This window comes from Pituophis catenifer, unplaced genomic scaffold (genome assembly GCF_029215685.1).
Source record: "Pituophis catenifer annectens isolate HBS135680 unplaced genomic scaffold, rPitCat1.0.hap2 SCAF_3, whole genome shotgun sequence".
NCBI classification, from domain to species: domain Eukaryota; kingdom Metazoa; phylum Chordata; class Lepidosauria; order Squamata; family Colubridae; genus Pituophis; species Pituophis catenifer.
This window is the reverse complement of record NW_027256883.1, coordinates 141,435,321-141,678,077: the sequence shown is the minus strand read 5'-3', so window position 1 is coordinate 141,678,077 and position 242,757 is coordinate 141,435,321. Positions and strand designations below refer to the sequence as shown.

The 242,757-nt window shown below is 36.0% G+C and overlaps 6 protein-coding genes across 16 annotated transcripts; 4 read left to right on the top strand and 2 right to left on the bottom strand.

Moving 5' to 3' along the window:
• Nucleotides 1–17,511: 17,511 nt before the first annotated feature.
• USP33 (ubiquitin specific peptidase 33) lies at nucleotides 17,512–56,942 on the bottom strand. 2 transcript variants are annotated; one of them, XM_070939442.1, is made up of 23 exons: nucleotides 56,653–56,942; nucleotides 51,854–51,975; nucleotides 51,373–51,426; nucleotides 49,296–49,358; nucleotides 48,036–48,188; nucleotides 46,951–47,053; nucleotides 46,498–46,567; nucleotides 45,063–45,176; nucleotides 44,011–44,089; nucleotides 39,549–39,951; nucleotides 36,559–36,671; nucleotides 35,985–36,157; nucleotides 35,791–35,861; nucleotides 35,374–35,407; nucleotides 32,436–32,481; nucleotides 26,649–26,829; nucleotides 26,370–26,496; nucleotides 25,488–25,654; nucleotides 24,840–24,921; nucleotides 23,198–23,306; nucleotides 21,306–21,408; nucleotides 20,807–20,875; nucleotides 17,512–18,706 (listed from the first exon to the last, which is right to left on the bottom strand). In XM_070939442.1, the coding sequence occupies exons 2-23, from the start codon at nucleotides 51,932–51,934 to the stop codon at nucleotides 18,549–18,551; spliced, it is 2,553 nt and encodes an 850-aa protein (XP_070795543.1). In that variant the 5' UTR covers nucleotides 51,935–51,975; nucleotides 56,653–56,942; the 3' UTR covers nucleotides 17,512–18,548. The 2 variants fall into 2 exon arrangements, with proteins under 2 accessions (XP_070795543.1, XP_070795544.1); XM_070939443.1 differs by having other exon boundaries at nucleotides 48,075–48,188.
• Nucleotides 56,943–61,928: 4,986 nt separating this feature from the next.
• On the top strand, nucleotides 61,929–95,901 carry MIGA1 (mitoguardin 1). Its single transcript, XM_070939441.1, has 15 exons — nucleotides 61,929–62,027; nucleotides 66,560–66,737; nucleotides 68,360–68,496; nucleotides 68,842–68,968; nucleotides 70,062–70,198; nucleotides 70,892–71,015; nucleotides 85,262–85,362; nucleotides 86,202–86,320; nucleotides 86,471–86,543; nucleotides 87,537–87,623; nucleotides 87,964–88,062; nucleotides 88,330–88,464; nucleotides 94,900–94,953; nucleotides 95,470–95,586; nucleotides 95,713–95,901. Exons 1-15 carry the CDS (start codon nucleotides 61,929–61,931, stop codon nucleotides 95,899–95,901), a joined length of 1,776 nt encoding a protein of 591 aa, XP_070795542.1.
• Nucleotides 95,902–98,973: 3,072 nt separating this feature from the next.
• On the top strand, nucleotides 98,974–133,155 carry NEXN (nexilin F-actin binding protein). 4 transcript variants are annotated; one of them, XM_070941254.1, is made up of 14 exons: nucleotides 98,974–99,073; nucleotides 111,935–112,020; nucleotides 113,235–113,426; nucleotides 113,574–113,652; nucleotides 114,867–115,015; nucleotides 119,094–119,138; nucleotides 122,184–122,381; nucleotides 122,582–122,761; nucleotides 124,551–124,736; nucleotides 126,018–126,215; nucleotides 126,462–126,683; nucleotides 130,828–131,013; nucleotides 131,597–131,957; nucleotides 132,051–133,155. In XM_070941254.1, the coding sequence occupies exons 2-14, from the start codon at nucleotides 111,994–111,996 to the stop codon at nucleotides 132,062–132,064; spliced, it is 2,037 nt and encodes a 678-aa protein (XP_070797355.1). In that variant the 5' UTR covers nucleotides 98,974–99,073; nucleotides 111,935–111,993; the 3' UTR covers nucleotides 132,065–133,155. The 4 variants fall into 4 exon arrangements, with proteins under 4 accessions (XP_070797355.1, XP_070797351.1, XP_070797352.1 ...); XM_070941250.1 differs by lacking the exon at nucleotides 98,974–99,073 and adding an exon at nucleotides 99,952–100,116; XM_070941251.1 differs by lacking the exons at nucleotides 98,974–99,073; nucleotides 119,094–119,138 and adding an exon at nucleotides 99,952–100,116.
• A 131-nt stretch (nucleotides 133,156–133,286) lies between these two features.
• FUBP1 (far upstream element binding protein 1) lies at nucleotides 133,287–163,206 on the bottom strand. Of its 5 annotated transcripts, none has more exons than XM_070941248.1 (22): nucleotides 163,009–163,206; nucleotides 159,337–159,427; nucleotides 158,529–158,591; nucleotides 157,700–157,741; nucleotides 154,339–154,378; nucleotides 153,148–153,197; nucleotides 152,987–153,058; nucleotides 152,713–152,770; nucleotides 150,237–150,399; nucleotides 150,054–150,152; nucleotides 149,860–149,961; nucleotides 149,443–149,545; nucleotides 149,254–149,354; nucleotides 147,935–148,076; nucleotides 146,419–146,579; nucleotides 144,943–145,094; nucleotides 144,471–144,550; nucleotides 142,946–143,071; nucleotides 141,515–141,589; nucleotides 138,179–138,238; nucleotides 137,948–138,093; nucleotides 133,287–135,583 (listed from the first exon to the last, which is right to left on the bottom strand). In XM_070941248.1, the coding sequence occupies exons 1-22, from the start codon at nucleotides 163,120–163,122 to the stop codon at nucleotides 135,476–135,478; spliced, it is 2,148 nt and encodes a 715-aa protein (XP_070797349.1). In that variant the 5' UTR covers nucleotides 163,123–163,206; the 3' UTR covers nucleotides 133,287–135,475. The 5 variants fall into 5 exon arrangements, with proteins under 5 accessions (XP_070797349.1, XP_070797346.1, XP_070797347.1 ...); XM_070941245.1 differs by lacking the exon at nucleotides 133,287–135,583 and adding an exon at nucleotides 137,219–137,575; XM_070941246.1 differs by lacking the exons at nucleotides 133,287–135,583; nucleotides 138,179–138,238 and adding an exon at nucleotides 137,219–137,575.
• A 396-nt stretch (nucleotides 163,207–163,602) lies between these two features.
• On the top strand, nucleotides 163,603–181,739 carry DNAJB4 (DnaJ heat shock protein family (Hsp40) member B4). 3 transcript variants are annotated; one of them, XM_070941242.1, is made up of 4 exons: nucleotides 163,603–163,694; nucleotides 171,681–171,851; nucleotides 176,601–177,175; nucleotides 179,817–181,739. In XM_070941242.1, the coding sequence occupies exons 3-4, from the start codon at nucleotides 176,717–176,719 to the stop codon at nucleotides 180,048–180,050; spliced, it is 693 nt and encodes a 230-aa protein (XP_070797343.1). In that variant the 5' UTR covers nucleotides 163,603–163,694; nucleotides 171,681–171,851; nucleotides 176,601–176,716; the 3' UTR covers nucleotides 180,051–181,739. The 3 variants fall into 3 exon arrangements, with proteins under 3 accessions (XP_070797343.1, XP_070797344.1, XP_070797342.1); XM_070941241.1 differs by having other exon boundaries at nucleotides 163,606–163,694; nucleotides 171,577–171,851; XM_070941243.1 differs by lacking the exon at nucleotides 171,681–171,851.
• A 2,268-nt stretch (nucleotides 181,740–184,007) lies between these two features.
• GIPC2 (GIPC PDZ domain containing family member 2) lies at nucleotides 184,008–205,343 on the top strand. The gene is made up of 6 exons (XM_070941244.1): nucleotides 184,008–184,292; nucleotides 196,223–196,408; nucleotides 198,271–198,451; nucleotides 200,168–200,277; nucleotides 202,749–202,830; nucleotides 205,125–205,343. The coding sequence occupies exons 1-6, from the start codon at nucleotides 184,008–184,010 to the stop codon at nucleotides 205,268–205,270; spliced, it is 990 nt and encodes a 329-aa protein (XP_070797345.1). The 3' UTR covers nucleotides 205,271–205,343.
• Nucleotides 205,344–242,757: the final 37,414 nt, after the last annotated feature.

Sequence of the window (242,757 nt, the reverse complement as noted above, 5' to 3'; positions counted from 1 at the left end):
CCACATAGAAGGCTCTTAATTGGAGTATAAGTATCTATATGTTCACACCATGGTTGCATTTCTATAGGAGAAATAAATTAATACAGATCAATTCATATTACAGGTAGTCCTTGCTTAGCGACCACCCATTCAGTGACCAAAGTTACAACGGTGCTATGTGTAGGGGTCTTCAAAGTTGCAGCCATTAGTGTCCCTGTGGTGAGGCATTGCTAAATGAGGCCTATGTGTACTTATATAACCACTGTTCATTAGCTAGCAATCTTCACAAATTCAACAGTAAATCAATTTATGACCAAATTTCATGTTCCTGACAACAAAAGTTCTTTGTGTGAAACTAATTAAGGGCTGGTCAGTTTCAGGAAGAAGGGCAGGGCTAGAAAATTCTAATCAACTAATTAAGGACCGGGCTTGTTAAATTGCAGTTAGCATTATTCCAGGAAAAACTACACTGGAGAAGAGCAGCTCAGGAATTCAGATACTGTAGTTTGTTTAAGCAATCTCTCTGTTCTGTGAAGGGACAAAAAAAGGGAGGTGTCAGACATGGGACACTATACAAGAGAACTTCATCTGAATGGCATGGAGCAACCAGTGATCTTCGAAGCATCTCTTTTGGTCATGTGATTATTTAACAATTCACTTAACAACCAAGTAGTTGGAATGGAATGTGGTCACTAAACGATAGAAGGGATACTGGAGATATGTACTTAACAAAATTACTTAGAAGTAACACAATGGAACTTATATGGGGTTATGCTTACTGAACCCAGCAAAATGTTATTGAGTTTTATATTATTTACTTCTTTCTTTACCCCATTCCTAATATAAAACTCCTCTAAACTTACCTCATCCCTTTTTTGTTTTTACTTATGGAAGAATAAAAAATACAAATGTATGCATGAAAGAAAGAAAGGCATGTTACACATAAACATAAGGCATCAACTAATTGTATAAATGGTTTCTTTACATCCTTCAATTTTAGTTTTTGTTTTGCAATAACCTCTGGCTAATGTGTATATGTGTCTTAAAATACATGTATCTTTATAATGATGTCACATTTATTTGGGAAAAAACTCCAGGATTGGTTTCAATTAATTAGCAACTTTAAGAAGGAAAACTGGGCATTCCCTCCCCCCTCCCAAAAAAACCCACCCCAGTAATGATTGCTTTGATACTACTTGTCAAATATACTGCTCAGTTCTTGACAGTATTTTTGGAATATATTCTAGCACAATTTTTATTATTAGTTTTTAATAACCTAATATTACTTAGTCTTATCTATTACAGTTAATATGCCCAAAATTCTAGTGACTAAAGAATTTGATTGTTCCGATCTTTGGAGTATACTGTATGTATGTATGTATGTATGTATGTATGTATGTATATATATATATATATATATATATATATATATATATATATATGCATATTCTTTCTAGCCAGGTTTTACCTACGTAAACTAAGTTGTTCTACAGCCCTGGTTCTGTGAAATCTCATTCACAAGTTTCTGGGCCTTTTTTCTGCTGACAAACAAGGCCCAGAAACTTATATATATATATATATATAAGTCCAGTTGCCAGGACTCAATTCTAGACATTTCTACCTGGATGATTGAGAATCTTCTTCATCAACATTTATAAACAGAACTTTTCTTTCACTAAGGCATACTGAAACATCAATTCATATTGCATGTAGTTTAGGTAGAAATCAGTGAGTACTTGCACATTCTATTAACTCCTATTTTCTAAGCATGATTTGTTAATTAAGCCACAAGTGGCTGCTTTGAACAATATACAAAGCCATAAATAATATTTTATAAATCATAAGATCTGGAGTCACATACTACATGGATCCCCAACCCCCGGGTCGCAGCTCACTACCAGGCCATGGCCCATTCAGAACCGGGCTGTACAAGCACCTGGTTGGCGCACACGTGTGCACAGCTTGACATGCACAAGCAGTGGGCCAATGCGCACAAGTTGCTCAACTTGCACATGCCAGCCACCGCTTGCACAGGCTGGTTCCCCTCTCTTCCCCTGCTGGGCTGCCAAGCCGTAACGATTGGGGACCGCTGACATACTGCATCATGCCAAAAAGTAACCAACTGCCTTGTGCTTAATTTATGAACCCAGCCAGTACATCACTTGAAATGATGCCATTGCAGCCATTATAGATGTAATAGAAACACTAAGCTAAAGGGAAAACAGATCTTTATATTCAGTTCAAGCTACCGTAAACTAACGTTATTTTTAGATAATTATCCTTTAAAATAGCTCATATCTGTTTTAAAGAAAATAAACATAGACTCGGATGTGAAGCTTATAAAATGCTAAAAAAAAAATACAAGGAAGGGATAGTGAAGAGAAACAGTGGAGGCAATGGAGAAAAACTTTTCAAGACTAGAAGTAGTTCTTACAAACTGTCACAATTATGACCAGCCCACCCAAAAGCTACTTATGATCCTGTTTTGACACTGACATCCAGGATACTCCTGTGATCATGTGACTGCATTTTGGGTGCTTGGCAACTGGCCTGCATTTACAGCTGTTTGCAGTTCCCCATGGTCACATGGCTGATTTTATTTTTATTGCAAACAATGGATTCACTTAACAACAGTGCTGTTTGAACGCCACTTTGTTAACACAAAAAAGGTTGCAAAATCGAGCCTAGTCACATGATAACCCACTGTATGAGTGAATTTGTAGGCTCAATTAAGGTCCTAAATTGAGGACTACCTATAGTAGAGATGATGAACTTTAAACAATTTTATCTAGAATGGATCAAGTTGATACTTACTAGCTAAGGTTCTTACTTTAAATACCAACTACTTTTCCTTTTTTTTTCTTGAGAAGTGAGGTTAGGAGTCCCCCTGCCTTTTTTTTCCTAGTCCAAAACAGGCTAATATTAGGAGTCAGTATTCAGCCTTAATGGGGTTGAGGAAAGCTTTCTGTCAATGCTATTTTCTTTGGCTGAAAGGGTTTTCTCTATTTCCTATGATATTCTTCAAGAGAGGTCTGGCCATAGTGTCTGAATTGACATTGTTTCTTTTCAAATTGACAAAGCCTACCTTTCAGCTCTTCAGTGCTGGCATAGGGGAAAGCAAGTTAACTTGAGACTTCTAACAGCTCTTTTTTGCTTCTATGTGCTGCATTAAACACAAACGTGAATACAAGAAGACTATGCCAAACCAATTTTGGAATGGAATGGAATAGCCGAGTTGGAAGGGACCTTGAAGGTCTTGTAGTCCAACCCCTTCCTGAGGTAGGAAACCCTAAATAATTTCAGACAAATGGTTATCTAAGCTTCTCTTAAAAATTTTCAGTGTTTTGTATTGTTATAAAAAAAAATCAACAAGGGTATATTCCTGTAATCAGAAGTTGAGCTTGACAACCTTTACGAAAAAGTGGTCAATGATTAGGTTTCCAAAGATATACATGATTAATGAAGAATCAGATGATTATTTAGTACTGACGGAACTGATGGAATTGATCATCAAATTCACAGTTCAAGTAAAAGTGTACCATGGTAATTCATTTGAAACTATGCTGAATTTTCAGGTAAAACGAGCTATTTAAAACCATTTGATAAATGATTTTAAAATGGAAGCGCAACTTTTAAAATAGCTTTGCATGAAATTAAGCACTACTTTCTAACAGTTTCATTCTTATCAAGTTTTTAAGACTTAAAAGTTACAATTTGTCAAAATTCATTGTGTAGATGTTAGCCTTACACATATCTTAATTGTTTATATATTTACACAATAAACTGAGGCTAATCCTGATCATATGTAAAAAGGACTTTTATTAGCAAAAGTAATATAACGTAATTCATTACATTACTTATTGCAATATAAATGTAATAAGCCAAATTAATGTTTACATCTTTTTATTTCTCATTCGTAGGAATATATACACTATGAATAAACTAGATACCCCTACCCTATTTACTCAGAAAAATTCTATTATATTGTTACTTCTCAACCACATTTGCCCAGTGTTTTATCAGAATACATACAGTATATGCTATAGTGCACTGCAAGATCAACTTTGCATGCAGGATCTTAATTATATCCACAATCAATCATCACAATGTTATTTAAAAGAAATTACTAGGATAAACAATACATTCATTATTGTGGGCTGTACACTTTTGCAAGTATGATCTATCTTTAAGATCTATTTTCATTAAATAAGAGACTGACTGGTATATCTTGTTGCTTATGAACTATGGTATTAATTTTTTAAAATTTTATTTTCAATTATTTTTCATTTGTTTGGAATTCTTATAATGGATTTTTCTTTAAGTTTTGTCTAGAAACCCAAGTGAGGACTACTAAGATTTCATCTACAGTGGATATAGAAAGTGTACACACCCTTGTTAAAATGTCAGGTTTTTTGAGATGTAAAAAATTAATTAAAATGACTCTGATCAAGCCCATATAAAATTCAGTTGTTCTAGTAGAATTTTTCTGACATTTACTCATGTTACAGCAAAAGTCATGGTCTGCAAACAGCTTAAAAAGCATCCAAGAGATCTCATTGTTGGAAGGTATCCATCAGAGAAGGGTACAAAAATTTTTCAAAGGCACTGGATATACCATGGAATGCAGTGAAAACAGTCATCATCTTCAAGGACAGAAAATATGAGACAATAGTGACTTTACCAAGAACTGGTTGTCCCTCCCAAATTGATGAAGAAACAAGAATTCTGGTGAGAGGCTGCCAAGAACCTATAGCCACATTAAAAGAGCTGCGGGAATTTCTGGCAAGTACTGATTGTGTTCTACATGTGACACTAATCTTGTACTTCTAGGCTGTGGGGTAGGGTGGCAAGACGGATGCCTTTTCTTACAAAGAAAAACATCCAAGTCCAGCTACGTTTTGCAAAAAGCTAGACAAAAGCATTTGAAAAAGTATGTTATGGTTTGATGAGACCAAGGTGGAACTTTTAGGCCCTATTTCCATATTTAGGCCATATATGTTGGCCATAATTCCAAAAAGTATGTTTGGCACAAAAACAACGCTGCACATCACCAGACGTATACCATACCCACAGTGAAGCATGGTGGTGGCAGCAATATGCTTTGGGGCTGCTTTTCTTCAGATGGAACTGGGGCTTTAGTTAAGGTGGACAGAATTATGAACAGTTCCAAATATCAATTTTGACATAAAACCTTCAGTACTCTACTAAAATGCTGAAAATGAAGAGAAGTATCATCTTTCAAGATGACAACAACCGAAAGCATACATCCAAATCAAGAAAAGAATGGCTTCACCAGAAGAAGATCAAACTTTTGGAATGGCCCAGTGAAAGCCCGCAGTCCAGGCCTGAAAATCTCTGGGATGACCTGAAGAAGACTGCGCACAGGAAATGCCCTCACTATCTGACAGATTTGGAGTACCTTTGCGAGGAAGAACGGGCAAAGATTCTCAAGGCAAGATGTGCCATGTTGATAGGCTCCTATTCCAAAAGATTGAATGCTGTCATAAAATCAAAAGGCGTTTCAATGAAGTATTAGTTTAAGAGTGTGCATCTTTATGCAACCATGTTATTTTAAGTTTTTTTTATTATTCCCCCCTCCCCAAAAAAGATTGCAATTTGATTTTTTTGTTGTTGAATAGTATAGCTTATATATTAAAGATGGAAAAAAAAAACGTGAAATCTTCATCTGATTGTTTTACATCTCAAAAACCTGCATTTTACTGGGTTTACCAGGCATTTCACCATTAATATAACATAAGCTATAGACTTTCTACATCCACTGTAATTCCAATATAGTGGTATTGAAGTTGTATAATTTACTACATTAAAATACATTGTGGATTTTTATGTCCATGTTTTGTAGAACAGGAAATAAAGCCAACAATGAATAGATTTGGAAAACAATTGTGTTTGATGTTCACAAAGAATGGAAAAATATGTTTTGGACATATGACAACTGAACAAAAATAAATGACAACAGAAGCAGCTAAGGCAGAAAGCAGTGGCTGTATATGGGAAACAAAATTTAAGAAAGCAGATTAAAGGAAAGTAGAAGGTTGAGACATTTTAGAACAAATGGCTGAAGAAGAAAAAAATAGAATAAAAAATATGGAATAGGAAGTAAAAATACATATAGATTTGCTTGCTAAAAAGCATGGAGAAACGGGTAGACCTTGACTTATGACTGGATGCTTAGCAACCATTCGAAGTTATGATAGACCCTCCCCCTCCCCAAAAAGGTACTTAAGAGCAGGTTCCAAAGTTCCAGCAGCACCCCCCCTACATTTATGCCCATTTGTACTGTCCTGTGGTCACATGACCATGATTTATGACATTTTTGCCAAAAACTAGCATTCACTTCTGGGTTTTAGCAAAAATGCTCCAGAGTGAACAGTGGGTTCACTTAACAACCACAGATTCACTTAACAAGGATGGTAATTAGCTTAATGACCACAGCAGAAAGAGGTTGTAAAATTGGGTCTGTCACGGTTTTAAATCAAGGATTATCTGTACAACAGAAAACAGAAGCAATAATAAAAGCTTCAGGTGAGATGGCAGAAGAAACTAAATGACTGCTGTTAAGAAAGGGGAATGCCAGGAAAAAAGACAGAACAGTCAAGTACAGTAGTTATTGAGGATACAGAAAATAGTACAAAATAGGAGCATATGAGTTTGAAGGAGAGAAAAAAAAGGTTTCTTGTAAGGAGCAGCATTACATTTAATACTAAAAGAAATTATTTCTCCAGATAATGTCAAGCAATCACATTACGTATAGATGGAAGAAAAAGGTCAAACTGGTAAAATAAAATGATGATGAAAAGGACATTGAAATAAGAAAAAAAAAAAAACACATAATTTAAAGGCTATTTAAAAAGTACAAGATTGGATGAATCAGTCCTAAAACCTACTCTAGTAAAATATCATTTTTCCTATTTTTTTCCCCATGAGACTGAAAAAGTAATTTTTACAATTCCACAATGGACAAAAACTAATTCCATTTCAGGTATTTCAATTTCACTTGGAAAAATGAATATGGGGAGAATTTCAATACGGAGACAAGGAAATTAGGAAATCTAAACAAGAAGCAGCTATTTATGGTGATGGTTGTATAAAATTGGAAGAAAGAAAAAGAAAAAGAAAAGAAAAAGCAACAGCTGGTACAGCAACACAATTAACTGGTAGGAAATAAAATTGTGATAGCTGACTGTTTACCAAGACAAGATATATAAAAGGAATGTATTTTGTGACGGGGGGGGAAATTCCATTTTTCTTAAATCTTTTATCCTACAAGGATAGCAGAGGTAAGCTTTCATTATAAATATGTGATGAAATGGTAGACTATTATTATAGCTGGGCAATTCTTGTAAGACAAAGGTAGAATGTTGAGTTAATTTGAAGAATGAGGGAGAGAAGACAGAACAGATGACAACCAGAAGACGAGAAATAACTGGTATAATAAAAGGAATGGAAATATTGACATCCTTTGTGACAATCATTCTATAGTTCAGTAATTCTGTTGTAAAATTAAGACATTTTGTTGGTTTACCCTTAAAAGATAAAAAATCATTTGGAATTGGGTGGCACCAAAATCAAAATAAATAAATACATTTCCAACACTATCTGATAATACATTGCAACCGTTACATAAAATACAGCTGGCCCCACCCTGACCACGTTAAAAAAAGTCTTGAAAACTTAGCTCGTCCTCTAGGCTTTGATAGTGGGTGTTGTATTTTTCAGTAATTGTTTTTTTTTTCTTCTGGCATTTTAGTTTTTAATTGTACTTTATTTACTGTATAGCACCAAGATTTATTGTTGAGCAACTATATACATTTTTAAATAAATATTCATAATTAATTGGTGTTGTATGGCTGTTAGGAGTCTTTATAGAATATGATGGCCTTTTAAATTTGACAAATGAAATTTATATCAACTTCACTTCTGAAAAATGAGTCAGAAGTAGAAGCATTCTATCCAGTCTTGGGGCTGTTTCTATGTTACCAGATAGAAAAGAGTCTATAAGAAAGGAGATAACCTTGGGATTTTTAGGTTGGTATTATCATTTTTGGGTGGTGGTATCAAGTAGGAAATACAATTATTTATCCCTCAAATAAATAAGAGAATGAATTATGCAACTACTGATCAAATAAATCAAGTTTTTCCAAACCTGCTGAATTACCAGTTCAGTTCAGTTAAATATGCATAAATAAAAAATCAGGCAGAATTCAATGAACTTTTTTTAATGAAACTCTTCCAGGCTTATACCTTCCCAATCTGTTCTAAATTTCTGAATGTGGAAGATATGACAGGCATTCTAAGAGGAAAAAGAATAAAGCTCTGTTACCCAAACTGACTTCTGCTTGCATAAAGTTGGACTCAGCTCTATAATTAATTCATAACCACCTTTATTTATTATACGGGCAGCTTTCATACTGCCTACTCATAATGCTTGTAAGGGAATTAAATCTATACACTCATTCGGAAATACTGTGTTTCCCCAAAAATAAGACCCTGTCTTTATATTTTTTTGAACTCTAAAATAAGCGCTTGTCCTTATTGCCATGCACTCAAAAGCCCGATTGGGCTTAATATCAGGGGATGTCTTATTTTGGGGGAAACAGGGTATTAAAATTTGTCTTTCATGATAAAAAGGACTTCTCTTATGACCTCCTGTAGATGTTCACTTTCCTAAGGGATATGGATCATACGTTTACTATAACACCTCTCTCTTAGACTAGAATATTCTAAGGGGGGAAATTCTGTGTTGGTATTTTATAAAATGAAACACACACATGCATTCATTACTTATCATACTGCAATCAATAAAAAAAAGTTAAAGGAAATATCCAAAGCTCCCATGTGACATTTGAAATATTACAATATTGATTTTCCTGACTGTTGATATTAAGACTCTGGCAAGCATATCATTGATTAAATCTACTCAGAGCATACCTATTTGAGAATCAATTCCATTAATTTCAGTGTGACTTAGTTTTCAGTATGTGTATGGATGTAGTATGTCTATATATGTGTACACACACACACACACACAAGCTGTACAATTTAGCTGAGGGGAGGGGAACAGCAGCATCCCAATTCTATAACTTGTTGAACCAGCATGTAATTACTGAAGACAAAGCATTAATTGTGCTCTATCAGAGTAACATTTTATTTTATTCATTTATCTAACTTAAGGCCACCCAATTGCAAAAGGACTCTGAGCAGGTTACAAAATATCAAAGATATAATTGAAACCCTATTAAAAAACAACATAATGAAACACAACTGCCTGGACAAAATAATAATTTAAAAATATCAACAAGATTCCTAATCTCAAACTTTGGAGCAATATTCAATAAATTTAGAAAATGCTACAGAAAAATTAATGTTTCAACATTAATTTTCATTAATGTTTATTATTTAAACATTTCAAATGTTTAAATAGATCATTAAAACAATATTTACTTCAAGATAAAGTACAACAAATAAAATACATTTATGTTCTCCAGCAGTACCTCTGCATAACACAAGTGTTCATAAAAGAGATCAGTCCACATTTTTGTGTACAAGTTGCACAATGGAAATATGTTCTTAGTATGAAAGGGGAAGCAGTTTAACAGTCAATCCAATAATTAAGTGGATTTTTTAAAAAAAGAAACCTGAAGCTTTAATTATGAATATATTGGTAACATTTGGCTGGATCTTTCCTATGGAAATGCAGAACAGGAAAAGAGGCTGTTGCCAAGAAAACATTATAGATATTTTCATGTAGACACTAAGAATCCAACTTGATCAGAAGGAAAATTCACCTTAGCAGAAAAAAGATATTTACCATATTACATCTTAATCTCACCCTCCCTATTCAATTCCATGAGATTTCTAAGGAATAATTTGTAATTGCACCCATACAATAACTTTGCATAATGCCTATTAAAAGCCTTAGCCGCCCTTTACATACTTACAACATATACCATAATATTTTAAAATGTACTTATAAATACCAAAAGTAAAAAAAAAAATCAAGTGGGTTTTACTTTTAATAAAAAACCAAAATCTAGAAGTTCAAACTGAACAATTAAAACGTTTGGTTTGGAAATCCAAGTAAAACTACCTCTTTGAAATGAATTCATAATTCATATAAATAGGTGCCTCTGTAAGTAAGTTTTGTTATATGTGATTTGCAAAAGGAACCTGTTTCATTTAGATGCATAGTCCACAAAAGACTACTAAGCAAGCAGGGTTTATGCTACATCATAAAATCTATTAAGACATCTTCACACAAGACTAGCAGCAAGCAGCAAAAATATGCCTTCAGACAATACAGGTAGTCCTCGACTTACAACCACAATGGAACCCAAAATCTATGTTGTTAAGAGATACATTTGTTAAGTGAGTTTTGCCCCATTTTACAACATTTCTTGCCATAGCTGTTAAGTGAATAACTGCAGCTGATAAATTAGTAACCTGGTTATTAAGGAAATCTGGCTTCCCCATTGACTCTGCTTGTCAGATGGTCACAGAAGGGGATCGCGTGATCTTGGGACATAGCAACGGTCATAAATAGGAACCAGTTGCTAAGCATCTGAATTTTGATCACATTATTATGGGGATGCTGCGAAGGTCGTAACTCTGAAAAATGGTCATCAGTCATCATTTTTTTCAGCGCCACTGTAACTCTGAACGGTCACAAAATGAACTACTGTAAGTCGAGGACTACATGTACTGATACGTAAAATCGAATGCACTTTATTAACGTGCTTGCCTTGGCTTCTTTTAAAGAATTGTCTATTTTGTTGTTTGAAAAAAGCTCCAGAGACAATTGCTGCAAGGCACAGTATTGCAGAATAAAGTCTTTGGTATACTTGGCAAGTAGCATAGGAAACTCATTAGGACTGCGAGCCACGGCTCTGGCGGAATAATTCTTTTAGTGGCGCTTTTTGTTGTATCGAGGTCATCTCCCAATCCCACCAGGTTAATTCACTGACCTATCAATCAATCAATCAATCAATCAATGCAGCACGTATGGAATGCCACAGGCACTTCAGAAGTACCGTAGCAGCGAGAGGAACAGCGATGGTCCTGACAATTTTGCATCACTATTACTTGGGGGGCAGGCAGAGCTTTGAAGGCAAGAGCTTTACAAGCTCGAGACCCGAAGTACGAATTTAGGAGAAACTTCAGGGTGCAAAAGCCAGACGGCCGACAGGGGGCGCCACAGCACCGTGTGGGGACGAGGCGCCGCAAAGCGGCGGGGCGCCGTGCGGTGCGGGGGGGGGGGAAGGGAGAAGCCCAACGAAGACGCGCAAAACTCTTTACCAGGTCAAACTCCCCGCAGTGTTCAGCCCCGCCCCACACGCGTCGACAGACTTAAGAGGCTGACGCTCAAGTAACATACACAGACACACAAGGCACACAGACCGCACCGCCCCTAGCCTCCCTCCCCCCACCCCACCTCCCCGCGTCCCGGTTGCCCGTTACCATTATTACCCATCACGCCCAGCGCAGCGCCGCCATCCTGACTTCGGTCAGCTCCCACGGGAACGAGGGCTGACCTCGCGAGAACTCCCTTCTCCACCCGCCCACCCTCCTTTGAGCACTAACATGGCAGAAGCGGCGCGCACGTGTCCGTCGAGTCGCGGATACAACAACCGCCCCCCCCCGTAACGTGCTCGCCCGCGTACGGAGGAGTGGTCCTGGTCGAGGGGAGGGGAGGACGTTACCTGACGTCACACGCAGGCACCCCCCCCCTTCGGCGTTCCCTTTCGGATTCGAACAGGCGCGCGAGTCGCGGCTTTCCCCCCCCCCTCCTCCTTCTCGTCCTCGTCCTCCTCCCCCTCCTTCTCCGCACGCGCAGATCGCACGGGAATATAATCCTCCCGCCACTCGCCTGCTCTTCGCCTCGCGCCCCCCCCCCACTGCCCGTCCTGCAATGAAACCCCATCCGGGTCCTTTTGCCCCCCCTCCCCGCGGCCCTTAAGGAGGAGGGGGGGCTGACCTGGTTGCTGTGAGACCGAAAGCAGATCACGTCTGTGTCGAGGCGGACCTTTCTTTCTCTCGGTTCTTGGAGCCAGCCTGCCGTGCCACGCGTCAGCCTTTGGCCCCCCAACTACAGCGCCCGCTGGGCTCCCCTCAGCAGCGGCGGCGGCGGCGGCAGCTCCTCTTCCGCTTCCTCCCCCCCATATTCCCTGCGCAGCCCGCGGAAGGGGGGGGGCGCTCCCTGCAGCTCCGCCTGCTGGTTCACTGAGGAAGGTGACGGGGCCTCCCTGAAGAGGCAAGAGGGTTTGAGGAGGGACGGCGGGATCCTGCCATCCGGCTGCCCTGCTCCGCTTCTCTCCTCGGAGAACAGCCTCACGAGAACCAACCGGCCTGGAGGGCGCTGCAGGTCCGGTCCTTGCCCTGGCGGGAAGCGGAGGAACCGAAGTTCGGCTTTCTGCCGGCGAATTCTCGCTAAGTAAACATCCCCCCCTTCACACACACACACACACACACACACACACTTCAGATTTATATACTGCTGTAAACCAGCGGGCCTTAAAAGAGCCTTTTCTACTGGCTGGGAATAATGGGCCTGGATGGCTTTAGATTGAAGAGCCCTGATTTTTAATACAGGTAGTCCTCGATTTACAACAGTTCATTTAGTGACCGAAGTTACAATGGCGCTGAATAAAGTGACTTGACCATTTTTCACACTTACGACCTTTGCAGCACCCTCCCCCACAGATCAAAATTCAGCCGCTTGGCAACTGGTTCATATTTATGACGGTTCCTGGGGTCACGCGATCACCTTTTGCGACCTCCTGACAAGCAAAGTCAATGGGAAAGCCGGATTCACTTAACAACCTGGTTACTAACTTAACAACTTCAGTGATTCACTTAACAACTGTGGCAAGAAATGTCATAAAATGGGGCAAAACTCAATTAACAAATGTCTCACTTAACAGCAGAAATTTTGGACTCAATTGTAAGTTGAGGACTACCTGTACAGATGTTTTGTGGCTCTTCTTTCGGTGTAGCATTTAATATAAATATTGAAATATGATTTAAGTTTTATTTTTGTAATAACATTGAAGGGAATCTTGAAAAATAAAATAAGTGTAAGTGAATTAAGAAATACCCATCCTAAGTAGATATGATTTGACTTGCAGAAAATACTTGGGTTTATTTATTTCTTTTGATTCCAAGTGCAGTATGGCAAGTTTGAATACATAGTAATGCCTGTTGAATTGGGTAATTGTCCCATAGTCTTCTCCGAATTCATGAAATAAATCATTTCTGATATTTTATTTATCACATTTAGAAACTTCCCATCTTCCTCACAGAATGAATCTGCAAAGTGTACATTGAAGTTACAGTCTCAGCCTATAAGAAACAAACCCCAACATTAATTTTTCACAGCCTCAAAATGCATCAGATGTAGCATGGAGGATACCGTACTTTCATCTTGCATGAACAGTGAATAAAAACATTAAAAAGTGCACATAATTCTACAGTAAATACTTTCCTTCCAAGCTTTATTTATCCTTACAGTCTACTTCTTGGCTATTAAAAATTCATGTTATATCATGTTGATGTTTGAGTTATATTTACTTGAAAGCTTGAATCTATATATATATATTTACTTGAAGAGAATTTACTGAACTCAGCAAGGCTTCCAAGTGAATTCAAGGAAAGCAATCTGACATTAATGCAAACTCTACAAAGGAAAATTATGCAAAAAGTGCTGTGTTGGTTAATTATCTTTAGTTACAAGCCATCTGTTTTGTGAAACTCCAATCTTTTACTTCATAGAGAATGTCTGCCCAGTTGTTGCCTTCTCAGAAACTTCCAAGAATAAGACAAAGAATTTTTTGGAATCATAGTATGTTGGAAGGTAATTTAGACCTGTTCCAGGAATTCCATGTTGCAGAGTCTTGAAAGATGGTAGTTCTGTCTGTTTTTAAATAACTAGCAAAAAAAAGATTCCACTACTCCATGAGGCAGCTATTCCATTATTTATGGAATTTTCTTCTGATGTCCAACCAGTATTGACTGCCTTGTAACTTAAAAACCCTTGGATTATCCAGACCTATTTCAGCTGTTTCAGACCAGGGTGTAGTATGGAGATCACTTTGATTGTATTTGTCAAGCTGGGACAGGTTAGTGCATCCACCCTTGTGCGCCTTTTTTTTTCCCCCCAAAGCACTGCTTGCAATAAAAGTGGAGTTCCAACAAAGGAGACATTTCTCAGAGAGAAATCTACCTGTGGAAGTATGCAGACAATACAAGATTTGGAATACTTTTTAAAAACACAATCCATCTCATCTGGTTAGATCAACTAGATCCATTTTTTCTCCTGTTTCAGTCTTCATATCATATATTTTTTGGGCTCACTGAACAAACTATAATACATGCAGTATCACATAAACCTGGATATGATCTTCCATACTCATTCCTTCTACTAAAACAACCAAGCAACTTTCCCCCTCTTCAATCATTAGAACCCCCATAATGGTTGGGGTCATGGAGGAAGGCACTATATCTGCTCAATTGGATTAGATTGCTGCATAGATAAAAGCTTCAAACTGATTCCTTTTTCTATAAATAATGGATAGTTGCTTCATAGCAGCCAATTATATATTCTTTCAGGAAGGGATATTGCAGTTCTGCCATGAGAATAGGACTCCTGCATCTAGGAGATTGTTTAAAACTTTGTATCAAGTGTGTAGCGAGTTCTGGTGGCTGAGAGGGAAAGCAGATGACAACCATATTTCATCCTAACAAGTTTGTTGATAGGCAGACTTACCTTGTGCACTTCCTTCATTGCCAGGATCTTTAGATTCAGTTTCAACTGATTTTAATTCTTTCTCCTTGGTTCTGGCAATATAATATGGGGCATCCAGAACTGAATCTGACATCAGTTATAGTCATCTGTAAAAGTTAGTGATACATTCTCAGTATATGGTAACTACTTTGAGCAGATTCAGGCCCAAATTGTCACTTCCTTATTAATGTAACAGTATCTTCTGGGGTAGCCTATGAAGATGCTTAAAGTCACAAGCTCTCAAATTTTTGTTTCCTTGCATTCATGGGGCCCTTGGGGTGAATGGTTTGTCTCTAAGGTAGATGAAATTTGTCAAACTGGGAAAACAGTGTTCCATTCTTCAAAGGTTCTGACCACTTCTGATTAGGTCGGGAAAAAATCAGAGTAGTTGAAAATCATTTTTAAAAATGACAATCTCATTTTAAAATATGTACATGCTTTTGAAGGCAATACCAAGATGAAATTATATGTAAAACTGCCTCTGTAGCCAGGGTTTCAATTTTTTCTGATCTATATTTGAAAAGCAGGAAGAGATGATGTTGCTATGGAAACCAGGACATCTTGCTTTGATATAGCATATTATGAAAAAGATATCTAGAATGAAATCAAATTTTGTATATGTATTGTATATATGCTGCATTGTTCAATAAAACCATATTTTGTGCAGGGTTTTGTTTACTATTCTCAACTATGACAGGAGGGAGGGAGAGAAGGAAGTTGAATACGTGAGTCCACATTATTTATTATAACAGACTCCTAGTTTTTTAAGCAAAAGTTTATGGCCAAATAATTTGTATGCATCAAAATCTTTCTTGAAATGTAGATGCAAAATGCTAGTTACAGCACATTGTTTTATTTACAGTACTTTTGTTTTGAAGATATTTTTAATATTGCCAATTAGCAAAATATATGACATCAATAAATCTCCTACCTTTTACATAGACATCCAAAATGTTTTCCAGGATAGGCTTAGGCTAGGAATTTTAAGACAAAAACCCTTTGCTGTTTGGTGAATAATGCATTTCAGGAACTAGATTAGGTACAGATTCCAACTGGTTCTGGCCCTTTCAGTAACATTACTACTATGGATTATTGTATCTTTCTGAGGCAATGAGCGAATAGGGGATTTTGCTAGAGTAGCTTGTGTAATTATTCTACTGTAATCTTATTTGGTTGAGTAAACACAGAAGAGTCTGCTGGATGACTCTGGTTCAGTTTTAAGGCCATGGCCTCATCAAATCTTTATTTTCTCCATTATCCTTTTAAACCTCTTAAATGAAACCATTAGACAATCTGGGCATGGCTTCCTTTATGGTGATAATACTGCATCTCCCATCCCTTTTGGGAAGGCTTGCTAGACTATTTCATTTTCTAAACTGGTTAAGTTCCTTCATTGATTGTAGGAACACTAGTGAAATGCATCTAGATTTCAGTAAAGTGTTTTTCAAAGTATTCCATGATATTCTACTTTGTAAATCAGCAAAGAGTGGTTGATTGGCAAGAAAATCAAATGGATATAAATAGCTGGTTTGAAAATAATATTCAGTATCTGCATTAAGTGTTTCTCATCAAACCAACAGGGTGTCATATGGGTGATGGATAAAAAAGCAGTGGGAATAGGAGCAAGTTTCGACTTCCTGATAGCTTCCCCATTGAGTTTCCTTGTGGGAAGCTGACAGGGAGCATCAGAAATCCTTCTCTCCCTCTTCCTTTAATAAAGGATTTATCAGGCCCAGTCCAAGAACATAAAACAATCCAGCCAAGGTCCATTTCTTTATTTGTTCACACTAAATGGACAGAATCTTGCCAGTCTGAACCCTTACTACTCTTACCCTAATGGATATAGCAAGAGATTCTAGGAGTGGCTATCTCTGATTCCTATCCAGTTGTCTCCTGTTTTGCCCCTCCTTGGAATGAATTCTCTCTTGGGAAACTGCCGCTTCACTGTAGTCCACCATACCACCTCCCTCTTTGTAGGCACAGTCCATTACAGGGTATCCCCAAAACCCATTCTCAGCAATGAATTTACATTGCGGAAAAGTGATTTAAGATACTGAAAGCAGAAGCTGTATTTGTTTACTTGCACCCAAAGAACAGCCCTGATGAATGTAGGTCTTCAAAGTATTACTAATGTTGCTCAGCAAAATTGTATGCACTTAAGAATAAATGATTTTATTTGCATCATGTAAAACTTTAGAACTATGATCAATTATGGCAAGATATATTCAGCAAAGATTGTTTTGCCACAATCAATCAATATTACAACACTACAGAATTTGTAATCTTCCCATTCAAAGTGATTGTATTTATCTATGTTTAAAACATGAGCGTCTATGGAATGGAAGGAGAGGGATGAAAAGACAGAATTTTTTTCTTACCTTTTGTAACTTCTGAAATAAAGTTTATATGCGAACATGTAACATTAGTTCCTATCAGGGTTGAATTACTGTAACATAGTTGAGAGTCTTGAGCTAAGCTTACAGTACTTGTACCGGCTATGCATCTCAGGTTCTAATAGTACAAGTTAATAGTTTAAATTGAAAAATATTATTTGGTAAACTTTTTATGTTTCGCTCTATTTTTCCTGTAATTGTTTGTAAATGATAGCATTCCTTTTCATATACAAGATCAATTTAACAAAGCAAGTTTTTCTTTTTCTTATTTTATACCTTATGAACAATTTCTATACAAAGATGATTTTTCTTTTCAAAGTGTTTTCCAGTCAAAATGAATATTGTCTTCCATTTTTTAATTTCTCTGAAGTTCAGTGGGATGAATCTGCGATACATAACTTTATATGATTTGAAGTTCAAACATTTTATACAATTTTAAAAATGACTTTTATTAAACTAGCATTTCATAATATTGTCTATACCGTGGCAATATTCAGGAAGAAAAAATCATTTGGATGACATTCAACATTTCAATATGAATAATCTAGAATGTTTTACAATCTCGTTGAATGCATTCAATTCAACATCTGACATCATATATCATGCCAATGAGCACTGCATTACTATAAATTTTCTCCATGTGGAACTATTAATGCATTGAATTAAAAAAGACTATAAATGTCCTAAATTGCATGAGCAATTAAATGTACCCCTTTCATGCTCTTAAAATCAATTATTCTTAGAGATTATAGATCTGTTGTTACATATGTTATTGAGGATAATTTATATACAGCAAAAACATATTAAAGAGAATTTAAACAGTACATAGTTTATTTATATTTGCTGACTGAAACAGTGATTCATCTGAATTGTTTACATATCTGACACACAAAGAAAACATTACTATTCCTGAGTTTTCATACAACATTTATTCTATTTTCTTAATTGCTAACTAATGCCACCTTTCCATCAAATGATGTTCAATAACCTTGACAACTTGTCTTGATAAAACTTGAATGGAGACAGCTTGGTAATTTATAGTTATAGTTAAAGTTAAGAAAAGACCAATTACATTTATAATGCATACAATGCATTTATAATGCATACAATGATGTAAAATAAGATCACAATTCCAAAGTCTCTTTGAAAAGTTCTAATATTTATAATGTGTAAATTAGAGATTTCAATCTCAGTTCAGTTCTTGAATATGATCACTGACCAATATGTGTTTCAATTCACTTTCCATAGATAAAATGTCTACCATTCTGTCATTTCACAGAAAAAAATAAAGATAAAAATAGCAACTTGAAAAATCTTGGGAATGTATGTTGGTAAGTGGAAGATATGGTGTAAGAATTCATTCTTTGATTTGATGCCTACAGTTTATGTGTTTCTAATTCTACTTTATCTTCAGTCTGTAATGATTCAGATTCACTTTGAGCAACAGGTGGTCTCAGTATGATTTCTGGGCCTCCTCCATAGATTGACTGTAGAAAATTCCATGTTTCTTCGGAAATCTGTCCAGAATCAGCTCCTAAAAAACACGTATTTCCATAAATTTTGCCTGACATTTTAAAAGATTAAATCTGGAAAGCACTTCAGTATTTATAAATAATTTAATATAAAAAACTCAGGTTTAAGAAGTTTAGTATTATCTGAATTGATCTGTGACTGATGTGATATAGATCAGTGGTCCCCAACCCCCGGTCCGCGGACCGGTGCCGGGCCGTGGAGTACCTGGCACCGGGCCGCGCAGCGGCCGGGGGACATAAATGCTGCAGCGCAAAGGCTCCTGGGCCGTGCGCAATGGGCCGTGCGCAAAAGCTCCTGGGCCGTGCCCCCACCCCTGCGCGCGCTCAGCGGGCCGCGGCGATAAAAAGGTTGGGGACCACTGATATAGATGATACAGCTTAAGCTATTTTGTACCGTTTGATGTTATTTTGTCTTTGTGAGTTATTAGATAAAGGAGACTTATAAGGAATCTTGAAGTGACATAATTTCTTTCACAAATTTTACATTTTAAAATACCTGTTCACAAATTTTCAAAGTTTAATTTTTGTACCATAAAGGTAGAAATGTCCATTTTTTTTTTTTAAATTGTATGTTCAGAAAATCACTGTAGCGAGATGCCACTTCTCTACAAGTCACGTTGAACTACATATAGACTTTTAGAGACAAATTTCTCTACATGGGGCTCCCCTTGAGGAGCACCCGGAGGCTCCAGCTGGTCCAGAATGCGGCTGTGCGGGTGGTTATGGGAGCGACAGGGTGCTCCCATGTGACCCCCCTTCCTGCGCGAGCTTCACTGGCTCACGGTGGTCTTCCGGGTGCGCTTCAAGGTTTTGGTTACCACCTTTAGAGCGCTCCATGGCTTAGGACCGGGGTATCTACGAGACCGCCTTCTGCCACCAGTGGCCTCTCACCGACCAGTACGCTCCCATAAAGAGGGGCTCCTCAGGGTGCCGTTGGCCAAACAATGTCGACTGGCGGCCCCCAGGGGGAGAGCCTTCTCTGTGGGGGCACCCGCCATCTGGAACGAGCTCCCCCCGGAGATACGGAGGATCCCGGACCTGTGCGCTTTCCGCCGTGCCATCAAAACATTTCTTTTCCAGCAGGCCGGCCTGGCCTAACCTCTCTTTTAAACTTTTTAAAAAATTTTAAAATTTTAAAATTTTAAATTTGTCTTATGAATTGGGGTGTTTTAAATTTCGTTTTTCGGGCCAATTATTTAATTGTATTTTAATGGTTTTTTAACATTTGTAGTATATGTATTTTATTTGGCTGTTCACCGCCCTGAATCCTTCGGGAGTAGGGCGGTATACAAATTTAATAAATAATAATAATAATAAAAAATTCAGAGTTCCCTTTTTAAGAGCAATAACAAGTGTTAAATAGAAAATTTTTTGTCACATACATGTTTCAAGTACTGCTCCTATTTAGTAGTTAATTCTATAAAGAATTCTATTGGCCAATAAAGAATTCTAAAGAATTCTATACAACTAGATTACAACATAAGCCTGTTGATGCAGCAGTATTTAAAGACATTTTAATTATAGCTGAATGCTAGAGAATAATGTGTGTAATTTCTTCTTTTTTCTACATTATGTGAAGTGGGATATACTGAATCTATACGAGAAGCTAACTGGAGAACCAATGAATTCAATCCATCAGTCAGAACAGAGCTGGAGGGGACCTTGGAGGTTTGTAGTCCAACCCCCTGCTCAAGCAGAAGACCCTATACCATTTCAGACAAGTGACTGTCCAATATTTTCTTAAAAACCTCCAATGATGAAGCAGCCACAACTTCTAAAGGCAAGCTATTCCACTGGTTAATTGTTCTCACTGTTAGGAAGTTTCTCCTTAATTCCAGGTGGCTTCCTTCCGTGATTAGTTTCTATCCACTGTTTCTTGTTTTGCCTTCTGGTGGCTTGGAAAATAACCTCTTTGTTTGAATTCCCCATTCCCAATGTGGAGCTTCTGCTATATGCTATACTTTTGAGAATAGAAGGGGCTTATTTGTTTATGGAACTGTTAATCACATAGGAAAAATGTACAGATCATACACAAAACAACCATAAATGAACATGACCATTGGTAAATTTGCATGCAGAGAATATTATCAGTGTATTCATACCTTGTTTTAGAACAAACGAACCACATTTACTGACACCAATTTTGGTATTGTCAATGGGACCTGGAGGATCTAATGAAATAAAGTATGTTACAATGTAAGATAATTCTATTTAAAGAAACAAAAGCCCCAAAGAAAATTCCTCTCATATTTTATAAATTATTTAAAAACTCTACATAATAAAACATAGCAAAATACACATTTCAGACTGGGATGTTCAATTTGAAACAGCTGCATACAAGTTTGAAAAATGTTGTTTGTAACTGAAAGATGTCCACCCATTAAACCCTTTATCAAGGCTCCCAAAACTGCAGATCCAATAGAACTATTTATCTATATGCATAGTTGTCATGTATTCTTATTAGGTGCTGTTCTATTTTATTTAACATCAGAATTCATTGCACTGCCCTGATTTTACTGCAGTTATTTACTACCTAATTAAAACCATGTGATCTTTATATAGCATGTTCTTGCAGTCTCTTTGAATTACAAAAGTACTTACCGTTGTCCTTGCCCTTCACAAACGCTTCCCATTCTCTGAACCACTGCATACTGATGCAATAGAATATAGATGGAGACTCCTCCTCTTGGAATGCTCTGTTCAACTGAGGGACAGAAAGAAAATTCTAAAAGCAGATGTGAACAAGCCTAACATAGTTGCCTTAGATTCACTGTTAATGCCCTCAAAACTCTCCAAAATTACAAATAGTAAGTGCATATTCACAAATTAAATGCTTAATAAGTGTTGGATCAACGTTCCTACTATGATTTTAAAAATGAAAACAAAACACATCACTACATAGTCTCTGCTAATGTATCTATATACTCCTAAACCTCATTATTCCTGTAACCTTCAACTGAGTGAAATGGTGCATCATAAGGCGACAAATTTTGAACCAAGGTACCTCAAATGGGCTAACTTACAGAATGCATCCAAAATCCAGTGGCTATGACATCCATGGAATTGAAATTTTGCAAATTGTATAAAATATTTTATGACAACAATCATTAAACTGTTTATGGCAAGATACAAAATGTCATAAAACATTTCCTGTGTTGATATTTAGCTGTGTTATATAGTTCAACACAGGCTATTTTTTAGGCAGATAACATTTCTGAAGGTATCTCAACTTTTCCAGTGAAGGTAGTACATTAGGAGTTTTGTCACTGTTGAAGGCATTGAGGAACCTTTTAAGGAAATATTTCTGGAAGGATGACCCAGCTAATCATGGGTTGTCAATTATACTACTAAACCTCTATGTGTAATCCTTAACTGGGCAAAACAGTGCATCATAGAGCAACAGTTTTTTAATCAAGGTAACTCAAATGGCCTAACTTAAAGAATGTGTCCAAAATCTGCAACTCCTGTAGAACTGAAATTAGCAAATTTTGAGAAACATTTTGATATACAAATTATCATAAAACATTTTGTAATATAATACATTTCCTGTGGTCAACTCCTGATGCTTGACTATGCTATACAATTCTACATGGGCTACTTTCAAGGCAGATACTTCTCTGAATATCTCCTGAATTTTAAAGAACGAAATAATTTCTGAAACAATGACTCAATGGTCAAGGATTATCTATTTATCATTAAAATTTAGGGTATACAACGTTGCTTAAAAGTTCGTGAACACTTTTGAATTTCTGCATAAATATGACATAAAATCTATTTTTCACACAAGTCCTAAAATTAAGAGAAATACTGAACATTCAAAAGGGTTCACAAACTTTTAAGCACCACTGTCTATATAAGCTCTATTAATATTCATTATGCTTAGAAAGCATATCATTGAAAATAAATGGATATTATATATACATTTTTTAAAAATCCCCAGTTCCTGAAAATTTCATATTGTGGCTTTTTCCACATCCTGTGTAATGCTTTGTCCTGTAATAACCATTTCCTTTTCAGTCAGAAGTTGTTCTTCACAGATTGTAAATCAAATTTTCTATGATTTTTTTCTCAGTTCTGAAACTCTCTATTATGACATGCCAAAATGGATGCTAAGAAAATATGAAACTTTACATTTTATTAGCAAGAATAATTATGAATTATTTTGAATAATTTTAAAATATTGAGCTTAGTTTGGATGTTCACTTTTTTCTATTTGCAATGGAACTTTGTCCTTTGATGGGTCCTACTAGTGGAAGAACTGAGGTAGTATATTTTATTTTCCCTTTTAAAGCCCACATATCACTACATTGTTTTGAAGAAGCTCTCAATACCTCTGATCCCCAATCAAACTCTTTGGGGACAAAGAAAATTTGTGAAATGAATAAAAATATTCTATATGTAGCTCACAATGTCTCAAGATAAAAGTTATTGATTTTAAATATTTCTATCTCAAACAAATACATGATTTAACAAAATAGAAAAAACATATTTACCCGAATAAACATTTCCAGTTCTGTCTTCCGTCTTTTTTCTATTTTCTCTGTTTCCATTTGACAGGTATAACATACATACAAATGATTAACTGCTGGTCCTCCACCATACCTGTAACAATAAATTATTAAATAAATTCCCATTTATTAGATTTTATAGAATCAAACACTATTTTTAGAAAGCAAACTTTTTTTGTTCACTTTTTTTTTACTTTTAAGTAGAAATAAGCCACACATATCTGAATTAGTTGCGCATGGTATATCTATTATTCCCAAACTAGTTCTGATATATCAAAAAGTGAACATCTTTTTTACACCTTAAAAATAAGGGTGGTTCTACTGTTTACCTTTTCCAGATCATATACAAAACAGTATTGTTTGTTTTTATTCTGCTTTCTAATACATTTTTCATTGTACTGTTTCTTTGTTGCTTGATATAACAGAATCTTTGATTTGTTACACATATTTTGACTAAAAAAGTTTGAAATATAATACATGATTTTATAGTAATTTTTGTCCTCACTGAAATGAAAGAAATAATTGCAATGTAAAATCTTTGGTGACATACTATTTTTCTGCCATGGTAAATCTGTAAACTTTTTAAAAGATTCAGAAAAACCAAGACAATCATATTGTAGTATTAAAAAATATCAATTCAGAATTGTTATTTTCACAATATACAACTTTTATCCTTTTCAGAAAACAGTTTATCACCTTTCCCTCTGTGCACATTGACATTTATATATGGGATTTACAGCAATCCTCAACATACTTTACTCAGAATTACATTTGTTTAATAGGGTTTATTCTTGGGGAAATGTGTGTGACAGTATCTGCTTAATTATTTATACCACATTTGTTTGAAAGTTTGTCAGCAAGAATAAGTATTTAATTCTTTAAAATAAGTATCATATTAAGTCCCTACTTTGTAATGCCTGCTTTATCTACACATAAATATATTATAGCCCATTTTGGAGGAGACTATAGTACTTTTAAAATATTGCAAGAGTATGTTTGTTTGAATTAGTGCCTATAAAGAACTGATTATGGAGAAGTACTATATTAAGGCAAAGAGATCAAGTGTTCTCTCTAATGTACTAAAAGTTTCTGTTATTTCTGATTTTTAAAAGAAATTCTTCAAATGCAATTAAGTGATGCATTTTAAAGAAAACCTAGCCATGCAGATAGATCAGACCTTGAATTAAACTACAGTGGAGTAATATTCTATTGAAAACAGCAACACTAATGCACTAATGCTATAATACCAACTCGCATAATTCTATTTACAGATTGCTGTTTGAGCCAGCAGATGCATTTGTATTTAGAAACAAAGTGAAATTATTTGGTTTTCTCTTTCCCTAATCCTGAATCATCCTTGTCTCATGCCAGTTCACACACTATCAGATGGGTAGTAGAGGTGCATGCATGAAAGTGAATAAATGAAAACAGTATTTCTGCCTTCTGTTTATAGATGTTTTGCTAGATTAAAGAGGCTTAGGAAGTGCTGTCCATCACAGGATTCAGTATGTTCTGTACTACACTATATGCAGATGTTCCAATTAACTTCTCTTTGATAATGTTATTATTTCCTTAGCATAATAAAATCAGGCATAAAATTTAATCTGTTTCACAATTAAAAGTTTACCTGCTGTACAAATTATCCCATATGTTCTGAGGAAGCATTACAACCAGATCTTCTATAAAAGAAGCTTTGTGTGGAGGGACTCCTACAGAAAAATAATTTTAAAAAATTAAATATGGTTTAGTTAAAAGGAGTAGAAACATTGAAGTAATGCAGTTTTTCAGCAGCAGTAAAAGCATAAAACATCTGTGAAAGAAACAACTTCCTACTGTTTTATATTAAAGCTTCTGAGTTTCTACCCCAAAGATAGGTGCAATCTAATTTATCTTACTACAGAATTAAACTATGGGCTAACAAGTCATGACTAGTAATTAAGGACATACATATTTTTTACTTTCAAATAATAAGTTATCCAGAGTTTGTGTCTGTAATTCTAACAGTAAACCAGTTAGCTTTACATTTGAAGAAATGGATTCTACATAAGAAAAATTTGGGCTGTGATCTGGATAATCAAAAAACCAATTAACTAACTACAGAGTGAAATTCTTATTTAACTGAATAAAAATTCCAGTGAAAAGATGTAAGGACAAAAATACACAGGATCGCAAAAATGGTCAAAAACTCAAGTTATAGAAAACAGTAGGATTCATTGTTCCAGATAATGAAATGTTATCTTCCTAAGAGAATAGTTTTATATGATTGCAGACTCACCTCCATGTATGCAGAGAAAATCATTATTTGAAATAGGTCCTGGTTCAGCAAAAGTTCTGAATTTATTCAGCCATAAACGTGAAATATAAAATTGAAGGAGGCTTGGTTCCATAACATTAAGGCTTGACACTCTCTCTCTCTTTTTTTTAGCTTCTTCGTTACTTTTTCTTTTGAAAAGAGGCAATATTAACATTAGTTAACATGTATGCTGCTTTGAAATGAGTAGTGTTAACAACAGGTAAATATTGATGGAGGAAAGGACCTCATCCAGACTTGTGTTGAAATAAACTAAGAATCTTTTTAAAGATCTCTATTACTTTGTATGACTACAAATATTAATTTTACGATAGCTAAACTCAATATTGCATATTATGTGCTAATTTTCAATTTAAAAAGTAAGGTTACTTCAAATCTTGATATCTTCAAAATATTTGAGTTCATGATAAGCTGAACTTGGAACTACTCTTTAGAACCAGAGAAAAACATATTAATTCCTGCAAAGAAGCACTTCGAAAAAAGCCATATTGAGTTACAATTAAAGCTAATAAAGCCTCTAACAATTGGGAATGACTATCCTGTTTTTTTCCCAACTGTTTGTTATGAATAACAGACTTGTATCAGTTTTTTAAAAAAAGCTTCCTAGCAAAAGAGAGAAGGAGAATGTTTTTGTAGATTCTCTCCATCTTTAGTTCTGTCATCAACTAGCCAGAGAAGAATTTTACAAATTGTAAGATCAGAAGGAAGATTTGCAGTACTGTCTCTCTTCTTTTTCTTCCTGTGAGACCATCGACTAAGCAAAACTCTGCTCAAACGATACTTTCACTGACAATGACAACCTCTGCATCTAACCATTGTTTTGCAACTTCAAACTTGCTTTCTCACCTGTAGAAGAGAACATAAGCTTCTGCATTTTGAATAGTTGATTCGGTTACTTCTGTGACACTTTGATCATCAAACTCATACCATCGATTATTTAAATTATTTCGACAATAAGCTATATAATGCCCATCTAAATTAAAGAACAAAATTAAGAGAATTTTTTTTGTTTTAAAATTGCAGGGAAAGCAGTTTGGTACAGATTAATGTAATATTTTACATCAGCTGCATAATGATGTAACATACCACACACATAGCCTATGAAAACAGATTATATATACTTACTGATTGCAGTTCCATGGTGGCAGATGACAGACAAAAGGTCATAAACTGCTATTTGAGCAGGACTGTCTTTAGCAAGAAAAGGTTGAAGATCAAGTCCTTCCAAAGGAAAGGATACATGAGTTCCAATTTTTGTGGAAAACATAAGATCATGTCTGAATCTTTTGAGATGAATACATAAAATCTGTGAAAAACAATCAACAGACTTATTTGAAAATGTTTTATCTTTTATTTTAATATTTAAACCACAGATTCCTTATTAAGCAGCTAATGACTTTATTATTTCCTCATAGAAAATGAAATTACCACAGAAATATTTATTTAATCTCCTTATTCTAGTGGTTTCTTTAGGAAAGGGGTAATGAAACAAAAGATGTCTTAAATCCTTTCTGCAACCTCCAATTTTGCTCCTTTGCTCCCAGTATTTAGTTGTGGGGTTCCATTTGAAAGTGCTTTATGACATCACAATTACACCATAGCTATTATATGATACAGCTAGCAATCATCTATATTTGTGCCTCAAACTCCTTGGCAAATATTCTGTACTAGTATTTCTTTTTAAGAATATTGTTTGGATTAGGGTCTCTAACATGTTACCCATCACTAATGCAGGCTGTGGCTTGAAAAAAGTTGTGAACAACATGGCAATAACAATTATTATTATTCTTGGCACTGTTCTACACAAACAGTGCTAAAGGGAGACTATACTGACATGACATGTTAATAATGTGTGTGCATATGGGAAGTTCAAGAACTTGGCCAGAGGGTTCATTTAACCTAGTCGAGCGCATATGGCTTCCCCAGTCCTCTTCCGAGCGAAGGAGGATAGCGGTCTTCATCTCTGTGTCGACTTTCGCGGTATAAACCAGTAAGCGTAGAGCCCCTGTATCCCCTCCCATTGATAAAGCATCTCCTGGCCACATTGGCTACAGGCAAATATTTCACCAAACTAGATCTATGGGAGGCATATTATAGAGTCCGTATTAGACAGGGTGACGAATGGAAGACCACTTTTAACTGTCCGCTCGGCAGTTATAAATTTCAGGTCATGCCATTTGTACTACAGGGCGCTCCGGCAGTATTTATGCAGTTAATTAATGAGGTCCTTCATGAATTTTTATATTGCGGTGTATTAGTATATCTCAATGATATCCTAATATATACTGGCACTATGTGTTGTGGCTCCATTACCTGAGCCTGTGTCATCGGCAGGAGAGGACCCCGAGAGTGAAGGAGAGGAGTTGGCAAGGCCTCCCTCTCCAGGACCCTCCTCTCTGGCAATGCCTTCGGTGTCCGCCGAAGGGCAAGAGATAGGGCCGGGGCCAAGCATGTCCAGGCAGCCACAGATGGACAGTGATGAGGGTAATGAGTCTTGGCTGGATCCATGCCAGCATCGCAGAGATAAGCACGCGCAACAGAAGAAAAGGCGTGCCCGAGATTAGGCTGAGTCACTGGACCACATCCCACAGGATATAAAAGGGAGTGTGGTGGCCAGTCAAACCTTGTGACAAACAAAGCTGAAAGCTTCCACGCCATTCTGCATTGCCGGACTTTTTGCTATAGACTTTGCTGGATTATCTCTGGACTTGATTGACTCCGTAATTATTGAGCTGTTTCTTTTGATGTACCAGGAGTGGGGAGAAGTTATCTCTCCTCTTCGTAAATAATAAACTCTTAGCAGGCAGCCACTAGGTTGTTGCCAAGTTCCGTTATCTTAAGGAAAAGAATTTTGCCGGCTGGTTTGGTCTTTAACTCTTGAACGTCTGTTGGTGTGTGTGCGTGTGGTTGGGGACAGAACACTATGGAGGAACATGTACACCTAGTCCATCGAGTGTTAGAAAAACTTCTGGAGGCTAAATTATTCGTTAAAGTGTCTAAATGCGAATTTCACCACACAGAATTGGACTACCTAGGCTATAGGATATCCAAAGACAGCCTGGGAATGGATCCTAATAAAGTCGCTGCCGTATTGGAGTGGCAACCCCTGGGGATGAGGAAGCAACTGCAGAGCTTCCTCGGATTCACTAACTTCTATAGACAATTCATCCCATTGTTTGCCCATATAGCATTGTGTCTTACGAACCTTCTACGGACCCGGGGAATTGATGGAAAACCAAGGCCAGGTCAACGCATAGAGTGGTCTTCGGAGTGTCAAAAGGCTTTTGAGAACTTGAAAGCTCTGTTTGCTCGAGCCCCTATACTCCAGCATCCTAATCACCAGAAACCGTTCATAGTGCAGGTGGATGCAAGTGATGTGGCTGTTGGAGCTGTGTTATTGCAGGCTACTGAATGAGGCCACTTACAGCCATGTGCGTATACCTCTAAAAAATTCACCCCTACAGAGCAGGGGTGGGCTATATGGGAAAAGCGTTCACTGTGTGGCGGCACATATTGGAGGGAGCGCGTGAACCATTTGAGGTCTGGACGGACCACAGGAACCTAATAGCCCTACAGATCCCCAGGAAGCTTTCATCCAAACAGGTACGATGGGCCCAATATTTCCAGCGGTTTAATTTCGTATTAAAGTATGTACCTGCGGAGAAGAATTTCCTGGCCGATGCCCTATCTCGTATGCCGCAGTTTAATAGTAAACAGGATGAAGTGTTGCAGGCCATGATACTGGACAGTAGGTAAGGAGGGAGGGCAGCGACCAGTATAGACATGCAGCAAAGATGGGAGGAGTCACTAAGGGAGGCCTTAACTAATGACCATTGGCTACAGGACAACAAACACTTACTCACTCAGAGGGACGGGTTAGCATGGAAGGGTGACAGATTGTACATCCCAAAGGGCTTGCGACGGGCTGTCCTACAAAGATGTCACAACGTCAAAGCTGCCGGACAGTTTGGGTTTCTCAAGACCCTACATCTTACACGATGCCAATTTTGGTGGCCACATATGTGGGTTGACATAGAGGCATATGTAACTAGCTATCTTATCTGTGCGAAATCCAAACCGAGGCCAGGGAAACCCCTTGGCCTATTACAATCAGTGGCCACCCCTAGTACACCATGGGACGAAATCGCCATGGATTTCGTAGTGGACCTCCCTGAGAGTAATGGGAACACGGTTATATGGAATGTCATAGACCTGTTTTCCAAACAGGCCCATTTCATCCCATGTAGCGGATTGCCATCAGCCCGGAAGTTAGCCAAACTCTTCATCCAACATATCTATTGCTTGCATGGGGTACCCCGTCGCATTATTTTGGATAGGGGGCTGCAATTTACGGCTAGATTCTGGAGGAACTTTATACAATCCATAGGCTCGACGCAAGGGCTCAGTTCAGCTTTCCACTCTAGCACAAATGGCACAATTGAAAGAGCCAATGCTATGGTGGAACGCTATCTGCGCTGTTATATCTCCTATCAACAGAACGACTGGTCGTATCTGTTGCCATTCGCCGAAGTTGCTTATAACAATGCTGTGCATTGTAGTACTGGCTTTACTCCATTCCAGATTGTTACAGGACATGACTTTGTAGCTATACAAGAGCTAGAAAACCTATCAGATACCAGTTCGATACCGCAAGAATGGGCTGATAAGATACGGACACTATGGCCACAGGTTAGGGAAGTGCTGGATAAAGCAGCAATTGAATACAAATCCCAAGCAGACAAGAAGAGATCACGATTAGAGCCATTAAAAGTGGGGGATTTAGTATACCTTTCTACTAAGTATATAAAAATGAGGGTACCAAACTGAAAATTAGGACCGAAATATCTAGGTCCCTTTCCTGTAACCAAAGTGATCAACTCTGTCACCGTGGCTCTGAAACTCCCGCCTCTACTGGGCAAAATCCATCCCATTTTCCATAGCAGTCTCCTAAAACCCGTAACCGCGATTAGAGACAGTCCAAACCGTCCTGGACCAGTTAGGGATGAACAATATGAAATCGATGAAATATTAGACTCCAAGATCAGCAGAGGGAGACTTAAATATCTAGTTCAATGGAAGGAGTAACCTTATGAGGAGGCTTCATGGATATCCGCGGAAGATGTTAATGCTAGTTGGTTGCTTAGAAAGTTTCATAGAAAGCATCCTCTGAAACTACAAGCTGTTGTTAACACATCCGCTTTATGTCTTGCAGAAAGACCCTTGGTGAAGGGGAGCCCCCTGTCGAGCCTGATATCCTGCTGATATCTTGGGGCTGGGATACGAAAGAACACGGAGGACACAAATATTTATGCACGTGGGGGGTGTTGGTAGCACCAGGGTAGGCGGTCGGGTGCGGGGACTCGCAATGCGTTGGGGATAGGGCTTAGGAGCCATGACACCCACGAGGTACGCAGTGATGACTGGGAGGGCGCTGGTATGCTGGTGACGCACTATAGCTGAGGGACTGACGCCGCTTTTCCATCTGCTGAGTCACTGCGCAAGGGGTGGGGTCTGGGCGGCGCCCCACAGCTGACGGCCGCCCTGATGATCGGCGGGCGTCGGTCATTCGGTCGGGGTGTTAAAAGCGCTACAAGCCACACGCTTGTGGCGCCAACTTTAAATCGTTATGACTGCAACTTTTTCTCGAAGCCAGCGACATTAAAACAGCATCACACCCATAGCGTTGTCTTTTGGTGTTATTTCTGGGTTATCATTTCGTTTTGCCTGAGGATCCTGAGAATATCATTTACAGAACAATATTGTTGTTATATTTCCTTAGGAAAAGATATATTTAAAAAAAACCCAAAATAATTCTAATCTTCCCAAAAACTTTCAAATTGTGGAATCCATCCAAAAAGTATCACACTGATCTCAAATGATCCTAATATAATTCTTTGTAATCCAAGTTATCGGTAATATTTTATCCTGAATTATTTTAGTTATTAGGTAATTCTCAAGAGCCTGGAAATATTTAGCTGACCTTTGCTGATCTTAGAAGCTAAGTAGGATCAGTCCTAATTAGTATTTGGATAGGGAACAGTCTGGCAATGAAAAACCACACTTCCAAGAAAATTACATGAATGCAATGACCAGGAAACAAATTAGACTAAACTTTAATTCTCAACATTGAGCATCTCTTAAGTACATTGATAATTACATCAGAAGCAAGAAACTTCTTATATTTTTAGGTAAGCACAAAAATATACATATTTCTATGGCTGTTTAATATATGATGATACACATGTTAAAAGCAATTAAGAGTTTTAGGATTATTCTCAGTCACCTCAAATGCAACACTTTTCAGTGAAGGCCAAGCTCCAATATCCAATAGAATTACATTAAATTTAAACATGGTAAGTGAACAGCTTAAAATATACTAGTCCAAACTATCTAAAACTGTTGTGTAGAATGTAACAATCGGTTCTCAAGACTGATAGAGATTTAGGTGACTTTTGCAAATAATCAGCTGCACCCTTCCCCATTATCAATGAATCAACTTTCCAATGCACCGTAAGGTTATGAGAAAAAGACCTAGAAAATCTTAGCTGTAGCATCACCTGAGCTGGAAAATAATACAATTGCTAGAATTCTTGTATTACCACTCTTTCATGAATCTTGCTAACTCTTAAAATTGTGGCTGAAAAAAACTTTTGGTTGAAGCAGCTATACATTCTGACAGAAAATGTAATTCAGGATAGGGACCATAACAACGTAAAGAAGAAATTGATTTGTTTGACTGTTATCTGTTAAACTGTTAAAAGATTCATCCTGGAAAATGAAGAAATAGAACTGAATACAAGTCATGTTACATGAAGTAATTTGTTCTTATGTTCACACTAATTTATTACAAAAAGGGGAAAAAAGGACATTTTTATCCAGCAAAGCAAAGCAAAGCAAAGCAAAGCACATTACCTCAGGGAAGTGTTGAACTTTGCAGAATTTTACTCCATTTCTTAACCTGAAATAAAGTTCACATTTAATAACATTGTAAAAAATATTGACCACAATGTTAAAAAAATTCTAGCTTTACTATTTTAAAAATGCTAACTAGAGAAAAATGGAATTAGAAATCTACAATTTTTCCCAGTTTTCATACCTATATATAAAATAAACATGACAACATATATAAAAAACCCAACATATATCTTGGTAAAGTACTAAACTCAATCATCATCATCGTCATCGTCGTCACTTGAAACACAACACGCCAGATATCACAGTTGTTGAAAACCCAAAGGTACAATTTATTGACATCACGGTATCAGGAAATGCCAGAGTAGAAGAAAAAGAACTGGAAAAAATCATGAAATATCGCAACCTGGCCATTGAAACTACACAGCTATGGATGAAAAATTTAACAGACAATGACCCATTGTCATCGGGGCACTTGGTACCATGTCCAAGAATTTTATAACATACAGCAGCAAATTGCAGCTTCCTGCATTAACACCAGCAGAACTGCAAAAAACTGCGCTACTTGGAACATCATACATTTTAAGAAGGTACTTGGTTGATACTTAGGACGCTGGCAGCAACCCATATCAACCATTAGCACCAGTCAATGGTATTTATGATGCATTTTTGAATGTTCAGTTGACTGAGTTTCATGTTTGATGAATAAATATAATGATAATAATGATAACAACAACAACAATAATAATAATAATATAATTGGGTGCAATTCCAAAACATCAGGAGCATCACTTTGACATCATCAGTCAATTGCAAAAGGCAGCTTTATTGGAACAGCTTACATCCTGCAACAATATCTTTAATATTACTAAATAATATCTGCCTATCCCAGGTCCTTGGTTTGATAGGTGGACAAAAATACCAAATCCAATCCAAGCATCTGGCTGACTGCAACCAACTATAATCTATATTATAATAATGACAATGAAATGCGTTTTCTTTCCAACTATTTATTTCCTGCCTTTACAAATAGCTGAAGGCAGCAAACATATTCCTCCTCCTGTTTTCCCCACAACAACCCTGTGATGGGTTGGGCTGAGAGAAAGTGAATGTCCCAAGATCACCTAGCTGGCTTTCATGACCACAAATAGGACTTGAATTCAGTCTCCTGCTTTCTACCCTAGTCCCTAAACCACTAGACCAGGGGTGTCAAACTCATGTTGTCACGGCCTCGTCACGTGACGTATCGGGACTTTTTCCTCCTTCGCTAAACCGGGCGGGGCTAGCATGTGACACATCCGGCCCGCGGCCCACGAGTTTGACACCCTTGCACTAGGTCAAACTGCCTCTCAGATCAAACTGGTTCTAATGGAAAATATATGGCTGTAACTCTGAATTAAAAGTGTTAAACCGGAATCTAAAGTGTTTTCTTTAGTCTACTTGTTAAAATTTTACTGAATTCTGACTTATTATGAACAAGTAAGTATACAATACCACACTGTCATTTGGTATCTTTTCAAGGCCAAGAAACAAGCTCCTCAAGCACTACTGGACCTCTATTGTGACAGGGTATAATAACAGACTCTTGAAAGTCTGACAAAGTTTCTCTCACCTTCTCCTCTTACACCTTAAAGAATCTGACAAGGCAATCCTAAATTTGTTTCTTACTGCCTCCTTCTTTGAAAAGCTACTTGGTTTTTAAATAACTGCTCTTCTATTCATTTTTTTTTAAAAAAGTTATTTCTGTACTGCTCTACAGTGGCCCAGACAGAAGTGGTAGGCAGTTTTCATTCATTCAGCAGATGGCAGCTGAAGTCAGGAGCACCTTTGCACAAAGCTTTCTTGTGTGCCAATTGTGTCATTACCTTGATCAAGAGGTCCTCTCAATCACTCATGAGGCTATCTTGGTAGACCACTCAGAAGTTACAACTGATCTAGAATGTAGCCATGCAACTATGGGCACTTCTTATTTCGTTCACATAGCTCTGGATGGCTTGGTGTTGTAGATTACCTGTATAGCTCTTCATAGTTTAATCTAGTTACTAAGAGGACTATCTTTCTCCTGTTGTTTGCATTTGACCAGTTAGATCTGAGTGAGTTGATAAGTTCCATTTGACCAGTTAGATCTGAGTGAGTTGATAAGTTCCATTTGACCAGTTAGATCTGAGTGAATTGATAAGTTCCAGTTGTAAACCAGTGTCTTCTTGAGGACTTAAGAAACACACCTCAGTAACTGATTGTCCTGCAGAACAGCATTCCCCCTAAGTTCTGCATGGCTGCACCCTATTGGGCTTTTGTAAAGTTGTCAAAACCTGGCTCTTCTGACAGGCCCTGGGGCAAGATACAGCGATCGGTTCCCTAGTGGAGGCTGGCTGGGAAAATGTTTGTTTAGTTATTCTTCACTGTTGCATATCTTGTATTTACTGCTGATCCTGCCTTTTTATACTTTTACTATTTTTTGCTTAACAGAAAATAATCTTAGTAGTTAGAATCATATGACGTTGAGGCAGCATACGAGTGGTAAAATATAAAATAAAACAGTAACAGATAACGTTCAAACAAGTAGCAAGTCTAAATGATGCCTATGTTTTGTCTAGTTGGTTACATGCATTGCTCAGATTAGGCTCTGGCATTTGTCATGAAACTATTCCTGTTTGGTAGAGGCAAATTAATCCTAAACATCTTTTATTAGGTTTCAAGGCTGTTTGGGCAGTTTTTCAAGAAAGCTTAAGACAATCAATAGTTAAAACTATTTTTAAACAAATATTAAGTCATAATGGTTCATACAAAAAGGCTATTTTGCCAACTGAACTGTGCCTGTGTATATTTCATACATTACATCATATTCCTGGTTTCAATAGTTCTATAAATAAAAAAGGGTAGAAAAGTATACAAATTATACATATATATATAAAGAGTTTAAATGTAGGTCACTTACTTTTTACATTTTTCACAACTGTACATATTGTCACCTGCAGACATTGTAAAGAAGAGAAGAACAAACATTATTCTAAAAATATAGAAAATTACCTTTTCCCCCTTTAACTCACACTAAATATGTTTGATTTTGCAATATGGTAAATTGATCCTAGCATTTTATAAAATACTTATCCTCGTGAATTGGGAAATTGTTCTTAATTGAAAATCCATACTATAATTCAAAAGTTAATCTTTTGCAACTATGTTTTCTGAATGTTTGTCCTTGAAAATATTTCTCAATTCAATTTCAACAATAATGTGGAGAAAACTCTAATATGCTTTCTGTTCTGTTAAATGTGAAACCTGATTCAATACAATAAATCACACAAAGTAGCTAAATTAGAATTTGATATTTGATAAAATATGAATCTCTTACCTTTCAATTCATCTCTAGCAAAAAAGGCAGCAAGACAATCTTGTAAGGTTACTGTTGGACCCCAAAACCAGCTAGGGACACATGAGACAACAAACCTGAAATATCATTGATAGAAAAACAGCAATTGTTCTGCTGTTATAGCAGAAACATCAATGCAGAAGAATTACTAAAGTAGTAGAAAGAAAACAACTAACCTTTTGAAATATTCCACAAAAAACGCAATCCATCCTTGAGGAGCATATGCTTCACCACAAGATCCTGCCTTGACAAGAGAGGTCTGATGATTTGCAGAATGCAGCTTAGCAAGATCTTCCTTACCTGGAATAGGTAAAGACAAATCCTGGAAAGTTTCCAGTGTAACTGAAACCTATGGAAAATAAACATAAACACTTATTTGTCAATGTACTTGATCAAATTCTATAATTATATTTGCTTCTTTGAAGCTTCTCATAAAACAAAACATAATACTGCTTATCTGCAATTATGCCACTTGATGGGAAGTAACATATATTTAAGTTCACTATAAAGTATGCATAAATATAAATTATGCGTTCACTGTAAAGTATGAATAAATATATATGTACATAGATATTGATAAATATAAAAATATAAATAATGCAGAGGATAAAAAATTAAAGAACTATGAAAAGGACTAGTCAAACATGTTTGGAAAATCTAGCTTGGATAATCCAAGAATTACTATATTACTTTTTTTTAAAAAATCCACATAGAAAGAGAGAAATTTTGCATAAGCACTGAAAAACATACCCGATCACATGTGAGGCACTGTACAGAACTTAAAATAGAACCATCAAATATGTCTGATATAACACTTCGGTATTTTTTGTTTTTCTTCTTTTTAGAGGAAGGCATGGTTGGAACTAAAAGACCAAAAAAGCATAACAAAATATTATTTGAACTATCCAGGGTTAATTAACAGTAATTTCTACTGAATTTTGGGAGGACAGGCAGCTAACAGTATTTTACTCATTCATTATAATTCATGTCCATGTATCTCACCCCAATAGGATCAATCCACCCCATCCATGCCAGCAGAAAGAACATGCTATGGGCTCAGTCAGAGAATTCCAGTGGGAGGGGTCCAAGAGAAAAGATCTCTCTGCCATGGCCACTGCCCTTTGGAACCTCATATCCCCAGAGGTGAGATCTGACACTACTGACCTTCTGTAAGGGCCTGAAGACCTGGGTCTGCCAGCGGGCCTGGGGCCCCAATTGTGGGGAGGTCTCACTCTGGAAGTGATTAGTAAATTGAGATAAGGGCCCACATCTACCTCTTTGTGCTTCCTCCCTTTTTTAATGATTTTTTTTAGCATAACTATGATTATTATTATAACTGTCTTAGTTTTAATGTTTGTAAGTGCCCAAATTTGCCTCTGGATGAGATGGGTGGCATACATAAATCCAGTGAATAAATAAATAAAAATGTCTTCAGCTTCAGGGCAAACTTGTCTCAACCACAATTCTGCACAAAAGATGGTAATAATCATAGGATCATAGACTGTTTACAAGCAATTTTCATCTGCATTCTGAATTGTTCCAGCCAGTCCAGTATCTCAGTTTTATACAACAATAATTATATAATTCTATCTCATGCATGTATCAAAAAAGATGGTCTCATTTGCAATTCTTTGATAAGCTGTAAGTATAGTCTAATGCAGGGGTGTCAAACTCAATCGCATTGCGGGTCATATCGTGATGTATCGTGGTGGGCATGGCCCATGCGGGCCATATGTGGCCTGCGGGCCACCAGTTTGACCAGCCTGGTCTAATGGACTGGAAGGATAGAGTGAAACAGAATCTCAAAAGTAATGTCAGCGAAATGCAGCTGGGTTTGGAGAAACAAACAGCCACCACTCAATTCATTAGCAGCTAAAGTAGCACAAAATATTTGCAAGGCTATCTTAGTATACATCTTGCCAAAGTAAGTGTTAGAAAACACTAATCTACCTTGCTTGATGTTGAAAAAGCTAAGCAAGGCCCAAGTAGTATCTGGAGATATTTAAAACAAAATCAAAAGAAAGCAATGGCAAACCATTTCTATGTTGTAACATAGAAGTTGTCCATGTAATCACCAGGAGTTTAACTTGTCTTAGAAGAGAGTATACTTCATCTTAGAATACTAGCAGATAATCTCTCTTAAATGTTAGCTTTGGAACAGGAGATAAATTTACAAATGTACAAAATTATTTCAATTCAATTCAATGATATAAATCAGAAAAGATTTTTTTTAATGAGTCTTACTAGAAGTTTGAAAATGCTGCAAAATGAAAGACTGTGATATTGGAAAATAGCACTGTATTTAAATAGCGCTTTGACAAACCTAGTAAAATGATGCAACTCCCAAAGGGCAAGCAACAGATAAACAGAAGTTACAATTCTAATGCTTAATCCCTAGATAAAAATTGTGAATGCTTGCCTTCACTTACATCTTGCCTTACTTTTATGTGGATTGAGAAAAGGGCTAGCAATTACACAAAGTCTCTTAATACAACAGTGGACAACTTCCCTTGAGTCAGGGGTGATTTCTCTGACTAGCTGTTGACTACAGACCAAAGTCTCTCAATTTTGGCAACTTTAAGGTATGTGGAGTTCAACTCCCAGAATTTTCATGCCAGATGGGGATTATATGAGTTGAAACATCTTAAACTTTCCCTTTCCCACTCTTCAAAATGTATTCTAAACCCACTGAAAATAGCCTAAACTCACATCACAAACTTTGGTAGCAAAATGGCCAAATAAAAACAGATTTGGATTGTTTGGGGAAGCTGGTAGGACTAAATAAAATAAAAATGGGTTCTGCTATGAAAAGTATGTGCATGTGCATTTGCTTGCATGCATGCATGCATGCATGCATAAGTTAAGAGTTAACCATACAAGAGGAAAAGTTAAATTTATCTGTTGAGATGCATGAGCTATCTACACAAATAAAAGCTGAAATTTATCAAATCAATGAACAAATTCCCACATTTCCTATTTATGATCATACATTATATATTATATGCTAGCCTCTTCTTAATACTTATTCATCTCTGTCCTACAATGAAGGTTTTATTTTTATTTTTCTAACTGTAAATTACACATTTGAGAGATAGGACAAACCTAGAGAAAGCTTTCATGACAAATGCCATGTTAATAGGTGAACTGTTAAGTGATTATTACAGAGACTAAGAATTGCTTTGTACACTGGAGGTACAGAACATAATTATTAGTGCTACATTTTGTCATACTTTTGTTCATTGTTAATTTAGGTGTCCCATTCCTTTTCTTCCTTTTGTATAGGTCTTCCATTATTCACATATATACTTAAAAATGGTAGAATTTTATCCTGATTTTGGTGAGACCACTGGGCATTACAGATTATTCCATATCTATCTTTCTAAAGTCAGTAAATATAAAAACATTTCATGCCACAAAGATCAGAACCACTTGAGCAAGGTGATAGTATGGCACACTAGTAGTTAACATGTTTTAAAGTAGAAAGGATGCTGCATAAGCTTGGAAAACACATAACAGAGAAGGCAAATCTTAGGCAAGTTCATGAAATAGGAATTTATGTTGTTCCTTTGGACACTGCCTAACCTCTGCCTGAGACTGTCCCCCCAGCCTCAAGAGTACATAAACAGAAGACAAAAGGAAATTAGGAATCAGTTCTATCAGCATGACATTACTATGTAACCCAAGCTAATGCTATGCATGTAAGCCTTTTAATAACTTTCAAATAATATTCGTATAATCACCTGAATATCTGCTGTGTATTTGTACCTTCACTGTTTCCTGATTATTCAAAAGTTCAGCTGTCTCACGAAAACTGTTTATATCTTTTTCTGTGTCGTCCATAGAATTTCTTCTATTCATTTTGGTACACAAGGATCTCTCTTTTCTATAATCTTTAGATATATTTCCATCCTCCTCAATTAACATTGCATTTTCTGCAGGGTCGTCTGCCACAGGTTTTGACCAAGGATCATTTTCTACCTTATCATTGTTAACACATGATTGAAAATCTGCATCTGATTGGCATTTTTCTTCTTCCATTCTCTCCTCAACATTTGTTGTGTTACTATCCTCTAATGTAATAACAGTTTCTTTTAACTCTTCATGAAGCAAATCCATTAAACAACGTAGAAATTCCTGGGCATCCTAAAATTTAAAACAGGTAAGTACATGGTTTAAAATACACACCTAATGTGATAAGATTTTAAAAAATACTAATTAGTTAAAAGTAAATATATATTAAGAGGGATATAGGGGTAACATACAGTACTGCTTTTAATTACTTCCATTTTATAATGTGTTCTGTAAAAGTATAGTGAGGGATCCAGAGGAATATGGAGGGAAGAGAACAGACAGAATGGGGGTTTTTTCTGTAGCTCTTGCTCATAGAATCTCCCTGGAATGTCTATTTTGGGCATCAGACACCCTTCTAGATAGCTTGTGCTATTGCATGAAATAATCAGACAGAACAATGTCTCATTTTTTTCTCCTGCCTGATTTTTTGGCTCTCGTTCCCCATGTCAGAGCTCATTTTATACAAAATGGCCGTTGGCCATTAGAAGATGAGGCAAAAGAAAAGCCACATCCCCAAAATCTATTTCCTTTACACTAGATCTATCACTATAATTAATCTAAATGTTATATTAATCACCATTTTGAAGATTGAAATTAATTTCTGTCATTTAAATTATTTTTAAAACAAAAAAATTTTTTCCGGCGGGAGCAGGGGGCCACATCATCCTACGGGAGTGCGTCCTCGCTGTTTACAAGCGGTGGCGCGCTCCGACCCTCAAAGCTCTTCTCGTTCCCCAGGTTGTACGGAACCTCGGGCCCCAGGCCTTCGGCTGATGCTGTGCAACGCCAGGTCCGTGGTAAATAAAGCCCCCCTCATTTGTGATCTTATTCAGGAGGGGGGTGCGGACCTGGCGGGTATTACGGAGACCTGGTTGGGCCAGGAAGGGGGAGCCCCCCTTGTTGATATGTGCCCACCAGGTTTCCGTGCTTTCCATCAGCCAAGGTCTCAGGGGAGGGGCGGAGGGATTGCGGTTGTTATTAACGAGGGTCTTGGACCAAGGGAGGCCACTGTTCCTCAGACGGCTGGATGTGAGTCCCTTCTTGTGAAGTGGGGTCATAGGGTGCAGTTGGGCTTGCTAGTCACGTACCTGGCTCCCTGCCATGTGGCAATGGCCCTGCCTGAGCTGCTTGATGTTATAGCCGCGGTGGCTGTTGACACCCCCAGGCTTATGGTCATGGGGGATTTTAACCTGTCATCAGTTGGCGAGACATCTGAGGTGGCTCGGGAGTTCATGGCTTCCATGACGGCTATGGACCTGACGCAGTTAATTTATGGCTCTACTCACATGGGGGGACACACACTGGACCTTGTTTTTGTCTCTGGACAGTGGTTGAGTGATCTCGAGATAGGGGATATAGTGATTGAACCCTTGTCATGGTCAGATCACTCCCTCCTTCGCCTGGACCTTCGAACCGCCACACCCCGCTGCAGGGAGGCGGAACCGACCAGGTGGTTCCGCCCCAGGCGCCTGATGGATCCTGAGAGATTCCAGATGGAGCTTGGGCCATTTCCTGAGGTTCTAGCACACGACTCGGCTGAGGACTTAGTGGCCGCCTGGGATAGGGCGGCGGCTGATGCTTTAGACCGAGTCGTGCCTTTGCGGCCTCTGACCCGGCGCCGGTCTCACCTGGCTCCTTGGTATACTGAGGAGCTGAAGGAGATGAAGCGCCGGAAAAGACGCCTAGAGAGCAGTTGGAGGGCTAGTCGTTCTGAATCCGACCGAACACTGGTAAGATCTCATATTAAGAATTACCTAGTGGCGATAAGAGTAGAGAAGAGTAACTACTTTTCTACTCTTATTGCGTCATCAGATAATCGCCCAGCCGCCCTGTTTAGGGTGACCCGCTCTCTGCTCCATCAAGAGACGCGGGAAGACCCCTTGGAGGGTAGAGCTGAGGATTTTGTACAATATCTGTATGACAAAATTGCTCAGATTCGTGAACAGCTAGACTCTGACTGGATTGATCCAGAGGAGATGACAGGGGCAGGTCCTGAGAATATTATTTGGGAAGAGTTTGATCCTGTGACTCCCGAAAGCGTGGACAGGATACTGAACAGACTAAATGCGACCACATGTTTATTGGACCCGTGTCCATCCTGGTTGGTACTGGCCTCCCTGGAGGTGACACGAGGCTGGCTCCAGGAGATTATAAATGCTTCTTTGAGTGAGGGTGTCTTTCCCACCGTCTTGAAAGAGGCGATGGTGAGGCCCCTCCTCAAGAAGCCCTCCCTGGATCCAGCTGTATTAGCAAATTATCGTCCTGTCTCCAACCTTCGCTTTGTTGCAAAGGTTGTTGAGAGTGTGGTTGCACGACAACTGCCTCAGTACCTGGATGAATCGAATTATCTAGATCCGTTCCAGTCGGGATTCAGGCCCGGGTACAGCACAGAGACAGCATTGGTCGCATTGGTTGATGATCTCTGGAGGGCTCGAGACAGGGGTTGCTCCTCAGTCCTGGTCTTATTAGACCTCTCAGCGGCTTTTGATACCATCGATCATGATATCATGCTGCACCGGTTGGAAGGGTTGGGGGTGGGGGGCACTGTTCTACAGTGGTTCTCCTCCTTTCTCTCTGACCGGTCGCAGTCTGTGTTGACAGGGGGGCAGAGGTCGACCCCGAGGCCCCTTATATGTGGGGTGCCACAAGGATCGGTCCTCTCGCCCCTTCTATTCAACATTTATGTGAAGCCGCTGGGTGAGATCATCCGTGGTTTTGGGGTGAAGTACCATCAGTACGCTGATGACACCCAGCTGTACATCTCCACCCCAGACCACCCCAATGATGCCCTTGAGGTGATGTCCCGGTGCCTGGAGGCCGTACGGATCTGGATGGGGAGGAACAAACTCAGACTCAACCATCCAAGATCGAGTGGCTGTGGTTTCCGTCGTCCCGATATAGTCAGTTGGCGCCATCTCTGACTATTGGGGGCGAGTCGTTGGCCCCCACAGATGGGGTTCGCAACTTGGGCATCCTCCTGGACTCACGGCTGTCTTTTGAAGAGCATATGACGGCCGTAGCCAGGAGGACTTTTTATCAGGTTCGCCTGATTCGCCAGTTGCATCCTTTTCTGGATCGGGACTCGTTACGCACGGTCACTCACGCCCTTGTCACCTCACGCCTGGATTATTGTAATGCTCTCTACATGGGGCTCCCCTTGAGAAGCACCCGAAGGCTCCAACTGGTCCAGAATGCGGCCGCGCGGGTGGTAATGGGAGCAATGTGGCGCTCTCATGTAACCCCCCTCCTGCGCGAGCTGCACTGGCTCCCAGTGGTCTTCCGGGTGCGCTTCAAGGTTTTGGTTACTATCTTTAGAGCGCTCCATGGCTCAGGACCAGGGTACTTACGAGACCGCCTCCTGCCACCAATAGCCTCTCACCGACCAGTTCGTTCCCATAGAGAGGGACTCCTCAGGGTGCCGTCGGCCAAACAATGTCGACTGACGGCCCCCAGGGGGAGAGCCTTTTCTGTGGGGGCACCTACCATCTGGAACGGGCTTCCCCCGGAGTTACGAAACATCCAAGACTTACACATATTCCGCCGTGCCCTGAAAACATTTCTATTCCAACAAGCTGGTCTGGCCTAACTCTCCCTTTTTAATTGGCTTTTAAACTGGCTTTTAAATTGGGTTTTAAACCTCTTTAGATAAATTTGGATGTTTTTTAATCTTTGAGCCTAAATTACTTAATCTGTTTCTTAATAGTTTTTAACTTCTATATGTATTTGTATTTATTATGGCTGTTCACCGCCCTGAGTCCTTCGGGAGTAGGGCGGTATACAAATATGAAAAAATAAATAAATAAATAATAATAAAAAAAAATATATGGTCCTAGCTCTCTCTTCCTAGAACTCTCTGCATAGAAAAAAATTAAACTTTGTATTGTAAGGTGTTTGTATTACATCACAGTGTAGGTATAAAACCTCAATTAATCAACTTACTTGAATAAAGGAGAAATACACAAAAAAGCACAGCAGTTTGCCAGAAACAACTATTATTTCTGTTTCACTATGTAATAACTACTCTCAGTATCTTTCTTGTGCATATCTATTTTACTTGTGTTTTTATTTCTTTGAATCTTGCAACTGTTTAGCAACAATAATTTTAGTGGCCTAAAAATAGGAAAGGCTTACTTGTTGCGAATAGCCTCGAAATGTTGGATTAACAGCTTTAATTCCTTGAAACAAATTTGTGGGGACCACAGCTCCAGGCCTGGAACAAAAAACATTTAATTTTGTTTACACTTTCTCAAACTGAATGGAGTACTTCAGTGTACCAATATTCACAATGTTTAGCAAATCAGGAATATTAAAACTAGGAAATTCTTAATTTTACTGTCTTCATATATCACAATTATGTATAGTAGAACAGGATTTATTTCTATGTAAATGTACTGTATTTTTTGGAGTATAAGACATACTTTCCACCCACCCCCAAAAAAGTGGGTGGAAATGTTTGTGTGTCTTATACAGCGAATATTGCAGTGGGGGGAGGGGGGTTAGTGCTGCGCTGATCAGTTGTTCTAAGATGGGTCGTGGTGATGAACAAGCCATGGCGTGAATGGGCCATAGAGAACGGGCTAGATGAATACTGGATGGATGCTGGGAGGCAGAGGTAGATTTTTTTCCTTGTTTTCTTCCGCAAAAGCTAGATGCGTCTTATAGTCCAAAGAATACAGTATACAGAATCTACTCTAAGGATGGATATGGTTCCACTGGTGAATAGTCAGAACTGGATGTTGGTTTTTGCTTAAAATACTTTGCTATTTATTAAATCAAAGTATTTATTATTGTTAAACCTAATAAAATGAATAGGCTGCTATAGTAATAACGGCATAATTACAAACCAGAATTCTAGTTCATGTACTTACTACTAACAAGCATTCCAATGGTGTGTTCCCTTCTACCGTATAGAATTGTGAAGTGGAAGGTTATCTTTCCACATGTGGAATCTCCCCCCTCCCAACTCTGATATTCTCAGGTTGTTTCAGATGACAGTCCAACCCTCCAGATCAGATGTTGGTGGTACATCATGGAATTTGAGGAATAGACAAAATCCATTGTATGAACAGAAATATGTAAGATTGTATATAATCCATTATTTGGAAAGCATTCTCATCTGAAACAGTATTATATATCAAATTGATTTATAAAAACACATCATAAAAATGAAAGTAGCACCATACCTGCTTTTATGCCAGAGTTCTGTTATAAGTTTGTAGTAACTTCTGCAAATGGCTGGTTTTTTATCGGTCCGAGCTAAACTCCCACAGTCAAGGAAAAACTGTGTCAATGGGGGGCTGATAAGGGAAAAAACAAAACAAGCACAAACTAGTATTTTGAAAGAATGCTACATATATCCATAGTTCTTCAGTCTTAGAAAATTCAACTATCATATGAATTCTCTATCATTAAAAAAAGCATTTAATGTTCAACGTAGTCAATAATATTGCTGAATCCTCCTGCATCTTTTCAGCATGCTAAGAGTAAATCTTCTTGTATGTCATAATCGATGACAAAAAAAAGTTACTTTTACCATTTCAACAGTCAATATTTAAGCAAATATCTGTTAGATCATATATACAAACTGTTTTTGGAATATGATTCAGGAACTGAACAAGTCAAATTTTACAAAGTTGAACTATTTTAAAACATGATACTTTTCTTTTCTACCAGTTGTTTTCTATTAAGCTTATATATTAAGTTGGCTTTATATATAATCACTGCTAGATTACTGTACAATTTCACCTGCTAACTGGTAGATTAAGTTTTGGGAATATGCATCAATGTCCAAAAAAATTCATATCTAAAAAGTTTAATAACTTAAATTTGGAAACAATTCATAACTTCACATGGCCTTCCATCATATCTAAAGTTGTTCTTTTCCAATGTAAGATTTTAAAACACTAAACTTTAACATTTACTGCTTCAGATTAATTTCAAATTTTTGTTTATTATTTTGACTTAATCTTATCATTTCAATCACTTTTATCAATTTCTGAACCAATTCTAGTATAAAATGTTCAAATGTTAAATTATTGTATATTTGTTCCAAATATGACTTGTACATTTTTAAAAATGTTTTGCAAATTCTTTATGTAATTTGTATAGTTTGTGAATCTTAAATATACACTTTTCCCCAATTTCCTTTCCCCCGTCTTTTCTCCTCCTGTAACTCTAAAAAAATAAGTAACAATAAAAGAATTGGTATCTGAAATATGCTATATTAATGAAATCAATAGAGCTCATTATTGAACATCTGCTGAGGCCGAACTTTAGCATTATATCAAAGTAGATTTCAGGGGTTTATTTAATTTATCCATGAAACAGGAAGTAACCAAAAAACTATGTTCTTAGAAATTTGCAAGGAGGAAATTCATTCCAAAAATTTTGTTTCCTGTTCATGGAAATCTTCAGAAGCTGGAAAATGTACAGCTAGAAGCTTTTAATATAGATTAAAATTTATTTATTCATCTATTAAATGTATACGCTTCCAATCTCATCAGTATGGAAATTCTCTTTGAGGGCTAACTATTTATTTTCTATCTTTTCCCCAGAAATTACTGAAATTACTGGCTAAAGGAAAGGAAAACACAAACAGTTTTATATTCATTTTTTTACCAGTTTGAAAGTGCTTGTAAAGCTGCATTCATGTAACAAGTGTTTCCAATATTTCTCAAGCCCGTCAAACCTGTAAATTAGAAATACTGCTTAGCAAGCCAATGAAAAAAGTTACAGTGTATACAGGATATAAATAAGCCCTCGTTCTGTAGAAATTTAGAATCAGCTTTTTTATAGTATTTACAGAATTTCTGAATATTTTTACCCTGAAAACAATGTTACTATATTGCTATCATACAGAAATCTGCATATATGTCAATGTGTGACATTCACCATCCAACTGTATTCCCGTTTTTAGGCTAAATTCCAATAAATAAAAACAAATGTTCACCCATGAGAAACCAAGCACATCCTAGCAACAGAACATTTTTTAGCCTTAAAAATGAATTGCAATTATCATATTAATAATTTGTTCATTTAACAATATTCATGTGAATTACCCTACTTTATTACCTCTAGCCTTTAATTCATCTTCTTCATCAATTTGAACATCTAGGTCATCAAATGTTGCAATTAAAGGAATTTTCAGTGTAGGGATACTGGGTAACTTAATATCCTTAATGGAAGATAAAAAAAAAAAGCAAAATTCTGAGGAGCATTCTTCATAAAGATTACGACTTTTCTTTCCATTTTTTCTAATGAGCCTATAAAGTTATTTATATCCATTTCCAATTTATATTTTGTTCCATACAAAGCCAAAAGTCCAATGATGTATATATATCATAATATTTCATTATTGAATAATGTAACTAGGCTAAAAAACCACTTATGTAGGAACATAAGTCTGCCACAACATACTGTCTGGCAATAGAAATGGTTTCATCTGCTTTACGGAATAACTGCATATTACAAATTGACACAATAGCCTTGATATAACAATAGCTTTGATATATCTTTGAGATATTTCTTAGTTCTGTCATCAGATGGCTCATAGTGTAAACAACTATTTTGCAGATAAATACAGTCTATTCACAGAAAGAATTAAGACGTATATGCTACAAAAATGCAGTAAGCTAGCAATATTTTATTACTTTTAAGCATATTTCTACATAAATATATCTAAATGAGATATTTTTCTCTTGTCAATCTGCAGGTGAGTTAGTATTTAATATTTAAAGAATTAATTTAAATAACAATTAATTTTTAATACTCGTAAAAAAAATCCTTGGCAAGGGGCTGTTTGGATTCAAAGCCACAACACAAAGATGATTTATACAAAAATAGATAAATTACAATCTCAACTATAAATACTGATACACATTTTGGTTTTCAAAGAAATCACCCAAGATTGCAAACACAGTTATATGTTGTTAATGTTTATACTGTAATATTTATAAGCACAATTCTTTTATAAAAGCATACATTTCTCATAATAAAGCTTCTTTTAAAATATTTTTTTTCATGCTATCAGACAGAAGAATAAATTTCCCCCTTTTTAGTTACAATATTACAAATCTCAACAGGAATAGCAAAAAATGCTATCTCCTTATAAAATCCTAGTAGAATTTATGCCAGATGATATATTTGGATGATTATACCTGTACAATATGTTCTGGACCAGGGGAAGTTAACCGTACATTTTGTAAGGAAGAATGAGTTCTTAGCTTTCTATCCAGAAATACTTCTTTGCTGCATGCATAACACCAGACACGAAGTGTTGTAAGATTAACTGTTAAACAGTGCTTTGTTTCCTAGAAAACAAAATATTAATGATATTTTTCATTATAACCAATATGAAGACTAAGTGCACAGTGTGTGTGTGTGTCTGTGTGTGTGCGCGCACGCGCGCGCTATTCAAACATAGTCTAAATCAATCCACTGCAGCTTGAACATCTCTTTATTTGATCATTATAGACTCTGTCCAATGTTGTTTGGTATACAGATTTTTTTTTTTATTTCCCAATCTAGAGTTGAAGAGAGAATGAGTGATTGTAAATTAGCCAATTTGCTTAAGAGACAACTAAAATCTAGGATTCCCTGCTCCTGGTATAGTAACTCATATACTGACTAATACATTTACCCGCCCACCAGCTGATAAAGATTAATTACTGCCTCATAATTTGTACTTTATATAGTCTTTAGCACATCATGCACAAGGAAGATGAAGGAGACAGATGGTTAAATCCATATGTACTAAAAGGTCAACAGACAGTTTCAAGGCAATACCATACTAATCAGAATAACAGCAGCAAATCTCCCGACCCTGTACAATTATTAGTATCCTTCCCATGGAACAGTGCATTTCTTGTCCAAATTAATGTTGTTTAGAGTATGTTTCCCTTGCTTTAAGACTCTTAAGGACTGCAAAAAAATGCAGTTTTACTGGTTCAGAATAGAAATGGTGTTTTGTAATAATTTTTCTTCCAATATCAAGTTTCTACATAAAGCCCCTTTAGCAGAAATATTTTGGGAAGTTCAATCATAACATGCAATTTCCATAAAAATTTATCGAACAAAAGCATTTTGCTTCATTGCATACTGTGAACACTAGTACCATAGCTATTTACTATTTACTATTTTCATATATTTTATATGCTTGTTTTCTTTTTCTTTCTTTCTTTTGCTCACTGAATTCCTCTCAGAAAAACAGAACGTAAATGTACTGAATAAATTATACATGAAGTTGAATTATTCTGGGATTCCAACATAAGGCTATTCAAATTTCTGTTAATCATGCATATTAATAAATTATCATTAGAGAAATGTGGCAGGACAGAATGCTATGTGTAACCACAGAGCACCAAGAAATTCTGAACTGTGAAGATTGTGTAAACTGTCAAAAGCATATACAAACATACCTCTGAATGTATGGTGCTATGATCTATATGTGACTCCCCACAACCAACGTAGGAGCATCTATTCTGTTAAACCGAACAAAGTAAACATTAACAAGATGCAATCCACTATAATAATAAACAACTAAACCCACTGCTTCTTAGAAAATTTGAGCAGTTTGCTTTCTTAGCAAACAGGTACTAGAAACACCTTAAAAATAGAACAATGACAGTGCCAAATAATGCCTCTGAAGAGGCATGGTGAATAGGATTATTGGAAAAGATTTATGGAATGGAGCAAAATGGTCATACTTAATATTAACAAATCTGTTATGCAACCTTTTGAGATCATTTTAATTAATTCACAGCAAAACATTTTCTATTTGTGCTTGCATAAATAATTAACCATCCTAACACTATAAAAATTACAAAACCAGAATTGAAATGCTATTCCCTTCAATCCCTATATAAAGGAATTTATATTCTGCTATAAGGATTTGTACTTATTTTAGAAGCTGAATTAAAAATCTAAAACCTACAGATTAATTTTTCCCTTTTAAATAAACAATCCAATTTTTTATTTTATTGTTAGGTCACACTTATGATCATATGGTTCACTTCTTCGTTTCTTGTTTCTTTTTTCCCTTTCCTGCATTTTAGCTTTCTGGTTTTTTCTTTTCTTTTTCTACTTACTTTACATTAGTTTTTAATCTTTCTTTAAAAAAACATTTTAATAAATTTATAAAAAAGTATAGCATATTCAGTTAATTATGTATCCTTTATAGAGTTATTATTTTCAATGATCACTTAAATCATATCAAATGCATATTTATTATAAATTCAACTTCTAAGGCAACCTATACAGCAATTACTCTTTTATGGCCAAACTTTAGCCGTAACCCTATAATTACTTGAACCAAAATATATATCATAAAAAGGTTTCCTAACATTACATAATGAACTTTAACATCTACCAATGCTTTTCAACTGCAGTTCATTTATCTGACTAAAGATAAATGACTACGATAACATAGAATGTCTATGTTAACAAACATGGTTAATATTGTATCTCCCTGGAAAGCTCTGTTATTAAACTGAATAGCTAACAAAAACAAAGAATGAAATGCATCAATTTATTTTAATTGATACAAATTCTTTCTATAATGTTGAATTATTATTATAAGGCAGTTTATATGTATATTACACTAAATTCTTCTGATTAACACAATTGAGTTAAAATATAAAGTGACTTTTCAGGAAGAATACACAGGCACATGTTAAAATGTTTTTCATATGCCATTCCATTTATGTAGGGAACTATTTTTTTCACAAAAGAGACTTTACAAAACTATATGGCTTTGCTAAATCATCTTAAAAACATTCTCTGGAACAACATAATAGAAACTTAACATATATTTCATCCCACATTTCCAATAAAAATGGAATGTTGACCTGCAAGTTTCAGATGAAATTAAAATGTACTGTGGTTCAACTGTTAAAGCACTAGACTTGATTGCCAGCTTTCAAAAATGGAATTGAAATGTAGCCTTCATTAAGGAAACAATATACAATTTGCATACAATCACACCATCCAGAAATTTTAAGTAACCTTAGTTCTGACTAGAGATCAATAAAAGACGAATAAATAATGATTGCAGAGTTAATGCCTGGCAAAGTTGCACTTTCAGAAAGAAAAACTCTTATCATTGCATATTATATACAGGTAGTCCTCGACTTACGACCACAATTGAGCCCAAAATTTATGTTGTTATGTGAGACATTAAGTTTTGTCCTATTTTATGACCTTTCTTGCCACAGTTGTTAAGTGAATCACTGCAGTTGATAAGTTAGTAACAAGGTTAAGTGAATTTGGCTTCCCCATTGATTTTGCTTGTCAAAAGGCTGCAAAAGGTGATCACATGACCTTGGGACAGATCAATGATCATTAGTATGAATCAGTTGGCAAACATCTGAACTTTGATCATGTGATCATGGGGCTGCTACAAAGTATGAAGTATAAAAAATGGTCATAAGTCACTTTGAACGGTCACTAAATGAACTGCTGCAAGTTAAATACTATCTCTATGTTAATTCTGCTTACCTCTAAGCATGCCCACAGATTTGGTCCTTTTACCTTGCAGTCTTGGCAAGTCCCCTATTAAAAACAACAAGGAATCAGGCAGTTAGTTAATAAAATTAGCTAATATGGAACAAAGAGGGGAAACTCTATTGTTATACTAGAAATACTAAATATTTATTGCATAACAACTTAAGAAAACTATTATTTTAAAGATGCTTATTTTGATTTTTCAACTAGTAGCATGTAAAAACTACCGGTACGTTACTAAAATATGATATTCAAAATCTTTTATTAATGTACATTATTACTTCTAGCCCATAAATATATGACATCTACATTCTCCACTTAATAAATTAAGTAAAACTTCATGACTTTTTCCCAAACATTAATTTAATAACACTTTAACAATGAACATACATTGATTTTAGTCAATGACAAAGATGAGAATTTAAGAATGAAGCAAAGTTGAATACAACAAAAAGATTACTAAACAGAAACTCACATGAGATTTGTGTATCAAATCTTCTTTGGTTATCTCACCAACAGATTCCAAATGTGAGCAATCATTGTTTTGCTGAGGCATTTTAACAGCAATCACATTCAAGTATTTATAAACAATATCATCTACATATTGAGAACAAAACATTATTATAGTATTATGAAATGTAATTGGTACAACAAACAATATGCAGCAAACTTTATTAAAAATGAAAACAGATTATATAATTTTATATCATTTATATTAACATTATGTAATGAATATAAAATAACGCAAAAAAAAAAGAATGGGCGATCTGAAGATTAGAGCTGTGAAAAGCACTGAAAAGGGTACACCACAGAACATGTTAGCACAAATGAATCATCATTCCTCCAAATATCGCTGCTTTATAAGCTGTCATCAGCCATATGCGCCTAGGTATCCTAGTAAAAGTATTTTTGTGTATGCACATGGGAACAACTTTCAAAGGAGTTGTGTTAGTCTTTCAAAGGATATGGCCACTGTATTGCTTTCAGGAGTGCCAACAAGCTTTGAAAAAATCCACTTTCAAATACTATGTTTTAAAAACATCCTGTTATAAAAAAAGAATATCTAAACTTGCTAGAATATCTAATATGTGTTTAATTTGTTAAACACATATGAAAAGCAGTGAATATGCTCTATATAATACTACATAGACATTGATTCCAAATCATGATGCCAAAATGATGAAACGTGTACTGTGACATCACAATACAAGCTTCACCTTAATTTGCACCATGACATTGCAGACAAGCATGTAAAGGGCAGAATTTTGTTGCAATGTACATTTCATCCCTCTCCTGCATGGATGACTGTAATTCAATATAGTATTTATTTGTTTTTCACATTTCTATATAAATGGGGATTCATATTTTGTAGAGTTCACAACCTAATATAAAACATTAAATGCTAATTTGTAATGCTATACATTAGTGACATGGAGAGACTTTGAATTTAACACACAGTTGCCTTTTTCCAGATCAGAAGATGAGTTTTATTACTATAGAAGCTTAACTAGATTTAAATGTTAACCTTCATGACAATTCTTGATCTTGTAATGGCTGAGAATATTCAATAGTATCACCCATCTGGGTTCCTTGCTAAAACCCCACCCAAAAAAATATATGCAGTTGAACATACTGTTGAAAAAATATTTGGTGCCTTTGGTTGCAATGTTAAATACATTTTATTGTTTAAAAAATATACCCAGGTTAGCTATGGATTTACATTATAATTGTTCTCACTAGTATGCAGCTGAGCTAAAGGATACAATGAGAAACTACTTCCTTTATTTTCTAGTGTTTTTAAAGTAGCGGTTGTACTTTACAACAGAACAAACAATATTATGTAAAAAAGAACAACAGATAATATAGTGTTTTCAATTAAGGTATGCAACTAACAAAATTGGTGTATTCTTGAAATCTTGGCCATTCCAAATAAATGGCTTTCACTGTGGCCATTTTGCACAGCATTTTACCCAGTTACTCAAATTCTCCATTTTCTTGACTTCATATGGGCAAAGAACTTGATGTAACTAAACTTAAAGTCACCTCTGAAGAGGGTGGCACATACCATAAATCCAACAGACAAACAAACTAGGACAACATATCCTATTATTTTGTGATTCCTTTTGGTTATTGTATACATTTCAAAGAAGTGGATTATAGAAGTTAGATTATCTCCTGCCACCTATTCTTTGGACCTTTGCCATCCTGGCTATTGTGGGAAGTAGATAAAAAAATGCATGGATGTGAGAAATAGCAGTTTTGAAGGAGAAAGGTGTACCACTTGAGAAAAACCCATTCCCAGATCCAAGAGGTTTAGATAACTATTGTCCATTCTGCATTCTCCCTTTTTAGGGAAGGTTGTTGAGATAGTGATAGTAAACTAACTTCATGGTACCTTAGAAGAAATTAATTATTTGGACTTTTTTTCAGTTAGGGTTCAGACCTGAATATGTGTAATAATGTGTGGGGAAGACCTTGGGAAATTGGCATAGAGACACTGTCAAGGGAACAATTAGATAAGAGATACACAGCACACAACTGGATAACAGGCAGACTCAGAACAAAGCCTCCCTGGTTTCTTAGTCATAAAGAGTCAGGGTGGAGGATTGAACTTTCAGATTTACAAGATTCTGTCAATGCAGCTTTACAACACAGTAGAACGGCCCACATATCCACAAGCTCTGACCAATAGGTGTATAACACAAAGTCCTCAGGCTCTGAACTAATTGCCCTCTGGCCACTGGATAGCTGTCTAAAGATATGATATTAAGTTATAATGGCCTTTATGGCTTGGTATCTGAAGGAACACTTCCTTGGAATTGACCTGACTAACTGGATTTTTTGGAAAGAAGCTACTTATAAGTCCCATCCTTCCAATATGTGGTGGGGAGAGAGTATAAAGTTAGAACACTGTCCTTTTCTGCTTTGGAATAACATCATAGAGATCAGGCTGGTCATCACCTTGTTAACTTTCAGGAAAATGTTTAAATATTGAGTTATTTCAGATGACATTCTTTTAGTTTAAGCACTGTATATTTCATTTATTTTCTTTCTATTTTCTCATGTGTTGTTAATGTTATTTTTATTTCTGGGGTCTTATGATGTTCTCTTTTAGTCATACTATGTTTTCATTTTTTTTCCTAAGGAAGCTGTTAATAGTATTAGATTGGGGCAGGATATAATGCTAATAAATAAATCTCAGCATGGTTCTATGTAAGCCACATCAAAGATAGCAATTTATGGATAATTTATTTATTGCTAATTCATCTCTCTATCCCCAAAGTTGTGGCCAGGAGATACTTTGCCCAACTACACTGGTGTGTCAATCATGACTTTACTTGTGACAGAAAGATCTGCCAATGGTAGCTTACATCCTCATCACTATGTTCTATATAGGCCTGCATTTAAAAACCATGGTGAATCTTTAGTTGGTGCAAAATGCATGGCTTGGGTGCTAGGACACATATTGCACATATTTTGTGGACCCTGCTTCCTATCTGCTTTCAAGTACAATTTAAAATGGTGGTTTTAAGTTATAAAACCCTTTAAGGCTTGCCATTGGGTTACTTTGGACCACTCATCTCTCCACTAGAATCAGTCCAACCATTTTGATCATGCCAGGAGAGACAGCAAGCTGTCCTCCATTTTTCAGAAGTTAGAGGGCCAAGATTCAGAAGTATAGTTTTTCTGTTGTTGGAATGATCTCCCACAAGTGCATTTGGTTCCAACTACAGTTGCCTTCTAGAAGCTTCTCAAAATGTAACTATTCTGGAGGGCATTTGGTGGCTGAGACCATATGTTATCTGGAATGTAGGTGCATTTATTTTTTTATTTTTCTTTAAAATTTTTACTTTTATTGTTCTTTATATTGTGTCAAATAGTATATATAGACTTGCAGCAAGTAAATGTGATACATTAATAAACAACAGATGGTTTCAATACATGCTTTACTGACCAAGTCTTCCTGTATTTAAGCAAATTAGATTTCGTTCCTTTTTTTCAAAACCCTAACCCTTACCCTCTAATGCAATGTGAAAAATTAATATATTCAATATGAGAGTAATTTGTAATTTTTTTCATGAATATTTTCATGGCTTTTTAAAACATGTGGATAATCCTACTTACATACATTTATAAGGATCCTTTGTGCAATATTAATTTTATCTTTGAAAAAACAAAAACAGAACCAACAGCTGAGCTAACTAAATATTAAGAAGAATTCAGAAAATAAATATTTTCTGATGACTGTTGCCCAATTGATTTAACTATTTTTTTCTTTCTATTCTTACCCAAGAGTTCAGTATCATAAAAGAAACAATTTCACAACAACTCAGCTCATTATATGCCTAATCAAAGCACTTCAAGATATCCAATTATCCAAAGCAATATGACTAAATTTAGTGATATAATCTCCTTTATGATATCTGGATTTTGGTTTCATTCTTGGAGAATTAAAAAACAAACAAACCCATGTATGCTGTTCTGCAGTGTATTCTGCTGATTGATCTTTTTGCAGTAAAACTGCTGCCCCAGCATTACTGCAAGCTGCAGCTGAGTTTTCTTCCATCCCTTACATTTAATTGTGTTCTGCATTACAGAATAGATTTCCCAACTGTTTATTAAATGAAGTGGCAGCATGAAATGAAGCAATACGCTGACATAAAGTTAATCCTCTAATTTTCCTCTCCCTGTCCTCGCCAACAAATAGATATTTTATCCCACAGGTTTGAGAGATCTGCACTTCCTTTTTTTCCAGGTTAGCGGAGATAAAAAAAAAAAACCTACTTTCCATGATAATAGTGCTGTCTTATGAAACAGAACATACTCGTATTTTCATTCCCTGAAGCCTTGCATCCATTCTTCCTGTACAAAATAGTATATGGCTCAGGCAGGTATCTTTGAGCTTCATAAATCAAACATTATTCAGCTATATTATGGTTTAAAAAAAAAATCTCATTTATCTCTGGATCTAAGGCGGGCATCCCTCCGTCAGGATTTTTTTTTTTTTTAACTTAGAAAAATATCTGGGAATGCTTCCCCCCCCCCCCCCCCAAGGAGAAGCCTCGTTCTCTTTAGAGACTCTGCAGGGGCTTCATCTAGGAAGGGACTCTGCACATGTTCAGAGGCTGTATTCGGCTTCAAAAGGTCCGGCCTCGTACATGTTACATCTACAAAAGCGATCCTAAACTAGATTCCGGACTTGAGTTCAGAGAAAGAGACAAAGCTGGGAAGAGCCTAAAACTGATTCCTGAAGGAAGAAAACGGAATTCTTACCGGCAGCAGCAGGTAAACTCGTCCCCTGAATACGCCCTTCAAAGTCCTGAGGGCAAGGAGTGGAATTTTATCCGAAAACCTCAAGGTTTTCCTCACATCATTAACGGTCTCTCCATCTCAAAGCCACCACTCCTTCCCTTCTTCGTCCTCCTCCTCCTCCTCACCTGTATCCTAAGACTAGTCCAGGAACACTAAACGCATCCCAGAACGCTGGAGGAGAGAGAAAGGCGAGGAGACGCCTCAGTTTCCTTCGCTTTCCCACCTTTATTTTTCCAGCAGGTTCCCGAACGCCGGCGCCTCCTCAGCTCTCATATTGAGCCCCGCAACAAAGATGGCGTCGCTGGCTTTCCTGGGGCTCGAGAGGGCTTGGCGTAGAAGGGGAGCGTGCCCAAAGCAAAGATGGCGGCGATGGAATTCCTCAGCCGGCGCGCCGTCCGTCCTGGAGGTGACAAGCACGCAGGTAGGAGCGCGCCTGCGCATAAAGCTGACGGTAGGAATCGTTTGATTCCTCGTTGCGAGGAAAGGAGGAGGAGGGGCTAATTTCGAAAGGGCGGCCTTTCAACCGGCCGGTTCTAAGAGAAGTTTACGTAGAGAGCCTTGCTTTTTATTCGGTTTCCTTTCCTTGGATCTCGGAAACACGTTTGCGTTTCCCTTCAGCGAAATAATGCCTCATAGATATAGAAAAATTTAAGAACCAATATCCTCCAGAATGTCTACACTGTTTTGGCTGCTACCCCAAAGCTAACCTACCGCGGCGCGTGTTTAGCCTCTATCTTAGTTGCCATTTCCTATTAATAAGAAATAGCGTTAACGGATCTGGAAGACTGCAAAATCCGGATACCACAAGAAGGCAGGATCAAGTTAAGAGTTTTCTGAATGTCTTTTTCTACCATCTAGTGGCCGTCAGAATATTTGGAGCAAGGATCTGGTAGCCCTAAAAATGGGTTTGCTGCGATCTTCTTATTCTGATTCCATTTGTGCCATTTCTCCATAATAACTAATGGCAAATCAGTGGAGCGCTTCTAGCATGTTAATTTTTAATATTGACTTTACTGTGTTAAAACTACACCACAATTTTAAGACTTTTAAACTACAATTCTTAAACTACAGTTCTCAACTAATTTGAGATCAATATCCATTGAACTACTGTACAATGGGACTTTATTGTACGCAGACATTGAATCCATGCTGTATCATGATAGCGAATATTAAACATACTTTCATTCAAGTTTCCTAATATGGAAACAGTTATTCTTTTTAATTTTAATTAATTTTCTTAATTTAATGCAGACTTAGCGCCATCTTAGTTCCTATTATGGACAGTTCTTACAAAGGGAATCCAATACATAATTTAACCTAATCATTACAGTGTTGATATCACTTCACTTGGCAGAATGGCCATCAAGTCCTTGGAAAAGATATTCAGATATTGTAATGTGTCTATAACAGTCAGAAATATTCAAGTCACACTATTCCCTGTGATACTCTTAAGGAAGCAAAAGTTGTACTTTGAAGAAGCAGGACAGGAAGAGTATTGATGCTTTTGAACTTTGGTGTTGGAGAAGACGCCTGAAAAGGATAGCCAAGAAACAAACGGATCATCAAATAAATCAACTCAAAGTTTACACTTGAAAAAAAAATGGCCAGGCTCAAAGGAACTGGAGAAGGCTCTAATAATGGAAATGGTGGAAGGAAAGAAGAAGAAAAAAACAGCAAGGTAGATGGACTTGGTTACAGTGGCAAGGGTTTATATGAAATGCAAAATTCTGGATGACCATTGGATGATAATAAAGAATGCTTTCCACATCTAGTGGTTACTAGGTTTTTGGAACCAGAATTTGATAATCCAAATACAAATTCCACTGTGTTCAATAGAGACAAAACTGATTTAAAGTGTATAAAATTGAAATTGGCAAATTATTTGAGCACTGGAGACTGAAATTTCTGCAAATATATCTTCAACTTAGTGATAGAAAAACCGAGTGTATTAAATTTAATGTAAACAAGAGGAACAAAAAAGTTGCTGCATCAACAGAGGGATAGTACAGATAAGCCCTCTGTTTTCAATAGTTCATTTAATGACCGTTTGAAGTTACAATAGTACTAAAAAAGTGACATGACTTATGATCATTTTTCACACTTATGACCATTGCAGCATCAAAATTCAGATTCTTGACAACTGACTCATATTTATGATGGTTGCAGTGTCCCAGGTCATGTGATCACCTTTTGCAACCTTCTGACAAGCAAAGTCAATGGGGGATGCATTTAACAACCCTGTTACTAACTTAACAACTGCAGTGATTCACTTAAGAACTGTGGCAACAAAGATTGTAAAATGGGACAAAATTCATTTAATAAGGGTCTTGCTTAGCAACAGAAATTTTGGGCTCAATTGTGGTTGTACGTCAAGGACTACCTGTATCAAAATCACAAGATGTGATAGTACCATTTTATACTGCATTGATAAGACAACACTTGGAATACTGCATCCAGTTCTGCTAACAATACAAAAAAAGATGCTGAGACTCTCTAGAGTAGAGAAGAGTTACAAAGATGATAAGGGGCCTGGGGGCTAAGCCATAAAATTAATAGTTATGGGAACTAATTATGTCTAGTCTAATGAAGGACTATTTTTCAAATACTTGAAGGGCTGTCACAGAGGAGAGGGCGGTCAACACTTTTTCCAAAGCACTTGAACACAGGACAAGAAGTAATGGTTATAAGATTATTAAACAGAACTAACCTAGAATTGAGAAATTTCCTGACAGGGAGGACAATTAATCAGTGGAACGGCTTTCCTTCAGAAGTTGCAGGTGCTCCTTCATTGGATATTTTCAAAAAGAGTTTGGACAACCATTTGTCCAGAATGGAAGGGTCTTCTGCTCGAATAGGGGATTGGACTAGAAGACCTCCAATGTTCCTTCCAAACCCTGTTATTCTATGTTCTATGAGTGTAGCACATGTGAAATATAGATATATGTGAATATGCCCTCCTGAAGACACTTTATGCACTATAATTTGGCCACTCTTTCAGTAAAATCAAGAATCCGTATAAGTAACAATTGATACATCTAAAATATACTGCTCAAAAAAATAAAGGGAACACAAGCAGAAGACATCCGAGATCTGAATGAATGAAATAGCCTTATTAAATACTTTGTTCTTTATATACAGTAGTTTATACACTGCTCAAATACTAAAGGGAACACAAAACTACTGTATGTAATTAATAAAGTATTTAATAAGGCTATTTCATTCATTCAGATCTCGGATGTCTTCTGCTTGTGTTCCCTTTATTTTTTTGAGCAGTGTATATCAACGATGAAAGCCCAGCTTAACTCAGAGTTATGTTCAGGCCTAAAATTTATTTTGATTAAGAAAATGAAGTTTCAACCAACAGGAATCTCAAATTAGGGATCTTAAGGTGTCCCATGAGAAATAAATAAATGCAAAAGAAAGACCTAAATTCAGTGTGCTACATCTAATTGGCTCTAGTCTGGAAAAGGAAGAGCCAAACTCTTAAATTAGCCACAACTCTTCTACCTTCAGAGGTAAATTAGTACCTCCTTCAGGACAGAATGGTGTCCTCCAAAATGGTAATAATGACGACAATAATAATAAAGGCAATAATATTGTAGTAATGTAATAAAAATATATTGATTCTGAAATTCCAGTTGTTGAGAATTTATCTTAATCAGTGTAATGACATAGCTTTTTTTAAGCATCTAAGCTCCGTTCCTGATGTGGCTGTTTTACTCCTATGTCATGGAGCAAAACCGTCATGAATCATTCTTCTGAGGCAGCCTCACAGGATAACAGCCTCTATTTTGTTCCAATCTAACTTGTATACACTCTTAAAATAACTATCTCTTGCAAAACATACCTCAGGTTGAGACAAGAATAAATCCAATTAGATTCCCCTGAATTCATGTCACCATCTCTTCCTGCAATCCTTTTTAACGTAAGGATGACACATAGATCTTATACAGCCAATTTTTGATATTTATAGAGACCACTAATCAAATTCTTATCCAGGAGTCATGCTGCTCTACATTTCTATATCTATGGTTTCTCTGCCTGCCTGCATCTTCCTCCTCCTGACAGCTCCATCAGAAACCGCTAGCAAGAGCAAGGACTGGTGCAACGGAGAAACGAGTGCATCATCTAAAGCTGAGCTGGCTGACATACCTGCAGAGGTAACTGGCAGAAGTCCTTCCAACTTAATCAGTTCATTATGCTTTTTTTTAAGCGATGGCAAAAGATTGATTTCCTCTGTATAAGAAGAGCTACCCATCTCACCCAAACAGGACAGGGAAGTCTTCAGTCTAGCAGATGATGAAGATATCGTGGTCAATATACTGGGTTTTTTAGAAAACTACAAGATCCTGTCATCCATGGCCACAGTTTTGTATTTACATCATCCTAAGCATCCATTATCTTGTTTATCACCCTGGACTCAAGGGATACGTCTGCTAACCCATGGGGATATAATTATACAGCTCTTTGAAATAAGCAATGAAGTCTTATAAGATTCTTTGCTCTTCCTCTCTCAGCCATTTGTGTGTGTGTGTGTGTGTGTGTGTGTTTAAAAAAACAGCTCATGCTTTTCAATACAGTTGTAGAAGTGACAAGAATTAAATTTTCTGTTAATTCTAAATGTTCATTTGGAGTTTAGAGGTTGTATCTCCTGGCAATTAGATCAAGAGATTTAGCAGTCCAACACCACTAAGGAAAGTTAGTGCATGTATATTTGGCTGTGCAGCAATATTATTTTGTCTAATATATCTTTGTGTCTTGAGGCTAATTAAAATTTTTATGGGAAGCTGCTTCAGTAGTTAAAAAATACATTACAAGCTCATTAATATTTTTAATTGATAAGGAGCATATTCAAAATCATATGCTATTTTTAAGAATAATCTCCTTTCCTTTTGTGACTGAGCAATTTTTCTCCTCAGATTTTAACTGTTGGTTTATAACACAACCTTTAATTTACTCAGAATTCCATTAAGTTAAATGGAGCTTATTCCTGGGCATGTGGGTATAGAAAGGCAGCTAGAATTAGCCTTTACTGAAAAGCTCAAATATTGTACTTTCCGCAACATTCAAGGTGTATTACTGCATGCAGGGTTTTTTGTGGTACCCTTAGATTGAAACTAAACCATTGAAGGAATGTCTCAAAGCTAGTCCAATATTTGCCTTTGGCAGATTGTCTACCCTGAATAATATGATCCTGACTTAGCATCAGTAGATGATGATATAAGAAAGAAGGAGCAATGTCAGAAGATGTGGCTAACGAGACACGTTTTCCTCTGAAGACAGCAGCTTTAAGAGTATTTGATCTTCCACTCTCCTGGTATAATTCACTGATACAGGTAATGATTGCCTTTGTTGTTCTTTTTTGCTCAGTTTGAAATGCCTCGGAGTGCTTTTTATTATGTGTCTTTATTTTATTAAAGTATAATGTTTATATGCATAGAAGTATTATGTTACTAGTTTGTATTATTACATGGAAAATATGTTCCAATGCTATCTTGCTAAGAACCACACCCTCCTTCCCTTATATTCCCTTAGGTTTTTATTATTATAATTGCTGAATTTCAGGGATTAAACTAATAAAACAGAGGGTTTTTTTTCTGGTTTCTTTCTATAGATTCAGTGGTATTGATATTCTACAGATTTTCTGTTGATTATGCTTTAATTGATACATTGATATTAAACTCTTGAAAGTTGACTTATTTATTGTGGTCTGTGAAATAAGAATACATACATTGCAAGTTTTTTTTGTTAGGGAGAGCTAGAACATCTAAAACATATTACGGTAATGATTAAGCTAAAAGAAGAAATAAAGAAAAAAATAGAGTTAAAGTTAATTATTTGGTGCAAGCTAGTGGTACACTAAATGTAAATTTGCTTGTGCATTATGCTACAATGTGGAAAAGCAAAGGTTTTACATCATTTGACACAGTAAAAATTTTAAATTGAGAAAAATAAAAATTAAAAAAGAATGTCTGCAATCTTAACTTAAACTTCAGGTAGGCAAAATGCAGATTAGAAATATGATTCAGAAAAGCTTTCTTTGCAAAACCTGCAAGTAATAATATTCACAATGCTATTTCGCAGTCCCAGATAAACCATATACAGCAATAAAATGCTATGTGGGAATATTATTTACATGCACAATTGCTACTCAGAAGATTGAAAATCCATATTATATCCAGTAGTCTAACTTGCTTTGCAGAAATGATCTTGATCCATAAGTACAGTGTGTATACATGCATTTTTACTGCTATTTTACTAGTGATCAGCCCAATTCTTTTGGGTGATGTCAGGTAGGCTTTCCCCCTGGGGTGGAGAAAAAGCTAGGAGGAAGGCAAAGCAAAAAAAGCTACAAGTCTTATATTTTTGGAGCTGGTAAACAGAATAAATTGAAACCATTTCATAATTAACAGTTTGGTGATCAGTCATATCCTAACAAAGTTTCTAGCGGTTACATATCAATACTAATGGTAGATACCAGTGGTGGGTTCCTCCCGGTTCGGCCCGGTTCGGCCGAGCCAGTAGCGGTGACGATATGACGTCACCGAACCAGTTCTCTTTGTTCGGGAGCTGGGCCCTCCCACCCCCCCGCCCCGCGTTATTCTTACCTTTTATTTGGCCCTGCCCCCAATCTATTCGCTGCCTCCCGAGTCCCAGCTGATCGGCTAGAAGGAAAAAAACTGTTTAAACTCTTGCTGCGAGGCTTCAAAGGGCCGCCCTACAGCTGATCAGTGTTAAAAGGCAGTGTGGTGGTAGACCAGTGCGCTCGAAAAACAAATGGGTAGACTGGAATGCTCCAAGAACAAATAGGTAGACCTGTACAGCTCTGCAAGCAGTTAAAAGCCTGGTAGACCAGTACCTCTGCTAAATCCTAAAGAATTGTCATATGACCATCAAACCATGCCCACAAAATAAGCAACATCCACAGAACCGGTAGTAAAAAAATTTAGAACCCACCCCTAGTAGATACTATAACTGATAGATTGTGTACTTTGGAATCCATACACAGTCTTAATTATGACATACAAAGATCAGAATGGTCTTTCTCCAACCTGGGTTGCATGAAATCATTTAACACAGCATACTGATCATAGTCAGGTATGTATCTCTGTCTTGTGTCACTCAAATGATGCCCGAGAGATTTTTCCCCAATTCCTGGAAGCTATGTGGATCTGGATGAAGAAGAATTGGCTTTGGCCCAATTCTACAAGATCACATTGCTATCGGTTTTAGGGCTCTCCTGTATCTAGTGGCTTTCTATCATTGATTCTGGATGGGGTAACACTACCCCAGGCAGAGTTTATATATAATCTGGGAGACCTCATGGGCTCAGAGTTCTTGCTTGAGAGCAAGTATCAGCTGTGGTGGTGAGAAAAGTCTTTATACAATTACATCTTGTGTGTGTCAGTTGCACCAATTCCTAGATCCAAAGTCATTGCTGATGGATCACTCATGCCTTAGTCACTTCCTGACTGGATTATTGAATGTGCTGTATGTGTGGGCTGCCCTTGGAAACATTTAGAAGCTTTAATTGGTCCAGAATGCAGTGGTATATGAGGTATTGGATGCTCCACAATATATACATGTAATACCTTTGCTATGTGAGCTGTAATGGCTTCCTGCAGGCTTTGGGGTACTATTCATAATGTTAATGTTATATTTGAAGCCCTACTTGACGCAGACAAGGTTACTTATGGGACCGTCTTTGGCTGTTGATTTCTGCTCATTTATTTATTTATTTGTTTTTATTTGGTTCGATTTATATGCCGCCCTTTTCCAGAGACTCAGGGCGGCTTACAATGCGTTAAGCAATAGCCTCCATACTTTTGTATATACCTGTTTAGTAGGGCTTTCGCCCCCCCCCCCCAAAGCGGTGTTCTTTTTTATACAAAGTCAGCTTATTGCCCCCACAAACCGGGTCCTCATTTTACCTACCTCGAAAAGATGGAAGGCTGAGTCAACCTTGAGCCTGGTGAGATTTGAACTTGCAATAATTGCAGGCAGCTGGTGTTACTTAACAGTGCTTTAGTCTGCTGCGCCACCAAGGCTCATCCCATCAGATTGGGCAGAGTGAGCATGCCCTGGTTCCCATGGGCAAAGCCGTATTATTTGGTGTTTGCTAGGAATTGTGCCCTCTCTGTCATGGCAGCTGTCTTGTGAAACAGCCTTCCCCCTGAGATAATGGACATTCCTGAGGCTGCTGACCTTCCAGAAGGCCAAGAACACTTGGTTATTCCCCCTAGGAATTGGGACTATCGTATTAATGGATCTCTGATATTGTTGTTATTTGCTATTGAGATTTTTTAAAAAAACTTGACCTAGATCTTTTTCTTCCCTGTAATGTAATGGATTGTGTATTTGATTTGTTTTTATTTTTGATTGTCATCCTGAGTGCCTTTGGCAGATAGGCGGCTGTATAGATAGGATGAATAAATACATTTGATTCAATGACATATTGCCCATGTAGTTTTGATCCATTTATTCACTTTACATACCACTAAAAGTTTAACAGTGGGATTATTACCAGCTTCTACGGATTGACTGATTCCAAATCCTTTTATGTTGTTTCCAGTGCGCAACTTCGAAAAACCTATAGGAAAATGTACATTATATATGATTCATCCCAATGCAGGTACATCTCCCATTCTTGCCTCAGACCCCTAACACATATTTTAAAAACCATGTTGTAAAAACTTCCAGCATATTAGGAGTGAGAATGCAGTTCTTATATCTAACGGGAAGACATTCCTTAAGAAGGAAGTGCCTTCAGAAAACCCTTGGCTCTTCTTGCTGCATCTCATGTAGTCTGGGAACTCTCAGTAAGTAATCTCTATATGATAAAACTATGGATAGAGTATTGAGTGAAGGTTTCCAAATTTTGGATATCACACCCCATCTTGATTTTTTTAGGGACTCTCATCCCTGTCACTTAAACCAACCCTGCCATTTAACAAAAACTCTCAATTCATAATTAAAACAGCAAAAATTATTCATTTCTGTCTTTAATTACAAATAACGGAAATGTTTTTTCTTATATCAGCAAATTAATGAGAATGCAATGTAATATAACAAGAGCAGAAATAAAATGTATTTACATTCCCAACAATATTCCCACAGGCCACCTTTCCCTTGCAGTATTTCCACTGTATAAGCACAGATGCACATTGGGTATGCTCCCTGCCTTCTTCCTGTCCATCCCTCCATAACATTTATAGTGACTTTCCTCTTTCTTTCCCATCAGCCAGCACACTGTAACCTTCCTATTAACACCTATCAATCTTCACATTATTTCTTTTCTTCCCGTTCTCCCATGGGCTCCATCCACTTTCCAATCTTCCTGCCACACTCTGCTAATTTTCATTGTGCCTCCTTTCCTTCCCATTCGCATATCTATCTATCCGGATTTTTCCAATCTATTAGATTCTTCATTGAAAATTGTGGTATTTTCGAATTTCACATTTGTTTTCATGCACAAACACATATTTTGAGGTCCCTGGTAGTAGGGCATGGCAACTGAAATTGTCTTTTTGGATTTCCTGAATGTAATGCAAAAAATAAGACATTTACTTTACCAAAATAACTACAAACAAATGTACTCATCTCAAATATAAGGTAAGTGGAATTAGTATACTCGCTATATAATTAGGCAACTATGATTCTAAAAATGTGTGTACTCTTTTTAAAATTACAGTTCAATTTAAAATATGCTAAAGAATGTGAATTGAGGTTGATGTGTTGATAGAAGTGTTTACATTATTGAACGCAGAATTCATATTTAATACATGAATGTAACATTCTTATAAAAGTAAATTGTTTGTATTTTTTGCACAAATGTAATATAACTTTTTTTTTAACTATTTGTTTTAAGGTTAAAATCTCATCAGGGCTAAAGAAACTATTTGCGATAACAGCAGTAAGTGCCATAACTGTGCTTTTTCTTGCCCATCACTTCAAAAGAAAACGTGGGAAGAAAACCAGGAAACTATCTCCATGGGATTCAGACCATCTGATGTTCGATTATGCAAAAACTTCTGGGTCAGAGAAAAGTAGGCAACATTTTCTCTATGGAAAGCTAATGTTACCTGATAACACACTTATTTGGGAGTAAGCCTTACTGAAGTGAGATTTCCTTTCAAAGAAGCATCAGAGGTCTATGCTGCATAGCTTACAATTACATGGGAAAAAAGTATAATGGAATAAGTAGAGTGTGGACCCAAATGATCATATGCGACTAGAAATGTATTGGATTACAACTGAAATATAAATAATGTTATTTTTTCAGTCTTGTACAATCTAGCCCTATGAGGTTGACCAGACTAAGAAAGCAATACTATATAAGTCAGGTTTACTTTTATTGTAACAGCTATAGTAACAGAATTGTGAGGTGTGAAAGACCAGATCCACGTGTGAAGATTCAGTTTAACTGATTTTTTGCTAAAAGCCAATGCATAAGAATTTTCTCAACTAATGGTCAGTACCTGGTTAGAGTTAGAGAAGGGTCAACGGCAGTCAAGGTGTGTTGTGGCCCGCCAGCAGCCTGCACGGATTGTTGCTGATCCCGATGACGAGGAGGCTGGTGTGGTGCTGCGCCACCAGCCTGTGCAGCCGGCGCTCGAGTTGGACAGCGAGGAGGCTGAAGAAGATATGGTGCCAGAGGCAGGGATTCAGTAAGGGCCTTCAGAACCTCCAGAGGCTCCTTTAAGTGAAGAGGATGAAGAGAAGGAGCCTCTTCTCAATGCACGGGCACGCAGAGCTGCCAAAAGGCAGAAGTGGTTCCTCAGGAGGAGGTCTCCTCGAGAGTAAGGCTTGGGGCTAATTGGCCACTCCCTTAGCCTATTTAAGAAAGTACGCAGCTTGCAACAAGCTGCAGGAAACAACTTTAGTTCGCTAATCATCGCGTTGGGATCTCTCTGAAACCTTGCTTCTGGGCTTTTTGCCAACTCCAGTAAGACTCTGACTGTGGAATTCTGGCAGGCTGTTAAGAACGCTTATTAACAGCCGGCATTTGCTAAAACTGCGTTATTTGAGTAAACTAAGTTTTGTTCAGAGTTTGTGTATCCTGTGTTTTTTGGGATCCGTAGCTGGGGCAGAACAAGGTGGGATGGATTTAGTTCATTTTGACTATGTAGTGATTGTAGGCTGATCCCTCTTTTCTCCAGTCCTCTTGTAAAAATCTTGCAAGTCTGACTAAGTTTCCCTTTTCCTCAGTCTAATTTCATGTGTAATACTACTATGGAGTTTCTTAACTGAGATGTTTGCCTGGGTTCAGGCCCTGCTTATCTGACTATTGCCATGGCAGCAATTTCCTTCTATTTTTGCCTTTGCCCTCCACATAATCTCATTTTCAATTGAATTTGCCTCCATATAATTCTAGCTCCACTATAATATTTACTAAAAAACTAAATACCATGCACCAAATAGTGCTTTTACTTCACATACTCAAATCATGTCCATAAAATGTGCAGAATTCCCTGCAGAAAACAATAGACAAAAACATGATCAATGCTCATGTATATAATATCTCATCCATTATATAGCATTAATAACATATACATGTGTTTCTAAAATAATATTTATTTTAAGATTTTTATAAAGTCTTTTTCCTTAGTTAATGGAAAAGAAAATGCACATAAGCTAACACTATTATTCATCCTCTTTACATCCTCAGATTCTAGTTGTTCCAGTAGCAAACAAAATCTAACACTTTCCCTGAATTCCATCAAAGAAAAAGGTTTTCAATCTTACATTCATGCCAGTGGTGATCTCTTCAATAAATATTCTGGTTCCGTGCAGAGTTTGGCCTCAGTAAGTGTGATTTATTGAGAACTAGTATATATATTTTAGGAATGAAAAACAGATGGTTGTTTTCTTTGCTTGAGGAACTCTTTATAAAAAGCAAGTACTGTATTCACATACTTCTCTTTTTTTTGAAAAGCATTTCACTGAAAATAGTATATGAATATTTCCAAATAAATTGTTACTTATTTTCCTAGAATAGTGAAATCAGTTATTAAAGGCCCACAATTATTTGTGATTTTTATACTTTTTATACTTGTTGTTCATGAAACCAAAGAGTAAAATATAACTACTAGAAATATATTGTTATATTTCCCTTAGCTTACATGTATATATTGGTTTTTTTTAAATTAGGCCCACAGTGCCATCTCTTGTCCTAGTTGTGTTTGTGTGAATTCTAATTCCTGGGATAAAACAGATGAAGATAATATGAAGCTAGTCAATATTCCAGTAACTACTCCAGAAAATTTATACTTGATGGGTAAATATATAATATTTATGGTATTATTATTAGAAGTACAGTATAACAAAATAAAATAAACAGATTTTAAAACATTTCACCATTTAGTGCAAACGTATGAAATGTTGATGTAAAGAATAATTAGTATTCTTTTAAATAAAATATATGGTTTAATAGATACTGTGTAAAAATATTAGATGCAAATTTGCAAAATGTTTTCTTATTGAATCCCATAACATGGATTGAGTGATTATATGCCATCAAGTTAGTGTCCACTCTTAGCAACCACATAGATTTTGTCCATGATGATATATCTCAAGTGTGGTCTTTCAGGTCTTTTAATAGTGTACTCACTGCCACTGTAACTGAGTCCATTCACCTGGCTGCTGGTTGTTCTCTTTTCTTTTCTTCCACCTTTCCCAGCATGAGAGATTTCTCCAGAGAGCTAGGTATTCACATACTGTGTCACAAGTAGGATAATGTGAACCTGGTCATTTGGGTCTCAGTTGAGAATACTAGCTTGATTAGGTCAGTGACCCATTTATTTGTTCAATTGGTTGTCTCAGGAAACTTCTCCAACACCAAAATTCAAAAGCATCAGGATAGCATTCTTCAAATCCCTGAATTAGTTTAGGATGGGTTATTGCACAAAGCAGAAGGTTGATTTCTGTGGTCTCAATGTTCCCACTCAATTTTATGCTGCTAAGAATATGAGGTATTTATTCTTAAACACTTCAGTGTGATAGAACCTAAATCCATTTTATTAATCCTTTTGACTCTGCTTGCTGGGATGTTAAGAGCTGTATTCCCAATACACCTTCAGGAAAATAAATCGGGGAGGAGAGGACAGCTAATTGAATGCAGATCACTGAGCTTGTCGATCAGAAAGGTCGGCAGGTCGGCGGTTTGAATCCCTAGTACAGGTCTCCTGCGTGAGCAGAGGGTTGGCCTAGATGACCTCAAAGGTCCCTTCCAACTCTGTTACTGTTACTATTTTGACACACTCTCAGGGTTTTCTATCTGGTACATCTAGTACTTAAGAAAGAACGATTCACACTTGCAGGTAAAACAAAGAAAATGTGTGGATATAAGGAAACTTTATCATTTTTTTTAGGGATGGAGCTATTTGAAGAAGCACTACAACGATGGGAACAAGCATTGACTTTTCGTAACAGACAAGTTGAGGATGAAGCCATCTGTGGTGCCATCAAACTTGGAGCAGGTGATGCTATTGCAGAAGAACAGATAGAGGTAAGAAGATGTCAGTACACATAGCATTTGCTGCTTATTAGGTAACTTTATGCTGTTATATGAATGGAGGAGGGGGTACAGATGTTAAAATTGAATATTCCATTTTCCACTGAAGACATTGAAAAAGGCAGATTGTATCTGTAATTTAAATGAATGCTTTCCCAGGAATATGTTGCTTATATTGTCATTCTTCCTCAATATCGAATTGTACTATTTGTTATAATTTTAGCATCAAAAACATTTTTAAAAATTTATGTGCCGAATCTTGTGTTAGTATGATGATTTCCCATAATGGTTTTGAGGTATTAAACTCAGAGAGAAAAAAATTAAACATTTCATTGATTAGGGACAAACATTTCAAGTGTGTGTGTGTGTGTGTGTGTACATACATTATATAATATTTTTTGTGTTGTATTATAAACTCATTTATTGTCTATGGAAGCTTCATGACCTCAAATGAACATTTTTGTCCTGTAGGATATATCTAGAAGTAAACATGTTGGTATTGACTAATTTGACTGGGTAAATAATCTAACTGCTTCTTTATTTAATTCTTCCGATCCTGCTGTTCTTGCATATGGTGTAGCATAAATAATTAATCACCACAGTAAATTAATCAAATGGGCAAATCATCTCAGCAATTCCATTAGCTGCTTAAAATATTAGTTTATATCTTGCAATTTCTATTTACAGGATATCATTAGTGCAGAGTTTATACATAAGCTTGAACTTTTGCTCCAGAGAGCTTACCGCCTTCAGGAAGAATTTGAAGCCTCCCTTGGAGCATCTGACCCAGGGTCTTTTGCCAATGAGGCTGGTGAGTTTTCTTGGATTTTTTGTTTGTTTGTTTGTTTCTAAGTTTCCAGATTTCCTGACATCATACGATTAACTTTTTCAATTCAATGCTATCAAGATGTACATGATTGTAACTCTTGTCAGAAATGACCTGTTCTAACTGAGAATTATTATGATCCAACAAATTGGGAGACCCGTAATTAGAGAAGGTTGAACTAATTATTAGGATAGGATAGGATAGGATAGGATAGGATAGGATAGGATAGAATAGAATAGAATAGAATAGAATAGAATAGAATAGAATAGAATAGAATAGAATAGAATAGAATAGAATAGAATAGAATTTTTTATTGGCCAAGTGTGATTGGCCACAAGGAATTTGTCTTGGTGCATATGCTCTCAGTGTACATAAAAGAAAAGATACATTCATCAAGAATCATAAGGTACAACACTTAATGATAGTCATAGGGTACAAATTAGCAATCAGGAAACAATATCAATATAAATCGTAAGGATACAAGCAAGAAAATTATAGTCATACAGTCATAAGTGGGAGGAAGTGGGTGGTGGGAACGATGAGAAGATTATACTTGATAACTAAGGGGGATCTGGAATAATGGTAAATGCATTATTTGTATTTTTCTTTCTTACTTTTACATAAAAGACCCACAGAGCTGGATTTATTTCCATAATCATAGAAGTAAGCATTAAAAATATTTGGAGTAATTTTTAAAATAGATATATACAAATAAAATACAGATGTTCACTAGCCAGTGACCTACTTTGGTATATATAGCTACATAGGTAGTGGCCAAACAAATATAAAATTAATCTCAATAAAAGAGTATAAAACGTCTGGTGGATTCTTAAGTATGATGCAGTATATGGTTAACAAAGCAGGTTAAGACTTGCTCTTGTCTTTTTTAAAAAAATGAATTATTATATTGATCCCAGTTTGTTCCTAGGAAATTTGCTTTTCAAATAGCCATCCTAGTTGATTGAAACCAAGAGAGGTTTTAGCGGGTAGTAGCATCTCTCTGATCTAACCTGGGCTAGAAAGTCAGTAGGATTGGACCTGGTTTGTATTTCTGTGGGAGACTATTAGGGATTCCCTGGGCTATAAATTAGATTGGGAATTTGAACCAACATCCCACAAGAAGCCAATAGCAAGTCACTTCTGTTTTCCAGCCAAAAAAACTATATGAACATGTTCATGAAGCCACCAGGAATAGAGTTCCAGTGAGAGAAAACTTTATTTATCAGAGGCAATAGGTAATTTCCCTTTAAACTACGAATTCTTAACTTTGACAAATTAGCAATCAAAGGCTTAGGTAGAATTGGATATAAATATATCCAAGTAACTCGTCCCTTTGAAATGTAAGCCATGCTTTTTCTAATACCAAATTATGACTCTGAAGTAAGAAAGCCACCAGAGGTCAGAATTCTTATTTTTTTGATATTACATTTGAATGTACTTCCTTGGATAAGGTACTTTTAAATTTAGTTTTCTAGCACCTTGTAGAGTAATTTAGGAAGGAGCTTGGGTGTGTGATCTCATGCTATAAATCATATTGTAACATGCTGAAATTGATGTACATATCCCATGATTAACGTTGGTTCCCTTTTTAATTTTTCTTTTCTGACAAGTCAGTAGCTTCTACTATTTTCAAAGACTTGGATAAATTTCATAGTGTGTCTGAGCCATAATTAGAATATTACAAATTATTGTTTAAAAAAGAATCTTTTTATGAAGAAATAGCATATTAATTTTTGTACACATGTTTATCATGGCTATATAATATTGGTGGTCCCAGGCATGAAAAATACAACATCTTGTTGTAAGCCATATCCCAATAGTATATAGAAAAAAGCTAAAGGCTTTTTAAATAGGTTGTACCTAATATGCCCTTTTGTAATACTTGCTATAACTGGTGTTTTAATTACTTTATTCCTATTTGCTGTGGACACACAAAGCTGTCAAATGTAGGTCTTGGATGAACCCAGACGGCACTCTTCTCCAAATCTCTAGAGGGGAATCTTTTTCAGCTTCTACTATTGCTCCTTTTTTTAAAAAAAGGGATAAATCTATGATCTTCCATATTTATCACCAAGCTCCAAAGAGGACATATTCATATTTCATTCTCCTGAGATCTTGGGTATTTTATTGTTCACTGCTCTCCTTGGTGGGACGGGGTCCGTGGTGAGACTACAAGAAAAAAACTCTTATCAAGTAGAGTGTTCCTAAATAGAACTTATCATCTAATGTAGGTGGCAGAGAAGTTAAAGAATGGTTCATAGAAGTATATGATTAGCACAATTCTGACTTATGATTACTTTGTGTTCTATCAGGACATCAAGATACTTCTCACATTATTTGAGTCAGATATTTAATATATTTCTATCCCATTGCATTAAAAAAGACTCTTGATGACTTACATCAAATATAGAAAACCAATTAAAATTAAGATGGCATTATAAAATCAGGAGAATTCCATCTTTAGTAGCTTATTTAATGCTGCTTATCTTGAAGTTGCTACTACGTGCAGGAGTTTGCATTTCTGCACTTGAAGGCCTTGAGCCTATCTTCTGCCTTCTACCACCTACTCCCCTACAATGATGCAGCTTCTGACAGGTTGGACCACTTTTTCTTGTTGTGTAAAGGTACTTATGAAATAGGAATCGAGTAGTAATGCTTTGTCCCTGTTGCCATCATCATCTTGCTATCTTCTCTAAGCAGAATTGCTTCCTTTACTTTCCTCTTGTTTTCATATATTCATATAATGCTTTTTTTTTATTTTTGGTGTTCATTGCAGTCTTTCTGATCCCTAGCCTTCCTGACCTTATCCCTACAAATTTGGGCTATACCCTTACAATTTATTTTAGTTATATGCCACTTTCTATTTTTAAAAGTGGTTCTTTTTGTTTCTCATTTGGTCAATAAGCACTTTATGCAACTATACCAGATTCATCAGATATCTTCCATGTTTCTTTCTTGTGGTTGGGCTGCCTTTATTTCATTTTTCAGGATTTCTCCTTTTTCCTTTTTAGCTTATTGAAGTCAGCTCTATTGAAATCGAACTCTAATCAGACTGCCCTGTCTGCATATAGTGAATTGTAAAATTACATAATCTCTCAAGATTCCTACAACTTCTACTTATTTAACCATTTGTTCCTTTTTTAATATTAATGCTAATATCATGTATGTATTTAATATTGCAAACATTTTATATATGATTTTCCTAGAAATCTGATGTGTTGCCAGGGCTAAATATCTATTTTAACTTACTTTTGTATACATATCTGTCTTCACTATCACCGTATGATTAATATGATTTTCAAAGCAATTTAATATGGAAAATCTGTTTCATTAGACAATATGTTTTCAGTAAACTTTTTTTCCTTCATCAAGTGAAATTTTAGGCTTGAATTACCAGACAAACTCTGATAGAATTCTTTCTGACTTCAAATTTTGAATACCCAATTATACTAAATAAGAATCAATAGCAAATTCATCAATCTATTACGTTTCATATTTCATAGACTATAATTTCTTTAACTGAAAAGTTGAAGAACACAAGGTAAGAGCTAGCAACAACTTTTTTGGCATTGCAAAATAGCAAAATCCTGCCAAAAACAGCATAACTCAGGCGCAATAATGGAAAGAAAAATTGGCAGGAAAAACTTAGTAATGTAATAATACTAGGAAGAATTGGGTCAGTAAGGCTAAAAAATTTAAGACTTTCTGTTTTCTTAGTCTTGTCTGTCTGAAGATTGAGCCAAATTGAACATGATACTTATGGAGAATGGAATAGTTCTGTGTGGATTGAACAATGCTTTTCAAACTTGGCAGCTTTAAGATGTGTGAATATCAGCTCCCAGCATCCTGGCTTCAGAATTCTGAGAGTTGAAGTCCACATATCTTAAAGTTGCCAAGTTTGAAAAATATACAAGCAATAGGTTTCTTGGCAAAAATAAAAGAGAAAGAAGAAAAAAAGTTTATTCTAATTTTGAAGATGAAAATATTAATCTACCGGTATTATCAACATAGAAGAAAAGATACAAAGCTTTTGTTTGTGGACTTCCGATGCTAAATGCTGAGCTTGTCAATTATCTTGGCCTAAGCAAATAGGGAGTTAAAGAAGAGATGGTATATATAAAAAGAATAATCTGTCCTGTTATAACTGTGCTATCAATCTATATATTATTTTAAATATATATAATCTGGTTGACATGATGGGAGAAAAAATGTGAGGAAAAAAAAATCCCTCCTTGTTGAGGTTTCTTGGTCTGAGTGATAGCTGACCATTAGGTCTCGTAAACAAAAATGTATTACTGCTTGGGGAAAAAAATGAAAATGTACCCACTGGAATTCTTAAAATCTTAATATCCCTAGGCTGTGCTAGTGCCTCAACCTGAATTAGAAAGGATAAGCATCATCTTCTGTAAATTCTGTAAATTTAAAGAGCCTTGGTAGTACAGTGGTTTAATGCACCCTGTTATTAACACAGCTGCCTGCAATTTCTGCAGGTTCGAATCTTACCAGGCTCAAGGTTGACTCAGCCTTCCATCCTTTCTAAGGTAGGTTAAATGAGGACCCAGTTTGTGGGGGCAATAAGCTGACTTTGTATAAATATACAAAAGTATGAAGGCTATTGCTTAACGCATTGTAAGCCGCCCTGAGTCTCCGGAGAAGGGCGGCATATAAATCAAATTTAAAAAAAAAAAATTCTTTTGATTCACATTCTACCGTCAAACATCTGTTTATCCATCTTTATGGCTTCATTCAGTGAACCCGCTGGAATGTTGACTCGTCTCATTTGGTTTTGCACCCACTTACAGTGAAAGTGGCAACTGTCCCCCTGATTTCTCCACTTCATTATCACATCCCATTCTTCCAATCTATTTACATGGGTCAAGGTGTTTGGCATAGATGTTTGTAGCTTCATAATTTTCTTATCCAGAAAATAGCAAAGTAGGTTCCAATGAGTAGGAATAAATTACAGCTTAATTTGATGGTGGATTTTTGTTGGACTCTTCCCCAAATGTTTAATATTGCAACATACGTTTGCTATTGACAAGCTATGAGAAGTAGGTTACTGAGATCTGAATTAACAGCTGAGCTTTATTTGGATTCCCTGATTCAGAGTTTAGCTGCTCCAAAGTCATATATGTCCTTCATTGGTGTTAGTCACAGCTTCAAGATAGGTGTATGATTTAAGATTTGAAAGATGACTCTACCACCCCCCACTCTCACAATCAGAGTTCTCATATCATATGGGGGTTTCCTGGAATATTCCTAGAAAATATTCTTAGAAAATATTAATCTCCACATTAAAACTCCAGATTGGTAGAATGTAAACTGGGGTTATTTTTTAATACAAATGATAGGAAGGCCAAATTAGTCTGTCAGTCATTTGGAACAGGAATTAAAATACACTCTAGTCCCAGAAGTTTTCCTTTCCCTTCCTACTTCATTTTTTCTTTTTCATGCATTCACAAAAAGCAAGTTAATTGGACATATTTATTTAATCACAACAGAAATAGGCACAGTATTTTATGGCTAATTAAAAATACAGCTAGCCAATGTGAATTATAGGAAACCCCAATAATAGAGATAATGTTCAGAATTTCATCAGTCGCATTATTATTGTTACATGTTATATAATTCCTGTTTTAAGACCCTGCCATGAAATTTACACAACTGTTTCCAACTGGTTTGCTGCCAGACTAACATTTTTGCATAGACTAACAAATTTTGTTCTTATTAGCCAGTAAATAACAAAGTTTGTAAAAGAAGAATATTACCCCAAGTTTTGTCTAAATGCCTTATGCAAGGGAAGTGCAATATATACAGGCAGAGTTAGTGAGATAGAGAGAGTTGAGTGAATTAGATTGTATTAAGCCATGTATGCATTGTTTATATTCTGTCTAAATTTGTTGAAGTCTGCTGTCCTAAGGCAAGGTCTGAAAATGGAACCCCATCCAAATTGCAATCAGTGTGAATTGCAGCTTTTTCTATAATCTAAGCTTGGTTCCTGGTTAATTATGATGGCCTTCACTATATATATATATGTGACCTAAAATTCCTCAACATGGCCTCTGTGATTCATAATAATGGTTTTTAAATTATTATTATTTTCACATTCTTTGGAGTTTTTCAGAGTTTGTGAGTCTTGGTGAAAACTCTTGAATCTCTAGGTTCAAATCCTATTGTGTTCAGTTGCTTTCAATCACTATAGGGTTAAGCACTTTGGAAAAAAAATCCCAGCATGATTATTTATTAAGTCTCTTCAGTTTATAAAAAATTATTTGTCCTTCCTTTTTTAAGATGAAAATTCTTATGCCCTTATTTATGTTTCTTTATATTATAAAATTATGTTTGTATCGTTAAGGCTGCTGGTTGCAAGTCTAAAAGCTTTTAAGTCCGTACCTTAAACCTGGTAGTGTCAGCCAACTTTATCTAGAAAGGGCTGTTTAATAGATTTTCCTATTAATGCATAATACTTGTTTTGCTACCACCATAAGCTGCTTTTTAAAATCAAGAGCCTTGATAGTAAAGGGGTTTAGTGCACCCTGTTATTAACACAGCTGCCTGCAATTTCTGCTGGTTCGAATCTCTCCAAGGCTCAAGGTTGACTCAGCCTTCCATCCTTTCTAAGGTAGGTGAAATGAGGACCCAGTTTGTGGGGGCAATAAGCTGACTTTGTATAAAATATACAAAAGTATGAAGGCTATTGCTTAACGCATTGTAAGCCGCCCTGAGTCTCCGGAGAAGGGCGGCATATAAATCAAATTAAAAAAAAAAAAAAAAAAAAAAATCAATGCAAATGCAATGCATAGAATTTGGAAACGTCTCTACTTAAGATGTTTGATTTTATTCCTTCTAGGGCCTTGCTAGAAGGAGTTATAGTGACATATTATATAGGTACTAATACATGTCTCAGATCCTTCATATAGGCCAGGGGTGTCAAACTCAAGACCTGGATCCGGGTGCTTAAATCTGGCCCGCGGGGCCAGCCGGGAAATAGCAAAGGACTGGCCCATGGTGCCTCTGGCAGCCAAAACACGGTCCCACAGTGCCCATGGTGCCTTCTGCCCCCCCGCATCCCGTTTTGACTGGCAAAGTGCTGCAGGAGGCGTCTGTCCCGTCTTCCCCCCTTTCCTTCCCAGCTGGACCATGGAGGAGAACTACAATGCTGATCCGACCTTCGAAGAAATCCAGTTTGACACCCCGATATAGGTTTACTGCAAGGTAATTGTTATGGACTAAATTTCTCTTAATTTTGAAACAGGAGTGAACTCTTTAGAGGTCATGTGGTGTTAAATCAGTAATGGGTAAATAGATTTTGAAATGCAGAATCAGATGCAAGGTAATGTTATTGTCAGCTTTTAAATTTATCTATTTTTTTATTTATTAAGATTCCTGTTTCAGTAATTTTTAACTGCAGAATGGTGAATTATAAGACAAAAGTGAACGAAGGTACCTCAAATGGGCTAGCTTACAAAATGTGTCCAGTATCTGGGATCCATGACTCTGGTGGAATAATAATTTAGCAAATTTTTAAAAACATTTTATGACATAATACAAAATGTCATAAAACATTTCCTGCGGTCGATTCCTGATATTTGACTGTGCTGTACAGTTTGATATGGCCTGCTTTCAAGGCAGATACATCTCTGAATATCTTCCTGAAGTTTTAAGAACCTTTGCAGTATTATATTATATTATAGACCTAAAGGAATCTGGTAGGAAAATGTTTCTAAAATGATGACCCTATGGTTCACAGATTTCTAGTAATCTTATAAAAAAACTTGTCTAAAGAAGGCAATTATGCTGAAAATAAGGAACTACAAATGTTGGCCTTGATAGTTATACCTTTATTTAACTGTATTTTGAATGTATAAGCCTATAATTTCTATTGCAATTGCAGATAGAAACAATTATTGTAACTTTTCTGAAATATTTCTTATTATTCTGTAATATTCTGAAATAGCCTATTGTCTGTGCTTCTCTTTAAATAATATCCTACTTCTGGTAGCTTCTGAAAATCTGAAATATTCTTTTATTTGTAAAAAAAATCACAAAAGTTTTCATTCTCTTCTGTTAAACCTTCTTAAGAGCCTTCTTTTGATAGTTTTCTTGGTTTCCTTGTTTTCCCTACTAAAAAGATCTTTGGTTTGTAAACTGTCTCATGATAATTAGTTTATATTCTGGCTTCTATTGTACTTTTTAGTGATGCTCAAGTGATACTGGAGAGATCTGACCCTCCTAATGTTCTTTTTCAAATGTTTTAAGTTTTCTAGCTCCTGGTATCTGGGGGGCACAGAAGGTGGTACCAGTAAAATGTTATGCAGTTAAATTAGGTGATTGGATTCCCCCTTAACAGTTGCCTCAAGGGACAGCTGACTGTGAAGGGAATTAACAGACACATGGGAAGGGGGAAAACATTGCTCTTTGCTCTGAGCTATCTAGCAAAACACCCAAGTTGAAATTAACCCGGCAGCATATCAAGTGGTAATACTGGTATTAATAAATGCCAGTATTAATAAAGGGGTTGAAGTTTCAATACCTAAAGGAAGGGTGTAACTGAAAAGAATTGACAAACGGGAAGTAAAACAATAGGCCAAAATAATAGACCATGGTTAAATAAGCTGAAGGATACTTTGAATACATTTCTGTAATTTAAAAAGAATGTCCCAAACAAGAGCTAACCAGTGTGCTGCTTGAGTTCATGTCCTCCAAAAGAACTCTTCCAGGCTCTTCTTTGAACAGTATCTTAGAAAAAATATCAGGAAAACGTTAAAATTTATACATTATATAATGTTCTTTCCTGTCTTTTAAACAGACCTTAGATTAAGCATCTTAGTGAGTTCAGAATAATTACGAACTCTTTCCTTTTTAGCAGTGAAGCCCAGTATGTTTATGAATTTCATACTGTATATGGCTTTTATTTTTCCTGCTGTCCCACATATGTAAGGAATGTAAATAAAAGTCTCTGAGTTCATTCATGTTTAATAAGAGCAGTCAAATACTGTAGTCATTGCTAAGCCTTTGTTGCTTCATTTTGTTTTGCCTAAGTTTTAAAGCATTCTAAAACAGTATTGTGAGATATTCCTCCTGACATCTCTGGGTGTGAACAACCTAAGCTTTATTTGCTGTGCTGTGTGGATTTTAATTGTTGATCAGCTGAAACTGGTAAAGAACATGCTTGTTTTGAGTATGTTGGCTGCCTGATTCCTCAAAGTTTTAAGGCAGTACCTAGAGAGCACAATGGATGTTTCTAGGTTTCTGATGAAGCCATTTGTTATTCTGTTCTGGGAACATGATGCTAGATGGGATATATTTTCAGTCAGACTCCTCACAATTTTTTCTTCTGCTCTAGAAATAGAGCAAACTCTTACACCACTTCATTCTTCCTTGGCCCTTCTCTTTAATTCAGGAGGTGGTAGGCATTGGGTGACGTCAACTGGCCAAGATAAAGAGCTAGACTTGGCCTGGCATACTGGCCAAAGTGATGCCATACTACAGGACAGGCTTGCTGCTGGGAATTGTGATCAAGTGATCAAGTTGGCTGTTTTAATTGTAATAAAGGCTGACAGGGAAGAGAATACTGTCCTGTTAAGCATGTTTTTCAGAAATGCTTTTGGAAATGGGCAGTGGTACTCTTGAGTAGAATGCATATAACAAAAACGTTTCTTAGATATGTATGAGGATTTAATGCACTGGGATTATACAGTAAATAATTTAGCAAAGAGGAAGAAGGTCAGGGTAGCTGGGAATGAGAGCAGTGTGTCTTTGAGTCGAGGGATTTGGAGTTTACTGATTTTTAAGCCTCTTCTATGAATTGGACATTTAAGCTCTTCCAGACAGACAGCACGTGAGCATGAGCAGCCAAAAAGCACCATGCCACTATTCTACTGTTTTCATATCACAAAAATTCTATGACTGATATAAGTTAGTAGAAAACAAAATAACTTGAGGTTGCAAATACTATTGTATTTTGTAAACTTGATAAACTATGTTTCAGACAGGGCAGTTGAATAATGAAAATTAACTGGAGCTGGTCCTACTTTTGGACAAGTGTATGGATGCATTTTAACAGTATTTCAATAACTCCTTTTAAATTATTGTTTTGATTTTACCACAAATAATTATATAGTGGTGAAAATGATGAAAATGTATATTGAAATGTTTGAAGTAGAAACAGAAACTTGGGATGATAGTAGTCAGATCCAGGAAGTAAAAAAAAAAAAAAAAAAGGAATGGAATTAACACTAGAATAAACTTGAAGGACAAACAGTGGCTAGACAGCCAGAGAAGGCCAGTTTTAAATAATAGATCTGATAATAAGCAGTAGGATTTTAAAATGTGTTGTTTTGTTTACCCATTCCATCTTTCATTTACAAGCTGATCAAATTTTGCAGGATTCTGGGTCACATATATTTGCCTTCATTCGTAATCAGATTTTCCTTTAGTTCTGTGAATAATTGTAATCTCTCCTTTGAAAACATAGGTGAAGTAAAGAAGATCCGTGTAAATATTAGAAAAATTAAATATTAGTATTGAAAGAAGGAAATGTTTGAGAAAGGAGGAATTCTATGAGAAACACATTTAAGAAAGTTGTCAACTTGTCACTTTCTTTATATTTTAGATATTGTTAACATGATCAGAGAAGTAGCATGTAAATTAATTAATAATAGTAATTAGTAATAATTGCCCAAATTGAATAGATCCTTGTGTCTTTTCTTCTAAATGCTAAATCTTTTATATATAAAATGCTTTATGTATTTATTTAGTCAGCCATGTGTTGTTTCTCTCTGCTAATGTAAGTAATCGGATTTTAGGTTACTTTCCAATTTTCAACTTTATAGCTTGCTTTGGAAAGAGAATAAGCTTTAGAAAATCCATTGACACTTAAAGACAAGAGGATACATTTGAGAACTGTGTCTTCTGAAATAAATAGGGTGATAGCATATGAGGTAACTAACAGAGACTCAGGACTGTAAGAAATCTGGGACTGACTGCCTATGATGGCAGGGTGGATCAAGCAGCTGTGCATTCCTAGAGCTTTCGTTTGCCAGTGTCTCTGTCTAAATCTCTCTTAAACATTTGTACATTATAAATTTAAGCATATGGACGTCTAGGAAAAATTAACCAAGTGCTCTCTGAATAACACTTGATGTTTTGTCTTTGAATTAAAAAAAAGTTATTTTAATGAGGAATTATTGTTCTAGCAGTTTTGAAATATTCAGCATCTCCTAGCTTTATTCATGTCATATGTTTTTTCCAAGTAGGACCTACAGCCATATGTTACATTAATAGCAAATGGAGGAAGTCACTAATTTGAGAAATCTATGACATTCATTAATGTTGCTGATATTATTTAATAAAACTGAAAAATGCTAGCTAGAAAGAGTGCATCCTACAATCTCCTTTAGGTAGTTGACTTTCACTTAGCTTGCTTAAAAAGTTTGGAAGTCTGCCAGAAATTAATGCAGCTGGCTTATTATTTATGAATAGAGGCTAGTAGGCTTTGTGATGGGTAGAACTTTCAAAGTTTTATGCGTTTGCTTACAATGGTTAGGAATTTGTAAATGGGATTGCTCAAATTGAAGGTCTCTATAAATCTTAACTATGAAATGATATGTCCCCAAAGACAGTCTCCGCTTTTTTTGGCATTGTTGTAACTCACCTTTAGGAAATGAATAGTAGAAACTAAAGCAAGGTATTCTCTGACATAAACTGAAAATAGCAGACACGAATCTTAGTTGACAGGTTCTCATATCCAGATGAGTATAAATGCACTGTAACAGTGCAGACACATAGAGATAAACCACATTTACATACCATTCAAAAGAGATAATTGAAATGCTAAAAAGGAAACAAAAAGATCAGAACACATCTTCTCCAGCAAATAATAACCAGATATGCAGGAATTAACACCAGACAAACAATCAAACAAGCGGAAAACAATATCCTAATTAACCTAAACTAACATAAATTACCAAGGAGAAAACTACATCTCCATCAACACTGGCTGGGCAACCCACTGTAAATAAACAGGGAACAAACCCCACATTCACTTGCACTGATAATGTTACCTAGTGAAGTAATGAAATGTCCAAACAAATAATCAAGCTCAGAGATCACCAAGGCCTCCAAAATCTCATATATTAGTCATAAAAGACCTGAAGATCTGTTCTTATTCAGGTCTTCCATGACTAATATATGAGATTTCACAGATTTTTGGAGTAAAATATGTGAAAAATCTGTCTCTGCGATGACATTGATAGCACTAGCACTTAGACTTATATACCGCTTTACAGCCCTCTCTAAGTGGTTTACAGAGTCAGCATATTGCCCCCAACAATTTGGGTCCTCATTTTACCCACCTCAGAAGGATGGAAGACTGAGTCAACCTTGAGCCTGGTGAGATTTGAATTGTTAAATTGCAGGCAGCCGGCTGTCAGCAGAAGTAGCCTGCAGTACTGCACTCTAACCACTGCGCCACCATGGCTCATGATATGCGTAGTTACAACCCAGGGATTTCTTTTGAAGGAATCAGTCAGAGAAAAATATAGTGCATTTTATATATGTTTATATGTATTTTTCTGAAAATGACTTGGTTTGTTATCCTAGTAACTTATTTCTAAGCACCTGTTATGTTTTCTTATTTCTTCTAGAAATAAGTATTTCTTCTATTTGTTTCTTTCTTCTTGAACAAGTTACTTTTTTCAGTCTCACAGCTTTGCACTTGTAATATACCAGAATAATTTTCAGAAAATATTCAAGGTACAATCTAAACTTGTTAAATGTACTATGTATGTACAGTCCAAATAATTGAAATCCACATAAGTTTTTCTGTTTGCTTCCTAAAAACCATTCCAGTGTTCTTTAAAGGTACTGTATGTTAGAAAAACATAATTTTTCTAAAGCCTCTTATTTGTTATGTAGAAAATGACAGATTGTGCATTATTTTTGTCCCTTTGTTTTATGTACCAATTGAAGTACCATAATGCTTCCATAGACTTCATTTTAGAAACTTTGATTAAAGAGCTGAACACTAAAGATAATCATTGCAATTTACAGCAGCAAAAATCTGACTTCAGTCTAATGACTTTTTAGAGAAGAGAAAAACAAAATGGCTCTATAACTTACTGTTATAGGTCACAACTATATGACAGAAACTCAATAAGTTTCAAAGAGCTGTGGTATATTGTAGTTTCAAACATTTAATTCCCCAAAGTGTTATTATGAATGTCTGTGTTAATATTTTCAAGACATGGGTGAAAATTGAAATGTTCCTATGTATATAACTCTCCTACTGTGCAAATGCGTAATAAGAAAACAGCATTTTACTTTTGGAAGATTACTGTAAGAATTAAGTAAAAAGTTTATAGAAATAACTTTTTTTTTAATAATGTGGTTTTACTTTGCATGCTTTGGGGCCAAACAGCTGAGAACCTGGTAAAATATTTTATTTATTTTTAAAACTGCAAAAGAAGAAGGTTCCTAAAATAGTATATGAAACAAAACAAATACTGTTGCATATAACATGCTACTTTAGGAGTTAATGTAAACACTCTCTGATGTGATTAGTGTCTATCTAATATAAATTTAACAATTAAGATTTAAGCTTAGTCATACTGAAGTTTTCTTTAACAAATTTCCCTCTAAAGCGTAGGATTTGATTTCCCTCTAAATTTCCCTCTAAAGCTAGCAATTGAGCCAAGGTGGCGCAGTGGTTAGAGTGCAGTACTGCAGTTACTTCAGCTGACTGCTAGTTCAGCAGATCAGCGGATCAAATCTCACCGGCTCAAGGTTGACTCAGCCTTCCATCCTTCCGAGGTGGGTAAAATGAGGACCCAGATTGTTGGGGGCAATATGCTATTTAGTATACTGTCTTTGGTGTAAGCCGCCCAGAGTCCTCGGAGAGTGGGCGGCATAGAAATATTAATAATATTAATAATATTAATAATAATAATAATAATAATAATAATAATAATAATAATAATAATAATTTGATATTGTTGTAACACTTAATACAATTCAACAGGTTTGGACTAAAAGTGATATGTGATGCTATCCATTTTATTTTTGTACAATAATTTATGGATTACCATTGTATCTGAACCCATCAATATTCCAAACAGCCATCTTGGAAAAAACAGACAATAAATTAAGATAAAAATAAAATAAAATTAGTCTTAGTTGTTGGGATTTAAAGAAGACTCAAAATTTAATCAACATGTTTCTCTTTTTTAAAGGTAATCAAATGGATAATACTATGAAAGATATTACAGATGAATTCAGTCTGCGAGATACAATAAGTATTGGATCAACAGATTCATTTGTTTCAGCTGCTGAGGTATACTGAAGCAACATTTGCTGTCTTATTGTGTTAATTATCATGCACTTGAGATCTTGTAGTCAGTTAATTAATGGTTTCTGCTGGTCTTCAATTAAATTTCCTAGAACAAAATATCTTGACAAATCACAGATATGTAAAGATTAATTGTAATTGTATGACATTTAAACATTACAAATACGCATAACAATTTTTTCCCCATCCAGTTGTGTCCGAGTTTCAGAGACTGCCTGGGCAAATACCTGCAGTTGTCTTGGAAAGCTTTTTTTTCAGAATTCATTTGCCATTGCCTCCTTCTTAAGGCTGAGACTGGCTATGAAAGTAACTGGCTCAAGGTCATCCAGCTGGTTTTTTGCCAAGGCGGGACTAGAACTCATGGTCTCATCATTCCTTCTACCCTGATGCTTAAGCATTACTCAAACTGGTTCATAACAATTATGAATGCAGAACATACAACATAACATAAAACATAACAATTATGAACACATATAATGAAATATTCACAGATGCCATGCTTTCAATGTAGAAAAGCATATGTCTGTGGCTAGAGTGGCAGAATATGAAAGTTTCCATAAATTCATGGGAAAAATGCCTAATGAATTCTAGTGGATACTTATACGTGGATACTTATTTCCCTATTCTTAATTTATCTTGGCTCTGCTGCTTTTACAAAGTAGCATGTCTATGGTCCACGTGTTACCCTAACTTTTCTTTTACATATTTGATTTTCATAATGATCTGCAATGTAAAGTGGTATTAAAAAGCAGGTGCCATTCAAAAGACTACAAAGGTGTTATGACTCTGAAAGTAACTTGGTAATAAAACTATTTTTTTTTTAGCTTACAGAACACAAAGAGAGCCGAAACTATTATCACCTGGATTCACTTTGCCACTGCCCATTATATGAAGAAGCTTTGCGCATGGCAGAAGAAGGCAAGATTTATTCACGTGTCTTAAGGTAAAAATGTCTTTACATTTCTAAAAATCCTTATGGCAGAATTTCTGAAACATTATCAGAACTTATATTGATTGTTTTGAAATATACCTAAATTAAAATGCCTAAATTAAAGTGTGATTAAGTTTGAAATCTTCTTTATTTTGTGCGTAGGACTGAAATGTTGGAATGTTTGGGAGACAGTGACTTCCTTGCTAAGCTCCACTGTGTTCGGCAAGCTTTTCAGGTAGAACTCTTTGAGACACATTTTAAGTCATCTTTGTGCTACTTATGACATATCTCTGTTAAATTATTACATAAATTACATAGAGGAGATTTGTAATCAGGACCAAACAAGTTACATAATCAGTATTATGTAGCTTTTGCAAGGTACAGGTAGTCCTTGATTTATAACTAGTTGCTTAACAACTATTTGTTTACAATCGACCCTTAAAATTGGATTTATGACCTGGATTCAAAGTTCTGACATTTACTCCCTCTGTGGTCATATGACTGCATTTGGGATGCTTGGCAATCACATGATTTATGTGACCATGATTTATGATATTTTTTTCTGAAAACCAGCTTTTACTTCTGTTTCTAGCAAAAAGAGTTTAAAATGTTTACAAAGAAACTAACTAGGGTGTTTAGAAGGCTGGCTTAGTTCAGTAATCAGATGCTATTTATAGTTGCATCTTCGAATATAATTAATGTTGTTTAAATTTAGCCATTTTCAAAGAAGTTTAAAATATTGGCACATTTGGGAAAAGTTCTACCAATCGTTCCATTTCCCAAGCACATATGTAGGCTTTGTTTCCAGTCCTTAAGGTTGAAGTCTCCAAGAATTTCATTATTGATTGAAAAAAAAAAATTCTGCCATGGTTCATATAATAATTTAGGTACATGCTTATTCATGATTCTTGACAAAACTATATTTGGCTGGGGTCATACACTATGTTAAAACATAATCTGTGGATTATATATCACAGTGGTTTTATTCACACAACAAGCTAAGCTAAAACTGAGCAAATGACATGATGGCTTAGGGCATTATGTGAATACAGCCATAGATTTCATTCCCCTTCTTGATAAAGCAAGTTTACTCAAGAAGAAGATAGTGAAATTTCTCTGAGTAATAGGGCCAAAAATTTAGATGGATTTGTGCATTTGGTTTCAATTTTGAGTTCTAACATCTTTCACTCATTAATGGTTTCTTTTTCTTTAAAAAAAACAACAACAGGTCATTCTTTCAGACTCTGCAAATCGAATATTTCTTGCTGAAAGTGGCAGAAGAATTTTATGTGCTTTAATTTTGAGAGCAAGAAAGGTAAAACCTTTGTTGTTTTAATAACTGTATTGTAACAGTCTTGACCATTTAATGCCCTTATAACATGGATTAAGAAACAAGTATTCCTATTTTGGAAAAGTAGTATTCTCCTGTGATTGTTCATAAGAGTTTATGGCTATGCTTTTTATATTTTCCAAATGTATTGTTTTACATGTCATTTTCTAAAACATGTATACAAAGTCAGATATCAGAATATAGTATGCCTTATAGTGGAGATACCTTTTGACTTACAAATAAATAGTGATGTCAATTTTAAGGCAAGGATGAAAGAATCCATATAATATGCAAGTTCTTCAGAGTTTTCTGTTTTCCTTTACAGAACCCAAAGAAATTTGAGGAAGTATTTGATGAAATGATCTCTTTTTTAGAACAAGCAGATCAATGGATTCATACTGAAATGGAGTTGGCTGCTTATGGGGTATGCTTTCAATTAAGTGTTTTAACTTTTTTTTTTTTGGCCCTAGATAGCTATAATTTCCTTACTGAACTTTATTTTGTTTATATTTCAGGAACTCTGTTATTTTTATCTAGTTTATTTCTTATTTTATGTTTACTAAGTTTGAATAAACAATTTGTTTAAAAATCACCAGGATTTTAATTGTAATTTATAGCATGGACTTGTTAATGGTTTTTCTTTTTTTATAAATGTGCTCAGTATCTTTTTAAAAATTTGATCCTCATGTAGGTGAAACACTTAAACTTTTATGATGTTGTTTTGGACTTCATATTAATGGATTCTTTTGAAGACTTAGAGAACCCACCCATGTCTATACAGAATATAGTTAATAACCACTGGTTGAACTCCTCCTTCAAAGAAACTGTAAGTCCATATTTGTTTCATTCCATGATTCAGTACTGGCAGGAGATATCTACATATACTGACATCAGGCTGGGACCCAGTTTGTGGAGAGAAGTATTTTTCAACTTTTTAAAGTATAGATAAGAGGCAGTCTCTGTAGGGTTTAAAAAGCATTTTAAGTAGAATGAATAGGATGATGGCATTTCATTGAAAGAAAGTGGGATATGATTCTCTTGGATCCCCCGAGAAAAGGGTTGGGGTGTATTGCTTCCAAGTAAGATGAGTCATGCTTTGAATGAAAGCTTATTATAGTGCTTTCCTTTTCTTATGTAATGTTTTCAAAATTGCTATGGTTTATGTTTTCTTAGTTGATTTAAGTCTCTGATTTTTTTCATAATTTAGGTCATATTAATATCCAAGTTTGAAGGAGTATAATATTCAATAATTTGATATGCTCCAGGTGAAGAAATGCCACTAGACATCTTACATAATGATCTAAATAACTGTTTCTCTTCTCCTTTTTGTTATGTTCCAAGTCAGTTAATATGTCCCTTGTTCGTGATTTAAGAACCAACACCAGAACTATGTATAATCAGCCTTTCCCTATATTCTATATTCTATTCTATATTCTATTCAGTATTAGATCAGGTTAAAGGGTTGGGTTAGTGTTACGTATAGACTTAGGCAGGTTAAGCACCCACCCTCTCCATTACCTATGGCTGATGGAGAGAATCTTATATTTGGATGCTGATAGCAATATTTTAACTAGATATATATCAGCTAAGGATACTATGTAGTGGTATTTGAGAATGGCTTAGAGAGAGAGCAAAAAGACACAGCTAAGAGAATAGTCAGTTAAAAGACAGCTGAGTCTGCGGCAGGAATGTGGACAGGGCAAGAGACTCAGAAAAAACCTTCCCTAGTTTCTTGGGCTTTAAAGAAAATGGGGAAGAGATAATTTTCAGACCTACAAGATTTTATTAATGCAGCATTACAATAAAGAAGAATTAGCTCATCTGGTCCTGTTCTCTGTCTGGTCTAACTTATAAGGCTGGTCTGTTACTACCTTCATGGCAACCATGGCCCTCTCTCTATATATATATATACATCAACGTGACATTAAGAACAAATCCCACTTTAAATTTTACTTTCTCAATTGGACAGGAAGACAGCATGATGAATATGTCACATTTAACATTACTGTTTTATCAAAACAGTTCGTTTGAGATTTAAGAGTGCAATAAATAGTCTACTAAGGGATGTAAGTATTTTTAGGGTAGTTTCAACTTTTGATATGTAGCTCAAGGGGGAAACATAGAATATATTGAAAGAAAATTCTTTTTGGATTTCATTAAGCTCACTATTGAACCTATTCAGTGGGAGTGATGAAATGAAAAATAATTTTTATTCTTCACCCATCTTCAGTTCTCTTAACATTGTTACTGTTTTGGATTTTAGCTCAAACAGAATAGCTGCTAAAATTTTTGTAGCATATTGTGACATGTTTGCAAGACATATTTGAGAACATAATATTTTACAGGCGCTATAGCTTAGATTCCACAATACATACACTACATTACAATTTGGAATGTCCAGATTGTTGCATGTTGCAGTTTTAAGGGACCAAGAATAAGGACAATTTGTCTGGTACTTTGTTGCTCTGCATTTTGCCTTCCCCTGCTTATTACAGCTAGGCAAATTATGATTAGAGAGTCTGTGAGATCATAGACTCCTCTTTAAGAGACAGAGTATTGCAATCCTATTAAGGAACATAGTAGTGCCATTTTTTTTTAGCCGAGCCATCATCAGATGTAGATGATCATACTGTAATAATTATAGACCATTGGTTAGCATTTCTTTTCTTGGCAAAGAGTTTGATTATTTTGTAGTCCCTCGGGATTCTTTCTTATCCTCTATGGTATTTATTATTTCCCCAAAAGTAATTAGTTGAAATTACTGAGAGATTTACAGATTAGTATTACAGGTAGTCTTTAATTTATGACAATTGAGCCCAAAATTTCCATTACTAAGCAAGACATTTGTTAAGTGAATTTTACCCCATTTTATGACCCTTCTTGCCATACTGTGTTTCCCCGAAAATTTATTTATTTATTTATTTTATTAAAATTTTATACCGTCCTTCTCCCGGAGGACTCAGGGTGGTGTACAGCCAGAGATAAAACCCACAACAATATAAAAGTTAAAAGACGAATTAAAAATATTAAATAATTTGGTCGAAAAAACTAAAATAAAGACAACCCATTAAAATAACATTAGGCCAGCCCTGCTTGGTGAAACAATAGCGTTATAAAACCCTGTCTTATATTTTTTTGAACCCTGAAATAAGCGCTTGGCCTTATTGCCATGCACTTGAAAGCCTGATTGGGTTTATTATCAGGGGATGTTTTATTTTGGGGGAAACAGGATAGTTGTTAAGTGAATCACTGCAACTGTTAACCATGTTAACTATTAGTGACATGGTTGTTAAGTGAATCTGGTTTCCCCATTGACTTTGCTTGTCAAAAGGTCACAAAAAGTGATCACGTGAACCTGGGATGCTGCAACTGTCATAACTGTGAGACATTTGCCAAGCATTTTAATTTTGATCGTGTGACCATGGAGATGCTGCAATGGTCGTAAGTGTGAATAATGGTCATAAATTACTTTTTTCTGTGCTGTTGTAACAGTTGCTAAATGAACTGTTTTAAGTCGAGAACTACCTATATTGATGTATGGATGGTATATTTCACGTTCATAGATTGAAGGCATTTTGTGGTCTCTTTTTTTCACTAGGGGTACAACTTTCTGCATTTTAGCCTATTGGTTGGTAGTCCAGCAACAAATCCACATGGATAGAGATTGCTTGGCTTCAGTGATCCATTCTTTAATACATCTCACTTCATTTTTACAGAGCATTGTACACGAAGCTACCTTTGGAGATTGTCCACAAACTGCAGATGTACAAGTCATGGCATCAGGAACTGCGACTGGAACTTGATGTTCCAGTCACAGTGAATCATCACTGGCATTTGGCCATTTCTGGATCCAATTCTAAATTCTGTTTTTAAATCCTTCGCAGCATCTTCATACATATACCTGAGCTCTAATAGCAGTGGTCCAAAGGCTGTAATATACTAATAAAATTGAGATTAATTTCAAAAGTATGCCATATGTTAGATTGGGTTAGAATTTGAACCCTATTTTGTTTCCATTTTTTAATCTAGAGTATATTTCTTTGCCTCTCAGATGCCTCTTCATCTGTCTTGGAAGCAAGTCTGACCTGCCATTGTTATCCGTTCATTCCTTTCTGTGCCAATCCAGCATCCAGGCTGCTGAATCAGTGCAAAATCTAGCTTACTCATTCTTGTTATTTCCTTTCCTTTCTTTCTTCTTTTTCAGAGAGATACATGCACCTTTTCTTTCTTGACTTTGTCTCACTTTGACTTCTACTGTTCAGTTCTTTCTGTGTTATTTGTACTGAATCTAATTTCTCTGCAGTTGACAGAGTTGTGAGCTTCACCATATTGCTCCAATTCCAGGAAGAGGAACAATAAATATGCTATATATTTTCTTCCTTGCCTGTTTCATTTGACCAGACTGGCTAAGATCTAGTAAAAAAATGGGAGACAATGGCTATTTGGAATTCTCTGAGAGGAAGTCATACATCTTATAGTGTGCAAGCTTTCATTCTGTTTTGAATAGTTTTACTTTCTTTTATTATATATTTTGTTTATGTCTGAACTGGTTTTGGCCAGTCTCATTTTACTTCCTAGTACTTAGAATGTTGTAGTACATTCCATTAAAATTCTGCTACATCCTACGGGAAGTAAAAGTCTAGATTTGCCATCTGTATACTGTATGATTCCAGTCCTTATTAGGACAAAACTGCTTAGCTTTATCAAAAACTATTTAAGCTATGCTTTTTCTTAGAATAGGTTTTTTTTTCAATGTAGTCAAAACAAAAGAATTTGGTTATATATTTTTTATGGTTACAGATAGTTCTTGTTCAGAAACATAGTGTCATATAAATATGCAGCCTTCTTTAAACACTGAGATTAATGACATATTTATAAAAAGTTTTAAAATTTATGTATTTTAAAAGATATTTTCTAAAAATATTTTTCTAAATAAGAAATAGCATAGCATGATTAGGTATCTGCAATTGGAACAGCTAAGAATGCTCTAAATAAGCATTATTAATCCTATCAATATTGATGAGTTAATGCTGATTAAAAGAATGAGTGTAACAAGAAGCAAATTATGTACAAACTGTGCAACATTTTAATTAAATTAAAAGAAATTAAAGAACAAAGTTCCTAATCTTTTATATATAGTAAGACAGATGTATTTGGGCATGTTCTTTACAGTACATAGTTCAGAAACCATTATTCCTGTTTGGCACACTGAAACTTTCTGTGGAATTGGAAAACTGGCATTAGAATAGTTGCACTTTGCTAGTTGGACCATACTTCTTTTAACTAGCCTCCTGTTTTTTAAAATGCTTAAATCTAGATGCTGCAAAATACTGCACTAGGAGGTAGCAAGCAGTGGATATTTCCACAAGAAAAATTATTGTGGTGCCAGAAGAGATAATAAAGAACTATTGCATAGTTGTAATATTGCATTGATATTATATTGCTTTATTTCCCCTAATGGCACAGGAAAATAATATTTCTTTGCAAAAACCTGCCTGCCTGGGAGTTCTTTTGAGTATATCAGAGCAGGAGTGGGTTCTACTTACCTTTACTACCAGTTCGCAACGGTGTCGCATGCACTTGCTTTGCTCGCATGCGTGCTCTTCTGCGCATACGCAGAAGCATTCTGATGACATCGGGATTGGTGGGCGGAGCCTCCTGCCAGTTTTATTACTGGTTCTATAGAACTGGTGTGAACCGGGGGCAGCTCACCACTGTATCTGTTTCATTTTCCTACAATCCCCAAATAGAAATTATTTGATGCATTGTAAATACAGTAATATAAGCCTGAGATCACTGCTTGGGCCCTTATTTATGTTTGTTCTATTTTGTTTTGTTCTTTATTGTACAAAAGCTCTTTAAAATACTTTGTTATAGAGGTATACTTTTTACATATTTGACTTGAACACCTTTAGCTTTCTTCTTGCTTTTATTTTATCTTGTTCTTTCTTAAATAATGTGCAATATTAATTCATTTAGAGCATAGAACATAAAATAATATGGTTTAAAGAGACCTTGGAGGTCTTCTACCATTCGAGACAAATGGCTGTCTCTTCTTGAAAACCTCCTGTGATGGAGTATATTTATCATACATATTCTTCTGGTTTCCCATAATAAGAGATATTTGGAAGCTTGCAAACAAATATTTCCTGGATTGGTGTTGTTCAGTTTATGTTTGGGGAAAAAGGTGTTCGAAGGAAAGTATTTAAAATAGATCTGTGCAGTAGAATTAAATGGGTAGATAGGAAAAAATTAAGAACTAATGTAAACAAATCTAATATTATAGATGACAAAAATGCTGCTCAGGATGCATTGCATTGTTTTCTCCTTTTAAAGTGCTGCTCATGTGTTTTCCAATGTGCATTCTTTCCCATAGAATATAACTGATGTGATTCTATTGCATAAATAGCATGGCTTTTTCCTGTCCAATGGCTATTGAAAGGGATGTATGAAAGAGCCATGTAATTACCTTTTCCCGTGTACCAACAGTACTCAAATAATGAACATGTCTGCACGCATGTTAATTGAGGCAGGCTAATTGCTGGTTAACATGCACAGCACCATAATGTCCCAATCTTATGACTTCTTAATTGTGGTTGATGTGTTTTTATAAAGTTAACCACAAACCCAGCTCTGCTTATTGTAACTGGAATTTCAAACCAATAAGTAATCTGAATTTCAAACTTTGATTGCTACTCAAATGACTAGCCCCAGATTCAGATAACAATGAAGAAAGATAACAACAGGAAAGACATTGTTGTTAAAGAACCATGTTGCACATTGGAAAGATGTCAATGCATGCATTCCAGGTAGCTAACCAGAATGATCAGATTTTGGGTATCAACTCTTTCTGGCCTTGCCATGGATATTATTAGTTGGTGTCTGTACCTAAGACTTCCTATTCTGGATGCAGAAATATCTTTCAGCTTGTACACTCTATCATCCACCTTTGTAATTTTAGATCAGATTATAAATGTTTGCTGCTATCACAACGATACAGGTAGATTGTTAGCCACCAACTTACATTAACTTTTAGAAAAATGCTAAGGTGCATGAAGAAAGCAGGGAAAATGAGATGCAAATAGTATATTCTTAGCAATAAATACTGTACATTTTGTAAAATTATTTAAGTATATATTATTGCAAATTAAATATATTTTAAAGAGGTAAAATTGTTTTATATTTTATTACAAAATTATTATTGTAATTATACAACGTTTCATGCTTGCAAGTAAATAAACAAACAAAATATCTTACTTAGGCTGTGGCTTCAAGTTGTTGGTCAGTCCTGAAGCAAAAAAAGCAACAAATGAAAGTAAGTAGCCTGACATTTTACATTAGAAGACGTCTGTGCAATGCTATACATTTGTTTTGCAATGCCAATTGCTATTTTAGGACAATCTGTAGATTATTTAGCATTATTTGTGTATAACTATAGAATATGGTAAATTATTGACTTCAGAATTATGAATAAAAAGATAGTAGTGCCTGTTCTTGAACCATTTTTAATATAATTTATCATATGTGAAGTTACAGTTGAACTATAGGCAAAAAAAAAAATCTCAATAGTCTCTCCAAAACCAAGGAAGATCAAACATGATTAGTGTTTGGTAAAGAGATTACTGGGGCTGTAGACTAGATCAGAAAGTTGTTGTTTTGTTTTTTTAAATCACAGAAGAAGGAAGTGGCAAACCCTCTTCATGGACATGTCATTTGGCCGCTTGGAGATGATTTTAAGTTTATAAGAGTTGCAGGTTTAAAGATGTCACAAATCTTTATACTGAAGATGGTAGGGTATGATTTGCCTTTTCTGTACCAATTATATCTTTAGGTTCCTGATGGTTTCTTTGCACATTTCTATGCTGTTTGTGAACATATTAGCCCTGTTCTGGCATGGGGATTTTTAGGTCCTAGAAATTCGCTGAATGAATTATGCAGCTACTTCAAGGTGTGTGGCTTTATTTTATCAAAAGTTTACTGAATACCAATGAAAATAAAGATGAACTAGTAAATGTTTTATTAGACATCCTGTTTTAACCAGAACCTTTTAATTTTTTTGCATTTATTTTGCTAGAATCAGATTCTTTATTTCCTGAAAGATATTTTTGACTTTGAAAAAGTGAGATACTCATCAGTGGATAATTTAGCTGAAGATCTTCTGCAATTGCTAATCCGGCACACTAATCTTTTATTGGTCTACTTTGGAGTAAATGGATGTCAACACCCAACAGCCAGTGATCTTGTAGACGCAAATGTACAATAAATTTCTGTTTTTATTCTTCATGTGAGCATTTTTTTACCTTTTTCTCCAACAAGGAAATTTAATATTGTTTCTTTCCGAGCAAGTACTCCAAAATCTACGATATTGTCAAATGTGGCCTCAGGGAGGTTTAAAAATATACATATAATTGCTTAAATTATTGCTGTACATATCATTTAAAATGATATTTCAATTGTCCTTGGATTTATACGTAACATGTATTTTTAAACTATTACATGAATATTATTTGCGGGGGATACTTTGTTCAGATTTCTTTGTGATGAAAGTGATACAAAAATACATGTTATAGTAAATAAGTTCCTCCCAGGTTTACAATGTATAAATTAGGTAGTACAAAGCTTTCAAAAGCTCTACCTGGTAATGTATTTGCCAAGATTTGCACCTTTTTTGTCTTAACTAATGTGCAATAAAAAAAGATATACGGTGACAAATGATATAGTTTTTGTGTGTATAAGCTATAATTTATAGTGTAGCAACTGTATCAATGCATTTGGCCTTGGAACAATATTCTGTGAGCACTGTTGTAAAATTTAAGAGTTAATATTAAGTTTTTATGTAAATTATGATGTTTTACATTGGTTGTATTGCATAAAATCAGAGTCTGGTGAACCCTCGGCAGTTGTTTTGAGTAGTTAATAATCTCTACCATATTTATTTATTTAGTAAATGTATAGATTGCTAAATATATAGATAACTCTCTGCAGAGCTTTTAAATTTTTATACATACTATAAATAAATCCTTGTCTAATTGAATCTATTATTTAAAGTATATTTTTAAGGAAAAAGATGTATATTAAAAAGAATAAAAGAGTGAAAGGGTAAATACATGTTCCATTACAATTTTAAATATGTTTGTCTCTTTTTAAAACAACAGGGATGCCAAATTAATACCTTTAAGGTCTAGTTTGTGTGTCGTGCATAGATATGTTTTGTTTGATCATGGTTTATTGTATTATCCATAACTGAGTATATGAAGCTGTAAAACATGGTTTATTAAGCACAATGGCCAGATTCACACAATACTCCAATCCTCAATCATTCCACATTTTTATTTAGATTTAGAAGGATAAATAAGCCTAAATGGATGCTGTGATTGCTCTCTGAAACAGCACTAATCCTAGCGTTCAGCCAGGAAGCTAGCTATTGACTGTTTTGCTCTGTTTCATACATGCATAGTGTAAGTGTTTATATTGTAGAAGTTTGTTGGATTGGATTTTCAAGAAATCCCTTGCCCAGTTCTGCCTTGCACTTCTCTGTCCCAAAATTAAACATTTGATTTGAAATTTATCAAGCATTGAGATATCCTATCAGTTGAGTGTGTTCTGCATATTTATTGTTTTATATATTTTTATTACATAAACTTGGATAGTGATATTCCCTTGCATGAAGAAACATTCAATTCTACCCAGTCAGCACGTAAAAGTCCTAAGATACTGTAGCTGTCTAAAAATTGTGAATATATGATACAGGAAAATGTCATTTGAGTCTTTATATTATGTAATACTATACATATTAATATTTTCAGTATTCTTTTTCTGTCTATGTAAAAGCAAATCAAGATAAGTCAATCTTTTTCCAACTGCAGCAATTACAAGACCATTCCTTTTGCAAAAATGTAAAATGTGCATTTATTGCAAACTGCCCAGAGTCACATAAAAATGACATATAAATTGAGCAAATAAATAGATAATTGACAGAATCTTAATGTTTGATTAGTGGTATCTGAAAAGACATTAAGTAAGTGAAAAATTTGAATGGGCAGCTAATGGAGGCAGCGGCAGGAAAAACAAGATTAAAAAAGAGATCCTGGCTTAAAAGCAAACCAGAGAGAGGGATCTGTGGAAGTTAAGGCCATTGAAGAGGAAAATGGGTCAAATTCCACGAAGCAGGAAAGGGAAGCTGAGGCTGTTGTTGAACGATAGCATATATTTATGGCATTGTTTATATATGTATTTTGTGTACCATGATTTCATGGTCAATTTATCACAAAGAAGGACACACCATTCTTTCTCTGGTCATAGTAGCTCAATAATAAGGGAGTAATAGATGTAACAGTGCAAGTTAGTAACTTTCACTGAATCCTGGGATGATTATTACTATTTTTATTACAGGTAGTCCTCATTTAGCAACCACTGTCAGGACTTGCAATTTGGTCACTAATTGAAACCACAACTGTGCTTACAAGTTGACTTCAGCTTTCCTTCACTTTACAGACCCCGCGGAGGTCATCAATGTGAGGATTGATTTCAGAGTGACTTTTTCCATCACTGTCATTAACTGCAAATGGGAGCTAAATGAGGCAATTGCTACATGAGGACTCCCTGTACTGTTTCATGCATTTAGGGCTAAACACACTGGCATGATGTTAGATTAAATAAACCCAGACTCAAATTCTCATTCACATTTGGAAGTTCACTGACTGTTTTGGGATTAATCACTATTTCTTAGCCCAACCTACCTCACGGGTGTTGTGGGGATAAAGCTGGAAGAGGAAATGGAGTGTATTCCAATGTGTGCATCTGGAATTAACTACAGGGTTAGTTATTCCAAAACATATATCAGCATTAGAAGTATAATGTGTTGGTTTGATATCACACCTCAGGAAAACAGGTTATGTAAATTCTTGAATGAATAAACATTGCTATTAGTAAATAAACTTTATGCTGGGTTTGGCCTATTGTTCATTTTATGTGAGAAAAAAAGTGGAAACCAGGTGGGGAACAGCCTAATCTCATCTTATTCTCTAGTCAGACACAAGAAAAAGTAGTAAAAATTCTTCCCACTCCATACTCAACAAACTGACTCAGAAGTTAATTACACTCTGAGATATTCATGTATTTATCTTACAAGATCATTGCAATTGCTGATATGACAATAAGCTAATTTGACTACTACATACATTGGGATGGTTTCATCAATCTGATGCTGGCTGTACTTCATGCTATCATAATTATCTGGTAAGCTTCTATTACTAGTCGCTTGCTCTGTGCAAGTTAGGGCTATAAAAAAAGCCACCAGCATTCACCCTCCCCAGTTTCACTTCACAAAAGTGAAGCTTGCCAGAGATTTATCATTGTCCTAAAGAACTGTTATCCCCTCCATCTGGAATATCTGTATACGTGGAAGGAAAATACATACTCTCTTAAAATTAACAGTAAGTAATTCTTTTCCCCCAAAGTGTTTAGATCTAGCTGCATCTGTTTCAACAAAATTGTAGTAAGAAAAATAGCCAGGGTGACTTTGTGACTCTTTGTGTATTTGTATAAGAAGGACTGCTACGAGTTAGTTAATTGGTATCAGATATCTTAGAAATATATGTGCCCTCTCCAAATTCCCGTTCTTCAGTTAGTAGGATTAATGGAAACTACCACAAATAATTGGAAGAGAAGAAGTTGGAAAATGGCTATTTAGTGGCTTAACAGTCCAAGGTTGAGGTTGAGGACATACTTAATTTCATATTAATAACTTAAATCAACTTTCTCTGTTCCAATGTGGGAACAAAATATGGCTTAAAAGGCAAATTTCTCCTGTTCCATTTGATGATGAATTTTTAAAAAACCGGTTTGTGGGGAGGAGGCGATCTTGAAACAGCTTGATTTTCTGTGACTTCTTGGACAAGCGCCAAGATTAATTTGTCATTATTTGAATTAATGACAAATAATGGTATGAGAAATGCACTCTGAACATGCTCAGGAGTCCTCCCCCCCTTTTAAACGCTAAGCGATGTCGGACACCAATTACTGTCTATCCCGGCCCCCTCCCTCTCCTCCCACTTTTTAATTTGCCCGGTGCGTGGGGAGATTCTTTCTGAATCCAACTGGGGGGGTGGGGGTGGTTGGGAAATTCTGCAGTCGCCGGATATTTATAGCCTAACGGCGTTTTCAGCCCAAAATAACCCGGCTGGGCCGCTGGAGGGGCCTCGGGAGGCGCGGCGAGGGTGCTGAGGGGGGGAGGAGGAGGGGGCGGCCGCCGTGTGTGTCGGGACAGCTGCAGCTCGGCCTGGGCGCGCTTGGAATGCAGGAACGGGCTGCGCACCGGGACTTTTATGGAAACTTGCAGAGCCCGAGGCTGGAGCCGCAGCCAGCCAAGGGGCGCGCAGCACCAAGGGTAGCAGCAGCAGAGACGCTCGCCCCGGCTCTTCTCACGCCCAGCCAGCCGCTCGGGATTAAACGAAAACGCACCGCGCGGCGCTCCCAGGTACCTCAAGATGGGGTTTTTGCTTTTTTTTTTTTTGTTATTGCGGGGACGGGGACGGGGGAAAGCGGGAGCGATTCGGACACAAAGGACGGCCTGCGCTCGTCGTCTGTGACGCGCCTGGACTGGAGATGACAAGGCAGAGGGGAAACGGCGCGCGCGGCGGGGCAAGCAAGCCGCGGCTCGGTCTTGAGGAAAAAGACTTCGGGGGAGCTGAGCTGGCGCTTCGCTTTCTGCCTTTGGCATGTCCCCCGATGGGGGCTCCTCCCTGCGTTGCTTTTCGGCCTCGCCGAGGCGTTCGCGGGGTAGATTTAGATGGAGACCTAAAGTGTCCTCTCACATACGCACACGCGGTCTTTGCGGTTTTCGGTGCGGGTGGGTGGGGTGCGTGAGGCAGACTGGCCTTTTTCCTCTGGCGCTTTAGTTCGGCTGCTTCGCCTGTCCTCAGTGAAACGGCCGCTCGCCCCGTCTGGACTGCCATCGGAAAGGAAGAGCAACAGGTTCGGTCTCTCCCATCAGTTTTACTTGGATGAAAATCCCAGACGCGTTTAAAAATCTCAGCTGGTCATTTTGGGGGTGGGGGGGGGGAATCGGACAATAGCCAAGCTATTGTGCAACGGAATAACAGCCCTGGAAGAAAATGTTCCTTTTCAAGACATCTTGAATGGGATAAGAAAGCCAGATGTCGCTCATTTTCAAGTAGGGTTTTCTTATTCTGAATTTGAAACATGTGGCAAAGCCCCCGAATATAGACTTTCCTGCAAGAGAGATCCTTTCTGCACTCAGGTCCCGTATTTTGTACAGTAATACATTTCAGTTGAATTCTAGTATTTCCCCAAATTCCAGGCAAATCATGTATGTGAATGTTTCCTTCCCAAATGTCAGAATAAAGGAAGCCTTCCTCTGAAAGGTGTAGTGATTGACAGCTAGAAGGTAGTAGCAATGATAGTATCAGTAGTTAGTGGGAAGACAGTAACTGCCAAAACTGTTGTTCTTGGCATTAGTGTGTGTGTGTGTGTGTGTGTGTGTGTGTGTGTGTGTGTGTGTGTGTGAGAGAGAGAGAGAGAGAGAGAGAGACTATTTTTGCATTATAAGTGGAGCTTACAAAAAAAATGAACTAAGAAACTATTTTTATTTTATAGAAAATATGTTTTTAAAGTCAGACAAAGATGGCAAAAAATAAAAACTTAGCTACTACCTTTCGTATTTCAAACAGGATGTGTGAAAGAACATATGTGCAAAAATATGTAGGCGCATTATAGTTCTTTGATTTTTGTTGACAGACAGCTCTTCCTCACATTCATGTTAATGCACATTCCTTCAGATCTTGAGTTGGCAGAAACATTTGTCTGAGCTCTAACTTGCTTCAGTAATGAGGCTGATGAGTGGTAGTCTTCTTACTGGTTTGATATCCTACAAGTCAACAACAAAAACGGGTTGATTCCCCTGGCTGTATTTCTTTTCCCTTGGCATCACTGACCAGCATGAAAAAACCCATCTATCATTGTCCTTAATATATGGTGGGGCAAAGTTGAGTTAGTGTGGTTATGTGTCTGAGATGGAGTGTTTAGCCACATAACAAGTTGCCAATGCAGAGTTGCTATGCAGCTGTGACTTGTCAGTCAGACAGTTTTGAAATGCATCTAACAATCTTCTGAAAGAGATTTAGACCAACGTTCAAAGATAGCCAGGCTGACAAATCAATGACTCAGTGGAGACCATGGGTTGAACCAGAAGGGACCATGACTATATCAGAAATATTCTTTCCTGCCTTATCTTGCTCCCTTCTGGATGACCAATTTCTCTGCTGAGCTATTTTTCAACATGAGTTTAGTTTTTCTTCTTTTTCAGAAGACTGCTAAATACCTGTACAGAAACAGTGTCACAAGTCACAGCTGTGGCGAACCTCTGCATTAGTAACTTGTCTATTGGACAATTTGAAAAGTGGCTAAAACCTACATCCCACTCATTTGTCTCAAACCTGTCCCACTACACATTAAAGAAAATGATTAGTGGTTGTTTTCTGGCTGGCTGGTGATGCTGTGGGAAGAGAAATACAGCCAAGTGAATCCACCAATTGCTGTCCTTGAATTGCCCTGCAACAAAACTCCAAGGACAGCCCCATTCACTGGCCTTGTTACTAAGATTAGAGGGGAGGCATAATTCATACTGGCTGAGTTTTGTGTCAGTTTAAGGAACTGGAGGAATTTGCATTAACAGCTGTAAGGAAGAACCCCAAAACCAGAACTGATGAACCTGAATTTAAGCAGCCTGTGAATTGGACTGGGGATGAGATAAAAGCAATGTCACGAGGATATGTTTTTTTAAAAGACGGTTAGTGAGACATTTTTGTGCCATATTTGGTGGGATGTAGAAATGAGCTTTTACATTTTGATTCTGAATTATATTAACAGTGCTCAATGTTTTATATTACTTTACGGCATGTAAATAAGACAGAGATGGGGTATCTAAAGTGTTGTGTTTTATTTGATTTTGATGATACTGGTACTTAAAATATCAATATTTTAACTGTATTCATAGCTGGCTATTCTGTACATCTGTAAGCGCTGTGCAGTGTCTCCAACGTATCTATGCCTCTGACAATGCTTCATGTCTATTCTCTGAACTGAAGTAAACAAACTATTTTTTAAGTTATAGTGTTTCTGTCAACTTCGAACTGAACCTTGACAGTTTCAGTATTAAAAAAATGGCATCCAGTCTTACAGGATTGTTGTAACATGTATTGAAATAATGCACTGAGAAAGTAAACTATTAAACCTGTTATTATAGTTATATATCCACTTGAGCTATAATAAATAATACCATGTATTCTTTTAAATATAGGTTAGTTATTATGATGTTAGTCTGGCACCAGCTGCTAATTCAAATAAAAATACATGGGCACAAGTTTGTTGAATTAATTTAATTTGCTTAATTCAGTGTTCATTTGTCTGCTTTTAGAAATACTAAAGTAGAATTCTTTTTCTGAAGTTTTCTAAGGGATTGTCTGTCTCCCATGTTTTCTGTCCATCTGGTAAGATCAGGCAAAGCCAATATGATTTGGGTCCTTTCAATCAATAGGCCCATCTGTTGGGACCCAGACTTAGGACTTTTCTGTCACATCACCTGTCCTATGGAATGATATTGCTTCAGATATCATGTAGCTCCTATCCCAAAGGTGGGAGATATTCCAGAAGTCTTTACAAATCTCTGCCTAATGGGTAGTGTCTCTATAGAGACTTGCTGGTTGTTTTCTGTTTATGTGTCTGGATGCATTGGATTTTCTTTCTATTGGGCATGCAGTTCTGGAGGTAGAAGGGTTACTTCTGCTTCTAATTCTCCTTGAGGATTATGACTGTACTAAGTAGGCAATGCAGTATCTACAGATGTTACCTGGTCTTATGCAGAAGGGCTTCATCTTGGGATTTGCAGACATTTATGAATTTATAAGTGCTTTTATGTATTTGTGTATTTTATGTTCAGAGAGTTTCAATGCAAAACTGACTTTTGCTTGCCTAGCATATTTAGTTTGTAGATGCTTTGTTTCCCATTTCTGCATTCCACCTGGATTCAGACATACTTATGAAGTAAAGATTGTGGGTAGCTGAAAAAACTGTTTTTTGATTCATTCCCATAAATCGGGACTGGGGCAATTTACTTCTTTTTTATTTTTACCAGTTTGCCTTTGGTGAAAATATTTTATGAAAAGTTTTATTCACTATATTAGATGTTTGGGGATGAGAAGTTTTCAAACTTGCAGTATGTCAATCTAAACAATTGGTCCTATTAGAGATCCAGTCTTTGTAAGTATTCTCTTTCCAAGTGGTCTTCAAAGACAGTCCCATAGGGTAATTAATGCAGAAATTCAAGAGAGTAGTGATAGAGATATGAGTCAATGTAGGCAGTCCCACCTGCTCCAGGAAGGGTCTCTAGTAGCATACCAGTTGCAACTGGGCAAAGGCCCTACTTGCCATTACCTTCCAGCAGTAATTAAGAGTCTAGGAGAACCTTTGAGAGACAACAAGAGAACCAACAAAGAAACATAAATAACAAAATACAGTTCAGTGCTTTCAGGTTTCACCTGTTTCATCCCAACTAGATCTTATATTGATTCCAGAACACTATTCTATTGTACCAGGGCAAATAGGTAAAAAGAAAACTTTTGTCACTTATACAAAATACCATAGTGAGGAGGAAAGAAAGGAATAACACTGGATTTAGAAACTGATAGGCCTATTTAAATAAAGAGTGAGTCTAGTAATCCAACTGTCATCAGTCACCACAATGTCTTGGGTGGTTGAAGAGGTCAAATGAATGAAGACATTGGTATTTTTTCTGGAGCAGGGAGAAGTCAAATTGTGGTTTTTAAGGGTTTTGGGAAAGTTTGACAAGTGGTTTCTAAAACACAAACAGGAATACACAAACACACAGAGAGAGTATATACCAGTATTTTTTTAAAAAACATTTTTAAGAGGCCAGCTGATGGCCCTTCAAATTGCTTTAAGTGTAATGATTTCAAAGTGGAAGGAAAAAAATCAAAGAGGAAAATGGGCTGGGTTCCTAATTAGAGAAATATTCCCACCTTTTTATAAACCTGCAATTCTGGTTTTATAAAACCTGTAATATCTGCATATGCTGGTGTTCAGGTTATATTTGCCAAAAAATTCCTGTTTCCACTTGTATTGAAAGAAAAGCATTGGCACATTTTCCTTCCATGTTGATCCTTTCTGTGAGCATGCCCTTTTATTGATATGTAGTTGAATGCCACACAGTATCCTATACATCTAATGTTTAATTTTAACTATATATATCCTGCTGTTTCCCCAAACTGCATCTGTCTGATTTGTAGTTATATATTTTTCACCATTGCTTTTCTCCCGTAGGTAGATGTTAAAACACACAGGACCATTGCAAGCTACCAAAAAGTATTATTCAATCCTTTATAATAAACTGTACAGTACCAGCAAAATATCTGGGGTGTCTGTCTGCATATATGTTTGTATGCATTTGTGTTCCACTGCATTAACCCAACTCTGCAGCCACTGCTGGAATAATAGCACATCCTAATGATGCAGGAAGCTTCCCTGTGAGAAAACAGTTCAGTTGCTGGTATTCACCACTTTTTGTGTTGCCCATTCCAGGCAGTCGCTGCAAACATTTGAAACCGGTCAAAGGAATGAAATTTGGCAGAAAATCTTTGGAAATTAAAATGGAGCCAACTTTGTTTTCTGCTTGGTCATTCAATATACTTAATGGCTTTTCTGAGTTTGTTAGCACCTGAATAGATTGATTTTTGTGACTCTGTTGATCATATTGAACAATCATAGGAATAATTAATGAAACTTGTCCAGTCATGTGAAAAAGGAAGTACACACTCTTTGAGTTCTGTGGTTTTACATATCAGGACAGAGTAAAAATCATCTGGTCCTTAGCAGTTCATAAAAGTAGGTAAATACAACCTCAGATGAACAACAACACATGACATATTACACCATGTCTTCATTTATTTTACAAAAAGAAAGCTGAAATGAAGAAGCCATGTGAAGAGGACATGGTATAATAGCATGTTATAAGTTGTTGTTTATTTGAGGTTGTATTTACCTACTTTTAAGAACTGCCAAGGACCAAATGATTTTTACTATGTTCCGATATGTAAAATCATAGAACTCAAAGTGGGTGTACTTTCTTTGTCACTTGAATGTATGCTGCCTGACTATCAATAGTTCTAAGTGACACACATTAAAATAGAGTATCTTTTGTGAAAGGGATATTAAGGAATCTTATCTGCCCTCAAGAATGCAGGAAAAGGTAATAAATTAAGTAAAACTCTATCCATGGTACATTTTGGAAGATAGATGCTTTAACCCAAGCCAGGAGCATGTGGACTATTGTATCTTATTTTTCAAGTCACATGTTATGATTGAGGATTAACAGAAAAGCTCTATTTGATTAAGTATCTATACCAAAAATGTAAGGATGGGTGGTTGTTTTGAACCTGAAGTTACATTTTTTGTTTGGAGATGTTGGTGTGGATCACAGATCCACATAAATGTTATAACGTCAGCAATGGATGGGAACAGAGTTTTCAGTCTGTTTTCCTCTCCTGCATGGTGAGACTTAGTTTTTAAAGATACATTAAACAATGTAATTACTGTTATTTTCTTTAGTTTCTCACTGCCTTCTGGCGTTTGCTACCAAATGATGGCAGACTTTTTGTCAGTATGTGCCCTGCAGATTGTTTACCTGATCTACAAGCCTCAAACATCTGTTGGCTCCAAAAGTTTTTCTTGAAATACTCTTACTGAAATTATAGAGGCAGTAATAAACTCTTAACTCCTTAACCTTTTGAAGTTTTACTAAACAAATAACCCTGTGATCCATTGGGCTATTCTTTAAGAAAAAGGTAATGCAGTCTGATGTCACCAGATTGAATATTAAATTTTACTTAATTGTATTGCTATTACACGAGTGGACAAAAAAGCAGTGGGAGCAGGAGCAATTTCTGGCTTCTTGCCAGCTTCCTCATTAACCTTTACTTGTGGAAAACTGGCAAGGAGCATCTGAAATTATGATCACCTGACCATGAAGATGCTGTGATGACCACAACTTTGCAAATAAAATTCATCTGAACATCCTGGAAATTTCAATTCCAGTGGAGTAATGGGTCCTGGATTTTTTTATGCATTTTTTAAATTAGCAGATATCTACATAGCTTGATTCAAAAATTGTTGCGGTGCATTGCATCATTTGGGCTAACTTGAGAGTAGAAACAGACAAACAAACATGATAAGAATTTTAGTATAGGTAGTCCTCGACTTATGACAACTGAGCTCCAAATTTCTGTTGTTAAGTGAGACATTTGTTAAGTGAATTTTGCCCCATTTTATGACATTTCTTGCCACACTTGTTAAGTGAGTCACTGAAGTTGTTAAGTTAGTAATTTGGTTGTTAAGTGAATCTGGCTTCCCCATTGACTTTGCTTGTCGGAAGGTCGCAAAAGGGGATCACATGATCCCAGGACAATGCAACCGTCATCTGAATTTTGATCACGTGACCATGGGGATGCTGCAAAGGTGGTAATTCTGAAAAATGGTCATGTCACTTTATTCAGTGCCATTGTAACTTTGAACAGTCACTAAATTAACTGTTGTAAGTCAAGGACTACCTGTAATATATCGATAGATTCCAGGCCACTAAGGATTTTAAAGGTCAGCACTTCTATTTGGAAGCAGATGGGCAAGCAGTAAAATTCTATGATTGTACATTGATTTCAGCAGTTCGATTTAATGAGCCACTGGAGCTCTGAAGAAGAGTTATTATATGGACTGGAAATGACTAACAATAAGACATTAGAATAAGGATGTGTAACACAGGTATAAGTGAAAGAATATCTAAATCAAAGCCTATGAAACAGTTTCAAGATCAGAAAGCTCATAAAGTCCATTGGTTCCATTTATTTATAAACTGTTACTTGAAGTATAGGAAATAAATTAGTTTGAACTTTCATTATAGGAGGATAAAAAGAATAGAAACCTATGGAAAAGGAATTCCCAGAGCAATTCTAAATGATGGGAGGAAAGCAAATATTCTTATGCTCAAAAACTGTGCAAAGGAGACTCCAAGGAAGTGCAAAGCGCTCAAGCTAGCATCAATCCCCCAGTCCAACCTAGAGGAAATCATAAAGTGATTGGTCAGCAAGCAGTTTGAAAGCAGGGCAGTGATTACTAGAAGTCAGCATGGATATGATGAAAATAAGTTTTGTCAGATTTATTTTTTGAAGTTCTTAATAGATTATTGGAATGCTGCAGATATATCTTGCGTTCAACAGAGCATTTAATTAAGATGTTCCGATTAACAAAACATTTAAATATAGGTTAGATTACATGACTTTGAGGTGGATCAACTACTTAGAAATTTCTCATCAGGCTAGAATGATCTATTGCTACAGGATATGATCCTCAATCATATATTAATATAATTACCTGATTGAAGGAATGTTTACCTCATTAGCAGATGACTCAAAACTGGATGTGGCAGAAGACAGAAATAAATTCCAAATAATTTTAGGATTAGATAGAGAGTGGGCTAAAAATAATATCGTGAAGTTTAATGGGAATAAATGCAAAATTCTTATTTAAAAAAATAGAGGGTGCTGAAGACAAATTTGATGATCACGTGTAGAAAAAATTGTTCTTTCTACAATTGCAAGCCGATTGAATTGCACTTGAATTAATTGAAGATTATATTTAATCTATAATGTACTACATATGGCAATAGTCTAACATGGAAATGGCTACTGGAAATGGCCATCTGTGCCAAATGGCAACTGTTTGAATAACTCTACAAGTGAGAAGGAATGTAAATTTGGCCTTGGAAAGGGAACCTTTAAGGCAGGAATTTCAGGAAAAATTGCTCAGTTCTGAAAACAGAAAGCATGAGAAAGCAGCTCAAAATATCCCCGCCTTGTACTTGCTTAGTAGAAAAAAATTCTTAGTAGAAAAAAATTCCCGCCTTGTGCTTGCTTAGTAGAAGAGAAAAAAATCTAGCAAGATTTTAAGGCTCTGTTATTCTATGCTACAATAAACATTTCTGGAATTCCTGCTGCACTTATTTCTTGACCTCATCTTGTTTGAAGAGATAACATTTTCACTTTTTTAAAAAAGACAAAGAGGCATTTACTGTCTAAAATGGAGGGTGCAAAATTTGATTCTAGCCAGTTTCAAGCTACCAGTAGGGGTAGATATAGGACTAGCTACAAATTGCAAACCTGCGAGTTCAGAAGGAATATTATTCAGACCTTGGCTGATCTCAAAAAACTAAGTAGATTTATTAGTATTTGTATGGATGACAGTGTGGAATTAACAGCTCTGTAGTAGACTTGAAAGTAAAAAATATATCCAGAAAAATTGAATGGCAAACTAGTTCTGTATTATTGATAACATAACTATGCAATATATACATGTAGTCACTAGGAATAGAGTTTGATTCAAGGAAGATTTCACATTTTGTCTTTATCAACCCATCCAGAAAACTTAAAATAGGTTTAACAAGTAACACTCTGTGTAACAAAGTTAATTAAATCAAGGAAGGGAAATAATTATAAGTACACTAGAATGGGAAACTGAAGGTGGTGAGTTCAAGTTCTGCCTTAGCCACAAAAGCCAGGTTGGACAACCACTCCCTCTCACTTTGGGACAACCACTGCCACTCAGCTCAACCCATCTCACAGGATTGTTGGTGTGGCGGAAAATAAAGAGGGGAAAGGTGTGTTGAATATGTTCACTGCTTTGAGTTATTTGTAAAAATAATAAAGATGGGAGACAAATATAAATATAGGTTTAAGTTTCTCTCAAGCTGTCATAACATCTTCCACAAAGCTATTAATTGATGAGGAACAAGTTAGTTGCTCACTTTTGGGGTTGTGGGTTTGCTTTTCCTATGCTTGAAAACTTCATTTAGCTTTCTGTAAACTGTGTAGAGTCAAGATTTTGTAAACGAGTGAGGGAAAAGATTTTTCTACTAAGCAGTTTCATGAGAGGAATGGTACAGGTTTTGGCTGTACAATAATATGAACATGCTGAAGGATCAGAAAAAATATATACAAGAAATAGGAATTGTAATGCTGCCTGAATGGCTGTTGAGACCTAGGCTTACTTAGTCATTACAAGACACAATTAGTCCCAAAAAAACCTATTTTATTGTAACAGCTGAGAATTACTTCATTCCCAGCTGAGTCCAAATTAATTGCAAAACAAGTCCTTCGGAAGAAATCCTTCAGGATTATCACAAACCTTTATCTTCTTTGACACCCTGCCAAAGGCCTTACTTGGCAAAGCCCCACGAAGTTCAGAAACAAGAGACTCCGACTGGAAACAGAGTTAGCAATGTTGCTTTCCTACAAAGAGCCCAAGTGCCTTTGCTGCTCTTTTAAGCCTTATGGGAGGGGCCAATCATCTCCTGGCCTTACTCCCGAGTCATCCCTTTTTGCTTTAGCTGCTCTTGCCTTCTGGCAGCTCTGCGCATGTGTGCACTAGGAACAGGCTCCTCCTGTTCATCTGCCTCTCTGCTGTCCGATTCTGGAGGCTCCGGAGTCCACCCATCACTCCCAGATGGCCCTGGCCCCATCTCTGCCTCCGATTCAGAGCCCTCATCCTGGCCTTCCCCAGAGTCCAGGACTGGCCCATGTTCCTCCCCAGCCTCCTCACTGTCCGACTCAGCTGTCAGCTCCGCAGGCTGCTGGCGGACCACAACAATGGCTGAGTTCACAGACCACAGCACAGTAAGCCATTGCACTTGTTTGTGTAATATGCTGCCCATTTTGCCTAGTTATTTTTAACCACCATTAATGGCTCTTTTATTTTTATTATCCAAATCCAATAATGGTGCTCCAGTATTGATCAATACACTTAGTTTTAGGGAAAGCAAGTAGCTATATGGACCCAGGTTAAGAAGGCAATTTGTGTGTCAAATTGCCTGCCAATTAATCAGGCAGGTTGTGTGTCTCGTTAATCAGGCACAATAAAATATAAATGCTAAAAATATCTATGTTCAAATACTAATCTCTGGACCATCTAACCATTGAAGCACAGCATTGTTTATATAATGCTGATAAACAGTATCTTATAAAAAAATATTAGATACCGGACTAGTATATGTCCTCAGCTTACAACTGGTCACTATGCGATCTACAGTTTGATATGGGACCCCACAGTCACACTGATGAGAAGATACTATGCCCCATTTATACTGTGAGTCCCAGCAGACACCATGTGAGGTCCAAACCCTATTCAGGATTGTCCATTGCTGGCATGGTAGTTCAAAGCCTGGCATCTTTTTTGTAGGGTCATTTATATGTCTTTCTATGTCTGGTGTTCAGTGACCCTTTTGGCTTTCTATTGAGAATCGATGTTAAAGTTGTTGGGCAGATGTTGTGCAAGTGCAAATGGGGCTTCCTGTATTTTAGTCTTCTGGCTGATAAATGACGAAAGTTGGCCTGCACAGGGAGGAGTTGTTCATAATTTTTTTTCTATTCTCTCACTAGTGCATCATGCCTTTGTAAAGCTGGTGGTACTATATGGTTCAGAACACGAAGCCAGCAAGTCGGAGTGGTTTTGATACAACCACTTATAATCCTCATGGTGTCACTGAGTCTGTGAACTCAGCTAGATATCATAACATGGTCATGTGTATAAAGTGAGTCTGTAGGTTGAGAGTCACCTGACATATACTGAATTGGTAAAAAAGAAAATAATTAGGGCTAGATCCTGCTTTAGGTCTTTCATATTTGAACTGCTAGAATCTGGATGATCATTTGATGGCAGCAAAGAAAGTTTGCATATATCCAGTTGGCAGGCTTTGGTCCCATTGATCAAGCAGTTTTATCTAGAGAGACCCCAGAGATGTATCTTCTGTATCACAGCATCTGCCTTCTGGAATGAGGTCCCTTGAGATCTAGATGTCTTCTCACATGTTGTTTAGGAAGCTGTCAAAGACCTGGTTACAGTATTCTCCCAGGCTTTGGGGCAGGGTGATGGTTGATCTCCTACTAGACAGGTTGATTTGGTTTATTGTATATGTTTGTTTTTGGGTTGCTTACAGTCTGACTTTTGTCTTTTTTAAATTGTAAGCCTCCCAGAATTGTTGGATGTTGGGTAGTTTACACATTGTATAGATAACAAAGAAAGTAAGTTTTTGCAGCCCATATATGGAAGATCTTGCCTGCCCAACTCAAGCCAATGTTATTAGACTTCTGATGGTTCCATTCTTTAAATTGTTAGAAGACTTAAAAAGCAAATATATATATTGTTTATGTCTTGTATAGGTAAAACAGAAGACGGACATTTTTGCAGACATTTCTTACTGGATTTGCAGAAAGGAATCATGACTGACGTCGCACATAAGACAGAAGTACGTATGAGATCCAAAAGGAAAGTACTTAATAGGAATTTTGCTGATCCTCTATAATCTCAAAATAATGCAAAGAAGCTTAAATTACGATTCATCAAGTAATACTGGGAGATAATGTCATATTTATGCAGACAGATTTATTAAAATTAAAATGTTTTAACTAGTAGGCTTTTTTAAATGAATGCCTTAATAGAATAAAATTTGTCCACAAAATATTAATTAAATTAAATTAAATTTTAATTCAGTTTTTAATCTGTAGTGCATTAGTGTTAACAAGCCTGAATGCTATGTTCAAAGGCATTTTGTTGATTTAGAGAAAATATACAAATAAAGATGCTGGAGTTGTGAAATATTTTACAAAATATGAAACTGAAGGCTAGTTGCTAAATGTGGAAGTAAAGCATGTATGAGAATAAGTGGATAATAATAAATAGTTCATTACTGAGTTGAAGATAGATAAGGGTACCTTGCCTGGGGTTAATCTATTTATAGACAAATGTACAAGAAATGCTTATCATAACTTTACAAGTGTGTTGACTGGGACCATGAATGTGTGTATATACCACAGGATGAAATCAACCTTTTGTTGTTGGCTGTGAATTTGAATGATTTGCAGTGAATATTAGACTATATGATGCAACAAAGAGAACTGATCTAATAATCATTGAAGACTAAGACATTTGGATTTGATAAGGAAAATTGAGTGAATAATTGTAAGTTATACATAAATGGTAAAAACTAGGGCAAGTTGATAAATTTATAGACCTTTTCAGAATGTTTGGAAAATGGACAAAAATGTAGAAATGCCGGTAAAAGGTTGGTGGATAGTGTGAGATCTGTTTAAGGAATGAACGTTTGGTGAGAATTGGATGGGATCCTCTAAAAGAAGTGAAAAGTTTAAAACATCAAAAGCAATATATGAAGAAATATAAGGAATGATGGAAGCAAGGATGGTTTGTACAATTCTATGGAGAAATGAAACAAACAATGTTGGTAAAACTCCTTTAGGCAAATTTATACATTATTTTTGTCCGACATCTTTAATTTATTTTTCCCACTATTTCTGCTTCTCTTTCATTTACATAATATTTCTTTCATAAAAATGGAAGTGCTAGATACAGCATGTATCTACGTATCTAACACACTGTGCAATGTATCTTCATTTACTTCTGTCATCCTTTCCTGATCTTTGCCTTTTCTACATCTTCACTAAGATTCTGCTTTCTTCATCTAAACCTGTACAAAAGTCCTATGTGCCCAAACTTCGAAAAGGTGATATAAAGGATAAATTTGAAGCCATGCAGAAAACAAGGGAAGAAAAAAATCAGAGACGAACAAAAGAAGAAAAGCAAAGAAGAAGAGAACAATATATTAGAGAAAAAGAATGGAACAGGCGAAAGCAGGAGGTCATTTCCTTTGCAATTATTATTTGTTTCTGTTGGTTTGTTTCAATTATACTATAATGCTGGTATAGAAAATATATTTCAATCTGATACAAAAATGTACCAGATTTTTTAAGATTGTCCGCATTAATATCTTTGATCCATTATTAGATGAAAGAACTTCTTGCTTCTGATGATGATGAAGAAAACTCTTCTAAAGTAGAGAAAGCCTATGTTCCAAAACTGATAGGTAAGGAAAATTTTATAAAGGTCTTGACCTACATTATCAATGCTTTAGACACTGTACATTGTCTAAAACATTCCACTTCTGCACTATTACCAAGATTGAAGCAAAATGCCACTGCCCATCTGATAAATGTATTTACTAGTAATATATTAATGTATGTATTAATATATATTTATTTTAGATGGATAGATAAATGGATAGCTAATATAATGGCAAGTTATCTTGCTGCTGTCCCATTTTAGGATGAAAAGATAATGGTGACTCAAGTTAATCCATATGGTTTCCATGCCTAAAGCAATATTAGAATTTAGTCCCTTAGCTTCTGTCCCAGTACTTCAAACTAATCTACCAGCCTGGAGCCACTTTATTCTCCAGGTGTGTTTTCAAGTGATTTGATTACCATAGCAGGCACAGAATGTTCCAACTTCCCTGCTGATAAGTATAAGATAGAAGTAGTCTAATTTCACAATAGTAATTTGACAACTGCCGGTTTCCCCATTAATTGTTCTTATAAGAAGCTGGCAGAGAAGGATGCAAACGGTGATCACGTAATCTTGTAGCACTGCAACAGTCATAAATTCAAGCCAGTTGCCAAGCATTAGATCGCAATTATATGACTGCAGAGTACCCTCATTCAGCACCATTGCAACTTCAAACAGTTGCTGAAAAAATGGTTGGTAAGCGATGACTATTTGTACAACATATTTTGCTCCAGTTGAACTCTACTAGTTGCTTACATGTTTCAGAACTAAATGGATGTGTGGATGTTTAAAATTACTCTCCACAAGCATCTATGTATCTGTAGAAACTCTACTACTTCATAGCTCTTAAACACCTTTCAATAATAAAATTAGTTAAGGTAACCTAAACACACATATTTTGCAAACTCTTGGCCTAATTTTTACTCCAACCCATATTTACAATAGCCCGATCTTAATTGTGAAATTTGAGCTGCAGAGCTTAGATAACTACAGTACTTCATTGTAGCAAAAATATACATAAAATGCTCCTAGATTTTATGGATTCATGTGTAATTTGTACCGTAGGCATTATAATTTCTTCTTTGAAAACTGGATAATGCTTTATTGCTTCAAATGTCTCTTTTTGGGTAGCTTGGATAATTAGAAAATATTAAAATTTTAATATTTCCTACATGAATTAGAAAAAAGAGCCAGAGGTGTATTGGAAGCATTCATTTTTATTTTGTTTGTTCATAGGAACTGTCAAAGGAAAGTTTGCAGAAATGGAAAAGCAGAGGCAAGAAGAAGAAAAGAAAAGGATGGAAGAGGAGAGGCAGCGAAGAATTGAACAAGATTCGATAGAAAAAAGAAAAATTCAGAGGGAACTGGCCAAAAAAGCTCATGAGGTATGATTATTGAGCTTGGTAAAATATGCTTCATATAAAAAAATAGCCATGCAAATTTGGATAAGGATAGTAGTATTCAATTGTAGTTTCAAAGGGAAAGCCTTCATGTTGTGTATGAAATTTTTTAAAATAATATTAGTGTTGCAATGTATGTGTGTGTAAATATTTTGAACACTTAGTTATAACATGTGGTCTCTTTTCTTATCCATGTCTCAGACTCCAGGAAGCAAATATTAAAAGACTAACTTAATATTTTAAGTTGTTGGCAAATTACTTTTATTGATCTGAAATTCCTGCAGTTTTCCAAGTTAGAATAAATGTACTTTCTTTTTGCCAATAAAATAGCTCATTTCCAGAAGGGATTTAATTTTTATGGAAATTCTTGCAGGAAGAAGGGAGTGGAATTAAATTTTACCCAGTTTAACTGCAACTCCTAGTGCTATATCCATGACCTGTTCAATATTTTTTTTCATAGAGCACAGACTCTTCCATAAATTCTTCTAGCAGGTTAGCCCTATTGGTCAAACTTCACTCAGAAGTAGATTTTTTTTCTGAAGCCAAGAAGCCAAGAAGTTAATCAAGCTGAACTTGAGTCACTAACCACCTGTAGTTTCAGTAGTTTGCTTTCAGTATGAGGGTGGGAGAGTTGATTCTTTTGGCTTTTGCAGTGGCATCCAATTTTTTTATAGTATTTGAGAATGCATCTTATTAGAGTTATGCTATTGCATGATATGTTGTGCCTAATGTTAAACTGGTAAGTTTTTTTAAAAAGATCTTTGTCCTGGGATCAGACTCCTAATGCTATTATTTTCTCAATAGAATGCCAAATATGATACACAAGTAGAAACATAAATCTGGTAATTGATTGTTACCAAATGTATGTCTTTAACATAAGATACAGCACTTAATATTATTAGAGACAGAAAATGTCAATATTACTAAGCCAAATGTCTAAAATTCAAAGTTGGGGAAGCAAAATAAAATTTCCTTGTATTGAAAATTACCAGTGAGATACATAGGTTGGGTTTACATATTACTCTAAAGCATAATGTGGTTTGAATTTTGTATTAGTGAATTATGTTGATTATATTAATAACAGTTTATTCAATAAATCGTTAAAAAGTTGAGAATGCAGACACAGAGAAAAATGAGGTAAGATGTTTCTGGTTTTCTTTGAATAAAAAATAACCATGCTTTTTACTGGGATACAAATATTAAGAAGCAAAACATAATACTATAAATGAAACTTGTGTCTGGAGTATCTGTGCAAATTATTACTATTTAAATTTTAAAAAGTAACAACTTTCAATTTAAAGACTGTCCCGAGACTAAAGTTTTGTACTAAAATTCCTTTTTAAAAAATATGGAATAAAATTAGCAAAATGATTATGTTGTAAACTAATGTTTATACTGAAAATGATGATTGTGTCTGGGATCATATGTAATGACTAGACATTAAATAGCACTACATATTTTAGTATCCTTTATCAGGATAAAAACTCTGTCATATTACTTCAGTAAGTTATTTTTAGATTACCTTTATAATAAGTGCATTGCATTTTTCTTCCAAACAATTTGTTTAGCTGTATAATTAAGAAGTCACAGAAATGCTCCAACTATATGTAGCTTTAGCAAGTAACCCTTCATACTTCTGTTATTAGCACTAAGGATTCACATATACATAAAACGGGGAGGACAATGCATTAAATTTAAATCATTTGGAATGTTCATTTCATGATAGATAGTGTAACAAAGTTCCTTGGAATGTTTTATAGTATATTTTATATACTATAAAACATTCCAGGCCCAAGCCCTTCATGGCATGGGCCCGGGGTACTTGCAGGAGCACCTCCTACCAGCCTCCCACCGCCCAGTGCGTTCACATAGGACTGCCCTCCTCCAAGTGCCATCTGCCAGACAATGTTGGCTGATGGCGCCCAGGATGAGGGCGTTCTCTGTGGCCGCACCGACCCTCTGGAACGAGTTACCCACTGGGCTCCGGACAGCCCCTGACCTCCATTCTTTCCGCAAAGACCTGAAGACATGACTTTTTAAACAAATTGTCTGATCTGCTGGGAGTTTTTAATTAATTGTGGGATTTTAATTGTATTTTTTTTAAACTTTATTTATTGTTATTGTTATTGTTTTTATTCTACGTGATGGTTGTGAGCCGCCCTGAGTCCTCCGGGAGAAAAGCGGCATATAAATTTTAATAAATAAATAAATTTTGTATTCATTGCTGTAGAGTAGACCAAAACTAAATTTAATAGTTTTTAATATTATTGTAGACATGAAGATGCTGTACTCATAATGATGCTAATCAACAGTTGTATAATTCAATGGTAGTTTTATGAGAATAGCACATAGTTGTTGCTAATTAAAACCTAGGATAGATCATTTGTAATAAAGAGATCATATGTCATAGATTTACATTAATTGATAAAATTAATGTGAACTAATGCTAAACTAATTAATAGAGAATGAATATAAGAGTATTAAAAGGTAACCCCAAAATAATTATTCAGATTAAAACTAAAAAGGTCTAGAAAATTACGTTACAAATAAAAAGCTCCAAAAAGTTCCAAAAAATTTGACCACGTTGTTTAAAAGTTTTTTTCCTCCTTTGCCAAAGTCAGAGAAGTAGTTCAAATTTGATAAAGTACATGTATCAACAGTCCACTGTCACAAATCAGTTAAAATTAGACAAAACACTGTAGAAAGATCATTCTCTTAGCCAGCCAGTATTCCCATCGGTTTGGGTGAACCAGTAGCGGTGGTGGTGGGTGGTTTGGTGAACCAGTAGCGGTGGCAGCATGAGGCTCTGTCCACCTGCCTGGGCATCATTACTTCCTGGTTTTAATCAGGAAGTAACTTGTTTTTGACCTTCTGCGCATGCACAGAGGGTCTAAAATCACATGTGACACATGCTGGGTGCGCACACTTCTGAACCGGTAGTGAAGATAAGTAGATTTCATCCCTGCCCTAAAGTATAATGCTTAATGTCTTAAGAAGTTCTAAATGTTGGTGATATAGCCAAGAATGTCATCAAGGTTCATCTTTAAGGGATAGCACGTAGTTGTTGCCATTGAAATCACATGCTAGTTTCTTTAGAGAAAGAATGCTATGTTCATTAGATTTAGATTTAACACAATCAAAAAAGATACTGAGCAGGTAGGATGAAGAACGGATGAAGAATACAAGAGAACAAGACCAACTTGTTTTATACGTGGCTCAGTTTAGATAATATGCAATATCCATATCTGTATTTGAGCGGACACATCATTGAAATTATTTGCTGGTGGAATTAAACAAAATGAAGAAAAGAAGGGTTTTAGGTATTAATTTCCAAATGAAAAATTGTACCGAGAAAACACATTAATTGGGATATATATTGTAATTGTATGAACAAAATATACCCCTAACCATGCTTTTCAAATCTACAAGGGATTTTCAGATCATAGGGACGGGGGAAAAAGGGATGCTATTCTTCGCAATAAAAATAACACAATTAAATTTATTGTCAAGTTTCTACAGTATGTAGTTTTCAGAGTTCAGCAACTATTATTGAAGTTCATTATGGCCATCATTCCCAAACTCTGCACTGCAACATGCGGGGGGCACTGCAGAAAACTCACAAGGCACCCTGGCATATCAAGAATCACTAGAAGTGCCATGGATCGAGAAAGTTTGGGAATCTCTGAACCAGACACTTGCCAATCTTTTTTCTTTTTGCTAATTGACTATGATTTTTAAAATGGGCCCACAGTCCAAAGCTGGTAGATAGACTCTGTTCAGCTTGATAGTTTACAAGCTATTCCGTTTTGTTTTATGGAAGTAGAAGGAATGAAAATATTATCTCCTTGTTGAGTTTCCTCTGAAAGCATGAGTTTTATACAAATTAATACATAAACAGACATCAAGTGTATTTATTGAAAGCAGAAGTGCATTATATTAGCACTTTTCAGTGTCACATTTTGAAAATTGCTTATTCAGATTCAAGAATATTTTATGCTTTTTTTTTAAAGGTGAAGGGAAAGGAACAAAAGTAACAATATTGTGTAAAATTCTTATTTAATAGATTGATGAACAGTTAAACAATTCGGGAACTGAATCGACATCAGAGGTAATCAGACTTTTTTACAACACAACATTCACCTATTTCTGAATCACTGTAATTACCATAGTAATGAATCTGTTCAAAAGCACTCTGTGTCAAGTAAAATTTTGGGAAGGCATAAGATCACAACTCAGAACATAGTGTGAACACAATTACTTCTGGCCTAATTTTGTTTCAGCTTTATAAAATGATCTTTGTGGTTCTCAGTTATTAGTCAGTGAATAATTGTACACTATTTTACCAAATTTGTTTTCTGACTGATGTTATCTTCTTTATATCTACTGTGATCAAATTTTGCAATGTGGTTTAGCTAAATGTGAGCAGCTTTTTGACACTAAGTGCAATACAGATTGTGGACTACGTGCAATACACACATTTATTCAAGTTTTACTGTGGCTTGCTGAAAAGTCACATTTAGCTATGTAACATACATATTTAAATAGGCTGTAGTGAGTTCAAGTTCAAAATGTCTGATTCAATAAATACACTAAGCTAAAATTAACCAAATATGACTTTAGGTGATGTCTCACTCATTTACTGTATATGTCCACCATTCACTAACTGGGTTCACACTGGGTACTATAATGTGGTTTGCTGGGTTTGGATATAGCAAGAGGTACAAAGACAGCCACTGTGTTTGTAAATCAAAGGTTATGCATCAGAATAGGTACTTTAGCAACCTAGAGCAAATAATGGCCAAGTATGATCCAGCCACACACTCATGAACCACTCTACCTTAGAAACAAAATATGAATATCTAAATGTAAGATGGATGAATGAACTGTCGTCAGTAAAAAACAGCATTAGACTTAATGCATGTGCTAATGAGATACTATTAGTCATATTATAAGGGATTAGTGTTATTCTTGTTATTAGTTATAGTTAGTTCTTCTATCTATTATCTTGATTGTCGCTTTAGATGGCATATATATACATACATACATACATACATACATACATACATACATACATACACACACACACACACATAATTCTCATCTACCATGTATTTACAGGCAATTTACCAATTCAAATCATACAGCTGTTAAATCATCTCTTAACAGCATGGATTCAGTGTCACATCCATTGTTACACACATGCTTAATTACTTATAATAGCATAATTACGATATAATGTAACTTTAAAGCAACATGCATACACATTTTTTATTTTTTTCATAGCCAAATGATATTCAAATGATGGAAGTCTCTAATCCACACAAGTTAACTACTTGTGTACTTAAGCAGTTATTCTACGCATTTCTTTAACTGAAATTTTTGATATTTACAAATGGAATTTCAATAATTCTTTAAATCCTTATGTTATAACTTGCCTTTAACAGAGTCTTTTAAAATATAAATTCATCCAAGCAATTGCCTACTATTTTAATAATTAACATTTAGATGATTCTAATCAATGCTTGAATGGGTTTTTTCTTTTGAGGATATTTTGAACTACATGGTATAAATAATATGGATTATAAAACTAATGAAGCTGACATTGTATTTATCTTTAAATTTCAAATAATAATTATTTAATTTTTAATACCTGATTACAGGTATTATAGTGTGACATAATTTGAAATATACATTGTACTTCCGTTTAAATAATTAATTTCTGATCAAATTATTTATGGTTTGGGTACTTAAACATAACTGTGTTGAACTGTTAAATATCCAAAAATGTAAATAATTTGATCTGTAATACTATAAAGGAGAAATATTTATATAATATTTAGATTAAAAGAGTCTAATGTTTTAAGATAGCATGCTTCTGTAGCAAACAATGGAACTTCCATATGCTTACAGTCAGTGTTCTCTACATTGTAGCTGAATGGGGTATTCAACACAAGATTTTTCCATGCCTTTTATTTATTAGGCATCAGTATGTATTTATGAAACCACATAATATGGCTTTGGCTTTATTTACAGGGAATGGAGATCTTAGCAAGAACAGAGATGGCAAAAAGGAAGGCTGAATTGATAGCAATATTTTGCATAACACATTAATTAGGATTGTTGGATGATCTTTTCTCCTGAGCAATAATATTGTAATAGAATTTTTGGTACCGAGTGTGATAGAGCTCTGGCAATATATTGGTATAATATTTATACATAAGGTAAAGGTTCCCCTGCACATGTGTGTTAGTCATTTCTGGCTCTAGGGGCGGTGCTCATCTCTGTTTCTAAGCTGAAGAACCAGCACTATCTGAGGACGTCTCTGTGGTCATGTGGCCGGCATGACTTAACGCCAAAGGTGCATGGAGCGCTGTTACTTTCCCACCAAAGTGGTCCCTATTTTTCGACTTGCATTTTTTGCGTGCTTTCGAACTGCTAGGTTGGCAGAAGCTGTGACAAGTAACAGGAGCTCACTCCATCACTCACTCCATTCGAACTGCTGAACTGCCGACCTTCTAATCGACAAGCTCAACGTCTTAGCCACTCAACCATAATTTTTAAGGACTGAAGTAATTATGATTCCTATTTTCCAAATAAGCAAGGCATAATATATGGTATTTTAAATATTCAATAAACACTACAGTAGTTGTGATGTAGTATTGCTAGTAGATTAATCTAGAGTCTGAAGTTAATTTACTGGGTATCTTTTAGTCAACTACTCTGCCTTTGAGCCCTTCATGAAAAAGTTTTTATACTTCCATATAGATCATGTGTTTTCTAGGAAACAGATGATTTTTTTGTTGATATTCCCTTCCACACAGGTGGTTCTATTTTTGAAGCTGTTTTTTAGGGACACAAAGAACTTTATGGGGGAAGGGAAATTTCTATTGGATTGATATCCTTTCTGATATCCAATCCAACAGGCTGGATTGTCTGAGTCAAATCATGTACAGTGCAAATGTCTACATGGGAAGAGCAGCTTTCTTTGATGTCTGGCTATCCAAAGATTATCCGTTACTGGAGTTTCTATGCAGTCACAGATTTTGTCCATTCACTTTTTAAAAATTGAACATTGTATGGAAAGCAAATTATTCACAAGCATTGGCAACTACCCTATTCAAATGTTCATGGCAATCTTTGTTTTTAACAACAGGAAGGTGACGAGTCACTGTTAGTGACGGTAGTTCCTGTAAAAGCTAACAAATCACCTGGAAGGATGAAAATAAGTTTTGAGGACCGAGAGAGAGAGAGAGAAGAACAAGAAAGAAGAAAGATTGAAGAAGAAAAGCGACTGAGATATGAGCAGGAAAAAGAAGCTCTAAAGGAAGTCAAATATTTTTCGCCAGATGTGGTAAGCTAATTGGCATATAAAACTCTTGCATGATCTCCAAAGCATATTTATTTAGAAATAGCCCTCCTCTTTGAATGAGGGAAAAGTTTCTTCCAGGGAAGTAAGAGTTAGAGTTAGGGTTAGGGTTAACTATGGAGAAAATTGTTTTAGGCCGCATGTCTCAAAAGGGTGCAAATCTGAGAAATGAACCTTCTGTATAGGATGAAGAGGAAAGCTTTGATAATGAAAGCAATGAAGCTCCCTCTCCTGGTAAAGTTAAATTAACATTTGAAGAATTGGAAAGACAAAGACAAGAGAAAGAGAAAAAGCAAGCAGAAGAGGAGGCAAGGCTTCGTTTGGAAGAGGAAAAACGCGCCTATGAGGAAGCAAGGCAACAAATGGTAAGCGTGTTTGTTTCAACATATAAAGCCAGGAGATTTTTGTAACATGGGATATTGCAGGATGATTTTATTAGCACGTAATGGAGGATTTATCCCATTTAAGAAAAGATCAAAGATTTACAGGGTCATGAAGTTCCTTGTTTCCCATTTCTCAAACACTTCCTTTTTCACTCCTCCACAACATATGGGGCCAAAATGTTATTGAAGGGTATGTGGGTTTTTTTTTTTTTCCTGGTGGCTGGAGAATCTCTTAAATAGAATTTTTACAGAGGACAGTCCTGCTACTTGAAAATTTGCTGATTTGTGCCATTCTCCAGATGCGTCTTGTATTCTCCTGAGAAAATCTTCCAAAGTATTTTGGGATCTGTCTCTTTGGGTGGAATTCCTTTGGCTGGATCAAAGTTTCCATAAGCAAAAGGCATTATTTTCTTGGTGGAGAAATCAAAATCCAACTTTTTTTTCAATACTGAAGTTTATAGATGTAATTATCAAAATATTAGTAATCTTTGGGACAAAGTAAATATTATACATTTTTTCTTTAACACTATTTGTCATTATGATTCTGTTTAATAATACACATTAAATATCACTATTGATAGCAGACTTAATAAAATGTAATTGAACTGAATTTAGCCGCCATTATTCTTTAGAGTTAATTGTTGAAAAAAGCTTGATTTCCTTATTGATAGGCCCCAGTTTGTGCGAGTTGGAAGGAAAAATTCCAGTTTCATCTCCTTGAAGTAGGGTTCTCCACAGGGCTGTGTCCGGAGTCTGTTATTGTCCACCTGGATGACCCATGTCTGCTGTGCCACGTCTGCTACGAATCATATTGTGAAGTATGCAGATGACATGGCAGTGGTGGGTCTTATCTGGGATGAGTGGAGGAGGAGATGAAGGCTTTGGTGGACTGGTGCAATAAAAATAACCTGGTTTTGAATATTAATAAAAACAAAAGGAGATAATTGTTGATTTTAGAAAGAGCCGGCATAGTCATTAAGGGTGCAGCTGTGGAGGTGGACAATAGCATTAAGTATCGGGGGGTACAGATAATGAACAATATAACTTGGTCTCTTCATACATTATCTTTAGTGAAGTTTGCAAACCAGCGTTTGCATTTCCTGTGTCGGATGAGAAGCCCATATCTTTCTCCTTCTGTCCTGGCCACATTTTATAGAGGCACTATTGAGAGTGTTTTAACAAACTGCATCATTGTTTGGTTTGGTGGCAGCAGTGCCTCAGATAAAAAGTCCATACAGAGAGTGGTAAGGACAGCTGAGAAGATTATAGGACGCTCACGTCCCATTATTGAGGATACTGCTTATAAGCGCTATGTGCTTAGAGCTCGAAGCATTGTTAGAGCCCCTACACCCACTTCACGGTCTGTTTCTGTTGCTCCCCTCTGGGAGGAGGTTTCGAAGTATCTATATAGCAGGACTACTAGATTTTGTAACAGGTTTGTTCCTTATGCCATCCGTCTTGCCATCTGTAAATTCGCAAGATTCTTTTTCCCCCGCCATGTATATGTATACATTCAAACTAGACTGTGAGGTTTCTCTGTCATATATGTGTGTATATGTGGGTATATGCATAATGGTTATCTTTTGAGAGCTGAATGCAACAGAATTTCATTTTAATGTGTGCTGATTAGTATACATTTAAAGTGACAATAAAGTTTTTATTCTATTCTATTCTACACCTACCATGTCACAGTAATTAGGCATTTTTCAAATTAATGGCATATTTGAACATTCTTTTGAAAGCTGCTTTAAAATATATTCTTTCCCTAAAGAGAAATGAAGAAAATGAAGAAGAAGCTGAAAATTCTGTCAAGGAGTTCCGTCCTGGAAAACTGAGACTAACATTTGAGGAAATAGAAAAACAAAGGCAAGAGGAGGAAAAAAGAAGAGCAGAGGAAGAGGCCCGGAGGCGTATAGAAGAGGAGAAAAAAGCATTTGCTGAGGCAAGAAAAAGCATGGTAGGTATCCTTTTAGCTATTCCAGCTAGTTTTAGCTGTTCATTTTTGCTAGATTCATTTATCAACCATTAGTGGCATTACACTTTAACATCAACTTGTAACAATGAAAACAAACAACCCCCCCCCCCCCAAATACCAAACTTAAACCAAAAGAAGTAGAGCTAGACTTCTCTGTGAATCAAGGATCTTGTGGAGTTTTCCCTGGGGAAAGGGTTAAAAAATTTTTACTGGTGTCTTTTTCACATACGTCCCTCTCCACACAGTTTTCTTGTGCTGTTTTCAGTATTCTCAAATCTTTTAGGGCAACCCATAGTAATAATGACTAACACTAATTGATATTTATTTCGATCTGCTGAAACATCAAGACTGGCCAGACCAGTGGTGGTATCTAAAATTCGTTACTACCGGTTCTGTGGGCGTGGCTTGGTGGGGGGGTAATGTGACTGGGTCGGCGTGGCCAATTTTTTTTTAACTTTTAAAACCATTTTTTCTACAACCTCTTCGGCCGATCAGGCAACTCAGCTGGGATCGTCAGAGGCACGTGATCATCAGAGGCTTTTTTTTTAACTTTTAAAAGTATTTTTTTGGCCGAAGAGGTTGTAGAAAAAACGCTTTTAAAAGTAAAAAAAAAAAAAATGCCTCTGATGATCCCGTGGCTCAGCTGGGCATGGGGGTGGGGGCAGGGACTTTTGCTACCGGTTCTCCAAACCACCCGCCTCAATTGCTACCGGATCGGACAATTCAGTCCGAACCGGGAGCATTTCACCCCTGGGCCAGACTTAAAAAAACCAAACAAAAAATCAATTTAATTGAAATCTCTCATACTATAGATTTACCTATAAAGTTATTTTTAAGTCATAATTTGAGCTAGAAAGATTATCAAGGTCATATAGTTTTTTTAAAAAAATCATAATATATTAAAATAAATAGGAGAAAGTTAATTTAAAAACCAGAAAAGAAAGCAAATTATAACTTCATAAATTAGTGCCAATTTTTAAATCTCAGCTCAGACTGAGGAAACAATATGCTGATTTGTTTACTAGTTTGAATGAAGTTGGATCATGTAAATGTCTTTACAGTGGTATTTATTTATAAAATTTATTTACCGCCCATCTTGTATTCAAGGTCTCCTGGTAGCTTATTTCAGATTATGATAATCCAAACTCTCAAAATTTTACCAAGGCATTAATAAAGATTAGTCCATATAATTATCAATATGTAATCTATAATTTAATGTTTATACTGAACCCATTGTTAATGAACCAGATTATTTTTTAATAGGGGCCAGATGATGAACTTTCACTAATGTCAAAAACTGCATCTCAAGAATCTCTGACGCCTGGAAAACTGGATATTAATTTTGAGGAATTACTGAGACAAAAAATGGAAGAAGAAAAAAGACGCACAGAAGAAGAACGCCGACAAAAACTGGAACAAGAGAAGCAAGAATACGAATTGCTCAGACAAGAAATGGGGCAGGTCTGTGTTTTAGGTTGTGAGATATTTACCTCGATAGCAGACTTGGCTAACAAATTTTTAATTTATAAAATACATAACTTCCATGGTAAATTTTTTAAAATTAAGGAATACTTTGAGCTTGGTTTTTTGGTTTTTTGATTGGTGGTGTGTAAATGTGGTTTCTCTCTATATGTCTGTTATTTTTAATTGGATTTTGTTCAGGTATTCTTTGTTTAACTGATAATTTCAAACATTTTATTCTAATAGGAGGAGGAGGAACATGAAACCTTTGAGCTAAGCAGGGAATATGAGGAACTGATAAAGTTAAAAAGAAGTGGTTCAATTCAACCAAAGAACCTAAAGAAAAAATTTGAAAAAATTGGACAATTATCTGAGGAAGAAACACAAAAAAAAATTGAAGAAGAGAGAGCAAGGAGGAGAGCTATGGATCAAGAAATAAAAGAAAGAGAAGCAGAAAAATTTCAAGAGGTATGCTATTTTTTAAGTATATAGAGAAATAATTTGTGGCCACCATTTAAGCAGTTGTGACTGACTGGATACTGGAGTCTTCCCAATATAATTTTAAGACCTTTTATAGTTTGGTCATTATCATGTCTCAATTTAGGAGAAAACAGATGTGGCTGTAACAAATGAGCATTCAAAAGAAAATGATAGCACAATGTTTCAAGGAAACAGGATTCTGGATCTGCATAACAATCTGATAATCTTATACATCTGGTTTATTTATTTATATCCCTCCTTTATTGTTTTTTATAAATAACTCAAGTCAGTGAATATACCTAATGCTCCTCCCTCTCGAATTTTCCCCACAACCCTGTGAAGTGGGTTGGACTGAGGAAGAGTGACCCAAAGTCACACAGCTGGATTTTATGCCTACGGCAGGACTAGAATTTACAGTTTCCTGTTTCTAGCTTGGAATCTTAATCACTAGACCAAACTGGCTCTCAACTTAATCCTGTTTTATTTATTAAATACTCACATCTTGCCAGTTAAGTGAAAGGTGTGATACCAATTGTATTCTCTATATCGTAACTGATAATATGTTACGTACAATATAGAAAATACAAATTCAAATCTACAAATAACAACATAAATGCCTGTGGGTAAAAACGAAACAAAACCCAGGTACCATATAATGGATAGGAAGGATACACATTTAACAAATACAGTTTAACAAATGCAACGATCATTAATTGGTTCCGGGAGGCACGATGAATACCAAAAACAATGACTACAAAACCATTCCCTCCCCCCAATAAAGAATAATGTAATGTAATGAGTCACAAGGCAGCCGACACCTAGAAGTTCTAGCTTGAGCATTGAGTACCAAAAGATGAATACTGGGACAAAATTTTTGCATCAAAATGCAATACCAAATTTGATGAGTTTCAAAGCAATTGAGTAGCAAGATACCACTGTATATTTATTGTAGAAATTTTCAAGATGAAATTAATCATGAGGAATAAAATTCTTGGTAAAAGGTGAATATGATCTGTTTGCTAGATTAGTCCCTTTGTAGAAACTACCCTCTAGTATCTTAAAGTACGCTTGATATCTAGGAACTCTTGAAACATATGAAGCTTTCCAGGATGGTGCATAATCTTGTTTAAATTACCTAACATATTCTATGTCAGGTTATGCTAGATGTTGTCCCAAGCCCACAGTTAATGGAGCTCAGCTAGCATAGGAACTGGGAACATAAATAAAAATAAACCTGTTTTTATTTCATGTGCACTAATTACCAATCAGTTTCCAGGTACAATTCCGAGTTCTGCATTTAAAGGTCTAATGGCTTAAGCTCTTAAAAAAAAAAACCTTTGCTTTTAAATTTTGGTGGCTTAATTTGCTTTTTCTATTTTTATTTTAAACCATTTACATGCCTCACTGATTTTCTCTGGGAATTCAAGGGAATATATATATTCTATTCTCCTATTCATTTATATCCCAGAACATCCCTGTGAAATAGATTGGTATGAGAAAAAAATGATTGAGCCAGTCATTCAGTGATCTTTATGAAATTAGAACCTTTTCATGTTTAAGATTACTAATAAATGTGTATTTGAACTCTGCAAATTAGTTATTTCCCAAATATGAATTGTGTAGGCTTAAGAGAAAGGTTGTACTGTTTACAAATCTGCAGTTCATTCTTTCAAGATGGTACACTGCTCAATCCAAATTTCTGAAAACTTCTTTTTTCTGTTCCTTGAATTCTTCCAAGAATTATCTTTTCAGCTATAGAATAAACCAGTGTTAATGTCTATGTGGACATTTATTTTGTATGAGATTTTGCACACTATGTACACCTAAATGCATGTAGTTTCCACCTTTCTGCTCTGTACTTGTTTAATGAGGGACTGAATTTAATCTAATCCACTGACTCTTCCTAAACCTTTATGTGCTGAAACCAATGAATAGACTTATCATTCCTTTCTTTCTTTTGTCTTGAAGATAAGCAATTAGGTTTTTAATGAGGTACAGCAATTACTGTGAACAGTATTCTGTTCACTCAGAGTAGACAGTACTCTTGAATGGGTACTTTAATATAAGCATAATGAAAGTTTCAGATGTTCTTTTTCAGTCCTATTTTTGTTTGAAATGGAACATTAACATAGAATTTATAAGTTAGGGATTAAAGATCTGGAACAATACCCAACATAGTATAACAAGAAAAGGCAACCTTTCAGGCTTACTAGGACTATTTGGTGTTTTTTTTAAAAAAATATTAGCCATGCATATGCCAATTGAAGCGATGTACCTACTGTCTTCACATAACATTCAAAAACTATCCACATGGTGCTTAGAAAACAACCTGCACCTCAGCATCAGCAAGACAAAGAAGATGGTCCTGGACTTCTGGAAGGAGAGGAACCTGCCCCACTTTACATCAAAGGGGGCTGTGTGGTGAGAATCCCCTCCTTCAAATTCCTGGGAGTCCATCTTAGCGAAGAACTCACCTGGAGAAACAACATAACCCAGGTGGCCAGGAAGGCCCAACAGAGACTCCACTTCCTTAGAGTCTTCTGGAAGAACAAGACTGAACAACTGATGACCTCCTTTTACCAGTCCACAATAGAAAGCATCCTCACTTATTGCATTACGATATGGTATGCTGACTTGACAACCATGGATAGAAAGACATTACAAAGGGTGATGAGCACGGCACAAAACATCATGGGCTGTCCCGATATCACTAGATGAAATTGCTAGGACTCGCTGCCTTAGAAAAGTGAGGAAAATATTCAGGGACGACTCACACCCTGGTCAGCACTTCTTTACTCTCCTACCTTTGGGTAGAAGATATAGTAGCATAGCCAGTTGTATGAACAGGCTCAAGAATAGCTTTTATCCGTGGGCTGTCAGATTCCTGAAGGCAACATAACATCATAAGCATGTAGTATGATAAGACTTGCAGGGCTGGCACATGTTCATATTGGTGCAATATATTATAATGCAATGTTACGCACATTTATGTATAGAGGATTGTTTGTTGTAAGTATGATTTATTGGGTTAGGGATTTTCTTTTTTCACTGTGAGTTATTGATATGTATTTATGTTGGGGAGTGCATGAAGGGAGGCTCAGGCAATCTCATTGTACACGTGTTGTGCTTTGACAATAAAGGTTGAATTGAATTGCATCCACTCATTTTAACTCGAGTTATGGTATTGCTGAATGAGGTGGACTTAGAATGAGACCTTGTGGATGCAGTTCTTTCAGCATCTTGGCGGTCATGTGATTGAAATTCGGGTGTTTGGCAACCAGTTCACAAATACAGTAAAGTCAATGGGAAAGGGGATTACAAATGATTATTATGTGATTGAGAGATGCCATAACTGCACGGGATTTGCCCAACAGTAGCAACTAGGATGGCAGGAACTGCTGTTCTAAATTAGTGCAGTTATGTGACATTACACCTTATGACTGTCATTTAGCAACAGTTTCTGATGCCAATTACCATTGGTAAAGTAAGGACTACTTGTGTAGTAGGGCTGGGTTTTACTTACCTTTACTACCAGTTCGCAATGGGATCGCTCACGCATGTGCCTTGCTTCTGCGCATGCGCATAAGCTTCTGCACATGCGCAGATCACCAACGACGACATCCGGGGCAGTGGGCGGGGCCTCCCACCGGTTTTACTGGTTCTTGCGAACCGGTCCAAATCGGGGGCAACCCATCACTGTTGTGTAGGTATTTCAAGTAAAATACTCACCCTAATTATCCTATCTATAAATATGCTGAACATAAAACATTTGTGTTCAATCTTTTAAAAATACCTAAACTCAACACTTGTTTACAATTCCTTAACTTCATTCCCAGCTAAGTTTTCTTTATAACTAACCTTATTTCACTTAGAAAACATATGTTCTTACAATTCCCAAAACTGCATATAGAATGCGCTATTCACACATTAATCAAAGCAAATGCATAGCTTTTCTATTTCCCCTTTCACAAATCTAGAAGTTATCATAAGCCATGGATTTCTAATGTTTTATTGTTCAGAATAGTTTTGGCAGATTCAGTAATTTGTATATTATTTTGATACACAATTCCTTATTGTTGGGTTTTGAAGATTGAAGATAGTTTCTTCCTAATAAGTTTACTTTGTTTTCCAGGAGGAGGAAGTTGATGTGAAACCTGCTGCAAAATGTGAAGCTCCATTCACACACAAAGTTGACATGAAAGCTCGATTTGAACAAATGGCAAAAGCAAGAGAAGAGGAAGAACAGAGGAGAATTGAAGAACAAAAGCTGCTACGTATGCAATTTGAACAGAAAGAAATAGATGCAGCATTACAAAAGGTATTAGTATCTACTTGATCTCCATAACATACAAGTTTTTTATTGTAAGCTAATAAGAATCCTTATCTGCAATGGGTATGTTCATATGGACAAATACTTTATTGCATATTTATTCTGCTTTTGGCATATCTTTCTGTAGTGGCCACATTAGGGCATTCACTGAACGAACCTCCTCCCTTGCCTTGATTAAATGACATTCACATGTGAAAAAAGCAGCCTAATGAAACTGCTATTCTGCTATGCTATAATATACCCTTGTTGTTTTAATTATTTCCTTATTCTTAAAAAGCTTAAAAGAGATGCTCATGTTTCTCCCTGGCATATTTTATTCTCGTTAGTCTGGAAGATGACTGGGCTGTTTGTGTCAGTGTTAGGTAGATGTTATTCAAATCTATCATTTTGCTGTAAATACTACATTGATTTTCAGCACTTTAGTCTGCTAATCCTTTTTAATTTAGGGGAACAGCTAAAAATGATCTAATTAACTCTGGTAACCCAAGCCTTTTGAAATCCAATTATCAATATTAGTTTCTATTTCTTCACAACTTGTGTTAAAATATTCACAATGTCTGTTTAAATGCAGAAAAAAGAGGAAGAGGAAGACGAGGAAGGAAGTATTGTTAATGGCTCAGTGTATGAAGATGAAGAACAGCAAGCCCGTTCTGGTGCTCCATGGTTCAAAAAGCCTCTTAAAAATGTATCTGTTGTGGATAGTGAACCAGTACGGTTTACTGTTAAAATAACTGGTGAACCCAAGCCAGAAGTTACATGGTGGTTTGAAGGGGAAATGTTGCAAGACTGTGAGGATTACCAATACATTGAAAGAGGAGAAACATACTGCCTTTACTTACCAGAGACCTTCCCGGAAGATGAAGGAGAATATATGTGTAAAGCGGTAAACAGTAGAGGAACAGCCGCTAGCACCTGTATTCTCACTATTGAAAGTAAGAGATAGCATTTCACAGGTTATCAAGTCTTCAGTTCTTGTTCTCTGTTGATTCTTTCTTAACTCCACTTTCTTCTCTTCTCTCCTTTAGCTGATGACTATTAAATATCCTACCATTTCTGGAGCCTTCCTTCCCTTCATTCACTCCATCTATCCTTTTCTCCTGTGGTGGGGCCAAGAAGTTGTCTATCATTCCTCAATTTGAATACTTTTCAGACTGAAATTCGGGCAATAAAAGTTTGGCTCATTTGACATATAGCAGTGCAATCTATAAATGATGGCTGCTTATTTATGCTACTGTACTGGTCCATGTGATGATGTTCCATGAGGCAAATCAAACTGCATGAAACGGTTTGCCATGTGGTTCTAGAATCTTTCATTATGCCAACATAAAATATGTGGTCAAACAAAGCACTCTTGAATGCACTAAATAGGAAGAATAATTGACCAGAAAATCTCAATTCTATTGTTTGCAACTTTAATTTTATGCCAAAACATGGCAAGTTTGTAATTTTTAATCTTTTAGCCAAGAGCAATTCATTCTACACAAATGTTTTGATCAGGGCAACTTTGGGGGCAAAAAAGGATGTCCTTTATTACACTATTAACTAAAAGGTAACATAGTGTTTTAAGTTACGCTTTGCTTAATGTTTTTATTTTAAATTGTATGAACAAAATAAAATCAAGATTATTAATGGCCTGAAACCAAATGTATACTATTAAATTATGCATTCAGCTGTAAATTAAGTTCTTTAAAATCAAGCATTTGCTTTTTATATGGTATTAGATGGTAGATTTCAGTTCAGTATTCCAGACAAGATGCTGGGCAAATCTGCATCATGTTCAAATTGTTAGCGTAATAGTGGGTGGCTTTTCAATTTGCATCTCATTTTTATAGAACTTAATCATCTCACTACTATTTCCAAACTAAATAACATATATTATTAATACAGTTATAAATCTGGAACAGATGAATAAGTTTTTTTTGGGGGGGAGGGGAATGAAAAGCAGTTAACTAAATCCCATCACATAATTAAAATATGCACTGGAATTTCACATAAATTTGCAAATCTTCCAGTTGGTTTGGGCTTGTATTTTAGTTGCCAGAGCAAGTCAGAATAAATTTTTATGCAGGAGATTTTTTAAAAAAATTGTACCAAATTACTTATTCTGTATTCAATGGAAGGATAATAAATATGTTCTGTTCCTAAAGTTGAATGTTTTCTCTTTATCAAGGCCGTAGCACTCACCTTTAATAGGTTTTTGGATGTACAAATATTTTTTTTAAAAAAAATCCATTCAAAGATTAAATAATGCAAAAGACAAATTTTTGTCCATTAGTTTACATTTATTGAGAATTCATACAAAACAGTACAATTAATGTATTTTCATGAGTACATACATTGTCAATAGGCAAGCTCAACACAACATACTGGAAAGCATTGGATTTACCTCACGTCCAAGCTGCATCTGCCTAAGATACTTCCCATCACAGTAGCCTTTAAAAGACAGTCTTCTTTTTTAACACGGGTAGTTTCTGCAGAGAACACTATTCTCAGGACAAAAATGCCTTTCATGCATATTAAGATAAAGTTGCATAAATGTAAGAGTTTGATAGGGTACTACAAATAGAAAAATGGATCTATTGTACATATTCTGTAGGACCCAATGTTTTACTTTATAAAACCCTAATACACAAAGAAAAATGTAAAATTCTACCCTCAAACTTATGAAATGTATCCCAGTTGACAATATTTTTAGAAGAAAGGATTAGTGAATGATATAGCCTACCTATCAAGATCACTGAGGTGTAATTTACAAAACTCTAGATAAAGATTGCTTTTTAACTAGCAAATATCCTATACAGAACACATACCAACAGATAATCTAAAGACATTAGCTGAAATTAAGACGTTCCTCTGTTTTAAAACATTCATTACTTTCATTTAATCCTGGGATTCAATTAGAATTTAGAAATATTTTCCTGCTATAACACACAAACTGCACAAAGAAAAACTATCTATGGATTCGGCTCAAAGGTTCCATATTGAGAGTAGAACACTTCAATCCAACCTTATCTTTCTGAAAGAAATCGGACAAACCAAAAATAAAAGCTATAGTACAAGAAGATGCCTATAGGTCCACCGAAACAAAAATTATTAACGCAGATCTTCACCTCCTACGTCAACAACTTTTTCCCGTTACATCTCCTGTCTTTGACTTAAATTTCAATGTATGCTGTTTGTTAAAAATGAATAGGAAAAAAACAAGTTTTCTTTTATAATGGTGAAACAAAATTCAACCAAGATGAAGCTCTTCAGCATGTAGCTAGCTTTCATATAAAAATTAATCTGACATATCAAGTATAACCCCCCCTAAAATAAAATAAAGTGGCTTGAGGGAATTCAAGTACAACTACTGATTTAGTTGTAAACGCAAGACATATCCCGTGCTTGACTATTTAGCAAAGTGTAAACTGATAAATAATTTTTATAATTACCACATAACAAGTTATGGAACATTTATGGTCAAGCAAATAGCACTTTAAAGAATGAGAAGCGATAAAAACAGGCAAATTATACCCTACACCATTAAGTATGGGATACATTTAAAATCGGTATTGTTTTTGCCAATTTTACCTTCTACATGGAGCCCTTCTATGGTCCATGCTCATCGGCTCACCAGGGCCATACACTCAAAGGAATCCTCTTTATTGGAAGTAACTACCTCAGGACCTGATTTTATGAGCTATGATTTGGTGCTTGCAGCATCTTCAGCACTGTGTGTGAAAATGAAGGCAGGGTTTTTGAATATTTTCCTTTCATGCACAGAAAAGCAGGACTTTCGATAAAATCAAAACATTTTATTAAGTGACAAACAAAAACTGATGGTACTGCCTTAAAATTGTCTATTTAAACTGAAAATTAAGCTACCTAAGTAAGTCATATACAAAACATTTTAAAACTAGCAAAAATATACAGCAATTCAGCTGAAATAGCAAAGTAGGAAGGAAATTGCTATAAAAAGAAAAGATCTGCCAAACTTGTTAACATATCACTGGCACAATATTTTTTAGAACTATTTTGCAAAAGTAAAATCTCACTTCTTTTCCTTCTGCATGAAATAATCAAGCTACATTAATTTATGGTTTATGGTGTATCATCTTAAGATTGAGAGAAACATACAGTATATTCGAATACGTAGTATTTGGGTATAACATCCACATTATAGAAGCATTTGTGAAGGCTGTTGAAGTTCTGACCAATATTTCCTGCATCTTGAAAAAATACTTTATATTCATTTGTAACAACTATTGAGGGAAAATAGTAAAAGTGACTTACTCAAAAATTATTGCAGCAATCCACTTATCTTTAAAAAAAAATAAAGATACACATTTACCCAGAAATGTAAATAATTGTTTCAGAATTCTCATTGGAATGAAACCATGAATAGCAGAATACATTTGGGAAAAGATATTGGCAGATTGCTTTTGAATACACAAGCACAAAAAAATTCTCACAGGGACAACATTGATATACTGAAATATGTATTTATACACTTCCTTAGGTTGTGCTTACCTGTGCTTTTTGCAGCAGAACCTAAGGTGGAAGATCTGGGAAGGCACTGTGAAGTATAAATAATTGCACTGTTTGCAATTAATAAAGATTTTATACTTTAAATGAATCAAAATCAACAGCCTCCATTTGGTGAATGATAAAGAATCAGGTGAATGTTTGTTCTGTTTAGTTAATAACTACACCATTTTCCAATAAGCTACAGATTTAACATGCAAAATATTTAAGAGACTTCATAACCTACTTCTCTATATATTTATTAACTTCTAGTAGTCTTTTCAAAATGTAAATCCTAAACTAAACTGGGATAAAAAAAAATCCCTCCTGATTCTACAGTAGAACAAATGCATTTCTAATTATTTTTGCAATAATACTACTTCATTTTAGACCACATTCAGTTCTTCTCTTGCAGCCACTCTAAGTGAACACTCCAAAACAACAAAATGATTTTCTAAAGATAATGCTAATAAAGATTTAGAAAAATAGCATATAGCTGCATCACTAAATATATGCAGACAACTGAAGACAAAAACAACTTCCTCCTGACAAGCATTTTTAAATGTTAACAATTTATAAGTTGATATCTGAATATCTCATTTCTGAAACCCTAATGAACAATGTTAGTTCATTGATGAATTCTTTAGCTAAAGCTAAATATCTCAAAATACTTACCCATACACACACACATATTTATGCATATCTAGGTATCTGATTAAACAACCAATTGTAATTTTCTAAAATATCAGCACTGTATTTTATTCCAACATAATATTCACACAGGTATGGCATTTGCATTATGTGGAACACTGACAAAAAGATACTGTTGCAGTTCATCATTTTGTCACTCTGATGTACTTACAGTGCAATGCTCCTTGAAGGAACAATCAAGGATGATACACAGCACAGTCCTCCTCACCCCTACAGAGCTAGTTCTATACTGGCTGGATCAAACCTGCACTTCAACAGACAATGGCAAGACAAACTGTATTGCATGTAATCTAATATATGCAAAAAAGCAAACAGTGGATTTTAACAGAACACCAATTTTCAATTAGAATTATTAAAAGTAAAACGTATGACAGAGACTTTTCAAACATAACTTAAAAACTAGTCTTTCAACATTTAAAAACAGACCTTATCTGAAAAAACCTTTTTTTTCATTAAGCATTCCAAGACTCAAACAGCATGTTTCTACAACAAATGCAGTTTTATAACTAAAAAGCATAATCATCCTTACTACACTGAATTCTATAGCAAAGTGCTGCAAACCAACCGCTTAGCACATTTTGTTTTTCTAGATAACTGACTTTAATAATGTGTCTGGAAAATATACTGAAGAATTAAATCATACATAAAACAAATGTTAACTATAGCAGCTATACGGGTCTGGGACAGTGGTCATGAATAAAAAAGAAATTTCAACTGTTAATGCAGAAGTATGTCAAGAAATACCTTCACATACATGCAATTTTTATACAAGTAGAAAGAGAGGAAGATATCAGAATGCTAAATAGTAACATACAATCACAAAAGAGATCCCTCTAAACCTATTCTGGGGAAATACCAACATCAAGCCTGAACTTAAAAGAGAGGGGAAAAGTCTTACTTGTGTACATGTACAGAATTACTAAAAAAAATATCGTTGAATTCTCTTGAGTACCCACATATCCAACTTACCAACACAGGAGGTTTCATATTATTTATTGCAAAGCACAAAACAAGCATTTAAAAGTGATCAAGTATACATTGAAAAAGTACATTTATATCACAAAGCATTGACCACATAATAGTTGCAAATACATTTGCTGGAATGTGTACATCTACACTAATGTACTAAAAACAAACCAATTTCCATTTCTACACAGAAATATTACCTCCTATCAGTTGTGATAGATATTTTGTACATTTCAAAAAAACACTATTTTTAAACCAAACAAAATTATGATCTTCATCAAGGCGTCTGCATCCATACATTTAACAAAGGTTTTTTTCCCCCACATAATGAAGCAAATACTGTATTGTCCACTTCTTATTATTGGCCCTGTGCGAAGAAATACATAAGAAATACACAAAAAGTTAAAGAAAATATTTTTTAAAAAATTGCGCTAACTCAGGAGTGAAGCCTTTAAGAAAGAAAATTTGGTTAATGCAATGTTGGTGGCTTCCTGCATGGCTTTCAAAAACCCTGAGGAGAAATTTTTAGATCACAAACACTGAATGTATGCAAAGACAAACACAGATCTCCAGTTAAAAGAGCATTAATTCATTTGCAGTTACGTTTTATCAGGAAAAATGCATACTTCAGAAAGGTATCTATGTGGGAGACATGCAAAAACAAACAAAATTCCACCCCACAAAAATTGAAAGAAGTATCTCACTAAAATATTAGCTAAATAATTCAAGACTGTTTTACCTGTGGTGCTGGAGGATGTTGTGGCATTCCTTGTGGACTTGTCTGGGCATAATAAGCTGCCTGCTGTCGATAGTACTCAGCCCATGCTGCACTGTAATCTGGCTGACCTGTCGGTGGGGCTCCAGTTGGAGCTGGAACAGCTTGACCTAGAACAAATGTAGATTACACAACTCTGGTGCCATAAAAGGGGCAAAGGAAGCTCAAAATAATCTCATTTCTAACGAACATTACCTTGCTTCTTGTAATATTCCTCCCAAGCCTTTGAATAATCTTGTGGCTGCCCTTGTTGACCTGCAAAACCCCCCACATTTTAATGTAAACACAGCTCCCATGTATACCACAATTACAGTCAAGAATACAATGGAAGAGTTCTTTGTCGTTTTGTTTTGATGTATAGTGAAAATCAGAAAATATTAAAATCTAATATTTTAATTTTTGTTTTAGTTTTTAATACTTAAAATTTATTAATTTGAGTTCAATTTATATACAGTAGTCTGTTGTATGCTGTATATCTATGTTTGCTCAACATAGGTATATGATAGGCCAATAATTCATACAAACCATCTTGCATAATCCAACCTACTTTTTGCTTGTTTGAAAATGCTTGGAAATGTATCCCATATTCTATGCAAGTGTGTAGAAAAACTATTCTCATTATATGGTTTATATAACACAATGGGGGGGGGGGCACCCTAAGGGAACTTGCCCTGAAATCTGTACCCAAGGATATGTGCTCTTTTCCTTCTAAATACAAAAATGTTTTCCAATATTAAAAAAATATAGTTTTTATCAAAATATGCTTAATACTTAGGTTAACTTTTGTTTTTGAGGACTAGCATGTAGTAAAAGAATGCAGAATAGCAAAAACCGTTCAGCAACCATAAAGCTGCTTTTAAATCAACTTATTGCTGATTAATCTTATTTTTAATTAAATATTTCAATTTTTTTCCAACTATATTTAATATAAACAATAAAAGAAAATGGATAACGAGAAACTTAAGATACATATGGGTCAGTCGTTTTGTATTTAACAAAGTAAATCGAGAATGGTGTACAGATTTAAAATAATACTAATATTTCAATTCTTATTCATATGTCAAATTGCTATGCATTTATTTTCAGAATAAATTCTGTGATGGATGTTAAGATAATGTCCAAAAGCTCATATAGGTACCTAAATATGAATACATTATTTAGTTCTATGGCTTCAGTTTCTCCATTATTAGTTCATTCTGGTTCTTCGGACTATATATAAATTAGTATCTAAAACCAATTTAGGCAGCATGCTTAACATCAAAAGAGCATTATATCTGATGATCATGAATTTTCCTACCCTACCTACTTAAATTTAGCTTGAAGTGAATTGTTCTATATGTGATGAAAATGTGTGGAATACAATACTTCAAAACTAAGACAATTCATATTTTGAAGACAGTTGCATTGAGAAAAATGAAGGCACAAAAAGAAAAACGGATATTACAATATTTTCTAATCCTATTAATTCCAATTCTGAAACTATCAAAACTAGTTATAAGCAACACCTTATTGGGATAGACACTAATTGTAACTAGGTTACATTTGTATACTTAACATGTAGGAGGGGATGTCACCTCTGTGACAATTGTCTATAACATCATATAATGTTGTCAAAAATAGTTTGCCAACTACTAATCTCACTGGAGAAAGGATAAAAATTCTAAACTAAAAAAAATAAACTTTTATTTATAAAAATAAAAATTATAACATGCTAATTTGAACCTTAAATAATTAGTATTTAAGATTCAGTGTTACAAAGTTAGAAGGAATTTAGAAGATATACAATTAAGTCCTTCAAAAAAATTAACCAGTGCCAAATTTTAGCAAAACTCAATATGGTAAATGGAAATGTATACAGCATTTAGTATAGAATATATAAAATGGATCAAATTATCAAAATCAGGAGTGCAAGTTATATTTTCTTATTTTGCTGTGAAAGTAATTTACACTTAAAATCTCTTGCATCTATTAAAAAGGAAATTAGATTGAGAACACTTTGGGAATTAATATTGTGATAATGACTATTAAGATGGCATAATTTTAACATCTAATTCTGGCAAACACCAGACTAGAACCAATTACTGAGAGAATCTCCTATTTCAAATTAGGCTTTTCATTGATGGCACTGGATGCAAATGCAAACACATATATGTGGCTTCCAACAAAATAAAATTAGAGCTATTGCATGTATTCACCTATCTAACAAAAAGGACACACATATTTCATATCTACTACTTCCATATTAAATGTAGTTTCACAACAGAACATGAAACTAGAATAGCTGTATTTGTGATTCAGATTCAATTTTATTGTTTAATGGAAAATATAAAGAAAATGGTAAATATTGCTGATACAATAAAATATTCTAGGACTAGCATTTTATGAATACATTTTACTTATATGTGCTTTCAAGAACATTAATACCAGAATAGGGTTTACAGTATCAGAAGATTTGGAGTCTTGCACTTTAAAGGGTAGATATATATTTTTAAATGAATGGAATTGGATCCAGTTTAACTGCTGAATTATTTAATTTTGACACAAAAATTCTGTCTTAACACATCTGATATGAGAAACAGGAAACAGCAGATCACAATGGAATCTCCCTAGCAAAGTATCAATACAATCTAACCCTAAGCAAGTATAGATAGGCGTCTTCTAGAGCCTGCTTTGATGCCCTCCTATTAGGTCTATTCTACTGAGTTCATGGGACTCCTTATTTGCAGAGACTTTTCCCTTGTGGATTCAGGGAAGTAAACTCATGCTTGTGTCCTTTTTACTATGCTCAAAGACATGCTCTGATCCTCTCAATCATTTCCAAATATGAGGGCCACTCTGATAAATTTTAGATTAATTACTTTTTAAGGGATGCTAACCCCACATTCAAATAACAGGTGGCTAAATATATTCACCATGTCATACAACTGCGCAAAATTTTAAATGAGATGTTATACTATCCTATTGTTTTTTTCTTTCCCAATAACAATTTTTTGCGTTAAACTGTTTCTCATTTTTACTACGAAGACTAGTCAAAGACTATAATAAATGTATTTTATTTTTTTCGACCATAATGGAACAGTAAAAATTAAAGTTTGGTAAGTAATTTTTGACTTTTTTCTTATTTGTTCCCATGTTAGCTGCTGGAAACATTCTGACATGAGGCAATGGACTGGATTCATTTAGTGGCTTTTAGTCTCAAGTACTAATGTTTCCACTAAAAATTGTTTTGGCAGTTTTGGAAATGTGCCCAGTTTAAGTCTATCAAATAAACCTTATTAAACTTAACTTTTCCCATATAAATGATAATGCTTGCAAGACTACTCCTAGTTGTTGGTTTTTTGTTGCAGAAATCAAACTACAAAAATTAGATTGCAGAATGCACCTTTTCCTCTGTAAATGTAAAGATGCCATAAAAGCTTTCTGCACACTCAAATCACAAAAGGAGTTTTGTTTTTTCAAAATAAAATCGTGTATGAATCAGTAAAACTTCTGAGAAGTAAAATACTAAAATCAAAAGTAAATAAAACATACCCATTTTTTTATAGTATTCTTCCCAAGCCTTGGTATAATCTACCTGCCCTGCTGGTGCTGGATTTGGTTGATCTCCTGATTGAACAAAAAATAGTGTGAGTAAAATAAAAAACTAAAAAGATTCAGTTCCAATCACTTATATTTTATTCTAATTAAGAGTAAAAATCTTACATCAAGAGCTAACATTTTTATTTTCGAATACTTCGCACGTCTTAGTTTAGAAATGCCTTATTTGCACCTATCATGCACAGAATTTAGCTGCAGGTGCCCCATCTTTTAATCATTAAGACATGTACATTTCTTTATCTGGGGAGATAAATCAGACCTCCTCAATGATTCAGCTGTTTCAGTTATATTTAATTGGAACCAGTCATTATGCACAAATCAATCTGTCTCCATGACTAATATGTGCCCCTTAGAGGTCCACACACACAAAACCCTTGTAATGGCAACATTTGCTGTTGCATGTGTCCACATTGTTACCATCATTAAACCAAATAGAATACTTGGAAGAATATACAATTCAAGTTAAGAACACTATTTTTGTCGATTCATGTGTAATCATTTGATTGGAAACATGATATAAACCTTTAAATCATTAAATTGATCTGAATTAATTTTAGATTCAAATTCAGTTTTTGGGTTTTCACCTAGTACAATCATAGTATGTTCTACTGGACTATTTTTCACAATTCCTGCTGATTATTGTCATATTTCTCTTATATACTTTAAAATTAAAACTGAAACTCTACATTTCTTTACGAAACCAAGCTTGAATGGTATTAACTTCACAAGCCTATTACCCCCACCTTTTTTACACAGTGCAGGATTTTATACCCTGATTTAACATCAACTCAATTTCAACAAAGTTGAGTAACCCATTTGCTTGCAAAGCATAAACTGAAAGCCAAGATAATGTATACAAACTTCAGACTGCAGTAGTGAAAAGGCAAGTCTAGTATTGCTCGGGGCTCATTCCCATATTACTAAAACATTTTGGCATATTGTATGAATTTAGATTTTTTTTCTGAGGAATAACTTTAGAAAAAAAGTATTTCTTAAATTCCGGACACATTTTATGAGAAGGATGATATCCTGGGAGTTGTATTTAATTGGCTCATCAACATAATTGCTTGGAATATAAAAAAACTAGTAAGGAAGAGATATGGAGATTACTGGAAAGTTGCCCAAATCCCAGCCCAACTTTGGTTAAAATTCTCATCAATCTAATGCCTTATCATAAATTAGCTGTCCCAAACATCTTTAGATTTGTCTTACTGATTTTAGCTTACAACATACAAAGCTTCAAATATTTAATTGATGAAATTATAATAAAACAACTCTTTCAAAATATTCTAAGGTTTGAATAAGATACTTCAATGTTAAAAAAGCTATTTTGGTATATTTGTTATATTGATACAAGCACGGTACCTTGTCCGTTAGTCTGAGTGGCAGGTGGTGCACTAGGTGGAGCTGCAGGGGGTGGCTGTGCTTGCTGTTGATAGTAGTGGGCGTAATAGGCTGCCCATGCTGCTGAATTAGGATCTGCTGGCTTACCTGAAAATTACGCATGGCATTTAGTTCAACATCTCAAGATCACTAAGATCAGTTGCCATTTACATTCATTCTTATGAAAGATAGATCTATAAAATAAACTCTCCAGAAGTAAAATAGTTCCCCCCCCCCCTCTCTCCATCTATCAATGTAAGCAATACAAAATGGGGTCTGTACTAAGATTGTTCTTCATTCAAAGTAGCATTATTTTGGTTTGTTTGATGTGAATGTCACTTTTGGAATTGAGGTGTTGTTTTAAGATTTGGACTGCATTTTATGCAAGCTTGAGGAAATGCAATAAATCATGTGGTACCTTCTTTTGAATAATAAATACATTTATAGCTGGTTTAGAAAGCAATTCCACTAGCTGTATTATCAAGTATGAAGTCATATTTTAAAGTCATATTTTTAAAAATCTAAAGTATTGGTTCTAAATTTAACTCCATATTTAATTCAGGGTGAATTTTGGCTATCTGAAATATTCAACATACAGGTAATCGGTTCATTACTGTTCATATAATGACAGCCCAGATATCATGGCATTGGAAAGGGTGCTTTATGGCCCATAACGAACTTCTGGCAGTTGCAAAATGTTGCACCACCACTCCTATGGTCACATGATTGTGAACTGGATGCTTGGCAATTGTTCAAAGTTTAGACCAGCTATAAAGTGGCCTGCGATCCTGCCTTTGCCATTTGCAATTTTCTCTGCCAGATTTTAACTTTGTTCCAGCACCTGTTGAAGGAGTTTCCTTCCATACAGAAGGGAGCTGAAATAGTTTGATAGGCAGGTCTTTTATAGCCAGCTCCCAAAATCCAAGCAGAGTGGAGGGAAGCACAGTAAAGTAAGGAGTATGGGTAAGGTATCTCAGGCAGGTGGGGGAGGCCCAGGGCAGTTTGGTGTAGGCCAGGTGTGGCTCTCTGTTCAGGAGCTTGGATTTTGAGCTCCTAAGCAGAACCTCCCAAGGTCTCCTGCCAAGGCACCCTGTGCTCCTTATCTGGGACTCTCTCCATTTAACCTGCAAGATTGCTTAACAACCACAACTAGGAGTGCTGAGATTGCAGTAGTTGAGAGAAACAGTCAAATGGGCATCTTGCTTAATGACCACTTTACCCAACAACTGAGATTCCAGTCCCAATTGTGGTTGTTAGTCAAGGATTATGTGTAAACATAATTTATAGACACTGGGTTTTCACAACTATCTGTGCTTAAATGTGTCTTAATGTTTTTGAATGACCCTATTCACAAGTAATTTTTGCATAACAGTTTTAATTTGCTATTAGACTGCCAAAAACAAATGAATATGTCTTAATGAATGATTTAGTTTTTCTTTACTAAAATATGTGATTAATGTGCATCTCATTGCAAACTAAGACCATTTATACATTTGCTTTTACTTACCAGGGTCTGGGGGATTTGGTGGTTGCCAATGTGGATATGCATTACCCCATCCTTGTGGAGCATATGGTGCTGGAGGTCCACTAAAATGAAAATGTAATATATAATTAGATCAAGTAGTAAAATGGCTGCTGCAAAAGATAGATTGAAATCTACTAAGAAAGTTCTGATTATCTCCATAAAGAAGAGAATTGGCCTAGAAAGCCTACTAGAATCCCGTCATATATATGCTTCAGAACTAATGATTTACAGCACACCTAATATGAATTAAAGTGTTTATAATATATATTTTAATTCAGAATAAATGTTCAGTTAAATGATACCCTTTCTCTTAGAGAAATCTCTAAAGTGAATGCTTCTAAGAGTTTGGTTATAGAACACATTTAAAAACTGCATAGAATCTACAGATGAAATCCAGATCCCAATCCAACAAGATCTTGCTCTGCAAACATATCTACTAGTGTACAATACTTACTGAGGTGCAGGACCAGGAGGGCCAGGGGTATAAGGAGCTGGATTGTAAGGTCCCATTGGAGCCCCAGGAGGCGGCCCAGGGGGTCCATGTGGCCCAGGAACAACACCATGAGGTCCATGAGGCACAGGAGGCCCCAAAGGATTTACTGGACCCTGTTAAGATAAGTTATAATAGTTAGGTTATTCTACATCAATAGCAAGTGTAAGATTACACTGTACAGATAGTCCCCAGTTTAAGAACACTGGACTTAAGGGCAACACCTACATAGACACAAACAGGCTATTACTAAAACTAGTGGAAGGGTTCTCTTTCCTCAAGCTGATAAACTAATGAGGATATACATTTTTAATATGCAGCCTGTTTTCAACAGTTCCTAAAAACACGGCATGGCTTGGTAAGAAAAACTTTGCTTGTGGAAAGTCGATAGGAAAGATCACAAATTAGTGTCACGTGTATGTAGAATGCTGCAACCATCGTAAGTGCAAGCCACTTGACAAGCACATTGGGACATCCAGAATTTCAAGGACTGGTCCGAATTATAATTCATTCAGTGCCATCATAACTTTAGTCGTTGAACGAATGGTCATAACCTGAAGACTATCTCTAACATAACTGTTATCTCCTTAGCTTGCAACCCCTCTGCCCACATCAGAACAGATGGCGGCAGAGAAGTAAGAGATCAAAGGGAAGTTTACTCAAATTACAGATAGTTCTTGGTTAATGAGCGCTAGTTCAAAGTTATGACTGTACTGAATGAGTGAACAGTAGTTATCACCAGTCCTTCGATCTCTTGAATATATGCAGACTCTTGCATATATTCCAATGCAGCAGCTGCCACCTCAAGCTGCTGCTCTTGCATTATGCCACCCCAACCATCCATGCACTTCCTTTGTCCACCTGGCAGCAGCCACTTACTGCATGTTTGCAAGCTGCCTGGGACTTGCAACTTCTTGACAGCTTCCCCCAATTTTGGTTGTTGGAAGTTAGCAGGAAGTTGTGGACATGCTCACTTAATGTCCCACAGTTCTTAACAATAACAGGGAATTCTGGGCTTGCCATTGCTAAGCATGTGGACACATTACATCACACTTTGATTGTCTCACCCATTGATGGAAATTCCCAATCCCAGTTACCATTGTAACTTGAGGACAATTTATATAGACATTTCATAATAATTTCCATAATTATTAATTTTCTGTATTTCATATTACTAAATTATACACTTTTTAATGAATACGTTGAATTCTCATCATTCAGTAGACTGTGCAGAACAAGCAATCCCCATTTAAATTTCTCATTAGACTTTTAAGAATAGGCAACAAATTTGACAATTGTAATTTTAAATGGGACTGTTCAAAGCTAGCAATATTATATCATTCTGAACAAAGAGAAAATTTAAAAAGCTAATCCTATTCTGTACTTAGCCAGCTGTTTGTACAACAAAAACATTAACAAAGAGCTGTTTCCAGAACTCACTCCAATCTTTTCTTCTATGAGCTGCCGAGCATAATCAATCTGTTGTGGTGTCCCTCGAATAGTAAATAATTTCATGTTGGGATCTGCATTTGGTGGTGGATTTCTCTGAAGTTCTATTCTTGCACCAGATTGCTGACTAATGCTCTTGATAGTTTCACCACCTGAATTTACAAAAAAAATATATTATACTGTAATCTATGTAAATTAATAACCTTAATTAGAAAGAATAACAACAAAAATCATCTCTGCTTGCTTCTGAAGTGAGAACAGAACTATCTTGGCGACATTATATTGCTACTGATATAGCATGTATAGTTTTAAACATTATTTTCTGCCTGACTTTTAACCCATTTTTTGTTCCTAGTTGTAAGTGGTAAATTTTATTTCTTGGAGATCAAGAACCATGTAATTTTGTGTCGTCATCTATACAGTAGTTCCAAGCTGTTCCACAGTTTCAATTCACAGTCGAGATTCTGGAAAACTCTGAATAGCTTTAATTGCTTTAAGAAATCAGAGAAGCTGAGAGATACATTTGCAACATACATATCTGAAAATAGAACAGTATGTTGTTGAGAGTCCCGAGTTTGGCAGGTTTTAATGCTGAACCCACTTTCCACTGAAAGTTCCACTTTCATCTTCTGTATGAGGCATTCAATAAAACTAGTATCATGAGTATACAAAGTAGCAGGAATGAGAGAAAAATACATGGAATGTATTTTCAAATATTGCTTCAACTGAAATAATCACGAGGTTTTTATTTGTGAATGAATTAACCAAAGATTACAGAGCTAAACCAATTTCGCTGTATACATGACGTGCAATGACAATAAAGGCTATTATTATTAGCTGAGTCACTCATTTTGTTGACATTTGGACAGCCGATGTGATTCATATCTTACCCAAAGAACTATTCTAAATGTGACACTTTTATAAAAATTGAAAAGAATTAGAATGTTCAAGTGTAATTCAGGAAACAACAGATTTCAGGAACAGTAATAGATAGTGAAAAAGCAGTTTAAACTGCTTTCTAAGAAACGTTTAGGGAAATAAATTAGCTGCAATCAGTATTACACCTAGTTAGAAATCACTGAAGAAAAGTCAAAGAATGATGTTAACTAAGTGAGGTCTAGTTTCAATTCCTTACTGGATATGTAAGACTTTACATATGGTCCAATCTTTTTCCTAGGATGGCGGTATCATAAATCCTATTGTTTTGTTTTGATTTGTAGGATAGAAGAATTCTTATTTATAATGAGGAGTCCATTTCCAGAAGTAATCACTTTCAGTGTAAGGTGGCTAAATACAGTAACACTACTACTGGGTAAAGTTCATTTGCTGTATCTTAGTTGCTATCGTTTTCTGTACAAAAGTTCTGCAGCCAGATTTTATTATCAGGGAGATACTTCAACAAGGACCGGGAAATGAGTTATTCAACGATAATGCCATCTCCTGACCTCAAACAGGAAAATGGCTTATTTATTGTTCTATCTCATGAGAAGCAAGTCAAGCTTTTTACCTTTCCCAATGATTAATCCAGTTTTTCCAGTGGGAACAATAAAATTAAATTCTTGCAGTCCACCAGGTGGTCCCATATTCCAATTTCCCTGACCTCTTCCTCTACCACGACCACCAGGCCCTGGACCTCCAGGATTGCCAGCCTAAATTGTGAAAAGAATTGTAATTAGCAATACTGAAAAAATATTGTGTTCTGCAGAAGCATTATTTCTATTTTGCCTTTATAGGAAAATACAATTGCCTTAAAACAAGAGAGGGGCAGGTAAGACTTTTGTAAAAGTCAACAGTATGTCATTTTTCTTCACAGAACTACCAATCAAAACAACCAAACTTTCATTTAAACAGAGAAAACATTTTTCTGAACAAAACAATAACCATCTTGATTTTTCTTCTTCCTACTACGCTAGCTTACTATCTGGATCTGGATTAATAGTAATATAGGTTCAAGCCCTCACTTGACTATGAACCTCACTTGGTAATTCTGGAATGTTCATGAACTCTTGGCTCAACCTATGCTATGAAAATAAAATACAATTCACTAGGCTGAGTTCCCAGAGTAAATGTAGGATATAAATGAAATAAATCATTCTAAGCCATTATTGCTTGTAAGATTTCTACTCTCCCTCCTGAGAGCAAGGGACATGGGGAGATTAAGTGAAAACACCACTGAACTGGCAGTATCACATGATATCAGTCATAAAATAATTCGGGGTATATGCAAAAATATTTGGGAATGCCACAAATAACTGTGGTACCTGCGGGCATAGCACACCGACTCCTAATGTAAGGATCATGGCACAGCACACAAGTTTAGCATCACCATCACTTCCAACTGAAAATTATGTCTATCAATTTCCAAGTAGCTTTATGTCTATGGAGATTCTCAGTCATCTAGGTCACAGTTATCCCAAAGGTGCTTTTTTTCAAGAGGCAACTGGACTTTCGAAGACCTTTTGCTTCTCATCCAAGAACTGATGAAGCTTCTCGGATGAGAAGTGAAGTGTCTTCAAGGAAAAACTAAGTCCAGTTGCCCCTTGAAAAAGCACGTTTGGAATAGCCAAGTATCTTTCTTCTTTAAGAAATTGACTGTTTCAAAAATCTTATATGGTTTATAAGCAATGCTTTTAAAGCATTACTGCTGAATAAAACTCATTACTAGAGGCACAGAACCAGTGAAATACAAATTTATAAACTGCAGACATCTCAATTAGTTTTAACAGAAAAATGTTCATGCACACGTCTTCCTAATAAAGGTTATGAAAAAGCAAACATCAATATTTTATAAGAGATATTAAAAACTTGGCTAAACTATTAACCAACCTGAACACTTCGAAGGAGGTCTGTAATAATTTCAGCTGCATGCTGACATCTGTCTGGTGGTCCTGTGATCTGTGCTATTCTATCAGGGGTTGTTCCATCATCTACAAGAGCAATAAGTATTTTTACAAGTATTTAAGTATTATAGATAAAAACATGCAATCTATGTATTTTCCCATGGAGGAACTCTACCTGGTTTAAATTGAATCCTTACACCAGCATCATTCTGTATTTTTTTTATCATTTCGCCATTTCTTCCAATTACAATACCAACTGCAAACCGTGGTATTGGTACCTTAAGAAATACAATACATTTTAACAAATGTTAAAAATGAATTTTAAAACAAATCAATATGTTACTTTAGGAAAAACACCGTTATACTCAACAGTAATCAACTGAGCAAGAATACTTGAAGGAGAAATTAGATAGTCTGCAGTATTTTTAAGCATTTTAAAGTCAATTTTATGATCAGTATTTAACAGGGAGTAAAGCATCATAATCAAGACGGTTTAAATTAGTGAAAGGAATCGGAAATTTATGTTTGTCCATAGATAAGGATGAACACAGGCCTAAAGTACAAATTTGCCTAAAATATTCATCATACTCACATCTAATCCTTCATTGCCTCCTATTCTTGATCCATATTCATTTCGTACCTCTCTGAAGCCACCTTGATCACGAATTAGGTCTAAAACCATTTCCTTTGCTTGCTGAAAGAAAAATGAGTACACATAAGATGCAATGATCTTACAATAATTTCTCTTGGGAAAAATACAATTTAACGTTTAAAATCTGTTCTTACTTGGACTTTGTAAGGATCTCCTGTGATCCTAAGAGGCTTATCTGCTCCAGTGTTCTGTGGTCCATCTTGAATCATCACCATTTTAACACCTGCACGCTCCTATTTAATAAAATTAATGCATTCAGATTATAAAAATATTAAATGTTCACACATAATTTTAGAAAATAAAAACTGTCAGCTTACTTGAAGCTGCTTTATAGTTTCTCCACCCTTTCCAATAACTAATCCAGCTTTGCTAGCTGGAATCATGATTTCCTGGACAGCATTTCCTGGGCCGTCACCATGATGGAATCCTGGTGTAGGTCTTCCCTTTTCAACTATCTGGTCGAGCAATCTCTTTGCAGATCTTGAAAAAAAAAAAAAAGCAATTAAAAAATTGCAATTAAAAATGAACAAAAAATAACATAATAACAATTGACAGAATATTTAGGGTGGTTGCTAACTAAAAATCATGAAATAGTCTATTTTTGACTTTTGATTTTAAACTTTGAAATGTGTTGTTTGCAGTAATATTAAATGGGAAAAGTAGAGAAAATGAGAATGCATGTGATTTCTTCATACTGCTAACAGCCACACTGAACCAATAGTACACTTCACTTGCTGTGTGCGACTTGAGAAAACAATTATAATTGAATTCTAGCCAAAACTTTGTTACTTGGCTGATCATGAATGTATAAGTATTGCTAAAAGACTATTCAACAAATCACTGTGAATGCAGGCTTCGAAAGTGAACATGTTGTGTACCTATTGCACTTTTTCTTAAAATAATAGCATTATAGAGTGGGTCATCTTGTGATTGGACCTTCATAACAATTTTTGCACTGGTTGCTAAGCAAATTCACTGTTTGCTATGGGATGGTTTTTTTTTTTCCAGGAATTGGAAGTATATGTTGGAAAAAACATTGTAAACTGCTGTCATCCGACTGTGGATGGTACATGTGGCCTGGTTGCTGGGCGCTCAAAACATGGCCATGTCAGAACTGCAAACATTTGAATTCCAAATCTGGGTTATCTTTCTTTCATGATCTGTTGTAATTTCAAATGGTTGCTAAGAAACTGGTTCTACGTTGAGGACTACCTCTAAACTAGCCTCAGTAGAGCTACTGAATCTTCCAAACAACCTGGAAGTAGTAATATTTTTCAGTGACTAGGTTAGGGGTCTGTAACCTTAAACACTAAAAGAGCCATTTGGACCTGTTTCCCACAAAAAAAACAAAAAAAAAAAACAAAAAAAAACACACACACATACAGGGAGCCACAAAACTTGGGTGGGCATGGCCAACTCGATGTCACTCACTCCCACCCAGTCACATGACCCCCCTAGCCACGCCTACCTAGCCACAAAACCATTCTCCCTCTCCCCCTCTCTGTATCTCTATGTCCCTCTCCCTATCTTCCCCTTTCTGTGTATCACTCTACATGTGTCTGTCTGTGTGTCCCTCTCTGTGTATCTCTATCTCTCTCTCTTCCTCTCTGTGTATCACTGTGTGTGTGTTTATGTCTCTCTCTCCCCCTCTCTCTGTCTATCACTCTGTATATGTCTCTCTACGTCTGCGTCCCCTCCCCCTCGCTCTGTATGTGTGGGTCTCTCTCTCTCTCTTAGAAAGCCACAGCTGGGCCAAGCCAGCAAGCTCTTCTTGGGGCACTTTGCTACTCCTTTTATTTCTTCTTTTTGGAAATCCGGGCTGTCTGAGGAAAGATCGCCAGCAGCGGTGTAGGCTTCCCTTTAGGCGACTGTCCTCTTCCTTCCCCCCCTTCTCCTCTCGCGACCGCCTGGCTGGCTGTGGCTGAGCCGGGAACTTGCACATGTGTGGGAGACCCTCCGCAACCGAGCGTCAAAGTGCAGCAAAGGCGTGCATGCTTAAGGAGGGTCTTAAAAGGACGCGGTTCTCTCCTGCACTGTGGCTCCGGCCATCGCCTTGCCATTTCATCCCCCACCACCTACACCTCTTCAGCCAAGCAGAGGGCATGAACTCTAGCCCAAAGCAGCAGGAAGTGAAAGCTGCCTTATGCGCAAATGTGGCGCGAAGGCAAGTATAGGACCACTTTGCTCCTGCACTCTCCGGTAACCTTCCTTCCCTTGTGACTCCCTGGCCAGCTGTGGCTGAGCCGGGAGCATGCGCATGTGCGGGGAGACCCTCCTTAAGCGAGCAGCCGCCCGCCTCGCGCCTTTCCTATGCTTTGGTGCTTGCTTGAGGAGGGTCTCCCCATGTGTACGCATGCTCCCAGTTCAGCCACAGCTGGCCAGAGGGTCACAAGAGGAGAGTTGCCCGAAGGGAAGCCTCTGCAGCGGCTAGTGATCGTTCCTCAGCCAGCCCGGATTTCCAAAAATAGCCAAAAAAGTAAAAGGGGTGGGGGGGAGGCCTACCAGTGATGGGACAGGGAGCCACAGCAGAGGGCCCAAAGAGCCGCATGTGGCTCTGGAGCTGCGGGTTGCCGACACCTGGATTAGGTAAAAGCACTCAACTGAAAAATCAGAAACCTTTGCACTGAAGATTGTTCATATTTCAGAGTCAGAACTAGATATATTTCGTGTGCAGCAGCATATAGCTTGGGACATTTTAATTAGGAAAAGTTAGAACACTGAACATATTTGGAAAGAAAACTCTTAATAAAAATTGTTTCAACATGATCTGAAAGCATTTGTGAAGAAACTTACTGTACTGATTCAGGTGTTCCAGTCAACATGCAAGATCTTTCAGGAAGCCCACCACTATCTACAAATGTAAATAGCATAGAATGAATACTTGTAAGCAGATATTAGTAATTTGCTTTTAAGATTTTTAGCAACAGATCACTCAACTAATTCATGATTGTTTCAATTTCATTGACATAAACTGACAATTTAAGAAAATAAAATTAATTTGTGTGCATGCAACAATAAATTATGTTCCAACTGTAACCTAGCAAAATAAAGAAAATGAAATAATTACCAGGTGCAATCTGTATTTTACATCCAGATTCTTGCTGTATGCGAGATATCTGTTCTCCCCCTCTGCCAATTACTTGAGAAATGGACAAACAAATCAGTTAATGCATTAATACCATGCACTCCACAAGTTTTAAATATACTGTAGTAAATATATATACTTACTGAATCCAACCATTCCATCTGGAACTTTGTATTCTTCTGTCATTACAGACCTGGAGAAAGAAATGCATCACAAACTAGTATTTGTACCTAGTTAGAACTAAAGTATTTTCTCCAAATAAAGAAGCAAATCAAATATATATATTTGCTAATTTTATTTCTACTCAGTTAATGTCCTTTGGTTTCCATATTTGTTTAAGTAACTATGCCTAAAAAATAATGTAGCCCATTAATATTTTAACACAGGTAGTCAAGCATTAGCCAATTAGTTAAAAGATCAAAATTTTAATAATGCTGAAGCCACTTATAACGTATGATTTTGGTAACTTATTGCAATTTATATGCATTTCAAAGATACATAATATTATTTCATTTTTTAGTAAAGTTAAGTCACATACAAAGCAAAATATGTAACAAGAACATAAATGGGAACTAAAATGTTAGAAAATTTCACCAAAACTATTTAATAACATTTTGAACTTTTAAATTTTCTTTTTCAAATGAACGCACCATTATTTATGGCAATGTTTTATACTAATAGGACAAAGAAAGTACAATTACAATTAAAAGATTTCAAGAGACATAGCAGAATCTAATGCAGTCCATCCTACTTTTTTTGGTATATACAACAAACATATTTAACAAGTGTTGCAACAAAGAGAAAATATATTGCCTGCATCATGCTGAATAGGCATCTTATTTTCAAAAAAGTGTGAGAAACAATCCGACTTGTGCCATATGAACTCAAACTAATGGAGAAAACTAGATCTATCTTGCTGAGTGTAATGGCGCATTAAAGGAAATGCAATTAATTTTCACTGAAGTAGCATAGTATAAAACAAGCATTTTCAGCTACATAGCTGTTTAACATGTGACTTAAAAATCTATTTTTTTTATCCCTACTCAACTAATTACCTCATCTGCTTCAATGTCACCTATGATGAACATTATCTGGCAAACAGTAAATAAAAATTCCCTAATCAGTTGAAGCTATAATTATTTCAATTACTGATTGAAATAACTATATGAACATTACTTTCAACCAATAGTTGTTTGGTCTGCTCACAAGGGATAATATAATTTCCAAAGCACATTTCTGATACTGATAACACAACAATTTCTAAATTTCTAAAACAAACCAATAAAAGTTTTTACCTTGAATAAGGATCAAATTAAAGAGAAATAAAATCTTACCTCTGTTGCTGATGCATGGGTGGTAACTGATTTCCAAAAGCTAAAATGAAATATTACATACTTTGATAATTTCACCAAATTATCTACAATAATGGCATATAACGCACAACTGCAAAAACATGCAAGACTAGTTTCACTTCAATATATTTGCATTTGACTAACATTACGTATTTTGACAAAACATCATTAACCCAGAAATATACCACGAATGAGGTAGCTCAAAATTGGTACTATTTTTTTTTTTTAAAAAAAGCACAGAGGAAGTATTTGACTTGGTCAATTCCACCTGGTATGTTTAGTTTAGCATTCCTTCTCTTTAGTTTACTTCTAGATCAACTGACAAGCTATGGTTTGCAAGTCTTGGCAAGCAAAAATAATTTACTATTTGGCAAATAAAGGCAAATGGAAGCTTATGTAAATTGAAAATAAAAATGTGAAAGGGAAGGAAAAAACCACATAATACCAAGGCAAAGTCTTCTTTAAATCAAGTTTGATAGCCAGCACCTGGAAGTTGTTGTCAACTAGTTTCTTTCAGGAAGTGTTTATAGTTTACAATTTGATAGCATCTACAGGTCTACCATTATTAAAGGGCCTGATCCTGTTTAATTCTAAGGCCAAACAAGATGTGTTAGATGCTGGGATGGTCTAGGGCTTTTTCATTTAAAAAGTTTTCCCCCCATGTTCTTTCTTTTTACTCCACGTGTTTTCCTGCATTACACAATACTTTAATGAGCTTCCACTCCCCTAAACACTCAATGTATACCTGAATACGAAGCAGGAAGAACTATATAAACCAAAGCCCTGCTTGTCATACATATGGTTTTCAAGCAGAAATGACCTCTGCATTTAGCTGAATACATTAAGGGCTTTTATTCATAAACTATACAAATTAAAATGCAAATTCATAACATAAAAAAGTGGTAGCTGTATTCAATACTATCATGTAATCATTCAAACTGTAAACTATCAACAATTAATAAGAAAAAAGTTCTGGTTTTTCAATAAAATATTGCTGGTTAGCATTCAAAGTTGATTGAAACTATTCTGCTTCATTTTTAACTTTTTATATTTTTAAATGAAACCAAGTTTTATAAGGAAAAAGCTAAATGATGCTTCATATATAAAGGGCTAACAATAAAGATGTTATTCAACTAAACCTAGTAACTCTGTACTTCAATATGGTTCAATGTAATTGTAACCGCTGAGCAGATTTAACAAAAACAGCCACTATCTTAAATTTTGTTCCGGCTGCAATACTAAATCTAACTACCTAAATTACATTAGGTTAGGTAGTAAGTCAGTAGATCTTACTTCTGGATAGAAGGGATGAAAAAAAAAGATTTTAAAGTCCAAGTTCTAAATTTTCATTTCTACCTTCATCAAATTGAGAAAACTAAATATACAAATGAATTAAAATAATTATCAATTTTGAAATAAAATCAAAAGAATTCTAACAAAGTTTGATTTACTGATAGAACAGTATGATTCAACATGGTAAAAGGAACTGTTGGCAGTATCATACACATTTCTACAGAGGTAGCACAGTGTACTACCAAAATGTGGCTTGGAATCAATACATCAATAATAAAAAGAAAATGAACACCACATAAACACCTCACAGGAGATAAAGAGTTTATATTGCTAAACTTTATAATCTCACTATGTAAAAAAACAAAATAATGTAAATTATTTTTAATAGTCTACCTACAGGATTCCATTATTTCTATTTAACTGGCTTAAAAATTCAAGGAAATGTTTCATTACATTTTGTGACTAAAACATTTTTAGATGTAGAATATCTTGTCTTCTATTTGGAAAGGAAGCTTTTTTTAAAAAAAGGTGTAGAATTTTAAGAATCTCTACACCTAAGCAACCAACTATAAATAAGTAAGTCATATTCTATATATGTTTGTTAGGTTTTGGCTTAGAGTAGTATGGAAACTCAATAACCACTATTATAAATCTTGGTTTATGGTTTTAAACCCATCTGACTTTATAGCCACTGTCTTTTAATTAAAATATATCTTATTCTGGATTTCTTGGTACATAATCCTAGTGAATCAAGATTGACTCAAAAATCCCTGCACCCCCCCAAACAGAAATTACTTAAGTTTATAAACAGCCACTTGAAAAGTTGCATCTATAGTCCCCCCCCTTGCCAAACCGCACAATAAGACCATGCAAGCTTAGAGAATGGCAAAAGTGAGTAACCCATGCAAAATTTAAAACATTTTATCACAACTGCACATACTTACTCCTGCCATAATATAACTTTCTAAGTGGAACTGTGTTAAAAAATATCTAAACTACTGAATTATGCAATATCCTTTTAAATCTATTTTCTCCTGTAGGTAAAATCTTGTGTACCATTATTAGAATATAGATAATCCCCAAGTAGATTAGAAAAGACTCCTGACTAAAAAGATGTCAGTTGAAGGTTTAACATTAACCCGTTATTTGGAAAAAATGATAAACAACCTTTTATTATTCCGTTTCACTAACACAAAACCAAATTTAATTTTGGGTTGCTTTTTTTTTATCAAACAGCATTGATTACTTGTTATTCATTAAGGTTATGTTCCTTATATATTACTACTTACTAGCAAAAATCAGCAATCTGTCTACAATGCAGGACAACCACTCTATGCAGCTGATGAACTATAGCTCATGAAAGTTTATGCCTTTTCATAAAATTTCTTAGTTGGAAAAAGTGGTATAGGTAGTCCTCGACTTATAACCATTCATTTAATGTCAATTCAAAGTTACAAAAGCACTGAAAAAAGTGATTTATGACCAGTTCTCACACACTTATGACCGTTGCACCAAATCCAGTCACATAACCAAACTTTGGGTGCTTGGCAACCGGCCAGTATTTACAATGGTTGCAGTGGCCCAAGGTCTTGGAATTGTCATTTGCAACCTTCCTAGGAAGCTTCTTGATAAGCAAATTCAATGGAAGAAGCAAGATTTGCTTAACAATCACATTATTCATTTAACCACTGTAGTGATTCACTTCACCATTGCAAAAAAGGTCATAAAATGGGATATGACTTACTTAACAACTGCCTTGCTGAGCAACAGAAATTTTGGGCCAAGTTATGGTAGCAAATTGAGGATTACCTGTACCAGATTCCTGATTTTTTATTATCAGAGACTAACAGGAGCTCTGCTCCTACTCCTGTTGGTATCCCACCTAGCAGAATCCTGTGCATAGCAAGATAATACAAAATTGCAAATGTCTGCTCTTAGGAATGGAGAGAATCAGAATAGATCAATATATACAACTTAAATAGCAGCATTAATTTATGTACAGTATATATTAAATCGCATGATAACGTTACAGCAAATTATAAATACTTACAATCATTGTTTGGGGGAGCAACTTTCTTAGGTTCTGGTTGATCTGCAAAATTAAGAATTTTTTAAATGTTTTGGGTCATAAATATAGATAACTTAAATAAATGGCTGTTCCAGAAGTTCAGAACGCAACTTGTCCAGTGCATTTTAGCATGTTTTTGAATTTTCAGGGAATAGATCATCTAAACAAAGAAAAATCTTATATGTTTAACATTTGGTTAGTGTAATTGGGGAAAAATGCAAAGTACTTTCATTTATCACGTATCATGTTCAATAAAAACACAGGTTTAAAAACGGTATCATGGATATCCAGGCACTAAAATGTAACAAACATTTAACTGTATTATTAGTAATTTGACACTAAAGCTAATGATGCTTCTGTAACAAAAACTGAAACAACCACCATTGTGAGAAATAATCATTCTACAATTAAGTCTGACAACAACCACAATATTAAACAGAAAATCAAAGTTTAAAATTTAACCAACACATAGCAATACAATCTCAAACTGGGGACTGTCATTCAAGCTTCCTTTTCAAATACTGAAAATTTCACAGCATAAAACTTCAAACAGGAGATTCAAAACCACTACCATAGCTACTATCCAAATTCGTTTAGTATGAGTGAAAGTCGTAGATAACCAAAATCTGATAAAAATTACTTTAAATGTTTCCTTCCCACCCCATATTAAGGAATACACGAACCACCATGATTAAGTGCAGTAAAAGTCAGACACATATTCCAAGAAATGTGTGTGTCATCCATTGCAAAAGATTCACTAGTTCATTTCACGTTTACATACTAAACACAGGTAATAAATAAAAATTCCTGCCTTTAAAAGGAGAGGGCATTCCCTCCCAGTGTGTTGTACTGCTCGGACTTGTCCAAGAGCCATCTACACATAAAATAAAAAGAATACATTACATACATCATTTGAAGCATCATTAGCTCAATCTTGAATATTAAAAGCCTCACCATTAATAAAAGGCACTTCATTAAAGTACACAAGTACTCCTTGTCAAGAGCCTTGGAAATGTTCTGCAAACAAAATTATATTCCTTCAAAGCCTACATCTCTTCCAAGATCAGAAATCTGTCTTCATGAATTTAAAAAATACTACACACTTTTAAAAGATAAACACAGTAAACTTGTTTAAGCCCATGAGCCTAAGCTTGCTATATATTTCGCTAACATATTGTAGAAGGAAAAAAAAGGTCACAGCATCATCTTATCTGGGTTCAAACAATTTAGAAGACATTTTCTCCAAAATCTATCTGTAAATTTGTAATTTTGGTGAAACTAAGTTTCATTTTAAAATGTTGCACCTGCACAATGCAAAGTCTGAAAGAGTAATTCAAGAAGAGTGTTTTGAATTCACTATAGAATTTGTTAATGTTTTAATGCAAAGATGAGTTTTCAAAGAATATTTACCTACCTTCCCAGATTCTTAAAATGTAAACATCATTGCTATCTACTTTTACGAGTACCCTAGCTGGCTTTTATAAGTCATATCTAAAGATCATGTATGTGCTTAAGATGAATTATTTTGTCTTTAAAGCAGAAAGTGCACAAACTCTCACACACACTCTTCAATCGGTTTACAATTTTGAGAAAGTATATATTAGCATCTTGTGGCATACCTCCATCTTCAAGAGGTCTTTTTTGTCCCCCATAACTGTAATCATTTGAATTCACAGATGTCCCTGATTCATTTCCAATTTTTGCTGCAATCTGGAAAAAAAAATACATATTTATTTTTACCAACAGAATTACATTGTACTACTGAATTGTTAATGAAGCAGCATACTTAGCATCCATACAAGAAGTTAGAACAATTAATCATGGAACAATTTGCCTCCAGAAGTTGTAAATGCTCCAACACTGAAAGCTTTTAAGAAGATATTAGATAACCATTTGTCTGAAGCGGTGTAGGGTTTCCTGCCTAAGCAGGGGGTTGGACTAGAAGACCTCCAAGGTCCCTTCCAACTCTTGTTATTCTATTCCTTTTATTAAGAAATCATTACTGATAATTCTGTTTTATACATGCTCCACCGATCACTTATTATATAACATAAATATTTTATAATTATTGCAGCCATTAATGTATATTATTTATCAAACTGCTTAACAAATTAATTGCTATTAGCTAACTGCTGTCCGTTTTGTCTAAACTATTAAAAGAAAAGGAACTGGGAAAGAACCTATACCTTGGTATTGAAATCCTCCTAATCCTTTACTTCCTTTAGAGCCTACCAACTGAAAGAACTTTGGCTGAACATCTCAGTAAGATTATCAAACTGTGTAGATCCTCCATAACAGAGCCAAAGGGGAGATGTGAATTGAATGAATACCACTACACTACCAAGAATACAGAACTATAGGGTTTGCAGTTACAGACTAGGAATGTGTACTACATATTTAAAATATACTAAATTTTAGAACTTAATAAAAATCAAATAAATAAATAAATAAATAAATAAATAAATAGGTCCCTTCTTTTTAAAACATGAGCACAGAATGTGTTTCTATCAGCAATCCAATCTTATTTGTGCCTCCTAAAAGTCAATCCCATTTGTTTCAGAGCACTTCAGCAGAGCTTACTGCTAAGAGCTTACTGGTATTTAAAATAATCTTGATGAAATATCGAAGTGCAATTGAATTGTCTGTTGATGTAAGGTTTTCCCCTTCAGTCTAATCATCTCTGATTCTCACAGAATGGCTAGACAAATGTCTGCGATTTTCTTGGTAAAGTTGTTCAGAAGTGGTTTGCCATTGCCTTCCTCTTAGGGCTTAGAGAAAGAGACTGGCCCAAGGTCACGCAAATGGCTGTCTGCAGGTTTCTAACCTGATGCCTTAACTACTATCCCAAGGTAAGATGTAATAATTTGCTCACCAATGTATAAGTGTCAGACAACTTCAAAAATAGCTACTGCCACAATATCTCTTTGACTACACTATTTTCTACTCTTTCATCCCTAACTTTATAGGTATATATTTTGTTCTCAAATAGTATGAAATTCACTCTTCAGTGGCTCAGCTTTGAATTTCATTTTCCCTCTCTGTTCCATGTGAAACCATTATTTCTGCCTTTAAGTAAAGGACATTTTGAGTTGAAATCCAAATCAACTCAATTTCAATTCAACTCCAATTCAAAGAAGTAATGGATGGAAACTAATTAAGGAGAGAACCAATCTAGAACTAAGGAGAAATTTCCTGACAGAACAATTTATCAATGGAACTTGCCTCCAAAAATTGGGGGCGCTCCAACACTGGAATCTTTTAGGATGAGATTGGACAACCATTTGTCTGAAATGGTTTAGGGTTTCCTGCTTGAGCAGGGCGTTGGACTAGAAGACCTCTGAAGTACTTTCAAACTCTTTTATTCTGCTATTCAAACAAAGCAGCACAAGGAACTAATTAAATTGAAGGTACAGTAGAACCTCTGATCACAAACGCTTCTGACCATGACCAAATCGGGTTCTGACCACAAAATTCACAAAATTTTTGAATCTGATCACGAACACATACTCCGGTGGCGATCAGACACGGCTGCGGGCGATTTCCCCTTCCGCGCTATTTTTTTTTGTACACACCAAATTTCCTGTTGTTTGTTTACAAACAACGACTTACGTATGGCAGCGGCATTAATTCAGGTCACAACCAAATCTGGTTGCGACCAAAGTTATGGAACGAATTATGGTTGTGACCAGAGGTTCTACTGTACTTGCCATGTTTAAGTCAAACTTGATTTGGCACTGGACTGGATATAACACTGGGAACTTTTTCAAGTACCCTCAACTTCAGGATAAAACACCCATTTAAGTTTTTTTCCTAATCATACATTTAACTCACAACAGTATTGCTATTATAGTTTTAAAATGTCATCTATTCCCTTCCCTTCTTCCACTAAGCTTAACGGTGTACTTTATCCCTTTTTAAAGGAACTGTGATTTTATTCCTATTTAAGCTGATGCACTAAACACTGAAAGTCATTCTGTATTTGAAAAACAGCATGTGGTCTCCACTGAATAAATATATGCTTTTCTGTTTCTATAATGGATCACATTTTAAAAATGTGAAATTGCTTTGTGTTTCTTAAAACATTAACTATAACCCAAAGGGAAGCAGGAAACAAAACCTCACGTTACATTATTTTAAAATAATCTCTTTAGTAATATAACAGCTCACAGAAGCCAAGAGAGTCCATTCTTTTTCTACTTCACTAAAATGCTTCAGCAAGACTGCTTCACCCATTTTTCAATTAGGTGAATTTTCTCTGAATAAAAATGCAAAGAATTTTAAATCAACTTTTAGCTTTGCTTCCCATAAGGAAGAACAGCGCCAAACACCTCCAACATCAAGAGGCGAAACACCTATTTTTAGCCATAGAAAGCCCAAAACTAAAAGAAAGGTCAAGAGCAATGTTTAAGTATTAAGACTACCTGGAAACCCTAACTAACTTCATCTCTACAACGTTTTATTATTAAATTAAGAAAATGGGTGGGCCAGAGCTGGGTGTGTGTGTGCCTCCTTGGCCTTCCTATAGAAACAAAAGAAATTATTACACACAGTGTGCAGCTTATGTTTGTGCACGGAAAAGTTGAAGTTTAACAGAACCGGTGGGCACCAGATTACGAGGAATCCGCTCTAACGCCGACAGTTCCCCGTTACCGACATTTTCCCGCGAGCGACACGCAAGCGAATATAATGGAAAATATTGCACAAGAAGTCAGCATTAGGCCGGGGGATTAAGTAAAGCCCCTCTGCACAGTGGGAGAGGATGGATGGATCGACAGGGGCGTGTGGGGGGGTGTTCAGACAACCGGACACACCCGACTGCCTTTTAGTTTTTGTTTCTTAAAAGAAACGAAGGCACCGCCATTTCCAGAAGGCGAAGTAGAAGGATGTTACGGAAATAACTTTCCGCCAAACGCGAGAGTTTAAAAAGTCAACTCATTCCGTTTCTTTCGAATCTCAATCTAATCCTTTTTTGTCCCTCCTTCTCCGTCTCCCACCGTTTAGCGGCAACAGAATGGATACCAGGCGATTTGGCCTTCCGCGCTTTTTGTAGGACCAAAAAAAAAAAATCTGAACCGAGTTCTGAAAAAAGCCGCCCGAAAGAAAAGCCATCCCAGCCCTTCAAAGGGGGAGGTAGCTCTCAGTTCCTCCGCAATGTGCGGGTGGGCCTTGGGTTTGTCTCCCTTTGCGAAAGAAGCCGAGGGGTGAATGAGAGAAGCCAGCGGCCTGCTTGGAAGTCTGAGGAGCCAGTCAGGGGTGTGGGGAAAAATCCCTTCAGGGCTCGTAATACACACCTGCCTAGCCCGTTGCAGCGCGTCTTTAAAAGCATCATTGACTGCCCCGCCACCTCCTCCGCCTCCGCCGGGTGCTCCCGAAGAAGGAGGGGGCACCGTAGAATAATCCGACATGTCTCCTTCCACTACTTCCTACCGTCCTACCAGCCTGCCAAGAAAGAAAGAAAATGGCGGCGGGCGGGAGCCTTTCACATTCTTGCGTCGCATCGTGTTTCGCGAGAGGAGGAGGGGAGGCCACTAATACCCTCGCGAGAAGCCTAGGCAAAAGTCGCGAGACTTTGAGCAGAGCAAACCGAGATGATGAAGGAGAGAAGGAAGGTTTCCCTTCCCCCCTCCCCCACCCTCAAGCTAACTCTCGCGAGATAAGAATCTTAGGATGCAGGAGGTAGAATACTCTAGAGCTTTCTAGGGTGTGAAAAGAAAGGAGGGGTGTGTGTGTGTTGTAGATCGTTAAACGGATATGCGAAGGGACGCGCGCGCAGAATTTCTTCCTGGGTTAGATAAAACTGAGGGCGTATCTCGCGATAGTTGGTTAAGTAATCTCTCTCTCTCTCTCCCCTCCCCCCCCAGCGTACTTTCAATCGACATATTTGGACAGTTGGGAAAGGGACTGATTTGTGGTACTGTACTTGCTGTCGCCTGTCAGGGAGCGTCTGTCGTGGTGGCGACAACCTGCCGGCTAGCGAGTGAGTCTCTCTCAGGACGGGTAAATCTGAGGGGATGTCTTTAGTGGAGCCTTTGATTCTCGAAGGCACAGAAAAAGCAACGGGGTTGATTCCTGATGGGGGTGTACTGAGGCGAAGCGAAACCCTCTAAAATGCCGCCTATCCGCTTCGGCGAAAAGCGTATCTAACCTATCTCGTATAGGTTTCTTCTTAAAACGATATAACAATATTTGAATAATACGATATAACATAATAAATAATCGAAACGATATAACAATATTTGAATATAACACTTGTATTCAAATACATTTCAACGATAGAATAAGTTTACCTTCAAAAGAAGGCGCTTCTACACAAGCGTTCTGTTAATCGATGTACGTAGAGTAATAAAATCTAAAGTCTGTGGCTCTGCGAGGGTCAAAACTCTTGATGCGAATTTTGCTGTGCAGAAATGGGAACATGAATTAAGCTTTATCGCTGAGGAGGCGTTAATAAAATGATAAAAGTTGGAGGGGGGGTTCCATGTGCAAAAATCCACGGTAGGTACGGTGAATTTTCAAATTCATTATGGCCATTTCCCATTGTAATAGTTAGTAGGGTGTAATTAGTAGATGCATGAAAAAAAAACCGGAGCTTGCTTCCCACAAAATGGACTACTGGGATTATTAGAAAATTATTTCTATATTTTGTCAACTATATTAGCGTTTCTGCACAATTTCTTCTTCTGTTTATATTTCTGGGTAAAATTTTTACTGCAAGGTTTAAAGACTAGCTGCAGCAATACTCTACACGATCTCACTGTTTTCATAATTTGATCTTTAATTTTTTGTAGCTTTTGATTGAAATGGTACTTGGTGGTATAGTTCATGTAAGGTAGAGGTTAATTGGCCTAGCAAACATCACTTGTTCTTCATTGTCCTCTTCAGTAATTAAGTTTTCATGGTGGAATTGCATTTCAAATTTGATAGGCTACATGTTGCCAATATTATTTTTTTGTTGGAAGGTTTTGTTGGATAAAAAAAGATAGTGGTGGTCATCCAAATCAGATAAGGAAACATTTATTCATGTTCTGTTCTTATTGAAAATGTCAGTTGCAGCACAGGTTGATACCAGAATTAGATACTGTCCTTGTGATTTTTTTGTTTCCAAGAAAAACTGATAAAATCACCATTAAAAAAGAGATGCTCAAATAATTTATAATGGTTTTTCTTGGGATACTGGGCCTGATACCATATCTCATTTGAAGCACTTCAGATTACTAATAGTAAAAAAAAAATCCCCCAAAAGAGAATAGTTAATAAAAATGTGAAGTCATTGACTTGGGTTGAAATCCTGTAGTATTTAACTACTGCACATCATTAATTTATGAGATTAATATGAGAAGGAATAAACAATTATTACCAGTCTTAATTATTTGGGGGGAATAAAATTTAGCATCAAATACTTTGATGCAATAATTCTGTAGTATAGTATTTTTGCTATGAGTTTACAGCTTAAAAAAAACATTTTTAGATAACAGTATCTATATTTGTACAGGTTGTCAGTGACATCTAGTGGTCATAGCTTTTCTGCCTGGAAAATAATAAGCCTGGGTGTTAAAAATCTTTTTGAAATCTAGTTTCATTTTTTGATGACTTCATAGACAAGGAGACATGGAGTTTTCCTGGTAATAAAATGGAAGTAGTATTCATTGCTTTTTTTCAGGAAAGTTTTTTTTTTATTTTTTTTTTATTTTTATTTTTTTAATTTGATTTATATGCCGCCCTTCTCCGGAGACTCAGGGCGGCTTACAATGCTTTAAGCAATAGCCTTCATTCTTTTGTATATTTTATACAAAGTCAGCTTATTGCCCCCACAAACTGGGTCCTCATTTCACCTACCTTAGAAAGGATGGAAGGCTGAGTCAACCTTGAGCCTTGGAGAGATTCGAACCAGCAGAAATTGCAGGCAGCTGTGTTAATAACAGGGTGCACTAAACCCTTGTACTATCAAGGCTCTTAATGTCCTAATGTAGCCTACAAGTGTGCTACTTCCTGACAAAACTCCCATCCAAACCGCAACCAGGCATTTCCTACTAAATTTGTTAATGAACCTTTTAAAACTTTTGAATGCTTGCTGCATTTTATATTATGCAGCTTTTAAGAGCAGTTTGCTTTGGTGAAGAAGCTGCAATACAGCTTGCATATTAAGAGCTATACTGCATCATTCCTTGTAATGATCTCTTTATTTCAAAAAATGCAGGAGATAATCTTTGAAGAAAGAAATTCTATATAAAATTTCCTGATTTTGTGTAGCAATCACTTGGGACTAGGCAAATGTTTAAGATTTGTTGTTTAAGATTGTGGCTTTGTGGGTTTTGTTTAAGATTGTGTTTAAAATTGTGGTTTTGTGTGTTTTTTTCCTTCAGTTTGTGGAAGTTAAATAGCTAGCAATTCACTAAGCAATCTTTTTCTCATTTGTAAGACAAAAACTTCTGATTAGAGTATCAATATTAATTATCTAACCTATCGCTTTGAATATGTCATGGACTTACAGACATTCTTAATGTGGAATATGTGGGTAGATTTCATGGTCCATGAAAAAGAATTATACCCTTATTTCACTAATCTGAAATTAAGTTTTTCATTCAATAAAATAGGCAGCAGAGAAACTTAAGGCTTCTAGAATGCAAAAAACATTTGTTAAGTCATATTATGTTATGTCACTATCAAAAACTGTAATAACCTTAAATAGAGTATTGTATTGTTATTGATTTAATGAATTAATAAAGAAGCAGTATGTTGCATATTTGTTATTTTTAATATACTAATACTTGAACATAATCAGTTTTTGTTATATATGTGTGTGTGTATACATATATGTGTGTATATACAAGTTTCAAGCTGTTGAATCCAGCTGTTATTGAACAGTACAAGGGAGTTGGTTCGCTTTTAACTTTAGCAGTATGAGTCATACTCTAATGTGTTAGTGGAGAAAAGACTGAGCATATCTGGCATGGATACTTGGAAACATACTCCACCCCCCTGGAATACAACACATGTCCACATCTGAAATGCACACAGGTCCTTTTTTGGTAAAGTATTGTTACTATGAATTTTCTTCCACTCTGCTTGGAACTCATCTCTTCCCTCCCTCCACAGATTATTACCACCAACAGCTTTGTGGAAAGGGTCCCAGAAGGGAGAAGAAGGAAAGCAAACAACAGCTACTTTCTAAATCTTCTTAGCTATACTCTCTACTTCTTTCTTCTCCACATTTCTATTATCCTCAATTGCCCTGAGGGAAACATCCTAGAAATTTAATTTCTTTTAAAATAATATTCATTGTATTTACAGTTAGTTAAATTGTTTGTGAATTGCTTTGGGATTTTTTTTAAAAAAATAGGATATTAAAATTGTAGTGACAAAGTTTCTTCTGTACATATCATACCATACCATACCATACCATACCATACCATACCATACCATACCATATCATACCATACCATACCATTCTATTATATTATCATTGGAATGTTTGGGGGACATTCAACAGGAAAGGAACTACTTGAGAATATACTGGTCTCAGTATATTCCTCAGATCTTCTCCTGATACAGTTCATGGGAAGTGAGAACTCTTGGGAAGCACTCTGTACAAGTACATCTTAAATGAGCAAATTCTATTTGGAATAAGCAGTCTTGCAGGGCCCAAGCTATAAAGGATTTCAAAGGCTATAACTAGCACTCTGGAAACAAGCCGGCAATAAAGAAAACCTACAATATTGATATTACATAACAATATAGATTTGTTTCATTTAATATCCAGCCCATTGCATTTTTTTACAATTGGATGTTTTTTTTAAGGATAGTACTATGTACAGCACATTATTTAGTTTTCTAGCGAGGTGACAAAGATATAGGTGACTCTTGTCTGCCCCTTCTCCAAGAGTATTCATGTTAGCACACAGATTAAAGTAGACAAAGGCTTAAATCTGCTATTCCAAAAGTGGGTGAGAGAACAGAAACGCTCCTAGATTATATACCAGCTGTTTTAAGAGGAGAATGACTACATCCATAGTTAAGATGGAATTGTCCTAGGTTCAGTTGACTTTTCAATCCACAGACTCTCTACTTTGATAGGGTTAAATCTTACTTTGTTTCTTCAAGTTTCTTGCATACTCTTGATAAGACCTTCTGACACATCTTGACAGTCTGAAACAGAGAGTTAACCTAGATTTCTCAGAATATTAATTATACCAAACCCCATTTGTTGGGTTATCTCTCCCAATGACTATATGTAAATGTGAAATGTGAAAGAGATTTAATCTTGTGTCATCTCATGTACTGGTAGTCCTCAAATTACAACCATTCATTTAGTGAATATTCAAAGTTATAATGACTGAAAGAAGTAACTTTTTCACACTTGCCACTGTGTTGTGGCCGGCCAGCGGCCAGCAAAGCTGGCAGCAGATTTGGACAGTGAGGAGGTTGGGGAGGAACGTGGGCCAGTCCTGGAGTCTGGGGAAGGCTCGGACGATGGCTCTGAATTGGAGGCAGAGAGGGGGCCAAGGCCAACTGGTAGTTCTTTATTGCCTCCGGAGTCTGACATCAGCGAGGCAGAAGAACAGCGTGATCCTGTTCCCACTGTACGCATGTGCAGAGCTGCCAGGAGACAGGAACAATTAAGGAAACAGGGTCGACTTGGGAATAAGGCTTGGAGATAATTGGCCCCTCCCATAAAACATAAAAGAGAAGCGAGCAGGATGTGAGCTTTTGCAGGAAGCAATTAGTTCATCTGGCCAATTCAAGATTTGAAACATGTCTGTGCCAAGTTGGCCTTGCCCTACGTTTAAAAATTAGCTCTTTGACAGGTGGGTGTTGATAACCTTCCTCTGAAAGATTGTTTATCAAGCCTTGAAGACTGTAAATGAAAGTAATTTACAGCCATATGAATTAAAGATGTTTGCCAGGATTAAGTTTGTGCTGTTTAATTTCTAAGGAAGCCTAGGTCAGAACACAATGTTGCAGCATCTTCATGGCCACGTGATCAAAATTTGGGCACTTGGCAAGTGGCATGTATTTATGGCTGTTGCAGTGTCCCAGGGTCATTTGTTCACCTTTTATGAGGTGAACTTTTTAGAAGTTTTTCTAGCAAGCAAAGTCAACAGGGAAGCCAGATTCACATACTAATTTTCCAACTTTGGAAAGAAAGGTTGTAAAAAGGAGCAAAATTCACTTAAGTACTGTCTTGCTTAGCAGTGGAAATTTTGGGATTAATTATCATAAGTCAAGGATTTATGTCAATGGAAGTATCCACTCAGGAAGAAATCGATCTGCCATGGAACAATGCCTCTAATTTTTGTTTTGTATCCAGAAACATACCAAGACTTCATTATAATAGGGTAGACTACCCCTTCCTCCAGATCTCTTAGTAGTTGCTAGCTTACCAAAAAAAAAAAAAAAGTTTTTGAGTGGATGATAGTTGTCCAATATAACTTGGTCCTTGATCAGACCCATAAGGATGCTAGACTCAGTGTCGTTTTAGAAATATTAGCATCTCTTTCTCCCAAAATGATGCATTCACAATGACCCTTGGTATCTTATTTTTGGCCTTAATTACACTAGATATAAATGAGAATTGTCTTTGACAAACTTTTAAGATTATATTACAATATCCAGCTAGCAATAAAAATATTTCTAAAAGTTTAAATGGTTCTTCCTTTACTGAGTCTGGCATACTTGAAGGGCTTTACAACAATCTTGAGAGCCTTGTTCTTCTATTAGATGAGAATTGGATTCTGAATTGTGGCCCTAGACCACGGCTACAGATCCTTGAAATACCTCCTATCTACAGAACAAGTTGTTGAGCCATTATTACAGCATAGACAGCAAGTAAATACATAAATCATGAGCTTATAGAATGTTATGATGTAGTAGTCCAGCATTTTGGTCATGGTTGCCTCAATTTGATTAGCCCTATAGGCAGCTTTCTAATTCACTACCCAGTATGAAGTATTTAGACTGGCAAGCCAACAGAGTTTCCTACAGATTTGGACCTTTTTGTTCTGACCTTTTTGAATGAAGGAACAGTCGGTTGGGCTATTCTCTCACACTAAATGTGCCATCCTGGACAACTATAACAATTTTATGCAGAAATTTAGAACTGCCTTTGACAGTTCAGTCCATTCAACAAATCGAAAGTTACTTTCACAATTTTATTCAAGAACAAGCAGCCTTTCAGGATTTGAAACATGTCTTGTCTCAGACTACTGTCTTGATCCCAGCTGCGACATTGTGGAAACTGATACTTCAAACTCTTTTGATTGCTAGTTTTTTTCAGACTTCAGCAGAGGATAAGTATCTGTTGCCTTGTACATCTTATTCTAGACTTCTCCCAGCTGGGTGGGATTATGATGTTTGTGATAAGGACTAGCTATCATAAAAGCCATGTTCCAACAATGGAGGCATATCTTAAAAGGAGTGGTTCATCCAATGTAGGAATCCTAAGAATTTGAAATACTTGCAGAAGGGTCATACTCTTACTTAGCATCAGGTTGGGTAGGTGCAATTTTTCTCTGGTTTTAACGTCTACATTCTTTATATTTCTAATTTGCAGAATGAATAGTCAGGTAATCTATGATACAAGCCTCCTGAATGATCCATGTCCGGTTCCTTCTGTCACAATCTTGAAATCAGACAATTTTGCTACTCTTAAAATGGCGCTCCCAAGATGTCTCTTCAAACAATAGGACCCATATATCAGAGTTCAGATGGGTGACTTCAAGAGAGTCACAATTTGATTTCAGTTTCCAATCTGCTGTTGCTGACTGCAATTCCTCTAATGCTGATACATATGCACACCCATACCTCTACCAATATCCTCCCTTTCACAGCTTGCCATTTTGCTTCTTGAGGGAGTATGTTTATGTGGGTTTTCCCATATCTTATCTTGCAACCCTGCAAGAGGTGCTTGCAGATAGTTAATGATCTTGGTGACATGCAAGTATAGCTGCTGTCTCACAAAGCACATCATTCTGGAGCATACCTGATTGTCTAATTCTGGCATATACATAGCTTGTCCCTGTAAGAGCTGAGATGGCACAGTGGTTAGAATGCAACTGCAGGCTGCTTCAGCTGACTGCTAGCTATAGTTCGGCAGTTCAAATCTCACTGTCTCAAGGTTGACTCAGCCTTCCATCCTTCCAAGGTTGGTAAAATGAGGACCCAGATTGTTGGGGGCAATATGCTGACTCTGTAAACCGCTTAGAGAGGGCTGCAAAAGCACTATGAAGCTGTAAATATGTCTTAAGTGCTATTGCTAGTGCTATTGCCCACTGACAATTATTATTTCTCATGCATTTTTAAATAAATTGAATTACGGGTTGTATATTCAGTGTAGGAAGACAAATATTCTAAGTTAAAAATTTATAATTCCTTTGTGTATTTTCTGAAATCTTTTTAAACTGACCACCTTTCACTCTTAGTCCCATAAGGAATTTTTTACTACTGGTAGAATCAACAGTTTTATTTTAAATATTAAGAAATGGTTTCCTGTAGCACATTTTTTTACAATAAATATATAAAACAAGCCTGTATCTGTAATTTACCATCCACACAATACTAAATGGCTACAAAATTCCACAATTAAGGTTTTAAAAAAATATTTGCATATGAAGTTAGTCAGTGAACAGTTAAATGTACAAAGATAGAACACGGCAGAGTTTTGGCAGTAGCTAGCTTGGGAAATGACGTGTTATAACATTTGCTGTTCTAGAAAGAGCAGAGACACGTAGTGTAATTGGGAGTGCTCTGGGTGGCAGTGTTTTTACCAGTTCAATCTTTGTACAAAGTGATCAAGGAGAAGGAGAAGGTGGCAAGTCTTCTGGCTGCTTAATAGAACTATAGTTCTTGTTAATTTTTTTTAGGAACATTGCATAGCTGAGATACAGAACTCATAAACAAAAGAAAGCATACTTTTTAAACATTGATATGGGGAAGGATTACTATTCTGTTCTTGGAATTGAAAAAGGAGCATCTGATGAAGACATCAAGAAAGCATACCGAAAACAAGCCCTTAAATGGCATCCAGATAAGAATAAATCTCCCCATGCAGAAGAAAAATTCAAAGAGATTGCAGAAGCCTATGAGGTATTGAGTGATCCAAAAAAAAGAGAAATTTATGATCAGTTTGGAGAAGAAGGTAATATAATTTCTGTAGTTTCATTTTAGCTATTAATAGAAATAACATTTATGCTGAATATAATTAATTCAAATCAAGAGGAAATGAGCATTTGGCTGTAAGAACTTAATCTGAGAATTTAGCTAAATTATATTTCAGTACCTATACACTCATTACATTTGCAAGTCCTGCTTATGAAATTTGTAATTGATTTTCTATTATGCACAGTAAAATTCTTAATTTCGGTTGCAAGAACTTCAGGAATATTAAGCTGCTTTTGGCTGTGATAGTTGCTGAATTGGTTTATTTTGTCCTATCTTTACAGTAACAAAAATTAAAATGTATACATTATTTTTGTTAAAATAAGATTGAAATAGAATGATGGTATTTCTGAACCAGAGTCCAGGTATCCAGATTGGAATCTTGTCTAAAAAGGAAAGAATTTGCCTGATGTCATGAAAATACCAGGACAAGTTTTCAACTTCCTTTCTAGCTATTAATGTATCAAGGGAATGAGACCTAGTTTTTAGAATTCAGCTACTGCCTTTATCTTTCAAAATCTAATTTAAGATTTGGAAATAGCTTTTTTTCTGCTAATTAAGTTGTTTTTGTTCTGCTAATGAAGTTGCTATTTACATTATAGCCCTGTGTTCTCTCAATGAGATAGAAATATTCATATATTGAATATGATGGACTGAAAACATAAGAGTTAAAATGCATCAGTATTTAATAATTATTTTAGAAACTTGTTTTTTTCATAAATGCATATGATTATGTAAAAATTCAAATTAAGTAGTAATTTATAATTTAAGTATTGCCTCCCTGTATTCTTGGGAAATTTATAAAACCTTGATATGCTGATAGAGACTTATTTTTAAAATTATGAGTCAATGTTCCTAATACCTTTATGTATAGCATTAGGGACAATATCTAATGAGTTAATTTAGTCAGAGTTTAAAATTGACTGTTGTTCAGATCATGGATAGACTGTATCTATTACTCCTTTTAATTAGACATGGGATTGATATGTTTTGAGCACAATCAATCCATTATCTATTTTAGGAAGCATCATTCTGCCAAGTACATGGTATAGTTTATCAAACCTGGCATCCTTTACTTAGTTCTACATCTTTAGTTGCTAAGGCTTAGTAAATAAACACTCCATTCACAAACAATGCATATAATAAGCAGGAAGAGTGCCAATAATGCATACTTAAGCCATACTTCAGAATGCATGTTTTAAACCTTTTTGACACATTATTTGCTGCACTATTCAAACATGGTAAAACCAGCAGAAAAGATAGTTGTTATTATATTAACCATAATGTACAATAATATACAAAGAGGCAGCCAAACTATCTTTTATCAAAATTGATCTCATATCGTAGGTTATTGAAAAGAGAAAAAAAAAGCATGTGATCAACAGTTATATCAGCCTCTGAAATATTTGGTATAGTGATCAGGTATAACTTATGCTAAAGTAGTTTGCAAGGCAGTAAACTCACTGCTTCAAGAAATACTTTTACCCAAAATTTGTATCAGAGATTATTAATTCATGTACAGGTAGTCCTTGACTTAACAATCACAATTGAGCTCAAACTTTCCATTGCTAAAAAAAGGCAGTTGTTAAGTGTCCCACTTTATCACCTTTTTGCCACAGTTGTTAAGCAAATCACTTCAGTTGGTGAGTGAATCATGTGGTTGTTAAGCAAACCTGGCTTTCCCCATTGCTTGTCAGAAGTCAGTTGAGAAGGTTAAAAATGGTGATAACACCAGGAGAGTGTAACTGTCATAAATACATGTCATTTGTCAATGCCCAAATTTTGATCTCGTGGCTGTGGGGATGCTGCAATGGTCATAATTGTGAAGACTAGTCACTTTTTTCAGTGCCATTGTAACTTTGAATGGTCACTAAACAAATGGCTGTAAGTCGGAGATAATTGATATTGAATTTTCTCTTTCTTCAAAATTAAAGTTTTATGATTCTGACACCAGAAAATGAGGTATAAATGTACTAAGATTTTATTTCATAGTTTGCCTGGATTAAAATATTTAGAATATTTATAATCCTATTTTTATAAATAAATACTTATTAAAAATATGGCAGAAACTAGTCTTTGAAAAATCCACCACAAAGTAAATAAAGAAAAGTTCATATGTTTTGAACCTTTTAGCATTGGGATGGATCCAGATTTAGTCATATTTAGACTAAACCCATGAAGAAGATTAGGCTTAAATCAATTGGACTTAAATTAAGTCTTCTTTATTTCATGTTCCTGTTCTAAATAAACATCAAATAATATTGGTAATTTGAACTTGTTTATAATTTAGATAGCCCTATGGGTTCATAGGGCTATCTATCTCAGCGTAAGCTGAGTTCACGCATGATGATATGTCTTCATTTATTTTAAATAATGATATGTAAACTAAACCATAATGGTGTGCATCACATAGGATGCTGAGTAATAAGCCATGATTTATATACTTGATTTATATCATGGTAAAGTAAAATCGAACAAAAGATAGATTAACATAATGTGTGAATCAATTTTTTTCTTGATATTCTGAAAGTCTAATTTCATAACCAAAGTGAATGCATGTGCGTGCATGTGTGCAGGAAACTCAAAGACCAGCTGGCGGTGCGCATGCGTGCGCCAGCCACCTTGTCTTCTGGTTTTCAGTGCATGTGTGTCGGCCAGCTGGTCTTCACGCATGCTGGAGCGCCAGAAACCTGAAGACCAGGTGGCCGGCGCACACATGTGCATCAGCCAGCTGGTCTTCGGGTTTCTGGTTCTTCGGCATGCGCGAAGACCAGATGGCCTGTGCGCATGTGTGCACCAGAAACCAGAAGAAGAACTGGCGACGGCATGCATGCCCACAGAGAGGGTCCTGCATGCCACTTCTGACACGTGTGCAATAGGTTCACCATCACGGGTATAGGACATTCACCATTGTAAATTTTAAAAATTCTCCAAATTATATCAGAAAGATGAATGGTTAATAAGTTGCTTCAATATAAAAGAAAAATATTTAACAGACTTTGTTAGATGCCTATTTTTCCCCCAGAGATTTGTAAGCTAAGTTTTCTGAGGAGAAATGTTTGTCTGCTGTCTAGTCTCACATATGCGCAAATTTTAAATTCTACAGAATCCAAATTCTCTCAATATGGAAATGTTTGGATTTCAGTAAATAATTTGTAAAAGAAAAAGAATACAATGACTGCTCAATAATGTTATCCCAAAGAATTAGGCACTACCATTTTGAATGACAATAGGAAAATGGTGCCAGTGAAAACCAGTGTTCCCTCAAGGGCTCTCTTAGTATACACCAGAGTTCATATTACACTCTGTGTGTGTCTAAAAGAACATTTAAAAATATCAAGCAGACATCAATAGTAATTATCCACTAGTTAAAAAAAGAACATTTTGGAAGCTAGTAAGCTTTCTGATAAATTAATGTTTTCTGATCATTCATATCTACTATGGCAATTATTGGCTTGAGATATACAGAACATGTAACTTATTAAGAATGCGTTTTTTAAAAAAAGATTGCAGAGTTAACATACCTTTTATCCAAATCATCTATTTAAGCAATATAAAGATCTAGCAAAAAGATGAGAAATTGGTTAAATTTAGGAAGGATGTGTAGGTGAAATTATTCACAGAATGTAGGTGGGTGTCATAATGTAGGAAGATAAGCAAGCTTAAAATAATTGAAGTAACTGTTCGTGTAAGTGTAGTAGCATAACTTTGTAAAATCTCCTTATAAAACTTGCTGGTTTGCAATACATCAATGTTTTGTGGACTCCTTTCCACAATAATTTTATTTCTAAAATTCAGTTGGATTTACTTCCAATAAATATGGATAACAGTAAATCTGTTTTGTATATTTGATGAGCAGCCCAATCTTTTATATTCATTCAGAGATGTAATTTCTTTGTGGATTAAACACAGAGATTCAGAATTCCTTAAGACATTACAACTTAGTCAGTGAAAGAATAACTATGACCCACTCAACTGTATTTTATGTTTGATCATATTTAAAGCATTTCTCTCACTATTTCAAGACTTAACCAGTTTCCCCGAAAATAAGACCTAACCAGAAAATGAGTCCTAGCATGATTTTTCAGGATGCTCGTAATATAAGCCCAACCCCAAAATAACCCCCAGTTAAGATTGGCAGCCAGATGGATGCATTTAGTACCATATTTCCCCCAAAATAAGACCTAACCAGAAAGTAAGACCTAATGCATCTTTTGGAGCAAAAATTAATATAAGAGCTGGTCTTATTTTCGGGGAAACACAGTATTTCCTTGCCTTTCTCCCACATTTCCGAGCAGTTATGTATGCATATAATTGGTCTTTTGCAGGACAGGACAAGATAAGATAAGGACTGTAAACTAAAAGTTTATATGAGTTGTTAAAATTCTACAGGACTCTGTGTTTGCTGTAAAACTAACATGGAACTAATTCTGGGTTTTTATGTTGGTTTACGTAGAAATAGTACTATGTTCATTAGAGTTTACCCTAGCTATATAAACAAGGGTATAATTGTTACAAGTTCTCCCCACCTGATGTCACAGAAACACAAATTATTTTTTCTCAAACTGATAAAAGACAAAATATTCCCTCAAGTAAAAGGACAGAGTCATCTGCCCCCCTCATCTTGCCATTCTGATTTCCTATTTTCTGGATTACAGCCAATATTGTTTTGTTAACAAATATAATTATTTCAGCTAGTTATTATTTCTTACGCTTCTGTATTTGGTAGGTTTGAAAGGAGGGTCTGGTGGACCAGATGGTCAAGGAGGTTCTTTCCGTTATTCTTTTCATGGAGACCCACATGCTACATTTGCAGCATTTTTTGGTGGCGCAAATCCTTTTGAAATGTTCTTTGGTAGAAGAATGCCTAGTGGCAGGGACACCGAAGATATGGAAGTGGATGGCGATCCATTTGGTTCCTTTACTACTTTTAGTGTGAATGGATTTCCAAGAGAAAGAAACACAGTTGGTAATCAAGCCCGTCGTAAACAAGATCCTCCTGTTATTCATGAACTGAAAGTATCATTGGAAGAGATTTATCAAGGCTGTACAAAAAGAATGAGAATTTCCCGAAAAAGGCTCAATCCAGATGGTAGAAGTGTCAGAACAGAAGATAAAATCCTTACGATTGATATTAAGAGAGGATGGAAAGAAGGTACCAAAATTACATTCCCCAAAGAGGGCGATGAAACACCCAACACCATCCCAGCTGATATTGTGTTTGTTATTAAAGATAAATTACATCCTCATTTCAAGAGAGATGGTTCAAATATAGTCTACCCTGTCAAGATTAGTTTACGGGAGGTAAGTACTCTTTTAAGTTTAACATCGGATTTTTAATACTTTATACAATTTGTATTTATTTATATTGTTTTATAGAGGGGACACGGTGGTTCAGTGGCTAAGACTCTGATTGATCAGAAAGGTCGGCAGTTCGGCGGTTTGAATCTCTAGCACTGCATAACGGAGTGAACTCCCATTACTTGCCCAGCTTCTGCCAACCAGGAATTTGAAAGCATGTAAAAATGCAAGTAGAAAAATAGGGACCACCTTGGTGGGAAGGTAACAGTGTTCCATGCACCTTTGGCATTTAGTCATGCCAGCCTCATGACCACGTGTTGTCAGACAGTGCTGGCTCTTCATCTTAGAAACGGAGATGAGCACCACCCCCTAGTGTTGGGAACGACTCGCACATATGTGCAAGGGGAACCTTTATACTGTTTTATATTTGTAGTTGAGTTAAACTGGACATAGATCAATGTTCTTTAAGAATACAGGACTTCATGTAAGTAGTTTACATGTTAGATAGCTTAATGTGGAAATATGACATGTAAATTTAGAATTTAATATGGTAAATAATATAATTTGTAGCATTTTATCCTTCTCCCACAAAGTTAACTCCGTTCTTGTTAGCTGTCTATTCAGTGAATTGTTTACCTCTGAACCCTGTCTTGCTTTTTCCTCACTGCAATTGTACACATAAATCATCCAACTTCGTGCCAGTTTTTTGGGCTACTTTTGCTTGCATTTTGCATTTTTATGGGATTTGCAAAACTAGGGTGTGGTGTTGTACTACAACAGTGTTTAGTAAATGTGTTGTCCTTAAATATTCCCCAAATAGAAATGCAAACAGTCTACTATGAAGTAAAATAATCAGAATGCTGGTAGAAGGAAATGAATCATCAAGTATTAGAAATGTTTTTCCTAATCACAAAAAAACAATAACACTATGGGGAGAACAAAGGAACAGCATTCTGCTTGTGTGAGCAGCTCTATGCTGATCTGCCATGATATTTTCATTGATTTCAAATATATTTTATCATAACGTTAATATAATGTTGATATAATTATATTTATATGGCAACCAAAGTTGTCTCCAAGCAAGATGGGCAGCACATGTTTAATAAATAATAAACAAATAAATAATGGACTCTATATTGTCAGTTCAAAAAAATAATAAATAATAAATTGTTAGTTTTCAGTCACCAGATACAGAATAATAATATAATAAAAGTATATCCTAAAACATATATAGTATTTAAAAAGATACCAAGGCCATCAAATTATCCAATATAAGCTCATTATAAATGTTTTGAAATATTTTTTAAAAGTTTATATAGAATTCAATCCCATCAGTAAAACATGAACAGGAAGTATGCTGTATTGGTACTTTTTTATTGTGAGCATGCAAACTAGATGACTATATTTAGGAGATACATCCACTGTAATAATTGTCTTATAAAGTTAGCAGCATTCACATTTAGTTACCCTTAATGCACAAATCAGAATGTTCTATTAGAGCACTGTTTTATGTTCACAAGGAGGCTGTTTCAAAGGAACAGCACTTTACATGAAGAATAATATTGCTAACAAGCCTTGGCCTTCCTGACCTCCCTAACATGAGACAATGCTAATAGTTTTTCAAGGATAGGTCAAACTGGGTAGACTAATGTGGTCCTGCAAGTAAATATACATGTAGGGTTTTATAGATTAACATGATTAACACTGCAACTTTAAAATTACATCCATAAGTTTGATGGCAACCAATGCAGAGCTTGCAGTATAGGTATAATGTGCTCCCTTAGCAGACCCTGGTATGCACATGGGCTAATGCTCTGGGAGTTTCTCTGAGATCCCACAATTTCTCTGTAATTTTCCCACAAATAGTAAGATTGGTCTGGGTGCTAATTGTTCAATACCTGTAGCTTCAAGGTTGTTATGTGTATCTTTTCACGAGACATTAACAATCTCTTAGATCCAGGAAACGCCTCCCTCCCTGGGCTGCTAGAAGGAGACAGGAAGGGCAGGAATTCAGCCCACAGGTAGCAAATGACATCTTAGAGAACATTATTTATTTACATCTATATTGTGATTTTTAAAAAGGTGAGTGTTCCATCTCTAGAATATTCTTGCACAGCAAGAAAAACTCTGACCACAGAATATTGTCTTCTTTTGTCAGAACACCTGTTCACGATCAAAATGGATATTCCAAGGTTAGAACAGTCCAACACTTCTTGCAATCAATTGCATTCCAAGGCTATATACAGGATATTCCTATTAAATGGGATACATATAGCTGCCACTTCTGTTACATTAATCAAAATGTAAGAGGTGGAAATTCATGTCATGTGCACAGAATATATCTTTGAAAGAAAAGATATTGTTGGCAATGTTCCTTTCTCCTCTCTTTACATTTATGCATTCTTTGCACATTTTGTTAAGTGGTAAAGTACAGATGGTATTTATATCCTGAACTGTTCAACTGTTTGGTGGCAACTCTCCACTTACAAAAAAAGATACAACATAGTGGCATTTGCATTTGAATTAATTATACTGTCATTTAAAAATATAATTATTTATCTTTATGGAGGATATGTAGTATATTAGAAGCCTGACAAAATAACAAATATGCTGCTCTTAATTGTTTCAATTTACTATTTTCCAGGCTTTATGTGGCACCTCAATCAATGTACCAACTATAGAAGGCCGAACAATACCTATGACAATAAATGAAGTTGTTAAGCCTGGAATGAGAAGAAGAATTATAGGATATGGTTTACCATTTCCTAAAAATCATGAGCAACGAGGTGACTTAATTATAGAATTTGAAGTAATTTTTCCAGATAATATAGCTCCAGCCTCAAAAGAAGTACTCAGGAGAAATCTTCCTGTATCATAAGAAACATATGTCAGTGAACTGTTCCGAATAGACACTGAACATCAAGGACTTTCAGGTTTATGCTGCAAAAGTGCAGTCTATAACTGTTGAACTTTCCTTTTGTGTGCGCAGGTAGGGAAGTGAATTATGCAGTGTTGCATGAGAATTGGAGTACAAAGACTTGCAACTAAGTATAAGGCTAATATTACTTACCGTGTGTTGGATCTTCCTTTACAAAACACTTTATCCAGTATTTCGTGTCCATGTAATCATGGGTAAAAAGGGAACACCTCTGTCCGTGTATTTCTAATAAAGTGCATAATTTGCAAAGCACTTTAGTTCAGATAATCCTGATTATCTGTGTGTGTTAAAATATTACAGTATTAGAATTCATTATATGAATCTATGTAACATTTGCAATATTTATTTTATGTATATACTCTAAGCTGCATTACCTTTTGCACAGCAGCAAGAAAGTAACATTACTTAAAATGTTTATGAGCCCAAAGAAGAAGTGGGTTTTACATTATTGTACCAGTCTGTGAATTCCTTTACTCCATTATTCTGGTGGTAAATATAGTGACCTAATAGAAAATAAAATTTGATGGCCTACTGTTTTTGGCCTAATAGATTTCCAGCTAGAAATTGTTGTGAAAAGGCATTAATGCTCTCTGGAACTTATATTTCATGAAGTGGCATACTTATAAGCATCAACTGAATAATTAGCCTAATTCAGTTAAGATTGCAATCTTTCTCAAGTTTAGTATTCTTGCAAATTCTGTAAACTGTAAGTTGAACCTGAAGTTTTTATGAGTACATAATGAATTATTGTAAGAAAAAGCAAGGAAACTTTATTTTTGCAAAGACATACACATCCCAACTAGTATTCTTGGGCAGTAGACAAACAGTATTAAATTTAAGACAACACCTTCTTGTTTTGTAATATGGTCAAATGGAAACATTCATGAAATTATTTATCTTTGTTTACAATAAAGCTTCATTTTATTAAGTCAAAATGTGCTAGATAGCACTTTTAAGTGACAGGATGTTTAACAATTATGTAAAGTTAATGATGCCAGTTTTCTAAAACTAGCATATTAAAATCCAAAACAGCTGCAGTAATTGATGGTGGGAGGACACACTTTAAAAATGACTCCTGAATGAATGGGAAATTTTTTAATGGGATTTAGTACAAAGGCTGTAAACTGACAAGATGTGCAATCTTAAACCAGGGCTATGGAAAGCATTTGAAAGAGGTATTTCACAAAGCACATTAAAATGAATGAAGGATCAGTCTTCAAAGTATTAAAACAGTTGTCTGCTCTGCAAATCTCATATAGCTTCTTCAGAAACTCTTCCCAGTTGTCTGCATGCTCATACACAGAACATTTTTGCTGGGACACCTGCATGTGGAGTAAGCAAAGACTGCTTTCAAACCAGTTGCATGTGCCTTGCAAAGGACATGATTACTTTAATGCTTTGAAGCAAAATGCTAAAATGCTCTGCAAAGAACCTCTTTTGAGCACCTTATAACATCCCTTTCTGGAACTAGAAAGAATCTATGAAGCAAGTTTTAATGACTAAAAATGAGAACAAGAAAACTACTTTTTCTTTGTGCATATTGTAAATGTATTTAAATATACTTTATGATAATGTATTGCATTTCATATTTTTAAACATTTAAACATTAAACTATTATTTCTAACTTTTCCCCCTCCAATTGTCAATTTAATGCATGAGAGCAAATGGAAATGGTATTTGACATTTGAAGCATAACATGTATCTGCAGTATGGAGATCATAATGCACTATACCAGTGTTTCTCAATTCTGGGAATTCTGGGAGTTGGAGTCCAGACATCTGCAAGCTGCCAAGATTGAGAAACACTGCTCTATTCTGTTATTAAGAATAAATCCCAATGAAACCTATGGTATTAACAAGATAGGAAATTTCAAGATTGTATATTAAATGAACGGGTTTATACATTATACTAAAATAAGACCATTTTTATGTTTCCTGTTTTGTTGCATAAGTCAGTTGTATTTACACATACTATACTAAAGTATAATCCATGGTTTGCAAACTACAGTGGTTGTGTTCACGCAACATGGTATAGAAAACTTTTTTCTAGGTGTAAATTCATTAATATATTTTAATATTAAGAGACTGTGTAACTATCAAAGTGACCATTTGATATTCCCACAGTCATCTGATCTAATGGTAGTGTTTTGTGGCAGTAGAATTTATATGGTAAGTGTATATTCTATAACGAGCTCCTGGTTTGTCCTGAATATAATGCCTACTTTTTTATTTATTGCATTTAAATCCTGTCCTTCCTCATGCCTTAATTACCTCCTGATCAAACTAACACCCTTTTCATAGAGTTGTTCTTGAAAAACTTTAAGAAGCTGCTGCTGGATTAGAATGCAGCAGCCTCAGTACCATTGGGCAAACAATGGTGCACCCACATAACACGACTGCCACATGAGCCTGCAAATTCTTGGATGCAATTCAAGGTGTGGTTGTCATCTTTAAAGCCCTAGATGACCTGGGATTACATTACTTGCAGGTCTGCCTCCCCCCAGTGGTTTCTGCCTATCTCATCAGATCTGGCAGCATGAGTATACCCTAGTCTTAGGTGAGGTAATGGTGACTTGATCTTACAAGTTTGATTAATGAATAAAAATAAATGATAAAGAGTTTATTAAAATGAAAAACTGTTGAATGAAAAACTGCAATGATGCAAAATAACTAGCAGAAATAAACAAAACACATGAAAATTTTTTGAATTCTCTAAAATGTACAGTTCCGGGAATGGAATGTTCCACAGAACATTGGAATATTCAATGTTTCTTTTAGACCATACCGATCTAGCTATTGCTGGGAAGATCAATACTGATTAAAGAAAGGCTAGATCAGTATAATTCAGAAAGAAAAATAGAACATTCCAATGTTTCCCAAAATATTTTTGGAAGGCTTTAAGAGCTGTAGCCAAGGAAACATTAAAACACTGTTTGCTAAGTTTAATACATCCAAAACTTACATATTTCTTGAAAGTCACAGTGAAACCCATGAATAAAACTATATTTCTGTTTAAGCTATTATAAATCTGATTGTTTTTAAGAAGGTTAAGACTTTGTTTGTCTTTGATTTCTATGAAATTTAATCCCAAAAGGATCGAGGAAGCAATAATTGATTTTGAAATAAAGCCGAAGTACCTAGGTGTGTTTAAAGGTGGCAGCCTATCCTTACTTCTGGGTGTAATTCAAAGTATTGGTTATTATGTATAAAATGCTTTGTGGCATGGGTCTAGGGAATTTGAGGTGCTTACCTAACTGTTTGTGGCCATCCCACTAGGTCAGGTAAGAGGGGCTCTAGATCCCTAGATTGGGAACTGTCATCCAGGCGAGATGCATGCCTTCTCCAACAAACCCTAAAAATATGGCTTTTTTCCTGCGGACGGGGGAATAATTGAGCCCATTTTTTGTACTGTGTCTTCAGCAGCCATTTTTTGTTTTGGTTGGCCTTGACATTTTTTAATACTGTACTTGTATTTTTTTAAAAAAATATTATTTTTTAAAATCTTTGTTAGCTGCCCAGAATTGCAGTCTGAAGATGGGTGGCCACATTTTTTTAAAAAATAATACAGACCTATGAATAAACTTTTATGCCACAGGGTCTTCGCGACGATCCTCTACAACTCAACGACTGACACAAAAAGCACCTAAGAGGAAAAGAGAAGGCGGGGGGGGGGGGTATCGGTCGCGAAATTGCTCCCGGGCCCAAAGCCCCGTTCTCCCATTGGCTGCCGCCTGCTTGGCCCACCTGCCGGCCGACGGCTAAAGCGGGAAGTGCGGCGCGAGCTCGGAGCCCGAGCGGGCAGAGTTCAGCCAAGCGGGAAAGAGCAGCCGCGCCGCCGCCGCCTCCAGCAGCGCACAGGTGTTTCTGGCCGCTGGCTTTCGGTGGGCGGGCTGGGAAGATGCCTCTGGGGCTGAGGAGAAAGAAGAAAGGCAAGTCCAGGGAGACCTCCACTTTGGTGGACGGCGAGGCTCCCCCGGCTCGAGGGCGAGGTGACGACGAGGTCGGAGTCGGGGCCAGCGCTCGTGCCGGAGCGGTGGGCGCCTCAGCCTCGCGCGGTCCCATCCGGTTGGTCTTCCACACGCAGCTAGCGCACGGCAGCCCCACCGGGCGCGTGGAAGGCTTTGGCAGCGTGAAGGAGCTTTACGCTAAAATCGCTGAGGCGTTCCACATTGCCCCGGCCGAGGTACGTGGCCGCTGGTGGGGCGAGTGGGCCGGGGGGGGGAAGTTTCCCTTCCCGCTTCACCTTCGGGGCTCACCCAGATCTTAAAGTTTCCCTTCTTTTCTACTGCATGACCGTCACCCAGGGATCCGTCAGATTTCAATGTTCCTGTTCGGGATATGTTAACAACAAGGCAACCGAATGGAGTAGCCCTTTCTGTTTAAGCGCAATGTCTACTTTTCTACAGTCTTTGGGGTTTCCAATAATTTTGTGCGCTGTATTTTGACTGACTGACTCACTCACACACTTAAAGTCAAGTTTGCCTCAAGTTGAGTTTAATTCCTGGTAATTTACGAACATGCCCATCTAGATTTCTGTCTGTCCTATATGTATATATTTTCAATCTATTAGGGTTTTTTTTATCCCGCCTTTTTTAATACAACAACTGAAGCTTTACTAGGAGAGGAGAACTGAGTTTTTATGCTTAGTTAGGCGCACAGAAGCCAGATGGGCCACTTTGAGCCAGTACCAAGAAAGTACTGGCAAACCATTTCCAAAAATGTTATCAAGCAAACTGCATGGATCTCTCTGTGTAGTTATTTGGACTCAAGGTTGACTTGAAGGCATGCATATGGACACACACACACACACACACACACACACACCCCTTATATATTGACTGACTGACTGACTGACTCACTTAAAGTCAAGTTTGCCTCAAGTTGAGTACTGAAGCCTAGTTATTATGATGCCTAAGCAGAAAATCTGAGGAATATTGTAATCTCAAAACTTCAACAAAATTCAAGTAGATATTAAACACATCACAATTATCAAATGAGAAGGTTCTTCTCTCTCACATGTGAGCGGCATAAACAACTTCTTTTCCCTGCCTTTCATCTACCTATCCTACCTTGAATCAAATTAAGTAATATATTAATTCAACAGCTCCGTGCACCTGATGAAGTGAGCTGTAATTTACAAAAGTTATTCTTTCAGTAAAGTGTATTAGTTGGGAAAGTGCTATGAAAGTCCTTTTGGTTTTTGTAGTATTTCCTGGGGTTAATCCATATAGTAATAAATGCTCTGATAAATTTGTGTTCTATTAATGGTGGTATTGAATCTGTTGCTTTTGATGAGTTGATTAATCCTGCCTAAAGCTTTAATGTAGCTTGTAGCTTTGTTGTAATAGAAAGATACTCAATTGTATTATTCAAATATCTGGCTGAGTGATTTGCATTTTATTCTGCAGAACTGTTTTCTGTAATGATTGCAAAATGAGACACAAATTTGCTTCTTGATTTATTCAAATTACTACAATAGTTCTATATTTGTGGCTCAGAGCACTGTAAAAGAAGCAATTCTTAACACATGTAATTATATTCCTAGCTACAAGTATCATTTTACTCTAGGCATTCAATTTACAATAGTATCTTATTTATTCGCATGAGGAACAGTAAAGCTTTGAAAGAGAGAAGTTTATTGATAAAAAGGTTCAAACAGTGTTTCACACAAGGCAGAGTTTGGAACATGGCATTCTTGTACTTATAGTTTCGTACACAAAATGAAAAAAGCCCCTTTCTTTGATATTCTTAATAAACTAGAGTAAAGAAGGTCAATAAGTTGATGCCTAATTAATATTTTTATGAGGTTTAGATAAAACATTTTTTTGAAAATAAAAAAAAATAAACTAGGCTTTGTTGTTCAAGCATTCATTTGTGACAGATGAAAGAAATGAAGATATAAATGTTTGGATTGCACTATTGGGGAGAAACATTTGTTTTGAACAGAAATCTAACCCACCCCCTAGAGATTGACCAAAAATTTTACACTTGCTCACACATTATTTTTTTGATCATAAGACTGTGCTAAATCATTTTTTAATGTTTCATATACAAACATGCAAACATTAACATTAGCAGTTCAGCTTGACTGATAGTCTTTACTCCTTAAGCCAGGGATGTCAAACTTGATTTCATTGAGGGCCCCATCAGTGTTGTGTTTGACCTTGGGGGTGTTTGTGGGTGTGGTCAGGATGTCACTTGTGCCAGGGTACCTGTAGTGGCCAAGTGCTAAGGCAGGGCTTCCCTCAGACCCTCCCTCCTTCTCATTATAACCTTCCTTCCTTCCTTCCTTCTTTCCTTCCTCCCTCCCTCCCTCCCTCTCTCCCTCCCTCCCTCCCTCCCTCTTCATTGTCCTTTCTTCTTCCTTTCCCTCTTTCCTTATTTTTCCTTCCTTGCTCTCTTCCCATCTTTCCTTTTTCTTTGTCTTTCCTCTTTCCCTTTCTCCTTTCCTGTCCCTTCCTGGATGCGCAATTGAAAAGGGGAAACATTTCTCCTTTTTTTTTTTGTTTTTAGTTTGTTTTGCTAACTCTCTTTCAGCAAAAATGGAGCTGACAGAGGGCTGCAGGAGGCCATTGCTGCCATCTGCGGCTGCAGATGGCCCTCCAGAACTCCTGTTTTCACTGGCAGAGGCTTCTCAGGCTGGTCCTTTGCTGTTTCCAGGGTGGCCTGTGGACAGATCTAAGCACCCCATGTGCCGGATCCAGCCCACAGGCCTTGAGTTTGACACCCCTGCCTTAAGCAAATTAAGGCAAGAAACTTTATGATAGCATTAATGCTTGCATATTGGAAATTGTGATGAATGGGTTTGGCTTTTGGATCAGCATAGTGGATTCCAATGTTTGTGAAGCTTAACATAATTTGCAGACACAGAAAACCAGAATTTTCTTGAAGTGGTTTGTTTTATAATGAACAATGGTAGATTTTACCTTGATTGGGCCCTTCTGTGTTTATGAATCTTCTAGAGAATGTTAATACACAGTTAATCACTGGCTTTGTTGGCTGGCCTAGAGGCTCTGCAGAAATGTTTTAAAATTGTTTGTTTCCATTTGTTTCTGTTTGCTTCTACATGCCAAATTGATTACTGTTTAATTTCTATTATTTCCCCACTACCAAAAAAAAAAAAAGACAAAAAAGAATTAAGTGGCACACTACAAAGAAAATGATGACCAATGCAAAGATCACTAAATATGTCATTGGGTCATCCAGTGCTGGATAATTGCTTAAATACAAAAGGAATAGACTCAGTTAATTGCGTTAAGTGAATGGGGCACTGAGTCTCACAGTTCTTTCTAGTAGCAGAAGTAAGACAAATGGAAATAGCTGGATGGTAAACATAGACTTTTGATTACAGCAGAGATAATTGAGACAACTAAATGTATGTCACATATACATGTGTGATGGCAGTATGTTTTTTTCAATCATATAGAAAGAGAAAAGGGGTCTGAATTTCAGCAAAATAGGCACAGGATATTACTGAACATTAATAGTGTGACATTAACCTGCTGAGCAAAAAAAAAATAAAAAAAAATAATTAAAGACGAGGTTAGGAAAGTGCTACTATATGCCTTGCGTATATATTTCCTGTTTAATATTTAATTTAGTTTCCTGAACCGGATTGGGATAGTTCCATGTTCGGATCTGTTCAGCTACAATTTCATATCTTGGATAATTGTCATGTTGGTGTTATCAGTTAAACAAAACAAGCCGCCTCTGTTTTTATGTATAAACATATCATGGCAAGGTCTAATTCCAATTTTTTCAAAGAAAATGATTCGAAGATTTGTTAAAGCTACATTTATAGTTATTAAATATGTTAGTGCAAATGACAATTGTTACATTAATATAAGACATATTAGTCAAAATTTACTGTACTATTTTGCACTGTACACATTTGAGAATTGTTAGACTTAGCAGAGTGATTAGGCTGGATCCATATATTGTCACCCTGGATTTTCTTGGTTTTGGAATATTGTAATGTACAAGACCAACCAACTGTGACTTACCGGTAATGAACAAACCATTACTTAGAACAGTATATGAACCAGATTGCTCTCAGTGATGATTAACTCAAATACAGGATTCCTATTTTAATGTAATGTTATTTTTTATTGGAAATAAATATTATGAATTTGAAAGATTTATGCAGTTTTAATTAAAAAGATCCTATTGGAGGTTCAGGTTGATTTAGGTATGATTTATTTGATTTATATATGATTTCATCATGACACATTTATAACTTTCTTTTTTTGAAATACAGAAGCTACATGCAACCTTTATACTAAGGCAAAGTACAAATAACTCTGGTTTAATTCTTTACTACTATAAATGAGGATTTCTGTATATCCTGCAGGGATCACTTCATTTACTAACATGTTACTAATTCTTTATAAAAGAAAGAGTGGATGTATTGTGGAAAACAATCTGTCTAGTTACTCAGTTCCATTAGTTAATTAAACAGTGTTGCTTTCATTCCCTTAATACAGCAGTCTTTCCTCTTCTCCTTTCTCACTACACCTTCTTGCTTCTTCAGCCTCCAGTAATTATTTTTCTGTGTTTGATATGAGGTAGTCTCGAATTTACCACAAACAACTGATACATGTGCATTTTATTCTGTGAATTATTCAATTAGCAATTCACTTCTGGGTTATTATTTTCAAATTACAAGTGGAAAGATTTTATGTTATTAATACTTCACTCAATAAAGTCTAAGCTAAGCCTCTATTTTGCATCACCAGAATCACTTAGGTACTTACACTGAATGAAATAAAATAAATAAAATTTGAGACATGATTTATATTACAACAATATAGGGGGAATATAATTTGAATTAATTAGTCATTTAAAATAGTTCAGCTATAAAATATACTGTCTGCTCACATTATGGAGGAAGAAATCAATCTTCTAGAAGCAGTACTTTAATTACTGAATATTGTGAGCCCAGTGTAAATGATTTGTCAATGGGATAAACATATTTGTGAATGGGATATTCTATTTTAGGTTTTGGAACTTCCAGCTGAATTAAGATTGCTCTGTGTATAAATATTTGCAGTATATATCACATACTTCTATTTAGATACAAAGTTTCTTATTCAAATATCTTTACTTTGTGTGTTCTTATTATACTATCTATAAAATAATTTGCAGTGACATCTTAAGAACAACACTGACATTTTGAGATAACACATCACTAAAAGCTATGCTTTATCTTACCTATGCATTGTCCAACAAACTACAACAATTGAGTTCTTGTACATGCCAAGTTGATTACTGTTTAAGTCCAAGAGCAAGGTTTGAAACCATGTATCTGCACACACTTTGTGCAACTTCCTGGCAGTGGAAGTCCATCTATGTCAAGGCAAAGGATTAAATCTCAGTCAACAACAGCAAGGATTCTGGAGCCAAGTTCTTCTAGGAGCCAAGTTCTCCTAGGAGCCGTGGAGTGTGTTGCTGCAAAATACAGCACTTGTTCCCGATAAAAGTCCCTTCCCCCAGCATCTCCTTAAATGTTACTCCAGGTGATCCTTGTGAGGAGGGGTGAGGCACCTTGCTCCCCAGGACTTGGGTCGCCCTGCACTGACTCTGCCTCCTCTCCATTCTCCGCATTTGGGGAACAGGTGGAGGAAGCATTTGCTCGTCTCTGTAACTCCACTGCTCCTCTGCTTTGCTTCTGCTTCTTCTTGTGCCGTCATTGGATGTTGGCGATCATGTTGGCAATTCTATTTTTATCAACAGCCGCACGAAAAAGTGCTGTTGTGTTTTGTTCAAACCAGTCCCTTAGATTTTGAAGCCATGATGATGTTCTTCTGCCTGGACCTCATTTGCCTTCAATCTTTCCTTGGAGGATTAAGTGAAGTATGCCACATTTTTCTGGGTGTCACATCACATGTCCAAAATATACTAACTTCCTCTGCTCTGCTATCTGCCCTTTCTATCTCTTCCCCCCTTCCTCGGTCAGCCTGTGCCCTCTCTTCCTCCCTGCCTACTCTTCTGAGGCCTGAGGGGTCTGGGACTGCCTCGTCCTCATCCCCAGGTCATTCCTCAGGGACCATAGGGAATGTGCCCACCCTCTCTGTTGGCCCCAGCTCCGTCTCCTTGGGCCTGAGCTCTGACAGGGCCATGACAGCAATGTAGCAGCCAGCTAGGCTGAGAATGTACTGATCAGTATGTTTTAAAACATTGATTGATTGATTGAATGCTTGATTCTCAGAACAATTTGTACTTAAATTACTTGGTATGAGTGTGAAGAAAAATATTTTGCTTATTTACCATTATTGCTTTGTATAAAAATGGAACTCAGCAGGAAAATTATATAACCACTAATCAAAGTTTTTGTTTGACTGAAACACTTCCAAGAGGGAAGTATATAAAATTGGCTCATGCGGAGGCTGAAGTCAGTTTATGTTGCTCGGTTGCAGTTTTAAATAGAGCTACATCGTCTCAGATTTCTAAATATCACATTTCTGTTCTATTGCTGGTTTTATCTAGTCATAAGGGTAAAACTAGTTAGAAGATGATTACTTACACTATCATGTTGACAAAAGCAACATTCAGAGAAAACTTTTTTCTCCTTTAAAAAAAAGGATATCAGAAATATAATGATATTAAAAAGGATTGTAGAGCTTAGCAACACTAACCTTTGAGAAACTTTGAAACTGTATATTGTATCTTTCCTATTAGTTTCTCAGTGTAGTATTTGATGCTTCACCCTATCTTTCAGATTCATGGTTCAAAAATATTTACAAGTTAGCATATTGGATATATCTGATATGCACTGTATGTATGATATGCAAGTTACATGAGAACCTTGCTTTTTATTTCTGCAAAACAAGTAAAAAAGAAGTAACCTTTCATTTGGGATGATATCTGAAATATTTAAACATTCTGTATTTAAAAATAAAATGTAACATTTTTCTTTTTTAATTGGGCATAGTAATCATAAGTGGACACTATCTCAATTCCCATTCAAAATATTTTCCCAAAATAATATGCAAAAAATAGCAATTTTAAAGCAAAATATTCCAATTAACATGAATAAGCCAAGCACCTTTCAAATTAACTCCTTAAATTGAATTCCTTTGAAAGTTTTGATTTTTAAAACAGTAATTTTAACTATTTTTTCTTACTTTTAGTCCTTCCATATTATGATGAGTTTGAAATGTATTATTTAAAGCTATTTAGCCAGTACTATATTCTGCAATCTATATTACAAAATCCTAAAGTAGTGTAGAATAAAATATTAAAAATGGCTTTTTTTCAAAAATGGACACCGTGTTTTAATGCCACAATATTGTTATGTTTTTAAATGTGCATTCCCTAATATTCATAAAGGACCCAGACTGAAATTTTGTAGCAAGAATTTTAAGTCAATTTATTACATGTTCAGTTGAAAGGGAAACTTGCATATCAGTAAATAAATACCGAAAGAACTCTTGCTAAAATGCTAATGATTACAACTTGATCAAACCTTGTTTGTGGTGTCCTCTGTTGTTTCTGACTCCATAAAGGAATCCTAATTTGATATCTAGTTTATTCTCTTTATCTAGCAGCTGGACTTAGATATTCTGCTTCTTTTCAAATCATTCATTATATTTGAAATCTTGGACAACTGTATTTCTTACAAAGACTAGGATATTACTGTGTAGTTTTGCCCATACCTTTGGCTCAGAACAATAAACATAACAGAAAGTTTATAAAGTATTTTATAAGGAAGGAATGCAAGAACCTCTGAATAAACAGTCTCCGTACTAGTCTTCCTTTATTTCTTTGTCAGTAAATATAAATTTAACACTCTGAATAAACAATTACTCAACACTGGGAGAGGCAAAGGGATGAGAAAGAAACTCAGGATAATCCCACTTTGAATTGGTTTGTCAATTTGAAGGGGCAAAAGGGGCAGAGGAATAGTCTGGCAGACCTTCAAGATTCTATTATTATACCCTAGAGCAGGGGTCCCTAACATCTGGTCCAAGGACTGGAACTGATCCATGGCATGCAGGCAACTGGTTCATGCAAACAAGCAAAGCCCCATTTGGGGAATGTAGGCAGCACGCAAAACCATGGCTCCTCTGGTCCGCGGAAAAACCTTTCTCTACAGAAATGGTCCCTGGTGCCCAAAAGGTTAGGGGCCTCTACCTTAGGGCAATAAAAGTCCTTTTGTAGTCTGTCTCCTGACATGCCTGATATTTACCTAGCATACTAATCTGTAAACTATGTTTTATAAATCATCTGTTCACATGATATACTAAATTAAAATCAGATTATGGCTTTGTGCCATGCTTGAGCCCATCCTAAATATTTTGATTGGTTTCCTCAATAATTAACATTGTTAACAGTTTTAATAATTGCTACTGTTAATACAGTGATTAAAGGGGGGGATGATGGCTCAGTGATTAAAAACATTGAACTTGTCATCTGGAAAGCTGACAGCCAGGTTTGAGACCAGAGCACCATGCAACAGGGTGAGCTCCCGTTACTTGCTCCAGCTCCTGTCCACCTAGCAGTTTGAAAGCCTGCAAATGTGAGTAGATAAATAGTGAGAAGATAACAGCATTCCATGTGTATAGTCAATGGCATATAGTCATGCTGGCCACATGATATAGTTATTGTTCACAATATCTTACGCCATAATTAAATACTATAAGATTCTCCAGTTTGCTATAACTCCAGAAGTTTTTTTTCCCAATATACTTAAAAAAATTTGAAAATAATTTTGGGGACCTTCCACTTTTCCCACCCGGGAATATTACTGGGTAGAAATCACCTACCCAGTAATATTCCTACCCAGTAATATTCCTTAATATGTATTTTATAGCCTGGTCAATTTACACACACAAGTGTTAAACTAAGAAAAATGGAGGGGAAAGAAGCAATTAGTACATATAATGCCACTGATGAAATAATGAAGATTTGGGGGTTTATGGCAACAAATGAATCAATTTTTAATTGTCATGGAAGAAATAATGCAGTCTATCAAAATCCAAACTATGTAGGGTATGCACAATGAAGGTTATAGTTTATACAGTAGAACTGTGCATTGGCAGGCAGATGGCCTTTTTTCCTTTGCAGTATGTAAACACCTTGATTCATATTGAAATAAATGTACAATATGTCGCTCATTTTGAAAGGATAGAACTTTTTAAATAAACAACTCAACACTTTATGATTTACTGCAGGAAGTACAAAGTTTATTGCAGATTAAAAGCCCTAGTTGAAGGATAACTTTGGATGAAATACCTTGTTCTTAAATGTAACAAATTGAAGCTTTGGAGTGAAATATGATGTAGTTAAATTAAATGCATTTTTATTCTGTTCCTTTTTAATTACAAAAATAAATACAATTATGAAGCTACTATTTACAAGATTTTCATTAACTATCGTATATAAGACTGTAACAGTTGTGAACTAAAAAGTGTATTAAGTGCTGATACTATGTAGCATATAAAAAGTTGGAGTTAATGATCAGAAATTAGGTAGAACTTTGGATTTATTATTAGCATTTTAATAAAGGCGATATTGGCATTTTAGCATGGCATTCCCTGCCTCCTTTTGAAGTTAAAGAAACCATGTTTTTCCTTTGTGCCAAAGCCATTTCCTTTGATGTGCAAACACTAGCCCTTCGGGGACTGCTTATCACGCATTAGAGCTGGATTCTGAAGTCCTTGAGTGTTGCAGGTGTCAAAGCAACAAATCTGTGAGGGAAAGGAGGAGATGCATCATATTTTAACGATGTTTATCTTTTTTGATGTCTAATCAATATCTTTCACTGTTTGATTGTTTTCTGACATATCACATATATAGAATGTATCTATGATTTGTTTCCGGCCCCTACATAAAAACTTGGCACCGCCTTTTGCTTTACCTAATGTACTTGTGGTTGATATTGTTGGGAGGTATGATGAAAAAGCCACTTTGCAACAGTATTGGATATTTTTCAAATTTAGGGACTTAGTTGTTTCCAGTTTCATGTCAACTTGGGTGCCTGAGTTTGATGGGCAACTATTTGAGTGTTCATCTAAGACTGCAGCAGGGCATCCTTCATGGATCATATCAGTCATGGAACATGTGACAGTTGGCAAAGGGTGACTTCATCCCTACATCTTCAAATAAGGGGGACAACTGAACAGCCAGGTGATAAACACTAGCTGGTAGTCCCTGGGAGAGAACACAAAATGGGACAGAGGAAGAACGCACTATTGGAGAGTCCGTTGGAGTTCACCATCCAGTTGTGGGCCAGGGAAATCTATCAGTCCAGTAGGGAAATGATTATACTATACTATACTATGATTATACTATATTAGGGAAGTGGACAAGCTATACTGGGTTTCTTTCATGAGAGGAAAGCAGCCAAAGTGAGACTTCTTTGACTTACGGCTACTGGGGGCAGTCCATGTGCAAAATGAGCAGAATCATTCCTGTCAGATGGACTTTGGATCCTGTGGGCTGAGTGACATGTCACCCAGATATAGTTTTTTTAAAAATAATGCCCTCCATCACTCCCCTTGATGTGCCACCCCTGTCCTTCTGAAGAGATAAAGATTACCTGATTTCTGTCTCATGTCCACCAAGTATGGGCCAAGAGGAGCAGAGTGGAAGTGAAGACCCACAATCATGTGGCTACTCTCCCCTGTAGATCCTTCACACTATAGTGAAAGAACATTTATCAGCTCTGATAGTTCAGATCAGATATTTGAGAGGGAGCATATGGACATTATTTAGAGAAAAGCAAATAGACTGCAAACTCTGGAATACAAAAACAACATGAAAAACTAGCACAATTGAAAGCATCCGACACCCACCACAGGAGCAGCTGGACTGTTCTCTGTCAGAATTATTACAAGCTTATTTAGAAAAATTCCAGCAGGCTTAGGATTCTGGAAACTTTCCAGTTCAAATTGGAATGAGTAAGAAACAAGCTATTTCTTTAAATAGAAACTAGCAGTCATTTTTTGGTAAACAAAATTGGCCAGAATGGGAAACTTCAATTGTTGTCAACTAAAGCTTTTGAAAGTTTTTGGTGGAAAAGGAAGATAAATCAAATTAAATCAAATTGTTTATACTTTCTGGGACAAAGGAGGAAGTTACTTATTTTTCTTTTGCCTTTTACATTTTTCTCTTCTTTTTCTTGTTCTTTTTCTTTGCACTTTTTATTTTTTCTAATATGTATTAATTTTATCTGTATAATGTAATTGTTAATAAATATTATTAAAAAAGACATCCAATTGTTTTATTTTTAATAATTAATTAATTAAAATTTGTACAGAATAAAAACAATGCATTTTTTTAAAAAAGGAAAAGTGCACAAGTTAAATATAATATAAATAAGAAAGAAATAGAAAAGACAGAATAGAGAGAGAAAAAGAAAAAAAGATATAACGTATCTTCCGTTCTTCACAGCAGTTATAAATGCATTTATATTTTTCAAAGTTGTGTCTTAAATACTAATTATAATATAATAATTATATGATATTATTATATTATTTTGGTTCATCCCACAGTCAGCCAGATGTTCGGACTGAATTTGGCATTTTAGTCTGCCTATCAAGTCCTTCCCAAGAGTATGTTATTACAATTTTAATAATTATAATAGGCATATGGTCTAAATATCTCAATATATTCTATACCATACCATAAGAACCATACCATTGGATCCTGTGGGCTAAGGGACATGTCATTCAGCAATGGTACTAGGCTAGGAACTCTCATGCAGCATATTATTTGAGTAATTGTTGGCTTTTGGTGCTCTGGAAGGACCTTATTTCAAATAGGATGTTTTTTACTTTGTGATGTATTTCTTATAGGAATTTGGGGACTTGTTACAAAATGTTTAACATTTTTACAGCAGTATTATATTGAATTATTTCTGTTTGTATCAAATAGCAATTATTCTGCTTCTTGCAATAAACCTTGGCAACAAATTACAGGCTTTGGGCATTGAATGGATTTCGTAATTAATACACATTTGAGTTAAGAAATCACAGTAACACATAGCATGGTGACTTTTATAGAATACTGTAACACACTTGCTGCCATTGGACAATTATTTAGGTCTCCTATGATTTCAAAATTTATTTGAAAAGTAATTAAAATGCATCTATTTTTCTCTTGGCTTTATAGATCATGTTTTGCACATTGAATACACATAAAATTGATATGAACAAGCTTTTGGGTGTACAAATTGGTCTTGAAGACTTTATATTTGCTCATGTCAAAGGAATAAAAAAAGAAGTGGAGGTTTTCAAAGCAGAAGATTCACTTGGACTTACCATTACTGATAATGGAAATGGATGTGCCTTTATAAAGGTAGGTTGGGGATGAAGTGAATACAGGTAGTCCTCAACCTATGACCACAATTGAGCCCAAAATTTAGGTTGCTAAGTGAGAAGTTTGTTAAGTGAGTTTTGCCCCATTTTACAACTTTTCTTGCCACATTTGTTAAGTGAACCACTGCAGTTGTTAAGTTAGTAACATTGTTAAGTGAATCTGGCTTTCCCATTGACTTTGCTTGTCAGAAATTTGCAAAAGGGGATCACATGACCCCTTGACACTGCAACCGTAATAAATATGAACCAGTTGTCATGCATCCAAATGTAATTCACATGACCATGGGGAATGCTGCAGTGGTTATAAGTGTGAAAAATGGTCATGTCAGTTTTTTCAGTGCCATTGTAACTTTGAATGGTCACTAAACAAACTGTTGTAAGACGAGGACTACCTGTATGAGAAACATGAATAGAATATCAATTTATTTTATTAATTTATGGTGATAGCATTGAAACTGTGTTGAGTAACTCCTAAAGCGAATGGCTTGAAAGCCTAATACTGATATTATTTCTTGAGTGAATACTTACAGAAGAAGGAATATCTGACAGAACCATTTCTTTTTAAAAACGGAACATTTCATTTATGAAAGACACTTTAGCATATGACAAACCATATGTCTGTATGCTGTATTTTGTATTCAATTGATCCTTATTCTATCATGATCATTTTTAATTGTCCTTAAAATACAGTGATAACGGAGACATTATGCACATCTACATAGACTAGCCCATAATTTCAGCAAAAACATATGTTATATTACTCAGAGGGGAGATGTGAAAGACAACATACTTTCTTTTTCTAATATTTGTTCTGGAAAAGTCTGTCATTTCTCCTGTCAGTTATATTTTCCTGTCAAGCAGTTTTTCCTCTGAGCAAGTTCTTCCCCATCCTGGTCACCTTCCTTTGGATAGAAGCCAAGAGAGGGAAGTTGATAAGGGCTGGAGAGTGGAAAAATCTCCCTGTCAATCACATATTTGCCAGCTTTATAGATTAATACTGAATCTTTTTTAAAAATTTCTCATTTTTTTCTAATATTATACAATTTGATCAGATATAGTGCATGTGTATTTGTAGATCAGAAAAACAAAACAAAATGAATTAACTCCTTATTCCAGAATTTTGGGTTTGGTAAGATTTAGATGATTACAACCTCCCTATGGCCATTTTTATCTTTGAGGAGGAAATGAAAATTAGATTATATTCTCTGATCCTCAGAAGTAATTTACGTAGAGTCAAAGGAAATTGCTAACATTCATTGTATTGCTTAACACATTGTAAGCCGCCCTGAGTCTCCAGAGAAGGGCGGCATATAAATCAAATTAAAAAAAAAAAATTGTAAAAGATACAATTTAAAAAAAAATCAAAATATTGAAAATGGAGGCAAATCAGTATTCTTTTTCTAAAATTGTCAAATGCAGAGGAATTGAAGGCAAGGTCTTCACATAAGATCTTGATGAGTGCTGTACATTTATTATTATAGCCGTTTGAAATTATGGAATATGGATTGTTACATATAAATTCTGAACTGTCTTGTATGTTTTGCAGATGTTAACTATATAACTATATGTTTCATCATTTGGTTTTTCTTGCCTTTCTTTCTAATGATACCCCCAAATCTTCTGAAAATTACTTCAAGACACAGGAGACTATTATCTTAATTTCCTGAATATATAAAGAGAATGAAAATCTCTTCTCTTGCCTATCTGTCATTGGATTTTGATAAATGGATCTTGGCTAAAAATGTGAGAGTGTTCATGTTCATATTTGTAGTTCATAATTTCCTGAACCAGACTATTTTCCCCCATTCATCATAATATATGTAAAATTGTTTTTGTCTGCAGAGAATTAAAGCAGGAAGTCTTATTGACCAAATAAAAGTGATATGTGTTGGTGACCACATAGAATCCATAAATGGAAAAAACGTAGCAGGCTATCGTCATTATGAAATTGCTAAAAATTTAAAGGACTTGAAGAAGGGTCAGACATTTACATTAAAACTGATAGAACCTATGAAATCATTTGGTGAGTGGAATATATCCACCAAAACATTATACTTGTACTGATAATCATATTGTGTAGAGAATAGAGAGAATAGAGTAAAACTATTCTCAATGATCATCACAATTAAGGTACTTAATAATAAGGTTTAAATATGTCTTTCCATACCTTAAACTCTATTACTCTATTATGCAGACAACTCCATACGAAGCTTAAAAACTTTATTTCATTCTGGCGCATACAAAAAGGTTATCAAGCCCATGGTTCAAGGGATGTATCAAATTTTAATTTTGTTGGGCAGCCTGATTTAAAATAAAGACAGGAATTAAACGAAATATTGAAAGCCATATGCTTTCAAATTTATCTCGTTTCAGATGTATTAGGGCCCTCTTGGTAATGGTTTTTCAGATCTGCAAATCTACTTCAATCAATCCACACTAGGTATATCTTTACTGCAGTGGTGGGTTTCAAATTTTTTTACTACTGGTTCTGTGGGTGTGGCTTGATGGGCATGGCATAGCTTGGTGGGCGTGGCAGGGGAAGGATACTGTAAAATCTCCATTCCCACCCCACTCCAGGGGAAGGATACTGTAAAATCTCCATTCCCTCCCCAATCCAGGGGAAGGTTACTGCAAAATCCCCATTTCCTCCCAATCAGCTGGGACTTGGGAGGCAGAGAAGAGTTGGGGCCGGGGCCAGTCAGAATTTTTACTATCGGTTCTCCAAACTACTCAAAATTTCCACTACCGGTTCTCCAGAACTGGTCAGAACCTGTTGAAACCCACTTCTGCTTTACTGCCCTTTAAGGAGAATTGAAAGATTCACTGTTTACCTTTTCTTGTAATTTAATATTAAATTACACAGCCATACTGGATCTGAGTTGCTGAAACTTCAAAATTTCAAATATATTCTAAGTAAATATATAAATATACTTTAGACAATTTGGAAAATGAGATTCTTACTTTTGAATGGAGCAGCATCTAATTTTTTCAGGAAATACAGGTATTTCTTTGCTATGACAATTCTTTTGTTGTCTAAGCATTGCTGGATGAGAATTATAGTGATGTTTAGTTAATTGGGGAGTCTTACATCTGGAAGCACATCTTACATTTTGTGGAAGCACAAAATTAAGAGGAGAGGTCAACAAGAATTGCAGCTGCATCTCCAGTAGTTTACCTTTGCCAACTAATTTTTTGGGGTATATTTTCAAGCCCAAAGCTATATAGTATGATGAAATAGCACATTGAAATTAAGTTGCTATTCACTAACAACAGGTGTGATGAAATAATACGCATTGGACTTACTGAGTCTTTGATGACCTTGAAAAGAGTATTGAGACTGAATCAGTTTAGTTAGATAATAGGACAGTTCAGAACGAAACAAATTATTTTAAAGCAGTTATGAGTGAGATAGACAAATTGATTAATAAGATGGTTTTTATAACCCCTTGGTTGGCAAAATGTTTTTATCTTAAAATTACTGTACACTAGTAATTGTTGATTGAAACATAAACTTTCTAGTCTACCCATTTATAAAATGTGTGGGTCTTGGCCCTATGAAACTGTCTTAATGATTCTGCTAAAGTAATCTGCAGATTAAATCCAGTTCTGAGTTGAATTAATAGATTGCCAAAGTTCATCCTATGAACCCTAAATTTGGGTTTGATGTTGTTCATCTTGAAAAGAAGAATAATTATATTTGGTGTTGAATTTGAATGAGGGAAACATATATCTACTGCAGAAATTATCGAGCCAAGGTCAAAAAGTGGAAATTTTGCAGAGGAGAAAATCTGCCGAGGAAGAGAGACTCTTCGACTAAGAGCCAAAGGTTCTGCTACAGTAGAAGAAATGGTGAGTTTTTAATTAATCTTTGTCCCGAAAATAGATTTTTGTTTTGTTTGGATGAAGCCCTTAAACTATAGCTTTAACCAATATTCCCTTCACCCTGGTGCATTTGGCATCTGCCTCATTTCTTCCGTTCCCACTCTGCCATGTTAAGCTGTTGCTGCTCCTACTGTGCCATCTGTACCATTTCCAGCACAGCAACTTTCCTTAAAACATTGATTTCAGGTTGAGATTTGGCTAAAAATAATGGTGTAAAAAGTGCAAGCTTAAAGCAAAAAGTAAAAGGAAGAGGAAAGGAGACAGGAATTTATTCACAGATAAAAAATTTCTTGCAAGGATTTATATTCCTCGCAAACAGCTAGTCATTTGCATTATTTTAGAGAGTAGTTGAGGCCACTTGGAGGTTTATCTGTATCATCAGGGTCACCTGAGTAGTGCAAATAGGTGTGAAACTTTCTTGGAACTGCTGAAAGGACTGTGTTGTCATTGCATATAAATCTTTCCATTCCCCACCATCCAGTGAGAACTGAAGAACCTTCTTGGATGAAAAGCAAAACGTCTTGAAACAAAAACAAGGTGTCTCTTGAAAAGGCACCTTTGGGACAACCATGACTGGATTGTAGGAGCAATCCTACATGCTCTGAAGCACTTTTTTGTCTTCACACATTAAACCCTTGTATGTGGGGTGCCACAGGGGTCGGTCCTCTCGCCCCTTCTGTTCAACATTTATGTGAAGCCGCTGGGTAAGATCATCCGTGAGATCATCCGTGGTTTCAGGGTGAAGTACCATCAGTACGCTGATGACAGTCAGCTGTACATCTCCACCCCGGATCACCGCAATGATGCCCTTGAAGTGATGTCCCGGTGCCTGGAGGCTGTACGGATCTGGATGGGGAGAAACAGACTCAGGCTCAACCCATCCAAGACTGAGTGGCTGTGGTTTCCGACGTCCCGATATAGTCAGTTGGTGCCATCACTGACTATTGGGGGCGAGTCACTGGCCCTCACGGAGAGGGCTTGCAACTTGGGTGTCCTCCTGGACTCACGGCTGTCTTTAGAAGAGCACGTGACAGCTGTGGCTGGGAGGACTTTTTATCAGGTTCGCCTGATTTGCCAATTGCGTCCCTTTCTGGATGGGGACTCATTAAGTACGGTCACTCATGCCCTCGTCACTTCCTGCCTGGACTACTATAATGCTCTCTACATGGGGCTCCCCTCGAGGAGCACCCAGAGGCTCCAGCTGGTCCAGAATGCAGCCGCGCGGGTGGTTATGGGAGTGACGTGGCGCTCCCATGTGACTCCCCTCCTGCGCGAGCTGCACTGACTCCCGGTGATCTTCCGGGTGCGCTTCAAGGTTTTGGTTACCACCTTTAGAGCGCTCCATGGCTTAGGACCGGGATATCTACGAGACCGCTTTCTGCCACCAGTAGCCTCTCACCGACCAGTACGCTCCCATAGAGAGGGGCTTCTCAGGGTGCTGTCGGTCAAACAATGTCGACTGGCGGCCCCCAGGGGGAGAGCCTTCTCTGTGGGGGCACCTGCCATCTGGAACGAGCTCCCCCCGGAGATACGGAGGATCCTGGATCTGCGCACTTTCCGCTGTGCCCTCAAAACATTTTTATTCCAGCAGGCCTGGCCTAACTTCCCTTTTAAATTGCTTTTTAAATTTGTCTTATAAATTGGGGTGTTTTAAATTTGTTTTGGGCCAAAGTATTTAATGTATTTTAAATGGTTTTTTAACGTTTGTACTATGTGTATTTTATCTTTTGGCTGTTCACTGCCCTGAGTCCTTCAGTATTAGGGCGGTATATAAATTAATTAATTAATAAATAATAAATAATAATAAATAATAAAAACACTGCAAAGCTCTAACAAACACAAAAGGCTCTGAAGAAGTATTAGTCTCATTGCATTTTATGATTGAGTTTGCAACGAGGCTTGCTGTCACATTTGACTTTCTTAGTTCAGCTTGATTGTTCAGTAGGCAATCATATAATTATTGTTCAATAATTTTTGTTATTGAAATTCGTCATCTCATTATAGGATATTAAATTCTGCACCAGAGAAGTCTGGATTCTGTGTTTCATTTATTTTTAGTTATTTCTTTAATCAAATGTCAAGGCCTTCCAGCTATGGGCAGTTTACAGATTTTAAAAATCCATGATAAAAGAAACACAAAGAGCTGACTGGAGAGCAAGACACCAATCATAAATCATCCAAAAGGGAAGTGGATTTCAGCTCCCAGAATTCCCCAGCCAGCATGACCGTTTATTAAGAATTCTTGGAACTGATGTTTATATATCTTAAAATTGCCCAGGTTGAGAAAAACTGGTTTAGTAATAATTAGTTTGGAATCAATATTGATATGATTGCATTGCAAGATACTGACAATTTTCACTTAATTTTTAAATATTATAATTAATCTGTTTTGCATTACTCATTGCATGGTTTATATTTGTTTCTTCCTTTTGGTAAAGCTTTCAGATGTTGAAGAAAAGGCTACCAAAAAAGTGGATGATCTTCTGGAAATGTACATGGGAATAAGAGATCTTGAACTAGGTCAGTATTTAGGTAACAAACCTTCATTTCTAGTTCTGCTGTGGCTGCCAGAATTTCAATATAGACATATTCTGAATGTGATACTGTATAAAATATTGTTTCTTACTTTTTTTGCCAGCCAAAACAGTGTGGTAGGCCTGTGGAACTATGATACATATCTATAGCTTTAATTTGAATTTAAAATATTTTGTATTATGACAAATGATTTAACATATTATAGTTTCCAAACTATTAAGATGTTAATAGTTTGGGAATTCTGTTAAATGATTTGATACCCACTTACACATATAAAATATGACAACAGGATTCCAATATTTTCTCACAGTGCTGTTTCTAAAACAAAAGAAACCATATTCTTAACAATTGACGATAAGGATTGAATCCTTCCAAGCCAGCAAGGATGATTATGAAATGAAAAAAATTGTTTCATGAAGAGTTTAGATTGCTGTATCTGACCTCATATGCGCAAAATAGTGTTGTACAATATTGAAACTTGCACCCATTATCTATTTATGTCAGCCTGATATATTAGGATCCTCATTATACTACTTAGAGTAGTAAAGCACAGATCTTAATATATCAGACTGCATGGTTGACTAGAAAGGTTGATTGCTATGATTGGCTTTAAAAGCATAAACTCCTGTTTAGCGATGTGTTCGGCTATTAAGGCAATTGTGTGTATATCTACTTGGAAATAAGCCTCATTCATTTTAATGGAGCTTCATTTCAAACAAATGGTTATGAACCGTAGGCATACATTCCCCTCCCAATAACCTGAATTCTATTGGCAATTTGAAGCATATATGTTGCCTGTCATTAAACATTAAGATCAAATTCTGTCTCTTCCTTTTTTCTTTTTTTTTTTAATCTCTGTGTGTATGTATATGATTGTAATTCTGAAGATCAATATCTTGCCACAGGGCAATCATGCACCAATTACTCAATGTATTTTGTTGTATATCTGTGCAATCATCTCTGCACAGATTGGCATATAAATTAAAGCAACAAAATCACAGTGTTTGTTATAATTAAGAATCTTTAAAAATTATAAGTAAATTCTCTCTGTGTGTAAAGCATCAGCCATAATTGTGAGTAGATTTTTATTTGGAGTAATTATAGATACCTGTTTTATGAAATATGTATTTAATTTAAAAAGCCTAATATGTAATAGAAATTTGTAGTATTTTCTAGTAGTTCTTCTTAACAGCCATTAGAGGCCAGTATCTGATTGTTCCATATTGGTGTACTGTAATACTGACAATAATATTTTTTGTTAAAACAATCAGAGAATTTCACAATGTGATGAGAAAGGGCATGATAATAATAATAAAAATTATAATAAAGACAATGGTGATAATTAATACTTCACTGTTGTTAATAAATGACTTTGATTAGAAAATCTTACTACAGTGTTTAGGTTTTCAGTTCCAATAAACATTTACGGTGGGGTTCACCTTTTGGTGTCAAAAGACATTTGCTTCTAAGAAAACTCTTTAAGTGTTATTAGAATATAAAATATACCATTATATTTCTGAAAGTTAAGTTAAATTAAAACGAAGTTAGTCTTTCTTCTGTCTCCCTTTCCCTTTGACTCCATTATAACATGAAATGGGCAAACAGTCCTTATTCAAAAAGCAAAGCTCCAGGAAGGCCCCAGTTCTCCAGTAGGAGGTTTATGGGTATTGTGAGGACTGCAAAAATGAAGAAGATTCCTTTAATATTGCTGTTCCTTTTGTTCCTCTTGTCTCTTGTTATAGGAGTAATCCTGTAAATTAGATAACACTAAGTATAATGATATTCATTATATTCAAGCTGTGATTGAAAGAGGATCGGAATTTGGTTCTTGAAGAACCAAACAGAAGACACTGCCAAGTGCCAACCACACAATTTTAGCCCTACTCTGGTGGTCTCTTCTGCATGGAAGATGATAGACCTATAGCAGAAAACAAATTCGCACTTGTGTTCTCAAGTTTTGTTATCCTCCAACTGAAATGGATGGTGATATTTGTCCTAAGTGGGGCTGAATTTTTAATCCTTGAGAAAATAAGAATTCCTTAGAGGATTAGTTGCCCTGGCCTTAAATACATTCTACAGATATTTTTTTAAATTAAACTTTCATTTTTCTAATTAATTAAGGAAGTTTACAAATGTTTTGTTTTTTAAATTACATTTTTTAAATAAAATGCAATTATTCCAAGTTTGTTCATATAAAGTTTAACTACTACAATTCATATCGATGTGCCTACAAAAATAATAGATAATTTCCCCCCCCCTCCTTCTCTGTCTTGATTTAGCTGCAACTATGGTAGAAGCTGGAAAAGGCAAGAACAATCCAGATGAATTTGCTGTAGCTCTTGATGAAGCTTTGGGAGATTTTGCATTTCCAGATGAATTTGTCTTTGATGTATGGGGAGCCATAGGTGATACTTTGAAAGGGTGATTTTAATGAGAGGCATTAATTGTATTAGAGTACTGTGACAGCTGTGTGGACGCATCATATGTGTAGTCATGTACATGGCATGGGGTATGATCCAAGTATTTTAAAAAGGCCTATTTAAAATTTATAAACTTGACCAAATTACACGAATGTAGGACTGTATCTATACAAAGCTTTTAGCCCGATATTGCAGTTAATTTAACATACTCACTTGGAATCTTTGCTGAACAAAATTCAAGTACTTTCTCTGTGTATGTGCATAAATACCTGCCAGTTGCCAAGCACCCATATTTTGATCATGTGACCATGGGAATAATGCAATGGTCATAAGTGTGAAAAATGGCCATAAGTAATTTTTTTCAGTATTGTTGTAACTTCGGATGGTCACTAAAAAAATGGTTGTAAGTCAAGGACTACCTGTATACAAAATGATTAACCAGCTTCATGGAATAAAATGTACTTTTTTCATTGTTTTAAATTTGGATTAATAGCATCAAAGAGAGGTTAAAGTATGTACAATGTCAAAGAAGTGAACAGAATTTTGTACTGAAGTTCACAAAGCCGGCTGGGTGTGAGTTAGGTGGCCATATAAATTTATCAAACAAAGTCTCTCAATCTTAGACAGATGGCAATGACAAAACACTTTCAAAAAACCTTGCCAAAAAACCTGCATGGAGTTGTCCAGACTTTTACCAGGATCAAAAGATATCTTGAAGGCATCAAAAATCAAACCATATCAAACAAAATAACTTCACCTATGATTTACTGCTTTAAATTATGAACCAGTTCCAACATTCCATGCAACTTCTGCATTTGTCAAGAAAACATAGAGATAATGCTGAGATTTCTAGTGGACTTTCCTATATAAATGTAGTTTTTGTGTGAATTTGACCTTACTAAAGTTGGAATCTCTAATGTAATAGAACAATGTCTTTTTTGTAATCGTACAACATCAGAAATAGGGATGGATACTTATTAAAGCTAATTTCGAAGTTATCCTCAAGAAAATTATTTTTCTTTCTCCTGTTCTTGTCCTAAGTGGTTTGTTGCCAAATGTATTTACAGAAGAACTTAATGGCAAGATCACTGCAATGTTACCTTTCAGTAGATCTGATATAACGTAAAATTAGGATACTATTTTAATCATTTTGCTTTAAACTATGGTAATTGGAATTGACATTGATATAGAACACCTATTTAAATGAGAATTCTTTTAATTTGAATTCTTGTCTCTTTCTCTCATATTTCTCTGATTTAGATAGATACCACACACACAGATGACACTTTGTTCTGTATTATACTATTAAATTCTTACACACTCTTAAAATAAAATTCTTATTTTTTTCATTCTGATTCTAATTCAATTATGAATCAAGTAGTTTTGATTGTGCTTTTCAAAAAGCGTAAAAAACCTTTTTTCCAGGGTTGGTTTGAAAGAAGTTACAAATGTTGAGCTGAGTCTCACAAAAGTGAAGCTTGTTTCACAACCCACCAAATACCGTATGTCATTACAGTAAAATACTTTGAACATACTTGTACTACATTTTTACAAATTTCTTTATACCTGAATGTTAAGTAAATAAAATATTTTCTCAAAAATGTTAGGTTTTATTTCTTGGTTTGAGGAATAACTTTGTAATAATTTCAGATTAATTCTATCATCTATATCTATCTATCATCTATCTATCGCTCTCTCTTTCAACCAAAATGGGCATTATTAAATGAAACATGAAAAGTAATTTGCTATCTAGAATGAGTCTTAAAAGGCCCACTTTGCTGTTCACTGTGTATTGTGAATATTTTTTTTATTACTGAAACTGCTGATGTACAACCTACAAAACACACCAAACCCAAACAGCTGTCATATAGCTTATCTTCCACAAACCTTCCCTTACCCCAAGTCTGGCAACAGATTTTTAAAAAAAGAACGACATACTTATATGTTAAGCATAAAGGATAATATTTCAACTGTGTCATTAGGACTATGGAAATTGGGTGATTCCCTTAACCGCATACCACAATGCAGTTGAGCCAGGAGGTGTTTACATAGAATTTATTTCATTTATTTCATTTTAATGTGCCTTAAAAAGAGAAGCCTATCCTTCTCACACTTGGGTTAGTGAGAAGATGCCCTAGAAGTCCCTGGTGGTAGTGATAACCTTTCATCCTATGGGCTATGTCATTTAATACTTAGAAATGAAGAAAAAAAGTTGCCTTGATTCTAAGTAACTGTGCATCCAGGTGGAATTCGTAAAATACAAAGAAAATAGAATTTAAGCTACAGAAGCATATCCATGCACCAATTGGACCCAAGTGCCACATACAGTGGTACTTTAGTACTCAACATTAATTGGTTTCAGGAGGTACAATAAGTACCAAAAATGATGAGTACCAAACAAATTTTTCCCATAAGGAATAACAAGGCAGCCAACACCAACAAGTTCTAGCTTATACAATGCATTCCAGGGCAACATTTTCACATCAAAATGTGTTGAGTACCAAATGTGAAGAGTTTTAAAGCAAAAGGATCACGGTATTGTGTGATGGTTTTATTCTTTGGATATCGATGGTCCATAGTATAATTTATTACATTATACAAGATTTTTGAGCCATGCAGCACTTTAGATTTAATTCTAAAAGGGTGCTTCAGACTGCTAGGTTTTGAATTTGTTTAAGAATTTGTTAACCTATGATCACTTTCTTTCAGTTCTTATCATACAGGTATGTATGTGCAAAGCACATGCAATCATATTTTTCTGTGGCACTTTAACAACATGTGTGGCCTTAAACTCCAAAAATCCTCCAGGCAGGCCTGCTATAAAGTTAGTTTCTCTCTTTAAACTGTTTCTGTAATCATTGCTCGCACATAATATTGACAATATTTCAGCCTCCGATAGTTTTTTACGTTCTATTTTGTTATATTAAATTACTGTATTAATGTTTATAAACTTATTTTGTTTTTGTTCTCTGGAGCGCTTTTCATCCTGCAAGGAAGAAAAAGCAGCCAAGCAATCAAGAAAGTGGGAAGTAATAAGTAAATAAAAAGGTTAACCATATTTGTCTCTTGCAATAAAAACCCTTAGGAGTCTTGTTATATACACAATGTAATCTTTTTCTAGTATAATGAGTCCTGGCCATTAATAAATGTGCTGAAATGGATGTTCTGTATGGGATAATATTTCAAATAATCTTTTGAAACTGATTTTAGAGAATAGCACTTTTATATTGTTTTTCTTCTAAAGGGTTGAGGAAGATATTTTATACTTTCTCTATCTCTAGGAATATTTACAAAACACATTGTAAAATCTCTAGGTCATAACAGTACATATAAAAAAGTGAACATAATTATGCTTTTGATCAGTGAGGGAAAGTAGTTTGATAAGCTAAAATAGTATGCATATAGGAGAAATCCAGTGTCTATTAAACTTTTGCTTATGGGTCAGAATTATTTATTTTGTATTTTTTTTTTAGTATATCTATATAATGCCTTCCATCTGTTCTAGCAGCCAAAATGACATACACAGAAAACAAAATGGCTCATGGGCAAAAGCTTAATAGACTTTTTAATAAAGCAGTGAGTGGTACATAAACTTGCAAGAAGGAGATAGAAGGCAACAGCGCCCCCCCTTTTTTTCAAACTATGGAAAATGCAAGAGAAGATCATAAGGGTGTAATAAATGAAAAAGATAACTCCAGGGTATAAAAGCAGAACAAAATTAAACCTTTAGAAGTGGAAAAATAATTCTGCCAAATGTATCCAGGAATTGCAAATTAGTAGCAGAACTGGATAAAATGAAGGAAGGAAGACCAAACCAGCCGGCAATATCCAACCTAGTGGCTGCCTGCCAAGAGTTTATTATTTACAAAGAGGAGAGATAACTTCTCCCCACTTCTGATACATCAAAGGAAAGCAGCTTAATAATTACAATCAAGTCCAGAGATAATCCAGTCTTAAAGCAAAAGTCCGGCAATGCAGAATGGCGTGGAAGCTTTCAGCTTTGTTCGTCACAAGGTTTGACTGGCCACCACGCTCCCTTTTATATCCTGTGGGGTGTGGTCCAGTGACTCAGCCTAATCTCAGGCACGCCCTTTCTTCTGTTGCGCGCGCTTATCTCTGCGACGCTGACGTGGGTCCAGCCAAGACTCATTACCCTCATCACTGTCCATCTGTGGCTGCGTGGACGTACTTGGCCCTGGCCCTATCTCTTGCCCTTCGGCGGACACTGAAGGCATTGCCAGAGAGGAGGGTCCTGGAGAGGGAGGCCTTGCCAACTCCTCCCTTTCACTCTCGGAGTCCTCTCCTGACGATGACACAGGCTCCGGTAACGGAGCCACAACACATTGTACCTTTAAAATAGCTTATAATCACTGAAATATTTAAAAGGAAAATGCTTTCAGTAAGTCTAAAGTGGGAGAAAGATAAAAGAAATCATGAAGTTGTTCTGGTCAATTTAAGTCACAGGCTTATTGTTTTGCAGTAATAGTATGGAAGTGACTTCTCTGAATAGGTTTCCTAGTTTATAGTTTAGTTATAAGATTCTTCCAGGGGTGGGTTCTACTTACCTTTACTACCGGTTCGCATCATGCCCACGCGCGCTTCTGCATGCGAAGATGGCCTATGATGATGTCTGGGTCAGTGGGCGGAGCCTCCCACCATTTTTACTACCGGTTCTTGTGAACCGGTCCGAACCAGGGGCAACCCACCACTGGGTTCTTCTATTTATAAACTATGTTATCCCTGAAAATTAAATACAGTATTTGTTGGGTTTTGTATTGGTTTTGAAAATCTACTCTTCTCAGAGACATCTTAACTATAGGATCACCTTTCTTTTCAATAAATATGGTGTCCATTTTGCAAAAAAAAAAAAAAAAAAAAAAAGTGAACAACTATATAATAAATTCTGACTGCTAATCTGAAAATATATTGATGGTATTTACGTAGGTTACTCAATAGTGTTGTTCTGTGAGCAGTTTACAAAGCAAGGGCAAAAATTAAAATCAACAGCAAACCACAACAAAACACAGCTAGAGCTTATGAGCTGGATAATGATATGACTGCCTGAATTATACCTGAAATTTTAAACTGAGTTTTCACAATCTCCAGAGAATTAAATATCTTCATCTACAGCCAATAAGATTGTAAAGACTGTTGGGAAAGGATGACCTACAATTAGGTAACCCTACTAAGAAGGCTTTCTCTCAGGTAGAGTACCTAGAGCAGGTCTCGAAACAGAATTTTAAGATTTAGAATTTAGACTGGATGGAAATCAAGATGCATTGTCCAGATAAAACAATTTTTTACATTTTAAGTATCTAAAGATCATTTTGAAAATGCAAACAAAATAGGAGAATATTTGACATATTAAATTAAGAAAACAGAAGGAAAATAAGATAACATAAACCTCCAGGTGGCCTTAACGACCCACTAAAAGAATGCAAATATCCAGCTGTCTGCAAGGAGTATAAATCCTTCCATTTCCCATCATCCAGTCAGAGCTGAAGAAGCTTCTTGAATGAGAAGTGAAACATCTTCAAAGAGAAAACCAGAAAGTTCAGTTGCCTCTTGAAAAAAGCACCTTTGGGACAACCATGACCTGGATGACTGAGAATCTCCATAGACCTAAGACAATAACAGCACTGAAAAAAGAGCCTAAATTGTTCCCTTTCCCCTTTTTTTGTTTAAGATGGGGAATATGTCTAACTTTGGGTGGGGTGGGGTGGGGTGGGCAATATGCTTAGAAAAGAGAAATATTAGAGTCCCACTGAGAGAACCTGTCATGTCAGCCAGAACCACTAAATCTAAGCACCACATTAGCCACTGCAGCCCCTTGCCCACACAATGGAGGAGGAAGAAGAGTGGCTCCACACACATCAGGAAGCCACTTCAAGCTGTAATTGGTCCCAACAGCCCTGCTTCCTGCTGTTCAGCTTCCCCAACCCCTCACTTGCTAAGGGACCAGTTGTTGTCCCACTCAATAACATTTCCTTAACATAGCACTCTATGTCCTAATACAGAACAGGTGAGGCTTTTACTTAATACACAAAAGAAACCCTGAACAAGCTTCCTTAGCTTAATACAGTTACTAGGCAATTTGGTAACACTTCTAAACAATTGTGTACTCTGCCTATCATTATATTATAAGATTTCTAAATAGTCAGAATTTATCTTTGAGGGTTTTTTTCCTCTCTCTTTGCCACCAATGTTCCAGCACCACTCCCTAAATAAGTTTCATGAATTCAGAGTCAAATAATCCCATAAATCTCATTATGGTTTACAATGTGCAGATATATAATTTTGAGTTGATCATAGTGTTTATGTATGGACTGTATAAAAGAAAGAATAAAAATTCTTGTCCAGTATTTTTTTTATATAAGCACGTTTTAAGTTTCCATGAATTCAATTTGTAAATAAAAACTTACTGTTTTCTTTCTCAATAATTAATGAAGAACAGCCCTTGATGCATCATAAAACTTGGATAATAAATTGCTCATCAGTGACCCTAAGGAATATAAATGTTTGGCAACAATCTCAATTTCTTACATCATTCAAAATATAGCAGGATAGGATGTTCTGGAAGAAAGCAAAGATCAATAATTGTTTATGAACATACCCTGATTTAATCCAAGACTTAATTTGGGTATAAGAAAATGCAACTGGGGTTTAAAGATATAGCCATCATGGAATTAGACAGTGCCATACAGGCTTTTGGATCCAATCAAGAATTAATGCAGGAATCCAAATCTAATCATCCTTCATCACCCAACAGGTATCTGTCTAGTGTCTACTTGAAAAGAACCAGAAAAGGGAAATTCATCACTTCCTGGCTTTTTCCCCCCAACTACTCTCACTGATAGGAAGGTCTTTTTTCCCTGAACAATTATTAGGAACTTCCTGTAATCCAAACACATTATATCAAGGTCTGCTGTCTGGAACAATGGAGAATTGATCTTGACCTTCTGTTTGGTAATATTTTTCAATTATCAAATAAAAATTATTATTTGAAAAATATGACATCTACCACAGACTACTTTTCCTGAGGCTAAACCTTTCCAATTATTACACACTCTTTTTATAAGACTTAGTTTCTAGTCCCATGATCATCTTTGTTTGACATTTTACATTTCATCCAATCTGATATTATGAGCATACCCTGAGCAAAAAGGGATAATTATTGGTGAACTTGATAAAAGAATGACTTTGGATCCAACTGTGTATCTGTTTAGTTATCACGCCATCCAGCCCATGCTTAACTAGTTTGTCAATCTAAATGTCATATTGGTGTTTTATCAAGTCCTGTATAGAAACCAAGATATATCTATAAAATTCCTCAAATATATAAATTATGCAATCAAAACCTGACAAAAATTAGTTTTGGAAGACTTGTTCTTGACAAATACACTCTGCTTTCTGATAATTATCCCATTGTTTTCAATGCTTACATATCAATTATTTAATTATCTGTTCCAGGAACTTCTTAGATATCAGTTGGCATTGTCTTGTCTATATTTCTAGGGGTTCTTTGTTTCCTGCTATTCCTTTTAAGATGGGGACTATAATATTGTAGGAAACAAGTTAGATGTTCCAGAAATCAGAACAAGCAACAACTTATATAAATTACAAGGAAGCAGATTTTGATTGAATAAAATCAGACAGAATTTCATATTAATAGCTGTTCAATTATTATTGAACTATTATTGTTTTAGGAGCTGGTAGCATCTCTTCCACTTGTCATCCACTTGATACGTTGCTGTTCAGGTATTTGAAGGCTTTCCACAATTTTTTTAGAGGCCAAACATTCCTAATGCCTTTACTTGTTTCCCATATTATTTTCTTTACCGATCCCTTAGCCTTGGTTGGTTGCTGTACTCTAAAGACATATTCTAGTTTATCAATGCCCTTTTTAAAATGTGGAGCTCAGACCTTGACACAATATTCTATGTATTATTTGACTGATAGAGCATAGAGAGGAGCAATGCCTTCTATAATTCTACTGAGACAGCCTAAGATTACATTTTTTTGGCAGATAGGCTGGGTGCTGGATCATATTAGTAGCTGATATTCAGTTTATGATCCACTAACAACCCATTCCTTTTTTCAGGTATTGCTTCCCAGTATAATCTCCTCTAATGTGAAGTCCTGCTGTGCTTTTTTCTTTCTTTCTATTCAACTGAAGGACTTTGCATTTGTTAGTGTTGAAATTATATTTTTATTGCAATTGATCCAACTTGTTTTGGTCCTCCTGCTTTTAGTTATTATCCATTTTCAGATCTGATTGTCATATTTTTAGCACTTCATCCAAATCATTTATAAATATATTGAGTAGTAGAGGGTCTAAAATAAAGCCATCCCTAGCTCTATTATATATGTTAAATTGTATCTGATTTCTTTTACTAGCATTTTAATTTCATTTTGTTTATTTCTCATACTCTGAACATTTGGGAAAGGACGATGAAGACCATTAACTTTGTGAGCCACTATTTTTTTCAATTTTTCATTAAATGATTTTATAGAACTCATTATAACAACACTTCCAGAGTGTACAACCTTTATTTGATATCCTCACTGTAGAGCTTTTATCTCCAGCCTCAGAATCCAATGCATCTTGTTATAAATTCCAATCTTCCAAATAACACAGAGTTTTGGAAGCCAGGTTGCTCCAATTAGCACTATTGCTTAGCTAATCATTCACTTTCACTTTCTGTCACATTTCATGAACTGGAAGGATAGTTCAAAACCTCATCTGAATCGATATGGTCTTGAATGCATTCCTAGATCTTAAATGTTCGTATTGATTTTTTGTAGTAATGTTTGTTCCTACATGAATGAGCAGAAGGAGATAATGATCAGTGACTTCAATAAATGTTGGAAATTGTTTTGTTACATCCCTGATCTTTGTACCTGGTAAACAACAACAGAAAAGACCAAAACTGTAGACTGAACCAATTACTAGGATGCCAATTATTATTCCATGTTTATTGCCACCACCTAATCTGACCTTCAAAAACTATAGCATTAAGCTATTATGTACAACAAAATGTAGGCACTTGTGCATTTGTTGTTGATGGATGTACTGTCCAAGAAAATAGGTCCTTTCAAATTACTATTTCATTGTTTATCCCTAAGCAAATAAATCAGGAGAAGATGCTTGTCTTTTCTGTGAAGGCAAGACACTTTGTACCTGTTTTTGTTTTGGAAATGGGTATTACTTTTCACAGTATGAGAACCAGCTCTCAATACAAAGCTTTGAATTTTGAAAATACAAATACAGATCAGAGTGTTATATAATATTATAAACGGTATAGATTTATTGAATTACAACTGTTATTTTTATACCTGTTTAATTATGTTTCGTTTGCTTATTTTCTTTTTTCCATTGCCAAATCACTATCTCTATTATGTCTCTGTCTCTGTCTGTCTCTGTCTCTCCCTATCTCTCTATGTCTCTACATCTACCTCTCTCTCTTCATATCTCCATCTCTTTCTCTCTCTCTCTGTATCCTATCCTATCCTATCCTCTCCTATCCTCTCCTATCCTATCCTCTCCTCTCCTCTCCTCTCCTCTCCTCTCCTCTCCTATCCTATCCTATCCTATCCTATCCTATCCTATCCTATCCTTCCATCCATCCATCCATCCATCCATCCATCCATCCATCCATCTATCTATCTATCTATCTATCTATCTATCTATCTATCTATCTATCATCCTCTATCTATAATCTATTTATCATCTCTATCTACAGTCTCTATCTCCACCTCCATCCCTATCCCTATCTCTTTGAAATTCTCTTCTGGGTCTTTCAGATGTTGCCACAAATTATTTTACTGAATGTCACTGAACTATCACAGGGTTCAAACAATGAAATATACCAACAAATTGGAATTCTACTATTAAAATTTAAAGGTTTCATAGTAAGAAAAATTGTAAGTAAGAAATACTTGTGGGTGAAACGTATTTGGTTTAAATTTCAGACAACCATTAATGTGTTAAGTGCACTTTGTTTAACCAAGACGTCTCATTTGTAAACTGGAACAATAAGAAATACAACCAAATGTTTGCTGATTTACTGCAGGCAGAAATAATGGCTGCAAAGCACTTCTCAATATTATAGCAGAAAAGCTATGTTGTGAACATTGTACTTAATATGAGCAATGAACAATGAAAATAGGTCATTGTCAGATTGCTGCCACCTAAATACTTCAGTGTGAAAAATGTGGACATTTAAATATCTCCCAGGGCAAAAATACCTTTATTCCACACTGTCTGTAGGCAATCCTCTGAGATCTTCTGCAGAAAATTTAAGCTTTTTGAATTGAGACTGTGGGTAATAAAAGGGAAATTGCCCTAAACCATTAATAGCTCTTTTTATTTTACTCAATTAGTCTATGGAGATCAGAAAATGCTGAAATAAAAATTGCTCAAAATATCATTAAATCATATGATTTAATACTGTCTTCTATCATATAGGTTGCCAAGGCTAAAAAAAAAATTGGCAGTTCATGTTACTACAATGAAATTGGATTCACACAATGCACTAACCATGTTTTGTGTAATGGTATTTTTAAAGTAAACCACAATGGGAGGGTCCCTATGTAATAAAACACCTTCTTGGTCCGTTGCAATTATTTTGTAATAATAGGTGTTCATAAAATTAAAAAGTCGTGCCAGGTCAGATACTCATAGGTTGAAAAAGCAATGCTCTATCTCCATGGCTTGGATTTTAATTGTAGGGCAACCAAGATTACAAAATGTAACCTGTGAGACCAAGGCAAGAGGGAACAAAAATTATCTAAACACAATTTTCTTAGGATGCTAGAGCCTGGCAGGGAAAAGCGAAAAGAATGAAAGAGGGGAGTCTCCACCTGTGTTTCACAACCTTGGCAACTTCAATTCCCAGAATTCTCCACTTTGCTGAACTAGGAAAAAATGTCAGAAGGAAATAGCTGAATGTCAATAAAGAATGGAAATCACTAAAAGCAGAAGCTAAAGAGATCTATTGGGCAAGGAAGCCTTCCAGAACAGATTTATCAATTCTAAACAGCTGAGCAATGAGTATTTAGTGACTTTGAAGCAACTAAAAGTCTTTTCTTTGCTGAATCCTCATCAGAGGGAATCAGACTAATATCTTTAAAGTAATAACAGAACAAAGAGGTTTGCTTAATGTCAATTGACTTATTGCTTAGGGAAATGGACAGCAAGCAACCATAGCACGAAAGCTCATTTTAATGCCATCCATTGAACTGGTAACTCATTCTTTTAAATAAAATTAGCTTATTATAATTTGATTTAATATTAAGATAAAACCGTCTGAATGTTTCACATGTAGGCCAACCCTTGTCTACTATGAAAAAAGATTTGCATCAGAAATTGTTGGTGGAAATAGAAAATTAAGATGAAGGAACATAGGCAAGGTATACAAAGGGATTATAAATATTTTATTTACAGAGACTGCAGGGTGGAATCATTCACCACTGAGTAGATCTCCATATGTGATTTAATGCCTTGGGTTGATATTTAAAAAGGACCTTGGAATATGAAAAACAACAACGGACATCTGGTTTTAGACCAAAAGGACAAGAAATTTGGCTTGAAAACTCAGCAGAAGGCAAAAATTGGTTTTCACCCTTGCCCCATGACAAACCAAACAATTCAGTTCACAAATGCCTACTTCATTGAGAACAAATTAATAATATCCAAACCATGCCATCAAATAAATTCTACAAAGTTGAATGTCAGCTCTGTCTGACTTCCTTTTTAAAGGGAAGAAGAAAAGCAAAATAAAATTTGTTGTATCTTCTTTTAAGATTTTCATTGGTAGGAACGTTTGTGCATATGCTGGTTCTCTGCATTGTGACATGCAATCCAAACACTAGAGTTACTTCTAAGATGAGGATGTCCAGATGCTCGCAAACATAAACAGATTTTTATAGTCTATATTTGCTTCATTAGTTGAGTTTAAATTACTCAGAATAACCTTGGATTTTAAACCCATAGATTGCTAAGCAAGTTTTAATAATTGGTTCATATAGAAAACTCATCATATGGATTTTTCAAAAATCTTGCTGGACAAAAAACAAATCCACAACATAATGGGTTAGCATTATTATGGGAACCATCCTATGTATCTTGCAATGTGATAGGAACTAAATACTAACAGTCTGTGTTGTGACCCATGATGGTTTAGTAGTGGTCATCTCATCTGGTCATCTCATCTGGTCATGGTTTAGTAGTGGTCATCTCTTTCTCTCCAGCAAATTAATTCAATATTGCTTAAATGGTGGAGAGAAGGGACATCCAGAACCCTTCAAATAAGTATTGTCTTTTAATACAGGTTCTTACTGTTTGTCTGCAACCACAGAAAGAACCACAGGGAGAACAATACTTTTTTAAAGTTCATGTCTGCAATAACATCCATTGGAGTGTAGGCAACACATTTGCTCTTGCTTTTAATGACAGACCTCACAAAACACAACAATTACTATTATTTTGAATAGAACTATAATAATGCAGCCAAACCATTAAATGAAATCAGCAGCGGTATGTTATCCTACTTGTTTCACATAATTACGTGGCTTCTTACACAATCTTGTTTTCTAATATGTAAATATAAAGACTGCTTGCAAAGTAAACTGATGCCAGGTGCTTTGCTTTCAAAAACTTGTTTTTGCTCAGTTTTCAACACAGGCAGGAATCTAATTGGAAATAGCACTACTTTAAATTAAAATAGCAGAGAAAGCTAATAAAAATACTGCTTTAAAATGCTCACTAAAGATTTTGTCAGAACAAGAAAAAGTACAGATGTTGACATGGAAAGTTATGCCGTTGTCGAGCAGATGTCCTTATTCCCAAATGCCCTAATTGTTCCCAAAGTATTCCTGAATGCTATCATTATTGCACAGAATGTTCAAATTGTAGACTTCTGGATCTCTTTCCTTCTCCCTGTGCATGATCTGTAAAATATTGTTGGTTCACATGGATGTAAAAGTATAACAATATAATAATAATTCACGAACCGAATCTGTTCTCTGAAAGAAACAGCAAATGGTAGATATTATCAAAGTAGCCTCTTCTCACTTCAGTGTCTTTTATTTTTATTTTCTTTATTTATTCATTAAATTTATAGCCTGACTTTCATCCAAGGGAAAGGTACAGATACCCTCCAATTTTTTCTGACAGCAACAAATGAGTTGGGTTAGGATGAGAGGCAGTGACTGATTGTAAACCATTCAGTGAGGGACCATGGCTGAGAATGGATTATTTGGATTTAGGCATCTCCAGTCCTAATTTGCCCCTTAATTATTACCGTATCCTGGTTTGATCTGCATTACTGAAAATAACCTGCTGTATGAATGACTGGACATAATGGTAAAAAATGTCTAAGGCAGCTTGGTCTGTGGCATTTTAATTACAAAACCAATCCATCTGATTAAATATATTAAATACTCCTGTGCATTGGTCCATGTACAAACACAGAAACTATTTATAGATTTGAATTTCACCAGCCATGAAATACTGTGCTACTTACACCAGATGGAAAATCTGGTGTAAGCATAAGCGTAGAATTCAACTTTCCATCTACTGTACACCTGCTCTGAAGAAATAATGTTCAAATAGGAAAGCAAGGAAAAGTGCTGTGGTCTCAAGTTATAATTTCAACTGTTCATACCAGCAACCAGAACTGGATGTGGAAACAAACTAGAAACTTATTCAGAGATTTGTGATTAATGAGGAAAAGGTGATTGACTAAACAATTTCTGAACAGATTGAGGGCATAAGCTGCTACTAATCTAATAAATATTTTCCATAAGCATTTGTTTGCTCTCATTCATATTAAAGTCTACAGATCAAAACTGATTGGCATTTTGGCTGTACAAGAACCCAGTTAATTTAGGGTGCCTGTCCATATAACATGCCTAATATGTGAAGAAGACAAGGAGTGACAACAGGCTGGGTTTCACTGCAGATTGTTAAAAATGATGTGCTGAATTTATGATTTTGGTTCTTTGCCAGTGCTATCCTTATCTTGCTTAAATGATAAATAGAAATGTTTTTTTTTCTAATTTAAGAACTGCTCTGTGGTGTTAATTTATTATCTGAAGTTCAGAAAGCAGGAATCACTCTTCTTCATATCAAGGAAAACATTTCCTCTAGGTGAACAACTAAAATCCGGTGCCACAAGAGAATGTCGCTAAGGATATATGTAGCTGAACATATGAAGAGAGCAAGGTTGAGTTTCATATCTCTAAAAAAATCCTTTGTACATTTTTATAAAGACTGAATTTATGCAGATAAAATCTGCAATGGATGAGGTGAAGCAGATTTTTTTTTTGAAATGGACAGTTTTGTTTCTTTAAATGAGAAAGTAGTAAGTGAAATATTGATACCAAAATTCTGACAGACCATCCATCCTACTCAATCTGGTTTTATATAAAGGAGACAGTGGTTGAAAAATGTGAATAATGTTAATTAATATTAACTAATTAATATTTAGGAATGCAATCTTTAATATTTTAAAATATAAATTTATGTACAACTTATTGAATTAATTAATATTTAGGGATTAGGTTGATTCCATTGGAGCAAATTTAGGCCAAATGTGAATCTGCAATTGGGAAAGGAATGTTAATTTGTTTTGCTTTTTGTGTCTTTCTATATAGTGAAGCAATAAAAAAATAAAAATAATAATTGTGTCTTGATTTTTAAAATCTTGTTTAGACTAAAATGGGTTTGGATAGTTTGTGATTCAGAGTATTTGTAGAATACAATATTTATCTATCTATGTGAATTGGACCAGCACATTACAACATGTTTATTTATTTATTTATTTTTTATTTATTTTGTTGCATTTCTATGCCGCCCAACTCCCAAGGGACTCCTAAGGGTGGTTTTATGTAGCATGATATGCCTAGTCATTCAGACACTTTTCTTAGGTTCTGATGTTCTCACAACTGCTGCAATCAGTGAAATTGAAGATATTTGAAAATATATGTCATATCTGCTATGTGATCTATTAATGTGTACCTTTGGATGAAAGTCTCAATTCCATATACCGAAGGAATCTGAAATCCTGTCACTATCCTTAACTCATATTTCTAGGATTTATAAAATTGTCAGAAGATATTATGGTGAACATATCACCATAGTGAATTTTTACTCTCTCTATTCATTATCTCCTCTCATTCCAGCATTGGTGGTAGATGTGATATGCAATATCTCTTGATACTTAACTAAACGTGTGAGGTTGTTTGCTTGAATTTTATCATGCTACCCACCGACTGAGAGGATGCAGACAAGTAGAAACTTACTCATACAAACTGTGAACCCTGGGATTTGGGAAGCAGAAACCAACTCAGACAAGTTAGCTGGTGGAACTCCTAATAGCGAATGCCTGCTCAGTTTAAGAATATGCCAGAAACCATGAGGAGTTGAGCAGAGGTGCCCTGCTTGGCTTCTTGAGAAAAAGAACTGCCAAGATCTTTAATTGGGCTGGGACATAAATCCTAGCCTATTTCACAACAACTGGGGCAGTAGCTCCTTGTTGGAAACAATCACACCAAACTTTAGTCCATGGTTTCCTGTCCTTGAATTCTATTTGCTTTAAACCTGGACCACCTCACTAATTATGCAATAATTGAACCATTCCACTTATGTTGGCTTAAACTTACCCATCATCTGATTTGGCTTTGGACTCTCTTAGCCAAGACTATATGCTTCTATAAATATTATTTGAATGTGTACATGGTTGCACACAGTAGCTGCCTGCCTGTAAAATTGCTTGTTACTGGCTCTTGTAACCAGCTCTGTGCATGAGTACTTAGCCTGAAAATAGGATAAATATAGTTGCCATTCATTCTGGATAGCAACTAGACACTAGACTGTTTTCTTATTACTGATTGGTTTTTATTTGGCTGTCTTGAAGCTAGAGGAGTGTCCTTTCATACCTACTGATTTAATCATCCTTGATGATATATCCTGGAACAAGGAGAATGTAGCTCTACATAAATAACTGCTATTCCTGTGGAAAATAGTGCAAGTTGATATATTTAGATCACTCTTGTGCTCTATGTGCCTTTAGTATACAAAGAATCTTTTCTGAATCAAGTTTGGCTTTTGGTCTCTTCATCTCTTTTGGTATCAGCTCAAATCACTGTTGGACAATGGAAGTATTGGAGTTTCAGTAATACTACCTCATACCAATATTGAGATATTGCTTTTATTTATATTGCTTCTCTTTACAGGACTGAATCTGAAGCTTAAAAATAAAGAATTTATGATCTATTTAATTTTAGCAGCCAAAATTTGGATGGATTTTATGGTTTTATTGTACTCAATAGCAATAGACCGCAATGTGTTATATTTTACATGTAAGGTAAATTTGTATATGTACAGTTCCTGTTTCTTTATTTACATTGTAGTAAATAAAGGGGTTTTCCTCCTACATCTTAATCTTATGCAATCTTACCATAGTTCAATAAAAACAATAAAAGAAAAGATTCTGTCTTGCTCCATACCATTCCATAGTAAATGAAGGAAAAGCAATTGTCTAACATAATTGGTGGGAAAAAAGCCACTAGATTCACATGTACCATGAAGAGAAATAAAAAAAATCAAAAGGAAAAAAAATGGATTGTGAATAAGTGGCTGATCTTTCATCACAGAATCTGTGAGAAATACTTGTGAGAATATTTTTTGTCAGCTGCACAAACCCATTGATATTCTGAAAATATAGACAAGAGAGATCTGTGCACAAAAGGAAATAGTGCTGTTTATCTGCTTGATAAGGAAATGGTAGTTGTAGCAGGTGCTTTTATAATGCCAAGGAAGTATAGTCTTTTTTTCCAGAATTGAATCATTGAGTAATCACATGTCTTAGCTTTTATTAGGCCTGCTAAGCACCTCTGAGGAGAAATTGGAGGGACATAAATCTAAAAGTCCATAAAAAGTATTTTCTTCTAAAAATACATTAATTAGTCATGACTTTAGGTAAGAATTGAATCATACCTATTCAAGAAAATATCCAGAAGGAAGGTCTTTTTACCAGCTATATTGCCAGCTATATTTTTAAATTATGTAAAGTGAATCTAATAGTTGTTTTACTGGCTGCTATTTGTTTCCCTACTATCTTTTGAAAGACCCATGGCAAGTGTTATCTTAAGTAATTGCCTCTCTACATTTCAGACCAATAGTGAACATGAACATATTAAATCCAAGGAACTATTTTGTTGCAATATTTTCAGGATCAGACTCAATAATGATAATAAGAGTTGGAGGTTTAAATATATTTCTCTTTAATTATAACAGGCATTCTATATTCACTGAATATTCACAGATAGAAGCAAGGAAAATGGTGAAGGTGGCTCCTTATATACACAAGGGGTGGAGCCAAAGGTGGGAGTGGTGAATTATGAATACATTAGGAACCAAAGAATAAGTTAACCCCCGATGTCCCATATATACATTATTTACACAATAGGGAATAAGGCATTTACATCTCACAAATCCCCCTCTAAATGCCGGTTCGCTATACAACACCAATTACATTCAGATTCAGGACAATATAAGACATATAATTTTGATGTTAAATATTTGTGCTGTTTTGAAGGTAAAGGCTTCGTCAATATGTCAGCTAATTGTTCAGAGGTATCACAATGCACTGCTTTGATAAATCCATCTTGAGACAATTGTCTCACATGCTTAAATTTTATATCTATATGCCTGGACCTTTGCCCAATGGCATCGGATCTGGATATTTCAATGGCTGCTTTATTATCTTCATGCATAACAAAAGGTAAAGCAGGTTTTTTCCAAACATCTGAAATCAAATCATTAAACCATACAAGGTTATTTGCAGCTTTGGACAAACAAACATATTCCGCTTCTGTGGTCGAAGTGGCTACCAGTTCTTGTTTACCAGTGTACCAGTAAACTGGACAGTCATTTAATAGAAAAATATAACCAGAAGTGCTCTTTCTGCATGATATATCTCCAGCCCAATCCGCATCTGCGTAACATGTAAGTTTTGGTTCTTTATTATTACTAGGTTCTAATACTAAGCAAAAGTCTAATGTACTTTTCAGATATCTTAGAATTCTTTTGACTGCTTCCCAATGATACAATGTTGGTTTGCTAACATATCTTGACAATAAGTTGAGTGGTAATGCAATATCTGGTCTGGTCCAATTAGATATATAAAGAAGTGAACCTATGACTGATCTATAAAATGTATTATCCTTGAATTCAGGGGAAGATTCATCAGTGTTTCTAAGGAAATCAGTTTGCATAGGAGTGTCACAGGGTTTGGCATTGTTTAAATTGCATTTGTTCAGAAGTTCAATGATTTTATCTTTCTGAGTAAGTTTGAATCCCCTTCTAGTTTTGTTAATTTGTACACCAAGGTATTTGTTTACTTTACCTAGAGATTTCAACGAGAAATGTTCGTTTAGTTTGTTTACAAAGGTTTCTCTTCTCTCCTTGTGTTTTCCTATATATAAAATATCATCTACATAAATTAATACAAATTCAATGTGATCATCACTCTTTTTTACAAAGAAACAGTTATCAGCAGTGGTAGCGTTGAAATCCATGGTCTTAAGCACTTTTACCAAGCAATCGTACCATCTTTTGCCAGATTGCTTTAATCCGTATAGACTCTTGTTCAATAGCCAAATTTCATTCTTATTAGTGTATTGACTGTGTGGTGCTCTTACATATATTTCCTTATCTAGCTTTGCGTGTAAATACGCAGTCTGTATGTCATATTGAAATACATCAAGATTGAGTGCTGATGCCACTACTAGAGCTGTTTTAACACTCTCTGTTCTTACTGTGGGGGAGTACGTGTCAGTATAGTCCTCCGGATATTTTTGTGCATAACCTTGTGCAACCAATCTAGCTTTGTATAGAGTATTGCCTCCTTCTAGATTCTTAATTTTATAAATCCACCTGGTACCTATAATTGTTTTATCTTTAGGTGCAATCGCAGGTGTAAACACATTTAATCCTTGCAAACTTTCCATCTCTTTTTTCATAGCTAGTTCCCACTTTTCCTTTTCTTCACGAGGGAGTTTTAATACTTCCTCATATGTATTAGGTGTCATTTGTTCACCATCCATATGCATTATGTAATCTCTGTATTTATTTGGTATTTGATTTCTATTGTTTCTAATAGCTCTTTCAGGTTTGCTATGGTAATCATGCAAATATCTTGCTTCTTTTTTGGTTAATGTGTCTGTCTTTATTTTGTGCTGACTATTTGTCCAAGTTTTGGTTTTGTTTTTATTTTTGTTGATATTTTGATTTTCTATTGTCCCTTCCTCACAAGATTTTGTATCTTTGCATTTATTTGGAAATATTTCATTAAGATGTAATTTAGACCAATTGGCCTGTTCATGGAACACAGCTGTTCTGGAAACTATAAATTTGTTATTATTATCAATGAATCTGTACCCTTTGGTGCCAGTTTCATATCCCATAAATCTTAATCTTCTGGATACGTTTTCTCCCTTTCTTCTCAACTGCTTAGGTATGTGTACGTCTGCAGTGACTCCAAATATGTGCATGTGTGCTAATTTGGGTTTCCTATTATACATCACCTCATATGGTGTTTTATTCACAATACTGGACCAGGTTCTGTTTTGAGTGTAATTTGAATAATGTAAGGCTTCTGACCAAAATTGTTTGCCTAAACCAGCATCCTCTAATGTGCACCTAATCATGGTTTGTAGTGTGGAATTCTTTCTCTCTGCAATCCCGTTTTGGAACGCAGAAAATGGACTAGATGTGAAATGTAGCATTCCTCTATCCTTTAACCATTGGGAGAATTCTTTAGACATGAATTCACATCCCCTATCTGTCATAATTTGTTTTATTCTGATATTATGTTGTGTTTCTATGCGTTTGTAGAATTCCTTAAATTTCTGAAAGGTTTCATCCTTGTGTTTTAATGTGTAAACAAAACCATAGCGACTGTAATCGTCTACTATTGTTAGGAAGTAACGTTTTCTATAAGTGATTGATGGAGTTAATGGACCAACTAAGTCCATATGTACTAAGTCAAAAATTTTGTTAGTTGATCTGTTGGATTTTTTTGGTCTGGGACTAGTTTTTAGTTTAGTGGATTTACATACTGAGCATTCCAAATAATTTTCACAATTTTTTATTTTGACACCTTCTGCGTGTTCAGTCATTTTTTGTACTACAGGAAAACTTGCATGTCCTAACTTCCTATGCAAGATGTGAGCACACTCATCATGAATTGGTTTACCTATTCTTGGTTTCTTCTCATTGTGTGTATTTGCGTGATCATGAGATATTTTACATTCATCATTGTCACTGTTACTAACATTTTCATCATCTGCCTCAATACAATCTTCCATATTTGAATCAATGTTATGTAACCATCTTTCTTTTGTTATTAGATAGGGTAGGCCTCCTTTAATCATCACAGTGCCTACATTTGTTTTGTCCTTCTCTAAAATTGCTTTCCCCTTTGAGAAAACTATATTGATGTCAGAATCTCTGCTTAGTTTTATAGCACTTAGTATGTTATGAGGTATTTCTGGAATTAACAATACCCCCTCTATTTTTCCTAGGCCAGGCAAGGTCACATTTCCTCTGCCTAATACTTGAACCTTTTCTTGATTAGCTACCTTTATTACAAATTTATCTTCTGTAAATGAAGACAATATATTTTTGTTATTAGTGGTGTGGTTGGTTGCCCCAGAATCAATAAGCCAATTATTGTTCTCATTTTGTGGTGTTTTAGTGCTGTCTTGTTTATTTAGTCCATTCAGTGAACCAGATTTTCTCTCCTTTGAATTTTCTCTACCCCCTCTACTTTCTCTATAATTTGGTGGGCTTCTATATTTATGTCTATCTGTGGAAGACTGTCTATAATTGTATTTGCTCCTATACTCTGACCTATGTCTCTCCTTTGAGATTTTGGGACAGTCTCTTCTATTGTGTTCCCTGGACCCACAATTATGGCATTTAAAAGCTTCATTGTATTTTTCTTGGAAAGCTACCTTCCTAAAAGATTTGTGTTCTGTGTGATTGCTGGAACGATTTTTTCTTGAATTGTCTTCTGCTATCAATTTGTTAGATAGACTTTCTATGGATAAATATCCTAGATTGATGGTGTCTAAGTGTGACATAAAATTATCCCATGATGAATCAAGTGAATTGATAATAACACTTTTCATTGTTTGATCTGAAATCACTTCCCCCCTCAAATGCAGCTCAGCTCTTATTTTGTTTAGAGATATCAAATGCTCACTTATGGAAACCCCTGGTTTTACTCTGGAAGAAAAGAAATCCTTAGACATTCTTGTAGTGGTAGCTACACTATCGCTGTGAAACAGATTAAACATGCATTGAATTATTTCTGAAACAGTTAGGTTTGGTTTGATGCTATGATACATTGCAGGAGACACGCTAGATATTATTAAGAAAAATGCTCTATGATGTAAACAATCTATTTTTAAAGTCCAAGGTCTTCTTGGAGGACTAGTGATAAAGAATAGTAAATTTTCTTTCATAAAGACAACCTGGAGCTGTTGATACCATTCTTGCAAATTAATGCCATCAACTCTAAGTTTTGGGAAGTCACTGGGTAAGTTTCCCACATTATTTTGTCCATTACTTACAACCTGAGGTAGTCCGTGGTCTCGCAAGTGCAGGAAATTGCAAAACGGCATGGGGATGCTCGCAATGAGTCTGCGCGGTTCTCTGGCCAGTTCAAGTCTTTCCGGACCGTCTACGTAGTTTCGCACATGCGCGTTGCTCATTTCTTCTTTGGCGTTGTCGTGGAAGGTTCTCTCCATTGCAGCTCGCTCGCTCCGCTCCTCTTCAGACGAGTCGGTCTCTGGCTCGGTTTTAGGAGTCTTGATGGCGGCGACTGCTCTTCTCCTTCTCTTGTGTGCGTTGGCACTTGATCCGGTCTGCGGTGTAGGGCGGAATCGACATGGCTCTCTGGGCTCGGGCGTCGTCGCTCTCGAAGTCAGGATGGGAGCGTGCAGGTCTTGAGGTATCGGCTTGTTCTCTAGCTTCTTCGTTGTCGCTTTGGAAATTTTTAATTTTGGCCCAAATGCAGCAAGAAGCGTTTTCATTGCTGACTTTACTTGGGATTTCGTTAAGTCGTCTTCGCTTTCTGATTCTGGTTCTTCTGAAGAGTTTGAATCTTCCTTTTCACTTTCGTTGTCTGATAACGTTTTTCGCGCCAGAAATTTTGAACTGAGCATTTTGATTGGCTCTGCTTCGCTCACTTTGGAGGCTTGTTGAAACCAAGATGGCTGCCATTCAAAATTTCGCGCGGGATCACATCTTTTCTTTTTCATAACGACTTTCTCTGTAGTCATATCACTCACAGTTTTTTGGTCTTTGGGTTTCTCTTTAGCGATGTTTTTCTCTCTCGCTGCTCCGCTGTTTTTCAGCATTTCTTGGAGATTCGCGATGAGGCTTTCATCATTCTTCTGGCTTTTTAATAGTTTTAATATCTCTGACCTGAGTTCGTTATTTTCTATTTCGATTTCCTCCTGGTCATTATTTTCATTTATTAGTTCTTCTTCTTCAGTGGTGTATTCTTCGGATTCTCTCGAAATCGCGTTTGTGGATTCGTTGATTATTTCTTGTTCAGTTTCTATTTCTTTGCTGTAGGCCCTGGTGTTGGGCCTATCTTTCTTAGACATTTTTAAGTATTTATTGAGTCAATTAACCATCCTCTGCTACCAGCATGTTGCAATATTTTCAGGATCAGACTCAATAATGATAATAAGAGTTGGAGGTTTAAATATATTTCTCTTTAATTATAACAGGCATTCTATATTCACTGAATATTCACAGATAGAAGCAAGGAAAATGGTGAAGGTGGCTCCTTATATACACAAGGGGTGGAGCCAAAGGTGGGAGTGGTGAATTATGAATACATTAGGAACCAAAGAATAAGTTAACCCCCGATGTCCCATATATACATTATTTACACAATAGGGAATAAGGCATTTACATCTCACATATTTCTTTTTGAATCAGTGTTGACACCTGATGGCAGCTTGGACTTGTCTCTCTGCAGTTTTCATGACAAGATGTTTGGAAGCAGTTTGCCACTGCCTGCTTCCAAGGACTGAGAACAAGTGACTGGCACAAGGTCATCCACCTGCCTTTGTGCCTAAGGCAGGACCAGAATTCAGGTTCTCCTGCTTTGTAGCCTTGTACCTTAGTCATGTACCTGCATGAAAGGGACTCTCTGAAATGAGAATAAAAGTATAAAAACTAAAAAGGAAAAAAAAACAAAACCCAATGCAATTGCCCTAAGATAAATTGTATATTTTAGGGCTCTTGATATGTATATGTATGATGATGTGTATATATGCTTTTTTAACATAACTTTTAATAAAATTAATTGTATTTCATTGCAATTGTTCATGTGTAGTAAGACACAAGTAAAATCAGGTCTTGGTAATTGAAGCCATAAATTAGTTTTAATCCCTTGGAAATAATGAGAGTGCAGAGACTCCGTTTCCATTATCCAGTTGTCAATCTCTATGGAGAAGGTACGTAATTCAGAAGAATGAAAATATTAAACTTTGTTTCAAAAGCAAATTAATATATGTAATTACTTCTTTTCAGGATATAATACTTTTAGGACATTGAAAAATGTTTTATTAGTGCATCATTATTCTAGTAAAAATGGATTGACATTAATAAGAATTTCTCCTGGGACTGAACTCCTTATGTTGTTTCTTAAAAACATTACCATCTGGAATTGAGGAATGTGGCAATTTTTTGTTGCTATATCAGTACCCAAACAATACATTTACATTGGCAGTCTCCAATATGTAAGAAGCAAAAGTTACATGGGAATATAAGACTGTGTAATGGAAAGAGACCCTAAAATACAGATACAAAAAAATACGGTGGATGTTTGATTCCATCCACACCTGTTAGCATGAAGCCTGTTGAAAGCTTCTTTAATGGTAGCCATGTTTCTCTAATCCCAAAGTTCAGACTCAGTTCTTGGTTGTACACACTGCACAACGTACACGCTCCACAAATAAATGCAAATTATAAATATGTCTGTGAGGGGGGGAAAACTATGAAAACAAACCAACGTACCCAAGAAAGGGATGTTGCAAAACTTCTCAGTGATTTTCAAGCATACTGCTGATTGACTTCTTTTATGGAAGGAGGAAGAGGAAGCTTTGTTCTCTTTCCTTCTACAACTTCTGACTGAAATTCTTTCCTCCTTACTTTGCTGAAGAAGAGGGAAGAATATCCAGGAGATGAGACTATTCTGATGATCCTATATTACTTTTTTCTATGAATATCCCTCAGACAAGCTGGACCTGCCAGTTTATCACCATCATCTGAGAACTGTTAAAGGGAAGTACTTCACATTCACAAGTCTGGGCTAACAGCATGGCCAAGAAGAGCACAGTATGGATTATAAAATAATAATAATGTGATGAGGAGCCTAGTTAAAAATACTGCTATCAATACTATGGCTTTACTTGTATCTGCAGTCTTCTTGAGAAGAATTACTCTTTATATTTGGAACGGAAGCTGAAACTTCTATATTTTACCTTCAATTTTAGAGGTTGTTATATAAATTTATAGCTAAACTGGGAGAGAATAAGTATTCTTAAGAGAGGTATTTTAAGAATGCTAAAGAATACTTTAAAAAGATATTAAAAGAAATATTTAATGGAAACAGTTTCCTCCTTACCAAGAATGTAAGAATCAATAGTATGGTTGTGTCAGTACTTTGGGAAAGGGCACTGTGCCAAATCTTTTTTGAAAGGGCAGTTTCTGGACATTTTGAAGCCTAGTGGAGCAGGTAAAATGGCTCATATTTGCTGTAGTCTTTGAGAGGATATTTGTGCTATAGTAATTAGTCACAGTTCTGAATTTCTGGGTGATCAGTTGCTGATCAGCCCTGCCTTGACCAAGGCTGGTATAATCAATATAGCTTCAACATGCTGCCTGGGCCTGCTTCAGCAGAGATATTGCTAAATTCTTAGGAAGGGCAGCTACAGACATTGTTTAAAGAGCTGGATATGCTACTAGAGTGGCTTGTATGATCATTATTCTCAATCTTAAAATGCAGTTCTCATTCTAATCCTACAACGCATGGGAAAGTTCAGTAAATGGAACAAATAAGATATACAGTTATACCAGTGGTGGATTTCAAAATTTTTTAATACCAGTTCTGTGGGTGTGGCTTGGTGGACATGTCATGGCTTGGTGGACGTGCTGGGACTCGGGAGGCAGAGAATAATGGGGATGGGGTCAGTCAGAATTTTTACTACCGGTTCTCCGAACTACTCAAAATTTCCATTACCAGTTCTCCAGAACTGGTCAGAACCTACTGAAACCCACCTCTGAGTTATACTATTACTAGATTATATTATTACAGTTTTTTTCAGTGATTTTAATTAGTTGAAGAGCGACTCATAGCTTCGTTTGTGGACTGTGGCAAAGAAGGAGCAAAAAGCTATGAGAACAAGACTTTTGCATGTAAACAACTCTTTGTGCCTGGAATGTGGATGGAGATGGGGGAACCATGTTAGCAGGCTGATTCAGTTGTGGTCTAAAGGAAGTTTACAGGACAAAAACTTGGCACTCTTCAGCCCAACAAAAGGAGTCAGCAAGTCTGCCGAGTCATTATTCAACTCCAATCAGGATGGTTTTTAAATCTACCAGTAGTATCTGGAACACAAGGATTTGCTATAAGTTTTATCCTATTTATTTATCACCTCCAGTAAGGTAATGAGAGAATCAAAATTTGAATCTGCCTTTGGGAATTATATATAGGCAATGCAAAGCTGGTAAACTGATTGCCAGAGGGTTAAAAAAATATTTTGTGAAGATGGTATGAAAATATGGAGTCTATTCCACAGGAAAATGCTTTAGGCAACAAATTAGAATTTTTATCTTCACCCACGCACATGTGATTCACTATTATAGCAATGCACCAGGCCTAAGATGGTAGACAGGTACGTTGATTTCAATGTTTTTTTTTAAGGTTTCCTTCCCATTTGCCAGAGAAGGTTGAGATTTTTTTTAAAAAAAATCCATATATTCTGCTATGCATTTTTCCAGTATACACCATTTTGTCCACAATATGCATACTGCTGCACACTGTTTTACTTTTGGTGTATTTTTGTTTCTTAATTTCATTAGGACAAGAGCTTTATGTGAGAAAACATTTCCCCAAAATACAATTTTTAAAACCAAATTGGGGAAGTATTTCATTAAATGGACAGAAATGCTAGTTTCAAACGATAACATTTTGATTTGTATATTCTTTCGAAATGTAAAATTGAGCAAATTCAAGATGGGAAAAAGGAAAATATTTCTGGAAAAATATTTGATTGTATAAAATGACCAAGAAAATGTATATTTCAACAGTTTGCAGTCCATTATTAAGGGGAGCAGGGGCCATATTGTCTAACTTTATATTCTATTAATTTCAAGGATCATCTTAGACAACAGATTTCATCCAGTGTATATATTTTTTCCAGATCAACGATGAACAGGTGACATTGTGACTTGATAATGGTGATAAGCAGTAGTGGGTTTCAAATCCTGTCGCTACCGGTTGCTCGTGGGTGTGCGCACGCGCAACACTTCTGCGCATGCATAGAGATTACCGGGCGGGTGAGTGGAGCCTCGTGCCGCCGCCACTACCTGTTCACCTGATCCAGGGTGAACCGGTAGCAACCCACCATTGGCGATAAGGTCTTTCTTTGTTTTCAAACTCTTTTATATGATGAAGTTTACAATTCAAAGCTGAATAAAATTGCTCATTAAGGGATTGTATTTAATCACCTAAGAAAGGCCAGATCATGATTGTTGAGAGTATGAAACCATTTTATCTGGTTATTACTCAAGATCTATTTCAATATTGAAATATTTGCTTTATCAGAACTTCATTTTTCAGCATAAGAGTACAATGTATACATGGAGTATCTGGAAGGGAGAGCAAGGTACCAGACAAAACCAGTCTGAAATGCTTTTTCCCCACTACAGGTTGTTCTTGACTTACAACAGTTTGTTTAGTGACTGTTCAAAGTTACAACAATACCGAAAAAGTGACTTATGACTGTTTTTCACACTTAGGATGGTTGCAGCATCCCTATGGTCATGTGATCAAAATTCTGTTGCTTAGCAACTAGCTCATATTTATGACAATTGTACTGTCCTGGGGTCATGTGATCCACCTTTTGTGACCTTCTGAGAAGCAAAGTCAATGGAGAAGCCAGATTTACTTAACAACTGTGTACTAACTTAACAACTGTGGTGAACTGTGGCAAAAAAAATCATAAAATGGGGCAAAATTCACTTAACAAATGTCTCACTTAGCAACAGAAATTTTGGGCTCAATTGTGGTTGTAAGTTGAGTACTACCTGTTTTGCAATTACCTTATGCCTAAAATGTTTTGCATAAGATACAAAACATTGAGTTAGCTTTTGGTAGCAGTTCAATGAAATAAAGTATCTTTGATATTGTTTTGGGAAAAGATTCACTTTAAGAACCATACAGTATTTATTTGTAGAGGGATTTCTTTTCCTTCTTTTCTAATTAAATTAAGCTGTCTAGGATGATTGTTACTTGGCAATGTAATATCAAACATGCCAAAGGAGCTTGGTCATTCCATTAAAAATGTGTGGATTTCAAATTTTACTGTTTCATCCTAGGCGTTTGTTTAGTTGCATTTGTCTGTTCTGATTGAGCTATATCAGTAGGTATGTGAATGTTGCTGAAACATAGTCGTTTATCGACAATGGTTTCTCTCTGATCTCTCTTTAAAAAGGGCAAATATCTGGAGTCCTTTAAAATGTATTTGATCATGTGAAAAACAATTAATGATTATTCACATATATAATTACTTTCTCTTCCCATCAGAAGAATTACAACTTGGCAGCAACCTTTGGAAAGATCTGGTGGCTGCACCCTGTTCTTTAGAGATAAATTGAAGAGCTATAAACTCAGTTTCTGCACTCCTGCTTTCAGCTTGGTTCAGAACAGATTATCTCATTTAATGTTCTAGCTATTTGTTCACTGGCAGACAGATGTGTCACCTATGCCAACTGGTTAAGTAAGAAGCCTGCTTTCTCACAGCATCCTGGACAAAGAAAGGGGAAAAAGAGAGCTCATGTTATGATGTCTTTTCTTTTTCTTCCTGCCACAAAACAGTTTATTTCAGTTTCCTGTTCTCTGTTGGAAAGGTTCTTCGCCCTTTGAGCCCCAAGTTTTATTTGCAGGTATGGGATAGGGAGACAAGTAGTAAATCATAACTGGAAGTTTGTGTGCTCAGTTTTTTGCGAAAGTTAAAAGAAGATCTGGCTCCTAGATTGAAGAAATTCATCATTACGTTTTATGTGCACCATGTTTCATTTTATGCACTCTACCATGACATTTCCATAATAGCTAATTAGGATATTTTTTTTTTTAAAAAAAGAATATATATAAGTCAATTTAAACAGCTGCCCAACAGCAATTCTAATCAGCTAAAAACACAAGAAAAAGAAATGAATCACAATATATATTTAATAGCAACTGAGAAAATAGCAGTTGTCTTCCTAAAAATAATCCCACAAGCCCCCTTAACCTTCTGATTCCCCATGCCTGGGAATACAGCCTTATGTTTTTAATGTTTTCTGGAATACTAGTAGAGTTGTGGCCAACCAGATCTCAAGGGTATGGTGTTTCAAAGAGCAGACACTGCAATAGTTTATTAGTCATTCTTTGTTACAACATAACCCTTTACAATAACCTGCCTGGTTATTGTGATATAATATTTCCCGAGAAAGTCATTTAAATAGAATGAAAAATTAATTACTCTTTCATACCGAACTCTTAGCGACTTCCCAGAAGTCCATGCTATTTTCATGACAACTGCACAAAAGTGTTTTATCAACACCTTCTTTGGGGATATCTTTTTGACAGTTTAACTTACTGCTCATGAATTTCTGGATGGTTTTCCACTCAAGCCCTGAACTGCTTAGCTTTTCAGGAGGAGCTGGGGTCAGTTAGGTGATGCCGCCCAGCTGGGGAGATATAATGAGGATGGTGCTAATCTGGGAATGCATCTTAAAAGGAATTAGAAATGGGAATTAGAAATGCGGACGGATAATGTTGGAATCATTACAGATTTTGATACTTCTCTGAACTTTGAGTTGTTAACACATGCATTTTTATGGGTTCTTGGTGTTCTCTAAGATTGGTTGATTTCTTGCAGATGTAATGAAACATCTGTAGGAAAATAACCAGACTCATAGAACACCAAGAACCCGACAGCTCAACCCTGAACTACACATATTCTCTAGAATAAGTAGTTATATTTTTAATCACACTCCCAAACATGTAAGTATTTTTCCCCCCCTAAATATCAATTCTCATTCTTTGAGAACAACATTGAGGTGCTTCTTATCATTGTTCTTTTGGTACATGGAGGTACGTTTCTTTGTATATACAGTATGCATATGTGTTTATATACATTCTTAGGAAGGACCAATGCATGTATTTCAAGCAGGGAGCCCTGCCTACTGCTGTGGGTTAGAGATACAAATATTGTGTTCATATATCTTTTTTATGCATTAATTGTTGGAATAAATTAGAGTTTAGATTTTGCACGTTAGAAATGAGGGCCATAAAATAAACAAATCAATAAATACTGAATCAAGCTTTTCATATTTCATTAGGTCCTGGCTGATTTTCAAACATGATTAACAAAGGCTGTAGCAATCCAAAGAATACGCATTACTCTTCAGGTACTTGCAATCAATAGGATAACTTCTGAGTATGATTTCAATTTGGTCTGGCATTTGTAATACCTTCTCTTCTGCTTATTAAGCCAAAGCATGTTATGTAATTATTACCAGTTTTGTGCAATAGTTGTATGATTGACAGAAACTAATAACTCCAAGCCGTTTTAATTTTAAAAAAAAACCCACACATGTGTGCGCGCGCGCGCGCGCGCGCGCACACACACACACACACACACACACACACACACACACACACACAAATTCAGAGCAGGTTTGGGAAAGAATCAGAACTGTATCAGGACAAAAAGAAAACCTTTATGTTGCAAGCAAGTTTCCCATGCTCTGCCAGATACTCTGTTTTAAATATTCAGCTGAGGAATGAATCTCCTGAGAACATGCAGCCAAACTCTAGCTGCAGCATACCTCATGAAAACCCTTTTTCATCAGGAAATGAGATCAGCTACCAACAGCCTTACGGATAAAGATTATAAGGCAGAGATAATGTAAAATACACTGCAAATATTGTACAACCTCAACTCATCTGTAGGTGCATGGCCAAGAATACGATATAATGGGAACCAGTATTGTAACAATAGGAATGCTATATCCACTTTGTCATATAAGTCAAATCTCCCCCAGCTATGTTTTGGTTTTGGTTATTTATTTTTGATAACTGGCAATGCAACTAAATGAAATATTACTTAGGCTCCAAATTTGAAGGGTTTGAAATTAGATGCAGATTTCTTAACTCTTGATAACACATTTCCATTTTAATCCCATATCCTATCTCCAAAACATATTATCATCTATAAAACTTCATCTTCAGTATTCATTGACATTTGCCAGCAGTATTGGTAGAAAGCATAATAAAGAGATAATAAATTAGAACATTTATTTTCCAATTAAGCTGCTATCATTTTTCATATTAATGATGTCATAATTTATGTTAGCTTGTCTTCTTTTTATGAATGTCCGCTCTCTAACAGATAATTCCCCAATATTCCAGATGTATTCATTTGTTTTCTGTTTGTAGCTGTCTCCTAAACAGTTGTTACGCACAGGTTATCCTGTAGTACACCACATTCTTTTTGTTTTATTTTTGTTTCTGCGTTATTTAATCATTTACCGGTAATACCAACTGTGCAGCGCACTGGCCTAAAGGTGAAGATGCTTGCCTGCCACTCGGAAAGTTGAGAGTTCAATCCTAGGCAACAACATATGTTTCTTTATTAAGGCGCAAAGAAAAAATATCTGCTGTGAACTTTGCATAGGTGTCAAGAAGGTAAATGCTCAGCTCCATCCAGTCATTCCAATTTCACCCCAAATCAAGGGATTAGGTTCGTAAATCCATGGTAAATCCCTATTTCTCAGTGAAAAATGGAGATAGAAAGAATGCTAATCACATCATTCTGACCTATAATTCTTGAGAACAGAGATTTACTCAAGCCTCAATCTTTAAAGGAGATTGAAATGCATGCTACTCTGTTCTAGTATTCAATAAATCATGTTTCATGGGTTAGAATGTTGTGCATTTTCAACCAATTGTGCTTATTCTTTCAGTGAAGGTTAAGTAAACCATAGCTTTTGTGATGTGAGACATTTTTTACATTTGTTACATGTAACAAAAATGATCACAGAATCATAAAATTCTCCTCTCTGTCTGCTCAAGGAGAGGCAGATATGTCTCTCAGTCCAATGAGGAGTCACTCGCTGCCCAAAGTTAGTCAGGTCTCAATCCCGTCCCAATGTGTGCTGAAGCCAGATTGATCTGCTTGGTACATCTGTCTAGTCAGCGTGATTCTAGGATGACATTTTTATCCTCCACAGTGTGGCAACATTCCGCTGGTACTCTCCTGTACTGTCCCAGCGTGCATTGTGCCCAGGGCCGGATTTAGATGAAAAGAGGCCCTAGGCTATTCCACTTATGAGGCCCTTTCACCTATAGTGAAAGTGTAATTTTAATTTTGCTAACAATTTGAATGTAGGCCCCTCTTGATCTTGAGGCCCTAGGCTGAAGCCTAGTTAGCCTATAGGAAAATCCGGCCCTGATTGTGCCAATGATCCAGAACTTTTCTGCTCTGTCATATATCTGGCTGCAAGAGACTTCTGGGCTGCCAGCTGTCCCATTTTCAGTGCCACTGGCACGGTCAGTGGTGATAAAGAACATTGGGTTGGATATGAAGCTGCTGGTTCACAGTTGGACAATGGCAACATTGAATAGCACTTGGCAGAATGCATGGTTTACGATAGTTATGCCACTGCAACCATATCCCTCTGAGTTGCTGAGCAATAGGGAAGAGCATTTGTCTTGGGGGAAAAAAATCAGTTCATTCTTCCAAAAGAATGGATGAAACTAGACATAAGAGAATATGGAAACTGTCTAGAACAGAATAAAAATAATTATATTACAGAAGGTAATAATGATGGAAGAAGTATTTCAGAAATCTATATGAGTTGGTGGTGTATTAAAGAGTGGAACTGAAAAGTTACAAAGAAAAATAAATGATGAAAAGAAAATCATAAATAGTGTGGAATATTAACAAATTGTAATACTGCAGATATAGATAGTGTGACTAGGCACATTTAAAATATGATTGCTTATGCAGTGCTGAATGATTTGTTTACCATGTGTGTGAAGTCTGAAACAATGCCTGTTGATTGGATGAATGCAACTATTGTTCCTTTATTTAGAAAGAAAGGTAACAAACATGGATTCTAAAGCCATAGAGGGATTAATTTGTTAAACATGTCTCGGAAAGTGTTTGGCAGAATTTTTACTTAAAGGTTATGAAAAATAACAGTGGGCTTAGCTTGAGAAGTAAAATATGGCTGCAAATCAGATTTTGGCTCTAAATGTATGAATATATCAAGTTTATTGCAAGCTTGCGAATTGAAGGACCTTGAAGAAGCTAAATTATAGAACATTTTGCTCAAATATAGATTGAAGATTGCTGAAAATGCATAGGAATAAATATAATGGTTTGTGAATAGTTCAATAGAAAGAAGGGAATGTCACAAATTGTGTGATGTCTTCCTATTTGCTTATTTATGAATGTATGCCTTAAGCAATACTTGCATTGACATTACAGGTATGTCAGCCAGGTCCATGATTATGCATGTAGGTTTGTATGCAGATGATACTGTTTTGTTTATTTATGAAGCAATGACAAAGGATGTAAACCTGGGTGTATTTCTATCATAAGATTTACTCTTTAATTTCAAGCATGTTATAAATTCTTCAATTGTCTCATTCTCTGAAAATAAATCTTCTATAGCATTTTTTTTTCATGGCACACAATCCATCTTACAGTTTTGTAACAGAGCTTTATATTTATTCCCTTTTTGAGCCATGGATGTAAGTGTATTATACCACATGAAGAATATCTGCTACAGGAAGATTACTACTCTGTTTGACCTCTTCTGAGCAGAATCCAAATGCTGTCAAGTAGAGTAATTTTTCTTTTGTTAAAAGTGTCACATTGGTCTTACATATTACCTGTTCACTTTATTTCTGGTGTTGGTTTCAGAGCACTTTTTAAACTGAGACTGTCACTATTCCGCTAACATCAAAGGGCTACTATTCCTTAATAGTTGCTCAGTAATGTTGCAGTTGGTTTTCTGTCTTGTGATTATTCTCTATGGTTTGTGCAGCAAAACATTTTCTTGTTTTAAAAAGCTAGTACAAGTTGTAGTAGTTGCCAAACCTTAGTCTTACTTTAATTTTAATTTTAAACAAATTTTTAGGTTGTTGATAGTAACAATGATGTAATCTGCATGTGGAAATATATTGAAATAGCCTCCACTAGTTAAATAATGGTGAAGACCTGGCTTTTCCGGCAGGCCTGGGGCCGTTGATCTCGCTTTGCGATCTGACGAGATCCGGCCATGAATGGTGTGAATGGGTTTTAATGTTTTTAATGTTTTAAATTTTTAAGTGTTTTTATAGTGATTTTTTTAGTGTATTGTGAGCCGCCCTGGGTCTTCTGAGAGAGGCGGCATATAAATTGAATAAATAAATAAATAAATAATGTTTTCTGCACAGATATTTCTTGTATGCGCAAAGAGAAAACCAAGTCTACACCACAAACCTCTCGCCAATTTTCAGCAGTGTCATCTCAGGTAATACGGTCATATTGAGGATTAACTTGTAAAACCAATATATGAAATAAGAGTGAAAGGGGAAGAAAAGTAACAAGGAAGCGAAGTGAATGGGTCAAGAAGAAGGGGAAAACTGAGAAAGTCATAGCTTGGAATTCCTAAGGTCCTCAAAAACAGAGGTTCTCTTCATCCTACAACCAAACTATATATAGGGTATGTGTCAAGTTTCAAGGTCATCTCAAATAAATTGCATTTCAAACAAAGTCTTTGATAAAAACTCTCATTTATTAAGCACGACATTCTAAATCCTGGCTCATCGTAGCCAACACTGACTTCCAGACCCAAAACCCTCCCTTTCTCCAACGCGCAGCTTGGAGAATCCAAAGCTTCGGGTTGTTCAGTAGTTGGATAGCCTACACTGAGTGTATTCCTTTAAGAGATTTCTCTTCAGACACGCCCACTTGCTCAACAGAGTCCCAGTTTAGTTCACTCAGTTGAGCCTGTGACACTGTCTGAAAATTTCTCCGTTATACTACTAAACTAGTTCCAGAAGCTTTGGATTCTTCAAGTATTTTTTTCCACATTAATTCTTCTCTACTCTTCGCTAATTTACTGCCGGGGGTGAGTCTGCCTGCTGCCTCAGTCAGGCTGTCAATGAATTTTTTTCATCTCTCTGAAGCCCAGCTAATTATCGATTCCTCAACGCCGCTGAACAGCCGCAGGCCTGTTGGTCGGTTTCCCGGCCTGCCGGCTATACCACCCTCACAGTTTTTGGACAATTTAAAATTGGCGGCTGGAGATTGACGCCCTGCTCTCAGCGGCGTCTCTCTCTCTCTCTTCTTCGTTGTGAGGCTGCCCTAGCGTCGGGATCACTTCTGAGTGATCGCACGCTGTTTCTATCGCAGAGGCATCTGCGCGGCCCCCCCACAGTCGTTAGGCCATCGGAGCGCCCCTCGAACGCCGGAGCGCCCCTCAAGCGTCCCTGAATCGCCGGAGTGCTCTCCTGCCTCTGCCCAGCCCGGGAAGCGCTTTTGAGTCGTCAACGAACTCCCGTGTGTCTCGGCTGCATTCCAACTCTTCAGGGGCTTGTCGGCGGCGGCGCTTGAACAGTTTAAAAATTGCGTGCCATTTTTAGCCGCCTCAGCGCTGGGAGCTGCGCTCACTGACAGCTCGCGCTTATTGATATCCTCCCCCCACAAGCCTCCCTTACAGATTGGACTTTCCTTGCCTGGCTTGTTTGAGTGCCCCTTAAGGAGGACTTATAGGAGGAACCTTACTGTCCACGTTTTTCCCCTCTGCCTGTAGCCTTGCCTAGCGCCATTGCCCTGGCCTTAAAGGAAAGTGACTGCAACGGTTGTGGATTCTGCCTGGCAACCGCTCCGCGCAGGCGCAATTAGCTCATAGAGGCCAATCCTCTTATCTACTGGCATTGCTGTGGTTAACTAGCTTGTCTCTGTGGAGCAATCGGCTAGTTTTTTCTCTCTGATCCTCAACCCGCCCCCCCCCCGGACTTACCTGTTAGCCTTTGGCTCGGAACATTCATCTCTGTTAATCCTCAGTTCTTTTCCTGTTTAAAAAAAAAAAAAGATTCTGTAAATATCTATATCCATACCTATCTATATAACCATAAAAATATAAGGTACTTACCTGAACTTCATCTTCATCCTCTATACAAAAAAAAAAAAAATAATAATATTAATAAAGGAAGGAAACAAAGGTCCTAACATGGCGGAACGTGATCTCTCGTCAGAACTAGAGGACAACAATAGCTCTCCAGAGCGCCTTCACGAGCAGACCAAGCAACGCAAAAGGTCACGGAAACGCTCAGCACATTCGTCTTCGTCTGCTGCTCCATTCCCTAAAAAGACCAAACGTTCATCAGCTGCGGACAAGGATGCTTCCAGGAGGCACAAGGCCTTGGAGCGTCAGTTTGAGAAGGCGCGCAGCCAGTCAACCCAGGCTGCATTCTCGCACTTACCGGCCCCACTCTCTCCTGTAGCGGAAGTTTCTGTCCAACCCATCCATCAAGCTGCGCAACAACCTCAACGGTCGTTACATCAGACACCGGTCATGGAAGTTTTCACTGAGGCGATTCCGACTCATTGCATGGAACCAGTGGACCTTTCGTGCAACGCCTCCCTTTCTCGATGGCCTCAGCCGGAGGCAACCTTTACTCCCACGGCTGCAGGTTTGCGCGCCACGGAGTTGGCCCACCCGCCCTTTCAGTATGACATTCAGCAGGTCATATCTGACACCGTTACCTGGACCCTGGCAGCAACTTCTCAGCAGACAGCACCATATGGGGCTTGGACTCAGCCGCGTTTTCCTCCTCCTCCGCCTCTGGCCCGGGACTCGCAACCGGTCCCTATCCAGTACCAACCTAGGAGCCTAGGGTCCGGTCCTCAGTCGGACTATGGACAAGGTGGGGAGTCGTCCCCGGAGGAGGGAGAGGCTGACCCATCGGATATGGAACTATCCGATGATGCAGATATGCCACCAGAACAGCCAGCCTTTTCTGGACTTTTTAGACCCTCGTTATTTAAGTCGCTCCTGCACAAGGCAAAGTTGGCCACAAATATGGCAGACCCAGCCCCTCAGGTGGATCAGCCTGGTCCCTCTCAACAACACGAGACCTTGTTTACGGCACCTAAGGCGAAAGCGGACTTTATTCCGTGTCCACAGCTCTTTTCTGAGGTGGTCCAACGATCCTGGTCCACGCCTTCCTCCTTGCCCGCTCCTTCGGGGCTAGACAAGAAACTTTATTGTTCGGCGCCTAGTCTCCAGGACCTTCTTCAGTTGCCAACTGTAGACACACCTGTGGCCAATCTAACGGCTTCCTCTGTGATTTCCAACGATGTCGCCGACGGTTTGCGCTCTGAAGATAGGAAAGCCGAGTTTACCTTCTGGCGTACACACAATGCGGCTGCCTGGGCGGTCAAGGCAGCCACCTCGGCTTCTTTCTTCAGCCGTGCCTGCTTAATCTGGCTCCGCCAACTTCAGGAGCGCCTTCCCTCTGCAGATTCTCGACTCCGCCAAGATGTCAACAAACTGGTGGTGGCTACTGAATATATGGCTGACGCCTCGCTCAATGCCGCGAAGTTCGCTTCGCGCGCCCTGGTGTCGTCCGTCACATCTCGCCGTTTATTATGGCTTAAGAATTGGAGAGCTGATGCCAAGTCTCGATGGCGCCTCGCTTCAACTCCGTATAAAGGTTCCCGTCTTTTTGGTGAAGCCTTAGACCCCATCCTGGTCGAGGACAAGGATAAACGGAAGGTAATGCCATCCTCTTATAAAAGGGCAGACCGTAAAACATCGTCCTACTCCACCAGGCAGCCCTTTCGGAATGACGCCAGACCTTCTGGGTCCTTCTCCTCAAGGCCCTATTCTCAAGGATTCGACCGTTCCTTCGATAGACCCGCCTTCAGAGACCGTGGTCGAAAGGCCCCAGCGCCCAAACGGCCTTTTCGAGGTACGGGCTCCCGTACCTTTAGAAGAGGGAAGTGACTACATCCATCTTCCCATTGGCGGCCGTCTGACTCATTTTCTTCCCCAGTGGGAGATCTCGACAACGGACGCCTGGGTGCTCCAGACAATTCGTCTGGGCCTTACCCTGGAGTTTCGCTCCAG

Bases quoted from the DNA above. Each gene is read 5' to 3' on its own strand.
- MIGA1 (XM_070939441.1), top strand. From the start codon at position 61,929: ATGTCAGAAGATGTGGCTAACGAGACACGTTTTCCTCTGAAGACAGCA. The intron at 62,028-66,559 runs GTAATGATTGCC...ATTTGTTTTAAG, and splicing joins GGTATAATTCACTGATACAG to GTTAAAATCTCATCAGGGCT. The intron at 94,954-95,469 runs GTAAGTAGCCTG...TTATATCTTTAG, and splicing joins AAAAAAAGCAACAAATGAAA to GTTCCTGATGGTTTCTTTGC.
- GIPC2 (XM_070941244.1), top strand. From the start codon at position 184,008: ATGCCTCTGGGGCTGAGGAGAAAGAAGAAAGGCAAGTCCAGGGAGACC. The intron at 184,293-196,222 runs GTACGTGGCCGC...TTGGCTTTATAG, and splicing joins TCCACATTGCCCCGGCCGAG to ATCATGTTTTGCACATTGAA. The intron at 196,409-198,270 runs GTAGGTTGGGGA...TTTTGTCTGCAG, and splicing joins ATGGATGTGCCTTTATAAAG to AGAATTAAAGCAGGAAGTCT.
- USP33 (XM_070939442.1), bottom strand. From the start codon at position 51,934: ATGCCTCAGCAAAACAATGATTGCTCACATTTGGAATCTGTTGGTGAG. The intron at 46,568-46,950 runs GTAATAAAGTAG...TCTAATTTACAG, and splicing joins AGATGAATTAAAGGCTAGAG to GTTTGACGGGCTTGAGAAAT. The intron at 26,830-32,435 runs GTAATGTGCTTT...TGTTTTTCACAG, and splicing joins AAGTTCAACACTTCCCTGAG to ATTTTATGTATTCATCTCAA.
- NEXN (XM_070941254.1), top strand. From the start codon at position 111,994: ATGACTGACGTCGCACATAAGACAGAA. The intron at 122,382-122,581 runs GTAAGCTAATTG...CCTTCTGTATAG, and splicing joins AATATTTTTCGCCAGATGTG to GATGAAGAGGAAAGCTTTGA. The intron at 131,014-131,596 runs GTATTAGTATCT...GTTTAAATGCAG, and splicing joins TAGATGCAGCATTACAAAAG to AAAAAAGAGGAAGAGGAAGA.
- DNAJB4 (XM_070941241.1), top strand. From the start codon at position 171,641: ATGGGGAAGGATTACTATTCTGTTCTTGGAATTGAAAAAGGAGCATCT. The intron at 171,852-176,600 runs GTAATATAATTT...TGTATTTGGTAG, and splicing joins TGATCAGTTTGGAGAAGAAG to GTTTGAAAGGAGGGTCTGGT. The intron at 177,176-179,816 runs GTAAGTACTCTT...ACTATTTTCCAG, and splicing joins TCAAGATTAGTTTACGGGAG to GCTTTATGTGGCACCTCAAT.
- FUBP1 (XM_070941248.1), bottom strand. From the start codon at position 163,122: ATGTCGGATTATTCTACGGTGCCCCCTCCTTCTTCGGGAGCACCCGGC. The intron at 158,592-159,336 runs GTATGCCACAAG...TTTTATGTGTAG, and splicing joins AAGACCTCTTGAAGATGGAG to ATGGCTCTTGGACAAGTCCG. The intron at 153,059-153,147 runs GTAAGTATATAT...CCATTTCTCAAG, and splicing joins AGATGGAATGGTTGGATTCA to TAATTGGCAGAGGGGGAGAA.